A 217,552-nucleotide genomic window follows, 5' to 3' on the forward strand; every position below is an offset into this window, starting at 1 on the left:
AAGGAATAACTGCCACTAGTTTTATATTGCCAAGGAAATATGCCTATGGGCTGGGACTGGACAGGTAGGCAGGAGCTGAATTATGTCAGCTCCTGTACATCTTTCTGAGAAGTTTCAATTTCATGCTAAAAGTGATGGAGAGCCATTAAAATATTGTATGAAAGATGTACTCTATTCAGATTTATGGTTTAGAAAGTGGGTAATAGGGGTCGGCCCGGTGGCACAAGTGGTTAAGTGTGCGCGCTCCGCTGCGGCGGCCTGGGGTTTTCCAGTTTGGATCCCAGGCTCGCACCAGCGCACCGCTTGTTGAGCCATGCTGTGGCAGTGTCCCATATAAAGTAGAGGAAGATGGGCGCAGATGTTAGCCCAGGGCCAGTCTTCCTCAGCAAAAAAAAAAAAAAAAAGAGGAGGCTTGGCAGATGTTAGCTCAGGGCTGATCTTCCTCACACAAAAAAAAAGTGGGTAATAGCGTGGAGGGGAGAGGCACAATATTAGATGCAGGGAGAGTTAGTAAACTAAAAGGAGGCAGTATAGTGTAGTGGTTTAAAATAGGAGCTCTGGAGACAGATGTCTGGACCCAGATTTTCTGGTTTCACCATTTTCTAGCTGTATGGCCATGGATGATTTACTTAACCTCTTTGTGCCTCAGTGTTCTCATCTGTAAAATGGGGATAAAGATAGTAACTACCTCAGAGGATTGATGTGAGGATTAAAAGAGTTGAGAGAGAAACAGCAAACAGTACAATGCTGCCACATAATGAGGCCCAAATTAACGTTAGCTTGTTGTTGCTGTTATTGTTATTAATACATTAGTGCAAAGGAGAAATGATGAGGGCCTAGGCTAAAGCACTGGCAGTGGAGATGGAAAGAAGGAGATGGTGTCAAGGAAGTGGAGTTGAAAGGACTTGTTAACAGAGTGTGTTAAAGTAGCTTTCAAAGGAATGGAGGAGCAGAGGAGCTGTTTGAATTCACTGGGTGAGTGGAGGAGGTCTGGATTCAAAGCTGTTCTGGTTCACATTCTTCCTCCCTTATTCTTTTTGAGTAGTTTGCACTGTGATTCTGTCATTCTGCATGTCCTTGTCCATATATACTGGGTTCAAATCTGATCCACAAACACAGATGTACAAGAAATATAAACGTGTTTCTTTTTCTGTAGCCCAACTTAAGTTCTGTTTTGAGCCTTCTGCTTAGAAGGCAGAAACAATTTCAGTTAAATTGAGGTTTCTTCTCCCTTTTCCCAAGGTTCTACCTATGTTCTAGGAGTGCCAGGGTGTGAGGTTGGGGTCAGACATTGGCTCCTTGGTGTCATCTGGCCAAGCTGACATCCTCTGGGGCTTTCCACCTCATTGGGTCCTCAGTCCATACTCCGTGTGGACTGTCACTGAGTCACCTCTCAAGCTCATTCCGAAAGCCCCCTCTCGGTTCAGGGCCCTCCTCTTGGGCAGCAGAAATCATTCTGCTGCTCAGTCAGGCTCCCGTGATGTGCTGGGCAGCGGAAAACTCTGTAAGGTGTTAGGGTATTTCGTCACTTCTGTGCCCTCTTGGGCACATAGAAGGTATTCCATGGTTTCTGCATCGTACTGGGGCATGTGGGTGAGGCTCTCTAGGGTGCTAGTTCTTCTCCAGGGTCTTGCCACCTGCAGGACCTTATCTCTGTTCTTGACTTTCCCAAACATATCCAGAATTTCCATCGACTCCCTCAGGTCTCACTTCAACTTGAGGGGTGGGGTGAGGAAGTGCAGATGCCCTTTTCTCAAGGACCCCAAGCTTCTACACTCTTGGTGCTTCCTCTTGACTCTCCTCGCCTTCCATCCTCCAGGCCCGAAGCCAGGTTCTTATCTTTGTTTCTTTTTCTTTTTTTCTAAAAACTGCCCTGAGTTTGTTCAGTTCCCCTCTGGGCCTAGGTTTTGAAACTCAAAAGTTAGGAAGAGGCTGTTTTTAAATCTTTCTTCTTCTGCAACACACCTTCCCTGAGGCAATGAAGGGGAGAAAGTGCTAAAAGATGGGAAAGTGTCAAAGAAAAACAATCTATTAATACTTCATAGATATTACCCCACATTTTAAACAGAGTCGTCAGGCAATAACCTACAATCTCTTTTGTCTTTAGTCTTTGAAAGACTTTTATCTTTTCCCTAGTTGACAGATATGTTGTATGTAATTGTGATAGTCGTTTGATTTATTGATGCTGGACATGTAGGCAGCGCTGAATGTTACTGATGCAGAAATCTCTCAAGGAGCAGATGAAGCCAGCCTCTTTGAATTAGGGGGAAAATTAGGTAGGAATGAAAGATGGACTTCTGTCTCAGTTCTACCTTGGTCCCATGGGAGTAGGACAGGGCTGAAATTGGGAAATGTCTATGGAAGCTGAGATGAGAAAGGATTTGTCTCTTGCTAGACTAGAAGGAACATACATATTGGTTTGCCTAGGACAGTCTTAGTTTATGCCTTTTTTCCTCATGTGCAATCTAGTCAGTGCCCCCTTTCTCTCTCAAAACTGTCATGGCTTGGAGAATAACTTATGTGGTCACCCTGTTTCTAGCTTATATAAGCCTGTTAAAATGTTCCCATTTGGAGCTAAGCTGGATACACCAAAAACCTGAGTTTCCAAGACTTCTCCTGACATAATGAAGTCAATGAAATCACCCAAGAGTCTGAGATCAAGTAGGGTCTTTGGTTTTAACTCTACTTTGCTATAAAAATCATAATTTCAATGTAAATAAATACGGGCATACTACTTAACCATTTCTCCTTTGTTTCATTATCCACATTGTGGTTTTATAAACCTTCTTTGCCCGTTCAATTTGTAGTTGCAAAGAGAATCGCAAATCATCTGCTTTATATGTTTTATACCAACATTTTTAGAGTTCTTAATTGTCCATGAGTAAAATAAAAATATATGCTGCCTAGATAAAATCCTCCTTTTCAACCATTGATGTGATCTTCCATTAGGATAATTTCTAGCAAAATTATCAAATTTGTATATATTATGCATAGATAGCACATATGTATATGTATTTGGTATCTTGTTAAGAGACCTGAAACCATGATGATTTCCAGGAAACACAAATTCTCTGCTGCAGTCCTCTACCCCAATCCCTTGAAATGCCTCTTGCCTTCTTAAGAGTTAGGAGATCAGGTTGTTAAGAATGGTCAGAGGGTCAACAGGTCAACTAGGCACCTAGAACCTGATGAACTAATTCCGAAGTTTAGAACAACCCGCTGCCTTCTTTCCTTCTTTTTTGTTACTAGAGGATTTCATTGGTTGTCCTTATCGGAAACCTTTACTTTTGTGTAGAGAATGCTATTTTTCAGCTGTGTTATTAGGAAATGTAGTTCTTTTATTTTTTGTTAATTTAAATAAACTTTTTTGCATACATGCACTACAGTTCCTCCTTTAAATGTCTCATCCTACCATTATAATTTATTTAAAGGTCACTTTTGAAGGAAAAAATATATTGACTCTATTTCTGCAAATTTGTGTAGGCCTATTATTCAAGAAATTTTAAGACCTCCCATAAGCATTATGAAATAACTTCTTTTTTATAATTTTCAATATTTCAAAAATAAAATTTAAGTTTTCTTTGCTTTGAGGAACTCACAGCACATAGCAAAGTTGATAAATATTTTTAAATTGTGAACAATATTTACATTAAAACTGGATAACATAATTTATAATCAAATTATTATTAAGACAGGCACATAAAAATGATATCAGAGCAGCTGTTTTTTAAATGATGCATACTCCTGTAACTTGTTATCTTTTGGTTATTGAGTGAGCAAGTTTTCATTAGAGACCATTAGAAACATGAAGGAGCTCAATAATTCCTCAGGTCATATGTGAAGTAGATAAAATACTCCAGTTCCTAGTGAAAAGACAGGAAAACTGAAGATTCTGCTGGACCCTCATTAAATATCTATTGCCAATATTTCAAAGATTGGGGGAAATTCTCAGGACATAGCAGATTCTACATATTTTCCATTGCAATGAAGACCAGAAGATATGTATTATAGGCTAAGTGAAGTGAAATCTTTCTATTGGTTTTCTCTGATACTTTGCAACATTGAAATTCAAGACTGGGGAAAGAACAAAGTAGGAAGTGGATGGGGTAAAGAGATGGGCAGGTATACAGAAGAAGCTGGGTTTTTTTGATTGAATTGTTTAGAACAAGGTAAACACAGGCAAAGAAAAGGTAAAACATAATGCTTGCAAAAAGCAAGCGGAAGGCAGATTGTGTGACAAGGTCTTTGTAATGATTGGCTCTTCTCATAATGATAACAGCAATACATGTCATTTTTTCTGAGTCCCTTTTAAGTGCCTACAAAGTGCCAGGTGCTCTGCTAAATGTTTTTCGGTGCATTATGTTGAATCCTCACAACTGTCTCTGGAAATATAACCTGAGTTTTGCTGGCTCTTGCTCTTACCTACTAGTGTTCTTCAAAACTCCTTCCTTTCCGCAAAGTATTTCTGGGAGTCCTCAGGTACGGCCTCACACGCATTCACAGACAAGTTCAGCCAGTGCCTGTCTTTGCTGGGTACCTCCATGTCTTCCATGCACATGCTGCTGCAGATTGCCAGGCCCTAGTTCTGCTACCTCTGGGTTTTGGTGAGCATCACCATCGTCTGCCACTGCCACTCCTAATAGGTACCATTGCTTCTGCTGGGTATCACTATCCGTTTCATTGGCTACCACTGTCAATGGCCTGAAGTCTTGCGAGTTTCAAAGTTACATGATGTTCTGTGAAGAAGTGGGAGAGAATGCATTTACCACATACCAATAAAGGCATACCAATGTATTACAGCATTTTTAGTGAAAGTAGTTATCTCAGTTTTTGACTTCCTGTTTCTACTCCCTCCCTGCCACGGTAGGTTCCACTTGACAAATTAGGAAACTGAGTCTTAAAGGAGCTAAGTAACTTGAGTTAAGTAGCTTGCTAGAATCACATGGCTCATAAGTGGTGGAGCTGAGGGTTGGACTTCAGTTTATTTAAAGCCTGGGGGCTTTCTCAATACACCATGCTGCACCAGCATCCTTGGTGTTTCTGGGGCATTTGATGGCTCTGAGTGGCACTTCTTTGGAACTTGAAACTTTCTCTTCCCTTTGCCTCTAAGACTGTGTATACTCCAAATTCTCCTCCAAATTGGTTCTTCTTTCTTTCCTTCCCATGTCCTCTGCTCGCCTCTTAACTGTTGTTCAGTATTCACTCCCTTTCCATTTTCCTTTACACTCTCCTTTATGTAGTCTAGTTTTGCCTATTACTTGTAAACAAACTTGTTCAACAACATTCACTTAACAAGTATTTATTCAGCTCTTGTTATATGCCGGACATCGTGCTAAGCAAGGGAAATGCAAATCTATCAAGGAATTTATATTGTAGAGTGGAAAATAAACTAATCATTAACTACAGCACAGTATGATGGTACTGTGAAAGAGCAAGCATAGGTTTGCAATAAAAGTCAGATTATAAGAAGAAGAGAAGGGGCAGAAAAGTGAGCCTAGAAACTAAGGGAAAGTTAGAGAATGAGCCCGTCTACTGAGTCTTGAAGGAAAAGTTGGTGTTAGATAGGTAAAGGAGGGGTTGGGGTAAAGGCAGAATGTTCTATACAGAGGAAGCAATATTTACAAAGTCACACAGTCTTGAAGCTACATTACCTATTGCAGGAACTATAAGTAGTTCAGTAAATGAAGGGTGTGAGGGAAAAAGTAATAGGAAACAATATGAGAGTATCCACAGGCCACAAACAAAAATGCTTACAGAAGCTAAGCAGATAAGGTCAATGAGTAAAGCAGGCTGGGTAAAATACAATATGGAGAGTGGAGACTGACAAACCAGAACACATACTCTGTCCAAATGGGCGTTTTCCTAGCTCCAGCCTGATGCTGCCACTGTGAATGCAAGCCCAAATATTGCCAGATAGTTTTTGTTATTTTCCAAGAGAAGCCTAACATATAGATTTTTATGTGAATTTTCCCAGATGTATTAAAATGCCATGTAGCCAAACAAAATATATCTGCCTGTAACATCTGGGCCAAGTCATGATAACCCTTGTATGTTAAGATAAAGAGCTTGAACTTCCACCTAAACACATTTAGTGGGAAAGCCCTGGATATTTTAAAGTAGGAATTGACATAATCAGACTTGTGTTTTACAAAGATTATCAGTTCATTGATAAAGAGATATGGAGGATAGGTTGGAAAGGGGTAAGATTGGAAGATGGGTGACCTGTTAGATGTCTATGGTAGGAATCCAAACATAGCAATGGGAACAGAGGCAGTGGAGATGGAGAAAAGGGGGCAGATACAAGGAGAGTTTGGGATCTGCAGGGCTTGGTGACTGATTAAATATGAAGGATAAAAAGAGGAGAAGAGCCAGGGTAATTTCCTTGCCCTGAGGGCCAACAATTTTCTAGAAGCCCAGAAATCTTTCTTCTTTTGTAAAAAGTTCTGCAGCTCAGATAGGGAACAGCAAAATGTTCCAGAATCAAGGCTTGTGTGATGAAATGAAACCAAAGAGGGTATTTAAGAATGTGTTTATGGACCCCACTGAGAGGTTAGGTGCTGGGCCCTGCACTATCTCTGCTGCATGATAGATGGTTATAATTGTGGATTGGGTTACTACACCATTTTCTTTTCAGAATGCCTCTCTTTCTTACAGCTACCAATTTAGTTCACATCCTCAGGCCCTGGTTATTACAATAGTCACCTGGTTGGTCTTTCTGATTATTGGTCTCTTCCAACCGCGTCAAGGTTAAACTCCTCTTCCTGGCTTTCAAAACCCTCCACAATCTGGTGCTAACCCTCCATTTGAATTGTATTCCTAATTAGGCCTGATTTGTACACTCGGCTCTCTGCAGGCTGGTCTCCTTAAAGCTCATTTTTGCTTTCAAGACTTGTCTCCATCTGGAATGCCCTACCTTCTCCCTTTGCACTCAGGGAATGCTGAAGTCCTCTGTCTATTTTGGCCTCATTGCTTCTCATCTTTTTAAGTTCCTCAAGCAGTTTATGGTCTCTGCTGGTTGGGCCAGTGGAGGAGTGGCCTTAAAGTGCCTGCCACACACAGGGAATGGCCAATTCTTTCCTGTATAAGCTGCAATGATTCTAACAGGATGCTTTCAGTGAGCCCAACTCGGTGCTCTAGCCATGGTGGACTGGACTGGATAGGCACTTCATGTGCCAGAGGAAACTGTATTTGGGCTGAGTTACCTCTGAGGTGACTTGTCATAAACCTGACCCCAAAGGCATGTTTCATATGGTGGTTAGTCCCATTTTGGGGGAGGATAAACTTTTAGGTCAACAAAGGCATTTGTATACAGGTTGCTATTATGAAAATACCACATTCTTCATTCTCTTTGTAGCCACTACATTTACCAGTGTAGGAAGAACACCAGATCCAGGTGCTCCGAACGGCTGGTGAAGCAACTCCCTCTGCTACCTCAGATTCCAGCACATTTCTGCAGATAATTCCCATCACTAAAGGAAGTCTGTGCATGTCTTATGCTAAATCAAGCAGTTTTTTTTTTCCCCCAACTAATGTTTCATGGGCTTTAGGCATCTTCCCAAGAAGACCTCAGAGACATTTCAAATAAAAAACACATGGGTATCTCTAGGCAAGATCAATTGGCTACCTTTCAAGAGGCCCCACAGGATGGATTATCCTGGTGAATTTACTACAGCCTATGATCTGGCTCTCAGCCCTGTAGATTTAGAAACTGGATTTTATCAACACTTACAACATAGATCTATTTGTCATTAGTGGCTCACATTAATCAGCCCACAAAGATTGATGGAAAAAGCCAGAGCATCTATATATTAGTAACTGTCCCAAGGACTGGAATATTTACTTAGGATATGAAATCTGAGTAAGGATTAGAGTAAGGAGAGTTTAGTGTATCATACATACATCTGTGGGAAGGAAATGGATGGAGTTGGTGTTAGTGCCAGTAACTGTGCATAACCTGCAGCTGGTATTATTGCTGGGGCTGCTGGCAGTGAACTACCATCACTGGTGGAGCAGGGGGTGTGTGTCACAGATGTGATGATTTTTCATCAGTTCAGTGTTTGGTAATAGATGATCCATGACCCATAAGGGAGATATACCTATCCCAGGGACTAGGATGATGACAATGGTAAATCATGTCTAAGAAGTAGATTGATTGATTGGATGTGAGGAATGAGGGAGAAGTAGGAGTCAAGTATGACCCCGAGGTTTATGACTTGAGTAACTGGATGAATAATGGAGCCACATACTGAGATAAGGAACACTAGATCATGAGTTCAGTCTTGGATGTACTGAACGATGTGGGGATGCCTTTGAGACATCCAAATTGAAATGTCCTATAGGAGGTCCCATATTCAGATCTGTTATTCAGAAGTGTGATCTGTGCTAGTGATATAAATTTGGGATTTGTCAGTGTATAGATAACTGGAGTCATGTGAATTGATGATATTTTCTTTGGGGAAAGAATAGAGAGCAAAGAGTGGAGGGCCTACAATAGAATTCTGAGGAACACCAATATTTAATTGTGAAGAAGATAAGAATCTGACATGAGAAGCTGAAAAAGAATAGTCAAAAAACTAAAAAGAAAATCGGGAGTGTGCCAACATGGAAACCAAAACCAGAAACCATTTCAAGAAAGGAGTGTGGGTGCTTCCTGAATGGTGATGTAAGTTCCAAGTATAAAATGGCTTGGCCCTGCATAGAATTAAGTGTCTCAGATTGAGCAAGATTCTACCTGGTGCAGACACCGTCACTGGCAGCGGTTTCTCCTGTTAGGGACTTTGAGGAATCTTGGAAAAATTCTCCTCATTGTGCTGCATCTATCCCACAGTGGTTGGGGGGGCACTTCATTTGGACTAAATGTTTGTATCTTTTGCTGCCTAAAAAAGGGGATTACAAACTTAATTGGATTAACAACAACAACCACAACAATGAAAGAACTAAAAAGAGATCTTGGAATTTAGCAATATAAAGTGTTTTGGTGACCTTAACAAAGCATTTTAAGCATAGTGATGGAGTTGGAATGAGCCATGGGTCGAGGAACCAAAGGCTTGCTTCTGAAGAGAGAGAGAGAGAGTGTGTGTGTGTGTGTGTGTGTGTGTGAGAGAGAGAGAGAGAGAGAGAGAGAGAGAGAGAGAGAGAAAGGCAAATATATGTTACTTAACATGAGAGGAAGAACGGGATCAGAGTATTGCAAAATACCTTTTTAAAAAGTTGTTGTATACTCGGCCTTAAAAATTTCACTTTAGCATGCTAGTTTGGTCTTTCTTTCCAAGAACCATCAGTGATGGCTTCAAAAAATTAAGTCTGAGATTGCTAGACTGTTTCTGGGAATATCTGATGCCCAAGGAATATGACTTGAAACACTAACACAAGAGGAATGCTGGTGTCACTGCTTAAAAGTGAGTAGCGGCATATGGCTGTCCAGACTACATTAAGGTCAAAGTTAGAAACTGAGAAATATTAAACACTCACTTAGGATGACATCTAACAACCTCAGTCCGTAGGATGGAACTCTAATAAAATTAAGGGACCATGTGCTGCACTCAGCCACATACTCAACTCCCACTGCTATCTAGAAGCATCCTTCTTGGCTTAAATCAGCAAACAGGGATATAAAACCATACCATTCCTTTGCACTCCCTTTGGGAACAGATTAACTTTGAAAAATTCCCAGAGATGTCTGATTCATGCAGGACCAGGTAAAGAGGAAAATCCAGATGCTTCCATGAGCAGTAGGGTAGTAGATATTTTCTCCTCTTGGGGTGGAAAGGGTCAGGGAAGGAAGAGGGGTTTTCCTTAAACAGTCATCCCCACATCCTCATGCTCACACAATTTAAAATAGCTCTCCAGTCTTCACATTCTCTTTTATCTAAACCTCATAATAAAACACAGCTGTTTTTAACCCACCTTCCAAAAGACAAGGGTCTGGTATACCAGTACGTGGTAGCCACTGCAGTGCACTAACTCTCGAAATGCAGTAGCTACTAACTCGTTTTGCTATTGTACAATTTCCATTTGCCTCTGGCAAGTAGGCAAATACTAATCTGTACTGAAGACTTGGAAGGTAGGCCAAAGGAATCAACCTGCCTCAATGCTTTGCCTTTCTGAAATGCCCCCTAGTAGGACTGTTACTAGTGAGACCTCACCATAATGTTGCAGATTTGAAGACCAGAGGCTTTGGCATCAGACGGATCTGGTTTAAATCCTCGTCCCGCCATTTGCCAACTGTGTGATCTTGAGCACATCGCTTTGCTTCTCAATTCCTATTTTCTTATCTGTATAATGGGCACAAATAGGGTTATTGTGAGGATTAAGTGAAATAATTCATGTAAAAGCCCCAACACAGCATCTGACATAGAGTAAAGACCCTGAATAAATGTTAGCTATTAGAATTATTAGATACATTAAAAGAGCTTAAAAATATTATCATAGATTTAACATAATTGGCAATAAGGTTTCCAATATTACTATAAATGAAAAGTTATTGGAATCATAACTTTCATCAATGAGCTTCATATATAATAAAAATCTTCTAAAATTTAAAGAAACTTTAAAGAGACTTTATGATTTTTAAAAAGGCAAGGATTGTGGGGCCCTTTAATAAGACAGCCCTTTACCAACACAAAATTAACCTAAGAAGGCTTCATCCAAAAATTGGAGCAGCATCAATTTTAGGAACTCAGGTTGAAACACCATGCCTCCAGTGACCCAACCTCGCTTTGTATACGTAATGGTTATAAAATTGAATAAAATAATTTAAAGAACAATATGCCATGATAAAAGACATTTTATAACCCAGTATGAAAGTAGTAAATAAGCATTATAAACTCCTATGGTAATTTGAATGCTGAAAATTCTTAAGACCAACATTTTTTAAGTCTAATTTTCATTTCTAGAGAAGAAAAGAGGAGAAAGACAGTTATGGAATGAATAAAATAGAATAAATTTAGTTAACTCTACTAGATATTTTATTTTCTTTAATTACTTTTAAAATTAATTGACCTATATCTAACTCCATTTAAAGTAGCTGTCCTTGACCAGAAATTCATCATTCTCTTACTGTCCATTTATTCATTTAACAAATATTTATTGATACACGAAAGCTTGGTTTATGTGGTGAGCTAAGACAGGTACAGTCTGTTTAATAGTAAAACATCTCTTTGACAATAGATTATCTTTATACATCGGCAAAAAATGTTTATGCTTAAATTATTTTTTAGCACTTGTGATTCATTATGACCTTGCAAAAGGCAGATTTTAGAAAATGAAGGTCAAGGTATTTTGTATCTGTGACACAAAATAATGTGAGAACAGACGGTAAAGAATTTAACTTGAAGTAGTTGCTCTTATAGCATACAAAACAGGCTTTGTCTCATTTTACTTGGCTAAGAGTGATAAAGAGGATAAGCAACTGTATTGTGCAGAGGCCAAAAGATCCTAGAGGCAAAAAATTACAGATGGCTTCACAATACAGCCCAAGTTACTGGAATCTAGTAAAGGATGGATTTGGCAATACAGTAAAGTTTTGTTTATCTTGGAATCCACACAACCAGCATATGCAAATAGCTAGGATGTTTTCCCTTCCTATTCTGTGTCCTATTTTTATGGAAAAAGACAAATAGGAAATATGCTGTTGCCAGAATTTTGGTTTAAAAACTCAAAACAGCAGATTCCATAGGGTCAGTACAGGTTTAGTGTAATTTCTCACCTCTTCCATATAGCTATATAGTGAAAACTGTTCAGGGTCAAATAAATGAAGTTACACCAGACCAACATTTACTGTGCATTTATTCATACAGACAACAAGTATGTACTGAGCCCCACGTGCCAGGTATACAATGAGCCTGCAATACAATTCTGTGCAAAGCATTCACGGAATGTATGTGGATTAGAATCTTCATGTAAGGAAAAAGTGAGAGAAAAGTTTGGGAAAGTAGTTTGGAGGCTTACTCTGAAAGACCTTTGACTATCAGGCTAAATAATCACAGAAGAATTTTTGAGGCAAGGAATGATATGATCAGAATAGTCTTTTAAGAATATTGTACGCATTTGGAAGCAGTTTGCAGGTTCACGTTCTCCCTCTCCCCTTTTGTGGGGCCATTGCTGAAATGGACAGAGAAGCTGAAATGGACAAGGAGTGGGGTTCTGAGGAGTTAGTGATTACACCACAACCCTTCGTCTGAGATGGTCAGTGGATTTCCTGGGCCAAGAGAAGTAAGCTGAGTCACTAATCATAAAGGAAAGTTGAAGTTCAATGTGCCAGCTGAGTGGTCAAGGGGCACAAAATCAGGAAGAGACCAGGAGCAGAAATAGAAGCCAAGAATTTACAACCAGAGAGGTGAAAGTGAAGGAAAGAAGTCAGAGGTGGAAGAGAAAGGAAGAAGAAAGTGTCAGGGAGGAGCAAATGGTTAGGGCTACATGGCTTGAAGGGCCAGGAATGGCGGCAATGGGAGTGGAAAAGAAGGGAAGAGTGGGAGAGAGATCATGTAGCAGACACCATTAAAGGTGTCTGAGAACACAAGAGTGGACCCTGGGTTGCCATTTGTGTTGCACAGTCTGTCCCTTGTCCATAGCTGATTGGACTAAGATGGACACCTGACCTAAACTGGGCCAATCACATTCTCTCTTGAGAATTTGGAATTTGGGTTGAGACATCTAGTAAGTTTGAAATCTTCCCGTGAAGGAAGATGGTGTTAATTTGGAAGCTATGTTGGCCGCATAAAAATAAAGACGCTGAGGGCAGCCTTGGAGCAAATATAGAAACAGTTTCTTGATGACTTTCTGGTCCCTGGTCCCAGTGCTTCCTTGAGGACTTGTTTCATTTCTTGCCCTTTGAGTCTGTAAAACAATCACAATTTCCAATTGTGATTTATAATAAGAAATGTGTATTTGGTCTTCATCCTCTTTTCCGGCACAGAGCTCCTAAAACCCTTGGAGTTTCCTAAATGATGTGAGTCCTAAGGGTGTCTTTTGTCAAGTTAATGTGGTGAATTTTGGACCCCACTTAAGGATGGGGGCTGATTGCCAAGAGAGCTACCCTTGTGATTAGAGAGTTGGAACTTTCAGTCCCACACCCCCCACCTCTGAGAAGGGACTAGGGACTGGAGGTTGATTTAATAAATCAATCTATGTAATGAAGCCTCCATAAAAACCCAAAAGGACAGGCTTTGGATAGCTTCTGGGTTACCGAACACGTGGAGATTCAGGGAGAGTAGCACCCTAGGAGAGGTCATGGAAACTCCACACTCTTACCCCATACCTTGCCCTATGCATCTCTTCCATCTGGCTATTCCTGAGTTATAACCTTTTATAATAAAGGAATATAGTAAGTAAACTGTTTCTCTGAGTTCTGTGAGCCTCTAGAGCAAGTTTATCGAACCAAAGGCAGGGGTTGTTGGAACCTCCAATCTATAGCCGTTGGTCAGAAGCACAGGTGATAACCTGGGCTTGCAACTGGCCTCTGAAGGGGGGCTGGGGGAGTCCTGTGGGACTGAGCCCTTAACCTGTGGGATCTGATGCTATCTCCAGGTAGATAGTGTCAGAATTGACACTATCTGAATTGTAGGACACTCAGTTGGTCTAGGAGAATTGCCTGGTGGTGTGGGAATACCGCCCCCATACACACACACTGGAATTGGAGTCAGAATCATTACCAATAAATTCCTTTTTGCTGAAGCTAATTTAAAATGTGTCCATTACTTGCATCAAAATTAGTAGAGTCTGGTTGCCCAAACTTCCTCCACCATCAGGCAAGGCTCCAGCAAAAGTGGAGGTGGAAGTTTGGGTACTCCTTATCTTTGCTGAAATTCCAGAAATTGTGCCCTGAAGAGATGCCAAGGTTAGAGCTGGGCAAATGACCAAAATCAGGGTTACTAATCTATTGGGTGGGGGGAAGTGTGGAATCAAGGAAATGGAAGGAAAGGAAATAAAAAGATATGGAAGGTAGAGAGGGGGCAGACTGAGTTTGGTAGAAATTCTAAGGGGCCTTAGATGGGGTTCTGAAGCACGTTTGTGCTAGCTTATATAGGACTGCTGGGTGCATTCGGAGTTGTAGTGGATAATGGTGACTGATTGGATATGGGGGCAAGGACCCTGAGATACTGCCAGGTTCTGAGGTGCCTTCTAAATTATCTAATAATGATACAAATTTGTTAGTGAGTATGTAAGTAATTAAATAATTAAGACTATTTTCATTGCTGAATATAAGTCCCATTTAATGAAAATAATCATTTATTGAGCGTCTATTAACGTGCCAGGCATTGTTAAGTACATTATCCATATCTGTAATCCCCTAATAACTGCAAGGCAATTGCTGTTATATCTACCTTAGGTATTTATGGTTGACAGATTAATTGAACTATTTCAGTAAGTCTGAACTTTATTTTGTGAAAGCAGCCAGGGTAGCCTTAACTTTCCATGTTCTTTTTATGAAATAATACAAGTACACAGATACATAATAAAATGGAGGTTTTATAGAAACATGTGCACTGCCTATGTACATGTGGTGCCACCTTTCTGGGCTCACAAAATGGAACAATCACGGAAAGCACCTAAGGTCAGGCAGTTCTAATCAGGCTCACAAATATGAATGGGGGGAAATTCCAGGAACCTGGACAAGAGATCTTATATTTCTGCTTTCTAAAAGCAGGACTTGTCTCAGCTTTGCTATACCTTGGGGCTTGGTACAGAAAGCTGTGCCTGACATATCTCATCTTTAATTCTTTTCTACCTACTTCCTTTCTAAATAAAGGACTTGAGTTATTGCAGCATCTGTCATTTATATTCCAGGAGTGTGCTTCAAAAAGAACAGAGCTTTTGTTTTCCTTGTCTATCCTGTGGTGGAGGTAATAATGAGCAGGGAAATAACCTAAAGGCAAATTGCACTTAAGAGGAGAATAGAGATTTGAGTCTCCAACTTAGCTACAGAATTAATTCTCAGGCCCTGAGTGATTACAAGTTCTATGGATGTAAAGAGAAAAAAATATATATCTAAAGTATTTATAGAAGAATTTTAATGCTTTATGAACTCCAAAGGATTTTTATGAAAGGCAAATAGTCTTTTTTCTACCATGAAGCCTTCTCAAATTTTTTTTTCCTAATGAAACTCTTCAAAAACAATGAATATCTTTCTGATGATGAAACTATAACTATGTTTGGAAAGGTGTGTGATAAGGGGAATTAGCTCTTTCCTGATCATTACCATAGCAAGATGTTCTGAGAATTAAAAAAAAAAAAAAAAAAAGAATAAATAGCATATACTATGTGAGAAAAAGATAAAAGGGAGAGATATCAATTAAAATATATTGGTAGAAGTGGGAATGATCCTTTAAAAAAATACCAGGAAAAGTCAATTAAAGCTTATTTATTACAATGAAAATATTTCAGTCCCATACACTTAGTTGAACTTATTTCTCTTTACTTACAGGGCACTTAAAGCTGGACTCTCCAATATTAAATTGCTCTTACTCAATTTTTGAGAGGATCAGGCCATCTAGTGGTAAGGAGGCCTTCCTGTCACATGGCCCAGTGTAAATTTACTGTGGTTTACATTTGATGCTAAACGAGGGTGGAGTTATTTTGAGTGAGTCACTTATCTTTTTACAACAGAGAACCGTCACACAACTATCTTAGCCCCAGACAGTATTTTGTCAAAAAACATATTGTTTTTCCTAACGTAGAAAAAGAGAGAAATTCATCACAAATACTGAAAAACAACACAAAGGACATATCTGATTTGATACTAGAAAGAAAATTTAAAAATAATTACTTTTATGTTCAAGAATCAGTTTTATATGATTGAGTTTCTTTGATCAAACTAAATATTGGAGAATCCAGGCAGCTGCCTAATGGCTAAGATTTAGTCCCGACAGATTTTTAATTGCGTTGTGAACTCATATCATCTAAAAATTGCAATTCCAAATTACCAAGGTTTATTCATTGATTAACTTAGCAAACAGTTCTTAACGTGCTGGGGACTCTGCTGGGGGTAGAAATATAACCAATTTATCTAGCATTTTGAACTCATTGGGGAATAAACATCAAGTGGTTTTATTTTTCTCCAATCATTGCTCTCTCAACAGAATCTTAGGCAAATGCATAACTTTCCAGTCACCTTCAGTTATTAAACAATCAGTCTGGTCAATTTAAAACTCTAATCTCATCTTTTCTCCTCCCCTAGCCCTGGCTTGATTGTAGCTCAAGGGATTAAGACAGATGACAAGAGCTGCTTTTTCACTGCTGTACCCTCCCTCTCCCTCTTCAAGATTTCTTGGGCTTGAGGGCAGGGAGGAAAGATGAAAGGAAAAGGGCATGAGTCTTTTTACTTAGTTGAGCTCATTACTGAAATTGATGTACATCATTTGGTTAATGTTGACTGGGCATTTGTGCCCTCTGTGTGACAGATGTCCAACTGCTGGTTCTAGTGGGGGCACTTGTGAGATTCTTCAGAGGAACACTTACTTGACACCCTCAAGGATGGTGTGCCCCATTGCTTCTTGCTGCTAAGGCCACTTCAACCAGCAAAATTCCATTTAGCTGGGGCACCAGCAAGATGGCTGAAGCCCCCCTACTCTTCTGATATTTGACCCAGGGGGAACTCATGCATTCTGGCTATGCCTATTCCCCAAAACCTCTTCTCTATACCCCGCTCCACTGGCCTTTTTGGTGCTTATGTAATTACAGGATAATCAAAAAGACCACTGCCTGGGAAGATGCCCACTTGGAGAATGAGATCCCAGTCTCTGTGTATCATGAGCACCCCAGTCTCTATAAGCGATAGAGTTAATACGTTAATAACTCTATAAGTTTTTTGGGGGGTGCTCCATTCATGGCTTCAGGGTAGGGTATGCTCTGAGAGAGTTTCTAGGTCACAGCACAGGAAAAGGAAACCCAGATGAACTCTGGAAGAACCTCTGAGTTGAGGAGATGGAGCTGAGAGCACAGGGAGACCAAGGCAGCTAGAGTTCCTAGGAAAGAGTATCACAGAGAAGAGAGATACCAGAGAGAGAACTCCAGAGATCTGCAGAGGGTCCTCTTAAGTGTTTAGCTGATACTGATAAGCACAACTGTGAAAGGAAAGAATCTTATCTTTGGCCAGGAAATGTGTGACTTTGGCTGGGAAAGAACCACCCAAATGTGTTAGAAGTAACAGGGCTAGGAATAATGCTTATTCCCCACCAGTCAGACAGGAAAACCTCAAGGTTTATGGGGCACTAAGTAGAGTATATAAAAGCTACCTTCCTCAATAGTGGGGAATAATTAGCTCTAGACTGGGCCCTGCTCTGCTTCTGTCTAACAATCTTATAAACAAGACACAAAAGGATCAAATTGTTTCCAAGTAACTTAACAAAGAGCCAACAATGTTTATAGAAATACAAAAATATATAGGACCCAACAAGTTAAAATTCACAATGCACCCAATCAAAAATTACTAGCTATACAGACAAGCAAGAAAATATGGCCTGTAATGGGAAGAAAATTAATCAGTTGGAACTGACCCAGAAGCGAAACAGAATTAGAATTAACAGATAAGGGCATTAAAACAACTATTATAATAGTAAAAGAGAAATAAAAACATTGAGGATATAAAAAAGACCCAAATCTAACCTCTAGAAATGAAACAACAATATGTGAGATAAAAATATAGTAGATGGAATTAACAGCAGATTAGATATGCAGAAGAAAAAATTAGCAAACTTGAAGATATTAATAAAAGTAATCTGAAATGAAACAGAATTTTAAAAAATAAACAGAGAGAGTCAAGCAGTCTAATACACGTGTAGTTAGAGTCCCTGAAGAAGAGGAGAGAGAGCAAGAAATAGAAAAAATATTTAAAGAAATAATAACAAAAAACTTTCCAAGTTTGATGAAAAATATAAACCTACAAAGCCAAGAAACTCAATGAAGCCAAAGCACAAGAAACATAGAGAAAATTACACAAAGGAGCATTATATTCAAACTGCTCAATTGCAGTGATGAAGAGAAAAATCAAAAAAGTAGCCAAAGGGGAAAAAAAAGGACATCTTATGTACAAAGGAACAAAGATAAAGATGATAGCAGATTTCTCACTGGAAACAATGCAAGTGAGAAAATGGAACAACATCTTTAAAATACTGAAGGGGAAATAAACTGTCAACTGGAATTCTATACCCAGTGAAAATATCTTTCAAAAACAAAGGCAGGGGCTGGCCTGGTAGCGCAAGCGGTTAGGTGCGCATGCTCTGCTGTGGCAACCTGGGGTTCACTGGTTCTGATCTCCGGCGCACACTGATGCACTGCTTGGCAAGCCATGCTGTGGCGGCATCCCGTATAAAGTGGAGGAAGATGGGCACAGATGTTAGCCCAGGTCCAATCTTCCTCAGCAAAAAAAGAGGAGGATTGGCAGATGTTAGCACAGGGCAGATCTTCTCACATAAAAAAAAAAAGAAAACAAAGGCAAAATACGTACTTTTTCAGACACGCAAAAGCTGAAAGTGTTCATTACCAGCAGAACTTCACTGCAAGAAGTGACAAAGGAAGTCCTTTAGGCAGAAGGAAAATGACAGCAGGTGGGAAATACGGATCTGCACAAAAGAATGAAAAACAGTAGAAATGGTATCTACATAGGAAAATATGTGTTTTTTTCCTTATTATTTAAATCTCTTTAAAAGATAATTGACTGTTTATACAAAAATAATAATGCATTGTGGTGATAATAAAATATATAAAAGTAAAATGATGACAGTGAGAATATAAAAGCTGTGAGAGGAGAAATGGAAATACAATACTGTAAATTTCTTATACTATACAGATCTTCCTTGACTTACCATGGGATTACATTGTAAATTGAAAATATTCTAAGTCGAAAATGCATTTAATACACCTAATCTACCAAACATCATAGCTTAGCCTAGCCTACCTTACATGTGCTCAGAACACTTAACATTAGCCTAGACGATTGGGTAAAATCATCTAACACAAAGCCTATTTTATAATAAAGTGTAGAATATTTCTTGTAATTTCTTGAATACTGTACTGAAAGTGAAAAACAGAATGGTTGTGTGGGTACAGAATGGTTATAACGGTATCAGTTATTTACCTTCATGACCCGGTGGCTGACTGGAAGCTGCGGCTCACTGCTGCTGCCCGGCATCGTGAGAGAGAATCGTATCACGTATCACTAACCTGGGAAAAGATCAAAATTCAAAATTCAAAGTGTGGTTTCTACAAATGCATATCACTTTTGCACCATCGTAAAGTTGAAAAATCCTAAGTTGAACCCTCATAAGTCGGGGACCACCTGTATGTGAAATGGCAAAATATCATTGAAGGTAGACGATATGTTAAAGATGTATACTATAAACCCTAAAGCAATCCCTAAAATTACAAGACAAAAGATATAGCTAATTAGCTAACAAAAGAGATAAATTATAATGATATAAAAAGTTCAATTAATACAAAAGAAGGCAGAAAAGGAAGGAAAAAAGGAAACAAAAAATAGATGAAAAAGTAGAAAGCAAATAGCAAGATGATGATTTAAACCTTATATCAAGGGCCGGCCCTGTGGCTTAGCGGTTAAGTGCGCGCGCTCCGCTGCTGGCGGCCCGGGTTCGGATCCCGGGCGCACACCGACACACCGCTTCTCCGGCCATGCTGAGGCCTCGTCCCACATACAGCAACTAGAAGGATGTGCAGCTATGACATACAACTATCTAGTGGATCTTTGGGGGAAAAAAATAAATAAATAAAAAATTAAAAAAAAACCTTATATCAATAATTACATTGTAATTTCTTATTATGACAAAATCTTAAGTAATGGAGTTAATATATGCTGTATATTTTATGAAGAAAAAGGAAAGAAGGATTGAATTAAGCCAGCCTATCTAAGTGAGAAAGATAACTAGGGAGATTTAGGTCAATGATGTGCTAGGTTGATGTTAGATAAGGAGCTCCAGAGAAAACCTGGCAAACTTTAGAAATAAGGCAGGAGCAAAATGATAGAAGAAGAAAGGGAAGGAGTGAGGGTTAGGTTTTTCTAAAAAAGATAATTTGAGATGGGGTAACTTTAATTACAAGTAAGAAAAAAAAGTGTCAAGAGTCGGTATGTTAAAATCTCTAGATAATACTAGAAGGTTAACCTGGGGTAGTGCTTATCATTGATACGTATGTCTTAGGAAGACTTTTTTAAACCTGTTTTTTGCTTTACTCTGGTTTTTATAACCTTGTTAAGTTGATTCACTTCATTTAATTATCAAGTTTATAGAATATCATTAAAATAAAGCGTATTAAAAAATGTGATATGATCTCCATTTGGCTCTTTCCAATGGAAAACTTACACCTCTGGTGGTCAGTGAAAATGTATTTCAGGATAAAATTTAAAAGGCAGAGGAAAAATTACACTATTGCTATTTAACCCAAAACCTTAGAAAGATTGAGTGGATATTACATAGAGGCTCAGGATTTTTGTTTTTTGCATTTTCCCCCTGGTGCTTGTCATGGTTCCATATACACATAAATATATAATAAATAATTTTTGATAATTTAATGTTGATGAAATCTGATGCTTCAGTATATTCTCTAGAAAATAACAGGTTTCTCATGTTCTTCACATCACATGTAGAAAGTGATAATTTAGTACAGATAGATATGGAAGACATACCTTTATAAATATATTAAAACTTATGCTGTTTGTTTTTCCCTTCCGACATATCAGACATTTGATAATAATGACAATAATAACAACAATGCTCACTTATTGAACCTTCACAGTGTAAGTTACTGGGCCAGGCTCTACATGCATAATCTCATTTCTTCACCAACATCTTTTGAGGTGGGTATTATTTCTTCCATTATATAGGTGAGGAAACAAAGGCACAAACAAAGGAAACAAAGTTCAATGACTCACCCAGGTGGGCTCAGCTCCAACAAGTGGCTCCAATGCAGGTCTGGGTAATGCCAAAGCCCATGCTCCCAGCCACACTCCATGCTGCTCCCCACCTCACCTCTCCCAATAATAAATACAACGATGACTTTGAAAGTCCAATTTCCGAATACAGTAAGTAAATAAATTAGATGCTCATTAAGCATAATTATTCCAGGTCCATGAGAATTCCTTTGGCATAATAATAATTTTGTGGGCAGAAGAGGAAAGAATCTTCTGATAGCCTCAAAAGAAAATAATTAACATGAATTTGTTAAGCACCTATGTGGCGCAAACCTTGGACAACACTGTTTCAAGTTATAGTTTTTCTGTAATATAACTGGATCTACTTAACTTTAATTTGTAAGAAACCAAAATCTATGAACTGTTCAGTCACAAAGATTATGGATTGTAAAAGATCTTCTATCATACTGCTTAGGTCAAAAGAAAGCTATAATAAAGTCTCTGGCTTATTTTTCATTCACTTCCCAATAAGAAAAAAGGTTGAGGATTTATAAGAAAATTATTTTAAGCCCCAGGATAGAACAAAGAAGCACATTCAGAGAAAATCTTGCTTTACTCCTAAATCCAACAGCTTGTCAGAAGTGTGCAAAAATCTCAGTAGGCAAATGTGAAAGGTTTTTGCCATACCCAGCAGACCATGTACTGAAACTCTGAGACATAAAGCAACTCATCAAAGCAGGAATCACCCAGAGAGAGGAAAATAACCAATATATCACTTAAGGCACTGGGTTTAAAATATTAAAGATGAAGCAATACTTTAGAAAGGACTCTGTGGCTGTTGTTAAAATAGAATTTGCTCAGGGACTGTGGTTTAGTGTTCCAAGGCAGCTAGTTCCCTGAAGCTGTTTTAGTCTATTCCCACTCTTCTCCTGTTCTAGGAACACTATGATTAAAGGGTTACAGAGTCATAGAAAATTTTGGACGCTGTTTATTTCTCCTCAACCTTGAAGTTCTCTTTCTAGAGAGCGTCATAGAATACTATGGTCAGGAAAATGGAAAAAAAAACTAGCGTGTTTTTCTTTTCTATTATTCGGCGTGGAAATTATGTTTACTCTTTTTTCCTAAAGATAAGATTTCATATTAATTTTGTGTTATAAAAATCATAAAGAAGACATGCATACTTTTCGTATTAAAGAAGTTATTATCTTCTACCAGGAACTAATAAACACATTTTTAGAAAGGCATTGTGTTCTTCCTTCCATTACCATCAAGCCTTGCCTTGTAATATACACTGTGGCTCTGGATCTGGCCAGAAGTAGCCGACTGTTCGGAGCTCAGTGTTCAGTTTTATCTTCAAAGTGGTCCTCAGAGGACAAAGCCCAATATGTCAGTGATAGCTCCCAATGAGTGGTTGAATGTATAGTGTGACTCAGAACTTAGGCTCTGAATGGGTGAGAACACCCATTTTTAGTGGGTGAGTGATTATCTATAGGAGCCTAAGTTCTGAGGGACATCTTTGTAAAAAAATGCTAAAAGTTAGGAAGACGTCCAGGATTTTTTGTCCTCTCTTTAAAACCAGAACTAAAAGATTTAAACAACTTCTTATTCAGAACCTAACCAAATATTTGTCATTACTATTGAACAATCTTCCTCAAATGGGGAGTGTGGTGGGTAGGCTATACTATATCTGCATTCAGGAAAGGGAAATAAATAATGCATGTCTCTTAATCCATCTACCGGAGGAAAAACAACACCTAATTTAAATTGATGCTCACCAGAATGAAGGGTACTAAATATTAGTTAAAAGAGATTACCATTTCCTTCCACTAGGAAACCAATATTTGCTATTTAGGCAAATAGCTGTGAATGGTCAGGGCAGCAAACCAGTGATGACATAAATATGGCATTTAAATGGATCTTAGTGGAACCTCTAAGACTCTAAGGAATCCCTTCTGAATAATCACCTGGAGCATGGGAAGGGAGATACAGAAAAGCCAAAGAATCTGGACGGCTGGAGTCCTGGGCCCTGGCGATTGCTTCTGCTTTAGCCTCAGGCAGAGCCACTCAACTTAGTGCTTGCTTCTTATTTTGGGCTTTTACACAAGATTATTTTTGAAAAGAGATTAGCATCATTAAGAAAAAAAACTTGGAAACTATCCATCTTAAAAACCTTCTACTATGTGCTGAACAAGAAGAATAAAATGTAAGGAATTTGGTCACGTTTGCTCTCATTCCCAATCAGGGGCAAAGTTCATTTGAAGTTCAAATTACAACTCCTACCATCACTCAGTCTCAGTGCCCTCCACTCTTATCTATGTCTGTATCTGCTTTCATACTCTTTTCTACCATATCAATAATACATGTTTTTAAAAAAAATCAGTATATACTAACTTCTTTTCAAAATTTTTAATGGCATTTCTGTTTTACCAATATTTAGAGTCCTTAGGATTCTCCCACCAATTTCTCATAGAGAATTTTTGAACTTAGTTTCTTTCTAAAAATCAGTAGTCAAATTTATTATGTGGTGTGGTTGATCCTGTCATGTCTCACTTTACTCTTTTAGCATTTTAAGATTGTTCAATTTATTTTTTGACCCTTCCCTCATACTTTCCTTGTACTTTCTTATTGATGAAAGAAAGTGTGAATATTGTTTGAGGTATTAAACATGCAGTTCAACTAGTAATCTTTTCCAGACATCCTCATTTCCTTTCCACTAGTTTGAACAGAAGGATGTCACTCTTTCCGCAAACTGTTATCAACCCCAAATAGTGATTGCCCCTTGTTTAAACCTAAAATTTAACATTTCATCTGTGATAAGATTGTTTTAATTTCTTCTGACATTTTTGCCAAGCTTTTGAACGTTACTCGCTATTTTTCAAACTTGTACCAATTTCAGTATTCTGTCATCGATCCTCAAATGGCATATCAGCCTTTTCTTAATATTTAAATTTAAATTTAGGCATGTAATGTGTTTTTTTTGACTACACTTGAGTTCTTTTGCATCCTTTTGGACATCATTTTTAATTTTCCAGCCTCAGAGTATTTTTGTTATTCTTCTATCTAACTCATTAGCATACAGGTCTTTGTTCGAACATAGGTTCAGCATCTAGATTGAGACCCAAATTAACATGGTTTAAACAAGGTAGACATTTATTTCTTCATTTCTCCTTGTGTAACAGTCTGGCTGTTGGGGTCCAGGGCTAAAAGGGTAGCTTTGCTCCATGAGGTTGTCCAGGAATCCAGGCTGCTTCTATCTTGTTGCCATAGATATTTCCCATGCACATATTGACCAAAACTATTCAGCATCACTTCTGCATTCCAGTTAACACAAAAGGGAAAATAAACAGTGGAAGGCATACCCTTCCCTTTCAAGGATACACCAAGAGGGGCATACATGATTTCTGCTCAAATTCCATGTGCCAGAAGTCAGTAATGTGACTATACTTAGCTGCAAGGCAGACTGGGAATTGTAGCTTTTATTCTCAGCAGTTAAAATTCAGAGGTTTCACTACAAAATGAAGAGGGGAATGGATGCTGGATAACAGCTAGCAGCCTTGACCACACGGCCTTAATTTTACGTTTCTAGAAATTGGTAACCAAAATATTTTCATTTCATTGAGATTACTCTGGATACTTTCTAAGCAATTTTATTTTTATAGTGAATGTACATCTGATTTGGGGCTCTTTGTGTTTAGAGAAAAAGGGAAAAGGATTTGCTTATTGTCCACATTTCAGCCAGAGCCAAGTTCCTAAGGGACATGAAATCTGGGCATGCTGGGGCACTAAGGAAACTTAGGGATCCCTTGGAGAATACCCAGACATTCTGGCGTTCCCATCTGCTCAAAGCTTGATGAGATTGGGAAAATGTTTTAATACAAAAGGCCACTGTTTTCAAGGCTCCCCTAAGGATTTTCCCCAACCCCTCCCCTTCCTCTTCTCCTTTTCCTTCTTCTTCCCATACTAATGGTTATCACTAGAGATGTTGTGAGTTATCCCGCCCTGAAGATCTGTAATAAAAGCTCAACAGCATTTTGATTGAGTTGGGTTAGACACCGATGATTTAGTCTACATAGAACAGGGCCAGTATGGAATGCAAATAAAAGACTTCCCATCTAAGCTCTGGAGATGGTGGTGGCAGGGAACCTTACCCAAAGAGGAGTCCAGGCTACAGCTAGCTGTTCAGCTAATGAGGACAAGATATTCCTTTTTTAGAAAGATAGGCCTCCCTCATAGATAAGGGTCAAATTTTCTCCTTAAAAATAAAGCAGGGTCAGAGGTCATAATTCTTTAATAGCGAAAGATTATTTAAAAGAGAACTTTCAATTGGATGTGGCCCATCTAACTATCTTATCTATGTTTGATGATGTTGGGGGAAAAAAGTGTTTTCCCATGAGGAATTTTTGAAAGTTTCCATATTATCATTAAATATTACTTTAAAAACATCCATATATACACATATCAGTATCCAAAATACAAAATTGAGTATGTTCAACAGAATTAGATCCTGTCTTCTAGAAATGTAAGTGTCAAAATTGGTATTATTGACTCAAGCTTACAAGTAAACATAAACAAGAGTATCTTACGTGTAATAGGACTAAATAGCAAACTACAGTTTGCAGAAATTCAGTGAGAAACTTTGAGTCTTCATGTTCTGGAAATAAGCCATAATTTTCTGACTCCCACTCTGGAGTTAAGACTTCTAGAGCACCTCTTCAGAGAGAATTAGGTAGCATTTTTAAGATCGTTATGTCTTGAAAGCATTGAAAAATAGCTACCTTTGTACAATCTCAACTCTAGGCTTTCCAAGTATTTTATTCTACAATATGCTGCATTAGACAAGAAAATAAGACCAAGCAGAATGTCATTTTTTTTTCTGAGAAACTCTTGAAAGAAACCTATGAAAAGTTGAACAAGTCATACTTATCGGAAGTTGCTCTTGATTTTAGGAAATGCAGCATCTATTATTTATAAAAATATGACCAAATTGTTAACATGTTTCTAATATGAAAATAAATACAAGGCAAGTATCTTTATTTACAAGAAGAAAAATGCCCTCATAATCACGCTGATTAAATTTATAAAACTCATCAAGCTGATTAAATAAGCTATATAACCGTACTCTAATTTTGTTGAAATGAAACAGAAGATAGCATTCTGAAAGAAAAGGAATTGAAACACAAACATACACATGCATGCATGTACACACAAAAACACACATGTTTAGTTACATCCACACAAACTTTCAATTAATCAAGATTTGGAGCTTTAGTTTATTGATTTACCTGAGTGATGCTTAACTTGAGAAGTGGAGACTATGGTTCTTACTTGAAACCAAAAAGGTAATGGAATTAAAAAATGAAGGCTGAAATTTTACAAATAATGTGGCTCTGCTACATATGTCTCTCAATGGAGAGATCTATGAAATATATTTTAAAATTAAAGAGACTTGTTTAGATCACAAGTTTTAAAAAGGAATGTGCTTACAAAAGATCAGAAGTTGTAAGTACACTGTGGATGACGTTAGTTGTATTTTGGATTTACCATTGATTATTTTGATAATGTCTTTCTCATATGAAAATTATAAGGAATATTATTTTTTCTGTTTTGGTGAAATTATAGTGAAGAACTGATCAATTAAGCATTCATTTACTTCTCTCTGTGCCAGGGACTGTACTATAAATACGACACAATGCCTTCAAGGGACAGATATGCAAGCAAATGATAACAGTATAGTACAGGGTGCTAGGAGCTAGCATAGAAGTATGTACAGTAGGCTGTGGGAACAGAAAGGAGGGAAAGCCCCCTCGCTCAGGGAGGTGGAGTGGAGGTTGGAACACGGAGGCATTGCAGAGGAAGGCTTCCCAGAAGCACTGAAGAATACTAAAGAGAACAGAATATTGTAGAAAAGTTATTTACCAATAAGATAACTGGGAGAGAAAAGGGCATTTAGCCAGAGGCTTCAATAAGCGTAAGAGCTTGAGACTTTAGTTCTCATGGCAAGTATGAAAAGTAGCACGTGATTAGCATGGATGGGGTACAGAAGACGTGTACTGAGAGGCTGGTGATTGACTCCACTTTGTTGCTCATCCTCCACATCTACATTTATCAACAAGTCCCCTTGTTTCTATCTCAAAAGTATCTTTGGCATATGGCTAATATTTCTGATTCCAACTCTACTGCACCAGCTCAATCCAAGCCACCATCATCTCTAACTTGAGCTATTGGAATAGCTTCCTTAATGGGTGTTTCTGCTGCCACTTTTACTCCTACTAAGAATAATCTTTAAAAAATAATCAGATGGAGTTACTCCTTAATAGGGCTCTGTTATACGTGGCTTCTTTCTGCCCACTGTTCACGTTCTTCTTAGCATTTATCTTAACTATATTAATTAATTTATTTGTTAACTTTTCATTTTCAGTTTTCCTCACCAGAAAAGGAAAAGCTATGCTTATTTATATGCCCAGTGTTTATTTAGCACAGAGCAGAATAAACCAACAAATAAAGAAAGAAAAAAGGAAGGAAAAGGAAAAGAAAGCGAAAGAGATAAAAAGAAAGAGATATGATGACTAAAGTAATGTAGTATTCTGAATGAGAGTCTGGGACAGAACATAGGTAAAAACTAAGGAAATCTGAATAAAGAATGGGTTTTAGTTAATAACAATATTGGTTTATTAACTGTGACAAATGTACTATACTAATGCAAAATGTTAATAATAAGGGAAAACTGAGCTCAGAGTATATAGGAACCCTCTATACTATCTTTGCAATTATTCCGTACATCTAAAGTATTCTAAAATTAAAAGTTTATTTAAAGAAAAGAAAGGAGGAGGAAATAAAGAGGAAAAGTAGGCAACATGCAGCTGGGGAAGTAGGCAGGTCAGTTAAGAAGTTCCTCATATGTCATGCTAATAAGTTTGGACTTTTTGCTGAAATAAGGGACTGAAATGATTGTATATTAGAAAAGATGACTCTAATGCAACGGTGGGCAAACCTTGTCTTAAAAGACCAGATAGTCGATATTTTAGAATTGCGTGCTGTACTAATTTCCTGAGACTATTGTAAAAAATTACTACAACCTTGTTGTCTTACAATATCAGAAATTTATTTTCTCACAGTTCTGGAGGCCTGAAGTCCAAAATCAAGATGTCAGTAGGGCTGCGCTCCCTCTGGTGGCTCTAGGGGAGATTCTGTTCCCTGTGTCTTCCAGCTTCTGGTGGCTGCAGGCGTTCCTTGCCTTCCTTGGCTTGTGGTCACATCACTCTAATCTCTACCTCCATCTTCACATCATCTTCTCCTCTGTGTGTGTCTTCTTCTCTGCATGTCACTTATCATTGAATTTAGGGCCCACCTGGATAATCCAGGATGATGTCATCTCAAGATCCTTTATTTAATTACATCTGCAAAGATTATTTCTCCCAAAAAAGGTAACATTCACAGTTTCCAGGGATTTGGAGGTGGACATATCTTTTTGGGGGCCATCATTCAACCCACTACACAGGCCACATGGTCTCTTTTGAAACTACCGAGTTCTGTAGTTGTAGCACCAAAGCAGCCATAAGACAATACATAAACAAATGAGTGTGGCTGTGTTCCAATAAAATGTTATGGGCTGGCTTTTGCCCATGCGCCATAGTTTGCTGGCCCCTGATGGCAGTGTGAAGGAAGAATTGGAAGGCAGCAAATGAAGGCAGTTAATCAAGTCAGCAAAGAATTATAATGGTTGACATTAAGGATGAGAAAGATTTGAGTAAGACAATGGCAATAGAGATGAAGGGGAGAGGAAGGAATTGAGAGCTAATGATGAGAATCAACTGGATTGGGTGATAGATTATGGGGAGGAATTATTAAAGTTCATTACTGAGGTGGAAATCATTATTTCACCTAATAGATTAATACTTTTGGCTTTTCAAAAGAACAACTTGAGACTTTTCTACTTTCATTACTTGAAAAATATTACTTTTACCAAGGCAAGATTGTGTAACCCATACAGACAAGTAGTAAAAATAGAAAGGCTCAAAAGTGTTAAGAGACTTTACTGTGCAGCCAGAACTATGGTGTATGGGACATTTCAAAGTTAGAGAAGAGAATGCTTAGCCTGTTGGTTTATTTCTTAGAAGGAACAAAGCAGTGCCAGGAAGAACATCTTTTCCCATTAAACACCACAGTGTGTACATAGTCCCTCCCATCATGCAAAGAGTTGGATGGTTGAGGTTATTAATTATAATTAATATTTATACATCCATTTATAGTTTATGAAGTTCTGACATGACCCATCATGTCATTTGATCCTCACAATATTTCTGAGTTAGAGAGGGCAGGTATTATTATTATACCTGGAGTAAAGACCAGTGAAGTGACATTTTCACTGTCAGGCAGTCAGCAAATTCTGGTTTCCTGGTTCAAAATTCCCAAAACCTTGGGCTGTTTCCTATTCACTGTCTCTGAAGTTTGATCAGAGAGCTATGACAGTGTGTGGCCTCTGTAGCCGGGGTGGTCAGCTTGACCAGAAAGATAAAGATGAGATTAATGAGGTTTAACTAGGCAATCAGGGTGGCCTTCCAGCTGTCCTTGGAGGGCAGATGGCCAAACAGAAAATGCAGCGTTGAGAGCAAAAACAGAACACAACATGGGCAGGGATGATGAGAGAAACTGGACCCAGAGCAGTGTTATGAAAATTATGGAGTGCAAAGAGATAAAGCAGCAATGTCATGAATGTAATCCAAAGAAGTGAGTGCCAAACTCACCACTGCAACAGTTACTTGCAGAGTCTGTTAGCATCATGGCATTCCGAGTCCCAAGTTAGGAGAGTCTTCTGATTCAGCTAATCTTGGGTGGAGGGTCATGAAGGAACCCCTCCCCACACCAAGAAATCTGGTAGAGAATGTCCACCAAATAATTCGGAGGATAAAAGCAGCAGAAAACATCTAGAGAGATTTTTGATGTTAGGGTAGCAAAGCATTGGCAATATAATCACTTCTATTTTTAAGAAATGGCAGAGGGAATCTAGGTTTCATTTAGAAAATAATTTAATAATTTTTTTGACACCTGCCTTGTGCATGGTACCAGGCCAGGTACTGGGAGTATAGCAGTGAGTAAGAAATTAAGACAGAGTTGGTCCTTGTACCCTCAGAGCTTACATTCTAGATGGGAGGCTGATAGCAAATAATTCTAGAATATTGTAAAATAACTATTATTAGTATATAATAGTATGTAGGTAAATGCGAAAAAAAAAAGAGAAGTACAGGGTGTCATAACAGGAGACAGACAACAGAGGAGCCTGATTCAGTCTGGAGATCACGCAAGGTTCTCCTGAGGAAATGGCATATGATTTCAGATCTGATGGATGAGTTGGATTGACCAAGAAAAGAAGAGGAGGGTAAAAAAGGCATCTCAGTAGACATTAATTAACTACTTCAAAAAATATTTATTGAGAACCTACAATGTGTCAGGTATTCTTGTAGGTCTGAGGTGGAGCAATAAATAAAACAGATAAAGTTCCTGCTCTCATGGAGCTTGTACCCCAACTTATGAGACCAAAAAAAATTAATTAATAAACAGGAAATGATTTGATAATAACAATTTTTTAACATTTCAGTCCTCTCCAAATCAATCTACTGATTCAATGCAATGATAATCAAAATCCCAGGAGGATATTTTTGTAGAACTTGACAAACCAATTCTAAAATTTATATGGAAATACATATAAAAAGAAAATCTTAAAGAAGAATAAAGTTGGAAAACTTTTATTACCAAATACCAAGACTTATTCTAAAGTGATAATTGAGACAGAGTAGTATTGCCACAAGGATAGACAAATAGCCCAATGGAACAGAATAGTGTTCAGAAATAAACTCAAACTTCATAAATGGCAAAGGTACTACTGCAGTGCAGTGGGGAAAAGGATGCTCTTTTCAATAAATAGTGCCAGGTGAATTGAATATCCACATAGAAAATCAATACACAGAAACCAGTTCCTGTGCAAACCAAAGTAATAACACTCTTAGAAGATAACATAGGAGAATATCTTTATGAACTTTGAGTGGGCCAAGATTTCTTAAACTGGACACTAACCAAAAAGAGAAATATTGATAAATTGAACATCACGAAAATTAAGAACTTCTATTTATCAAGAGATCCTATAAAGAGGATGAAAAGGCAAGTCACAGAGTGGGAGAAAATATTTGCAACACGCGTAGCTGACAAAAGACTCAAGTCTGGAATATATAAAGAATGCCCACAAATCAGTAAGAAAGGAGGGTAAAAACCTGCAGCAGGCATTTTATATGTGCAAAAAAAAAAAAAGAAAAGATTATATAAATGGCCAATAAATGTATGAAAAGATGCTCAGACTCCTTTGTAGTAAGAGAAATACAAATTAAAACCAAATGGGATAATACTTCACACCTATCAGAATGGTTGACATTAAAAAAATTAAGAACATCAAGAATTAGCTAGGATATGGAGCAATTAGAGGGAGTGTAAATTGGTACAACCTCTTGTAATGGCTTGGCACTATCTGCTCAAACTGAACATGCGCACATTGTATGACCCAGAGATTCCACTCCTAGTTCCATTCCAAACAGAGATACATTCATAAGTGCACCAAGAGACATGAATATGAATGTTTGTAGGAACGCTGTAATAGCTCCAGAATGGAAACAACCAAAACACCTGTCTTAGTCTGTTTGGACTGCTATAACAAAATACCACAGACTGAGTGGCTTGTAAACAACAAACACTTATTTCTCACAGTTGTGGAGGCTGGGAAGTCCAGTATCAAAGTGCTGGCACATTCAGTGTCTGGGGGTGAGGGCAGCTTCCTGGTTTCAATATCTGTCAACAGAAGAATGCTTAAACAAATTTGGCATATTGTTAACATGGAATACTAACAGCCATAAAAGTCAACAAATCTACCACATGCAACAACATGAATGAGTCTCATAAAGATAATATTGAGCAAAAGAAGTAAGTCATATGAGAGTACATATTATATGATTCAATTTATATGAAGTTCAAGTATGGGCAATACTAATCAATGGAAGTTATATTTGGAGGAAGATAATTTTATTTCTTCATCAAGAGATTGGTAATACAGAGTGTTCACTTCGCAAAAAACATGAAGCTGTATACTTTGGATTTTTGTACTTTTCTGTATGTATGTATGTTATAATTCAAGTAAAACATTTACTTTAAAAAGGCATTGAAACTGTCCTAATCTCTTTCTCTCCTTAGTGAGAAGATATTGGTGATTACAATCTGAACAGCACCTATTAAGAAAAATTAGTAGTAGAAATTATTGTAGTTAAATGTTTCATAAAAAGTGTTTAAAATTTACCTTTTGTGTGATTTAGTTATTTTCACATAATTGCTTTGATTTTAAAGTCTCAATTAGGGGATACTCAGGTATAACTAAGGAAAAATTACGTGGTGTGATAGGGTAGACTGAGCTATGATGTAGTAGCAACGTTCCCCTCCCTTCCTGCACCCCTAAATTTCAGTGACTTAAACTAACAAAAGTTTATTTCTTGTTCTTGTCAGTCTAATTACATGTTTGGCAGGTTTCAAGGACCCAGGCTCCTTCTGTCTTCCGGCTCCACTTTCCTCCGGATCTTGAGTTCTTCTCGGACTCTCTCTGATCTGGCCAGCCAAGGAGCAAAAACAGAGTGCGGAGAAGGCATACTTTCTTTTAACCACCTTGGACCCAAGATGACACATTCCTTCCAACTGTATAACGAGAATTAGTCACTTGGTCCTATAAAATACAGTGGGGCTGGGAAATGTAGTCACCTCTATGCTGAGGAAGAGGAAATAAGGTTAGCTAGTCTGCAGCCATCTCTGACACACTTGGAGCCCAAGACAGACTGGACAGTCACTACAGAAGTGCTCAGAAAGGTGCTGCTGGGGAATGGGACTTCTAACAGGAAGAGTTACACAATGACATCTTAAGATTCCTATTGCATTCAAAGATGTGAAAATGGAATTGGAAAAAGAAAAGTCCTTTTATGATTTGAGAGAAAGAGGTTATTGTGAGGGAGGTATTAATTAGAAGAAAAACTGAAATGGAGGCACTACTGCATTGGAGGAACGGGTGTATCCAAGTTAAGTATTTGAAACAGACTATGGGAAGTTAGTCAGTTCATGAGATATTGAACAGATCAACGAGCCTTTAAGGTGAGACAGACAAAACAGGGAGCCAAAGCAGGCAGGACTATGGAATATTTTGCATTCTTTTGCTCTCACGAGTAAGCTAAGCCAAGAACACGGTACAAAATTAATCAAGAAGGGTTAAATTCTCACAAGAAAAGTTGAAACTTATAGCCACCTCTTAATGTCTCTGGCATTGGAACCTGTACTTAAGGGTAATAACATTATAATAGGAAGAACACATACAGAAAACAGTAATTAGACTCTGATGTGACTGCACCTTCTGGAGTTGTTCAAAATGGTGCTCTTGAGCTTCTTAGCTTCACTTTGGGAGAAGTCTGGGGAGAAGTTGGGTGGATTTGTGCCAGAAACAAAGAATGAGGTCAGGAGGGGAAGAATGTGAGTAATTTTAAGATGGTTAATTTTAGCCCTCTCATTTAAGAGAGCTTCTGGGAATGAAGCATACAGTATCTGTTATTTCTTTTGTTGACCTTGGTCAAAGTTACTGTAGACAGTAACTTCCATCTACATTGTTCCACTGTCCGATCAACTGACATAGCTGTCTGGAAGGAATCTTATACCCAGATTGACAGGTGCTCTTTCTTCTGGCACCCTGTGTAAAACGGCACAGGGCAGAGCAATTGTAGAATCTGCTGCTTAGACTATTCTCCTTGCCTGTACTATCACCCAGAAGAGTTGAGACCAAACCCAGGGCGTTTTAGTTAGGGTAAGGCTAACCTGCTGAGACAAAGACACCTAACATTAATTCAGTTTCTTGTTTGTTTGTTTTTTGTGAGGAGATCAGCCCTGTGCTAACATCTGCCAATCCTCCTCTTTTTTTGCTGAGGAAGACTGGCCCGGGGCTAACATCCATGCCCATCTTCCTCCACTTTATATGAGACGCCGCCACAGCATGGTTTGCCAAACAGTGCATCGGTGAGCGCCTGGGATCCGAACCGGCCAACCCCGGCCCGCGCAGTGGAGCGTGCACACTTAGCCGCTTGCACCACCGGGCCGGCCCCTAATTCAGTTTCTTAAAGAAAGTGAGGTTTATTCCTCTCTCATGTAATAGTCTGCCATGAGTGTTCCAGGTTGGCAGACAGCCCTTCTGGTTGTGATCATTTAGGGACCCATGTTCCATCTATCATGTTGTGCTATCATCCTGGAACATTATTGCTATCTGTGCGGTCAAAACTGGGTCACTATGGGTTCTAGTTGGTGGGAAAGAGAATGTATCTCAAGCTCTGAGTCAGAAATGACACACTTCACTTGCGTCATATTTTATTGGCAGGAACTCAGTCGTGTGGCTACGCTTAACTGTAAGTGGGAGTCACAAATGTTGTCCCTAGTTAGATAGGCCCAGTTATAACTTTGTATGGAAGATAGGAAAAATGGATATTAGTGGGCATCTATCAGTATCCATTCAGGGAGAATAGAGGGCGTAAAACAGAAGCATTAAAATTATTTTACATATGTTATTAAAACAACATACAGGTGGGGGCCGGCCCCGTGGCTTAGCGGTTAAGTGCGTGCGCTCCGATGCAGGCGGCCCGGGTTCGGATCCCGGGCGCGCACAGACGCGCTGCTTCTCCGGCCATGCTGAGGCCGCGTCCCACATACAGCAACTAGAAGAATGTGCAACTATGACATACAACTATCTACTGGGGCTTTGGGGGAAAAATAAATAAATAAATAAAATTATAAAAAAAAAAAAGAAATTTTATAAAAAAAAAAAACAACATACAGGTGAACTTTGTATCAGAGTTATGTATACCATTTCTTGTAAAATATTCTCAAATTTTGAAAATTATGATTTTTTTGAAACTACCAATATGCACTACAATTTCAGAGTTTTATTGCCAATTCTGACTTATTTTTATATAGCCAAGATTTCTAAATCTATATCTTTAAGATTTTCTGTCCCCTCCTTTCCAAAATCAAATCGTTAATGATAAATAGGCAAACACTGCATGTTAAGAGAGGTATAGTTACTATTTAAAAAATGAAGGTAGACATTCCTTTTTAGAGTAACTCTATAATGCAATCATTCTGAAAATTTTGTTTTGAAAATTCATATTGACATACTGAAAGTGTAGGAGTGTTAGTATAGAATGTGAGATTTTTGTGATTGAGAGTACATAGAGTAACTACTGAAAAATAATCTTTCTGTTTTCGGGTTGCCGCTAACTATATCCTAAGAAAGTTTTATACAAATATTGGTGTATGCAAGAAAATCACATATTTGAGTCCAATATTTTAGTAATATACAAGATTTAAAATGGTAAGTCCTGGTTTGCTTCTGGTATGCAGAAGTTAAGTATCCAACAAACCAATTCTTCCACAAATAACAGTGGTAAAACTCGGGACAGAATACAGAAAAACACGACTTCCTGAGTATTCTGGAGACTGAACAAAGGCAGCCAAATTTTGGAGGCAAAACTTGGACCACGCGACTAGAATAAACTTTATTTATTCCCAGCTTTATTGAGGTATAATTGACATACAACATTGTGTAAGTTTAAGGTGTACAGCACATTGATTTGATACATTTATATACTGCAAAATGATTACCACCATAGCATTAGCTAACACCTCCATCCTGTCACATAATTACCATTTCTTTTTTGTGGTGAAAATATTTAAGATCTACTCTCTTAGCAACATTTAAGTATATAATACAGTATTATTAACTATAATCACCATGCTGTACATTAGATCCCAGGAACTTGTTAATTTTATAACTGGAATAAACTTCCTCATTTTTTTTTTTTTTTTGCTGCTTCGTTCTGAGGCCTATGCAGTCAAGTGCAGGCAGGTGGCATAGAGATGGCTAAAACTCCCTTAGAAAATCTGTCATCTTTCCGGCTAGAGGACTCAGGGGTAGGATCCTGGGGCAACTGGGGTTGCAGTAGAGAAAGGAGGTGTCATGGCTATGAGAATGCACCTCACAGACAAATTGCTAGGTCTTGCATCTCTTACCATACCTACTTCCAACTGAAGGTGATTCTCATCAGATACAGAATTACAAGCTTATACTTCTTTTCATTCAGCACTTGAAAAACTGTCATGACACTTATTTTTGGCCTCCATGGTTTTTGATGAGAAATCTGTTGTCATTCAAATTGTTTTCTACCTGTAGATTGTAGAATGTTTCTCTCTGGCTGCTTTCAAGATTTTTTTTTCTTTGTCTTCAGTTTTCAGAAGTTTGACTATGATCTGGCTTGGTGTGGATTTCTTTGGGTTTATACTATTTAGAATTTTTCTCAGCTTCTTGAATATGTGGGTTTATGTCTTTTGCTAACTTTGAGGATTTTTCAGCCATCATTTTTCAGCTCTGCCCTCTTTCACCTCTCTTTCTGATACTCTGATGACTCAGATTACTTGAGTGCTAGATCTTCTGTTATAGTTCCTAAGGTCTCTGAGGCTCTGCTCTTCTTTTTTTCTTCAGTATATTTTCTCTCTTCTGTTCTGATTGGATAATTTCCATTATTCTGTCTTCTAATTCACTAAATTTTTCCTCTATTCCATTCATTTTGCTGTTTAGCCCACCCATTGAGTTTTTTATTACAGTTATTGTACTTTTTGTTCTAAAATTTCTAACTGGATCTTCTTTATCTTATATTTCTTTGCTGATACTTTCTATTTTCATTTGTTTCCAGTATGTTTAAAATTTCTCACTGAAGCATATTCCTGATGGCTTCTTTAAAATCTTTGTCGGATAATTCTAACAACTCTGTCATCTCAGTATTGGCATCTATTAATTTTTTTTTTCATTCAGTTTGAGACCTTTCTGGTTCTTGGAATGAACAGTGGTTTTTCTATGTATATATGGACATTTGGGGTATTATATTATCTGATTCTGGATCTTATTTGAAACTTCTGTTTTAGCTGATTTTCTCTGACACTATTCTGGTGAGGGGAGGTTGATGACTCCTTACCAGGGTAGAAGTCCAGGTTTCCCACTTGGCCACTGTTGACACCTGAAGTGGGGAGCACCTCATTCCTGCCGGGTAGGTATGGGAGTTCCAGCTCCCCACTAGCCCTCCACTGATACCTTCTTGACTAGGAGGGATAAGAGTGCCTTGTTACTGCTCACTGTATGGCCTCCACTGACAACATAATGGGGAAGTGGCCTCATTATTGTTGGGTGGTGGTGAAAGTCCTGACTCTCCATTAGGCTTCTGAGGGGGCTGGGGGAGGATGCCTCTTTACTGCCAGTTGGGGGTGGAAATCCAAGATCCCATCATGGTCTTCATTGACATAGTGAAGGCGGGGGCTAGAGGGATTCATTACTACCTGGAGGATATGAAAGTCTTGGCTCCCTACTCAGCCTTCTGTGACACCATCATGGGGAGGTGGGGTTGGGGCACCTGGTTATGGCCTAGCCAAGGTGAAAATCTAGACTCCTCATTTTGCTTTTGCTGATGTGCATGGCAGTGAGGCCACAGTTTTTCCTGTCGTGTTTGGCTGGGGTAGGGTGGGGTTATTGTCAAAAAATTTTTCTCTTGCTAGTTTGCCCATTTCCTGGTCCTTTGGCTAGAGAAAGCAGGCTTTTTTGAAGGTTTTTTTTTTTTTTTTTTTTTTGGTATGTGCATGTTGGTGTTTCTGGTTTGCCAGCCTCTTCACCTCCATACTTAGGATACATGAGGTTAAAGAGAACCTAGGAATTCACTACTGTGTTATTCCTTGGATCCTGAGGTCCCTAGCTGGTCTGCTTTCCTCTCTCCACCTTTCAGAATCTTCCTATGTTTATCTTATATATAATAGCAAGTGTTTTAGGTGTACTTAGTACGAGGAATAGGGAATAGACGTGTATTCCCTCTTTCTAGAAGTGAACCTCTCCTCCAAAATGGAAATTTTCTAAATGAAAAGTGAAATCTCTGAAATAAAATTTCATTAGTGTATTAGGGTTGTCCAGAGTAACAGAACCAATAGGAGATAGATAGGTAGGTAGGTAGGTAGATAGATAGATAGGTAGATAGATAGATAGATAGATAGATAGATAGATAGATAGACAGAAGAGGAGATTTATTATAGAAATTGGCTCACTTGTTTATGGAGGATGGAGGCTGAGAAGTCCCACAGTCTGCTGTCTACAAGCTGGAGGATCAGAAAAGCCGAAAGTATACTTCAGTCTAAACCTGAAGGCCTGAGTGGGGGGCACTGATGTAGGTCCTAGAGTCTGAAGTCCCTAGAGCCAGGAGTACCAGTGTCCAAGGGCAGGAAAAGATGGATATCTTAGGTTAAGAAGAGAGAGAGAATTCACCCTTCCTTTGCCTTTTGTTCTAATTGGGTCCTCAACGATCGGATGATGCCTGCTCACATTGGTGAGGACAGAGCTACCTTACTCAGTCTACTGAATCAAACGCTAATCTCTTCTGGAAACACTCTCACAGACACACACAGAAATAATATTTTACCAGTTATCTGAGCCTCCCTTAGTGCAATCAAGTTGACACATAAAATTAACCATCACAACTGAACATATCAGAATGGAGATGACAGAGAAAAGACTCAGTAAACTAGAAGATAGGTCAGCAGAAATTATTACACCTGAAGAAGAGAGAAAAAATTGAAAAAAAATTACAGAATCTCAGGGGCCTGTGGAACAAAAGCAAAAGGTCTGACATACATTATTTGGAGTCTAGAAGGAGAGGAGATAAATAATGGGGCATAAAAATATATTTGAAGTGATAATGACAGAAAACTGCTCAAGTTTGAAGAAAGACACAAATTTATAGATTCAAGAAGCTTAGGGAACACCAAACAGGATAAATTAGAAGAAATATAAGCCTAAGCACATCATAGTCAAACTACTGAAAACCAAAGATAAGGGAAAATCTTACGCCAGAGAAAAATGACATGTTACATACCAGAGAACAATGATTCAAATGATTACAAACTTCTTATCAGACACCTTGGTGGCCATAATACAATGGAATACCATCTTCAAAGCACTGAAAGAAAAATATGTCAACCCAGAATTCTATATCCAGTGAATATATCCGGAAAAGAAATCTAAGAGGATTCTCCCCACCAGACCTACAGTATAAGAAATGCTAAAGGAAGTTCTTCAAGTTGAAAGGAAATAATACCAGAGGGAAACTTGGCTCTTTAGGAAGACGTGAGGAGCATGAGAAATGCTAAATATATGGGTAAATGTAGAAAACTATTTTTAATGTTACTTTCTTTAAAATATATATGACTTTCAAAAGCAAAAATTAGAATACTGTCTTGAGGGATTTAAAACAGATGTAGAAGTAATACTTAGAATAGCTATAACATAAAAAATGTCAGAGATAGGAATAAATGGACCTATAGAGCTGCAAGGTACTATATTAACTCTAAGTAGACGTGAAAAGTTTAAGGATGTATATTGTAATTCCTAAAGCAACCACTAAAAACATTAAGAGGTATAGTTAAAAAGCCAAGAGACAAATCCAAATGAATATCTAAAAAATATTTAAATAATCTGAAAGAAGGCAGGAAAGGGAGCACAGAGAAACAAAAAACTGAGATGACAAACAGAACGTTAATAAAAGAGGAGACCAACCACATCAATAATTACATTAAATATACATAGACATGTCCAGTGAAGAAAAAAAGGTTATTAGAATGGGTTAAAAAGCAGACCTAACCATCTGCTGACTACTAGAGATGTACTTTAAATACAAAGATGCACTTAAAATATAAGTATGCAGATAAGATAAAAATATATTAATGGAATTAGAGAGTCCAGAAATAGAACCATACATATGTGGTCAATTGACTTTCAGCAAAGTTGCCAAGGCAATTCAATGGGGAAAGGAAAAATTGACAAACACTGCCGGAAAAGCTGGATATCTCTATGGAAAAAAAGAAAAAAAAACACATCAACCCTTACTTCACACAACACCCAAAATTAACTCAAATGTATCATAGACCTAAAAGTAAAAGCTAAAACTATAAAACTATTAGAATACAACATAGGAAAAAATCTTAGCCGACTTGGAGTAGGCAAAGATTTCTTACATAGGACACAAAAGGTATGAATCATAAAAGAAAATTCCTAAATTGGACTTTATCAAAATGAAATATTTTCTCTTTGAAAGACACTGTTAAGAAAATGAAAGGGCAAACCACAGAATGGGACAAAATATTCTATATCATATATCTGACAAAGAACTGATTGGTATTCAGAATGGATAAGGATTTCTTCAACTCAACAATAAGAAGACAAACAACTCAACAGCATCTCATAAAACATATCTATTTTGTGTACATTAAAAGATGCTCAACTCCATTAGTCATCAGGGAAATGCAAATTAAAACCACAACAAGATACCATCACACCCTTTAGAAAGGATAAAATGAAAAAGACTGACAATAACAAGTGTTTGTGAGGGTGTAGATTAACTGGAACTGTCCTACACTGCTAGTGGGAATGTGAAATGGCGCAACCACTTTGGAAAACAATATGGAACTTTTCTTAAAAAGTTAAGCATACAATCTATTAATTCTACTCCAAGGTATATACCCAAAAGAAATGGAGAGACATGTCCACATAAAAACTTTTACACAAATGTTCATAGCAGCTTTATTCACAATAATCTGAAATTGGAAACAACCCAAATGTCCGTCAACTGGCGAAGGGATAAACAGATTGTGGTGCATCCATACAATGGAATACTACTCAGCACATAAAGGGAATGAACTACCAATGTACAGAACAATAGGGATGAATCTGCAAATCATTATGCTAAGTAAAAGAAACCAGACACATGATACATGATATATGATTCCATTTATATAAAATGCAAACTACTCTATAAAGATAAAAAGCAGATCAGTGGTTGCCTGTGGCCAAGAGCAGAGGGAGAGATTGACTGTAAAGGGAAGGAGGAATCTTGGGGATGCTGGAAATATTCTGTACTGTCTACTAAGATGGTGATTTCAAGGATGTATACAACTGTCATAACTCATTGAATTGTATATTTTAAATAGATTCTGTTTGTTGTACATAAATTATTTACCAATACATTTTATAAGAAAAAATGAGAAGGCCTTTTTCATATCATTCTTCATAGCTGAAATCTATTTCTCAGTCAGTAACAATCCTAATTCTGTGGTCCTGGTTCTGCCCTCTGAAACCATGCCTATAAAAGCATTAACAAATTACTTGTTCCATTACAAGAGTTTCTCAAATATTTGAAAAGAGCCAGCATATTTCTCTTAGTCTTTTCTTCTCCCCAACTCCTTGCCTCTCTTTCAGATATTCCTTAAGTCCTTGGCTCTTTACCTTTCTGTTTTCCCATCTTTGAACACACTTTAGTTTGTCAATATTCCTTATAAAATGAGTCATCCAAAACTGAATGCGATATGCTATATATATTATCTATGAAGTCTTATTCAAGGGAGACAGTATGGTTTGTAGAAGGAGCAGGGGACCAGAGAAATTTGAGTTCTCTGGCTCTGCCAGTGAGTGACTAGCTTTTTGATCTTAAGCAAGTTAATCACTGTAGATTTCTCAGTATAATGAGGAAGGTGGAGTTATTTATTTGGCCTAAGATTTCATTCGCTTTATTCATCTAGAACTAAAAGCACAAGTTAAGAAACCTCTGAGAATCTTTCTCGGTTAGGAGATAGAAATCAACTGAAACATTCTTACAAAGGACTGAGGCTAAAAAGACAACATTTTGTGACTTGAAAGAATTATTTAGTTTTGTATCAGATTTGTGTTTGGAGGGGTATACATTTATCCATTTGCACGGGGATCAATGACCCCTAACTTCTGATGTTAGAGATTTTCCAGTCACATGCTTTAGATCGTGTAGGTTTGTGCCTTGCTATGCAATCTCCATGAGTTGGAAAAATTCAAAACATATGGCAGCTCAGATGTTAGGTTGGGAGAAATAAAAAATTAAAAATTTTCAGAGTTGTTGAGAAGATGCTTTGCTGTATGTACTTTTTATGTGATTTGTGTATATGAATATGTTGGGAAAGATGCCACTTGGGAGTGAAGTCCAAGGAAAGCTATATCTTCTTTATACTTTAAGTCCAATCTGGGTAACAGCAGATGTTGCAAATAAAATGAGAATTTGTTCAAAGCTAGAGATTTAAAAAATATATTTTTCTAATTGCAACATTTAAACAACAACAAAAAAACCAGCGACGACAACTGCTGTTCAAGGGAAGTAGTACAGTGCATAGAAAGAGCCAGGGACTAGGTATAGGGAAATTCAGGCAAAATTGCTAGAATTCAAATACTAATTTGAAATCAAATACTAGAAATCAAATACTAATTTCTAGGATGTTTCCTGATATGGAGAAAATTTCAGCTAACTTGCGTAAACGGAAATTTTATCCAAGAAAAAAAATTTCTAATTCTCCAGTAGTATAGATCATAGCCTACAAAATAATTTATTCAAAACCACCCAAATGACTTGTGATACAAAGCATCCTGGGAGAAAAAGAAGTTTCCTGCTGGTTACTTGCCCATTCCTACACACGTGGATGGAATAGAAAGTGTGAATACAGGATATGGGGTTTGGCAGGACTTCTTTTCAGAGTTAATGCTGTAATTTTTCCCCCTAGGATAGCATGTCTTAAGTGTTCCGTTAATTAAGGAGCACGTAAAATAGGTGAATAAAGTTCCTAATGTTCAAGGACACCTTACAGTGTGACAGCTCTTCTATTCCACAGTTATCTAAAATAGTTCTAACACACACGAACTTGTTTCACTTTCAATTAATCACTCTCTTATCTTACTTGTGGTTTCCTAGGCTTAAAAGGTTTTAATTTCCTTCTCAATCTTCAGGTATTTTCTTAAATCCACAGTCTTCACCTTTTGGAGTGTGTTCCTGGCCAGAATGCTTTCCTCTGGACTTGCTTTAACCCCCACGACTCTATCTACTAGTGTAAGGACGATATTCCTTCAGCTTAAATATATAATTTATTCTCCACCCGCTCGGTTTTGGCCCACCCCATAATGCACATGTACTATGTGTCTACTCTCTCACTCCCTCACTCAGGTGCACACACACACCATTTGCATGAATTTTCAGACACTTTTCCCATCCATTAAATGAACAAATGTTTGTAAACTGTACAGTGCTATCTACATTTTGTTGTGACACTGGTGTTTCATAGGCCACTAATCTGAGTTAGACAAAGGAAGGTAACAGGTAACTCTTCCCCCACCGAAGAAAACAAAACAAATTATTACTCTGAAACCATGCCCCCTAATTGTTGGAATCCCAGTTTCTCTGACACTCCCCACCCAATCTGTTTCTCAGCTGTCTCTCCTGTTTCCCAGCTGACAACTGGAGAAAGGGGCTTTATAAACGCTCCTGGCTTTAGCAATCAGCCCTATTAACTATCATAAATAGCATATACTTTTCAGAAGCCAGGCTCACTTTCCTGGCTGATTTCACAGCTCCTACTTTAGGGCTGCCACTGCAGCCATAGTGACAGTTCTGCTGCCCATATCACTGCCTCTGCCTGGACAAAGTGTTATTCTGAGACCAGCAGATCTCTCCCAAGGCAGGACCTTTTACTCTGGAAGGCTTAGTGGGGCCAGACCCGGGGAATGTCTGTGAGCATCACGTAGCTGCTTTTCCTCTACAGCCTGGGCCCTGCAGCTTCCCTTGGTGCTTTTTGCTGAGTCTGCTGCTCCCTGGATGCGAATGAGTCTTCCTTAGGGTGCCTACCACTGGAGGTGAGGGGGGCCCCAACCTCAGCACTGAGCTACTTTTATTCCTTGTGGACTTCAACATGCCCACTCTTCCTCCAGAAAGCTAAGTTCACAGGCCTGGCGGGAGCCATGAACAGCCAGCATTTCTAGACAACATCTTCAGATTTAGCCCCTTCCCTTCTCTGGTGATTATTAATGGTGGCAACTGTTGTGAGAAAACTGACGTGTCTATTTCTCTTTGTGGTGGCTTCAGACTCTGGACAGACATGGATACAGCACTCCCAACTTTGTTCCAGTGATCAGAAAAATGTTAAAATATATGCTATTATATACACTGTGCTTTTTCAATGCTTTGACATGTTTAAATATGAGATGACCCGTGCTTAAATGCATCCTAACTCAACATATATCATAAATGAATAATTATCTGCCAGTTGCAATAGCATCTCTCACCAGTCTCTCCTTCTTGGAAAGAATTCTAGGCAGATGCATTATTCCTGTTTCCTCATGGTGTTTCTTATTTCTGTTATTCTGTCCATACCCCAATCTGTTTAGTATCTTAACTGGTTACTTGTAACATTGCAAATCTCATTATTAACTACAAAATTATGTCACCTCTAAACTATCTTATTTCTAAACAACATATAAACAATATTAATTTTTGATCATATTACTGCAAGATCTTGCCAATTATTTTTTTTGGTCTTTAGATAAAAAACAAAACGAAGATTCTTGTTCTTAAAATCTGTTTTATACTCTGATTCCTGACATTTGAATATCTTTAAAAATGTCTGTCAGTGGCTTTTAAAAGTTCCTTCAAATAATCTTTTTTTTTGCAGATATGATGTAACCCATGTTTCATTAAGACAGTCTTACATGAGATTACATAAGATTCTGGTTGCCAGAATCTTGACTATAATAGTCAGGTATAATCTACCACATTCAGACACTAACCACCTGAAGGAATGTGTTAATTTCTATTTGCCCAGGGACTTTATAATAACGGCCGGACAATCTACTAAGAATGACTAAACCGAGTATACTCTGTAAGGAGAAATGTGTACAATTTATTACATGAATCTAAATACAACTACGTGTGGAGAATATACACTGGTTACCAGTCTCCGTTTACTCCTTCTGAAGGAACTGGTATTAACTTTTAATCAGGAAATAATTCTGTTCCAGTGTGAAATACTGCTCTTTGTTGCAAAGCTTCTGTTCTGGGATGTTTGCTTCTTACTTCAGGATTTGTGTTTTCACAACTTACACTCTCCTTATGTAATTACACAAAGAATAGCCATTGCATCCTGAATCTCTATCAAATGATTTCTATGGAAGGCTTATATTCCTTGTGCTAATACACTCTGGCTGGCTCTGGCTGTGGGATGCTTTGTTTCTGGATCTAATTGGAGCACTGTGTCTGACAGTCCAATTAGAAAACATTCTTGGCTTTGGAGAAGAGAAGATATTTTAAATTCATTTTGGCTGAAGGGGTCAATTTGTGCCTGAGAAACAAACAGATCTAAAATATGGGTACTAGTCTTTTCTGCATCACCATTAAACATACTCCTTAGCAGCTGGAACTCAAGGAATTCCTTTTTAATCAATTTATATCTCTTATTTTCCTAGTTACATGGAGACTTACTAAATCTTTTCCTAAAGAACAACAATCCTTTGATTTTCATTCATTCATGCTTTTGCTATTTAAGCATCTACTAAATGCATAGATAGCACTAGTCTCTTCCACATAGAATTCTGCATAACTCTCTAAATTTTTCTCTCCTCTCAAGAATCCAATTATACCAAGCTGGATTTCTTTCCTTTCTTTTTCTTTTCTTTTCTCAGACACCAATTCTACAATTTTCAGATTCTTCCAAATGATTTTACCTTTTCTTTTCCAAGTCTGACAATAGCACAACACATTTCTGGCTGTCACCTAGAGAAAAATAGTGCTGAAACTTCAACATTTCTTGGTTCCCAATTCTCTAAAGTCAATAGCACTAATTTTTCAACATCAACTTCTCCTGATCAGAGTTTAAAAAGAGTGGAGGTTACAATGTGGAGAAAATTTTGGTTATATTGAATTTAGGATCCAGAACCCATGGCATCAGTTGTGTTAGCAGAAATCTATCTTGTTCCTGTGTCATGAACATCCATTGTTTGGCTTTCAAGCTCTTCCAGTCTTTCTGGAAACGATATTTCTACCCCCCTGTTTATTTGAAATAAATACACCTTGTTGGTCCATGACATGCCCAAAATGAATCAAAGACCTAAACTGAAGAGCTAAAACTGTAAAACCCTTAGAAGAAAACATTGCAGAAAATCTTCATGATATTGGATTTGGCAAAGACTTCATGGACATGACACCAAAAGCACAGGTAACAAAAGAAAAAATAGATAAAGTGGACTTCATCAAAATTAAGAACTTTTGTGCATCAAAGGATACTATCAAGAAAGCAAAGGAGCCGGCCTGGTGGTGTAGCGGTTAAGTTCGCCCGCTCTGCTTCAGCAGCCCAGGGTTCACCAGTTCGGATCCTGGGTGCGGACCTATGCACTGCTCATCAAGCCACGCTGAGGTGGCGTCAACATAGAGCAACTAGAAGGATGTACAACTATGATATACAACTATCTACTGGGGCATTGGGGAGAAAAAAGGAGGAAGATTGACCAACAGATGTTAGCTCAGGGCCAATCTTCCTCAAAAAAAAAAAAAAGGGAAAGAAAGCAAAATACAACAATGGGAGAAAATATTTGCAACTCATATATTTGATAAGGGATTAATATCCAGAATATTTTTAAAAAAACCTCCTACAACTCAATAATTAAAAGATAAATAATACAAAAAATTGGCAAAGGACTTGAGTAGACATTTCTCCAAAGAAGATATTCCAATGGCCATTAAACACAAGAAAAGACGCTCAACATCATTAGTCATCAGAGAAATGCAAATCAAAACCACTCTGAGATACCACTTCACATCCACTAGGATGGCTATCATTTGTAAAAAATGGAAAATAACAAGTGCTGGCAAGGATGGGGAGAAATTGGAACCCTCCTGCATTATTAGTGGGAATGTAAGCTGTGGAAAACAGTTTGGTGGTTTTTCAAAACATTAAACTTAGAGTTGCTATGTGACCCAGCAATTCCACTCGTAGGTACATATCTAAAGAATTGAAAGCAGGGACTGGAGCAGACATTCCTACACCAATGTTTATAGCAGCATTATTCACAATAGCCAAACAGTTGGAAACAACACAAATGTCTATCCACAGACGAATGGATAAACAAAATGTGGTATATACATTCAATTGAATAGTCAGCCTTAAAAACAGATGAAAATCTGATACATGCTACAATATGGATGAACTTCGAAAACATTATGCTAAATGAAATACGCCAGACACGGAAGGCCAAATATTGTATGACTCCACTTAGGTGAGTTACCTAGGATAGGCAAATTTGTAGAGCGGGAAAGTAGAATAGAAGTTACCAGGAACTGGGGGAAGGATTAAGAGCTTTGTTTAATGAGAATGGGCCAGCATATCCTGCGAGCGATATATTAAAAATTAATTATAAATTTTTGGAGAAAAACAGGAGAGGCGGGAAGGGAGCGTGGGACTCGGACGATCCATTGCTTGGAACTCGGCTTAGACAGGCTGGGGGCCGCCGACGGGCGGTGAATAGGCGCTCCGCTCTGAGCGGCCCACCGCGAGGTGAGACCTGGGTGTCCCGGCGCCCGGGGGGAAGGTGGGGCCTGCGGCCCGGAGGTCTCACGGGGAGGTAGGGACGGGGGAAGCGGGTGAGCGCGGGGAGGTGGGGACGGAGTTGGCCGCTCGGGCAGGGGTCGACCCTTGGAGCCATCCCTCGGGCGGCCAGCGGACGGGCGCGGCGAGTTGTAGCGCAGCCGCCCCGGTCCCTCGCCCGCGCGCCTCGTCAGCCGCGTTCCTGTCAGAAGCGGCGCGAGGCCTGAGGCGGCCTGTGTGGGACTGGCTGGCGCGGGCCGCCCACGGAGCTGGCTGAATGGTGTTTTGTTTGGGGGGCTCCTGGAGCCCCCTGTGTTTATTCCCAGGTGTGTTTCGCCCCCGGAGCGGGAGCAGGTGGGGCCCGGGCGTCTCTGGAGCCACCTTGCTTTACAGCCGCGAGAACCGAGACCCGGCGGGCGAGGGACTGGCGCCCGCGCTCGGGTCTTGGGCCACACACGGGGCCCCGAGGGCTTCTGCCTTGTGCCTGCGAGTCTGGAGTGGGCTTGCCGGGATTTAGGGTATTCCTCAGGAAAGCCACAGGGATATTTTTGCTTCAGGCCCCGACTCAGAACCCGGCCCCGTGGTGCCCCGGGGGAGGTGGTGGACATCGGGGCCCGACTGTGTGACCGCTCGCGGGCCGGGCCTCGGAGGCGTGGGGTAATTTGTTCCCATGCTTGTTCTCTTATGTTGTCAAATGCCCTGCAGTTCATTTGTGATGGTTGGTTTTTCCAGTGAAAATTGGTCTAGGCTTCTTCACTGACTACAGATTTCTGGCAAAGCATTGTTTTATATCTGGGTTTCTGCCCTTTTGAAATGAGTGTATTTCTGAGAGTAAAAATTGTAAGGAATAGCTAATAGACATTTTCTGCAATAAGGATTATAGAAAGTAAGAAAATGCTAGATTGTCACTAAGATAATTAGATAAGGTGCAAGTCCTGTCAACAGACAACAAACTGTGTAGTCACGGGAGCAGTTTTAAGTTTTGTTCTTTTTTTTTGAGGAAGATCAGCCCTGAGGTAACATCCGATGTCAATCCTCCTCTTTTTGCTGAGGACGATTGGCCCTGGGCTAACGTCCGTGCCCATCTTCCTCTGCTTTATATGGGACACAGCCACATCATGGCTTGACAAGTGGTGCCTGGGTCGGCCCGGGAACTGAACCTCAGAACCTGAGGACCCTGGGCTGGGCTGCCAAAGCTGAGCGCCAGACCTTAACTGCTGCGCCACCTGGCTGGTCCCTCAATTCAAGTATTTTAGGAGGGATTAGTTAGAGCAGAAGCACATGCTTAAAGAATAAAATGATTTTTTTTGCGATATAATTTTATACCACATGCTGAAACTAAAACTTGGTAAAAAATAATCTAACGTGGAAACATACTCAGAAAATCTGACTCTAAACCTAAAACTTAAATAATTCAAAATCTAGCATCTTCTACAATCACAAACTCATATTGTAGCAAATCGAATGTGGCAAAGTCCCTTGTAGGGCCAATGTTTAAAAAAATATATTTATTTACATAAAGTGCCAAATTCATTGTCTTTTAGAACCTTCATGGTGTGATTACATGAATCCTGAACTAGAAAAAAATCCACACATTTTTAAACTGAACATTAAAGATTTAGGGAATAAAATTTTAAGTTTCAGAGTTGATGGAAAATTGTTTTTATTTAAAATTATTTTTATAACCTGATCATTGCTAATGAATCTATTCCACAGTGAATTCTTATGTACCATCTAATATGTGCCAGGCACTGTTCTGGGTTATTGGAATATATTAGTGAGCAAAAAGTCCCTTCTCACTCTAAAGGGAGCAAGATAAACAACTATAATATAATATAACATATACTAGAATATAATACAACATATAATGCCAGTTATCAGTTAGTGCTATGAAGAAAAGTAATGCACAATACAGGGATGGAGGATTTTAGATAAGGGATGTTTTCTTTCATAGGAGTACATCAGAACTAAAATATATACATAATGTTTTTATTCTGAACCCAAACAAATTATATTCTCGTTTACGCCAGAACTAGAAATCGAATCAAAAGTTCTTTTGAAAATATTTGCTGTTTATATGGGAGATTTTTTCCATTAAACATTTTTAATTTGTAGTTTTATTGTTTTGTTTGCAATTTCTTTTAGAATAAAGAATTCAAACACTTAGATATTAGCCTTAAGATTTTCTACTTCGAGCCAGCCCTGATGGTCTAGTAGTTAAAGTTCGGTGCTCTCACTGCTTGGGTGGCCTGGGTTCCTTTCCTGGTTGTAGAACTACACCACCAGTCTGTCAGTAGCCATGCTGTGGCAGTGGCTCACATAGAAGAGCTAGAATGACTTACAACTTGGATATACAACCATGCACTGGGGCTTTGGGGAGGAAAAAAAAAAGAGGAAAATTGGCAACAGATGTTAGCTCAGGGCAAATCCTTCCCAGCAAAAATAAAAAAGATTTTCTACTTAAATTCTGAGGTAGCAAAGCCATTTGAAAGTGGTCTGGTTTTAATTTTGAAAATTTTTTTTTGTTGTTTAAAATTATATAGTTCTCTTAAACTAGCTATAGTTCTACTAGGAAGGGAATGTTTTATTTGTTACTTTTTGGATAATATAGAAACATGATTTTTATTTATTCTTTATCAGCTGATTGTTTTCAAGTTCTGAAATTGTTTATTTAAATAAAGATGTTAAAGACCCATTAGCATATTTCTGAATGACTCCCTTCTGCCTGCTACCCTGTTATCCTAGGCTTCTATTGGTCATATAGTCAAATTGTTTTAGACATTTATAGAACATGTTAATTTGTTTCAATTTTACTAATTCTTTTTGTTGGTGACTAAGTGATTAATAAATTGAGAAAAATGAAGAGGGCAGTTAAGTGAAATAGATGGAAGGGAGAAAAAGCCCAGTAACTAGAACAATGAAAAACCCCACAACATTCTGGATAAGTAAGACCAGTCCTAAGGTATACACAAATATAGCCCTCTTAATAGTAGCATTTTGTCAAGAGGTGCATGTGGAAACATTCCTCTCTCCCCCACATATTCCCACATGTGTCTTAACCCCACATCTGGGCGGACTCAAAATTGAAGGGACATAATATGACTTAGGATATGGATTTCTCCACGAGATGGCGCTCATATAGTTTCTTTGATTTTAGTTTGTATCCTAAGGAAAGATTTGCAATGTATTAACTATCACAGAATAAATAGAAATGTGATTTATGTTTTATGATTTGTGCGTCTGATTTCATGTTTTGTCATATAGAATTTTCTATCATGTTTCAGAATTTGGGATGTAGTGTTGATGTGCAGGGAGAAGTATTGCAATGTGAAGGGAGCAATGTATGTGTCTGTAGAAATGATTCTGCTGTGTCCCCTCAAATTTGAGGCTTTGTTGAGCCCTAGATTTTTATTATATTCCCAGGTAGCCAAAGCTGAATGTTTTCATCCTTTACATTTAGATAGTATCTCTGAATGTAAAAATTATCTTTTTAAAAAGGAAAGGAAGCATTTATATATATGTTATGAATGTAAACATACATATATATGTTAAACTTGTAAATTTTTTTATTTTGGAAAAGTTCAAATATATATAAAAAATAGAACATTATAATAAACTTAATGCACCTATTACATAGCTTTAGCAATTATCAACACATTGCCAATCTTGTTTTGTCAATAACCCCTCTACTTCTCCTCTTTTACTTTGAAGCAAATCCCTGCATATGTACATAGTATGTTGTTAAAGACACAAACATTCACAATAAAATGCACTATCCTAACTCAGAAATAATGGTATGAACAAAGTATTATAAGAACCCAAAAGGAGCGATTAATTCTGCCTTGAAGAGGACAAATTCAGAGAAGCCTTTGAAGAAGAAATGACATTTGACCTATACCATGAAAGATGAGTAGGAATTTGCCAGGTGGGGAATGGAAGAAAACACATTCTAAGCATTGGTGCGGTATCAAGAGAGGGGTACAAGTGTGAATATGCATGAATATGGGTGGAGAACAGAGAATAATGTATTTGAATACTGAGGCACTTTGGAGGAAGTTGCAGAAGATGCAGCTGGAAAGATAGATAGTCTGTGGTTATTCTGGGAAATTAATGATGAGAGTTTATGTATCCAGAAATATTTTTCTACATCTTTGTAAATAAAATATAAACTACTTTTTCTATATTTTTTAGATTTATGACAAAGCCAGTTTTTAACAATGCTGAAATCAAATGACTCATTGTTTTCTTTGGATAATTTGTTTTTTGAAAAGCCAGATGAAGCTGAAAAGTAAGTCTGCCTTAAAGAATGATAATATAGTATATTGTTCTAGGGATTTTTGATTTTTAAGGAGTTTTTATTTTATCTCTGGTAAACATAAAAATAAAAATGAGGGATCAACAGAGTGATGTTTCAGGTATAAATTGGGTAAACATTGGAATTCAGATATAAGGGGGTAACTGAAGTTTAACATCCTACCTGTTATAATTTTAAAAATAGAGTAGATTCTTACCTATCTGGCTTTCATTTGTTTGCATTTCTGGTTCAGGTTATTTTTGGCTAAGGTAAGGACTGGAAGTAATGGTCAAAGAGTGGCTCAGGATAAGAGTGATGATGGCACCTTTTGGAAACAGAAAGGCAATGTGCCAGTGGCCAAGTGGGATAGGCAAATTCAGTGCAGGCAGAAAGTAGAGGTGGAAATAAAGATGTGGCACCAAAGGAAATAAGAATGGAGAGTAGATAGTCTGTTAAATATTTGCTTTTATGGATTTTCACATGTGAATTGCTCTCAATTCTAGGTTTTCTGTGTATTTGTTCTATTGTATTATCCTTTTTTAATGAAGAATTGAGTAAATTATATTATTGCTTCATTTATTCTTTCGTTCATTCAAATATTAATTCAAATATTGATTGAATGCTAAAAGGGATATAAAAGGGATGAAATACTTTTACTTCAAAAAAACTTAACATCTACTCCAAGAGATAAACACAGATATGGAAAAGTCATTAATAAATAATGTGCCCATGTAATTTCATCATCCAGATGGGGACATTTTTAAGAGTGAAAGAGTACATCCAACTGGGACAATGGGTGTTAATTCTGATTGGCCTGGGCAAATTGGAACATGTGGTTGCCCTTCTGACAATACAAAGTCAAAAAAAAGGACAAAGCAAACGATTAGCATATATTCATGCAGTGAAATTTCAGATTTGGAGGGAGATTTGGGCCAGACTGATCAGGTCAGGCTTTGTGGGAGTGGGGAGAGACTTCAGGAGGCTTTGATAATTCTGATAAGCTGAGAGGAAGTGGGTATTTGAAGGTAGAAGGTAACAGCAAGAGAAAAAGAATGGAGATGGGGCAATTTATGGTACTTTTAGGGAATAGTGTATAGAGAAGTTTCCTGGAATAGAAGATTCATAAAGGAGAAACAGTGGGACCTAAAGTTAGAAAAGTAAGCTAAGGATAGATTGTGTTGGATGTTAAATGCCAGAATAAGTATCTTGGACATGACTCTGTGTGTTAAAAGCCATGGAATTGAATCAACAAACATTTATTGCATAATATTCCTAATTATATAAAGCACTGTGCTAAGTACTATCGACGTAAATGGAAATAAAAACAAAACCCTTAGGTATTTACAATTTAGAGCGGGTAGCAGATCTATCTACCTATCTATCATCTTTCTATTGTCTATCTATAGACATACACACAGGCATGCTCAATACAAGGAGGACTGTGATAAATATTATAGGTTCAAATTGTATTTAAGAGGAGGGAATGGAGAAAATCTTAGGGAACCTGGAAGATTTCACAAAGGTAGTATTTGAGCTAGATTTTGAATGAATATAGGCTCTAAGGCCCAGAACAGTGCCTGGCGCATAGTACTCAGTAAATAATTGTTGAATGGATTAAACAAAACAGTCTGTTGGTGGATATGGGAGTATGGTGGGGTACAGGGGCAAGCTGAGTAAAGGAGATATTTTTCAACAAAGGTGAGGGATAGAGTGTATTATCTATTTGGTATACAAGTAGTTCACTTTGGCTTGGACTATAAGGTACATGTAGGAGAGTTGAAACTGTTAAGTTGTCCTAAGGCCACTGGGAAGTTTGGCATTATTTGGAAGCCACTGAAGGATTTTGTATGGAATAATATGATGAAAACAATTCCAAATTAATGTGATAGGAGTGTGTAAATTATATTACAGAAAGCTCGGAGGCAGTGAGGCTAGTTAAGACATTATTGTTCTCAACCAGACATAAGTTGATTAGAGCCTTGATTAGGATAGTGACAGTGGAAATACGAGGAAATGATGAATTCAAGAAGCTTTATAAGGAAGATCCAATATGACCTGGTGTGTGTCTGGATATAGTGCGTAAAAGATTATATTATGGTTTGGATTCTGGGTGGCTGGGAGAATGGTGGCACTTCTGGAGAACAGGGAAATCATAGGGAAGATTTGATTTTATGGAGAGGCTGAATAGTAGAGCTAGATGTGTGCTTTTTGTAACTTCTTAACACTTTCCTTGGATTTTCTGGAATAGTCTCTGGGCAGAAAAGAGTTAATATATCAGGCCTAAACTGCTATCCTTGAAAAGGCCTGCTTGCAAGGTTGGCCTTTGGCTGGAGTCTGGGAACTGAGATTTTAGGAAGGTTCCCACCGCTAACTGATAAGAGAGGCTCACTGTGTATAAACTGTTTATACAAATAATATGGTTTATGCTGAACATCTGCTTTTCTTCTGGAATCTGGAATTTAAATTTGTGCCAGAGAGGGGATGCCTACATGATTAGCCCCTCAGAAAAACCCTGGGCATTGAGTCTCTAATGAACTTCCCTTGTTGGCAACATTTCACGTTTGTTGTCACAACTCGTTGCTGGGGGAATTAAGCATGTCCTGTGTTACTCTACTGAGCGAAGACCTTTGGAAGCTTGTGCCTGGTTTCCCCTGGGCTTCACCTCGTAGTCTTGAGTAGGACTCTATGCTGAGTCCTGTGAGTCATCTTAGGGAATCCCTGACCCTGGGGGTGATTTTGGGGACCCTCCAACATAATCTTAAATTTCAAATGCCTTGGCCTGTTGTCAGACAATCTGTGAGACATTGTCAGATAATGTGTTGTAGATTTTTTATTTGGAAAATAGAGCCATAGTAGCTATGTGTTAGGTGTTATGAGAAGCAGAAAAGTAAGACTGGGTATCTCACTTCTGAGAGTTTAAAATCTTAAATAAAGAGATAGGAAATCATAAAATCCTTGGGACTTGGCATAGACAGTATATATGGTGCTTTTCTCAACTTTATTTCCTGTCACCTAACAGTTATCTTTTTTTTCTAATGAAGGACAAGTCAACTTTGATTGGAAAGGAAACATTAAAGCATTATATGTTAATAGGATCACAGCTGAAAGATAAGGAGAGGTAGTTAACAATGCCAACAGGGTGGCAAAAATCTCATCAATTACTGTAGGTTTACAAAGTGATTGTCAGTTTCAACTGGTTTCTTGGATTTTTTGTGGTTTGTAGATGATTCTGGACCAAGAATATTTGGGTTAAGACGTTAATTTGTAATAATGTTTTAGGAATACTCTAGAATACCAGTAATGGTCTCACTTACACACTGATGACGCATGATTAGTTGTGAGGTGTGTCCTGAGTAATTTGTTACTTTTAATGGTTAAGATGCTAAAGTTTCAGAATGATTTACTACCTATTTTTTATACTGGAGCAGATTTAAGACTCCTGTCGCAAGCATTTGAATTGGAGAAAAGGAGTTGGAGTTATAGCCATTATTTAGGTAGCATTTCTCACATGGCAGTGTCATTAATCCTATGACACATAAAGAAAAAAGATTGAAAATGCTGCTGAATAGGGATAAATCAAAGTCACCACAGAAAGTTAGTTTATAGGATGTTTATCTAAGAGTCTGTAATTGAGTAATGTTCAATTAATGAATACATAGTTTCTGATGTTGTATCTTTATTAATGTATATATTCACATTATTATATTTTATATAGCTATCCAGACAATGAAAAATCATTGGATTGGTTTCTCCCACCTGCTCCATTGATTTCGGAAATTCCAGATACTCAGGCATTAGAGGAAGAAATAGAAAGTCATAAACTGTTAGGTAAATTATCACGTATTTGTTGTGAAGCCATAGCCATGCAGTTCATGTCAATGTAAAAAATCTAGTAACACATTACAATATTAATTCCTTTATTTTAATGGAACAAAATGAAAGTTAGAGACTTCTGTTATTCAAAATAGTGCTCACCAAGTCTTAAAATCTAAAACATTTTCCCTCTCCATACATATGTATGCATCTTATGTGCACACAATACACTATCACACACACCTGTTCTAGTGTTCTGTGAATTTGTTTCCTTTACCATTAAAACTGTCACTACTGTTTAATTTTTGCCTTGCCCTTTATTAAAGGTAGGATCCTCTGGTTTAGGAAACCAGATTCCTAAAGTATATTGAATGAAAAAAACGAGATGCAGTAGGTTATATATAGTTTGATACCGTTTTTATAAAGCTAATAAACAAGCACAGTCAAACAGTATATGTGATCTAATGTGATATTGTTGGTAAAATTTTGGTTTTTAAGTTGAGTGGTAGGTTCATGCATGTACATTTTATTATTGAGCTTCATAATTTTTATATATTTTATATTTGAAAATATATTTATATACTCTTGTATGTAGCAAATAATATGTAGAATATATGGTGTATATATATACTATAGTATAGTATATATTGGATAGTTTGTGGTATAACATATATACACATAGATGGTAAGTCAAATGTAAGCCCTAATAAGGCCACCAAACTCCTCCCAAAGCTCCCAAAGATGCTTGTAAAGTCTCTGTAAGGAAACTTTTAAAATTCTGTCACCCTGATGAAAGCATTCCTTTATCTTGATTTTAGAAGCAAGGTTACAAAGTTAAAAGCATTGTATCATGTATTTTAATACTGAATCATATTCAGTAACATTTTATATGATTGGTATTTGTATTTCTGTGTGTAAATTATTTATATAAATTTTAAAATCTTCATAATTACCTGTATAATTATATCGTGTGTAGTAGATAAAATACTTAAATGTTACAATTATGGTTATTTCAGTGGGTCAGGAATTAAACCTATTTTATAATGTAGGTTTTATATATATATAAAATTTAATTTCAGTAATTCTTAATTAATTTCTGAGTGCCTTTCAGTGATATAACATACCGTAAGGGTAACAATTACCTGTTTTTCAAAACCATAAATATGGTATTACAGATTATCTTGTTATTGTACTAATACCTTTCTTTTGGATTTCTTATTTGTCTAGTAAACTCTTGAAAATTTTTATTAAATTTTTCCATCATCATTTTGAGAATTTGTTTTCATGGAGAACATGTAGTAATTAAAATATTCCATTTTTGTAGGTCGGGAAAAGAGGTCAAAAACATTAACATCAAATTTAAAGATAGCTAATGAAAACACAGATTATATTTCACCAACACAAAAATTCCAATTTGCCTTCCCTTCTAATAAATATGAAGAAGATGATCTGAATTTAAGAGGGGCAGATATTAATGACTTATCACATGTTGCTGGCAAGCTGACATATGGTTCTTCTCAGAAATACAAAAATCATGTTGGCACTGAGATAGCACCTGAGAAAAATGTTCCAGATGATACAAAATTAGTTAATTTTGCAGAAGATAAAGGAGAGACCACACCAGCCTTCCAAAAAAGGTAATTAATTAAATGAAATAAATAATATTCAGTGATAAAGTTGAAAATTTATGTGTATGTTCAAAAGTATGAGGTATGGTAGAATCTGAATGAGAAAAACATCAATAACAAATAGAGTCTACTATGTACCAGCCACTCTGTTAACTCTGGGATTCTAGTCGTAGATTCTTGCCTTCAGAGAGCTTACAGTTTAATGGGAGAAAGACAGATAGTAAGCAACTAAAAATAATTGACAAAATATTTTATAGTATAACAATTATTTTGATGAAGTTTATGGTTAGAGCAGAGGTTCTCAAACTTTATGTTGTGACCTCTTTACACTTAAAAATTATTGAGGATTCCCATAGAGCTTTTGTTTATGTGGGTTATAGCTACAATATTTAATCATATTAGAAATTAAAACTGAAAAATTAAAAAAAAATTTATTTACTAATTTATTTTAAAATAGTAATAAACCTCCTACTTGTTAATATAAATAATGTATTTTTGATAAAAATAACTATTTTCTAAAACAAAATAATTTAGTGAGAAGAGTGGCATTGTTTTATGTTTTTGCAAATGCCTTTAATTTCTAGCTTAATAACAGACAGCTGGATTCTCATATTTGCTTTTGTGTTCAGTCTGTTGTGATATGACATGACTTGGAGCCTCTGGAAAACTCCATGTAAACTTGTGAGAGAATGAGACAGAAAATGGCAAACAATGCCTTAGTAGTAGTATGAAAATAGTTTTGCTCTTATGAACTCCCTGAAGGAGGATGAACCATCCTTTGAGACCTACTGTTAGAACATATAATATGGGGACCTAATCTGCTCTGCAGAGTCAGGGAAGGCTTTCCTGAAGAAGTGGTATTTAAGCTTAACCTTAAGAAGGGATAGAATTAAGCTAAGTGCAAATAAAGGAGGAGAGTGTTCCAGGTAGAAGGAATAGTATGTGCAAAAGTCCTAAGGTAGCACAGAGCTTGGCCTATCCTTAGAAAATTTCATTTAGTTTAAAGTAAGAGAGAATGCTGAGAAGTAAGGTATGGAGGGGCCAAGTCACTCAGAGTCTTGTAGGCCATGATAAACATTTTGTACTTTTTCTAAAGAGCAATAAAAATGTTTTAAAATTTGATAGCACTGATGGTTGCACAACTCTCTGAATATTCTAAAAACCATGAATTATACACTTCAAAAGAGTGAATTTTATGATATGTGAATTATATATATTATATATATATATTATATATTATATATATAATATATATATAAGATTTGCCCTGAGCTAATATCTGTTGCCAATCTTCCTCTTTTTGCTGAGGAAGATTGGCCCTGGGCTAACATCTGTGCCCATCTTCCTCTACTTTACATGGGACACTGCCACAGCATGGCTTGACAAGTGGTGTCGGCCTGGGATCTGAACCCGGGAACGCTGGGCCGCCAAAGCAGAGCCCATGAACTTCACTGCTACGCCACTGGGCCGGCTCCCATGTGAATTATATCTTAATAAAGCTGTTATAAAAAAATTCATAGAGCCCACCCTGATGGCCTAGTGGTTAAAGTTCAGTGCTCTCACTGCTGCGGTGGCCTGGGTTTGCTTCCCGGTCACGAAACCACACCACTGGTCTGTCAGTTGCCAGCGGCTCACATAGAAGAACTAGAACGACTTCAACTAGGATATACAACCATGTACTGGGGCTTTGGGGAGGAAAAAAAAAGAAAGAGGAAGATTGGCAACAAATGTTAGCTCAAGGAGAATCTTTCCCTGCAAAAAAAATAAAATTCATAGATATCAACCTCACTATCAAATTCATAGATATCGACCCTCTACAGTGTCCAACAGTCCTACCATTATTCTAATTAGATTGCTTTCCCATTGTTATGAAAAACAAAATATGCTTCTATCACTCCAGTCACACAGGAAGTTCCAATGGTTTTAGAAGCCCTGTGCCAGTAACTGGGAACAAAGACCAAAAGTATATTTCCTATTATACCACTTAAAGGTTTATTTCTGGACTCTCAATTCTATTCCATTGGTCAATATGTCTGTCCTTATGCCTGGCATAGGGATATATCCCACAAGGCATATCCCACACTATCTTGATTGCTGTAACTTTGTAGTTCTGGATAATGACAATGTCTAAGGTGTGAGAGTAGGTGACTGAGATCATGTGAGGGAGAAAGCCACTGGAGATGAATGCCTAAAAAACTGAGGGTAGGATTTAAATAAGTTGTCTACATGAATGTTGATGCCAACCCAGATGACAGCGGAATTTGGGATCGAGAGGAAAAGATTCTAAAGTGACCAGAGGGGTATATGCCATGAGGGGAGTTAGAAGGTGGTATAGCTAGATAGCACAGATACTTTTGTGAAAGAGTGGAAAAATAATGATGTAGATTTAGGGTGGAGAAGAATACATAGACCCTCAACCCTCAGGTACGTTGGATGTGGGAGAATTAGCATTTTCCACTTAAGAGATTTTTAAGGAGCAAGAATTTTCCAGGGGAAAGCAATATTTTTTTAAGACCAGGAAAGTAAATATAACAATCAGTGAAGAAGTTGAGGACATAGGGGAGTTTGTGTGGTGGGAGTTCCAGGTAACCAAGGAAGAATCTGAGGTCCGTAAAATTTAAGTAACTAGCGTATGGAAAATATTTTTATAGTTTGAAAAACTTATTTCAAACTCTAACTTTAGAGTCACACAGCGAGAAAGTGGAGGAGCTTTGGATTTATATCCAGGTTTGTCTGATTCCAAAGTCTATGCTTTTAACTGATATCACAGTATATAGCAAGGAGTCATTCTATGGCATAAGTGTGTTCCTTGTCCCCAGTAGTATTTCATAATGGGATTCTACTATATTACCTAAGACTAACCATCTGCTTTTGAATTTTCTATTTTCAAGGATAGAACTTCTGGCACTGGAGGGTGCAACTCTACAGTTTGTTCTGAAATACATTTTTCTGTCTAGTTTTTTGAAAGACTTTCTTGTATGGAAACAGGTCATTAAGATTAATAGTAAAAATAATTGAGAAAGTATTCTGTATTTGCACAGTACTTATTTGGGTGTCATTCTTTACAGAATTCTGTAAGACTGATACCTGCTGTCATTCCCTTTACTTAGTCTCTAAGATATGAGTGTTGTATTAGGAACCTTAATGGTCATTTCATACTTTAGGGCTATTGTGAACAAATTGCTTTTTTTTTTTTTAAATTATGGTAACATTGGTTTATAACATTGTATAAATTTCATGTATAAATTTCATTTCATCATTATACTTCTATTTATGTATAGATTACATCATGTTCACCACTCAAATACTAATTACAATCCATCACCACACACATTTGCCTAATCATCCCTTTTGCCCTTTTCCCCCACCTCTTCCCCTCTGGTAAGCACCAGTCCAATCTCTGTCTCTATGTGTTTGTTTGTTCTTGTTTTTATCTACTACTATGAGTGCGATCATATGGTATTTGACCTTCTCCCTCTGACTTATTTCACTTAGCATAATACCCTCAATGTCCATCCATGTTGTCACAGATGGCTGGATTTCATCATTTCTTATGGCTGAGTAGTATTCCATTGTGTATATATATCACATCTTCTTCATCCATTCATCCCTTGATGGGCACTTAGATTGCTTCCATGTCTTGGCTATTGTGAATAACGCTGCAATGAAAACAGGGGTGCATGTATCTTTACGCATTGGTGTTTTCACGTTCTTTGGATAAATACCCAGCAGTGGAATAGCTGGATCGTATGGTAGTTCTATCCTTAATTTTTTGAGGAACCTCCATACTGTTTTCCATAGTGGCTGCACCAGTTTGCACTCCCACCAGCAGTTTATGAGAGTTCCCTTCTCTCCACATCCTATCCAACACTTGTTCTCTGTGTTGTTAATTATAGCCATTCTGACAGGCGTGAGGTGATATCTCATTGTAGTTTTGATTTGCATTTCTCTGATAGTTAATGATGTTGAACATTTTTTAATTGGGTTGTTAAAGTTTTTTTGTTGTTGAGATGTATGAGTTCTTTATATATTTTAGAGATTAACCCCTTATCAGATATATGGTTTGCAAATATCCTCTTCCAATTGTTAGGTTGTCTTTTCATTTTGTTGATGGTTTCCTTTGCTGTGCAGAAGCTTTTTAGTTTGATGTAGTCCCATTTGTTTATTTTTTCTCCATTTATCTTGCCCAGTCAGACATGGTGCTTGAAAATATGTTGCTAAGACTGATGTCAAAGATCGTACTGCCTATGTTTTCTTCTAGAAGTTTCATGGTTTTAGGTCTTACATTCAAGTCTTTAATCCATTTTGAGTTAATTTTTCTGTATGGTGTAAGGTTATGGTCTACTTTCATTTTTTTGTGCGTGCTGTCCAGTTTTCCCAACACCATTTGTTGAAGAGACTTTCCCTTCTCCATTGTATGTTCTTGGCTCCTTTGTCAAAAATTAGCTGTCCATAGATGTGTGGAGTTATTTCTGGGCTCTCGATTCTGTTGCACTGATCTGTGTGTCTGTTTTTGTGTCAGTACCATGCTGTTTTGGTTACTATAGCTTTGTAGTATATTTTGAAATCAGGGTGTGTGATACCTCCAGCTTTGTTCTTTTTTCTCAGGATTCCTTTGGCTATTTGGGGTCTTTTGTTGTTCCATATAAATTTTAGGATTCTTCGTTCTATTTCTGTGAAAAATGTTGTCGGACCTTTGATAGGGATTGCATTGAATCTATAGATTGATTTAGGAAAAAGGACATCTTAACTACATTAATTCTTCCAATCCAAGAACATGGAATATCTTTCCATTTCTTTATGTCTTCTTCAGTTTCTTTCAACAATATTTTATAGTTTTCAGTGTACAGATCTTTCACCTCTTTGGTTAAGTTTATTCCTAGGTATTTTATTCTTTTTGTTGCAATTGTAAATGGGATTGTATTCTTAATTTCTCTTTCTGCTGCTTCATTGTTAGTGTATAGAAATGCAACTGATTTTTGTATGTTGATTTTGTATCCTGCAACTTTACCATATTCATTTGTTAATTCTAAAAGTTTTTTGTTGGATTCTTTAGGGTTTTATATATATAAAATCATGTCATCTGCAAATAGTGACAATTTCACTTCTTTCTTTCCAATTTGGATCCCTTTTATTTCTTTCTCTTGCCTGATTGCTCTGGCTAAGACTTCCAATACTATGCTAAACAGGAGTGGTGAGAGTGGGCATCCTTGTCTGGTTGCTGTTCTTAGAGGGATAGCTTTCAGTTTTTCACCATTGAGGATGATATTAGCTGTGGGTTTGTCATATATGGCCTTTATTATGTTGAGGTGCTTTCCTTCCTTTCATTTTATTCAGAGTGTTTATCATAAATGGATGCTGTATCTTGTCAGATGCTTTCTCTGCATCTATTGAGATGATCATGTGATTTTTATTCTTCATTTTATTAATGTGGTGTATCACGTTGATTGATTTGCGAATGTTGAACCATCCCTGCATCCCTGGAATAAATCCCACCTGATCATGGTGTATAATCTTTTAAATGTGTCGTCGTATGCGATTTGCTAGTATTTTATTGAGGATTTTTGCATCGATGTTCATCAATGATATTGGCCTGTAATTTTCTTTTTTTGTGTTGTCCTTGTCTGGTTTTGGTATCAGGGTAATGTTGGCTTTGTAGAATGAGTTAGGGAGCTTCCTCTCTTCTTCAGTTTTTTGGAAGAGTTTGAGAAGTATAGGTATTAAGTCTTCTTTGAATGTTTGGTAGAATTCACCAGGGAAACCGTCTGGTCCTGGACTTTTATTTTTGGGGAGGTTTTTGATTACTGTTTTGATCTCCTTACTGGTGATTGGTCTATTCAAATTCTCTATTTCTTCTTGATTCAGTTTTGGAAGGTTGTATGATTCTAAGAATTTATCCATTTCTTCTAGATTGTCCAATTTGTTGGCATATAGCTTTTCATAGTATTCTCTTATAATCTTTTGTATTTCTGAGGTGTCTGTTGTAATTTCTCCTCTTTCATTTCTGATTTTGCTTATTTGAGCCTTCCCTCTTTTTCTCTTGGTGAGTCTGGCTAAAGGTGTGTCAATTTTGTTTATCTTTTCAAAGAACCAGCTCTTGGTTTTATTAATTTTTTCTGTTGTTTTTTTAGTCTCTATTCATTTATTTCTGCTCTGATTTTTCTTATTTCCCTTCTTCTACTGATTTTGGACTTTGTTTGTTCTTCTTTTTCCAGTTCCTTTTGGTGCACTGTTAGATTCTTTACTTGAGATTTTTCTTGTTTGTTGAGATAGGCCTATATTGCTATAAACTTCCCTCTTAGAACCGCTTTTGCTGTATCCCATAAATTCTGGCATGTCATAGTTTCATTTTCATTTGTCTCCAGGTATTTTTTGATTTCTCCTTTGATTTCATCCACACAATCATTGTTCAGTAGCATTTTGTTTAATCTCCACATATTTGTGGCTTTTATGATTTTCTTCCTGTAGTTGATTTCTAGTTTCATACTGTTGTGGTCAGAAAAGATGCTTGGTATTATTTCAATCTTCTTAAATTTATGGAGACTTGTTTTGTGGCCTAATATGTGATCAGTCCTGGAGAATGTTCGATGTGCATTTGAAAAGAATGTGTATTCTTCGGTTTTTGGATGGAATGTTCTGTATATATCTACTAGGTCCATCTGTTCTAGTGTGTCATTTAAGGCCAATGTTTCCTTATTGATCTTCTGTTTGGATGATCTATCCATTGGTGTGAGTGGAGTGTTAAAGTCCCCTACTATTGTTGTGTTACTGTCTATTTCTCCTTTTATGTCTGTTAATAATTGCTTTATATATTTAGGTGCTCCTACGTTGGGTGCATAGATATTTACAAGTATTATATCCTCTTGTTGGATTGTGCCCTTGATCATTATGTAGTGCTCTTCTTTGTCTCTCGTTACAGTTTTTGTTTTAAGGTCTATTTTGTCTGATATGAGTATTGCTACCCCAGCTTTCTTTTCATTGCCGTTTGCATGGAGTATCTTTTTCCATCCCTTCACTTTCAGTTTGTGAGTGTCTTTAGATCTGAAGTGTGTCTCTTGTGTGCAGCATATATATGGGTCTTATTTTTTTATCCAATCAGCCACCCTATGCCTTTTAATTTGAGCATTTAGTCCATTGACTTTTAAAGTAGCTATTGATAAGTGTGTACTTGCTGCCATTTATTTTAATTTATTTTTTCCCCCCAAAGCCCCAGTAGATAGTTGTATGTCATAGTTGCACATCCTTCTAGTTGCTGTATGTGGGACACAGCCTCAGTATGGCCGGAGAAGCAGTGTGTCGGTGCTCACCCAGGATCCGAACCTGGGCCGCCAGTAGCGGAGTGCACGCACTTAACCGCTAAGCCACGGGGCTGGCCCCTTACGGCCATTTTAAAATTTTTTTTCCTGGGTGTTTTAGTAGTTCTTCTCTGTTCCTTTCTTCTTCTCTTGCTCTCTTCCCTTGTGGTTTGATGGCTTTCTTTAGTATTATGTTTGGGTTCCTTTCTCTTAGTTTTTTGTGTATTTATTATAGGTTTCTCATTTGTGATTACCATGGGGTCCATATACAGAATTGATGGTCTCTTTAGTTTGACCTCTGTCTGAAAGCTCTACTCTTTAACTCCTCTCCTCCCACATTTTATGTTTTTGATATCATATCTAACCTCTTTTTTGTGCATTTGTATCCATTACCCTCTTATCATGGAAATAGATAATTTTTCATATTTGTGGTCTTCTCTTTTCCCCTTAAATAAGTCTCTTTAGCATTTCTTACAGTACTGGTTTCTTGGTGACAAACTCCTTTAGTTTTTGCTTGTCTGGGAAACTTTTTATCTCTCCTTCCATTTTGAATGGTAACCTTACCAGGTAGAGTATTCTTGGCTGTAAGTTTTTTCCTTTTAGCACTTTAAATATATCGTGCCACTCTCTTCTAGCCTGTAAGGTTTCTGCTGAGAAGTCAGCTGATAGCATTATGGGGTTTCCTTTGTATGTAACTTGTCTTTCTCTTGTGGCTTTTAGGATTCTCTCTTTATCTTTAATTCTGGACATTTTGATTATGATGTGTCTTGGTGTGGGCCTCTTTGGGTTTATCTTGTTTGGTGCTCTCTGTGCTTCCTGTACTTGGATGTCTGTTTCCTCCCTTAGGTTAGGGAAGTTTTCATCTATTATTTCTTCAAATAGATTCTCTGCCCCTTTGTCTCGCTTCTCCTTCTGGGACACCTATAACACGGATATTAGTGCGCTTGATGTTGTCCCAGAGGTCCCTTAGACTGTCCTCACTCTTTTTAATTCTTTTTTCTTTTAGCTGTTCAGCTTGGGTGATTTCTTCTAGTCTTTCGTCCAGCTCACAGATCCGTTCTTCTGTATCCTCTCCTCTGCTTTTGAGTCCCTCTAGTGAATTTTTCATTTCCAGTATTGTATTCTTCATTTCTGATTGGTTCTTTTTTATATCTTCCATTTCTTTGTTTACGTTCTCACTGAGTTCATCTATTCTTCTCCCAAGATCAGTGAGCATCCTTAACACTCTTTGTTTGAACTCTCTGTTGGGTAGGTTGCTTGTTTCTGTTTCACTTAGTTCCTTTTCTGGGGTTTTGTCCTGTTCCTTTACTTGGAATGTATTCCTTTGTCTCCTCATTTTGCCTCTTTCTCTGCGCTTGTGTCTATGTATTAGGTAGGTCAGCTATATCTCCTGCTCTTGGATAGGTGACCTTATATAAATGATGCCTTATGAGGCCAGCAGTGTGCTTCCCTCAGTTCTCAATGTTCCAGGAGTGATCCCTATGTGGGCTACGTTTGTCCTTCTGTTGTGGCGTGTTTGCTTTCCCTGTAGGTGCCCAGGGAGGCTGAGTTATGCTCCTGGCCAGCTGTTGTAATGCTCAGCTGCTTATAGTTGTTGTGGACCTTTCAGTCTATTGGGTGTGGGGAGCCCCAGCACAGTTCGCTGCAAGGTCTAATAGGACGTTCCTGTTGCAGTATTTCTATTAAGTGTGTAGGCCTCCAGCATGGCTGGTTGTTAGGCTCAGGGACTTATATTTGCTATAAGCCTCCAACCTTTAAGTCTCTTGTCAGCTCTCTGAAGATTGCAGCTGGGTAGGGCTGGCGTCAGGCACGGGAGCACCCACTTGTTTCAGGCTTTGGAAGGTGGGGCCAATCCCCTATGTGGCTCTTTGAGAAGCACAAGTCTGCATCTGACAAGCCCCTCCACCCACAGGTCCACGCACACAGTCAACACAGTCCTTCCCCATGCACGTACCCTGACCTGAAGTGGACCCAGTCTCTCCAAGGCAGGAGCCCCACACTCTCCACCCACTCCTTGCGCATGCCCTGCCCCATAGAGGTGGACCCACTCTCCAGGCTGAGGAGGATCCAAGCAGTTCACTTAGCAGGCCCACAAGTTGCCCAAGGGCTTGTTGTTGGGTGGGGCAAGTCCCTAAGGTAGGCTGCCTGCCCTGGCTAAGCTGGATTAAATCCATGATCTAGTGGGTGGGGCAGACCCTGGGCTAGCAGGCCAGGGGAAGAACTCCAATGGCGTCTGTGTCAGCATGCCACACCAGGCCACAACAATGGCCGCTGCCAACGTCCCAGTCCTTGGAGAGGTCTCACCTCTCACCAAGATGCACTCAGAGCCTATCAGGTGAGTCTCTTTTCACCAAAGGACTGTGCACCTTTCTTTCTGGCGATTTTAGCTTGCTTTCCAAGATGGGTGAATTTGTGTGTGGGCCCTTTAAGAGCCTGCTTTAATTTCTTTGTGAACCAGCTTTTCTGGGGTATTCCCTGATGTTGTTAGTAGCAAGCAAAGTCAGATATTATGCCTCTTGTCTCAGTTGTACTGGGTCCAAAAAATGCCTACAGTGGGAACGCTCCCTGGCTCAGGTCCTCCACTCCTCCACCGAAGGCTGCGTACCTTTGGGTAGCTCCTGGGCGGCCGTGAAGCATTGTGGCCATGAAGCATTGTGGCTTGTGAAGGTGGTGGTTTTTCTCTCCAGAAGGGAATTTCTGCCTCTTCCACCTCAATTAGTATTGTTGTTTGTTGCAGGGGTTCCTCTTATCCAATTTTCAGTTCTCTCTCAGGGGTAATTTTTCCAAGAGTAGTTGTAAATTGGCTCTGTCCATGAGAGGAGGTGAGTTCAGAGTCTGCCTACACTGCCATCTTGACTTCTCTCCCCAAACAAATTGCTTTGATGGATTGTCTTGATTAGTTGAATGTAGTAAATTACAATCATAAAGGTGGCCTTTCTGTGTTTTCCAGAACTTTGCAAAGAAGTATTTCTTATATTAAAATGATTATTGGATAGTATTTGGGAAGTTGGTGCTGGTTGCTGACAAGAGGCCTCAGTACCTGTCCACATGGGCCTCTCCACAGGGTTGCCTGAGTGTTCTTATGGTGTAGTGGCTAGCTCCTCTCAGAGTGAGTGATTCGGGAGACCTTGTGGAAGCGACGATGTCTTTTATGACCTAGCCTTGGAAGTCATATACTTCTGCTTCCACGGTACTCTACTAGTCACGTAGGCCAGTTCTGATTTGAGGTAGGAGACCACAAAAGGGTATGAATACCAGTAGACAAGGATCATTGGGGCTGTCTCAGAGGCTGGCTACCACAAATGGATTTATAGAGTTTTAGGAAAGTGAAAAGACATAATTCAGTGGTAAACTTAGCAAGTCATGTTTTAGGAGAATGATTAGCTTTTGTGTTTGATAAACCATAATCTATGGGTATTTTTAAAGGGACCGATTTTATGCTAGTTTTTCACATTCTAAGCAACTGTTACAAGTGCAAACATGTTTTGTTTTGTGTTTTGCAGATTATTTAAAATATCTGACAATATACATGAAAGTGCTTATTCTAATGACAGTGCAAACTTGGATTCTCATATTGGCTCAGTGAAAATTGTCCGAACAGAAATGAACAAAGGGAAATCATGGAAATGTAGTAATAGTAAGCAGAAACCTCAATATTCAGACATTAGCATGTTTACACCAAGTGATGCTGTTTCTGCTTCTGAAATCAGAGAAGGCATATTCAAAGCACCATCTTTTTCAGTTGCATCTCAGCTTCATGAATTTCAAGGTAAGTCCTGGCTTTTTCAGTTGGTTTTGTAAAAGTACAGGCTAGTCTGTATTTCTTAGAGTATGGAAGAATACAAAAATATAGTAAATTTGAGTAGGTTATCTCTCTATGTACAATTTCTGCATTTCTTTAGTATATTGCATTATTTTTTAACTCTGATCTAATATTTTTAAACTGTGCTCTCAAAAAGTTATGCACAGTGGCCAGCTCCATGGCTTAGTGGTTAAGTGGGCCCGCTCCACTACTGGCGGCCTGGGTTCAGATCCTGAGCGCACACCGACGCACTGCTAGTCCGGCCATGCTGACGCAGCATCCCACATACAGCAACTAAGAAGGATGTGCAACTATGACATAGAACTATCTACTGGGGCTTTGGGGAGAAAAAGGGAAAAAAAAAAGGAGGAGGATTGGCACTAGATGTTAGCTCAGGGCCGGCCTTTGTCAGCAAAAAGAGGAGGATTGTCACTGATGTTAGCTCAGGGCTGATCTTCCTCAAAAAAAAAAAAAAAAAAAGTTATGCACATTTTATTGAAGCAGTTTTTATGGAAAAGGTTAAAAAATATCCATATAAGCATGTAGGATTTTTTTTTTTTAGGGGTAACAGAAAGTGGTTTAGATTCTTTGAAGGCTGTGACAGAAATCCGTATCCTTTGAATTATTTTACTACAGCAGCTTTACATTTGAAATTCTAATTTTTAAACATTTTGTTTCATTGTCTCTATTAGTTTATTTTGGTTGACAAAGAAAGAAAAAGGGAAAAGTGAATCTTTTAGGTTAGGAGACCCAATGTGTGTGATAGTTAGTGCTATTCAAAGTGTGGTCTGCAAACAGGTGCCAGTTTGTAAAGTGTTTGTTACTAGTCTGTGAAAAGATAAATACAGAAATGAGATTTGTATTATTGGCTGAACTCTGAGCATGTTTACTTACAAATTATTACAGATAATTTCTTATACTTTGGGTAAGGACGATGTATTGGGATAAACATGGGTAGGAGAAATGAATGAGATTGGGACATTCTGTGGATTGGGGACATTTTTACAAATTTAGTATTTTTTGAAATAACCTAATTGCAGTTTATACTTATAATCTGATTTACGTGTCTGGGCATTTCCAGTGTAAATATTTTGAGTACATATGTGTGTTCTGGAGGTAATATCCTCTTTGCTTCTTTGAGACCCTGCATATGTCTATAACAGTGTACTTATTCTATTTTATTATAATTCATCAGCTGTTTATGTGACTATTTCCCTATGACCTATGAACCTCTTGAAGGCAAGGACCATGCTTTATTTATTGTCCTATCTCCAATTACATTGAAAAGCAGACAAAGTAAGGAAGTTGTTCTGGCAAAAGAGTATCCATGAGCAAGGGTGAAGTTTTGTGAAAAAGTGTAGAATATGTTTGGAAAGAACAAGCATTCCAATTTGGCTGAAATGAAAGTTTTGATTAAAGGAGTAGTAGGAAATAATGTTGGATAGGTATTCTTAGGATCAGATCATTTAATACCATGAATACCAAGATCAAGAGTTTTTGTTTTCATTTTTAATAAATTTATTAAGCAATGAGGAGAAACCATGCAATATTTTTGAGCCGGTCAAGTTACATCATCAAAACTATACTTTAGGGTTGTGGAATTAGTGACCCAAAGCTGGGGAAAGCTCTAGAATTCAGAAAAGTTATGGCCTAGTTGGCAAAACAAAAAGTGAATTCCTGATATTGGGTAGTTGGGCTAGAGAAATCAAGAGGAGAGTGATGCTAATCTTGGTTACTCTGGGGACTGAGATAATTCTGAAGTATGATTAGAAAATATTTGCCTGACCACTTGTGAAAAGTTGCCTCCAGTGCACGTAACTGAACTGAGTTAGAATGGGGAGAGGAGACAATAAGAGGGTTATACATGATGATATAATAACTTCAGACATAGCCAGCCTGTAGTGCTTCTGTTCAGCATGGGTGTCAATCCTGCTGCACTTCCTTCTCTCTGGTGATCTAAATAGGATGGGTAAATAGGAAATAGTTTAGCAGTAAACAGTTAAAGTTAGTTTCATTATCTGTATGATGGGAAATGCTTCTTCTCCCTTGCTGGAACTTGTCATAGTATGACACTAACTTTTGAAGAGTTTTAAAAATTTTCGTATGAGCATAGCTGAAATAATTCTATTGTTTAGGGCTTTTTGTTAGTTAAGACTGCTGCCTACTCCTGTGTCCATTGATTTATTGTCCAAAAAGTTCATTTGCTGTCAAACTCACTGAACTGCTACACTTTGTCTCCAAGTGTATATTTAAAGTGGAAGATTGAATGCTATTCATGATAATTTGAGAGTTTTGAGATTACTTGGACACACATTATTTTCTGATTCTTTTCCAATATTTTACTATGTTTGAATCCTTAGGACAATGGAAGTGTGATCAGGTTGATTCTGCCACAGTACTGTTGTCATTTTCGGTTCTATGGTCATTTTCCCCCCTGCTATACCATATAATTGCAGTAACATTGCTGAGAGTTTGTTCAATGGAAGGAAAAATTTGATATCAAGGGTTGATATTGATGATAAATGTTGTTAGTAGTTGAGTTCTCTCATGAGCTAGAAAACTGATTCTACATCTGCTCTGAATCAAAGATTCGTTTTTGTGAATGTAAATTGATGCAGAAATGCCTAATGAGAGAAAAACCAGCATGATGGCCCACTTGTGGGCTTGTTACAAATAAATATTGTATAGGAAGGGACATATTTTGAAGGAAAAATGAGGTTACTTCAAAAGCTGATGGATTGGCAAACTCAAAATCACATTTTTGTTTTGGCACAAATATCCTGACATGCTGCACAACTGAAAGTGAAATGGAGATTTGTAAATTATTTGCTTGGTTTAATAAATGCAAACCTGTATTAATTGAGTGCTTACTGTGTGCCAGGGACTGTTCTAGGTATTTGGGATATGTCCGTTCAGAAGACAGATAATGAATTCTTGCCCTTGAGGAGTTACCATTCTTGGGATGGGGGTGGGGAAGAGGCTAGATCTGAACAGTTGTTACAGTATATAAAAAGTCATATAGTGCTTTAGAAGGTGATGAGTAATATGAAAGAAGAAAAAAGTAGAGCAGAATAAATGAGATTAAATTAGGAATGTTGAAATCAGGGGCTCAGGATTAGAATTAAATAGAGTAATTAGGGTAAGTCTTCTTGAGAAGGTGAGATGTAAGCAATTGAAGGAAGTAAAAGAGTTAGGGAAATACGGTGAGAAGAACAGTCTAGGCAGAGAAAAGGCCTTACAGCAGGAACATGGCTGGTGTTTTTGAAGAACAGGAAAGAGTCCAGCATAGCTAGAGGAGATAAGGCAAGAGTCATGAGGTCAGAAACAAAGGTGGAGTTGGGAGGCAAGATCATGTAGGATCGTGTAGCTATATATATATACTTTGGGAGAAAAGGGAGAGTTTGAACAGAGAAGTTTTATGCTCTGATTTAGCTTTTAACAGGATTCCTTACTACAATCCATCAATTTTTGTATATCTTCATAAAAATATAATTGCTGAAATGTATTTGTGTTCTCAGATATATTATCTGTCTTGAGATTATAACAGCCTCAGTTGTAGAACTCATTTTCTTTATTTACGGCTTTCTCTAGCTTTCTAAATCTAGTAATGTATCCTGCATGTAGTAAATGTAGTTAACAAATGTAACTCAGACTCAGAATACTACGAAAGTACAAATATCTCACAAACTGGTGATAGACCTTGGAGAGGGGAAAGTTTGTTCTTCGTATCTATTAATATTTTTCTTTCTTACAGAGGAAGGATGATTTAAGTTCTTGTCGAGCCAATATGCTGATAATTGCAATTAAATCCACCACGTAGCACAACCAAATTATCAAAAACAAAAGGATTCAGGGTTAGGTGACCAGAAACACACATCAGCTAATGAAATACAATCAACAGTTAAAAAGTGAAATTTGGAATTTTACAGAGATAAAAATCAAATGCCCTAGTTAAGATGAATGAGAAAAAACACCACTCTGGAAAAGATAAACTACATGCTTAACTCTGATATACTTGCATATATGTATTTGCATCTCTTCCATCAGATTTAATTGTCAAATTATAACCCTTATATAACCTTGTTTCCCCATAAAGACTTTACAGGTTCTTTTCAGAATATGGAATGTGACTGGAGACTGCAATAATTTCTGTTAATTCCTTCCCCCTCCAGCTTTATTGAGGTATAATTGGCAAACAATATGTAATATGTTTTAAGTGTTCAACATGATGATTTGATATACATAAATATTATAAAGTGTCCCCAACATCAAGTTTGTTAACACATCCGTGCCTCACATATTTACCTTTTTTTTCTGGTGAGAACACTTAAGTTCTACTCTCTTAGCAAATTTCAATTATACAATACAGTATTATCAACTCTAGTCACCATATTATACATTAGATCCTCAGACCTTATTCATCTGGTAGCTCAAATTTGTACCCTTTTGCCAGCCTCTCTCTATTTCTCCCACACTCCCAGTCCCTGGCAACCACCATTCATTCTACTCCCTGCTTCCATGAGTTTGACCTGTTTTTTTTAAAGATTGCACTTATAAGTGATACCATGCAGTATTTGTCTTTCTCTGTCTGGCTTAATTCACTTTGCATAATGCCTTCTAGGTTCATCCATGTTGTTGCAAAAGGCAGAATTTCCTTCCTTTTAAGGCTGAATAATATTATGTTGTATATATATATATATACACAACACATTTTCTTTACCTAGTCATCTCTCAGTGGACACTTAGGTTGTTTCCATACCTTGGCTATTGTGAATGATGCTGCAATGAACATGGGAGTACAAATATTTCTTTGAAATGTGATTTTGTTTTTTTTAGATATATACCCAGAAGTGCAATTTCCGGATCATATGGTACTTCTATTTGTAATTTTTTGAGGAACCTCCATACTGTTTTCCATAATGGCTGCAGTTTACATTCCTACTTACAGTGTACAAGGGTTCCCTTTTATCCACGTCCTTGCTAGTGTTTGTTATCGCTTGTCTTTTTGATAATAGCTGTTCTAACAGGTGTGAGGTACTATCTCATGGTTTTGATTTGCATTTCTCTGATTATTAGTGATATTGAGCACCTTTTCATGTATTGTTGGCCATTTGTATGTCTTCTTTGGAAAAATGTCTACTCAGGTCTTTTGTCCATTTTTTTAATTGGGTTATTTGGTTTTTTGCTATTGAGTTGTATGAATTCCTTGTATGTGTTTGATATTAACCCCTTATTGGATGTGTGATTTGCAAATATTTTCTCTCATTCCGTAGGTTGCCTTTTCATTTTGTTTGCGTTTTCTTCTGCTGTACAGAAACTTTTTAGTTTGATGTAGTCCCACTTGTTTATTTTTGCGTTTGTTGCCTTTGCTTTTGCTTTCAAATCCAAAAAACATTGTCAAGACTAATGTTGAGGAGCTTACCCCTTATGTTTTCTTCTAGGGGTTTTATGATTTCAGGTCTTATATTCAAGTCTTTAGTCCATTTGGAGTTGATTTTTGTGTATGGTGTAAGGTAGGGGTTCAGTTTCATTCTTTTGCATGTGGATGTCCAGTTTTCTCATCATCACTTATTGAAGAGACTATCTTTTCCCAGTTCTTGGCTCCTTTGTTGAAAATTAATTGACCATATATACATGGGTTTATTTTTGGGGTCCCTATTCTGTTCTATTGAGCTATGTGTCTGTTTTTATGCCAATACCATACTGTTTTGATTACTATGGTTTTGTGATATAGTCTGAAATCAGGAAGTGTGATGCCTTCAGCTTTGTTCTTCTTTCTTAAGATTGCTTTGGCTATTTAGGGTCTTTTGTGGTTTCATATGAATTTTAGGATTTTTTTTTTTCTATTTCTGTGAAAAATGCAATTGGAATTAGGATAGGGATTGCATTGAATCTGGAGATTGCTTTGGGAAGTAGGACATTTAGCAATATTAATTCTTTGAATGCATGAATGTGGAATATCTTTCCACTTATTTGTGTTGTCTTCAATTTCTTTCATCAATGTCTTATATAGTTTTCAGTGTTGTGATCTTTTACGTCCTTGGTAAATTTATTCCTCAGTATTTTATTCTTTTTGATGCTATTGTAAATGGGATTTTTTTCTTCATTACTCTTTCTGATATTTTGTTGTTAGTGTATAGAAATGCAACTGGTTTTTATATATTGATTTTGTATCCTGCAACTTTACTGAATTCATTTATTAGTTCTAATAGTGTTTTTCTGGGGTCTTTAGGGTTTTTTAAAAATATATAATATCATGTCATCTACAAATAGAGACAGTTTTACTTCTTCATTTGTGATTTGGATGCCTTTTATTTCTTTTTCTTGCCTAATTGCTCTGGCTAGGACTGCCAGTACTATGTTGAATAAAAGCTGTAAAAGTGGAGCATCCTTGCCTTGTTCCTGATCTTAGAGGAAAAGCTTTCAGCTTTTCACCATTGAGTATGATGTTACCTGTGAGCTTGTCATATATGGCCTTTATTATGTTGAGGTACATTCCTTTTATACCCAGTTTCTTGAGAGTTTTTATCATGAAAAGATGCTGTATTTTGTCAAATGCTTTTTCTGCATCTGATGAGATGGTCGTATGATTTTTACCCTTCATTTTGTTAATGTGGTATATCACGTTGGTTCATTTGTGGATGTTGAACCTTGTATCCCAGGGATAAATTCCATTTGAACATGTTGTATGATCCTTTTAATATACTGTTGAATTCAGTTTGCTAGTACAGATCTTCCTCAATTTATGATGGGGTTATATCCTGATAAACCCTGTTGTAAGTTGAAAATATTATAAGTTGAAAATGCATTTAATACACCTAACCTACCGAATATCATAGCTTAGCCTAGCCTACCTTAAGTGTGCTCAGAACACTTACATTAGCCTACAGTTGGGCAAAATCATCTAACACAGAGCCTGTTTTATAATAAAGTGTTGAATATCTCTTGTAATTTATTAAATACTGTACTGAAAGTGGAAAAAGAGAATAGTTTTCTGTATGGGTACAGAATGGTTGTAATTGTATCAGTTGTTTACCCTTGTGATCATGTGGCTGACTGGGAGCTACAGTTCACTGCCGCTGCCCAGCATTATGAGAGAGTACCGTATCACGTATAGCTATCCTGGAAAAAGATCAAAATTCAAAATTCGAAGTTCAGTTTCTACAGAATGCATATTGCTCTTACACCATTGTAAAGTCAAAAACTTGTAAGTCAAACCATCATAAGTCGGGGCCATCTGTATTTTGTTGAGGATTTTTGCATGTGTTCATTAGGGATGTTGGCCTATAATCTTCTTTTTTTGGAGTGTCCTTATCTGGCTTTGGTATCAGTGCAATGCTGGCCTCGTGAAATGTGTTTGGAAATGTTACTTCCTCTTCTATTTTTTGAAAGAGTTTGAGAATGATTGGTGTTAATTGGTCTTTAAATGTTTGGTAGAATTCATCAATGAAGCCATCTGGTCCTGGACTTTGTTGGAAAGTTTTTGATTACTGATTCAATCTCCTTACTAGTAATTGATCTGTTCACATTTTCTATTTCTTCATGATTCAGTCTTGGTGGGTTCTTTGTTTCTAGAAATTTTCCATTTCTTCTAGGCTATCTACTTTTTTGGCATATAATTGTTTATGGTAGCCTCTTATGATACTTAGTATTTCTGTGTTATCAGTTGTATTTTCTCCTCTTTCATTTCTGATTTTATTTGAGTCTTCTCTCTTTTTTTCTTAGTCTAGCTAAAGGTTTGTCCATTTTGTTTGTCTTTTCAAAAAACCAGCTCTTAGTTTCATTAATCTTTTCTATTGTTTTTCTGGTCTCTATTTTGTTTAGTTCTGCTCTGATCTTTGTTACTTCCTTCCTCCTGCTGGCTTTGGGCTTATTTTGTTCTTCCTTTTCTAGTTCCTCGGGGTGTAAAGTTAGGTTATTTATTTGTAATCTTTCCTTTTTCTTCATGTAGGCATTTATTGTTATAAACTTCTCTCTTAGAACTGCTTTTCTTGCATTCTATGTGTTTTGGTATATTGTGTTTCCATTTACATTTGTCTCAAGATTTGTTTTTGATTTCCCTTTTGATTTTTTCTTTGACCCAGTGGTTGTTCAGGAACATGTTGTTTTTTTTTTAAAGATTTTATTTATTTATTTTTCCCCCCCAAAGCCCCAGTAGATAGCTGCATGTCATAGCCGCACACCCTTCCAGCTGCTGTACGTGGGACATGGCCCCAGCATGGCTGGAGAAGCAGTGCGCGTTGCGCGCCCGGGATCCGAACCCGGGCCGCCAGCAGCGGAGCGCGCACCTAACCGCTAAGCCATGGGGCCTGCCCAGGAGCATGTTGTTTAATCTCCACATATTTGTGATTTTTCCAGGTTTCTTCTTGTAATTGATTTCTAGTTTCATGCCATTGTATTTGGAAAAGATGCTTGATATGATTTCAGTCTTCTTAAATTTATTAAGACTTGTTTTGTGGCCTAACATATGATCTATCCTGGAGAATGTTCCATGTGCACTTGAGAAGAAAGTGTATTCTGCTGCTGTTGGATGGAATGTTCTGTATATGTCTGTTAGATCTATGTGGTCTAATGTGTAGTTTAAGTCCAGTGTTTCCTCACTGATGTTCTTTCTGGGATACCTATCCTGTATGTTGGTCTGCTTGGTGTTCTCCAATAAGTTCCTTAAGCCATCTTTACTCCTTTTCATTTTATTCCTCTGATTGCTTTAATTCTGCTGCCCTGCCTTTGAGTTCACTGATCCTTTTTTTCACTTGATCTGTCTGCTGTTGAACCCCTCTACTGAGTTTTTCAGTTCAGTTATTGTATTCATCAGCTCTGTGATTTCTGTTGGGTACTTTTTTATATTTTCTGACTTTGTTAAATTCTCACTTTGTTCATGCATTGCTCTCCTGGCCTCGGTGAGCATCTTTATGCGTTATTTTGAACTCTCTATCAGGTAAATCACTTATCCCTGTTACATTAAGCTTGGTTTCTTGGGATTTATCTTGTTCTTTTGTTTGGAACATATTACCTTGTTTCTTTGGTTTCCTTGACTCTTTGTGTTGGTTTTTGCACATTAGATAAAACATGCACCTCCCTAGTCTTGAGAGACTGGTCACATGTAGGAGATGAACCTTGTCAATCAACCAGGCCTGAGCTCCTAGTTGCCTCTCAAACCTTTGTGATTGTCCAAGCCACTTTATGATTATTCTTAGTGGCTTCCAATAGTTGAGGGTGTGCCAAGATCCATCAGTGTCCCAAAGAGGAGGGGTTGCAATCAGCACCTAGATGCAGGCTGATTAGAAGCCAGAACTGTTGGCAGCAGCTGAGAAAGTATGCAGTTAAATCCCTTCCAGGGAGAAACTGGAGATGAGCATTTTTGCCTGCTCCCTCTGTACTGAGCCTGGATGTATACCTGTTGGAGTGGTGGGGTGTTCCTGTGCCCATTTAAAAACTGCTTCTTTGTTTGCTGTAGTCCTGTGGGACTCATGAATGCAAGCTCTGTTGGCTTATAGAGCTGGGTGTTTTGGGGCTCGTCCCTAGAGTGGGAGCCTTAAAAATTGGGGCACCAGATTTGTGGTCCAAACCCTTTGCTCCTCAAGGAGAAGCTGAAAGTTGAGGGTTCCTTTCCAGTTGTATGGTGCTGTGCCAGGAGTGGGCGAGAGTTGTCTCAGCCTTTGCTACCTATTTAGATGTGGGTATTTTCTCATTCGCCTGGTGTGTAGGAGTCACTCAGCTAGTTTGAGGATTTCTCCCAGAAGGAATTGCTCTGTTTGTAGCTATATATTCAGTGGATCTGTGGGAGGAGGGAAGTTCAGGAGCCTCCTATGTTGCCATCTTGGTCCCTCCCTCTAAATCTGTTAATTCCTTTCTTATGATGCCAAAATAACAAGTATTAAGAGCTCATGATATTGTCAAAGTCAATGTTAAACTTCATTTTTAAATTATAAGTAACAAATTTTTAAAATTCTGAATTATTTGACTCCTTAATACTATTCTAAGCGGCAAAATTTAGAAGTATTTTCAAAGAATTCCCATATTTCAACTATATACAGTCCAAAGCCTTTGATGATGTAAGTATTTTATTATAATTGCTTACATGTCTACCTTTTCTTACTAGATCGTGTGCTCTTTTAGGGCAGGGACTAGATCACATTCATCTTTATGTCCCCAGCACCACACTCAGTGAATGGTACATTATAGAAGCCCAAAAAGTGTTTGTTAAATGCATGCATATGATTTTCTTAGGTGGGTTGGTTTGTATTTATTAGATTTATAAAAACTTCCCTGAAAGCTAAAGAAGTGATTTTCTTCTAGGTCTAGCATATTACTTTGACAAGTAAAACAAGAGAAATTATTAATAGTGTTATTTTTTGAGGGTGGTGGATCTAGAGCAAGGTTACAATTTTAATAAGTTTAGAGGTAAAAAGGTTTGAACTATTATTCCATAGAGTATTCCTAAGGCATATTTTCTAACAAATCGAGAATGTGAATGAAAAATTCTATATATTCCATGATTGCTTAAATTTTATTTTTTAGCTTCTTTACACAGATAGGAATTTTGTGATTTGTGCTCCAACTGGTTCTGGGAAAACCGTGGTATTTGAACTAGCTATAACAAGATTGTTAATGGAAGTACCATTGCCATGGTCAAACATTAAAATTGTTTACAGTAAGTATTTATATATTGTAATAGTGATAACTAAATATAATAATGAAAAACCATTGAGGCAAAAATAAGAAATAAATTCAACTTCCAGCCATAGATATTATTATTTGGTTTTCCATACTTTTTAAAAAAGACATATCACATTTGGTCTTATCTTCCACATTAAATTCAAAACACATTTTCCCAGAGTTATAAATAAAAAGTAATATTTGAATTGAGAATTTGACCTTTACATATTTATTTTTAAAATGACAGGCAAGTGAACAAATAAAATCAAACATTTTGTAATTCTAGAAATTTCCATAGGACCCTCTACTTTCCTTTGTTAGGTATATATTTTTTTAAAAATTTTCATCAAAGAAATTGATGCGTATGGTTAAAAAAGCAATTATCACAAAAGGATTTATAATGAAAAGTAATGATCTCCTGCCCTACCTCTCTTCACTCTTGGTTACAATTCCCTGAGCAATCACCTCTTCTTCTATTTTTAGTTCTGTTTGGTGATTACCTTTATACCTCTAAATAATGTGCTCATATTGTTAACTTTTAATTTATAAATATTAGGCAGCACCTAGATGTGTATTTTTATCCCAACTTTATTAACCAACATTTGTGAAAATAATTTTAAAATTGCACTAACACTCAAAATAAATGTCTTATGTTGTTACAGTGGCACCAATAAAAGCCTTGTGTAGTCAGCGTTTTGATGACTGGAAAGAAAAATTTGGACCAATAGGATTGAATTGTAAAGAACTCACTGGAGATACAGTAATGGATGACCTATTTGAGATTCAGCATGCCCATATTATTATGACAACTCCAGTAGGTGTTATTTATACCTTATTATTTCCCTGGTTTATTAGAAAATATCTATTTTTCTTCACCAAGAAAAAGGTTAAAAGAAAATACAAAGTAGAAGAATATATTTACAATGTAAAAAAAAACAAATAAAAAGTACTACTATTCAGAGTATATAAGGAATACTTACAAATCAGTAAGTAAAAGACAAACAACCAAATGGGAAAAATAGGCAAAAGATATGAATAGGTGGTTTGTTATTGTAGATAATTTGTAATCATACTTATTGCTTGTATTCTTTTATCCAAGTTTAGGACCTTGGTAGAGCTTAAAAAGGCAATTAAACTATAATTTCGACTATTTTTGGTTAAACTTAAAAATAAATAGGGGTTCAGGTTTTAAACATTTGTAAGAGTGTCAAAATCCTTTAAAATTTTTTTAATCTTTAAGTCTTTTTTGGGATAAGTTTTAAGATGTCAACTAAAATATTGCCTATCATTTGTAACATGTCATGTTAAAAATTTTATTGATATATTAATAATCTTTATTATAATTCCTTATCATGTTAAACCACTTGCATTTCTTGTCTAGGAAAAATGGGATAGCATGACTAGGAAGTGGAGAGACAACTCTTTGGTCCAACTGGTTCGACTCTTTCTCGTAGATGAGGTAGTGAACACATTATTCACTTTTAGAGATAAACATAAAAAGATAATTAGAACAGAGAGAAAGAAACAATACATTTTTGACCAAACTGTATGTTTGTTTTATCCCTTTAAGTGGAAAATGCTTGTTTTCTTAAGGAAGAGTTAATATTATTGTATATTTTAATTGATTAGATAGATTTTTATTTTTATAGCTAATGATTCTTTCTTGATTTCTTTCTTAGGTACATGTTGTAAAAGATGAAAATCGTGGACCAACTCTTGAAGTTGTAGTCAGTAGAATGAAAACCGTACAGTCTTTATCTCATACCTTAAAAAATACTGGCACTATTATTCCAATGAGATTTGTAGCTGTATCTGCAACAATTCCAAATGCCGAGGATGTAAGTTAGAATTTCAGTCTATCAGATTTTTTATGACTAGTGAAATATTCAGTCTTTTTAATCTTAGAGAAAAGTGAGTGTTTTTTTTCTGTAAATCACCTAACCAATTTAATAGGAAAATATGTTATAGAAATTTATGGTTAGATCTCATAGGTGTGGCAGTATTAACACCATACCATTTGGTTGATGGGAGGGCTGGCCCGGTGGCGTAGTGATTTAAGTTCACGCGCTCTGCTTTGGTGGCCCAGGGTTTACAGGTTCAGATCCCAGGCACAGACCTGCTTACCAGTTATCAAGCCATGCTGTGGCAGGCGTCCCACGTAGAAAGTAGAGGAAGATGGGCACAGATGTTAGTCCAGGGCTGATCTTCCTCAGCAAAAAGAGGAGGATTTGCAACAGATGTTGGCTCAGGGCTAATCACAAAAAAAAAAAAAAAAAAAAAAAAATTTGGTTGATCGGGTTTAATAAAACTTTTTTTTTTGTAATATTTATTTATTTATTTTTTTACCCCCAAAGCCCCAATAGATAGTTATATGTCATAGCTGCACGTCCTTCTAGTTGCTGTATGTGGGACGCGGCCTCAGCGTGGCCGGAGAAGCAGTGCGTTGGTGCGCACCCAGGGATCCGAACCCGGGCCACCAGCAGCGGAGTGCGCGCACTTAACCGCTAAGCCACGGGGCCGGCCCAATAAAACATTTTTGTTGCAAGTTTGTTGTTTACTAGTATCTAAAAGTCTTAGTTTCATGGGTTCCAGACACCTCATAATAACTGGACTAATAATATGTTATGGTGGTTGTAACCAGCTGACTCTAGTTGTATAGCAAAGTATGTGGAGAATAAAAATAATTAGTTAGATGATTACCACTCACCTCTCTCAATTCTATGTTCCTGGCATTGTGGTAAGCACTAATGATAGATGCAAAAGTGAAAACCTGTAGACCCTGCCTTTGAGGAAGATCTCTTGGTTAATGAGGTACACAGATGTGTAAAGAAATAATTGTGTGCAGCATTATACTTTATATAATGAATGCATGTCCTAATTTTTTTCTTAATTTTTTTTGACAAACTTGAAAAATAATAGTACAATCTCACTCTGCTTTCTCACTCCTATTTACTTCTTAGCCTAGTATAATATGACTTTTTCCCCCTACTACTTCTTAGAAATTATTTTCACAAATAATCCAATGGAAAATTCTGCCTTTATCTTTAATTTGGCACAATTAATCATTTTTTTGTTATTCATATTCAAGAATAATAGAGAAAATTTTAAAGTGTATATAAACAACAAAAACCCAGTGTTTGTCCTTCCAGATTTTATGACTTGCATGTGACCTACAAACGTTTCCATGCATTAAATATTCTTCTTTAATACAGTTTTTGTGGTTTTATTGTAATTTATTTATCTAATACCTTAATGATGGGAGATTATTTCCACTTTTTGCTATTGTAAATAGTGCTGAAATTAATATCTCTCTGAAAACATCACGATTATTTCCTTAGGATGGACTTCTAGAGTAGAATAACTGAGTCAAAGTATATAAAACTCTCAGGACACAGTGCTTTCAATAAATGTTATATTCATTTATACTTCTACCATCAGCCGTTTCTCTGTATTCTAACACTGGATAGTATAATAATGAAATTATTATTGTTATTATTACTTTTAAATAGTTATCAAATTTCTTGTTTAAAATGGTACCTTATTTTAAAAGTTTGTACTGCTTTGGTTTCTACTAAAGTAAATATTTTTAATATATTTATCAACTACTTCAAGTTATTTTTTTGCAACTTGCCAGGACATGTCCTTTACGCTTTTTTAACATTGGGATAGTAAACTTTTCTCATTGATTTGTAAGTAATTATTAAATATCAATGCCCTGTATTTCTTGAAACTCTCGTCCTCTTTGTGATAATCACTACTTTTGTAAATGCTGTTTCTCTGTCTCTTTCTACAAGTCCTCTTCCTCACTTTTCCCCTAAATTAAGGTCATCCGTGGCCTTCTGCTCCTCTCAAATTGTAAATTCCTGTGTGATCTCATCCCTAACCACAATAGCCTTGACAGTGTTTTAATGTTTCCTTCCTGTGCAACTAGAAACTTATTAATCCATCTTCCTGTCAAAGCAATGGTCAGTTTCATAGCAGAGCATGAAGGCTGATTACTAACCAGGCTATGGAAAGATAAGGATTACTCATCACAGCTCCAGAAATTAACTAGTGACTCTAGCATTGAGTCTGAAATGTGCTTTTGGCACTGCCATCTCTCACGTGTTTATTTGTTTTTTGTTTAAGAATTGTCAACCCTTGCCCATCTAAGCCAACCATTACTTTGCTAGTATTTAGGACAACACAAAAGAAGTGTCAGCCATATCTAGGCATAGTTCTGAAAAATGGCAAAGAAGTTACAATGATAGTGAGAAATACAATTTCTCTGCCAAAATCAGTTTTAATTTTACTTTGGACTCTTAAAAAGGAAAATAAAACAAAATAATAATAATTAATTGGCACTTTACCATGGTGAAAAGTGGGTATAATCTTGAAATACTGCTATTGATAATATTTACCAATATATTAATAGAATAGTGTCAATGTAATATGTAATATTGAAAAAGATTACAGTAGTCTCCTCTTTTCCATGGTTTCACTTTACGTGGTTTCATTTACCTGGAATCAACCACAATTTGAAGATATTAAATGGAAAATTCCAGAAATAAACAATTCATAAATTTTAAATTGTGTGTCTGAGTGGCTTCTGAGTGGCATGATGAAATCTCACGCTATCTCGCTCCATCCTTCCTGGGATGTGAATCATCCCTTTGTTCAGTATATCCACACTGAGTGTGCTGCTCACCCATCAGTCACTTAGTAGCCATCTCCAGTTATCAGTTCAACTGTGGCAGTATCACAGTCCTTGTGTTCAAGTAACCCTTATTTTACTTAATAATGGCCCCAAAGCACAAAAGTAGTGATGCTGGCAATTCGGTTAGGCCAAAGAGAAGCCGTAAAGTGCTTCCTTTAGGTGAAAATGTGAAAATTCTCCACTTAATAAGGAAGGAAAAAAAATGTATTCAGAGGTTGCTAAGATGTATGATAACTTTTTATAGTATATTGTTATAATTGTTCTATTTTATTATTAGTTATTGTTGGTAATCTCTTACTGTGCCTAATTTATAAGTTAAACTTTATGATAGGTATGTATCTATAGGAAAAAAACATAGTAAATATAGGGTTTGGTACTATCTGTGGTTTCAGGCATCCACATATCCCCCTCATATAAGGGGAGACGACTATACTTGATTAAATATTTTTATACATTGACTTTCAAGTGGTCTATAATTGAGTTATTTTTAGCCATAAAACCTTAGTAGAAAAAACTTTTAATGTATATGTTTGTGTTATTTAAAGATTGCAGAATGGCTTTCAGATGGTGAAAGACCTGCTGTATGTCTGAAAATGGATGAGAGACATAGACCGGTGAAACTTCGGAAAGTGGTCCTTGGATTTCCCTGCACCAGTAACCAAACTGAATTTAAGTTTGATTTAACCCTCAACTACAAAATCGCCAGTGTTATACAAACGTACTCTGATCAGAAACCCACACTTGTGGTATGGATTGTTGGTTGCTTATTTTTTAGTGTAATGTTCAGTTTTTAATTTGGTTAATACAAAAATTATTCATTCGTTTTCAGTTTTGTGCAACAAGGAAAGGTGTGCAACAGGCTGCTTCTGTTCTTGTGAAAGATGCGAAATTTATTATGACTGTGGAACAGAAACAGAGGTACAATTTTTCATTTTTTCTTGAAGGTAGAAAACTTTTAGGGATCATGTAGATAAGATGAGAAAACTGGGTTTGTTCCTTAACCTTTTTAAGTTACTTGACCTCTCCAAGCCTCAGTTTCCACATCTGCAAAATAAGGATAATAGTAATTTGGAGGATTAAGTGAGATAATGGATCTTTTTGGGGTTTTTTTGCTGAGGAAGATTCGCCCTGAGCTAACATCCATTGCCAATCCTCCTCTTTTTTCTCTTGAGGAACATTAGCCTTGAGCTAACATCTGTGCCAATATTCCTCTATTTTTTTGTATGTGGGACACTGCCACAGCATGGCCTGTGAGTGGAGTAGGTCCGTGCCCGGGATCCTAACCCGCGAACCTGGGGTGCCGAAGTAGAGTGTGCAGAACTTTAACCACTCAGATATGGGGCCAGGCCAGGCCTGAGATAATGAATCTTAATGCAGCTATGATCCTGTCTTCATTTCATAGCCATATTTCTTTAAAGATTATTCATATTGCTGTCTTCATTTTTTTATTGCACTTTCAATCCAGCATCTGTTGTAGTCTTTCACTAAAGCTAATCTTGCTAGTTGACCCCTTAGGAGCCTCTAACACACTTGACCACTCCTACCTTATTTAAAAACTCTGGACTCTGTGCTTCCATCATCATCCCCTACCAGGTTTCTTCCTACTTTGCTGGCTGCTCATTTTCAGTCCCCTCTTCACTTCTTCTACCCAACTCTTAAATGTTAACATTCTAGGGGTTCTATCCAAGGTTCATTCTTTCTAACTCCACATTCCTAGGTATTTGTATCTATCACATGGATTCGAAGAATATATGTACATATATATTTATATATATCTGTGAATTCCTAAATTTCTACCTCCAACCCAGACCTCCATTCTGAGCTCCAGGTCTATAGTCCATCTGCCTAACTGACATCTCCAAGTGTATATCTATGTGCATCTCAAACTCAATTTGTCTAAAATAGAACCTTGGTTCTTTCTCTCAAACAAGCTCCTCCTTCAGTGTTCCCCATCTTAATTATACATCATCTCCCTAGTTCCTCATGGCAGAAACTTGTCATTGACATCTCTCTCACCTTCCTCCACATAAGCAATCAATTACCAAGTCCTGTTTATTTTTACTTCTCAGTATATCTCAAATATATCATTTTGTCTCCATCAGCACTGCCACCTCTCTAGTTGAAGTCACTATTAATCTCTTGCCTTTTATCTCATGACCACACACGCTCTTATCCCACTTTAATCTATTATCTACATAGCAGAGTGATTGTTTAAAATTGCACATCTAAATGTGTCAGTTTCCTGCCTAAAACCCTTTAATAGTTTCTCTTTTTAAAAAAATTATTTTATTGAGGTCACATTGGTTTCTAACCCTCTAATAGTTTCCTACTGTCATTAGGATAAAATCCTAAATCCTTAATATGGTCTGCAATAACCTGTATAATGTGATGTCTAGCTAATTCTCCTGACTCATCATGACCATACTCCACCTTTACTCACCATAGTCAAGCCATATTGGCCTCTCTGTTCTGAGAATACACCAAACTGTCACCATCGATACAGGGCTTTCCTGCATCATGTTTTCTTTGCCTGGAATGGTTTTTACCTAACTGTTATTCATCCTTTAAATCTCACCTTTAATATCAGTTTGTTAGGAAGTTTTTCATGGTCCTCAGTTTCCCCTTATTTACTTTTATAGGCTTCCTGTACTTTTATTTCATAGCGCTGATTATAATTGTAATAAATACTCTTTTGTTTAATTATTTTAATGTCTATTCTATTGATTAGATTGTAAACTTCTTGAGGAGAGGAAGACTCATGGTCATGTTATTTACCACTCAGTCTTAGCAGGTCTCAGCAAAGTGCCAGCACATGGTTACTACTTAATGAATATTAGCTTATTGTTATTATTATTATTTTTTTTGTGTGAGGAAGATCAGCCCTGTGCAAACATCTGCCCATCCTCTTCTTTTTTTGCTGAGGAAGACTGGCCCTGGGCTAACATCCGTGCCCATCCTCCTCCACTTTATATGGGACGCCACCACAGCGTGGCTTGCCAAGCCGTGCGTTGGTGTGCGCCCGGGATCCGAACCGGCGAACCCCGGGCCGCTGCAGCGAAGCGCGCTCACTCAACCGCTTGTGCCACTGGGCCGGCCCCCAGCTTATTGTTATTGATTAATAACAACTTTTGGGAATCAATAAATGCGTTTAGTGGTAGACCTCAGACTAAAATTGGGTTGAATAATTACATGTGGATATGAGCAGATACTGATTTTTTTGACACGTTTTGTATGGGAGGCAAGTACTTTTCTCTGCTTTGGATCAGCTCAGCTTTCTAATTACCTGTCTATCCTGTGGCTACCAACTCTGGTCACTTTGTCAACCAAAGATGTGGACCATACCTAGAAGATACCACTTTAGTTTTCTGACATTCTTTGGCTTTCTACCCACTAAAAAGATGGCTCTCTGGCTATTTAGTTCATGAAGAAATTACCTATGTAGCCACCTATCTACACTCTATATACCATTTTCATAATTTTACTTCCACTTCAAGGATTTAACTTGATCCCCGTAGTTACTGCTATATGAAAAAAATCTCCAGAGTGTGAAACATATAGACTAGTGCTTTTATTACAGACATCAACAAAGCATGATTAAGCAATAAGATACAGTAGACAGCCAGAGAGAGTGAGAGAAACCAAAAAAGAGCTTACAGCCAAAAAGCAGATGAGGTCTGAAATGTAAACAGAAAAAGAGAAAGTGAAATTAATGCTAACAAGATAACAATAGCATAAATTTCTTTTTACCCCCCTCTTTGTTTTATACTCCAGAGAATATTTATTATATATCATGGTCTGTCTTTTACTAGGAACAGTAAATGGTTGAATAGAATCTTATTTGTATATTCTGCTTTTGCTTCATTCCCTGAGAAAAGCATAAGTGAAAGAGAATGGAATGCCATTTTGATTTGGTGTAGTCTGGGGAAAGAGACTGCTGCTTATGTCAATTTCCTTTTAACCAGTCACATTCTAGTGACTGCTACAAGACTTCTTTTTGCCCATCAAGCCCCAGATTCTGTTACTAAGGTTTCTAAACCTAAGATGCCCAACTTATTTGTACTCTCGTCTCTTTAACTTTTTATTCAATAATTTTCCTGTTGTTATCATGCATTTAAATAACAAAATATTTCTAGATTTTGAAGTTTCTTAATTAACTTCAGGACATTAATTGGTGTATTCTCATAGTGAGAATGTTTCCTGAGCCATTGGTTATAATCAAGAAGAGTCCTTGGCTATTTATGGCCAGTGATCAAGCATATTGAGAGAATGTATGCATCCATTAGATCATTTTGCTGGCAAAAACCTTTTCTATAATCAAATTATGATTGACAGTTTTCATACTAGCTGCACTTGGTTTTATAACATTCTTGATTATTAATTTTCTAAATGTTTTTTAACAAAGATGGAGTTTCAAAAACAGATTGACCACCTCGTTATAAAACTAGTAATAGAGTAAAGGTAAAACTGGAATTTAAAAAAGTGTAGGTATAGAGTAAAGAGGCTGTAAGTAGCTATGAGTAATTTGGAGCATTCTACTTGTTGGGTGAATAAACTAGTTGATCAAGTTGGGCCATGTGACTTGTCAGAAACAGATGTGGCTGTTAAGTAATGAGACGTATTTTCTTGCTCATAAACTAACTCCAAATGAAATTTTTTAAAACTTATGGAATTCTTAGTGCAATGATGGCATCATTCATATAGAGTAATTATATAGCCTTCTGAGAGAATACTTAATAATCAGCATTTTTGAGCTGAACTAATCTGTATGAGTAAGGAATTGAAATAGATAACATATAAGCACTTTTAAAACTAATATCCATTCCATCCTCTCCCTTTTCCCCTGTTCTCTGCTGCACACAAATTAGCTAATTTTGTTTCAGATAATAATTTTCTTACACAGAAGAATGTATCATAATTCTTTTCTCATTTCCTGCTCTTTAACTAGTTATTCAAGGAAAATTTCTCTCTCCTTCGGTTCTCTTCTTTCTTCATTGTTTGTCCCTCTTCTTTTCTTTCTTTGTCCCTCTTTTTTATTCCTGTTTTTTCAGGAATAAAATGCTGGTATTAGAAACAGCATGAAGTTAGAGACCCAGATTTGAATTGCAGTGCTGCCACTTTTACTAGCTGTGTACCATTGGGCGCGTTACTTTACTTCTCTCATCTTCAATCTTAAAATCAGGGTTGGATACACGAAAATCAACTATCTGTCTCACCATATTATTGTGAGAATTAGACAAGGCAACATTTCTAAGACACCTAACAGTGCATAGCACAGTTTGTGCTTAACACTAACATGTCCTTTCCTCTTGCCTTCATTACATTATAAATCCTTAAAAAAAATTGTGAATGTTATATTAAATAATGCCTGGTAGTGTCATATCTGCAACAAGGAAATGGAAAAACACAAATTTGGAGGTTCTTAGGCATAATTAAGAACCAACCCTACAACCTACAAAATCTTCCAAGTTACCCAGAATTCCTTTTCAAATTATCGAGAAGCTCTTTTAACTTCCTCTTCTCTTTTAACTTAACCTAGTTTTCTTTAAGTATCGTATCTCAGAACACAATAAACAATTTTTCTTATTTCCATCTTTTTTTGGTTTACTTACTAGTGATATAGTAGAGATTTAAAGATTGTTATTCCCTGCAAATATTTTTCAGGCAAATTATGGGAGTACGCTTATATTCTGACCGATGAACATAAACATTTATAATGTTTTTTTCCTGTGGAAAGTGAGTTTTCCAAATTTCTGATTTAAAAGTGAGCTTCAATGTTACAGCTAATAAATAAGGGACTTCTTTTTTCTTTTTTGGAAGTTTGTACTCTTTTACCAACTTCTCCCTGTTTTCCCCCAGCCTCAGCCCCTTGCAACCACTTTTCTACTCTGTTTCTGTGAGTTAGACCTTTAAAAACCACTTGTTCTTTATCCATTCCTCTCTTGATGGACACTTAGGTTGTTTCCATACTTTGGCTATTGTGTATAATGCTGCAATAAACATGAGAGTACTGATATCTCTTTGAGATACTGATTTTGTTTCCTGTGGATATAAACCAGAAGTGCAATTTCTGGGTCATGTGGTATTTCTATTTTTAATTTTTCGAGGAACCTCCATACTGTTTTCCATAGTGGCTGTACCAGTTTATGTTCCCACCAACAGTGGACAAGGGCTCCCTTTTCTCTGCATCCTTGCCAGCACTTGTTACCTCTTGTCTTTTTGATAATAGCCATTTTAACAGGTGTGAGGTGCTATCTCATTGTGGTTTTGATTTGCATTTCTGTGATGATTAGCGATGTTGAACACTTTTTCATGTACTATTGGCCATTTGGATATCTTTTTTGGAAAAATATCTATTAAGGTCCTTTGCCCATTTTTTTAATTGGGTTATTTGTTTTTGTGCTGAGTTGTAAAATTAGGGACTTCTGAGTATGAAAGTTAGATATTCTCTACTTCTTAAAGATGGTTTTCAAATATTGATATTGTGAAAATATTTGATATCTGTAAGCCTCAAAATAATTAATAAACAATTTAAGAGTTTTTTTTATGTTAATGGGAATAACTCTCAATAATCTTATGGTATTTTTAAATAGGTTACAGAAGTGTGCACATTCCATAAGAGATTCAAAACTGAGAGGTAGGTTTAGAGATAATTTTTGATTAGCATTTTCAGCTATAGATAAAAGGAGTCAATTATTGATGAAATATTAACAGTACATAACAGATGATGTATTTCTATCGTAGATATCTTAATACATGGTGTTGCTTATCATCATGCTGGTATGGAGCTGTCAGATAGAAAAGTAGTTGAAGGAGCTTTTGCTGTTGGAGATCTACCAGTTCTTTGTAAGTAAAACATTCTTGTGAATATTATAAGATATTTTAGAAAATTATTATTATTATTATTTATTTATTTTTTTTGGTGAGGAAGATCAGCCCTGAGCTAACATCCGATGCTGATCCTCCTCTTTTTTGCCAAGGAACACTGGCCCTGAGCTAACATCCCTGCCCATCTTCCTCTACTTTTTTATATGGGACGCGGGCACAGCATGGCATGATGCGGTGCATCAGTGCGCACCCGGGATCCAAACCCGCGAACCCCGGGCTGCCGAAGCGGAGTGTGCGCACTTAACTGAAGTGGAGTGTGCGCACTTAACTGCTTGCACCACCAGGCAGGCCCGGAAAGTTATTTTTAAGAAGAAAAAAGGGAGAAAGCTCAAGTATTCTGACTGACTTTTACTTTTCTTCCAAGAATCTAAAATTATGTAACTACATGTGCATATGTATACGTGCTACAGTAAACTCTATGGCAGTTTTAGTTCTTTTCATGTTACTGAAGATAGTGCAATTTGAAAGGTAAGAATTTGATAGTTTTTTGGCTTTAAGATGTATTATTTTACATTGTAATGTTCTTTTCTTTTTTTCCCTAAATTCCCTATATATGATGTTTTTTATTACATTTATAAGAATATATCTTTTATAAGGAAATGTCTATATGAAGCAATAAAGTTATATGACTTGAAAGTAATATTCCTTAATCTGATGCAGTTACTACCAGTACTTTAGCTATGGGAGTAAATTTGCCTGCTCACCTAGTAGTTATAAAATCTACAATGCATTATGCTGGAGGAATGTTTGAAGAGTACAGTGAAACAGATATTCTACAGATGATTGGTAGAGCTGGTCGACCTCAAGTAAGTGACAGTATTTTACTTTTTGTAACTTATTTTAAAAACAAGGTAAAAAGCAAAAAAATATTTTTCTATATTTTTTGTTAAACACAAGATTAACATTTCATATTTAGATTAGGTTTAGAAATAAATATAACTGAGAAAATCAACTTTAATGGAGGAATAGAAGTAAAACAAGCCTTGCTAAAGGAGACATACTGCCCCTTACTCTAAGCTCCCATTGGTTGATGAATGGTTGGGTTTATGAATGTGTGTGCTGTTAAAGGTTTTTTTGGTTTTGAGTTTTTCTTTGATTTTTATTCTGTATGGGGGTGCCACTGACAGTTTTGGATGGGACAGTTTTTCACTGTGTAGGACTGTCATGCATTGCACAATATGTAGCATCCCTGGATCCTAGCACAAAATGCCAATAAGTGGTCCTCAGGTATTGTGACAATTAAAAATCAGCCCATACACATTATAGAACGTGCCCTACTCTGACAAATGCTTGGATAAAGAAGTCATTCATACAGGTGCTAAGGGAACATTTAGGAAGAATATCTTTTCAAAGAATGTCAAAGTATTGTGTTATACGAATCCATAATTTTTATAGGATAAATTAGATTATATGTAAACTACACCAAATCTTGCAACTTTTATCCAGTTACCTAAGTTTGTTTTGATTTTACCACTGCCAAAATTATGTTATATTGAAACCAAAGTAATATTTTTACATTTATACTCTTGGAAGGATTTTAAATTAAATTTTCAGTTAACATTCAAATTCAGAAGCATTTCTAAGGCCTTTTGACCTGTTGTTTAAGACAGAGGACTGTTTAATGTAAAATGAAAGTCTTGAGTTATTGAAGAGAATTGGTATCAACATGTGCTCTTCTTTAGTAAATTTCTCTGTGTGTGTGTTTTTTTTCCAGTTTGACACTACAGCTACTGCAGTTATTATGACTCGGTTAAGTACAAAAGAGAAGTATCTTCAGATGTTAGCTTGTAGTGACACTGTAGAAAGCAGGTAATACAGAAAATATTCCAAAAAGATAGTGTTAATGTAGCCTATATTTTTCCTTTTAGTATATTAAGAGGAAATTTGGTTAGGGGATTTTCTAAGGCCATTTTCTTAAAACTTTTCCATAATCCAATTAGAAAGTTTGTGTCCTTTCAAGAAATTTAGTGTTAAAAAAAAAAAGACTACATAATATTTTTATTCAGCAGTGTTTCTTAAAATGTGGTAGCATGTATCCTTGTTATAAAAGGCCAAATTAGTAATGAGGAAAAATACAATTTTCACATTTCTTTACATCTTTAAAATTTGTTTAATAATAGAGAGGTAGGCAATCTGAAACCCTTTAGTAAAGTATTTGATTATAATACTCTTGGAGAAAATAGGATATAATTCACTCCCCATCCTTTTTTAAAGCAATAATGTCTTCTAGAGTCAAGGTAGTAGAGAGAAATCTGTAATCTTTTTAAAAGCTGTACTGACTTTTTAAGGGTTTCTCTTATATTTTTGAAAATTAAAGTTATTTTTCATGAATTATTAAAGTAGCAATGAGTATATTTTTCATTTATATTCAATTATATTATTGAATTATTCAAAATATTATTGAGGTTTAAACAAGTAAGAGTTATGGCATTGAAATACGTATTACTAATGCAAAATTTTTTTTCCATTAGTTTGCACAGACATCTTATTGAGCATTTAAATGCAGAAATAGTATTGCATACCATCACAGATGTGAATATTGCTTTGGAATGGATACGATCATCCTTGCTTTATATTAGAGCCTTGAAAAATCCATCTCATTATGGTTTGTTACTTTGATTTGGAAAAGTAGTAATTTTTTTCAAGCCATTTGGGCCTTCATTTATACTAATAGGTCACAGTGTAGATTACAGAAACTAATAGATAACAGAAACAAAAGTAACAATTTTCACAAATACATTTAGAGGCAAAAGTAGACAAATGTGAGAAATCTTTATTTTACTTTTAGTTTTTCAGTAAGGTTTGAAATCAGCACTATTAAAAATATACCTTTTAGGAAAAAGTTTTAACTCAAATAAAAATAACAAAAATGCCTAAAATTATTTAAAATAAGTTAAAGTAAAAAAAATCTTGAATTTTGTCTGAACTGGTGTTCAAATCAAAGTATATAGTACTACTATTGCTGCTGGAATTGTTATCTTGCTTCTAAAGCCAGTATACATCTGGTTATGTTGCCTCTAGAGGCTTCTTTCATGTGCTGGGGATTATAAAATAAAAATACTTGGGATTGCTGAAAATCAGATTATAACCTCACTTGTTGCAATACTATTTGAACCTGTTGCAGACAGGTTCAAAACTTTCAGATCTCCAAGGGAACAAAAGAATTCATATAGTATTCCTGGTCACTGTTATACAATAAAATAATAAAAAGACAGCCAAGTGATATTGAAAGGATTTCGCAACAGTGGTTATTTTCTATAGATGTCTAAGCCTTGTTTTAACTCATTAAGCTCTTTTTCTGTTTAAAATTTAATTAGACTACTCTTTTCTAATTAACTAGGGTATAAACTGAGCTTATAAGATGAATTAAGTCCAATTCTATTTTATTTTTTATAAATTTTAATAATTTATGCAGGTTTTGCATCTGGATTGAACAAAGATGGAATTGAAGCAAAATTACAAGGTTAGATATATTTCCTTCTAAAAAAATTATATTCTATAAATTTAATGAAAATGGTCAGTTATTGTGAAAGTAAGAATACTCTTGTAAGTTATTTTTTAGAAAGTAACCTTTTTGCAGAAAAAACACAGAACTATTTCTTTTTCACATGTAAATAAAGGTTGGCACGTGTATTTTTTTTCTGAATTAATTTATTTATTAATTCTATCAGAATATCTTCCTTTGTATAATATGTTAACTTGGTTTAGTTGTTTTTATTTTTAAAATGACCTGGTCTTTGAAAATGTTGTCTGTAGATCACAACTCATTATTTTTCTTTTCTAGTTTAATTTTATTTGAAAATATAAGCCTAAGTTGATTATGGGCTTCTTATCCTAGTCTATGCTAATGATGTATTCCTGTCAAACTACAGCTTTATTTTTCAGTTAACACTCAGTATTTCATTACCTATCTTTTAAAATATCAAAAGATTTTGAGCATTTATTAGAATTAGAAATTGCTACCTCTTCATTTTATTGACAGTCTCTTCCAGTAAAAGAAAAAATGTTAGATCCGCTAAAAATATTTAGCCAATTTTAATTTATTCTCTACTTGGATATACACATATGGCAAATAAAAATGCAGAGATAAGGATGAAGCAGTAAAATTGTCTTGATTAGGAATAAATATATTGTTGAAACATGGTGATAAGCAATACCATATATTCATAATGCTGCTGTTGAGAAACAGACCTATAAAATAGTTGCATTATCCTTTATTTATTGACGGATTTTGTAATAGAGTTTTTAAAGCATATATTTTGATCATAATGATCAAATACACACAAGAAATCAGACAGTCTAAGAGATATCTTGCTATATTCTGATAACAGTAATGATTTAATTTTTGTTAAATTAGCAAGATCACAGTTCATATTTGCCTTATCTTCAGTCATTATAGAATAGCTAAGTTTTGCCTATAAAGATTAGCCAAATTTGTTATATAACTGAATGTAATGTTTTGGTGTCCTTGGAGGTCTGCCTTAAATCTCTTAGGAAAGGTCCTTAGCATAAAATATGCTGTTTCCTAAATTTGGCTATACTTTCTTGTTCGATATCCTCCAGTAGCTACCCCATCACTCTTAGAATAAAATGCAAACTTTCACCAGAGCCCACAAAGTCCTGCCTTACTTGGTATCTCCCTGCCTGTTTCTCTGACTTCATCTCTTGTCCTTTTCCCCTCTTTTATTCCACTCTCTCCAGACTGGCCCTCTTGCTGTTCCTTAAACACACCAAGCTTGTTCCCACTTCAGGTCCTTGTGCTCTTTGTTCTTTATTCTTGGAACACTTCTCGCATATTTTACATGGCCTGCACCTTCATTTCATGCAGATCTTTGTTCCAATATCAACTCCTCAGAGAGGCCTTTCTGGGCTACCTTATTTAAACCCACCTTTACAGAGAGGAAGGCAAAATGATTTCCATATTGTTATCGCTGTTTTCTTGTTCTTGGAAAAGGTGATGTGTTTATGTTGAAAATTAGGATGACTCTATCCTTACGTTATATCAGAAATTATATGTTTTATATCAGAAATATACATAAGCTTTAGTTAAAAACTTAAAAAACTCTATCATTCTTTAGGTTCTTTCTCAGCTTTATTTTTCTTCATAGGACCTTTCAATACCTGAAACTATATGATTTACTATTTATTTGTGTATTGATTGCTTTTTTCGGTAAAATATAAGTTGTATAGAGGAGGAACCTTGTCTTGCTCACTAATGTAAACCTAAAGCTTAGAATAGTGCTCAGCATATAGTAAGCATTCTTCTTTGACTGATTAACTTACTGAATGTTAACTTAATAATGGGTAATTAGGAAAATTAGCAAAGACTTCAAAAGCCTTACTTAACCAAACACTTAAAAATGTCAAGCTGCCTAAGCAATGTTGCTTAAACTAAAGTATTTCCCAAAAACCTTGCCTTTTAAGGGCTATTTTTTTGTGAGTGGCTACTCTATTTGAGATTGAACAGGTTGTGGTATTCTCAATCTTTGAACTATCTCCAATCTCCTGGGCTTTATAGCATGGAACAGAGAGAGCACTGTAAGCAGCAGGCTACAGTTGCTCTGATCCGCATCAATCAGTGAGAGTGAACCTGCGTTACTTCTTATTCAGAGGGTCCTTCCAGGTAGCAATAATGGCATATTCAGAGATGCTGAAGTAAAAGCTAGAAGCATCAGCCAAAATAGTCATCAGTGGTTGCCTCAAGAGAGTGGCAAACTGGAAGAGGGGAAAGACTGGTGTTTTTTGGCACAATCTCTGTAGAACTATTTGATTCTTTATACTTTGTGCATATATATCTTTGATAAAAGTTAAAAAAAAAAAGAAAAGAAAACCACTGTCATATTGAAAATCAGGTAGCAAAGCGGTTACTTAAACCAGGAGCAAGTTACTTAGCCTCTGTATTCTTTAGTTTCCTAACTTGTATGCAAAATAATATTAATACCTACCTTATTGTGTTATTTTGAGGATTAAATGAGGTAATACAAATATAGCATTTTAAAAGCTCCAGATTGTAAATGTTATTTTATCACTTACCGAGTATTATTTTTGTTATTTGTATTATTGTTATTATTAGAAAATCTTTTTAGCATATTAATTGGTTCTTTGATTTAAATGAGTTTTTTCTTACCACTGAAGTAGGGACTACAGTTCTTCTCGCAACAATTATGTACACAAACGCAATCAGCATATTTAATAATAAATACTATTTTGTGCTTCTTCCTTATTTACTAAAATAAAAATGTGTTTTCTATAATTGAACAGAATTATGTTTGAAGAATCTGAATGATTTATCATCTCTGGACTTGATAAAGATGGATGAAGATGTTAATTTCAAACCAACTGGTAATTTTTCCATCATTGTTACCAAGTTTAACAGTTGCTTACTTCAGGCTAAATAAAAAAATTTGTTCTGCTAAAATTTAGATAATGGTAAAATTAAATTGTGGTATCAGTTCTCAATAGGGTATCATCGTTATTAGCAAGACAAATTTATACAAGAGTCTTATTTGTAAAATTAGGGAGCTTCTTTTTGACAGGCACAGAATTTGTCTTTACCAACTTTGGTGACTTTTAGCAGAAGATTGAAATGCTCAAATCTCTGGGTTGCTTCAAACCTGTTATAACTCTTGTAGGTATTCTTTTGCCAGTTCTTAATTATTCAAATATTGATTATCTAGATGGGTACTTAGGCTCCTTTTCTCTCTTTCTCTCTCCTTCCCTCTTTCCCTCCCTCCTACTCTTCATCTCTCCTTCCCTCTCTTTTTCATTCTATTTAGAGTATAATAGAAGAGAGAATGTTTTGTAGTTTTTAGCACTCATGATTAGAAGTTTCTTGGGGTAAAATATTGATTGACTTCATTATTCCAGATTAATGCTTTTAAAAAAAGGTACTTTACTGAGTAAAAGTTGGGAAATATAGAGGAGTTTTTTAAAAAGTCAGCATTTGACTATCCGTTAACATTTGGCATGTATTCTTCCATTATTTACAAACATACAACCATACTATAGAAATGTATGATTTTTGTATCATGTTTTTATTGTATTTAATATAAGGTTAAGTTTTTAAGACAATTTACTGCTCTGATTCTCAGCCCTAGATTTATAACATTTTTCCCTTTCCCATGGTCCTTTTTCTGATATACCTAATTTTGTTTGTGAGAGTTTATTTTCTGTGTATTCTAGGATGTCTCAGTAGAGGGGCGTGAGAATCACTAATGTAACTTCTTCATCTGTTCTTTAGAGACTTTCATTGTCAAGAATCTTATTCCCACTATCATTCCTTCCCTGTGGAACTTCTTGAATTCACTGATACCATTCCTTCTGCCTTTAACCATAACTGATAAGTGTTCTATATGACATTTTTTCTCTTTCTCCATCATCAGTGAATACTCCCTAATTAATTTTCCTCTTCTTAATATTCTTTTGGTTCTCCTTCTGCTTCTTTGATTAATCTCTCTTTGCTGACCTTTTTTACTTTACTATGGGTTTCTTAAAGTTGCAGACTTTGGACATTTATTCCCAGTTTATGATCATTTCTTTGAAAACATAATTTACATTCACAGCTTCAGCTATAGTCATTATGTAAATGATTTCAAAATTGTAGTTTTAATCCTGGTTTCTCACCTTCACTACAAAATTTGATTCTCAATTTTCTATTGGAAATCTTTACTTACATATATGACATGAAACTTGACACCCAGAAGTGTATAACAGTTAATTTGACCTGGGATAATGTGAAATGGAATGAACATAAAATTTGGGTTTCAAATACTTGGATTTCAGTCCCAGCTCTACCACTTGCCAGCTGTGACTTTATGCTCACTGAGCCTTAGTTTATTTGTCTGCAAAATAGGGATATATTACATGTCCTACTTACCTCATTGGGTTGTGATGATCAAGTGAGATAATGAATGTAAAAACATTTTACTGTAAACATGAGTTGTTTCTCTTTTGTCCAAGGTTAGGAAAATATTTCTCTACTTGCCTGTTATTCTCAATAGCATAACCATTTTGCCAAGCCTAAGATTATAAAATATTTGATATCTTTGGTTTCTGTTTCGTTCGTCAGTCATTCCATGTCCAGACACCAAAAAGACAATCCAATCTTAGAGCCAAAAATATTCCTTATCACATACTAGGGTAATGTTTCTTAGAGTGCAGTTGGGTTGACTACTTGCTGTCAAAATCAAACTGAGGATGCTGTGATGTTAAAAATGAAATTAATGAACCCTACTCCAGACCTACAAACCTCAACTTTTAAGAGTAAAACCTAGGAGTTTATATTTTAAGCCTGTTCCCCAGATGCTTCTTTTGCACATTAAAATTGAGAACCACTGCTTTGGGATTGATGTTTCAATAAATAGTATAGTGAAAATCAATTTAGATCTTCATTCCACACACCAGCTTATCCCAATGAATGTTCTGAGGGAGGAAAAGTTTCCAGAGTAAAATAGTGTACAGTAAAACTGCATTCTCTGTCTTTTCTAGGAGACTCATGGAGTTCAATAGCATATTAAATGTGCTGAGAAGAAAGGCAGTAAAAAAGAGCCTAAATTTACTAATCCTTTCTAAATTTGTTAACCTAGGATTTTTACATTCTCATTTGCCCACAGAAACCTTTTTAAAGGAACATTCATTAATACTGCAAAGAACACTAATGTTATAGAACATGGTTTGGGAAACATTGTTAGATATCAAAATTGAATACTAAATAGATTTAATGAAGGTATTTTAAAAATGGAAGATAAATGGAGGTATTTTAAAAATGCAAGAAAATAGAGCTTATTATCTAATCTCTGACTGGGAAAGGGCTTTCTAGGCAACTTGAAAATTCCTACAGCATTTCTTTATTTTTTTAAATTTACATAGAGAAAAATTAACTTTTTTTTTTTGGTTTATGCGTTACTAAATGATCCATGGATCAAAGAGGAAATTTCAGGGAAAATTAGAAAACATTTTGAACTGACATTTGTAATTTGTGCCTTCTCTCATTTTTCCTAATCAGTCTTTATAGAGTTTTATCAATTTTTTAGTCTTTTCAAAGAAACAACTTTTGGCTTTGCTAATCCTTTCTGTGGTACATTTGTTTCTATGTAATTAATTTCTAGTCTTACCTTCCTTCTGCTTTCTTTAGTTTTATTTGGCTGTTCTTTTCCTAACTTGTTAAGATTAGTACTTAGCTCTTAATGTTCGGCTTCTAATACAATCTGATCTCTTACAACATATATTTCAGTAACATGAATTGGTTCTTATGCAAATGGTAAAACTGAGACTCATGTCTATGAATGAAAAATTTGCACTGATGATATACCGTTTTCCCCAGCACCTCATGTAATAGCAGCTCTATTAGTCAGAGTTCTCCAGAGAAACAGAACCAACAGGATGTGTGTGTGTATGTATGTGTGTATATATATCTATATAGAAATAATATAAATATGTCATATATATATAGAGAGAGAGAGACAGACAGACAGACAGAGATAGAGAGAGAGCAAGAGATTTATTATAAGGAATTGGTTCACATGATTGTAGAGGCTTAGAAGTCCTAAGATCTGCAATCAGCAAGTTGGAGACGCAGAAGAACCAATGGTGTAGTTCCAGTCTGAGTCTGAAGGCCTGAAAACCAGGAGAACCAGTGGTGTAAGTTCTAGACCAAAAGCTGGCAGTCTTGAGACCCAAGGGGAGCCTGTGTTTCAATTCTAGTTCAAAGGCAGGAAAAGACCCAGACCTAGCTGGAGGCAGTCAGGCAGGAAGAATTCCTTCTTACTGCAAGAGGGCCGTCTTTTGGTTCTATTCAGGCCTTCAACTGATTGGAAAGGGCCACCCACATTAGGAAAGTCAATCTGCTTTTCTTAGTCTACCAATTGAAATGTTAATCTCATCCAAAAACATCCTCACAGACACACCCAGAATAATATTTGACCAAATATCTGGGCACCCTGTGGTCCAGTTAAGGTGACACATAAAATTAACCTTCACAGCAGTTTAGCATAAAATACACAAATCTAGCTGAACATAGCTGAATTCTCAGAGGAGTATAGTACTGCACATAATGCACTTTTACCTGATCCTCCTCTGGGCCCAGGTTGGCCATGTGTTCTGACTTTAAAATACATATTATGCAATGCCCAATCTTTGTACATTTTGTCCTTTGTGTTTATAACTCCACAGCCTCAACTCTTGTTACACCCTATACCATCAAGCTACTTAAAAAAAACCCACAAAGTGTTGTGTATCTATGTATATATGTATGTATAACTTTATGAGGAATTTAACATGCCTTTTTTTGTGTGTGTGAGGAAGATCAGCCCTGAGCTAACATCCATGCCAGTCCTCCTCTTTTTGCTGAGGAAGACCGGCCCTGAGCTAAGATCTATTGCCAATCTTCCTCCTTTTTTTTTTTCCCCCTTTTTCTCCCCAAAGCTCTGGTAGATAGTTGTATGTCATAGTTGCACATCCTTCTAGTTGCTGGATGTGGGACACCGCCTCAGCATGGCCCGACAAGCGGTGTGTTGGTGCGCACCCGGTTCTGAACCCGGGCTGCCAGTAGCGGAGCTTGTGCACTTAACTGCTAAGCCACGGGGCTGGCCCCTAACGTGCCTTTTTAACTGTGCTAGTATTTATGTTAGGATTATAATTTAGGTTTGTGTTCTTGTTGTAAGGTTGCATGGAGTTTTTAGTTGTTTGCTTCAACATTTTTTTCCATAAGCCCTGTTATTGTCAGTATGCAGTTTTGCAGAATGCAAGATTTTATAAGAATGCATATACTGTATATTTACAGGAAATAAATATTTATGTAAATGTACAGGAGTGCTATGTATTTATTTAAGGCTAAGAATTTTTGTTGGCTTTGATTTGTAGTATTTTCATTATCAACCAGTTATATGTTCTAATTTCCATTATGATCTCTTCTTTGACCTATGAATTATTTAGAACTATAGTTCTTAATTTCTCTCTCCATGATGATTTTCTAGTTATTTTTCTTTCCTAGCTTTTTCTTGTTGTTGTTCTTGACATTTGGTACAGTTGCTTTGTGACCAGATAACATTTTCTGTATGATTGCAATCTTGAAATTTATTGAGACTTGTTTTATGTCCCAGTATGTGGTCAATTTTTGTAAATATTTTGTGTGTGCTTATTCTTTGGTTTTAACGCCTCTCCCAGATAAAGGTCTTGTTAGTTCTTTGATGCTTTATGAAAGATACTTCTCGTGTTTCAGTTAGCTATTTTATTTGCCTTCAGCAGAAGGGTTGGTTCATAGTTACTTACCCTGCCATTAATGTAGATGGAAGTTCCTTACATAGTATCTAATTCTTCTTTTTTTATGACTTCTTTTTCCTTCATATTACCAATATTTTCTTTTATCTCTTTGAACATTTACTTTTTGTATTTAAATTCTTAGTCTGTACATTCCAATGATTTTGCTTCATATAGTTTTTGCTTTTTAAATTTGTGGTCGTAATACTCATGTAACTAGATATTTTGTCTGTATGTTTGTCTTCTTGCCAAAGTTTTTAGCTCTTCTTCCTGGTAATGTGTATAGGAGAAAGGCTCCAAAGGCCAAGTCTTCGTTTACCTGAATTTAATAAGGATCAACCCTCTGAAAATCAGCGGTAATTGCAAGTGGCTGGGAAAGTCATTAAACTGGAATGCAGATCTTACCTCTGTGAAGGAGAGGGGAAGAAGGAAGGAAAGAAGGAAGAAGGATTTTAGCCTGTAATGCAGTCCTAACACAATTTGGCAAAGCCGATGGGGAATCTTAAAGTCAAAGTTGCCCATCTGAGGAGTCCCTTGTCTTATAGTCCTACCTTAATATTCCTGCTATGCTGAGTCATTGGTTTGCAGCATCTCTTGAGAAGTGTGATCTCAATGTGAACATGGTGATTAATTTAGAGCATAGTAGCTGGGGCCACCAATCAGAGGTACTTCTTGTAGTAGGAGATGTGAGAGGTGCATTCTCATAGTCTCTACCTCCACCCCCCCCACCCCCCAACTCTATGACTTTTACTTTGAAATATACTGAATTTGCTACTAGGAGAATATTCTTCATTCAACAGCTCTATTGATAGCAAGTTGCCTCTTTATTTCATCTCTTCACTTGCAAATCTTTTTAAATTCTTTCCATTCCTTCTATCTTGACTCACTTTTTTCATGGCTTTCTTTCTAGGTTATTTTTATACCTTACCTAGGAAACCTTCATCCTTACTAATAAACCAGCAAGTATCAAGTCTTTTCTCAAAACCTTTCATTTTCTGTAGCCGGGAGATACCCTATATTAATTTATAAACATCTAGGTTAAGAGGAACATCTTTAAATATACCCTAAAGGTTAACATACTAGTTCTCTTGGTAACCATATTCTTGATATGTCACACACTGCTCTCAGAAGCTCCCTTTTATGACCCACTGCATTACCTCCATTCTGGCTGAACATATTCACCAGCTTCCTGATTGAGAAAGTGGCTTTTAAGCTGGCCTGTCTACTTCTCTGTTCCTGATTCTTAGTTCTGTCTACTGTATCATGTCCTTGATGCCTGTAAGTCTGATGGAATGTCAGATTCTTCCTGTCTTCAGCAAAACCTGTAGCACAAACATAACTCTTTGCCTTTTCCTTGAGAAGCAGTATGTCATTTTCCTCTTCCCAGATGTTTTCTGTGTGGTTCACAAGGCTTGAAATTCTTTATGTTTTTGACAACTTATAATTGAAACCAGTAACCTTTTAAATGAATTCCATTTTATTAATTACCCCTACTCTACCTATCCCCCTACCCACAACCAACCCAATGTTCTATTTCCAAAACAATTTGTTTTCAAACTCTAATTTAATTAAAATATTGCTCAAGAATTTTAAGTGGTCCTCTGTTATTTTATAAATCAAATCCAAATTCTAAACTCCGTTAATAGTGTTTCAAGGGTGTTTCAGGGCTTCCATAGTCTATCATTCATCATGTTTTTTTTGTGTGTGTGTGTGAGAAAGACCAGCCCTGAGCTAACATCCAAAGCCAATCCTCCTCTTTTTGCCGAGGAAGATTGGCCCTGGGCTAACATCCATGCCCATCTTCCTCTACTTTATATGGGGATGCCGCCACAGCGTGGCTTGACAAGCGGTGCGTCGGTCCACACCCGGGATCCGAACCTGCGAACCCGGGGCTGCCAAAGTGGAGCGTGTGCACTTAAACGCTGCTCCACCAGGCGGTCCCCATCATTCATCATGTTTTGATAATAAAAGTAGGCAACATTTATTTAATGTTAGGCACTGTGCTAAGTACTGTACATGTATTATTGCGTTTAATCTTCTTCACAACAAACATATGAGATACATACTTCTATTCTCCCCACATTTCATTAAGAAACTGGTGAAGAAACTTGCACGTGATCACCTACCTAATAAGTGGTGGAGTAAGGATTCGAAGCAGGTCAATTTGACCTGAACTCATAGTCACTATCAAGCCATATTTCTCATTATAGTATTCTAAAGATTGTCTTTTTAACTTTACTCTTTTGATAAGCAAGTCTTGATTTTTCTTAAAGTCATAATGGCTTTATTTCCTTTCTGCCAAGGCATCTTAGTTACTTTTAAATCCTGCTCAAGACCCATTTTCTCTACTAGGCCATCTGACACTGACTGTTTTCTTAGGCTTAATTTCCTCTGTACTTAAGTAGTGAATGTAAATATTATCATTAACTGGATTTTGTCCTCTAGTCTAGCTATTTCCCATGTGGTTATCTCCCTAACCAACCTGTAAGTTCTAGAGACTGTGTCTTCTTGATTTTTTCGTGTATGTTTTGTGTCTGATGCTGTTATAGGCACAGAATAGATGGTAAGGAAATGTTTGTTAACTGATGAAAAAGCAAGTTGTTTCAGCTGAAGGGGTGAATGTTTATTTTCCCATCTTTTCCCACAGAGGCAGGAAGATTGATGGCTTGGTATTATATTACATTTGAGACAGTGAAGAAATTTTGTACAATAAGTGGAAAAGAAACTTTGTCAGATCTGGTAAATTAATTTTCACTAGAAAATAAATAATGATATAGCATAAAATAATATTGGGGAAACAACTAATTTGCATATCTCATGTAATTTATGAATGAATGAGCGGAAAAGAAAGCATTTATTATAGTGCTTATCTCTCCTCCCTTATATACCTTTTATCATGAGATATGGAATATTACTCCTTAGAATATATTTTCAGTTGTATCTCTGTATCCAAACTAAGAAAATTTATATGCATACCCAAAGTAGGGATGGCAACTACCTTTCAACTTATGTGATAATGCCCATTACCTTGGTAGTGGCTACCAAGTGTAATATATTGAGAAAGATTCCAAGAAGATGTGGCATGATATATTAGGAAAGTCTGCTGTGAGTGAGAGGCAATGAGGGACATGTGTGCCACGTACTTGCAACTCTTCCCTAAATCTTTTGCATCAGAATAACAGTAACAGTAGAAATAGAATGGCATTGGTGATAGACCAGAAAAAAGAACTGATTGTGGAGAAAATGGGAGTGAAAACAGGTTATACTAAGATATCAACAGTGGGGGCAACTTTGCTGCTACAGCAATGAATAGAACCATAGTCATGTTGTTGGTACCTGGTAACTGTATTGGTCCCTTCTGCCTTTGCTGGAGACATGAATATAAAACAAGATATTCACCTTTATTCTCAAATTTAAACCATTCATTTTAATTTAAAATATCTAAGTTGATTATTGTGATAAGATTATTATACTAAAAAGTGCACAAAAATTGATGAAAACTAAAGACTTGTATGAATTAGAACAGGTGTTAGTTTCATTTTACAGGTGTGAGAAACCAAACCACAGAGAGAGCTTTGCTCAAAGTCATCTGGCAGAACTAGGCTCTAGAATACAAATTTTTAAATATCTAAAGCATTCTGTCCACTGCAAAATTAGCCTCAATTGGGATAATGATTTACAAACTATAGAAGGGTGAATAATAATATAATAGTGTAATAGTAGTAGTAACAAGAGCTACATTTATTGAGTGCTTACTATGTGGTAGGCACTGGGCTGAATATTTTAAATTTTATCTTGTTAATCTTTACAGTCTTATTGGTATAGTCCCAGTATTTAGCACAATGTCTGGCATATAATAAGTGTTTTTAAACATTTGTTAGTGAATGAGGGAATGAATGAATCCTTAAAGAAGCAAAATGTATAAGGCAAATTTTTAACTCTGTTATGCTAAATGACAAAACCATGATGTCCTAAGGCAGCATGAAAAATAAATAAGTAGAGAGAAAGAGGATGAGAGGAAAGAAGTAAAGAATGGACATAATTAAATGGACAAATGCTGAAATTTTATAGGTCACAATGATAGCCAGCTGCAAGGAATTTCTCGATGTACAGTTAAGGATAAGTGAAAAGAAAACACTGAATACTTTGAACAAAGATCCAAATCGGCTAACTATCAGGTGCAGAAGTTAAATATGTTCTAAATAATTTTTAAAGTGTTTTATTTAGTTAAAATAAGTAATAATAAAAGTTTTGCCTTGTGTTTTTATTTACAGATTTCCAATGGAAGGAAGAATTAAAACAAGAGAAATGAAAGTAAATTGGTAAAGATAATGAATTGTTAAATGTCTTAAAATATTGACTACCTGTTCATGATTCATATTTATGAATTTTTTTTTAGTTTTAAAACTTATTTTAAATGTTTTTCCTTGATAAAAAAAAAGAACATATTTACATAAAAATGAGGTGTCAGAATGTAGATGTGAAATTAATTTCCAAAAACTCTCAGACTTTAATTGAAATAGATGACCTGTGAATTTTTTTTATCAACAAACATTTATTGAGAGTGTGTTCTGTTGAGGCAAGGTAGATGATAGAAAGAAGATATACTTCTCATCATCAGGAGCTTGCAAGTTAGCTTGAATGAGAACCATGTGTATAAAAATAATGGACAGTATGAAAATACATATAATAAATGTCTGTTGAATGATAGTCATATTCTGGGAGAGAGAAATAGGAAAAGCAAAAACATGAGTGAAGGAATGTATATATGACAATGGGATGACTATTCTGCCAAGAATGGGAAGTTTGTATAGAGGAGTAGTTATTGGAAGAGTAAACTAAGGTTACATTGTAACTTGTAGTGACTTTTACCCAGTTTGCAATCACAGATGTAATGATAGTCTTTTCTGCTATGCCACGTGCTTGGTTTTCTGAGTATATAGGTCTTAGTGTTAAATCTTTTGGTTTAGATGATGCGATTTCAGGTGAAAATGATTTTTTTATGTGGCTCAATAAAACCAGTTAGCCAAAGAATTTCTTTCTCCTCCTTAGCTAGAGGAGGCCATTCTTTCTCTGGGATACTTCCTGACATCTCATTGAATTTTATGTCCTGAATACATTGAAGTCTCAAAAACAAACTTCTCACTGTTGTGTACAGCTCATCAGGCAGATAGATCTATAGCCTGGACAGCAGAAGTTAATATTCTGTTTCTTAGCTGTGTTTCTCTAGAAATTCAAATATCCTTAGAGATCATAGAGAATTTAGGGATCATATAGACCAGTCCTCTCATTTTACAAATGAAGTAAGTGATGCTCAGATAAGTTGTGACTTGCCCAAGGTTATGTTGCTGTATTGGGAACTGAGCTAGAACCAGAACCTAAATTTCTTGATTCTCTCAGTGTTTTTTCTAATATACTCTATTGCATCAACTGTTGAGTCAAATTAAATCAAGACGTTTTTCCACAAGAATCTTCTTGGAAACACTCTCTTGCAATTTTTGTTTTTTTTTTTTTTCCTGTGAGGAGGACTAGCCCTGAGCTAACATCTGATGCCAATCCTCCCCTTTTTCTTGAGGAAGAGTGGCCCTGAGCTAACATCTGTGCCCAGCTTCCTCCACTTTATGTGGGACGCCGCCACAGCATGGCTTACCAAGCGGTGCGTCGGTGCGCGCCCAGGAGAACCTGTGAACCCTGGGCGGCCGAAGCGGAGCGCGTGCACTTAACCACTTGTGCCACTGGGCCGGCCCCTCTCTTGCAATTTTAATGCTTCCATTTACCTTGCCTTAAATTGAGTCATACATTCTTTTGATTGGGGCTGTCAGATTTTAAAATTGAGTGCCTTTATAATTGTTTTTATACGTATCATAATTTAGTTTCCCATTATCATTTCCCACCTTTATGCATCTACTTGAGTGTGGCAGGAAGAATGTGTGTGAGGTCTTTTCTTAATCCAAAATGTACAGTCTTTTGGTGGGTGATAGTGGGTGGGTGATAGCTAATAGTTACTTCTTTCATGTCTCTCTCATATCCCTGTTACTCTGCTGAATTTCAGATCTATTCTTTTTCAAGTAGATGTTAATCCTCTTAATTTTAAAATTTTATCCTTCAAGTTTCTGCCCTTTAATTTAAGGCTATTTTTTATTTTTCATAACTTTAATTCTCAGGTCTTTCGTCTTCAGCATTAGAAGACGAAACTGGTATTTTTCTTAACTGGTATTTTTACCAGTTTTCTTTATCTGATATTTTTCAATGAACTCATAGGATATAGTTCCAAATTAATGATTTCTTTTCTTATTAATTTGTTTCTTGTTATTATATTATATAAGTAAGACGTGGATTCATTTTTAGAGTCAAAAATAAGATTAATAAAGCACAATGTAGGTTCTCCCTTGATCCCCTTTCTTTCTTCCTCAGAAGTAACTATCATCAGTAGCTTGCTGTGCATCCTTCCAGTTTCCTTTCTATTTTTTTTTTGTTGTGAGGAAGACCAGCCCTGAGCTAACATCTGATGCCAATCCCCCTCTTTTTTTTTTTTGCTGAGGAAGACTGGCCCTGGGCTAACATCCATGCCTATTTTCCTCTACTTTATATCCGACGCCGCCACAGCATGGCTTAACAAGTGGTGCGTCGGTGCGCGCCTGGGATCCGAACTGGCGAACTCTGGGCCGCCACAGCGGAGCACGCGCACTTAACCGCTTGCGCCACTGGGCCATCCCCCAGTTTCCTTTCTATTTATTTAGTACATACATGTGTGCTAATAAACATATGTAATGTCTGTTATGTAAACAAGATCATACTATAATTATTGCTCTTGTGATATGTCATGATTCTTTCTATATCAGTACATACACATGTCAACCTCATTTAATAGCAATGTATTCTATAGTAGGAATATACTGTAATTTTTAAACACTCCTTTGTTGATGAAGAGTTAGATGGTTTACAAATTTTTGCTATTACAAATAGTGCTGAAATGAACTTCCTTGTATTTACACCGTATTTTTCAAAGATTTGTGGGTGAAAGTGTATGTACATGAAAAGATTTAATAATTAATACCAAATTGCCTTTGAAAACGTTTCTCTGATTTACAGTTCCCACCCACAGTATAAAAAGAGTGACTGTTTGCATACATTGCATCCCCAATGCTTGTTTTGTATCTTGAACTTTTGTCAATCTAATAAGTGAAAAATTATATTTTAAAATTTGTAAATCCCTGATTATTAGGAGGGAACATACATATTATTTGGTTTTATACAGAAGTTTTAAATTGTTATAAAATCATACATATTAGTCTTTTCTTTAGGACTTCTAGGTTTTGTGTCTTGTTTAGAACGGTCTTTCCCATCCTGTTATTTCTTAGGATTAGGTTCAACTACATAAAACAGTAATAAAATGAGTTTACAATAGCTCAAACAAGATAGGCTACTTTTCTCTCACAGAATAGACAACTGCAAAGTAGATAGGCTACAGTAGATATAGAGGCTTCATGGTCATCAGTGCATGGTCATCAGTTCTGCCATCCCACACATGACTTCTATTTTAAGGTCGCCTCATTGTCCAAAATGGCTGCAAGAGCTTCAGCCATTACATTTGAGTATCCTCTCTCTTTTCAGTGGACTTCGTGGAAGTCCAGGACAAGGCTTTTGCTCATCAGCTAGAACCTAGACTTCTGGAAGTCCCAGATAACAGTTTGCACTAGTTACATGGCTACACCTAAGTGCAAAGGAGACTGGGAAATGTCTTGGTGATAGTGTGCCTAGATTAAAATTGGGATTCTGCTATTAAGAATGAAAGAGAGAATGAGTGTTGAGTAGGCAAAGCAGTCTTTGCCCCACATCCTAAGATCATAGGACTTTTCCTATCATTTCTTCTAATACTTTAAAATCATTTTATTTTTACCTGTAGGCTTTTCAGAAGGCATCTGGAGTTAATTTTTGTATATGGTATGAATTAAGAATTTATTTATATTTTGTCCCAAAAAGATAGTCAGGAGTGTTTGATAAATATGCTGTCTTTCTCTCTCTGCGTATTGATTTGAAATGCCACCTTCTCATAAACTAAATTCCTAAGGGTCTGTTTCTGGACGCCTACTGTTAGTCTATTTATTTTGTTGCTGTGATGATACTACATTGTTTTACTTGCTATTCTTTTGTTGCATGTTTTGTTATCTGGTAAAGCAAGTCCCTCCTTATTGTACTTTAAAAAATGTTTTTGGCTATTCTTGCATTTTTCCTTCCTGTGAACTTTAGAATCAGTTCATCAGGGTCTATAAAAAGTCCTGTTGAGGGGCCGGCTGGGTGGCGCAAGCGGTTAAGTGCACGCACTCCGCTGTGGCGGCCTGGGATTCGCCGGTTCGGATCCCGGGCGCGCACCGACGCACCGCTTGGTAAGCCATGCTGTGGCGGCGTCCCATATAAAGTGGAGGAAGATGGGCACGGATGTTAGCCCAGGGCCAGTCTTCCTCAGCAAAAAGAGGAGGATTGACAGATGTTAGCTCACGGCTGATCTTCCTCACAAAAAAAAAAAAAAAGTCCTGTTGAAATTGGCTTTATAGATTAGTTTGGTGAAGAATTCTTGTTTTTACAATTCTGGAATCTTTTTCTAGGAATATGGTACCTCTCTCCATCTATTCAGACCTTTATGTCTTTCTGTGATATTTTGTAATTAATCATTTAGGTTTTATATTTTTTGATAGATTTATTTATCAGTATTTTATGGAGTTTGATATTGTAAACAGAGTCTTTTTTTTTACATTGCATAACTTTGTATTTTATAGTCAGTTACTGATGGTATATAAGAAGGCTACTAGTTTTTGAATTTTGGTTGTTTTATCTGGCTATCTTGGTGACCTCTCTCAACAGTGCTAGTAGTCCTTCAGTTTGTTTGCTGGGATTTCCTAGATAGACAATTGTATCATCTGTAAAGAGTGATAGTTTTATCGTTTGATTTCTAATAATTATAACTCTATTTTCTTTAACTTGTTGTGATTGGAACCTCTAGTATACTGTTCTCTAGCTTCAGAGAGAGCAAATATCCTTGTCTTATTACTGTTTTTAGTGGTTAAGTTTCCAGTGTTTCACCACCAAGGGATTTCTCACACTTTTTGGATTAGGTTCTGGGATCCATCAACCTCCTTCTCACTTGTTTGTAAAAACAGGATTGGATTCAGGGTAGAGAGCCAGCAACCCATTTTAGTTCACCATTGTCACTGGATCTGAAAGTTGGGTTTCTCCACAATTTCTTTTATGTTCTTTGTTCTTTGCAGGGTTTCTAACTTTTCTTGAATCACTTTTTGTTAGTTTATATGTCCCTGAGATATCACTCATTTCATCCAGCTTGTCAGTTTTAAAGGCATAAAGTGTTTTGTTTTCTAATAAGTTAAAAATTTACTCTGAATATGTAATGTCTCCTTTCTAATTTCTAATATTATTTGTGTCATCTCTTCTTTTTCTTAATCAGATTTGCCAGAGGTTTTTATGTTTTGATCTTTTCAAGCCATTTATTTTTGACTTATTGGTCATGTTTACCAGTTCTGTTCAAGTTTTTAATCTTTTGCTTTCTATTATTTTCTATTTCATTAATTTCTCATTTTGTCTTTGTCTTCTTCCTTGTACTTTCTTCTTTTTGTAGTCTTTTTAACTGTATGTTTGCTTCATTTATTTTTGCTTATTATCTAAAAAGTATTTAAGACTACAAATTTGCTAGCAAGTACTACTTTGACATTGTTCTATAGATTTTCTAAATCCATTTCTATTCTTTCTAAATAGTTTATAATTTTGGTTTTAATTTCTGCTTTATAATTATTTAAAATGTTTTAAAATTTAAAATTAGTAGTTTTTTAAAATGTCATCCTTTTATTGTTAATTTATAATTTTATTGGATTGTAATTAGAGAATGTAGCCTATTGGAGTTCTGCTTTGTGATATTTTTGGGATTTTACTTGTGGCTTAATGCATAGTTAATTTTTATGATTGTTCTATGTGAATTGTAATTTTATACTTCTGACTCTCCCCACATTTTATACTTTCCCTCTCATATTTTTTATCTCTTTGTTCTTTTTTATTGGCTCTTAGGAGAATGTCTTAGCTCAGTTATCCATCTCACTAATTTGCTCTTCAGCTTTATCTACTGAATGTTTTCAGTGGTAAAATTTTTATTTTACTGGGTCTCTGCTTGACTTCTAAAATGTACATGATATTTCTAACCTTCTGAAAATATTAATCATATAAATCAATTATAATTACTTTGAAACTCTTTTTCTGTGCACTGTTAACTCTGTTTTTTCAATTGTCAGTTATTTTATTCATTAAATTGTACATCTTTTTTATGGTGATTTTTTTCCTCAAATATTAGGTAGTTCTTCATTGTTTGCTTTTGTGTTTGTAAATATCTTTTTTCCTACCTATTCTGTTACTTACTATCTCTAATGATTGTGGAGAAGTAGTTAATTTGCTGCCATAAAAGTGTGGAAATATCTTGTAATCTAAGAATAAAGTCTTCTTACCTCTCCTGGGGTTTGGCACCTACCTGGAGCACTGCCCTGCCTCTGGCCTCAGTGCCTACACTGCCTGCCTTAGCCTCTCAATACATACCACAACTACCTAATGTTTTCCACAAATGAGAGAGAGTGGCAGGGGTGGACTAACACACCTGCTCAGAATACGGCATTCCAGTGAATTGCTCAAATACCTCAGGACCCTCTCTCCTTCTTGATCTATTCATTCTTCTGCATGTATCAGGGATAATATCCTCAAGTTTTGTTTTTCTCATAGGTTTGATCTTCTTTATAGACCTGATTTCTAACATTCAACTTTCTGGTCCGCTAATGACATACTTTCTTGCTTTCCTGTAGTTTCATGGATGGAGACACACACATAAACACACATACACACATGTCCATCATTTCATGGAATTTGAAGAAGAATAAGTATATAGAAGGCTTCGTGTGCCAACTTGATCCTTTCTCTAAGTTGTTTCTTTGAGAATTCTTATTTTATGTTTAGGCAGAAAAAAATGGCTTCAGAGTAACTTTAATCTCCTCTCAAGAGAAAGTTGCACAGCTTCATAGTACACCTTTAACTCTTCTTCATTTGAAGGATTTCTACTCTTTCTATACACAGACCTTTTCTGAACAAACATTCCTTTGCTAAGTTGGCCAGTATACAGAAGTCTTTGGGAAAGTTCTGGTATCATTTTTATTAGTTTGCTAACTGAGGAAGCTGAGAGCAGGTCTTAAGGATCTCAACCAATGATAACAATAATTAGTAATAACCATTTCTTGAATTTTTGCTGTGTTCCAGGCACTACATTAGATGCTTTACATACCTATGGCAGAAACTGCTAGCTGACTGTCCAAGAATCTTCTTACTTACCTAGGAAAAAGACTACATTTCTTTGTCAACTTTGTAGCTAGGTGTGACCCTGTGACTAATAAGATGTAGGCAGAAGTGTGCTAGTCTTCCTAGAAGGCTGCTTAGAGGAAATGGAGCCAGGTGATAAATAAGGCATCATTTCTTGTCTCCCTGCCCGCTACCTCCTACATGCTGTGTGGAGTGTATGTGTGATGGCTGGAACGCCAGCAGTCATCTTAGACCGTGAGATAGCCTGAGAATGGAAACTATACATGGCAGAGCAGAAATATAAGAGGATTCTGGGTCTTTGGTGACTTGTAGGACCACCATACCAAGCCCTGGACTGCCTAACTCTGGATTCCTTTTACATAAGAGAATAAACCAGTTATATTTAAGCCTCTATAGTCTGGTCATAGTTAAATCTAATCCAAACTGAATAAATACCTTATTTCATTTAATCCTTATAATAACTTTGATTTAGTCATTACTTAACTACCATACAGCTCTGCCACCATTAGATGAAGTGGCAAAGGTACGACTTCATCTGAGGCTGTGAGACTTCTGTTTCTACTGAGGACATGCTCAGGCTGGCCTTATCTGGTGGAGAGAGACAGACAGCCTTGCCAAAGTTCTGTACCTACTGGAATAAATCCCTATTCTCCCTTCGATTCCTGTTTTATTACTGCTTCTTGTAATAAGGTTTCTGACAGGGAAGTATGATATTGAAAAGTGTCCTCTTTATTAATAGACATATTGCTGTTCAATATAAATAAATGTTACTTCAAAAGTTTTATTTTTACTCTAGCAATTTAGTATATGCCCTACATTTGTGCATCCTAGGATAGCTTCACAACGAGTTTTATTTATCCAGCACTTGAAAGCACCCCATCCACATTTTTCCATCAGTTTCTTCTTTGTTAATAAACTGTGTAATTTTACAACCATGTCTTAATAGATGATACAAAATAATTTTCAAAAGCATATGCTATAGCCAAAAGAAGTGAGTAGTCTATAGTTTCAGCTGTATCCACCCATTCTGAGAAGTGAGTTGGTTGCTTCTTTCTATTTTCACATATCGTCTGCTGAAACTAAACCATAAAATATAACTATTCTACAGTTTCTTTTTGTACACCTGACTGTTTTTGGTCTTATCAGGAGACCCCTTGATAAGACCAAGTCTAATAATTTTAGTTAGATCCATAGGGTTATTTGCATATCAATACCTGGTTAGGTAAGTAAACAGGCAAAACAGGTAGCAAAGAACCTCGGATATAGTAGGCACAATGGACAGTAGCTCCTTTTCTCTCTTCTTACCACCCACTCCTCAAATTTTGTAGCCAAGCAACTGCTGGTTTCTAATAATCAACTAATATGCTACCACCCTTCATATGTTGAACAGAATCCTCAGCGCCTAACACTATGCTTGTCACTCAGTAGGTACTTAATAAATATTTGTTGACTATATAAATTGTATTGTTTTTGTATAATACCTATATATAGTAGAGCCAAAAGACAGAACTGTTTTGGAGGAGAATATGACAACAGTTTTAGATGTGTTGAGATTAAAGAAACAGTCTAAGTGAGAGTGCCCTGTAAGCATTTGACATTTATCAATCTAGAGATTATAATGAAATTCTTAAGAAGAAATGAGATTTTTCAGAGAAAGAAAGGTTGAGTGAATAAAGAAGAGTAGATAAATAAGAACTGGACTTTTAGAGGTAGGGAAGAAGAAGTCAGCAGTGACTTGCAGCAATAATGAATAGAATCATCTAGTGTCACAGAAATCAAGGCAGAGAGGAATTTTAAGAAGAGATACTTAATTCAGTGATGTCAAATACTGTGAGATGATAATTTTTAAAAGAAAATAATGAAATTTTTTCTTTCCCTCAGTCTTATTCAGGCTCAGCTAGGATGCATTCCCATACAAGACTTTGCTTTGACACAGGATACCTCGAAGATTTTCAGAAATGGCTCACGAATTACAAGATGTATGTTATAGGATTAATGGATTTTCAATATTTTTACAGTAAACTAGTATACTAGATTTAATATTGGAAACTTTTCTTTTAGGGTTGTCAGATTTTGTGGCTATTCAAGAAAAGAAGTTTGCTGTACTATTGAACAGTTTGATCTTAGCTAAATGTTTTAGATGTAAACTTTGGGAAAACTCTGTGCATGTATCCAAACAGCTGGAAAAAATTGGTAGGTACTGAGTACAGGCAGACGGTTTGTCAGTGTCTGCAACTTATTTTGTATTTCACTATTATAAAAATTAGTATATGATTCTTTAAGGAAAAAATTTGTTTGTAGGCCTAAATAAGGTATAGTACTTTACTTCTCTTGAAAATCTGATTTTCATTGGCTCGTGCTTAAAGGATTCCATTTGAAATCAATTGGGAAACCTAACAAAATTAATGCTCTTATTTTTAAATTTGTTCTGAAACCAAGAGTAAAATTTTGTTTTAGTAATTAAGTAACCATGTGTTGCTCTCTCTTCCACTTTTATGACTATTTTGTTTTGATCTCAATGACAAAATACAGAGCTAGCAATTGTGGCCATTCCTAATTCATTGTAGAAAACTATGTCACTTATTTATATCTTAACTTTTTCTCTTTTTTTCAGTAACTACAATATTAGTAATAATCTTCACAGAGATTCTGTAGACAAAAGATTGTTCCTGATTGTTTCCTGTCTATTGGGATCTAGCTCAGGGTGTGAACTGAAAAACTCTAGAGGATGCCAATTACAAAGACTAGTTATGACTAAAGGACTCTGGAGTTTTCCAGTTTGATGCCTTTGGCTTTGTGACCCTACTCCTTCTTAGATAGCTAGAACTCTAAAAGGAGGGTTGTTATTTCCTGACTGACAGCCTTTTAGCTTTATGATTTTATATGCATCTTGGGGACATTAAAAAATTATGTAATGGGTCATTAGGGATTGTCTTATTATTCCTTAGAACGAAGATCTCCAACTATTTTGTGAGGAAATCCTACTTTTTATTTCTTTGAAGTTTGAAATCAGTGGAGTGGCAGAGGGCTGACCAGTCCTGGGAGCTGGGGTGAAGGTGGGGATTGGCTGGTGAAAGTAAGGTCAAAGTAGATGAGAGATTTCTGATGTAAAGACACCCTGCTGCAGAAGTCCTGACAAACCAAATGCCACACCCATCCACAAACACAAGAGTTCTGAATTGGGAAGTACATTTCATGCAACATTTAGAAAATAGAAACTTAGAGAAAAATTTGAAATTAGAGTCAATGATTACTAATAAAGTTTTCATTATATTTGAAAAAGTCAGTCATTCTGGCTTTCTAGAATACTGTCAATCTGGGCATCAGTTGTATTCTATCCCAAATTGTTGAACACTAATGTGTTTTTCACATTTACTCAGCTGTTACAGCTAAACAGAAAGAAGCAAGTATTGCCAAGCAAAATTCATATAATAGAAAAGTGAGAGAATCCAAACAAAAAAGCAAATCTAAGTTCTTACTGAGCATCAGGAAAAAAATAATGAATTCAAATTGATTTTCAACAATGTTTATAGACTAAAAAATTAAAAGTCAGGAAAAGTTTTGAGGGAAAAGGAAAATGAACATGAAAGAATTGTGACTACCAGGAGTGGTTTCTTAAGAATGAGTAAGAAAAATTCTCAAGAATAATTAAAGATATGTATAAGGAAATAGGAGTGTCATACCCTCACCAGTAATATATGTGCTTTAGACAAGGTGGTAATATTTTGGAATTTTATACTTCTGACAATATCTTCTATTTTGAGATTGGGTTAAATTCATTCATATGAGTGTAAGAATTTTAAACTCCAGTTTCTTAAAGTGTAAAGAAAAAGAAAAAGTCCAAAGATGGAAGTGAACTTGATGTATTTAAGGAACAAAATTAAAGCCAGTGTGGCTGGAGAGTAGTTAGCAAGAGGAGAATGGTAGGAAATTAAATGGGAGAGGTAGGATGTGGTCAAGTCATAGGTAAGGGAGTTTGGCCACAGTAAGGAAATTGCCACTTTATTCTAAAAGCAATGGAAAGGCAGTGGAAATTTTAGACAGAAGAGTAAAACTATCTGATTTAGGTACAGAAACAGAGAGAACTCTATTTCTACGACAGAAATGCTCAGAGAGCCATAGCCTCGTGAAGGCAATGTTCCCGTCTCTGATTCAGGTTGCCTTTGTTCAAATACGAGTGTAACAGTAGGTGTCTTTTGTTACCTGCTGTATGGATGACATATGGTAAAGCTAAGGGATGAGTCATCATGTGGACCAAAGAGTTCCTCTTTTAGAAAGCAAATGCATATTTTATTTTAGTTTGAAAAACTAAATATGAACAATTGAATAATGTGACAGCCTAAATAATCCAACTGAAAACATTTTTTTAAAGCTTTAAAAATTAGTTATTAATCTGGATCTTTAAAATCTTTTCTTATTAATGTTGTTAAATATTTAAGTATAGATATAGTTTTAAATGGATTGTTTAAAAACTGCTGTTTGATTAATTTTACACAGGTATAACATTGTCGAATGCAATGGTAAATGCAGGTTTGACTTCCTTTAAAAAAATAGAAGAAACAGATGCAAGGGAAATTGAACTGGTATTTAATCTTTACTTATTCCTAATGTTACTTGAATTCTATCTAAATTCTAAAACCCAGCTTTTATATCTTTATTTCTACTGAAAAATGATTTTCCTTCTCTTAGTCGTGAGTGTTTTAACTTAAGACTTGTTTGGGTAACAAACATTATTAAAACTATTGACTCTAAAAAATATTTTACTAAAAGAATTTTTAGTATTGTAAGAATATAATGATATAAATATTTTTAGATTTTAAATAGACATCCCCCTTTTGGAACTCAGATAAAAGAAACAGTGATGTGTCTACCCAAATATGAACTTGAAGTGGAACAGGTAAATGTTTTCTGTTTCTTAGATATTTTGCTTGGCTTTTCAGGAATAAAGCTACCCATAGCTGACTTGGAGCTGAGTAGTAAGATTATTTTTAACACTTTTTATGCTTATCCTTTTTTAAAGATTGCAAGATATAGTGATTCCATGGCGGAAATATTAGTGACCATTATATTAAGAAACTTTGAACAGCTACAAACTAAAAGAACAGCACCAGATTCTCACTATGTTACCTTAATCATAGGTGATACAGATAATCAACTGGTTTTTAAGCACAAAATTATGTAAGTGTAAAATTTCTATTTGATTTTTTTTCTAAGCATATAGTATAAAAGAAAAATTTTGCTGAGAAAAAGAGTAATAAAATCACTGTGGGATCAATTAAATTACATTTCCCTGACACTATAATGGAGTAGTTTCTCTAGTTGTCTATTAAAGAAGATATTAACATTGGGTCTGTTGTTTTAGATTGTTATATTGAGCACTCAAATGAACAAAGTGTAAAATCTATCACCATGGTTTGAAACAAGTGAATAGATGACCTTTAGAAGTAGCTGTAGTCCACTGTTGCTGAACTTTCTTATTTTGTTGCTTTTTTCCAGTCATTCATGACCTTACAACTCTTTGAGTGTAATCTTCCTCCTACTCACTTCAAAATATATCTTCTATTTCCAAATTAAAATCTAACAAACTACTATAGTTCCATTGTAGGATCCAGGCAATCAGATCAAATATACAAGAGGTACCTTCCCTATACCTAGTTCTCTAGCATGCCATCCTCTCATTTTTACTTCAGCGTTTTTTCTAATACTATTATTTTCTCCCAGGATGTCATAAGCAAACTCTAAGGATATCAGTGATAGCTATAGCTAATATTTTTTGAGCACTTTATAGGTTCCAGGTATTGAACTGTTTAATCCTTGTATGAGACAGGTACTATCATTATCTACATTTTATAGAGGAGGAAATTGAGACCAAGAGAGTTTAATCAGTTTGTCCGAGGTCATATAAGTAGTTTATAGCAAAGTCTAGATTTGAACCCAAGCATTCTGACTCCAGAGCCTATGCTCCTAACCATGTTACTGTACTTGTAAGTTCAGGAATGGCAGTGACCTGGTTATTGCTGGTGTACTGAAAAATACCTTCCTAAAATGTCCCATGCAAGATTCCTAAAGGGACTACAGTGACTGATAGAATATCTGTTTCACTGGTAATTACTCTGCTGCAACTAGCTTGACACACTTATATAGAATATATCATTGTACACATCTTTATTCTTTGTGGCAACTAAATCTAATGACAGCCTTGACTATATGAGACTAAGTTCAATCACAAAATTGCTTGCTGGTTTGTTTGTAAAGTTATTAGATGCAAACTATTTCATATCAATTTTAAAGAGCTGTTGAAGTTCTCACAAATCCATATAACATGTACAGCCATTTTAAAGTGGTTTGTGATTTAGGGGCAAGTTCATGGGTTATTGATAGCAACTCGGTATTCAGGTGGGCCTGAAATGAGTCAGTGCAACTTGGAATTAGCTGTTGGGTCAATGAGTAGTTAAGAAAATTATGGTCACGGTAGCTCCACTGACACTCCATTTCTCCCTCCTCAGAACTTGGGGAAAGTGGTTTTCAGTACTAACTTCAGTTTACCACTGGGTAAGACTTATCTTAGCCTCAATTAGCCCTTGAAGATTAATATATTATTTCATTTAGTGTTCGGATCACTACTTAAACAATGCATTACTCTTTTTCAGGGATTCTGTTTTGCTAAAAGCTGGAAATTGGGTTAAAAAGATTGATGTGAAGAGAGCTCTTAAATCTGAAGATCTTAGCATAAATCTAATTAGTTCTGAATATGGTAAGTTGATTGAAGTAATGAAGATGTGAATGTAAAAAATATGATAAAATAATTTAAAAGTTATTTCCTCTATGCTGGAACATTATAAATGATATTGTATAAAAGTAATTTATTTAAATAATGTGAATAATTTTAAAGGAAGTTTCATGTATTTAGGTGTGTAAAAGATAGCATGGACTAGGATAACCAAATTAGAATTTTATCTGTTCATTTATAGATATATTATTTTCCAAGATAGTTAAATTTCAATTATTGTAGGAGCATCAATTTTTATTTTTATGATGATAGATGCTTTAATTTTCATTTGTTATGTATATTTTTTTGCATTTTTATTTCCTGGACTTAGTAGCCCTGCCAGTTCCAAAAGGTATGAAAATATAAGAAATATAAAAACAAATAGTCTCATGTATGGAATTATATGATTTAAATAAGCACCTGTAAACTTCTTTCTTTTTTCTAGTTGGACTTGATATTCAGCAGAAATTTACAGTCTTTTACTTAGGACCCAAGAGGTTTGGAAATCAAATAATTATTAAAAAAAAATCAGAAACAGATGTTTCCCATTCTAAACATTCAGATAGATCTACTATAGCAGGATCCAATAAAGGTAAATAGCTATATTTATTCCTATTTTGCATTAAAGCAAAGAAATGGCTAGGGAGGAGTATCACTGTTACAGTACTGCTTCACTCAGATTGTGGATACTCGAATAAATGTTTAGGATGAATAATAATTGCCTTAGTAATATATAATAAGAATTCTCTCTTCTAGTTAATATTTGTCAAATTGGAGTGATATTTGGAGCAGAAATGATTTGATTAGTTTTTGATATACATTTCCCCTTTTTCATACCCACTCCATTCTTACGGCCACTGTCAGGGGGAGTGCAAGTGATATACAAGAATTTACAGATTCGATAAGGCAAACCAGGTAACAGTGAACTTAAAATTTTTTTCATTATGGGATATTTCAAACATACTACACCTAAGTAGACAGAAGTGTATAATGAACTCTCATGCACTCATCACCCACCTTAAGCAATTATCAACTCATGGCTGATATTGTTTCATCTACACCTCTTTTCAGTTTTCCCCTTCTACCTTTTGAAGAAAATCAGATATCATATTATTTCCTCTGTAAATGTTTCAGTATTTGTTTGTAAATGGTAGGGATTTAAGAGAAAAACGTAACTACTTTACTCTTATACATAAAAAGCTAATACAGATGGTCCCTGGCTTAACGATGGTTCAACTTGAGATTTTTCGACTTTAGGATGGTGTGAAAGCGATACAAATTCAGTAGAAACTGTACTTCAAATTTTGAATTTTGATCTTTTCCGGGGCTAGCGATATGCAATACGATACTCTCTCGTGATGCTGGGCAGCGGCAGCGGGCCGCAACTTTCAGTCAGCCACAGGATCACGAGGGTAAACAACCGATACACTTACAACCATTCTATATCCATACAACCATTCTGTTTTTTATTTTTAGTACAGTAGTCAATAAATTACATGAGATATTCAACACTTTATTATAAAATAGGCTTTATGTTGGATGATTTTGCCCAACTGTAGGCTAATGTAAGTGTTCTGAGCACATTTAAGGTAGGCTAGGCTAAGGTATGATGTTCAGTAGGTTGGGTGTATTAAATGCATTTTCAACTTATGATATTTTCAACTTACGATGGATTTATCAGGATGTAATTCCATCGTAAGTTGGGAAAGATCTGTAGTAACTAATATCATCTAAAATCGAGTTACTGTTCATATTGCTAATTATCTCATAAATGTTATAGGTATATCATCTTGATACCATGGATATACCAGATTGGTTCCTGAATCCATTTGATATGTCCCTAGTAGTTTTGACAGCTTCCTTGCTGTGTGGGGTGATATGATGTTACAGGCTTACCTTGTATATTTCTAGCCCCAGACCTGTAATAAGCCTTTTCTCCAAGGATCTTTGGTTTCTTTTAATGGTAAGTAGTTTTTTAAGATCACAGTCTGTGTGCTAGGGGACCTCTTTGCCATTGAGTGATAATTATCTCTTGGATTTTTGCGTGCAGAGAATTAGGAAATATGTGGGTTTTTTTTAAAGATATACATAATTAATTCTTATTTAAATGTTCAAATCAAATTCAGGGCTACAGTATTTATCCTTAAACTCAATTATCTGTATAACCTTTCTGTCATGCTGAGAAATTTGGTTCTCAATGACTCCAAAAATGATAGAATGTCACTAATTTTCTTTATTCCACATTAAACACACAACAAAGAGTCTCAGAATAACAACACCAAACTACCACTCTTAATATGATTATTAAAAATAGTTTAAGATTTTTTAGCAAATATTTGTGTTCTTAGAATATATCTCACTAGGCGTGTATAATCAAATTACTCTGTTTTAAAATCACTTGGAATAGGTCTTCTCTGTATGTGGCTATGCCACCAAATATATACACATATACTTTTAAATTTTATTTTATATTTTATTTAATTTTATATTTTATTTAATTTTATGTTGTTAGAATAGTTTTTTAGAATTTTTTTATAGTAATGTAAAATATTTATGTGATTCCATAGTCAAATCTACAAAATAAACACTAAATGTTGTTAATACTTGAGGCACAGGCAGTCTATCATCCAGCTCTTCCTCATTAATTTGGTTCTGTTTTCACTGCTTTGGCCCAGTAAGGGGAGCAATTAGCAGGTACTGGGGAATGTGAGAATAGCAGCTCCTACCAAAGTAACCAAAACAGTCGTGCTCTGAATAGTATTGGTAGTTATGATTAACTGCAATGAATGATGGCAGGAAGAGCACATACAGGACTATTCTGTGAGCCCATGAGCACTCATCCCCTCCTCTTTAAAGAACACAGAAGAGCTTCCATTTCTGGGTAGGATGCAGTAGTTTGTGGCAGGCCAATGCTTCCACAGCAACAACTATAAAAGCCTATATAAGTTATAAAAATTACAATTTTTAGGACATCTGTGAAAGCAGATTAAAGAAACTAAAATTCCAGAGGCCGGCCGGGTGGCGCAAGCGGTTAAGTGCGCGCGCTCCGCTGCGGTGGCCCAGGGTTCACCCATTCAGATCCCGGGTGCGCACCGACGCACCGCTTGGCAAGCCATGCTGTGGAGGCGTCACATATAAAGTGGAGGAAGATGGGCATGGATGTTAGCCCAGGGCTAGTCTTCCTCAGCAGAAAAAGAGGAGGATTGGCAGATGTTAGCACAGGGCTGATCTCCTCACACACACACAAAGAAAAGAAACTAAAATTCCGGAGAGAGGAGAACCATTCTAGGGATGAGGAGTCAAGGACCTGTAGGCTTTTAATTAAAAGCCTGGGTAGGCCATGCCCTAGAAAGGGATTTATGTGATCAATCACTCATCATGTTTGCCTGACAGAGGAAAAAGGAAACCCTCTCTGGTGGAATATAACATAATCTGGAATCTATAGATACAATGTCTGTATACAATAAAAGATTATGAGACCTGCAAAGAGGCAGGACCATATGACTGATAATTAGCTATATAAATAAAATGAAGCAGCTCTATAGATGATTCAAATAGTGGCGTATAATATTGTAAATGTGGATTTAACTAGTAGATTTAATAGTAAAGATGTCAGTTCTCCCCAAATTAATCTTTAAATTCACTGTAGTCCCAATCCCAACAGGTTTTTCTTTTGTTGTTATTTTTTCTGAAACAACAAACTGATTATAAAATTCATGTGAAAATTCAAAAGAGCCAGAATAGTCAAGGTAAACTTGAAGAAGAAAAACAAAACTGGACAATTTACTTTACTAGATATCAAGACTTGTTTTTAAACAAAAGATATTAAGAGAGTGGAATGTAAGCATAGAATAGACACATTAACCAATGTAATAGATGAGAGTCCAAAAATGGACCTACAGATACAGTTACTGATTTATGACAGAAGTGACAGTGCTATGCAGAGGAGAAAGGTAGTCTTTTTAAAAAATGGTGCTAGATCAAGTGGAGTCCATATTGAAAAAATTAAATCTTTACCGTGACCTCACACTCTACACAAGACTTATTTCCAAATATATGACTGATTTAAATGTGAAAGGAAAACAATAAAACTTTTAGGAGAAAAACAGATCTTCAAGACCTTGGAATAGGTAGATTTCTTAAACAGGACACAAAAAATGCTAACTATAAAAACATTTGATGAATTTGACTATGTTAAAATTAGAACTTCTGTTCATCAAAAGACACCGCTAAGAAAGGGAAAGGCAACCACAGAGTGTGAGAAAAAAATTGCAATATATACACCTGGCTTTTATGGGATGAATTGTATCCTCCCAAAATTCATATGTTGAAGTCCTAACCTCCAGTACCTCAGAATGTGACTGTATTTGGAGAGAGAGTCTGTACAGAGGCAGTTAAGTTAAAATGAGGTCATTAGAGTGGGCCCTAATCCAGTGTGACTGGTATCCTTATAAGAAGAGGAAATTAGGACACAGACACACACAGAGGGAAGACCATGTGAAGACACAGACCATCTATAAGCCAAGGAAGGGGCCTCAGAAGAAACTAGCCCTGCCAACACCTGGATCTTGGACTTGTAGCCTCAAGAAGCTATCCCTCTAAGCTATCCCTCTAAGAACAGGAACCAGACAAGGATGCCCACTGTCACCACTCCTATTTAACATAGTACTGGAAGTCCTAGCCAGAGCAATCAGGCAAGAGAAAGAAATAAAAGGGATCCAAATTGGAAAGGAAGAAGTGAAACTGTCACTATTTGCAGATGACATGATTTTATATATAGAAAACCCTAAAGAATCCACCAGAAAACTTTTAGAAGTAATAAACGAATATGGTAAAGTTGCAGGATACAAAATCAACATGCAAAAATCAGTTGCATTTCTGTACACTAACAACGAAGTATCAGAAAGAGAAATTAAGAATACTATCCCATTTATAATTGCAACAAAAAGAATAAAATACCTAGGAATAAACTTAACCAAAGAGGTGAAAGATCTGTACACCGAAAACTATAAAACATTTCTGAAAGAAATTGAAGAAGACACAAAGAAATGGAAAGATATTCCGTGCTCTTGGATTGGAAGAATTAACATAGTTAAGATGTCCATACTTCCTAAAGCCATCTATAGATTCAATGCAATCCCTATCAAAGTTCCAACAACATTTTTCACAGAAATAGAACAAAGAATCCTAAAATTTATATGGAACAACAAAAGACCCCGAATAGCTAAAGGAATCCTGAGATAAAAGAACAAAGCTGGAGGTATCACACTCCCTGATTTCAAAATATACTACAAAGCTATAGTAACCAAAACAGCATGGTACTGGCACAAAAACAGACACACAGATCAATGGAATAGAATCAAAAGCCCAGAAATAAACCCATACATCTATGGACAGCTAATCTTTGACAAAGGAGCCAAGAACATACAATGGGGAAAAGGAAGTCTCTTCAACAAAGGGTGTTGGGAAAACTGGATAGCCATTTTTTTGGATAGCCAAAAAAATGAAAGTAGACCCTTACCTTACACCATACACAAAAATTAACTCCAAATGGATTAAAGACTTGAATGTAAGACCTGAAACCATGAAACTTCTAGAAGAAAACATAGGGAGTATGCTCTTCGACATCGGTCTTAGCAACATCTTTTCAAACACCACGTCTGACTGGGCAAGAGAAACAATAGAAAAAATAAACAAATGGGACTACATCAAACTAAAAAGCTTCTGCACAGCAAAGGAAACCATCAACAAAACGAAAAGACAACCTAACAATTGGGAGAAGATATTTGCAAACCATACTTCTGATAAGGGCTTAATCTCCAAAATATATAAAGAACTCATGCATCTCACCAACAAAAAAACTACCAACCCAATTAAAAAATGGGCAAAAGACCTGAACAGACATTTCTCCAAAGAAGATATACAGATGGCCAACAGACACATGAAAAGATGTTCAAAATCACTAACTGTCAGGGAAATGCAAATCAAAACCACAATGAGATATCACCTCACGCCCGTCAGAATGGCTATAATTAACAAGACAGGAAACAATATGTGTTGGAGAGGATGTGGAGAAAAGGGAACTCTCATACACTGCTGGTGGGAGTGCAAACTGGTGCAGCCACTATGGAAAACAGTATGGAGATTCCTCAAAAAATCAAGGATAGAACTACCATATGATCCAGCTATTCCACTGTTGGGTATTTATCCAAAGAACTTGAAAACACCAATTTGCAAAGGTACATGCACCCCTGTGTTCATTGCAGCCTTATTCACGATAGCCAAGACTTGGAAGCAACCTAAGTGCCCATCAAGGGACGAATGGATAAAGAAGCTGTGGTATATATACACAATGGAATACTACTCAGCCATAAGAAACGATGAAATCCAGCCATTTGTGACAACATGGATGGACATTGAGGGTATAATGCAAAGTGAAATAAGTCAGAGGGAGAAGGTTAAATACCGTATGATTTCCTTCATTAAGTAGTAGATAAAAACAACAATAAACAAACACATAGGGACAGAGATTGGATTGGTGGTTACCAGAGGGGAAGGGGGGAGGGAGGAGGGTGAAAGGGATAATTTGGTACATGTGTGTGGTGATGGGTTGTAATTAGTATTTGGGTGGTGAACATGATGTAATCTATGCAGAAATAGAAGTACAATGATGTACACCTGAAATTTTTACAATGTTATAGACCAATGTTACTGCAATAAACAAAAAATTAAAAAAAAAAAAAGATTATAAAAAATCAAAAAAAAAAAAAAAGAATTATGAGAAAATAAATTTTTGTTGTTTAAGCCACTTAGTCTGTAGTACTTTGTTACGGCAGCCTTAGCAAACTAACAGACTGTCAAAGAACTATTATACCTAATATATAAAGAACTCCTATGTCTATAAAAAAAGATAAGTTATTAGAAAAATGGGTACAAGATTAAACAGACACTTCAAAATAGAGGATATCAAATAGTCAAGAACATATGAAAGAGTATTTAACTTCATTATACATTGAGGGAATAAAAATTAATCTACAGTGAGATGAGGATGTGTAACAATCATTCCTGTCAATCACTAATATAAGTATAAATTGGTGTAACTACTTTGGAAAACCAGCAGTATTTACTAAAGCTTAATGTATGCATGTTCTGTGAGCCAGCAGTTCCCCTTCTAGGTATATACCCAACAGAAGTGAGTGTATATGTTCACCAAAAGACATATTTTGGAATGTTCATAGTACTACTGTCATATTAGCCCTAAACTAGAAACCAGCCAGATGCACATCAGCAGTTCTATGGACAAATAAATTGTGGTATATTGACCTCTTAGAATTCTACAGAGGTTGGCAAACGTTTTCTTAAAGGGCCAGATAGTAAATATTTTATGCTTGCAGGCCATGTGGTCTCCTTTGCAACTATGCAACTGCCTCTGTAGGTCCAAAGCAGCCATAGACAATACGTAGATGAAGAGGCATGGCTGTGTTCCAATAAAACTTTATTTTAAAAAACCCACTTATTTAAAAAATAGGTGGCTGGCCCATGGACCATAGTTTGCCAACTCCTATTATAGAGCAATGAGAATGAATGACTTATGACTCCACAAAAATATGAATGGATTTCACTAACATAATGCTAAGCAAAAGAAGCCAGATACAAAAATGTAATACTGTATGAATCCATTTATATAAATTATATAAATAGGTAATATTGTTATGGGTTGAGTTGTGTCTGCCCAAAATACACATTGACATTCCAGTCCCTGGTACCTGTGAATGTGACCTTATTTGGAAATAGGGTCTTTGCAGATGTAGTCAAGTTAAAATGAGGTCATATTGGATTAGAGTGGACTCTAATCCAGTATGACTGGTGTCCTTATAAGCAGAGAAAAGATACACAGACACAGAGAGGAGAACTCCATATGAAGACACAGACCCAGAGAGAAGCAACCATGCGAAGACAGAGGCATAGATTGTGGTAGATGCTGCCACAAGCTAAGGAGCGCCTGGAGCTATCAGAAGCTGAAAGAGGCAAGGAAGGATCCTCTCCTAGAAGTTTCAGAGGGAGTATGTCCATGATTTCTGACTTGATTTCTGACTTCTAGCCTCCAGAACTGTAAATGAATAAATTTCTGTTGTTTTAAACCACCCAGTTTGTGGTACTTTGTTATGGCAGCCCTAGAAAACCAATATACTAATGTATGTGATTGCAAGTCAGGATAAGGGATACTCTTGGCAGAGGTGACTGAAGGGGGACACAAGATTGGCTTTTGGGGATGCTGATAATTCTCTGTTGTGTGATCTAAGTGTTGGTTACATGGGTATGTTCAGTATGTGAGAATTCATTATGCTGTATATTTACTATATATGTACTTTTCTATATTTACATATACTTAAATAAAAAGTTAGACAAAAAGAATCGGAGTGAGAAATGTGGGCTCTGATCTTCGCTCTGATATGTACTGCCTCTTGTGATCTTTGCAAATTATAGTTTTTCTGAGCTTTAGTTTCCAAATCTGTAGAATGAAGATAACCGTATTTCTTAGCAGCATTCAACATCACTGATCACTTTTTTTAAAAATTTAAGCCTGCCCTTAAAATACATACTTAAATGGTTGTATTTAATAAGCAAACGAAAACATGTTTCTGCGACACTCCTTTTCCTGACTTGCTTTATCAAAGGCTACTTTTTTCGTAATATTTTCCAAACTCTTCTTTCTCTCTCTGACATCTAAATTTTGGAATTATCTAAGACTCAGTCCCAGGCCTCCCCCTTTTTCTATCTACGTTATTTTCCTAGGTGATCTCATCCATTTTTGTGACTTTAAATGCCACTTACATATCAAGCGATATACTGAACATCTCCATTTGGATGTTTCTTAGGCCAGTAAAATGCAACATATCCAAACTTGTGATCTCTTCTCCCTTTCTCCATCTTACATCTGCTGTACGTGTTTCTCTCCCAGTCTTCATTTCAGTTAGCGGTACTGCCATCTTTTCATCCACCATGTTGCTCAAGACTGTAACCTAGCAGCCCTTCTTGATTATCCTTTTCCCTTACTCCATATCCAAATGTCAGCATGTCCTATCATTCTGTCTCGAAAATATATGTGGAAAGTGGTACACTGTAGGTCCTCAATAAGTATCTGTTGAATGAAATTGGAGGAATACCTACTTAAATGGTTGTGTTAATAAGCAAATGAAAAAAGTGTATGTGAAAATGTTTTGTAAACTAATAAAGGGCTTTCTAAATGTTACCATTATTGATGTTATACCATCTTTTCTTTTAGAGGGAAGTACTTTCCATTTTCCTTTTTTTTAGGGAAAAAAGCTTTCAATGACCCCCTTTTTCTTAGAATTGACTCCCACATCTCAGAAGTAGGCTATGTTTGTCCTCTTTATACTACATTGTCCTCAGACCTCCATTCTGGCCACTGTTTTCCTGACAGCAAAATTATTAGGAACCAATGTGACCTTCTTTCATTCATTCCCAAGTCCAAATTCCCAGAAGGAAGAAAGTACCTTAGTTTAAGAAAGACGCTTTAGAATTAGGACTGCGTGAAGATAATATAAACTCAGAGCTGTCAGATAGCTGAACTATGGAAGAGAAGAGTAAAGCAGAGGCACAGAGAGAAGCAAAGGTGAGAATGCCAGAGCCAGGGTTTTGATGACTTTCCATTTCTTGGTTTCGAGTCCCTCCTACTGCCTAGCTGCATTGCTGGTTTTGTACTGTGTGAGATATCTGTGTTCATGTAATACATTTCCCCCACCTACCACCTGTTTTTTGTTTAAAATAGCTTGCATTGTTTCTGTTACTTGCAACTGTCATAAAAAGTTGGGATGTTTACTATTCTTCCTACTAGCATGAGCCTTTTATGAGGGCAGAAGTTCCCCATGTATTCAGCACAACTCTGTGGAAAACAGATAAAAATGTTTCCTATCAGACAAATCATGTTTTATTATACACGCACACACACACCCACATCACCTTCATATACAGGTATACACAACCAACCCAAGTCTTATGAAATCCTGATTATATAATTCAGTTCTTCTATGCAAATTCATGTATCCCCAAATAAAGATACACAGTTATACCTTTAAACATAACATACATACACTATCTGCATTTTCTTTCTCAGTAACTGACACAATAAAGGGGTCATGAATTTACCCTATTAAGAGTGTGGCAACAAAATTTAGGCTTTTTCAAATCAATACAAATTTCAGTTTTTCTGACCTCTTGTGAGACCATATTATTAAATGATGCAAACTGAATTTAGTTCAGAGAATATAGTTGCTAAGTGATTGTTTCCAAATGTGCTTGCAAGTTCAACGAATATTTTAATATTGTATATTGTCAAATTATACAACCATATGTAAACATAAAAGTATGAACTTTAGTATACATAATATAATTAAAACTTCTTTTTATGCTTCCTACAACTCTTTGAAAACATTCTCTTAGCAGCAGTTTCACATATATAGTTATAGTCCAAGAGATAAAATTTTTGTAAAACTTAAGGAAAAATATTTTTGCTATTTTTAAGGTATGGCAATGTGAAAAATACACTTTTTTAGTTGTAAAAAAATTTAAAGATTTTTTTTCAGGCCAGTTACTTCTTAATATATGAGGTTTAGGCATTTAAACTTATCTGCTAAATGCATTCTCAATAAGAAGTATAGGCTTTGTTTAATTTGAAGAAAATTGATTTGACATTAATAAATTCATTTGCATTTGCTATGCCATTCTGAGTATGAAAATTTAATGTACTTGAAGAATGCAAGGATAAAACCAGTGCCCGAGCACTTTGGAAGTGTGCACATTTAAATACTAGTCAAAAGGCAGCCTGCTTTTCTTTGTACTCTTTGGTATGTATGTGCATTAAATTGCAAAATCAAGGACTCCAAATCATCAGTGTGATCTTTTTCTTGATAAATAAATAACAAAATGATTGTGTAATATTTGGCAAAAAATTAAAAGGAGATGCTTTCTCATTTAAAAAGTAAAATCATAAAGTGCATGCATCTGTGATTAGCATAAATCAGGAATTGCAAAAGTCAAAGTAATATTTTTTTAGAAATATTAACTCCAGTAGCTTATGCACAGAACAAATTATTTGAATTTATAATTAGGATGTGATGCTAAGTGTGTCAGGAAAACCTGCTATTTCATATTTTTTTCTGGATTTTTTTTAAGCAACTGACAGCAGCCCCACCAGCCATTATTGACCCTGTTACAGTAATTTTAAATATTTTCCTTAAATACATTTCTAACTGACATTAATAAATTTATTTTACTTTAAATACTTGGAACTGGAGGCTGTAAAATATGTAAATTAATATAATATGTGACAAAACTATGAAAATGTATGCATTTCAGATTTTAATAGTTATGGAGTATGGAATCTGTTAACTTGAGAGTATAACTAATAAAGTACAGCTTAGGTCAATTTTCTCTGAGACCCTATTTTTCCAATTATCAATTCTGTAAGCTTATGTTTGTTAATAAGACAAATTCAGACAATTCTGAGGATGTAGGGAGTAAGATGAGAGTGGGGGAGCACTTATATTTTCTAAGTACCATTTCTAACAAATACAGTAAGAAGTTTTTGTCACTTAGGTGCTATCCGTATGCTAATATCCTATAAACAAACTTGTTTACAGTCCTCATTCCTGACAAGACTTGCCAACTCTGCCTTGAAATTTTTGGGAGTCCCCTGAATCTCTAAAATTAGTCTCCCAGATCCTAGTTAGTTTTTGCCACTGGGAACAAATGTGTGTAGTCATTGTGCACCATCTTGTGGTAATGTTTAGAAATGCATCTATTAGAAGTCCTTGGATTAAGAGACAAAGCAACTCCCTAGCACTTATTGGCAAAACAACAACCTGCAAGACATTTCCTCCTAGTCTTCCCACTCCCAAAACAGTAAATTCCCTCCTTAAATAAATTAAATGCATGATTTGGGGAGAACTTAAGGCAGCTAGTATAACTAGAAGGCAGAGTGGTTGAGAGATCAGGCTCTGAAATTAGACTAACTGAATTAGAATCTCAAATTTGCTATTTATTATCTGCATAGTCTTTAACATGTTACTTAACCTCTGTATGAATTAATTTTCTCATCTGTGAAATGGAGCTATAATAAGACTGTTTTATAGGCAGACAACCAAGGATGAAGAGGAAAATCTGGAACATATGAAAGAAAGCCCAAAATAAGTAAACAGTAAGTGGATAAAAGAGCAACAGGATAATTCAGGAATGTAGTAAAATGTACTATAAGCTAATTAGTAGCCCCAGAGAAATTAAAGATTAAATTGCAACCATAAAACAGAATAGGATGCCATGAAAAAAAGGGAAATTAGAGAACAAGAGTGAGTACCTGGAAGTAAAAACTATGACTGGAAAAAACCCTTACCTTGAGGGCCAGAAGATAAAGTCTGTACAATGTAAAGGAAAGCAAAAAGACAAGGAGACAGAAAATATGAGACAAAGGGGTCAATCTAGGAGTCTGATAGCTGCCTAATAAGTGTTCCAGAAAGAAAGAACAAACAAATCAGAAGAAATAATTTGAGAAAATTTTCTGGACTTGAAGTGCATAAATCTGCACATCAAGAAGGCTTACTTAGAGCTGGTTAGGATAAATGAATGAAGATCTACAAAGCAGTCACAATTGCGACATTTCAGAACATCATGGATAAAGAGAAAATCATAAATGCTTCCAAGGAACAAAAATCGAGGTTGTGTTAGTCTTTTTATCAGCAACACTGCATGCTAGAAGACAACGGACTTAAAAATCCAAGGGAAAAGTGATTTTCAATCTGTGTTTTATACCCAGCCGAACTATTAAGTATGAAAGTAAAATAAAGATATCTTAATACATTCAAGGATTCAGAAAGTTTAACTCTCACACATCCTTTCTCAAGCAGTTGCTTGAGGATGAACACAATAAAACAAAGCAATTAACCAAGAAAGAAAAAGTCAAAGAATCCAGGAATAGTGGATTCAGCCCAGGAGCTTAATGAAAGGAAGTTCCAGGATGACGACTATAGGACAAGTGTAGATTGCATTAGGAGGAGGATGAGGGGCTCAAGGAAGGAGGTATCTATGAGGGGGAAAAAATGGGTGAGATGTTTCCATATATTTGCCTTTATCTTTGAAATATTGAGTGAACTTAAGGTAGATATTGCTAGATTAAAAGGAAGGCAGTAAAACTTGAGGGAAAACAATGTGCTACACAAGAAAGAGAAGCACTGTACTTGATTCTGCATTAAAAATATTTATCTTTTACATATCTCTCAAATCAGTCCATTCTTTGACTACTACTACCACCACTCTAGACTGAGTTACCATTTTCTTTCTTGCTTTGACTCCTACAGTAGCCTCTTAACTAATTTTCTTGCATCTACTCTGTCCCCTCTCAATTTTATCCTCCATATTACACTCCACTGATTGATTTTTTTCAAATTGCAAATTCACTTACGTCCCTTCTTTGGTTAAAACACTTCAGTGGCTACCCACAGCTCTCAGAAAAAAAGATCCAAATCATTAATACCCTACAAGGTTCTATACTGTCATTTGGTCAATCAGTCCCTAAGGGGCAGTGGGGTGGCAGCTGCTATGTAGTCTTGCGTCATCTCTATAGAACTGGCTGGTAAGGACACAAGAGATCCAAATGGATTTAGACACATTTATTACTTACACAAACAGCAACACAAGATCAGTATGGTATCAGCTCCTTGCATCCCTAATCCCACAGGATGACACTGAACTGGAAGGGCCAGATGATGTGAATGGTGAGTTGCTTTGTTTTTGAGGAGTCAACTCTAGACTGCAGCTAAGCACTTTTATAGCCTGCAGCTGTACCTGAAAGGGGCAAGGTGCAAAGTCAAATGCCCTACTGGAACCAGGAGGCAGATGAGAAACTGCCTTATGGCAGCCTCTGCAAGATAGGGAGCCTCTTGCAAGCTAAGGAGGCAGATGAGAAATGGCCTTTAACAGATCCTCACAAGACTGCCTATCTTGACATGTCCCAGTGAGGATCAGAGGGCATTCTGTAAATAGTTGAGCCTTGCCTCCATGGCCTATGTGGAGACATGCAATTGCCAGCATGCCTTGGTGGAACAGTTCCCCTACAAACACAGGCTGACCTTTCTACCACTACAGTTTCATCTCATCTCTCTACTTGCTGAGCATCAGCCACACTGACCTTTCAGTTTCTCCAATGTGCCATGCTTTCCCTTGTCAAAGAGCTTTTCATGTGCTATCTTCTCCACCTGAGATACTCTTTCTCCTACCTCTTTGCCTTGTTACCTCCCATTCTTCCTTTAGACCTCAGCCCAACTGTCACTTCCTTAGGGAAGCCTTCCAAGACATTCCTGACCAGGACAGTTCCCCCTGTTATCATAGAGCATTGTGCCACTCTCCTTCATAACACTCAGAACAATTTTAATTTTATAATTACTTGTATAATCTTTAATTAATAGAGATAGTACATACACTAATATATTAGTTTATCACTTAAAATGCTTTCACATACTTAATTTCATTTTATCTTTTCATCTCTGTGAGGTAAACAAAACAGGTATTATTTTTAATCTGTTTTTTATAGATAAGAGCCCCATTAGAACTCATTTTTTCTTACTCTAGTTTAGGGTGCCCTATACTTCACCACTGTGTTTTTCATGAAAATAAATTAAATATAGTGCAGCACACAGTAAGCTGAGAGGGACAAAGAAAATGCCACAGGGGCTCAAAGGAGAGAGAAAACACTTCCAGATGAGGTGATCAGGATAGATCTCCATGACAGAGGTGCCGTTTGAGTTGGCCTTGAAAGTTATAGGCTTCTGATAGACAAAGAAGTGAAGATCTTCCAAGACAAAAGGTAATATCAAAGGTACAATCATAGAAAGGCTTGAGACTTGAATAATGAGTGAATGTGTTTTGATGGATGTAGGGTTAATACGGGTGCTGGAAAGGGAGGCTAGAATTACGTTGTGGAGAACCTTAAATATGGAATTAATTTTGTTGGCAGCAGGAAATAACTGATGTTTCTGAGTGGGCAAATGATCTGATCAGAGTTGAACTTTAGGAGGATTAATTAAGCAACAGTGTATAGAATAAATTGTAGCTTGGTAGGACTGGATTTAAGGAAACCAAGTAACTAAGAGATGAGATCATGAACTCGGGCATAACTTCTCAACTAGTAAGCTAAGCCATGGCATACCTTGCAAAGTATAATGTTGAAACCTGTCAGCCAAAGACCACCGGGAGCACACCTGTATTTGAGGAAAGTTAGGTATTTTTTAACTTGCTGCAGCAAAGAAGAGCACAGCACCAGCGGAACTGTGGGTCATCTCAGGGAGCTGGGAGGAGCCTATAGGATTTCAGCTTGGGCTGGTGATTCTTAGGAGGGTTTAGGAAAAGCCGAGGTCAATTCTAGATTGGGTGCTCTCAGGAAGTGGGGTATTGGCTATTTTGGTATATCTTATCTTGGAGATGGGAGGATTAAAGAAATAGTAGTCATTTGCATTAGCCAGAAGAGGGAGATGTTTAGTTATTTTTGTGGTTCTTGAGAGTACTTGTCTCTAGTTTCAGACGTAATTACATGGTGGTCTTATCTCTGTCTTCTACTAGTCACAGAATGGCCTTATCTGACTATTGTTTATATTCTGCCAAAGTTGTGTATGTTTAATTGAGAACACTATGGTTCAGCTGTCAGTTTCCAGCTGCCAGAGATGTTTTATTACTTTATCAGTACCTAGTACATTGATCTGCTCAGCCCTTAAGGTATCTAGCCAGTTGCCTCATATGGTGCACAGCCTTATCCACTGACCCCAGGGTGCTATACATATATTATCATTGTCTAGATGTGCCATGCCTTGAAAAAGTTTGCTTGAGCAACAGCACTGAAAATCAAGAGTAAAGGACCAAGAAAGATTGTAAAGGTTTTCAAAGCTCTTCACTATCTCCAGCATTTCTAGTTCACTTAAAATCTATGCTCAGCAAAAATAAACTGATTTCTGTTTCTACCATTTGTGGGTTGCTGACTTTGGGTATTACGCCCTCTACCTCGAACATCTTTCTCTGGTCCCCTTCTCAATCCAGATCCTATCTACCCTTCAAGGACCTGTTCAAATGTCTCTCCCTTCCCCCATGTTACTAGTGAGACCTAAGATCAAGAAAAAGCCTACTTAAAATATAATAAAATAAATTATATATTTGGATATATTAATTCTAGCTTAGGGGTGTCAAGCTAGAAGCGATCTCTCCTTTCTGTGAATTCATATAGCAAATTTCTTATCCCTCTAAAGCACTTATTTCTAACATTTATTAAGTATGTATGGTGTCCTATCTATTAGCAGCTGTCAGTGGTGCCATCAAAATGCCATGAGGTTTGCTTCTTTCTAGGTTCTTCAGGCTTAAGTATAAAGCGGCAGAAAAGTTTCAAAACTCCACCCTCATTCTTACCTCATTCAGCACAAGAGTTGCTGCTATTCTACTATTGATATTTGACTCTATTTACATCAGAGAGGTTAAGAGAAGCTTATAGGTGGCTCGATGCTCCTTGTGAAAAGCTAGGATGGGGCTCATAGTGGGGCAGGGACTGTTAGCAGAAATATATTTTTAAAAGTTACATATCAAATGGGTTAACATTTGAGGAAGTGTGAAAATCATAACCTTTTTGTACTGTCTGAAAGGAAAGAGACTGGATAAAAATTAATTATATCAAATTTATAATAATAGATGTAATAAAAAATGGGTGTGTTTTCTTATATTAATTTAGGAATGACTGCCTGCAAAAAACCTGGGAACCGAGAATGTAATCATCACTGTAAAAATAAACATACATGTGGACATGACTGCTGTGAGTTCCATAAAACAAGTTATTTCAGATTTTAAAAATTAAAAAGTCTTTGATGAATAGTAATTATATCCTAATTATCTATGTATGATATTTATATTATGCAGCTTATAACTCAAATAATTTTCTTTCTTTTGTGTGCAACATAGAAGAGTAAATATTAGATTAGAAATTTTGAAGAAATTTGGCTTTATATGAACAATACCTAAGGTTTAACATAAAGAATCTAGAATTTCTTCTCATAGGTAAAACTGGAGTTGCACAGAAGTCAGAAATGAAAGAGCCAACAATTTCTTCATATTTATCTGATTTAAGAAACAGGAATGCTATTTCATCTCTTCCTCCAGTTAAACGTCTCAAGGTTAGTTTTGATAGCATTTATCCCTTGTTCTGTAATTAAATGCATATGAATATTTCTTTATTCTGTGTATCCATTAGGTAGGTATCCACAGTGTACTTTAGAGTTACTTGAGGGCTTGACTAAGAATATGACCATTATTCCTAATGCTGTTTCTAAAGGAAAAGACATTATAGTTCTTACTAATCAATCTGTAAATCCAGTTTTGGGACTTAGTTATACAGTCCCTTCCCTCATTAGCCTTTTTTTTAAAACCAGAGAAGAGGGAAATAAAGAGGGATATGTCGGTTATCTTGGTTCAGCAGTTGAGACTAGACATTCTTGCCCTTTCCTGGCTCCATCTTTGCTGGACTGGGCTGAGAAGTCTGAAGTTCATTTCGATTCATGCACCTAGATGAGCACTGAGCAAGAGCCTCCCTTCCACGTGATGAAGGAGTGGGAGTTCCTACTGCTTGATAGGCTAGTGACTAGCAGCCTTATTTCAAGCCTGAGTCATCATTTCCAGGGCACAATAATTGATCAGGCCATAGAACAGAGCCAGGAAAATGGAAGTGCCTGTTTCTTTTCTAGAGCTTTTAAAAGAATGAAGATTCTAAGTCATTAGCTAAAACAAAGGGAATATTGGGAAACAGGGGAGAGGTACTTTCTCTGAGACAATAATTTTGGGGGGGCGCGGGGATTAGCCCTGAGCTAACATCCCTTGCCAATCCTCCTCTTTTTACTGAGGAAGGTTGGCCCTGGGCTAACATCTGTGCCCATCTTCCTCTACTTTATCTGGGACGCCGCCACAGTCTGGCTTTACAAGCAGTGCGTCCGTCCATGCCTGGGATCTGAACCTGCGAACCTCAGGCGGCCAAAGCAGAGCTCGCGAACTTAACTGCTACGCCACTGGGCTGGCCCGCCTGAGACAATAAATTTTTTAGTAACCTGTTTTTCCTCCCTCCTTCCCTTCCTTTCTTCCTTCCTCCCTCCCTTTCTTCCTTTCTTCTTTCCTTCCTCCCTCCTACCCTCCCTTCCTTCATTCCTTCCTTCCTCCCTCCCTCCCTTCCTTCCTTCCTTCCTTCATTCCTTCCATATTCATTCCATATTATTCCTTTTTCCTTCCATATTCATTGAGCATCAGGAATATGCCAAGCACTAGGTGCTAAGATACAGTGATGAATAAGACAGTTTTAGTTCCAGTCCACATAGAGCTTATAGTCGAATGAAGGATTCAAATTAGTAAATAGGCTTTTTCAGTACAGTGTGATAAGTGATTCTGTGATGGAAGTGTAAGATAACTTGAACTTAGGTAGAAAATGTACTCCCTCCGCATTTGATAGGCCAAGAGAGCGTTCCTAATAAACAAGATTAAGACCCGAAGGATATATAGACATAAGCCGGGTATGGAGAGTTGGGCACCAGAGTGGTGGTGGAGAGAAAGTATTCTAGACATAAAGAATATGTAATGGTCCACAGCCGAGAAAGAGATAGAGAGAGATCTTTTAAAAATTGAGGTAATACAGTGTGTCTGGAGTTCAATTACAAGTAGGAGAGTGGAGAGAGATGAGGCTGAAGAGGGAAGTAGGAGCTATATCATAAAGACCTTTTTGCTATTTTAAGGAATTGGACTTTATTGAGAAGCCACTGAAGGGCTTTAATCAGTGACATGATCAGAATTGCATTTTATAAAGTTCACTCTGGGTGCAATGTAGAGAATGGATTAGAGGATGATAGAAAAGGAACACAAGGACTCATTAGGTGGGTTTTGCAATAATCCAAGCAAGCTCATGGCCTAGTCTAGTGTAGTGGCAGTAGCAATGGAGAAAAGGTTCTGGGTTTAAAATATTTTTTAGAGATAGAATCAACTGCCTTGATACTTAACTGGTTATGAGGGGGAAGTAGAAGGAGTAGTTAAAGATGATGTCCGGCTTTCTGGCTTGAGCAACTGGGAAACAAGTGGGGCCTCACTAGGATAGGAACTCTAAAGAAAAAGCAAGTTTGGAGGAATAGAGATGCAAGTTCAATTTGGGAAATATTGGATTTAGAGGCCTGCAAGATGTTTAGGTGAAGATGTTTTACAGACAGTTGGATATAACTGAAAATCACAAGAGAGAACTGAGCTAGAAATATCGATTGGAGAGTCATTCAGATGTAGATGATAATTGAAGCCATGGGAGTAAATGAGATCTTTGGTAGAGAATGTGCAGAGTAAGAAGAGAAGAGGGCCTGGTAAAGAATCATGAAGTATATCAACATTTAAGAAGGACCTAAGAAGGAGATTTGAGTTGAGAACTAGCCTGAGTTTCTCATCACTGGTTTTTGAATTTTATGTAGCAACAGGAATTTCGCTGTCTAGTTCATTTGTTAAAAGATATTGATGTGAAATTGATAGTTGAATTTGTTTTTTTTTCCATTAATAGATGCAAATGAATAAATCTCAAAATGTGGACCTTAAAGAGTTTGGTTTTTCTCCAAAACCTTCTCTTCCCAGTGTATCAAGGTATAAATATAATATTAATATCTGAGGTAAAATATTCATCATAAACTCTCTATTCCTCCAAATAATCATTTATTCAGAGAAAGGTGGTCACTGGCTGTCGTCAAATCACTGTAATCGTTTAGTTCCATAATGAAGTAATGACGTCATAAGAGTTTTGTTATCTTTCATACCCTAAGTTTATTTAGAACTCTACAGTTGCAGAATACTTTAACATTCATTGAATCATCTCTTTCTTGGGAAACTACCCATCCTATATATCATGCCCTCAGGCTCTCCCTGCCTTCTAAACTTAACAGGTGACAAGAGTATACTTTAAGAAGAAAGATCATGTTGGTATACAAAGTCTAATCTTTTCCATTTAGGGGCCTTCTCTATATTAATAACACCTCAGATTTATAAAATATAATTTAAAAATTGTACTTTTGTGCATTATCTCTTTTGACCTTAACAACTTGACTCATAAAATGAGTATTTGTATCCCATTTTATAGATGAAACAACAGAAGCTAATATTCCTAGTTCCTAAGCAGAGGCCCTAGGGGATAATTCAGCATTCTTTTCCTGTATCATGATGCCTAGAAGGCAATAGTATATGTCATTTCCCTTCCAGATAAGGACATTCTATGTGCAGGATGACATTTAATATACTTATCAACCAGTACAGAACAGCCACTGACCAATGAGAACAGATGCCAACACTACTTCAAGAGATTCTAGCTTTTGTTATCTAACTGAAAGTAGCATTAGCAATAGATTTTTAAGGCTATTCATAGATAGCAGATATCTACATATTGGGGGCATGAAAAGATGACTAAGTATCTGTCGATTACATAGGTGTTTACCTATTTTTTACCCTTTACTACCCAGGCTGGTACAGTTTATCATAGAATTGTTGAGTGAATGAACCATGGTTTTTCAATTATATGAAAAAGTAGTTTTCAAAGTCAGATTAATTTTAATTTTTTAAAACATTTTTATGGTTTTATTTATCTTTATAAAGGTCAGAATATTTAAACCTGCCTGAATTGTCTATAATGGAGCAGAGGGATCAGCATGAAATCTGTACAGAGGTTCAACAACAAGAACCATCTGAATATCAAGACAAAGGTAAATTACAATTGATATTGACGAGAGAGAATATGATTTATTATTACTTCGGACTGACAAATAATGTTATTGAAAAACATCTGAAATTATGATTATTAACTTGGCAACATTTTTCTCTTAGGTTATTGAACCAATTTCAAATTCTTTGAGTCTGTTATTTCAGATTGTCTTGCTATGTCTGTCATAGATTAAAAAAAGTCTCTTCCTTGTATAGTGTTGACTATTTTTATTTAAAGATAATATGAAGAAAAGCTGAGAAAATAAGTGATCTTTGGATACACAAAGTAATAAAATGCTGAACTATTACTTTTAAATATCATTAGAATTATTTAAAATAATTTTGTGTTTATAAAATTAGTCCAATTTTACAAAATAGCTGTGTGACCTTGGGAAAATTATTTAAACTTTTTGGGGCTTAGTCTTATCGTTAAAATTAAGAGATTAAATTGGGTGACCTTTAATATCTCTCTGGTTCTAAAACTTATGATTCTTACAATTTCTGTGATAATATGAGAAAAAATAATCTAGTTTGTGGGATATAGCTGGTGTGTAACCTAGATTTGCTTTTTATCTGTGTCTGTCATTAAATTAATGAGATAATGCATGTAAATTCTTCAACATTGTGCCTGGTTCATGGTTACTCTGGATCTTGCCGTTAATAGTATCATTTCTCTGGTGTGCTATTAATAGCCAGTATGTTAAAATGTGTGAGAAATAATCCTGGCCATTGAGTTGTTTGTTCAAGTAACTGTACATAGAAATGGTAAGCTTGGGGTTTTCTGAAAATAATTTCATGTATGTGACCTTGGCATCTATTGCCACTCTTTCTTTCATGCTGTCACTTTATGCTTCCTCTAGCCATAATTTAAGATCTTGGGTAGACAAGGGCTGGAGTACCCATCACCTCTTATGACACCATGGCAGCCGTTAGGCCCAATGTAAAATCAAGAAAAGTCCCCTAATCTCACCTAAAGTATCAGAGCATTTATCCAACCTGTTCAAAGCCTGAATATCATTACAACATGGACAGAAGGTACAAGATTGTCAACCCTCTCATTTTTATCTCCCTTCCACCTATAGCCTTCTAACTTACTCCTTAACGGCTGCTCTGTTCCCTGCCCTTCTCCATACCAGAGTTTATCCTTGTAAAGTAATCCCCTGCTTACTTCCATGTTGTCTTTACATAGTTTTCCTACTTTTATTTCTTTCCTACCCACTATTCCAAATCCAACTTATATTGTGCTATAAAAGTCTTATCTAGATACTTTAACCCCCAGTGATAACTATCTCTCTATTTTACTGAATGGGCCACTTTTTTTTTTTTTTAAGAAGGAGCTGTTTAGTATAGTAGTTAAACTCACAGGATTTAGGAACAATCTATCTGGGTTCAAATTCTAGCTCTGGCATTTAGTAGTTGTGTAATCTTTCATAGTATACTTACCTGCTTTGTCTCAATTCCCTCATCTGGTTATATTTTAGGGATTTTAGGATTAAATGAGATAATGTATGTAAAGCTCTTAGCATAGTATCTGGTACTATTATTAGTAGTAATTGGGTATATTCATTATACTTTTCACACATTAGTCTTTGGTGACAAAACATATTTTAAATGTATTCAAATACTGCTCTTTAGAATGTTTTAAGAAAAACATGGCAATTTTTTATCATTTGGATTCCAATTTCAAGAAGGGAAGAAGAAATACTGTCAGAAATTATATGAGAAAGCATGTTGAATCATAAAATTTAAATTGTAAGGGACCTTTGTGCAGTTTCTCATCTTACAGTGAATAGAAGCCGAGACTCTGAGAGATTAAATGACTTGCCCAAAATCACATATCTAATTAATGGCAGGGCCAGAAATAGATTCCATATCTCTTGATTCCCAGTCCAATGCCATTTCTATAAAATGAAATTGACTTTTAGTTACTAGTGGAAAATTGAAAGTCGAACCTATTATATATGAACTCCTTCAACTTTCCAGCCCACAACTATGTATTTCTCTGTCTCCGCACCCATCCTTAACTCTCTATTTGTCTTAAAAGAAAAATTATCTTTTCTTCTATTCAAGGTTTATCTCTCCACCTGTAATCTTAATCTTTCCAATGGAATGGTGGAGGCAGTTTCCCCAAAGGACAGGAGAGATACTCCTACTGAAAGAAGGGAAAGCATGCAAGGCAGACAAAAAACAGAATCGCCAGAGTCTATATACCCTCCATCTCTTCTTTTCCACCAAAACAAGAATTCTTGAAAGGGCAGTTTATACTCACTTCCTTACATTCTAGTCACTCTTCATTCGCTAAAACTTGGGTTCTCCCTCACTCCTTTGAAACTGCTTTTGCTCAGTCCATTTAGTAACCTCCTAAGTGCTGAATTCAGTGAACTCTTGTCAACTTTTATTTTCTTTGACCTTTGCAGTATTTGACACATCTGGTCTTTCTTTCTTTCTTTCTTTCTTTCTTTTTTTTTTTTTGAAATCTCTCCTTTGGTTTCAATTAAACCACTCTATTGGTTCTCCTACTACTTCTTGAACTGCTTGGGCTTTTCTTCCTGTTGATGTTTCAAAAGGATTCTTTTTTTGCTTCTTTATTCTTCTCACTTTATAAATTTTTCTTAGACAATGTCACCCAAGCCCATGTCTTCAATTACTAATCATATTTGGATGATTTTTAAATCTGTATCTCCCATCTAGATCTTTCTGTCTAGCCCCTGACCCGTCTATACAATCACCTTTCTGGGCATATGCACCTAAAAGTTAACATGTCAGCATCTGAACTCTTTTTCTCTCTCTTCTCTATACTTCACTCTGCTCCTTTTCTTTTTTCCTTAGCTCAGTGAATGAAGCCTCTTCTTTTCCAAGCTGCTAAAGGCAAAAAAAGAGTCATCCTCAATATCTTACTTCACATGTAATTAATCACCAAGTCCTATCTATTTTGCCTCCTGAACATCTCCATATATATTCTCCTTTCTGTTCCTTCTGCTAATACTCTAGCTTAGGTATTCTTTGTCTCTTATTTATTGCAATAGCTTTCTTACTTGTCTCTTTTCTTCCAGTCTCATTGTCCTCCAATCCATAACTATTCTGAATGGCTTAACAGGCATATCTGATCATGTAAACCTCTTGCTAAAATATCTTCAATAGTTATACATTGTGTATAAGAAAAACAAGGGCGACTCCTTAACATGGCAAACAAGCTTCAACATAATCTGGCACTTAACTCCCTGTGTAGTCTCAATGGGCCCTGCCTTCTGCTTCTACTTTGTGCTCCAGAAATCCTGAAAACATATAGTTCTCCAAACATTCTGTGGTCTCTCATACTGCTGTGCCTTTCACATGCTGTTCTTACTTCGTGGAATATCCTGCCTTTCCCTCTTGCCCTGCTCCATAATCACAGCTCTATCAAGCTCAGATTTCAACATTACCGTCTTAGAGGTGTCTACTCTGACTTCCATTGTAGTTTAGGTCCTGTTCCCTTTGCATTCCTATTGTACTTTATACCTACTTCTATTTTTAGTACATACCATATTGTATATGTATATCAATGTACAAAAGTAGAATAATGTGAACTGGAGTTGTAGGTACAGTTGAAGGATAAAGTAGGATTTCAATAGGGAAAGAAGAGGATATTCAAAGTGAAAGAAGCTCAGCAGTGTGCTGGAGCAAGGTTGTCCTGGCTTTTGAGGGATGATTATTAAATTGAGGGGAATCTTTCAGCCATTATTAAAAGTTTAATTATGTGAACTTCCAATTAAATAAATTATATTAAAAACAAAGGCTATAAATATTCAAAACTAATCACTTCCTAATTATTCTACTACATTTTACTGTTACCTGTGTTCTTGAGATTATTTGCATCGACATTTATGTCTATATAGTGGAAATAATACATAATTGGGTGCTAGTATGCATTTCTTCTCAACTTTCCATTCAGTGATGTCATGTTGGTAGCCTGAAATCAACCATAGAGGGAGTATTTATCTTTTTTTTTTTTTTTTTTTATTGCAGTAACATTGGTTTATAACATTGCAAAAATTTCAGGTGTACATCATTGTACTTCTATTTCTGCATGGACTACATCATGTTCACCACCAAAATACTAATTACAACCCATCACCACACACATGTACCGAATTATCCCTTTCACCCTCCACCCTCCCCCCTTCCCCTCTGGTAACCACCAATCCAATCTCTGTCCCTATGTGTTTGTTTATTGTTGTTATTATCTACTACTTAATGAAGGAAATCATGCGGTATTTGGCCTTCTCCCTCTGACTTATTTCACTTTGCATTATACCCTCAATGTCCATCCATGTTGTCACAAATGGCTGGATTTCGTCGTTTCTTATGGCTGAGTAGTATTCCATTGTGTATATATACCACAGCTTCTTTATCCATTCGTCCCTTGATGGGCACTTAGGTTGCTTCCAAGTCTTGGCTATTGTGAATAAGGCTGCAATGAACACAGGGGTGCATGTACCTTTGCAAATTGGTGTTTTCAAGTTCTTTGGATAAATACCCAACAGTGGAATAGCTGGATCATATGGTAGTTCTATCCTTGATTTTTTGAGGAATCTCCATACTGTTTTCCATAGTGGCTGCACCAGTTTGCACTCCCACCAGCAGTGTATGAGAGTTCCCTTCTCTCCACATCCTCTAGAGGGAGTATTTATACCATGGAAATCAGCAAACACTACAAATCAGGGCTTGCTTTATTGTTTTGTTTATTGTTTAATCTTAAGAAAGTGATGGAGAAAAGGTTAATAGTGCCGATTAAATTTAACAGTGTGCTGTGTCTGTAGCCACTGCATTGTGAATAGCACAAAAAACCTGAAGGAATATTCATCTAGTATTTGAAAACTATTATCTAATTCAGCAAAGAAGTTGCTTAGGTCAATGGATGAATGACTGAAGTCCCAATGTATCTCTTTGTTGTTTTACTTTCATCTTACTTGTTAAAGTCAACAAAAATTCAAACAACATTTATGTGAAAACTACATTCATGCATCAATTGCAACCATAGGTTGACTACAGATACAAAAGTTTGGCAAAACTCAGTGAAAACATTCAGTGAGAATCAACTAGATATATGGAATTTATAATTGAGCATGCTGTATATTTTACTATTATTTGTAAATTGTGTGTTACACATCCTTTACATATAATAAATATATATAATAAACTTATGTATGTATATATATGCATACTTTTTTTTGAGAAGCCGTTATTAAGCATTTATGTATTATTAGTTTTCCACCAAGGAAAACTGCACAAGAGAAGGCATTTAGTCCCCATAACAACCTTGTGAGGTAGATGCTATTATCATTCTCATTTTGCAGAGGAGAAAACTAGACTCAGAGAATTTAAATTACTTGTCTAAGATCATACAATTGGTAAATGAGAGAGGTAGTCTGGCTCCAAGGCCAGGCTTTAAACAATGGATAACACTGAGGATTTTTTAGCAGGAGAAAAATGAAGATATATTTTGGACAAATATATTTCATAACAATACTCAAAATTGTAGGGAAAAGAGCTGGAGGGTCAAAGACCATTTTAGAAGCTATTATAATCCAATCTTAGAATAGAGTTATTCTCATATAGGAATTAAGAGAGAAAATTAATTTGGTCTAAAAGAATCTGTTGAAAATTAAATTTAGTGCAGCTATCAGTATATGTAATTTAGTAAACAGAATTGGTTAAACACAGTATTCAACAATGCTTGATCCAATGCTTTTGAAAACTACTACTCAAGACCTCTGCTTGATAGTTGCAAGATGTGTTTGATACATCAATAGATAATGATGCTTATGGTTTAAAAAATGTCTGTACTCTTTTATACATATACATGTCAGGTTTTCCTAGATGGAACTATTCTACAATTTCAAATGAGAAAGCCCCTCAGACAGTGCTCTTCAACAGAAATCTTAATGCATCTGGAAACCAGAATTTGACAGATGCAGATAAAAGCAACTCTTCATTTTCAGAAGTTTTGAATGTGGACTTTGAATTGGGAAATGAAGTTTGGGATGATTTTGATGATGAAAACTTAATAGAAGTTACTAGCTTTTCAGCTGATACTGAGAAGACAAAAGCATCAGGTAAAATTATATTTTAGTGTGAAATAATTTCGTGAGAAATTGTTTGAATATTTTTCAGTTCAGCTTCTGGGACTAATTTTCTTTGCCTTTTTTATGTGCTTGCCTAATTAGCTTTGGTTTGTTACGATTATAGTTTTTAGCAAAACAAAAAATGTCACCTTCCACAAATAGCATTTCCTTCTCCTAAGGACAGAGGTCAAGGTTATTCCACGATGATGATGTAGCAAATGAGCTTTTTCTATTCTATCGCTGCCCTATCTTGTTAAAGCCTCTGTTCAAATTCAGATTGTTTATTGAATTTTCCCTCATAAAACAGACTATCCAGCTGTCCATTCTAAGATCACACATGGTCTGCTAATGTTTATGAAGGACAAAAATATTATTTTAAAAGTATTCATCTGCTAGCAAAGAAAATGAAAGATAACTTTTATTTCTAGTAGAAATATTGACTTTTCAAGTATAAATAAATAAATAGGAAAGGATTAGTTTCTGCTGTATTGGCTATTGTATTTAAATCATATAACAACCCCAAAATGATGGGACTTAGTTCACTGAGTTACTTGGCGAATTCATTCTATTTCACTAAAACAGAGAAGTGAAAATCTTGATGAGTATATGACAGGACAGCAAGATGGAGATACTGTCTCCCATGATGTCCTGATCAGTCCCTCAGAATTATAATTGCCTCTTAATGTATGCCACCCCAATTCTCTTTAAAAAAAATATTTTTAGGGGAAACAGCTAGAAGATGAAATATTATTGTTTCAGGCCCTAAGAATTACCCAAAGAGCTAATACTCCTTTCAGAAGGAATGGGATTTGACTACCTTCACAAAATAGGCCAGGAAAATCTATGACATGGGGTCAATAGGCACAATTTTCTATATCACTAGACAACTACTAGTCCCTACCTCAAAATTAAAAGTCATCGGGTACTGCAAGTTAGAGGCAATTTATACTGATCCTTTGAGGTAGCCCAATCCTATGAGGGCATAGCTTTGGCACTGGGAAAATCAGTTTCAATAAATGCCATTTCACCCCATGTGTAGAGCACTTTAAATGAAGTTAATCACCTGCAGACCATTAACAATATTGAATGAACTTTGACTTGATCCTTTACATGAATTAAAAATAAATAAATAATAGTGGTTTGGGGACCTTTTAATATAGTAACTAATAAGCTAACCTACATATTTTGTAGTTTTACTCCCTTAGTTCTCTATGCAAATTAAGTTTGATTATTGAGAACAGTTATTCATTGCTTTTTAAACCATATCATATCTGTTGAAGACAGCCCTTGTAGAACTTGTGAAAAGCTCCATTCAGCTGTTTCCTGGCATTTTAAAATGTTATCTCTTTACATAGGATTTGGAAACACTTTGAGTTCAAGTACCAGGGGAAGCAAGCTATCCCTCCAAGAGTCAAAGAGCAAATTCCAAAGAGAAATGTCAAACAGGCAAGTTTTAGAACTTTGGTTTGGAATCCTTACAACTTTATATCCTCCTGACACGTAATTGGAGATGGGGATCAAGTTATTAAATGTCAGAAAGGCTGTAAGGTATTAGCCATCCTAAACCCTCTTAATCTTAGAGCTGTGTTTCTTAAAGGGCCGTTGTCAGACCACCCGCATCAAAGTCACCTAGGGGGTGCATATTAAAAATGCACATTCCCGGGCCCCACACTAGACTTACTGAATCATCGTCTCTGGGGCTGGAGCCCAGGAATCTTCATTTTTCACAAGATTTGAAAACTGAATAGGAATTTGACAGGTGGAAAAGAGGAGGATAAGACATTCCAGGTAGAAGCATGTGTAAAGGGATAAGGCTTGAAAAGACATCCTATGCTCAAGGGTCGGTAGTGTGGTCTATGTGGCCACAGCATTAAGGCTGAGATTGCTGAGGTCTGATTGTGAAGAGCCTTGAATGCCATATTTAGACACCTGTACTGTATCCCATAGGTCAGGGGTCACAAACTCAAACTGCCCTCAGGATTTGGTGGGCCAAGGCCAACTGTAGAGGGTAACGTCTAAAGGGAGCAACTACTACTCAGCTCCAACCAGTTATTGCTGTGAAAGAGAGAGTGTCTAGTATTGTCAAATATTTTGATTTTCAAAAAAAAGGTAGGAATCTAAAATTTTATGTGACATCTCCTGACTTTTAAATTTTGACAACTAATTTTTAAAAATGAGATATAATCTGCAGCATCCCACTCAAAAAAAAATAATGTCTGTAGGCCCGATGTAGCCTAGGGGCCTCTAGTTTTTGACCTCCATAATAGGCAATGAGGAGCCATCCAAGATATTTAAGCACAGGGTAAACAACGTGATGAGAAAAAAATCATTCTAGTGACTTGTATAATGATATGTATGATATGATATGATATGTAGAATGAATTGTAGAAGGTGGGACCACCAGAGGCATGGTGGCCAAAGAGAAAGGCAGGCTATGATATGGCCTAAACTAGGGCAGAGGTGATAGAAATTGAGAGGTAGAGTTGAATTTTTGAAACATTTTGTAGATAACACAGATTAGATTTAGCAATTGACAGGATATTGTAGTTGAGGAAGAGGGAAAAATAAATGGCAGGTGAGTAGATGGAGATGTTATCTGAGAATATAGGACACATAAGACATTTGGAAAAGAAAACAATAATAATTTTAGAAATGTTCAACTTGAAGTATTTTTGCAGAAATATAAAATGCATTTGGATGTTGGACTTGATTAAAAGTCAAAGGAGAAAATTATAGCCACAGCCAAAACTTTCCCAAGGAGAAGAAATACTGACAACTTTTTATTCAGGGTCCAATTTACTTAAGGATTATTTCTTTCTCCTGCTTTAAAAAATACTACATTTGTGGTATCTTTTGGTATTTTGCTATTATTTGGTTATTTTGCTGATTATCAGCATCACAGAATCATAGATCTCAGAGAATTCCAGAGCTGTGAAGGGGGCTTAATTTAAGTGTCATTTAGTCTTCCCACCACTGGATCCTCGAATCACCATCCAGTATCACAGACAAATAATCATGCCATCTCTACCAAGATAACTCTGGTGACCAGGAGCTCATTCACTCCAAAATGCTTGTTCCATGTGTGGGTCTCTCAGATCATTCAATAGCTTTTAAAAATATTTGCCTAAATTTTTTTTTATTGTTTCTATTCATTGATTCTAACTCTGAGTAATACAGAATAAACAGATTATTATTATTATTTTTTGCTGAAGAAGATTCGCCCTGAACTAACATCCATTGCCCATCTTTCTCTTTTTGCTTGAGGAAGATTTGCCCTGAGCTAACATCTGTGCCAGTCCTCCTCTATTTTGTATCTGGGTTGCTGCCACAGCATGGCCACTGACAAGTGGTAACGGGGTCTGGGCTGCTGAAGCGGAGCGCACCAAACTTAACCACTAGGCCACAGGGCTGGGCCCCAGATTTTTATTATTTGATGCTTAGAAATATCAAAGTAGAACAAAGCTGTAGGTGTAGAGAAGCAAAAAATAGGTAGGAAGTAGGAAGATACAAGTAGGAGGGTAACAAGGCACATGAACAATTTTATGCGCCACACCTTTAGAAAACTACAAATAGGGCCGGCCGTGTGGTTTAGCGGTTAAGTGCGCGCGCTCCGCTACTGGCAGCCCAGGTTCAGATCCCGGGCGCGCACGGACGCACCGCTTCTCCGGCCATGCTGAGGCCACGTCCCACATACAACAACTAGAAGGATGTGCAACTATGACACACAGCTATCTACTGTGGCTTTGGGGGTAAAAAAAGGAGGAGGATTGGCAGTAGATGTTAGCTCAGAGTCGGTCTTCCTCAGCAAAAAGAGGAGGATTAGCATGGATGTTAGCTCAGGGCTGATCTTCCTCACACACAAAAAAAGAAAACTGCAAATAATTTTGGGAGAGTTTAAAAGTGACCAACAGAAGATAAGTGAGTTGAGAAAGGAATCCCATCAAGAAGCCTCTAAGAAACTGGTGCCAGAGGTTGCTGCTGGGAAGAAGGCCTGTGGGACCTGAGACTGTGGGGTAGAAGGGAACCAGGATTTTCCTGTAATACTCTTTCAATTCCTTGCCATTAATCAAAGACAAACAGATTTAATTCTATCATTCTTAATTCTATCATTAATTCCGTCAATGTATGTGATTATCCCCTACCCCTACCTGCTGCTTATTATTCCTTGCGTGGCTGTCACATTTTAGGCTGTAAGTGTCAGCTTAAATTGTCACCTCCTCAGAGAGGCATTCATGACTATCTTTTTAAAGTAGGTTTATGCCTCCACACTATTTCCTATAGTATTACTCAGTTAATTTCCTTCATATCACTTTAGGATCTGTAATTATGTGTATTTATTGTTTACTCATTGTCTGCTCCTCTGCTAGGTGATAACTTCCTGAGGATTTGTTTACCACTTTATACCCAGCTCCTAGGACAATATCTGGCATATGGTAGTGAATAATAAATGTTTTTTAATGAATGAATTTAATACAGAAGATTAAAGGTGAAGTCTAGTATACAGTTATACATAGGAAGATAACTAGAGACGTCTATCTGGAGTGAGACCAGAAGAGGGAAAGGAGATTAAAAGTTAAGCAAGTGGGATTTAGAAAAGATTTACAGACAGCTAGGTAATAGACAATTAAGCATAGGACTCAATTTTAAAGAAAATTGTTGAATGATTGTTTCTGTAGGCCCTTAAAAATAGTACTCTTATTTAGTTTGGAATATATAAGTTTTTGTTTTGTCTAAAGCAAAGGAGATATACCAAGTTCTCCATGAGTCTAAGAAACAGAGCATCATTTTTTTGGTAATAAATATGACAGATTTTAATCATATTCTCCAAAGAATCACTATTAATCTAAATTAGAATGGTTTGTTTCTCTTATTTGCCATATTTTACAAATAATTCATTTTGATTTTTAGTTTTGTTTCATCACATGAGAAGCCATATTTATCAAATCCTGCTGTCTCCAAGTTCAATGCATCCGCCATGACAAAATTACCTCAACAAACTGGAAATGCAAATATTGTAAGAACACGCAGTTCTTTGTTTTTCTTTTAAATTCTGCCCGAAGAGTTAAACTTTCAATGCTGGCTTTTTTTTTTTTTTACCTCAAAATATAGGTCCAATTACAAGAAAGAAAACAACAAAGTCTGTCACCAGAGATTGAAAGGCTATGCTTTACTCACTCTGCAAAAATATCAAATTCTTCAAATTTTGATAAGAAAGTGGATTTCTTTATTAGGAACAATGAATATAAAAAGGAAATTGATTTCAGGTAAGAACTCTTTAAAGACATTTCAAGACTATACCAATAAAAACGTTTTACAAAGAAATTCATTCCTTTTTCCTTGGTTCATTTTAAGGATCAGAACCTAAATGTTTTATTTACTTAAAGACATTGAAATTTTAGACCCCTGGTGAGCTAAGCTCCTTTAGGTAATTCATAATATCAAATATCTCAATTTTTGAGAACCTGTATGTTTGGTGCTTTTAATTAAAACATTATATTGTGTTGATAAACTTTTTTTACTGATCTGAATATGGTATGTTGATAATATAAAGTACCAAGTCAGTTGAGAAATCCAAATGAGATCAGCTAATTTTTCAAAAGTTCAAGTTATATTTTAGCCGATCAGTTCTTTCTCAATTCACAGGATCAAAGAAAGAGTCAGATTAAGTCTAATCAGTGCTCCTACTGCTGGTCATTTTTATGGGTAACTCTGTAGCAGTTTCCCTCTCCCTCTTTAATAGTGAAAGTTTATAGACCTGTTCACACATTGATTAAATAACGTTACTTTCCAATATGTTTAATGAAATATCTGAGAGATTTGATCCCTACTTTTTCATAGTTTATGAAGTCTAATTTTTCCCTATAGACTTCCTACAACATTATGCATATTGAAGTTCATTTGATATATTAACCTGTCAGCAATCTTCGAGTTCATCCATTTTGTATTTATTATTACATTATTTATTGGGTATTTTAAAATAAATTGTTAACAAAAATAGTTATTTTTACATTTACTTTTTTCCACCAGTAGGTATCATTCTGATGATGAAGCTGATGAAATGAAGTCTTTTCTGGGAATATTTGATGGTATTTTCTAAAACAAACCAAAAAAAAAAAAAGCTTCTTGTATTAATAAGACAAAGTAAAAGACACCTAATTACGAAGCATGTGTTTTGTTTTTTAAAAAGTAGTTCATAATTGTGCAGATTTTTTTCTCTTGATTTTATCAGCTTTGTTGACTTTTTTGCAACAAAATATTTGGACTGATTTATTTTCCCGTTATATTGTAACTTCATGAAAAGTACTTTTACAGTGGCTTTGTTTCGGTAAGTTCATAATTGCACTTAGAAATAATTATTTGGTTATTAATTGAATTTTGGTTGGATTTTGACAGGAACCAATTTAAAATTTCATTCTTATATTTTCTTAACAAGAAGAAAGGTATTCTGTGAAAGCAAAATAGTGCTAGGTCAGTGAATCTATTAACTGTGTGGATTATTCACCGATATTGTTTTGTTTTACTAAAGATTTTTAAGAATCCAATGGCTGTCTGAACCTGTTGTTATATAACTTCGAGCAACAATAAATGAAACATTAATCAGTATAGACTGTTGTTTTCCTTTAGCTTGTTTTTCAAAGTGGTGAATCCTAAAACTTTGTTATATTGACTTTTACTATAGCAAAAGCTATTTTATCTTATTTTCCAATGAATTGTATCTCAAATTTATTCTTGATAAGTAGTATATAGGCACTGTAAGCAGTGTTTATCATCTAATTTATTTATAGATACAGTGTGAAGTTGAAGCCCACTTAATTTTAGAAATTTTTCTTTAAGCGTAAAAGCCTTCAAGACAGGAGAAGTAAAGAAGAAGAGAAACTTCCAGATGAGATTGTTATGGTATTAGTATTATTAGTTATTATTAGTAAACATTTTTGAGGCATCATATATTTTAAACTTAGAGAAAAAGCCTAAAACAAAACTAAGAAGCTTTGTTTCTGTGTTGAAAAATGAGGACAACCAGTTCCTCCTATATTTTAGTCATCTTTACAATTGATATGTTTCTGCATCTGAATCAATCATGCTACAACCTTTAAAGGTTATTAAACACCATTAAAATGAAAAATGGGTACACTGCAATCTGCTCATCTTGCATACATAGACTTTGACTCTAAAGAAATAGCAGTTTAATTCAACAAAACATTGTCATCAGCTAAGTGAAAAGCACTGCGTTTGGTAATGCAAAGGATGCAAATGATGAAAACACTTTTTGCTCTCATGAAGCTTACTTTACATTCTGGTAAAGAAATTAGGACATATAATAAAGCAATAATAAAATATAGACTACATTAGAGACGTGGTTCTCAAGCTTCCAGGTACATTGGAATCATCTAGAGGGCTTGTTTGAAGACAGATTGCTGGACACCAAACTCAGAATTTCTGACTCAGTAGGTTTGGAGTTGGGCCTGAGAATTAGCATTTCTAGCAAGTTCCCGAGTGATGCTGATGCTGCCAGTCCAGAGAACCACTTTAAGAATCACTGCAATGGAAGTTTAAAGAGCTATGGGGGGGACCAGCCTCCCATAGTGGTTGAGTTCGGTGCACTCTGCTTCGGCGGCTGGGGATCCGTTCCCGGGTGAGGACCTGCACCACTTGTCTGTCAGTGGCCATGTTGTGGCGGCAGCTCACATACAAAAATAGGAAGATTGGCAGTGGATGTTAGCTCAGGGTGAATCCTCCTCAGCAAAAAAAAAAAAAAAAGAGCCATGGGAGTTCAGAGAGAGAATATAATCCTGACCCTGGGGTCAGGGAAGCCTTTATAGAGAAGTTAAAATTTGAGCTGAGCCTTGTAAGATAAATAAGATTTTGATGGACAAATACATGAGAGAAGGACATTCTAGGCAGAGGGAACTGCTTGAGCACAGCTCCAAGGGAGGAAAGTATCTATTATTGTGAATAATAAATAGATCATTTTAAACATAGGTTAATGTAGGAGATGATTGAAATGTACCTTGAGGCCAGACTGTGGAGGGCTTTAGATGCTAAGATAAGAAACTTGAGCTTTACTCAGCAGACTAATGTTTCCCAAACTTGCCTGACCACAAGAAACTTGGATAATATATTAAATATACAAGTTCCTAGACCTCACTTCTGCTGATTCAGAGCTGCTGATTCAGAATCTCCAGTGGAGGGGACTGGGAATTCTATAGTTTTAACAGGCACTGCAGATCTGCAGTTAAAGAACAGTAAAACCTGTTCTTTATGATCAGGCCAATTTTGGAAGCACTTAGGCAAATAAAAGGCTCACTTCATAAGTAATCAAACAAATGGCAAATTGACAGTGTTATCATAGACGTGCCTTACTCAGCGCAAATGTTTACCTGGAAAATTATGTGTACGTTGTATATATGTAACTCAAAACCCTGTTAGGTATACTGACCACTTCAAGGAGTCCAATCGCTGGGTATTCTTTTCATGAAGTGAGTAATAACCCTAAGGTTTCCTATTTTGTAAGTTAAGTTTTAAATATTTTGGGTTTATTCATTCATACAGAATGAACCATACAACAGAGCTTTTCAAAAAAATCTTTGTTGGGTTAAATTTTTTCAAAAGTCTTTTTCAATTAAAAAGGTCCTTAATAGGCTGTATTTTTCTCACCTATAATGATGGCATAATGGCACCTACCTCATAGGTATGGAGTGAGAATTCAAGAAGCCACTGCATAGGAAGCTCTTAGTTCAGGGACTGATGCATAGTATGTGCTCAATAAATGGTAGTTGTTTGTGCCAAAAAAAAGTGTCCTTAACAGCACTTTAAGTAACTCATTGAGGAAGATGAAATAATGCGATATTCATTTGTCGTATTTGAGTTGCACTAAGTTGCATAGGACTCGGCAAGTGAATCCTTGACTTTCCACCAATGTATGATCCATAGAAAAAATTTTATCCTAGACCTCCCTCCTACAAATACTTCCTCGTGCTTTCAGATAGATCCCCTCTACCCCCATCCCTTCCTCACCAACACTCTTAGTTGGTTTATGGTCAGAACATACAAGTCTATTTTAATATTACCTTAAGTAAAATGTAATTAGAAAATAAATCTGCAAATTCTAATACATTCTAAAATCAAGTAGAAATGATTGCTGAATTGTTTACTCTTTTAGGTTTTTGCACAATTTACTCCTTAGTAGAGTCACGCAAAGAGTCTCTTTACCATGACCTTATTTCTAGAAGACACCCTTCTCAAGCACAGTAGGAAACCACTCTTTGAGAACCCCTAGCCTAGGGCTTACATGGATGACATTTACCTATGGCATCCTAGATAATAAATGTCTGTATTTAAGAACTTTTACTTTTGTGGGACTAGAGAAGGCACTAGTGAGGAGGAAGCCGGGGCAAAGAGGAGTAAACTAAGCTAAGAATTTGGTGTGGGTTTTGGTTAGTCAGTGGAACAAACAAAACAAAAAGGAAAACACTGGCACTTGTTATCTGTCAGCATTTCAACTCCTGGCTGCCAGTAGTTAAAGGCCTTCCTATTCCAACTCTGACCCGAAGACCAGTGACCTGGGAAACTCCCAGGAGCTGGTTGGAATGTCTCAGGCCTCACTCCAGACCTTCTGAGTCAGAATCTGCATTTTAACAAGATCTGCAGGTGACTACGTGCACATTAAAGTGTGGGAAGCACTCGTTCAAGGTGGAAAGGAAAGGAAAGGAGGCAATATCAGAATTTTAAGAGAATCCATTCCAGGAGACAAGTATAAGAGTAATGATGATTACTTGGTTTTCTGCACATATATTTCCTATTTTAAATGTGATATAGCTCTTGTTTAATTGCCTTTCACTATAGGTTGTTTTCTTCACCAACTGTGTAAATTATCTTTATAATTCTCATGCATCAACTGGGCATGTTTTTATGTAGCTTCAGAGGCACTTAGATGCTCTATAGAGTTTTGTTTTAATTAACATAATAAAAGCAGATAATTCACAAAAGCAGTCTGTCTTGCTTATTTTCACATTTCAATTCAGAAACCTTTCCCTAAACTAACATGTGCCTTAAAAATCCCTATATACTTCAGCAAAACAAAACAAAACAAACAAAAAACCCTATAGTATTCTGAAAGATTTAGGAAAATGCTCATAAACCTGCACTCACATATTATATGTTGTAGCTGTAAAATTTTTTATTAAAATTCAGCTGACATTAGCATTTTGCCTGAGGTACTTCCTTATGACAGTAGATGGCTTCAATCTTTCAGAAACTACGCACACCATAAAGTTGTCTTTTTTTTCCCTTAGTTTTTGTATTGATCAGTTTGGAAACTTAAACCTTTTACCATTTAGAAATTTAAAATTTTTTTAAAGTTAAAAGAATTTTACTACAATATTTTTTCTTATTTCAAGTTTATTTAAAACTTTAGCTAGTACAATTTATGTAGGTTGCAGATTGTCAAAATATCAACTCAATGAAGTCTGCGTTAGGAAAAAAAAAAAAAGGATAAACATAAAACAACCCAAAAACAATGAAAAGAGGGAAACAACGTAAAAGAGATTCATCAGCAGGTCTCTAAAACTTAAAATTTGAGACAGAATGGAAATGAGTTTGCACAACGCACCCATTCACTTTTGTCTTCATTTGTTCCCGGGCTATATACGTGATCAAATTGTTAATTTTTATCATGTACGTGGTCATTTTCTTAATGCTTTGGTTTTTTATTTTCCTTTCCCACTGAGGATCTGGTCTTCTCACCAGGTTTGAGAGCAAACCTGCTCAATAAAGTTTGCTCCTTATTTTTCACTGTGGAGAACTTGAATTCATTGTCTTGACTACTTTGTTTTAGTTTTGAGAATGGACTTTGATCTCCATCAGCATTTTTTCCCGTGTTCTTATTTGGACTATTATGATCATGATTTTATGCATACATTCTTTTCTCACCTTCAGAATTTTCTTTTCCATGTGAATTCTTAACTTTCTTGGTTTCTGTGCTCTTCATTGTTTCTGCTTTGCCTTCTTCTTTCTCTGGGCTCCCGGAATCTCTTGCTTCTCCTCCTCTCCTTACTTCGTGGTGTTGCTCTTCCCTGTCGGCTCCCTGACCTTCCTCTCCTGTACTCCTGTCCTCTGTGTCTGTGGTACTCCTTGCTTCTGCTGTGTTCTCAGTCGTGGCTTCTAGATCTCACCCTCTGCTCCTGTCCCTACCTCTGCCTCCCTCTCTTGTTCTACCATTGCAACTGTTTGCCTTTAGTTATATCACCTTCTCTTCTCCTAGACTGTGCTCGTCTGTTCTTTTCCTTACTTTTATTACAATCATGCTCATTACTTTTTGATTCCATTTAGACTTCTCTTTACTTCTACTCCTTTCCTGATCTTTTTCTTTATAATAAGACTTCTTGTTCTTTAACATCCTCCTGATCCCTTTCTTTACTCTTTGGCCTCATTCTCTTTTCTCCATGTCTATTATGCTTTGTATCTCTTTCCCTACTCTCTGATTTCTCTTTACTCTTACTGCTACTTTTAGATTTGGCCCTTTTCTTCACCTTGTTTTTATTATATTTATCATCTTTTTCTGAATTTCTTCTGATGTCTCCTTCTTTGCTGTTACATTTATGATCTTTAACTTTCTTTTTCTTTTCACTTTTTTTGTTTGGACTCTCAGATACATGCCTGGGATCAGTTATATATTTCTCTTTTACTCTAACTGGGCTGCTTTGATTTTCTTTTATTTCATTTAACTCACTCTTATCCCCTTTGATCCATCTTTCACCACTCAATACCCTCATTCTTTGAACTCTCTACATCTCTTGTCTCCAATGTGAAGGAGTCTCACTGTGTCTGAAACCATTCCTGGATCTGGATCTGGGAGGAGTTCGGTAGCGCCTTGGTCCTCTTCCTTTAATTTTCCTGCCAGACCTAGTAACTAAAAGTTGCCACTGGTATGAAGCAGGCTGGCAGTTAGGTGGATTATATCCTCCTCTCTCTGTCTCTGTCTCTGTCTTTCTCTTTTCCCTTTCTTTTTCATCAGCTTTGGGGGCACCTTTTTCTGGTTAGGAATCTATTTTCACTTGTAGGAGGGAACTGTTCTAGACAGACAGTAGACTGGGGTTATGCTTCAAGATTTCAGCCTCCCTTTCACTAGATGTGCTTTTCTTGCCTTTCTCCCTGTTTTTTTCTTTCTTGTGTTTTTGGGAATTTTTCCTATGTTTCTTTTTTCTTTTTCTTTTCTTTTTTTAATTTCTCTTGAGAAGCACTTTCACAATCAGAAGGATCAGAAGAGGACTGAGAATCTCTTGAGCTATCTGAGTCGCTGGGATGATGAGGATGATGGTTTATGCCTTTTTTTCTTTCTTAGCTATAGTTTGGGAATTAGCTCTTCACAACTGAGGGTCTGTACCTCAGCGAATGGTTTGCTAGCTGCATCTGTTTTCTGATTTTTCTCTCTCTCTCATAACTTCTTGACCAGAAATCACCTACCTAAAAACAACATGATGCCCATCTAAATGAGGAATTGGTTTCATTGTTGTGGAGAACCGTGAACAAATTTGTATCCTTCCCTCTGTTAGCCGTTGATAAGAGAAATTCTCTGTTGTGTTTAACAGAGAAACTCGCGTATTCAAAAAATTCTCCATTAGGGGCCAACCTGGTGGCATGGTGGTTAAGTTCACGCACTCTGCTTCGGTGGCCTGGAGTTTGCAGGTTTGGATCCTGGGCGCAGACCTATGCACTGCTCATCAAGCCATGCTGTGGTGGCACCCCACATACAAAATGGAGGAAGATGGGCACAGATGTTAGCTCAGGGCTAATCTTCCTTAGCAAAAAGAGGAAGATTGGCAAGGGATGTTAGCTCAGGACCAATCTTCCTCACCAAAAAAAAAAAAATTCTCCATTAATAGATTCCCCTCCTTCTCCATTTCCTTCACTGAAGTCACCACCTTGAACCATAGAATCTTTGACAACTGTGAAAGAGACAACTCTTACAATTGTAAGACAACTCTTCTGAATTGATTTCCCTGTCCCCTTTTCACCTGTACAAAGACAATGAAAGCTCTCCTATGTTTTGGGGCACACATCAGAAAATAATTCAAAGACATCTCTTCCAGCAGATTGATATGAATGACGGCGTCAAAAAAAAACACATTGATGGGGCCGGCTAGTGCAGTAGGGGCTAAGTTCGTGTGCTCCACTTCGGCGGCCCGGAGTTCACAGGTTCAGATCCCAGGCGTAGATCTACATGCCACTTATCAAGCCATGCTGTGGCAGGCATCCCACATACAAAGCAGAGGAAGATGGGCACGGATGTTAGCCCAGGGCCAATCTTCCTCAGCAAAAATAGGAGGATTGGCAACAGATGTTAGCTCAGGGCCAATCTTCCTCACACACACACACACACACACACACAAACCATGGAGGATGCTGAAACTTTATTTCAATGGCTCCAATACTTCAATCTTTAACTAGAGAAAAATCAAGGACAACTGATCCAATCCTTTCACTCCTGCACCAGTGCACTCTCCTCTTCCTGGGGTGGTGTTCTTTAAAGCTTCAAATCTATCACCACCAGAAAAGGTGCTAAAGCCCACTACTATAATCTTTTTTAATGAAATTTATTACGAGAGTTTGATTTATTTTAAAAATTACTATTTTTTCTTTCTGTTGTTATGTGATATATTTTAAATGAGGGAAATAATTGAATGGTACAATAAAAAAAACTTAGCGATTCTAATTCAAAATTTCAACTTACAGAAGGGAAAACTGAGCCCCCAAAATAGTAAATTACTTTCCCGTAGTTTCTCAGCTAATAATTGATAGAACCAGAACTGAACCCAAGTTGGTTTCATACTTCTCCTACTTCAGTTCCTAATTAAGAGTTATACTTCATGCTCACTTTTGTAAACTTTGTATCTTTTGATCAGAAATGTAAAATGTACTTCACTCCACTCTCTTCTTTCTTAAATGTGTTAAGGAATTCTTTTCTAGCTATTAACCATAATAGTTCATAAACACAATTTTACCCATAGTTGTTGCTACACTTATATTTTTAAAATATTGCACACATATATTGTAGTATATGGTGTATGTAGATTAGGATGGTCTTGCTCTGCATTACTGTTTGAAAACTATGAAAGTAGACATTCCTCAAGGAAGAGTTGTCAAATCCTTGATTTTTTTTTTAATTTCAAAAGCCAAGATCCAGATTTGAGACAAAGGAATTGGAAAAATACCTGATAAGTCAAAATCTGTTTTTCCTGTCCCCAAGATTGAAGATTCTCTAGATTTGTGGAAAAAGAGAGAAGTCAGAGGAAAAGAAAAGAGCTGAGATGCTGGGACTAGGGCCCAGCTTTCTCTTGGTTTTAATCTGAAGTAGGGTATGGTAAGGTTTAGGGAATAATAGAACACTCCTCTCTGCATAATTTTGGAGATTAAAGAGCAGAAGGAATGTCACTTTTCCTATTTAATTTGAGAAGGTGGCAAGACCCCAGACTTCTCTCTCATTCCCACATGCCAATGGAATAGGAGGAATAGAGATGCAGTGTGGTATGTTAGAGTTAAAAAGCGGTACTGAGATGGCCTCACAAAGTCCCTTTGTGCCTCAGGATGGCATGGGAAACAGCAGAAACATTTCCCATGCTCCAGAGGCTACTAGTAGGGGGACGAGGTAGGGTCTTTTAGAGCTCCATTCCTTTTCTCACTCTCCCAAAAGTCACAGAAGCTAGTGTCCAACACAAGCGGATATAGTTGTAAACTATGTGGACTGGCATCAGGATCAGGATGTCTGTCTCTGCAGACAAAAGCACAGACAGATGACAACTGACAACAGGTCATAGCCTCCTGGAGCATATATGCAATCCCAGTGTCGGAGGGGGAAACTTTGAGTTGACTGAGACTGTTTTTCCAACATCTAGTGGAATGGGGGCTTGAAATATAAATGAAAACTTAGGACCAGCCCCGGTGGCCTAGTGGTTAAGTTCGCTTCGGTGGTTCCCAGGCGCAGACCTACACCACTTGTCAGTGGCCATGCTGTGGCACAGCTCACATACAAAAAGAGGAAGATTGGCGACAGAGGTTAGCTCAGGGCAAATCTTCCTTAGCAAAGAAAAAAAAAAAAAGAAATGAAAACTTAACATTTCTTGCATACTTGAGCTCATGAACTGAGATTTGTACCCACTATATTTTTAATAGTGATAGATTTGTGCAAGAAGTCTCATTTCCTAATATTATTAGTAACAAATAATGTCTTCCTCAGATTCAATATGATCTGTCAAAGACATTAAAATACACTAATCTCAATTAATGTAAAAATTCAGATCTGAGTCTCAGGCAGATGCTCAAATGGTAAATATACCTCCTTTTTTTAAATAACTACACCCAGGACTAGCTAACATTACTGAATATGTACTATGTGCCAGACCTTGTCCTAAGCCCTATAGATGGGGGATTTAGTTTAATCTTTTTGCTTGTCCTAATAAGGTGAATTCTCTTATTATAAATATATTCTATAGATGAGGAAGCTAAATAAATTGCCAAATATCACAAAGCTTGACTTTTGTGTGATTCAAGAATCTTTTGCATAGCCATTACGCCATTCTGCCTAGAAATGAATGAAATACTGCTGCATCTTTAAAGTTCATTCAAATCATCCAAATCCGTGTTTTTCCTAATCTTTAGAGTTTTCCTGTTGGAGAATCTAAGGCAAATTCAGATGGGCTCTTAGCCAAGACACATCCTACAGTCTTGGTCTCCAGTTTAACTCTAGCTTCCAGAGAAGCAAAGTGCTCTGACCCTCTCCCTAGATTATCTGGTCCTTGTGCTGGGCCTTTCCCCTCTTGCAGGCCACCTATCAACATTAGTAGACAACTCTTCTCCCCTCTTTGTCCTGAACTCTCAGATCACTATTTTGTTTCTTGGTTTTCACATTTAAGCTTCCATACTTGAATCTGCTTTTCTGATCTGCCTCTGTGTCCCTGAAGACTATTTGTTTATCTTTCCTAGGTCAATGACTTCATTCTGAAACCCAATATTTTGGAGAGAGAGAGAGAGAGGGAGGGAAAAAAACAAGGAGGTCCTGTTTTCAACAAAATACTCTTAGTTAGGGCAACTTGGTTCGTCTGCCGGTGCTGTGTTATGAAGCTTCTCTGCTGCTCTCAGTGAAAACTGGCCTAAATAAGGCAGAGAGGAAACACAGTTCTTTGTGACCTTTCTGAGATCATTGTATTGCAGTAACATCTGCTTGAAATATGACTCTCATCTTGCCATGTTTTTCCCCATAATATATAGTTATATGTGATTTTTTTCATATCTCTCATCTAGGAATATATTGTTTGGAAGAAAAGTTTGAAAGTTAAACACAAATCTTTACTGAGAATATTTGATACCTCTCTTATAAAAATATGACTGAATAAAGTTACTCTTGAAGTTCTATTTTTATCCTTAAATTAAATTTTAAAGAAAAGGGATTAGCAGTTATTATTAGATTTTTATGTTAAAAATTATGAACTTTCAATATATAAATTTCAGGTTTTCCCCAATAGGCTTTATTACTTCCTCTGATTGTCTTTTCATTTTCCTGTGCTGTCCATCAACCGTTTCCTATCCTTTTGGGATTTTCCTCAATTACTGTTTGCATTACAGTGTCGTGTTTCTTTTATTTTAAATGATTTTAATTTCATTTTTAATATATAGTGAGAACACACTGTAATAAGTTCATTGACTACTTTTCACTTTTAAAATAACTTTGTCTTTTGAAATTTTTGCCTCCTAAAATAAGTCAAGCATTTCAGAGTCTTCATAGAAAGAAATATTCTCTTTTCTCTTTGAATTTTCTATATTTATAGAAAAGACCATGCTTGGCACATGGTAAGCACTCAATAAAAGTAATTATTTCTCTCAAAAAAAAAAAAAAAAGAGTTGCATGTGTCCAAACACTTTTCTAAAGTAGAGGTGTTTAGTAAAATATAATCTCCAGTGTAATAACTATTTCTTTTTTGGATATTGGACATCATTGACAAAATTATGTAGGGTAATTTATGGCTTTATGCTCTTATGTCCAAAGAAAGAAAGATTGTTTTCTTTATTTTTTCTTCTTCACAATACAAAGAGCTTTATTGGATTTTTTTTTTATTATGAAAGTAGAACATGCTTATTTATAATACCTATCCTACAAAAATGATTCAGCAATAGACTAGTACACATAGCAACATAGATCTAGAAGACATAGTACTAGGTGAAAAATGAAAGAAACAGGATGTGATACTATCTAAGTAAATATGAAATACCTGTACAAAAAGCAAACAATATATTTTGTAGGAATACATACGAATTAAAAGATTTACATCAAATGCATTAGAATAGTTGTCACCAGGGAGTGGTTTGGGTGATATAAGTAAGAAATGGGGATAAAAGAGAATAAAAAAGGAAATTTCAGATAATACAGAAATGTACAAAGCAATTAAAATCACCCTCAATCTAACTACTTGGTGATAATAACAGATTGCCTATTTTGGAATATAGCCATCCAGATACACACACATGCACCCACACTTTAAAGCAGGATTATAATCTGTTCTTTAATCTTTATTTTCATTTAACAATACAATATAAATGTATTGATATACATACTCATTTTTTCTGTAGTACATGCATGGATGTGTATAACTTATTTGATGACTACCCTCTTGATATATATTTAGAATGTTTCCAGTTTTTTTTTATAACTAATGTTTCAGTGAGCATTCTTATGCATACATATTTATCTATTTGCCTTTCACTAGAAATGCACATTTAAATCACTGAATCAAATTGTCAAACTGCCCTCCAGAAATACCATTTTTATATTCCCAATATGAAACTTTGATTCCTACATGGTTCTAAAACTTAAAACGCTTGTAAAACAAACCAACAAACAGAAACAAAATTATCTCCGTATTCCAGGCCATCCAAACGTCCAGATCTCAGCATAGAGTAAATTTACTCACAGAGTCCTTTCTGTTCAGTGGCAGATCCCAGACTACAAAGCATTTAATGTCAACGCACAACTGCCAGTGCAGCACTGCCGTTGTCTGGTCTATACGTCAGGGACTGAGTGAACCGCAGCAGCAGAAACCAGAAAGGGTACACCTGGAACTACCCCTCGTCCCATTCATATGTATTCACTTAAGCAGTACATCAACTTTTTTGCACTTGAACATACATCAGAATCCTGAAGTTAAAAAGAAAATTGAAGCCTTTAATTACTAATAGTGGGACCTGTGTTCTAGGTAACTGAGTTTTCTATTTTCAACCTGATTCCTGATGAGCCATTTTCTTGAAGGTCCTGACTTCATTAGTAACCTTATGCCCCAAACAGTGGATTGAGTTTTCAAAGATAGCTACCAAATCAGATAGCAGTTCCAGTGCCCCCGCTGGAGCAGCCTAGGGGTTGAGGGTGCTGAACCGTGGAGCCAGGCAGACTCTGGGCTTTGTCCAAACTCCTGTGCCGCACTGCCTTGGGCTGGCCCCTAAACTCCTCTGTCTCGGTTTCCTCAACTACTACATGGAGATAGGACATCCGCTTGACTGTATCTCCAGTATCGAGAGCAAATATCTCAACAAATATTTGTTAGTGAGTTAACTCCAGGTAACAATTAGGAATAATGAATGTGAAATGTCTGGAACCTAGCAAACACTCATTAATTGGTAGCCATTGTCAACAATAAGATAAAACATGGGGATGTTGTTGAAGGACAGAAGCAGAGAGCAAAAAATTTCAGATAGTCCTGACGGCTGGTGAGAGGTGCAGGTTAGGTGCTGGGGTTAGTGTGAGTCTAAAAACTCGGGAATTAATATTGACAAGTTAGGTGAAGGGAGGGAGTTGCCCTGACTTAGGCTTGGCAATCAGGGTTACCAACAGCCTCTCTGAATGGAAAATACCCATGTGGCTTTTAACAATGTGTGAATGTGAATAATCAACTCACCAAAGTAAAGTCTTTAAGCTTTTTCTACCCAGTATCACTGCTCTACCCAAAGCCACATTGCAGAAAGAATCGCTAAATGCATGTTTTCTTAATGCTACTTTGTGGCAGGAATTTAAGTTGATAATCTCTTTTTAAGACATATCTTTATTAAAAGAGAATTATTCAAAGCCATCTGAGTGGTAATTACTATATAAAGGCTAATTGACCTAATTAATCTAATGTGGGTCAATGGCTCTATAGTACCCAAAGAAGAGCATTTTCAAATGAGGAAAGGAAAAAAAAAAAAAAAAAGAAAGAAACTCCAAAAGGAATTTCTTTAAGTGAATATCCTTAAATTTAGTGAGTCTGATTTATTTCTTGCACACAGACATTATATTGCTGCATATTATATTGCTGGAGTGGCTGAGCTGGGATAAAAAGAGTTAGAGAGACTAATTCTCTGAGGATACTGAGGAATATTCTGTTCATCAGTCAGGGGAAGGCACTATATAAATTACATTATAACAATACTGCCTATTTCTGATAACATAGCACTGAAAGAATTCAACATGACAAGAAGTCAAATTTACAATCTGACTGTTTTGATTCTCTTGGTGATGTGATAAAGTGCATGCTGATACCTCCTTTTTATTTGATTAACTTTGTCTTCTCTGGATGCTAACTTGTCCCATTTGAAGTACTGACTGCAAAATATAAACTGGGACAGATAACATCTAGGCCCTATGACTGAGGAAAGAATGTATAATCCATACCTGTGGTAGACAAACAAGGCTGCCAAAGATATCCATGTTTTAACCCCCAAATTTGTGAATATGTCACATTACATGGCAAAAGGGAATTTGCAAGTGTGAAGTTAAGGATCTTGAGATGGGGAGATTATCCTGGATTATCTGCATGAGCCCGATGTACTGATAAGCATCCTTATGAGTGAAGGAGGGAAGCAGGAGAGTCAGTCAGAAGGAGATGAGATAATGGAAGCAAAGGTCAGAGAGAGAGAGAGAGAGAGGGAGATAGATTTGAGGATGGTGCACAGCCAGCTGTGAAGATGGTGAAAGGGGCCACAAGTCAGGGAATGCAGACTGCCTCTAAAAGCTGGAAAAGGCGAGGCAATGCGTTCTCCCCTAGAGCCTCCAGAAAGAATGTAGTCCTGGATTTTAAAATCAAGCAACCTTGATTTTAGCCCAGTGAGACTGATTTTTGGACTTCTGACCTCCAGAACTCTAAGATAATAAAGTTGTGTTGTTTTAAGCCACTAAGTTTGTGGTAATTTGTCAAAGCAGCAATAGAAACTAATGCACCATGCTTGGGCTCATGGCACAGAGTTACACTGACGTCATTTTAGTTGGACTGAAATAACGTTCCCAAACTGTGCCCATAATCCAAGACAGAGCTCTGACCGCACACCATGGAGGCCCTGCAGTGGAAGGTGTTGCTTTGCCTTCTATTCTTCACAAGCTCACTTTGCTCCTGTTTATTTTCAGGCCTTTGGAGAAATGGAGTGTCAGTGAGTTTCCTAAGCATGGGAAGAGACCAGTCCTTTCATGGGTTAATTCTCCTCTCCCAGGTTTTTAAAACCTGAAGACATTTTCTAAAAAGATATTTACGACTATAAACAATGTCTTTTAATCAACTGGGCCTCTGTGCTGTGCTCAAAATTAAACAAGAGTGAACCACTTGGAGGATGAGGAGAATGTTCACAAAGTCTAGAAAGTGGGTAGGTGTCTTCATCGGAGTCACAAGTTTGGGATATGCCCTTTGGCTAATAGGGTAGGCGAGGAAGGAGATTTGGGTAGCTGATTAAAATGGCACGTGGGGCCAAGGAGCTGAATAACAATATTAACAGCTACTGTGCTAAGGAGCACTTACATCACATTAAGGAACATAGGCATTATCCTATTATCCCATTCTTACTATCCCTATTTTCAACTGCGTAAATTAAAGCTTAAGAAATGGCACCATCACCACGTCACCTACAATAGACTCCCTGTAAATTTGGCTGTAAATTCATTCCAAGCCTGGGCTGTTAATCAGTACTCTGTGTCCCTTCTCCACATCAGATGCTCCATGGCTGACAACTTGGAAAGTTTTCTATATGACAGATTCATAGCAGATTTGTTGTTTTCTTGATGTTGTAAGTGTGCTACCCCAGCAAATTCTTGAGAATGCAAAAAGCGTTTCCTAGATGAAACATATATATCATATAAAACACCAAGCAAAGTCCTGTTGCCATATGCAGTCAGAGAATGGACAGACTGTTGAGTGTAATCTTGGCTTTCTCTGAAACGCATTAGTTCTTACGGGTCCAATGGAAAAGCTAGATAATTGATGTCATGATAGTGACTCCATTAAAAGTAGGGCAAATGATGAAAATGAATAAGTGCCCATTTTGATTCTGACTATTGCAATGGTCCCACTGAGGAAGAAAAGCTGGAGGAATTCAATGAGACCAATAAGGTTGGACAGCAAACTTTCCAGTGACATGGATGAAAGGTGAACAGGATTACACATACCCAAGGTCTTGGAGTAACTCAAGTCTTTGAGGAAGACTAATGCTCAGAACCAGATAAAAACGTTAAAGAAAATAAGAAATTCAGAGTAGGAAGAGTTCTGGGAAGGGAAAGGCCCCAGCTTGAAAATAATGATGCTGGATTGGCATATAATAGCAACAAGGAAGCAGAACATCTCCACTCCTATTTTACTACTTTTTTTTTTTTCCTGGGTAAGAAGATTGCTCATCAGAGTTTACCAGAAAGAGTGGAACAAGTGTTGATAAGAAGGAATTGGAGCCCCAACTTGTTCAAGATTCCACATTTGAACCACTGCATTCCAAGGGAAGGTAATATGATATATTGATTAAGAAAACAGGCTTTGGAGTCAGATAGACCTGGAGTCTCCTGGCAAGTTACTTAATAGCTCTAAATTTCAGTCTCTTCACCTGTAAAATTGGGATAATAGTATATATCCCATAGGGCCAGGGTGACAATTCAGTATAGAACACCTCAACACAGCACCTGGCACATAATATGTACTTGACATATGGTAGCTATTCATTTTATCGTTATTATTTTATAGACTAAATAGTTGAAAAGATATCACAAATGTTTAAGAAATTGTGAAGAAAGAATAAATATTGTGAATAAGTAAATAATATAACTAGAACTAGTTATTTTAAAGATAGTTTTACCAGTTTCCAAAGTAAATAGTGATCTCTAGGAATCATGTAGGTTCAGTAAGAATACATCATACCAACCTAAATGCATTTTCCTTTTTCTAAAGGGCTGTATACTGGAAATCAGAGGAATTTTATAGACAAGAAGTATTGGAATTTCAGCATGACCAAGAATATGCTTGTGAAAGAACTGTGGGCTAGTTGTTACAGGTAGGAGGATTTTTAACTCGTTGAGTAACTCAAACAGTGCTGGTTAAAAAATAACTCCAGAGGAAGATTTCCAGGAGGAATAACTTAGAGGTTAGTCCCTAAGCCCTAAATTGTTCAACATTTTCACTAATGACTTTTATGCTAACATCTGTAGCATGCTGATCAATGAAAGAATGCTGAGTTACAAAATTAGGATTCAAAGGGGCCAGCCCAGTGGTGTAGTAGTTAAGTTCGTGCTCTGCTTCAGCGGCCCGAGGTTCACAGTTTCGAATCCCGGGTGGGGACCGACGCACCGCTCATCAAGCCATGCTGTGGTGGTGTCCCACACACAAAATAGAGGAAGATGAGCACAGATGTTAGCTCAAGGCCAATCTTCTTCAGCAAAAAGAAGAATATTGGCAATAGATGTTACCTCAGGGCCAGTCTTCCTCACCAAACAAACAAAGAAACAAAATTAGGATTCAAAAAATTCTCATATGGTTGAAACAACAGACCAAATCTAACAATATGAAATTTGCCTATAAAAATTCTAGTCTTTTACTTTAGTCCAATGTCAAACTCTATGAGCAGACTATAGGGTACATGTCTTAGCAGCTTGTATTTTTTTAAAAAAATGTTTTATTCAAGAGCAAAGTCAGTATAAGTCAACTGTGTGGCTTTGCTTCCATCCCTGGAGATGTTGAAGCACAGAGAAGACAACCACTTGACAGAACTTTATCGAAGGGATTCCACTGTAGATAGGAGTCTATACTAGATGACCACTAAGATCCTAACCAATCATTTGTTAGAGCCTAGTGTGTTCTTTGTCCTACAACTGAAACATGGCCTGAGGATCTAAGAGGCGGTTCAGCAGAATCCTGCCGTGAAGAAGGTGAGGAAAACAGGCATCCTAAAGAGATGCCAAAAGGCCTTCCATTACCAGATTATCAACCTTCCATTTTGATAATCAGAGATGGGGAGGAGACATGGCGCCTGATAGCCCAGCCATAACTCAGGCAATCACCATTCTGCTGCATGGGCTGGGGCTGGGGCAGGTGGACCCATCTACACTTCACCTGGGGGCTGATGTGGGGTGTGGCTTGAGCAGGGACTGACTGCAGTACCGGCAGCAGTGATGACAGCAGGGAAGTTACAGGCATGGTTACTGGGATTCAGCTGCTATCCCCTGTGTAATAGAATTGAGTTGACTTGAGCTGCCATCTGCTTGCAATAGGGTCGAGATTAACTTTCCTTTCCCTTCTCAAACTGTAATGTGCTTATGCATTACCTGAGGATCTCGTTAAAATGTAGATTAAAAAATATATAATATAGGTGTCAGAGCAGCTCCTAAATCACTCTCTACTGTAGTTATAAATGCACCTAGCACATTAGTATCGAATCTATGGTTAAAAAACTAAAAATCATTCCAAATGTGAAAACTTTCATGATAATATTAGATAAAGTTTCGTGTACATAATTGTATTAAAAAGTAATTCAGGGCCGGCCCAGTGGCGTAGTGGTTAAGTTCGCACGTTCAGCTTCAGCGGCCCAGGGTTCATCGGTTCGGATCCTGGGCACAGACCTACTCACCGTTTATCAAGTCATGCTGAGGCAGCGTCCCACAAAGAAGAGCTCCAACTCTACAACTATGATATACAACTATGTATTGGGACTTTGGAGAGAAAAAAGAAAGTAGTCTTATGACTACTATCAAAAAAACAGAAAATAAGTGTTGGTAAAATGTGGTGAAATTAGAAGCCTTGTGCACTATTGGTGGGAATGTAAAATGGTACAGCCACTGTGGAAAATATGGTGGTTCCTCAAAAAATTAAAAATAAGGCAAGGGAAACAAAAGAAAGAGTAAACAAATGGGACTACATCAAACTGAAAAGCTTCTGAATGGCAAAGGAAACCATCAACAAAAGGAAACCTAACAATTGGGAGAAGATATTTGCAAATCATATATCTGACAAGGAGTTAATATCCAAAATATATAAAGAACTCATAAAACTCAACAACAAACAACAGGACACAAGTAAAAAATGGGCAAAGGATCTGAACACACATTTTTCTAAAGAAGATATACAAATGGCACATGAAAAGACGTTCAACATCACTAATTATCAGGGAAATGCAAATTAAAACCACAATGAGATATCACCTCATGCCCATCAGAATGACCATTATTAAAAAGATAAGAAATAACAGTGTTGGAGAGGATGTGAAGAAAAGGGAACCTTCATACACTACTGGTAGGAATGTAAACTGGTGTAGCCGCTATGGAAAATATTATGGAGATTCCTCAAAAAATTAAAAATAGAACTACCATATGATCCAGCTATTCCACTTCTGGTATTTATCCAAAGAACATGAAAACACAAAAAGATATATGCACCCCTATGTTCATTGCAGCATTATTTACAATAGCCAAGACTTGGAAACAACATAAGTGCCCATGGATGGATGAATGGATAAAGAAGATGTGGTATATATACTTATATTCAATGAATACTACTCAGCCATAAAAAAAAAGATGAAATCTTGCTATTTGTGACAACATGGACAGACCCTGAGGGTTATTATGCTAAGCTAAATGAGTCAGACAGAGAAAGCCAAGTACCATAAGATCTCATTTAAATGTGGAAGATAAAAAAATCAACAAACAAACACATAAATACAGAAAATAGATTGGTGGTTACCAGAGGGGAAGGGGGAGGAAGGTGTAGAGGGTAAAAGGGCACATTTATATGGTGACAGATGGCAACTAGTCGTTTGGTGGTGAACACAATGTAGTCTATACAGAAGTCGAAATATAATGATGTACACCTGAAATTTATATAATATTCTAAACCGATGTTACCTCAATAAAAAAATAAATTTAAATAAATCAACAAATAAAAATTAAAAATAGAATTACCATATGATCCAGTAATTCATCTTCAGGGTACATACCCAGAAGAATTTAGGCAGAATCTCAAAGAGACATTTGTATACCCATGTTCATAGCAGCGCTGATTCACAATAGCCAATAGGTGGAAGCCAAAAAGGTGTCTATCAGTGGACAAATGGATAAACAAAATGTGGTATATACATACAAGGAAATATTATGCAGCCTTAAAAAGGAAAGAAATTCTGACACATTACAACATGGATTAACCTTGAGGACAGTATGCTAAGTGAAACATGCCAGTCACAAGAGGACAAATACTGTATGATTCCATTTATATGAGGTACCTAGAGTAATCAAATTCATAGAGACAGAAAGTAGAATGGTGGCTCCCACGGGCTGGGGGAGGAGGGAATGGGGAGTTATTATTTAATGGGTACAGGGTTTCAGTTTGTCAAGATGAACAGAGTTCTGGAGATGGATGCTGGTAATGGCTGCACAACAGTGTGAATATTTAATACTATTGAACTCTACACTTTGAAATGGTTAAGATGGCAAATTTTATGTTATATGTATTTCACCACAATATTTTTTAAAAAGTAAACCAATGTAAAATCATAAGTATACCAAGAGCAACTTTATAGAAGATGGAATCTATTATTATTAGATACTTTGTATTTTATATCTTTTAAAATTTTGGTACTCAGAATAATATTGTGAGATGGATATGATATGATATGATATGATCTCCATTTTTAAAATTAAAGAAACTGAGGCTCAGAGAGATGAGACTAGAGCCTAGGACTCCTGACTCATAAGGCTGGGTATCATTTCTTTCCAAGTCCTCTCTGGCCACACTTTGCTCCTCCTAGTGGCTGGGTTTTGAGGTGTGTGTGGGATTTCAGTTATCTACATTAATATTGTGCTTGGATGTTTTGCAGTTATAAACATCTCTGGTAGGTTGATGTGCTGGGGATGTTCGTCTCTTTGCCAAGCTGGTGACAATTTAATGATAATATTGTCAACTGGTGTCTTCGATGATTATACACATTTATCAGACAGTATAATCATCTCTGCCCTGCCAGTTGCTCACACACCAGACATGAAGCTCCAGGAATAGTCTATTATTCTGACAAGGATAATAGGTCATTATCACCAAATCAGCAGCACAGAGCTTTATAAATAAACGACCCTGCCTCCCATCATTATTTATTTTTCATAAGTGCCTCAGGTTTGTCTTAGCACCTAACAGCAGGAGACAATTATCTTATAATATTCTTCTATTTTTTTTAGTATATCTTAAATGGTCTTAAGTGGTAAATAGAATGTTTCTGTTGATCCCAAAGTAGAAGCATGGGTGGTTTTATAGGAACATTAATAGAAAATGGGTAGAATTTATGTTATCTGCACACCAAATGCGCAAAATCTTTTCCTTTTCCATCCAATTCTGTTGAAAAAGAATGACCAGCTGGGAAGATGGGAGTGGAAGGGGAAAAGGAGAAGTGCTATGTACTTATCACATGAATTAAGGTGAGGTTCTTTTTTAGGAAGACGGAGTGTAAAGGGGAGACCAGAGATGGAGGTGATGGAACGATGAGGGGATGTGAATGGTGTGGAGGAGACAAGAAAAGCAACTGGACTAGGAGTGGGGGCATGATGGTGGTGAGAGAAGCTGGGACCAGGGCTGGCTTCACGGGAGTGAGACCTAAGGTAAGCTTGTAATGCCCTCGTAATACTGGTTGATTGGGCAATCAGAGCGTACAAACAGTCCCCAAACGCTGCCCCTTCCCCATGTAGAGTGTTTTAAAAGAGAAACTCGTAACTCATAAAAGGAAAAATTCTTCTCCACTTGCCCAGGAGTCCTCCTCCTCCTCTCCTCAGACAGGGCCACCTGTGGGGACCTGAGGGGTCTTCCCAGAGCTGGACACCTGCTTGTACCATCTGGCAAGAGGCTGTGCTCAAGGAGCAGCCCACCTTGTACTGAAGTCTGGATTAAACCACAACCAGAGGTTGTACAACACCTACAGCTGCCATGGGGTCTCCAGAAGGCCCCAGGCGGACAAGAGCATGTTTTCTAAGGAGGGAAGGGGGAGAGCTGGCTGGGTGAGGAACCATGTTTCTCTGGCAACTGAGAACTGTCCTGTTAGAGGTGGCCGCTGGCTTTCCAAACAAAAAGAAGCTTGTCCCTATAAAAGGCTACCATGGGTTTCCTGCTCCCCCACGCTCTTAGAGGCAAAATCTATTTATGAGGCTTTATAAAGTGCAAATAAGTCCCTTGGCTTCAACCGAGAAGCAGCAGCTGCTGAAGATGTGGTCATTTGCATATAAATGACATGATTTCAGCTCAGAGAAGAATATTGAAAAATATACATGTCGCCAATGGAATCCTGATAGAGTCACACATATTAAGGTCAGATATTGTAATTTTTAAGGCTGCCGCATGCTGATGACTGCATCACATCACACATTCAATTCTGTTTGGGTTATAGGAGTTTTATCTTCTATGAAATGGAGGATTTTTATTGTGAATTAATTAAACTACTTTTTTTTCCCTAAACATGAGAACATTTAGGTCAATAAGCTAAATGCTCTACAAATGCATAGGCTCCGTGACAGCCAAAGTTACCAAGTGCGAACCTGGTTTTCCGCACAGCCAACAGAGAAGGATGCGCGCCCGGGAGCCTCCTGGGGAAGAGACTGCGGCGCGTTCTCTGATTTCAGTCTGTCCGCGGCAGGGTTAGCCTCTTTTTGAAGAGCCGAAGGAAGCTCCAGTTTCAATATTCTAAGTTTTCCAACAGCCTGGCTAAAAGATTAGGGGGGAAATTCCTGTAGCCCAGAAATTCCCACAAATTTGCCAAGTGCCCACCATTTTTTGCTTGCCCTGTGGCCTGTGGCTTGAGGGTCACAGTTGGCAAGAGACGGATCCTGGGACCGTCCGCTCTGCTTCCAGACAAGCGTCCCCCACGCCGCCTGGAGGCAGTAGACGGGGCTTCTCTGAAATCTGCCCCAAATTCGGGCCCTGCATCAGTCCGGGTGCTGATTGGCTCCTTCCCTACCAGCAAAATAGAGCCTTTTAGAAACTGCTGGTTGTATATTGGCTGCTGGGAACGCCAAAGAAATACATAACACTGCTTTCACCTCGCCAAGCAGTCCACAGCTCCCCCAGGGAGAACCTTTTCCTGTAAATGGTGATCACTTAAGTGATAACTTTAGATTTTCCTGTAGAAAAATAGTATCCTGTGTTCCTTTAAGTAATAGACTTTATTCATATCGATTCAATGTTTGATCATTGAATTATTTATTTATTAAATAAGTCCGGTACCTAATTCTTAACACATTTTTAAATCCTACACATTAACATTTACTGGATGTTATGTTTAATAAGATTTAAAGTCCTTGGTATACACACACTTTTTAAAAGGGATAATTATAGATAACTAGTAAATAATTCAATAGCTAGCCGGGAAAAAGGAAAATTTAGAAACTCACCATAAATATACATGTTTCATAGAGAACTTTAGAGTGTTTGGAGAACATGATTATGCTCACTTGAAAAAAGAATCTCAATGTTAGTTTGCTGATGTATTCGATATATTCTTTTAAAATGATTTATGGAGATACACATGATACTTTAGGTTTAATAAAGATTTTTAAACTATATATTCTAAAAAGCTTAGTCCTGGTAATTGATCAAATTATACACATAGAAGATGATTCTATTATCCAGAGACTGGTCTCCCAGGATCAGAGGAGGGTGAGTAAACCATCCAGGGGTGGATCCAGGTACTGTGAGGCCTGAAGCTTATACCGTTGGAGGGCTCTCTTTAAGAAAAAGAATACAACATTACTGATACAAAATTGGGCACAAAAGTGAATATTTATTTAGGTTGAGAAAAAAATCACAACAAATTATAATTAAAAAAAGAAATTGCAACAGATTACAAACCCCACAAAAGCCACAAAACTAACATACTTTGATTAACTGGCTACACACCTCTATCACACTTTTCCTCTACAATTGACTGTCTCTTCAGTGTATCCTCTAATGTGGTGGATAAAAATTTGTTTTTATTAATGATAGTTTTAAAAAGTTTATTTCATCTCCACAGCTTGCTATAGGTAATGTCATATAAAATTTTAGGATTATTGTCAAATTGGGGAAAACTTCTATTTCTTTCATACACGAGCTGTAAAATTTCAGGGAATTTCAAGTTTTCTTGTGGAGTGACTAATCCTTAATACTTCCACGTTATCCTACCAGCTAAGGCCATAGGACACATTGGTTTCTATTGCCATGTGCTCTCAAGCCCTGCACTTTTGTGTCCCTGGACATAGCGTTTATGGAAGCTGTCCCTATGTCAGGACAGTTAGCAATAACTTTACTATATACAGAATTGACTATGAAACGTATAATTAAATGTATTCCCAACTCAACTTTGACATGGGTGAAGGGAAAAAGAGTCTTATTAGAATGAGCCCTGCTGAAAGATTTCTGGTCCTCTCTGCCTTTGGACAGTCTGGGGCCTCTTATATACCTGGTCATTGCTGATTTTCAATGCACAGGGTCTATGATGAGAGAAGAGGGGTTGTGAAAGCAGCAGAAGACAGTTGAACAGTTTCCCTTTGGCAGCACAAGCTCCTTAAAGTTAAAAAAAAAAAAAAAAAGCTGGTCTCTAACTTCATGAAAACAATGCCCTCCAGACTCCCTCCTACCAGCATTCGCTGTATACCAGTTCAGTTGGGCCAGAGTAGAATTAAAACCAGAAAATGCCATGAGAAATAGAAAGATAAGAGCCCCAAGTGGATGCCAGTCTCTCTGGGGTGTGATTGACTGAACACAACCAATTCTCTAGTGGATCCACGGCCATTGTCTTCTGGAAGAGCTTTGCTAAAAGCAGTGCATCCTGGAGCTGCCAGAGATGAAATGGACACTCTATTCTGTCCTAGAAAGAAGATGAAGCCGGCAGTTTAGATTGCTGAAAAACAGTTTGAGATAAGCTTGTAGTTCCATAGAAATTAATCCATGCCTCTAGATAGCATGTAAGCCTATTGGAAAGCTTCTTCAATTCAAGCAGTTAAATAATATATCAAGTCCTGGAGCTTAAGGGATACAATTTTCAAAATTATTGTACTGAGGGAATCATAAATTCCACCAAGAGGAAGGTTGTAGTCCAGATATTTTATTTTAGATTTCCATCTAGGGTGCATTATGACACTCCACATGAAAGTCAAATCGTCCATGTAAAATGGTTTCCAGGTGATAAGTTTACCCCAAGGGGTCCAGTAAAGTAATACATTCAGAGTTATATCTGACTTTCACAATCTATAAAGACTAGTTATCAATTTTTTGAAAGATTTGATAAGCAGGAACAAAAAAATAGCTTCTGGATGCTGACATTTGTCTCATTAATGGGAGCAGCGTAAGAAGTACAAGCTCCTTTTGGATTTGGCTGTAAATACACCACTGACATACATTTTGGAAGGTTGCTGTTTTGTGCTGGTGGGAATGTATTTGTCTAACCTTGCACTGACTATAATAGACGTAAGGAAGCAGCGGTATTACTGTCAGCCACGTTCAGCTTTTTAAAACAGGGGCACCCAGTCTGCCAATATCTGTCAGATTCCAGGCCACTGCATGTTAAAAATTATGTTCCATCAACACTGTCTGGCCTAGTGGAAGTTTTATTAGGAAATAATTCTCCTGTTGTGTTTGGGGAAGGGAAGAAAAAAGACTCACTTCACCCAATAGGATTCAAAGGAATAATTAATGTTTCTTCCATCCTCAGAATAGGAATGCTGTTGACTTCTCTAGTGTTTCATGTGGAATATCACAACCCTTCCTTGCAAGGGCAGAAATAATAAACATGTTAGAAACAGGCAGGAGGCCCAAGTACTAATTAATTGCCACTTTGTTGCCTATCATTGCTTCATTCTGTGTACTGTAAGGCAGTATTTTCATAAGTTGTTCCCTTATTACCAGGGAAAAAGAATCAGATTCTTTTTTTCAGGAAGATAGTATCGGTAAGTTTGTTGAAGATGCTTATTAAAACAATAATAGTAATAAAAAGCTGCTTACATTTGCTTGGCTTTGGTTAAAAACCTTGTAGTTTAAAGTGCATTCTGGGAGGATGCTGATTGCCCAGACTACAGAAGAAACGCTTTGAACCACTTGCATCCTCTCTTGAGTTCATGGAGCTGAAGCCGGGAAACAGTTAGCCATTGATGATTAGGTAGCTAGTAACTAAAGTTTTTTTCTTTTTTGCAATTACTGATTATAGCTTTTAGTTGTTCACCTGCCCATTGTTAACTGCGCTGCTTAGGCAATATGCTGACTCCAACTAGGTTCATATAGATAGCATTTCCCTGGCGCCTGGGTCACCATGGTAATGGGGGTTTGAGCTGTTTTTCACTAATTATGACCCCTTGTCCAGGCCAGTTGAGACCACCAACCCATCAACTGAGCCCTCCAGATGCCCAGTAAGTGACCTTTTGACGTTGAGAGGCTAAAAACTCCACCCTCAGATCATGCTAACGCCACCATTTTGTGAACATGCATCCTATGAAGAGGCATGAAGTCTGACTATGCTTGTGCAGATCATCAATTACCTCACCTCCAATCATCTATCCCCACACTTCAAACCACCTTGCCCTCTACCCCATAAATATGCCTGAGTCCCCATTTTGGAGGAGGCAGATTTGAGACTCATTCTCCCACTTCCTTGCCTGGCTGCCTTGTGATTAAAACCCTCTCTCTGCTGAAATCTTGTTCTCTCCGTGTTTGGCTTTCTGGGCGATAGGCAAAAACAAACCTGGTTTGGTAACAGAGTGAAATACAAGGAATACCTACACTATTCACCTGTCCAGAATTTAACACCAAACCCATTCTTCAAAAAACTCACCAGGCACTTGAACAAAAGTATATTGCAGCAATACCTCGCTTATCTAGCTAACACCATCAGTAAATGGGTTGTTTTCCATAAAAGTAAAATTTCCAAATAACTAAATGATATTTTTATTTTAAACTATTCAGTGTAACCATATTGCATTTCAGCCTTTCTAAAATAATTGCAAACCTCCCTACCTTTTGGATTTGCATGAATACACCCTAACTTTTTCTTCGTGAAAATGAATTACTGTTACCAGTTACCACCCAGTAATGGCTGCTGGGCTACTGAGCTGCCTATGGCTCTTTGGCTGTGGTTTCAGGCTCCTCTCTTGTCTTAGCATTTCCTTCGACCGCTCAGCTCACCTGTGCTTACCTGTAAGTCCCACTCAGCACTTCTAATCAGAGGAGGCAGGTGAGAGCCGGGGTTTTGGAGTCCAGCATTCTGGGGTGAATTCCAGCTCTACCACTTACTCCCTGTGTGAACTTGAACATTAACTTCCTCATTTATAAAATGGAGAAGAAACACCTACCGTAGGGCTGTTGTGAGATATGAAGGGATGTGAGCACAGAATCCGGCACAGCCTTCTGGGGGCCAAGGCACAGTTGGTCAGGCTTCTACAGAGTACACCTAAAAGTGCATCAGTTCTAGGAGAGGACCCCAGGGCCTTGTGACACCTCATCTGACGGTTCAGGGGCCTTCTTTACTTACTTGTGCATCCATTGCTGGCTACTGGATGGCTGATCTTGCCAGCACGTTGCCCCTGAAGATGTGGACAGACCATCACGTGCATCATGATTTAAAGCAGCACCATCCAGCGTCCTCTGTGCCTTTTTTTGTTTATTTATCTATATAAATAAAATTTTTTCTTTTTTATTGTTTTTCCATTACATGGAAATGACTGAGCAGATTAGGAGGCCTGCCGTTGCATATAAACTATACAGAATGCCCAACGTTAACTTCAGGAAGACCTGAAGGGGGTGGTCCTCAGGTTTGTGGTTCTCAGACTTGAGTGAGCGTCCTCATCACCCGAAGGACTTGTTAAACCGGATTCCTGAGCCCCACTCCCAGAGTTTCTGATTCAGTAGGTCTGGGGTGGGACTCAAGAATTTACATGTCTAACAAGTTCCCAGGTGAACATGATGCTGCTGATCTGGGGACCACACTCTGAGAACCACTGCCTTGGGTAATCCCAAGTAGGATGGGTATGTTGATTTGCAATCAGCCAGCCACACACATGCACTGCTCTGTGGGCTGATGAATCTCCAGAGGCCGGCTGGGAGGCCAGCTAGTCTACTAGAGTAAAGCCTGCTCATAGGGGCAAGTGGTTGTTTGCAACCTGATTCCTAAAAAGAGTATGACAGAAGGGAGGTTTTCTTGTAGCCTTAATTCCATCCCACACCCCATTGCCTAGTAAGTGCAAATAGCTAGGCCACACCTCTCAGTGCCTGTCTTTTTCTTATCTCTTCCCCTAAGTCCACAGTGGCTGATTAGCTTGGGGGCTGAGTGGGGCTTTTGGTCTGGATTATTAGCTGTTGTGTAAGGTGAGACCCATTTAAATTGTTCTTAATGTCCCACCACACACATGGGTTGAAAAGGAAGCAATTTTGTAAATAGTTGCAAGCTGGAAATTGTGTTCATAAAACATTTAATTGAGATAACCTCATGTTTTGAAAATCCAAATCACACATAGTTAATTGAAATGGAAAACAGCTTTCTGAGACCTGGTCTCCAGGTCCCTGACATTGTAGGTGAGGGTGTTGCAGGAAAGTCTTTGCCAGACCCAAAGAGGAGAGCTACAGCTACGGGCCAGGCTTATCCTGCCTGTGTCTGTGTATGGCCTGAGGAGAAAAGTGGGGCAGTGGGAAGTCCTGGGAGGGTGTGGGGGGTGGGGTGGCCAAGGAATTTTTAAGAACAGGGATAACTAATTTTTGAATTAATCATTTGATGTGTTGTATTGTTGTGTAACCCCTAATTTAGGATGAGCCTTCTGCACACACTACTCTGTGTTATCCGGGTTTATGGGGGTTGTGATCGTCACAGGATGAGAGAGGAGAACAGCCCAAGACAATTCTGACACATACATCAGATGGAGAGTTAGCAAGCCCGGGAAGTTAGTGAGAGAGGTAACTCAGCGTAGGCCCAGGGATTTACTGAGATCCATGGGGGAGGTCGCTAGACTTCCCATGACGTTTGGCCTACAAGACTTGAGGTGTTTTCATTTAAACAGTAAATAAAAAGGTGCCCTAGCAAGGGGACACCCAGGTGACAGACTTCTGGGTAACCTGAGGTTATTGGAAGATTCTAAAATCAACAACTCTGATTGGTTTTGCCTCAATCCTTTTTCAGATTTCTCCAATCTGAAGAAAGTGTGTTCATTAATTCACTAATATTTCTGAGTGGCTGCTGGGAGCCTGGCTGTGTGCCAGATGCCGAGGATGTCATCATGGCCACAAGGCAGGCCCTGATCTCAGGAGCTTGTTTTCAAGTCATCCCCCCATGTCTCCTCTTCCTCCGAAGCCCAATTCCACCATCATCTTCTGCAGTCTCACCAGTGACCCACTTTCAGAGTCTGCAGTGTTCACTCACTTACTAAACAACTGTGTGCCAGGTACTGTTTGGGGCAAGAGGGACTCAGTAGTGAAGAGAATGGACAAAAATCCTTGCCTCCTTGGGGTGGGAGGAGACAACAATAAATAGGATAAAATAAAGCAAAGATACAGTACGTTAAAGGTTAGTATGCTAGCCAGAGACAAAGAGAAAAAATAAAGCAGGGAAGGGAAACAGAAGAGTCTGGAGTGGGGGTTCGATGGGCAAGCCAGGGCAGGGCCTCTCTGAGAAGAAGACAGGAAGGAACGGCAAGAGCGAAAGCCTGAGGTAGAAGCTCACTCCTGGCATCATGAGGAAGAGCGGGGAGGCTGCTGCGGCTGGAGCAGGGTGCAGGAGGAAGAGCAGGAGACGAGGTCAGACTGGGACGGGGCTGGAAGCAGACGGGTAGCTCATGCAGGGCTTAGTAAGGACTTGGCTTTACTCTGTGTGATGTGGGAAGTCATAGGAGAGTTCTGAGCTGACTGGAGACATGGCAAGTCTTAGGGTTAGCAGGGTCTCTCTGGCTGCTTGGTGGAGAATGGGTTGAAGGAGAGCAAGGAGGAATAATTAGGAGGCTACTGCAGAACACAGGCAAGAGATGATGGCAGCCTGGACCAGTGCGTGATGGTGGAGACAGTGAGAAGTGGTCAAAGCCAGGACAGATTTTTAAGGTACAGCCAACAGGATTTGTTGATAGATTATGAGATATGAGAGAAAGAAAGGACCTAAAGAACTTGAATAGATATTTTTCCAAAGAGGATATACAAATAGCTAACAGGTACACGAAAAGGTGCTCAGCATCACTAGTCATCAGGGAAATGCAAATCAAAACCACAATGAGATATCACCTCACACCTATTAGAATGGCTATTATCAAAAAGACAAGAGATAACAAGTGCTGGTGAGCATGTGGAGAAAAGGGAGCACTTGTACACTGTTGGTAGGAATGTAAATTGGTGCAACCACTATGGAAAACAGTATGGAAGTTCCTCAAGAAATTAAAACTAGAACTACCATATGATCCAGCAATCCCACTTCTGGGTATATATCTAAAGGAAATGAAGTCACTATCTTGAAGAGATATCTGCATTCTCATGTTCATTGTAGCATTATCCACAATAGCCAAGACATGGAAACAACCTAAGTGTCCATTGACAGATGAGTGCATAAAGAAAATGTGGTATATATATATACAATGGGATATTATTCATCATGAGAAAGAAGGAAATCCTGCCATTTGTGATAACATAGATGAACCTAGAGGGCATTATGCTAAGTGAAAGAAGTCAGAAAAAGACAAATATTACATGATCTCACTTATACTTGGAATCTAAAAAAAAAAACTGAAGTCATAGAAACAAAGAGTAGATTGGTGGTTGCCAGGGGCCGGGGGTGGGCATGTGGGGGAAATGGGTAAAGATGGTTAACAGGTACAAATTTCCAGTTATAAGATGAATAACTTCTGGGGAATCTAATGTACAACATGGTGACTATAGTTAACAATACTGTACTGTACACTTGAAAGTTGCTAAGACAGTAGATCTTAAAAGTTCTCACCACACAAAGAAAAGGAGAGATGATGGATATGTTAACTAACCTTATTGTGGTAATCATCTTGCAATATATATGTATATCAAGTGTTCACGTTGTACACCTTAAATTTACACAATGTTATATGTCAATTATATCTCAATAAAGCTGGATGGGAGGGAGAAAGGACTTAAAGATGACAAGTGTCTTGACCTGAGCAATTAGAAGAAAGGGACACCATTTACTAAAACAGAGGAGACTGCAAGAGGAGTGGATGAGAAAGGTCATGAGTGTGATTTTGGACCTGTTAACAATTTGAGAAGCCTATTACACATCCAGGTGGACATGTCAAACAAGCAACTGGATATCTGACTCTAGCTCAGGAGAGAAGTCTGGGTTTGAGATGTAAATTTGGGAGTAATTATAATGATTGACCATGGACTTAGGCTCAGAAAAGAGGACATGAGGGGATTGAGGGACCAGAAAGGGGAAAGGATCAATGGATTTGGAGGAGCGGAGCCACTACCATACAGAGCCACAGAAGAAGAAATGTCCTCAGAAGAGCACGTTTCAGTACGAAGAAGGGAGCGTTCAGAGAAGAGGTGGAGGATACAGGGATTTTGCTGATGACCGGCGGTGAATTCCAGAGAGCAGAGAGTAAGAGTTTCAAGAGAAAAGGAGAGATGGGAGATGGGGTCAGAAAATGTGACATACTGGATTAAATGTGAATGAAGTGTCCAGGGGGCGGGGAAAGATCTTTGAATCTGGGTCCTCTCGATAGGAAAGAGTTATGGGAAAGAGTTAAATATGGATAAAACGCAGGAGAAGACCTCACCAGCTGGTCCCAAGGCCCGAGGAGGCGGCGTGGGTGTGAATATGCGCATGCGCACAGGAAGGGGCGTGGTAGGGAGCGTCCCCACTGGGCCCCACTGCTCTGCTCCGCGTGGTTCTCATCCCAGCCTCGGCCTTGGCCTGTGCCAGTTTTCTCCATTTTCTCTCAGCCTCTAGTCGGGGCCCTTTTCCTGCTGGACCGGTTGACCGCGGGCTCCGCAGGCCTCCGTCCTGAGCTGGGGCTCCTCTTGCCCTTGCACTGCTTTGGGACGCCAGTGGTTAGGCAGGCTTCTTCCGCCGCCTCACGCAGGCACCGCGCTCTCGCCTCCCTCAAGTTCCTGGAAGTCAAGATGCGCTTGGGACTCAAGGGGTTGCCCAGTGTGTGCCTGAGCCGCGCCATCTTTCATTAACCGTCACCTTTTCCCAACTTCTTTATTTCTATTTCCTTTCCCTCATATCCACCCCCGTAACCAGCCATTAATAAAGCCGGACGTTTTAAAGCCAGATTTTTGCGTTTCTTATTTTTAATTTTTAAAAGGAGTTAAAGTCAACTGTCTTTCTTCTTTGTGGGCTTTAAAAAGAAATTCCTTTTTTACCTATAAGATTGGTAGCCTTCCGTGATAAAAGGATTCCCTTGTCCTCATCTAGCCCTTGGAAGCATCTATTTTCCAACACAAGTGTTTTGGGCACCTTCTATCCGGGGACAGCGGTCTGCCCACAGTCCGGGGCTTCTACCCTCTGGCCCTCGTTATCTGGGCTCCTCTTGCTAACCACCGACTGGGTGCTGGCTCTCCGGGACCCCATCCGTATTTGAGCAATACCGAGTGCAAGAGAGTCTCCCGGCAGAAGAGAGCAGTGGAAGATGGTGTTGGATTTACTACCCACGCAGGAATGAGCACGAACAGAAAAGGCTCATTGCACGGGGCACTGTGAGGTCAAAAATACAACGGCAATTAGAAGGCCAGAGAGAAGAAACCCTTCAGTGGCCTGGTTATTCTCTCTAGCGATCCAGTCTTTTTTAGCTATTGTTTGCAGCTCTGCCAACAGTTTTCCTGTCAGATTCCGGGGCAGAATGAAACTAATCACCATTGTGTTCATTAACAGCTACCGCAGAATTGGATCAGAGCAAGTGATTGCTGGGTTCTGGTTTTTTAACTTTCTTCCAACACACGCTCACAGCATATGGTCACCCTGGCCGGCAGGGCGGGAGCTGCGTCCCGCTTCTGCCGGGCTCCGCAGAACACGGTTGTTCAAGATCAGGCAGGACTCGTCTCCCGTGATGCACTGCGCGTTAACGGCTTCAGTGTGTTTTCCCGCGCTGGACACGTCCCCTTCTGAATTATGACGACAATCCAAAGCTTGAGGCACTTTGGAAAGTCATCCATCTGCCTCTGCGTGTGTGCGCGTGTGCTATGTGTGTGTGTGCTGTGTGTGCGTTTTCCCAGAAAAGAAAAACCATTGGTTTGCTGTTTAAGGTATCTTGTCACGCTATTAAGAGAATAACCCGCGGCAAGAGGCACAGGAGCAGGTTCTACGTATGGTTTTTTAATATATAAAAAAATCATAAATAGACATAAAAATAGAGTTAACAGAATAGACAAAACCAATTTTTAAATTGTTTTAATTAACTTTTTGAGTGTCTACTAGATGTTGCAGGCATTTTGTATACACAAACTTGCTTAAACTCTAGAAGAGCCCCCGCTAGGTAGGTATTATTAATCCTATTTTATATATAAGGCAAAATAACCTGCTGAAGAATATGCAGTTAACAAGAGACAAAACAGAAGTTTTTACTCTGTCTTACTCCGAAGTCCATGTTTAGTCCCCTATATCATGATGACTTTTAAAGAGACCATATGGCTCATCTATAGGATGAAAATGTCCTTTGCCTGGAAAATAACCACCAGGAGTTTACTAACTATTGACTATGAGGGCAGCACTTCACACATTCAAATGGGATAAAAGTGAATTCTCTTGAGTTACAGTTGAGTAACAGCTGGGAGAGTGGCAGTTCTCTTACTATGTCAAGCTTGCTTCTCAGCTAGCAAGAGATGAGACTGCTGACGCTGTTTGTCTGAAGGAGGCAGAAAAGAACCAGGCATATTCTACACAGGGAAAGGGCAGACTTGGGTTGTGCCTCTGCCGTGATATAAATTGTTGTATTACCTGGAACTGTGTCACCCGCTTGACTCAGCAGGCAGGAACCGGCCCCAGGAATGCGCTCAGTTCCTAGTGGAACTGTTCTGGCTGGACCACACACACTGCTCTTCACACCTTACCTGCCCCTGGCTGATGCAAATCAGGAGCAGTCAGCAAAGCTTTCCCAAGGGCTCCATTCCAGCAACTCTGCCCCTGTCTAGGATTAGGATTATGAGTTATAGCAAGTTGTTCCTGTCTTCTCTCTGACAGTCTGAAAGAGCCAACGCCACATCTGGTCAAAATAACTTTGCTTTTCCCAGAGGGAATCTTTCTTAGAATTTTCCTTTCTCACAAAGTCCAGATTTAAAGTAGCCTTGAAACAAAACTATATATATAGAGATGGATATAAGTATAGATAGACATAGTTATATAGATAATAAATTTTATATATTATTAGTAATTATTGCTAATAATTCATAATTATTATCTATATTATATAGATATATAATATATATTACATATTATATATTATATTATGGCTATAATTATATATTATATATAACTATATAGAGAGAGGAATATACAGATATAGGTATAGATAGTATATTCTATATCTGTATATATTCTATACAGATATAGATATTATATATAATATACTATATATATAATATTACTATATCTATATATCCTTATTCCTTCAGTGTTTTCAATAATATAATTTAATGTGGAAATGCTTCTGGCTTAGATACTATATCTATATAACTGTACCTACATCTATGACTAAATCTATGTATCTATACCTATATCTGTATCGATATATTCCTCTTGAAAGAGGCATGGGTCTCCTCTCCTGCTGGGCCTTGCTGACAAACACTTTGCCTTCATGCATATGGTACAGAAAGGACACTACCTAGATTCCATTGTTCTTGCTGGGCCCAGACAAGAGTGTGGGGAACCCAATCTGTTTGGTTGTTCTAGGCATCACGGCCACTGAACAACTTTGGGCAGCAACCCCAGGTCTTATCCTGGTCCAAAAAACCAGCCAAAAGCAAGGAGGTAACTTAGAGGCAGGGAAAACCTACGCCAGAACCTGGAATTTGTCCTGCTATTGGCCATCTTTCCCCAAAAGGAGCCGCCAGAGCAATTAAAAATCAAACAAAAGAGAGGCCATGCACAGCAACACCCCCCCCCCCCAACCAATGTTCTGGAAAAGAGACCCCAGGGGGAAAATAAAATTTAGGAGGTTTGTTGAACCCACTGTAGAGCTGATCCAGAATTTAAATTGATTCCATAATTTATTGCATTTTAATTAGCAATCACAAGAGACCAAGTATTGTTTACTCTCTTGTTAGGAGAGCTAGCTGGAAACAAATACAGAGAGTCTTAATAAGGATGAGTTATATTTACTGTTTTCCATTTTACAGTCTTGTTATAATCATCACAAGAAGAGATTCATTTAGTGCTCATCTGTTCTTGGTATGACATTTGTTGACCACTAGGGTGACATAAAATCAGAACATACCCCATAAGAAAAAGCCCCTCTTCCCTCACCCCACCCCATGCTTACTCTTTCATTGTTTTCAATAATATAATTTAATGTAGAATACTTCTGGCTTAGGTTAGATGACATGCGTTCCCATGTTCCATCGTCACCCAAAATGCATCTAAATGACTGCTGTTGGTTATTTATTTACAGCAGAATAATGCTACAAACAGCAGACAGCTGCATTTGTATGCGCCACCCCAACAGGGAAACATCAGCCACGTCAGGCAGCCGAGAAGCCATCTATTTGCTGCAGTGTACACCCATCAGCTTATTAGGTCCCCCATCTGATGGGTTACCACACTTGTTTTGTTTCATTCTATATTTTTGTTTTGGGGTTAATAGAATATTAGTTCTTTTTAATGACATTTCCCCAGGGCCAGAGCTTTTGGGGTTTGCAAACAGCTCCATTATTACTCAAGCGAGAAGAACCCTGAACTTCTACTTGTGGGATGGGACTCTCTGGGGCAATGCATTTCTTTGGGAGCACTCTGGGTTCCTGTTCCTCCCTGGGGACATTATAAAGTACTTTTAAATACCACTGCGTATTATCACAGTGAGTGCCATCAGTCACCTCAGCTCTGCTTCTTGGATTGGGCACCCCGGCAGGTAATTGAGTTCATTACTTCAACTCTAACAGATATTTCATTAAATGAAGTAGGAGGACTTGATTCCAAAAGGCCACCCTCAAAAAAGGGGTGTTTTGTGTAACCTGAACACACATACCCTTTTGAGGTTTTTCATTCAAACTGGACTTTTTTTCCCAAAAGTAGGTGAAGTAGGTGCCATTGCTTATTTACTCCTCTTTTTCTTTTTTAACCCAATTTTTCCACCCAGGCACAGAGGCACCAATCTGATGCTTGAGTTTTAATTAAACCTTGCTCCCTGTTAAAAAGCTCCCATTGTTCTTTTCATTTAAATAGGATTCTTCTTAGATCTTTAACAAGACCACAGAGGAGTAATAAATCTAAGTAATTGTCCTTATTAAGAGGAGATTATTCTCACAAGACTATAACAGTCACCAAAGTAACTAAAGCCATTTCCAGGTAGCACTTAGACCATCTTCCTCCCACCCAAATACAGAAATGCCTTGTTAGTCACTTTCTTTGTAGCTGAAATTAAATTAGATGGCATTCTGTTTATTTTTCATATCTTTTGCTAACAGAAGGGGCTTTTCCCTTTGATGATATTAATCAGAAAACCTCAAGTCCAGCTGCACTGGGTTCATGGGATGGAGATGACCTCCCTCCCTTCCTTCCTTTCTTTCTTTCACAAGTGATGCCTGAATTCCTGCCATGCCAGGCACTCTCCTAGGCATTAGTGGTTCAAAGACAAAAGATGCAGTCCCTTGGATGTTATATTATCCATTCATCGAGTATTTACTAAACATCTTGCATGTGCAAGACATTGTAGTAGGGGCTGAGTTTTCAGAGGGAAAAAACCAGACACAGTACCTGCCTTCTTGGAACTTGGAATGTTGCAAGAATGTAGATATCAATCCAATAATTCCATAATTGATTAATTACAACCATAGCAAAAGGTTATGAAAGAGAGGACAGGGTGCCATGTGAGCGTGTTCCAGGGAGTTAGAAGCAGTCCCCTCAGAATTATCCGCTTAGTTTGTTCTGTTACAGATGATCAGACCTCTGCTTTCCTATCCTACAAAACTACCAGGGAAGCTTTCTCATTTCCCAAGTTCTTATGTAGGCAGTGGCTTCTGATGTTTTCGGTTTTTATTTAAAACCAATGTTCTGGGCCGGCCCTGTGGCTTGGTGGTTAAGTGCGCGCGCTGCGATGCTGGCGGCCCGGGTTCGGATCCCAGGTGCGCATTGAGGCACCACTTCTCTGTCCATCCTGGGGCCGAGTCCCACATACAGCAACTAGAAGGGTGTGCAGCTATGACATACAACTATCTACTGGGGCTTTGGGGGCAAAAAATAAAATAAATAAAATCTTTAAAACCAATGTTCTAAACTAGCCTCCCTTGGTTACAGAAAGCTAACCTAACATGTCTAGAATAGAGTTATCAAAGAAAAAAATGGCAGCAGATTCAAGCACCCGTCAAAGCTTTATTTCGGGAGTGTGCACATGTATGCATGCATGTATACATGGGAGCCTGCCAAGAAACAGGAGCTTGGGGAGGGAGCTTTACACCAAAAATGAGAAAGTACTAGTTGTCAACCTTATTGGCCCCCGTCTTTGTTTGCAAATCTTGAGGACACAACTTACATCAGCTCAGCTCATATACACACTTCATGTTGAGTATACTGTGATTTCTTGTTTGGGAATTGCTAATAATAACTGAGAAGTTTGTTGCTTCCAAAATTGCCAGTAACAGAAATTGTGAGTGTTACTTGCAAATTCATTCTCAGCACACGAAAGAGAAGCAATCTAGAGCTGTGCAGAGAGGAGGATTGAAAGCTTGCCATTTGAAATGGAAAATCTCCATCATATGGCAATAGAAAAAATAAGCTCTCCTCCACTCACCCAACAGGTCAAAAAATTTTCTTGAAGAACAAGATCAGCTGGTCCATCTGCTGGGGAGTCTTGACTTGTGGCCATCAATACCCTTGTGGATTGTCCATGGACTGGTGTAGACTTCAGCCTTGCAGACTCAGAACTTTAACAACCCACCAAGAGCAGATCCATTTTTTTTGGGTAGAAACTCAGCCAAGTAGTGAGACTGAAGGATAAAAGCAATATGCCCGGGTACTAACTGGCAACGAGAGGTAACTCATAGAGACCGAAATGCTCAAAAGTGTGCATGACCAGTACATTCTTTTCCTGAAGGCGGACTCTAAGGCATGGATCAGAAGATTTCTTTCCAACCGGTGGAACCAGCCACCTGGGCCAGGCCCCTTTCAAGTGGACGAGTCCCGGAGGAGAGAGCCCCAGGGCCTGCCGCCAAGTTTCCTGGGGCGTGTGCTGGGCCCCCTCAGAGGAAGAGGCAGCCTGGCAACCTGTGTGCCGGACCTGAGGTCTGGCGGCCTCCCACACCCGGTTCCCTGTCCTGCCCCGTCCTCCCAAGGGAGGACGGTGGTCCTGGCAGTGGCGAGTGGGGTGGGGCTGGCTGTGAAGCTTTCCTGGGATGCCCCGGCAGAGGGCGCCGGGGGATGGGCTGCCCCTGGCCAGGTCTGAGGCACTGACCCAGCTCAGGGCTGTCGGGGGCGGAGAGAGAAGCCCCTCCGCCTCTTCCCTGAAGCTTCTTATGGCTGGCCAAATCCTTCACAAGACAGGTTCGCTGGAGAAAATAATACCCAGCTTAAGAACACGTGTACATGGGAGAAACCCGGGAAACTGAGTCTCTCAACACAATGGGCAGAGATTCTCCTCCTAGCTCCAGCTACAGACAAAGGAGGATGTTGGGGGTGCGGTTTGGGCATGTGAGACTGGAGAAGACAATTCTCATGGAGAGGGACATGTAGACGATTGTCTGAACCGTTTCCCCTGCACTGGGGTCAGGTCCGGAAGGGACAGCACGGAGGTGACCATGAAGGGGCCTCTCTGTGGTGGGAGGGTGGGGGCGGTAGAGGGAGAGTTACAGAAGCACAACAAGAAGAGTTAGATAACTTGAATGTTTAGCAAAATCAAACTAATATAGACGCATCGGTCTATATTGCCATGTGGCAAATGGAGCTAGAACTAAGTGGGGCAAGAAGACTAGAACTCAACTGGCCTCAGCCCTCTGCATTCATCTTCACATTGCAGGTGTCTTTGCCAACGGGACCCAGTGACTCAGTTTGTTGAGGCAGACCCGCTCTAACCTGGATGAAGCTTCCCCAAGCAGCACTTTGCTATTTACAATAAAGTAATTGAGAGGGCAGTTTCATGAGAGCCTTTTTGAGATCTTAAATATGAGGCTACTTCCTCTTTACCAAGGGATAATTTTTTAGGAAAAAATCCTTATCTTATATTTGAGCATATATGATAAACATTTATAATTAAGAATCAATAATTAAGTATGTTCCAGAACCATGACCTCTATAGGGTAAGATTCCTTTCCATGGCTTCCTATTGCCTCTGAAAAGCTTGGTTTTTGGAAGAAACAAGATAGTCCGGTACTGGTTCTTTGAAGGAAGAGGAGGAAAAGGGGTTCTAAAGAACAGTTGAAATAGCTGAAAGGAGAAAATAGAAGGGCACTGAAGATAAGGCACCTACTTCATCATTTTGGGATCCAGTCCCAATTCCTTTGCACTGGCATTCAAGGCCCTTTGCTTAATTTGTCAGCACATGTCCCTGATTTCCCCCTTTTTCTTGTCTTCCAGGGCTGACTAGCTTCCCTTCTAATGGATATATTCTTCCTTTATATATGTTACACCTTCCCTGCATTGATAGTTGGGGCTCTCCTTCAAGAGACTTTGCTTGCTTGCTCTGGTGTTGATCTTATTGTTTGGCTCTCAAAAGGCAATCTTATTTCCTGGTTCTTGGGGAAGTGGGTGAGGGGGGAGTACCGTATTAAAGCCCCAAGTGCACAAATAAAGGCAGTATCATCTTAGCACACCTCAAACTACCCACATGGGCCGGGTTGGGATTTCGGCAGGTACCAGAATGCACATGTGTTGAAAACATGTACACCCACACTTCCTCCTCTTTAGTCTCTACTTTGAGATCCTCTAATGAGAAAATTCTTTTGAACGAAGATGTGATTACCCAATGTAACAAAGGGGGAAATTTACATTTTCTCTAAGCTTAATAGAGTTCATTATTATAACTTTGTCTAGGACGACTTTGTACAACAGATTTTCAGTGACAAATATTTGCAGATAATGATCAGAAAACTATCAAGTGTTTTATATCTAACCATATATTTCCAGTTAGGAAGAGAATGATATTTTTAAAACTTAAGATTGACCCACAATTCAGGGTAGGCCACATATTCTGGACTTATTTATGGGTCCCTAGCAAAATAGGGTGGATTTGTGTTTCTTACTAGTTCTCTTTACAGAATTCTTACCATCATTGAATTTCTGTGTTGTTAGATCTATTTCTTGACAAGCCAAGAGGCTGTCCCCCACGTGTTCTCTATCCTAACACATAGGGCTTTCCTGTGGCTCTGGGCAGGAGACAAGCAATTCAGAACACCTCTGTCAAAGGGTCTCTGGTTTGATGACTATGGATATACAAGAAAAAGAGCCTGGTAGATGGGATAGAAAAATTCTAGAAAGAATGGAAAATGACCTTTTAGTTTTAAAATTGTCCCCAATGAAAGTGGCTCCTCTGCTGTGTGTGGCAGAGACTGTTGGTGCTCACTCAGACCCACAGGTGTGGATGCCACTTCGGGGCCTGGCCTCTAAAATGCCCAGCAAGATCATCCCTGTTCCCTTGCTTTGCCATCTCTGTGCCTGGAGGAAAGGACTCTGATATGTCAGAGCCACACATGAAATCAGGAGCTGGACCCCTGAACTCATGATTTAGAGTCATCCGACCAGAGACATTCACGTTGGACTTTGCGTGACTGAAGAATAGCTTTCATTGTGTTAAGTCACTGCGATTTTGTAGTTGTCTGTTACCACTCTTAACCTAGTTTAGCCTGACTCGGAAGCAGGTGAGCCCAGTGAGAAAGAGGCTGCCGATAGTGAATGGACGTCATCCTCAGGCACATCTATCCTCTTTGTTCTGATATATGAACACAGGATGCACCTACCACCCAAGACATTTTTTTCTCTGGGAATCCAGCCAGCTCCTTACTTTCTAGCACATGTGTAATTGATTTTCTTATTATTAATATTCCAGGTGGAAAAGCCCATCAGACCTAAACTGTACCCAAACTTACCTGGGGCCTATACAAGATAGACTCTTCTTTAAGGCTGGGTCTGGGCCAAGGTCCTTAAGGAGTAACCAGATCAAAGCTTGAACCCAAGTGTCAGCCAGTGCCTGGCACCTATTGGAAGCTCCACAAACATTGACTGAATAGCCAGATCCTGAGGGACAAGCAAGAAACAAAGTCAAGGGTTAGGAGCTGGCAGAAAGTACAGTGGAGCAGGAAGGAGCAATCTGAGAACGGAGTGCTGGAGGAGCCATGGCTGCCTGCATTGGCAGGCAAGGGTTGCATGGTGTATTGAGCTGCCTAGAGGTACAGTTTTTCTTTAAGCCCAGTTTCAGGTTCACAGCAAAATTAGGCAGAAAGTACAGACAGTTCCCATATACCCCCTGCCTCTACATGTGCCTAGCCTCCCCCATTATCAACATCCCCCACTAGAGTGGTACGGTTGTTATAATTCATGAACCTACATTCTATGTCATTATCACCCAAAGTCCATAGTTCATGTTAGGGTTCACCCTTGGTGTTGTATATTTTATAGATTTTGACAGACATATAATGGCATGTATCCACCATTACAGGATTACCAGAATAGTTTCACTGACCTAAAAATCAGAGTTACATTTTTACAGTGGACACAAATAAATAAATTTGTCAACAGCTTTCTGTTAGGAGCCATTTTCCCAGTACACAGCCAAAAGACCCCAAGAATTCTTCAGATTTCCATGTGGGAAAGGAAAGCCCATCTAGGATCCTGGCAGACGTGAATGGAGCCTGTGGCTCTGTTCCCAGCACTCTCTGGAGTTTAGCTTGAGAAAATAATAAGAATCGTATAGGATCAGTGATCTCACTCATTTGGACTACAGTAAATCTCTTCTATATTACTGCTCGGCCTCTGAGACTATTATATTGGGTCTCATTTTATTAAAGAATGTCGTGCATACCCAGAAGTCGCTATTTAATTTTTAGCTGCAAGATACAATTTTGAAAAACCATTATCCAGAAAGTGCAATAATCAAACAATGTAATCATGAATGTTAAACCTCCTTGGAATATTATTTTAAATGCTTGCCAGCTGGAAGCAAGAGTTGACAAGGAAGTGTGCGACCTGGTAGGCTTTCTAATTTGTCAAAGCAGCTACACTTTGCAACGAGATATGTTTGTTAAAATGTGTTTTTTCTCTGCATGATTGTTTTGAAACTATCGAAGAATGCAAAATCCTTAAACAAGGAAGACAGATTTGCATTTTCTATTCGTTCCAGCCTAAGATTTAGGATTAAATCATTTTAAGAGACACAATTGAATCTTTTCTCAGAGGAACCAGACAGTCCACATACATCACCAATTGCCTCTCAGCTTTCTGGCTGCTCTGTGAGATCAGACTCGTAAATTTTGTGACATATGGAAAACATCGGAAAACCACAGTATGCATTTTAAGAGGGTCCAGAAAGCAGGACTCACACTGTCAGGAAACATCCCATTCTTCCCATCACCCACCCCTGAATCTCTACAGAAAGAGCCAACTGGGTATTTGCCCTGTGGCTGGGAAGCTCAGGGATGAGCTAGCTTTTTGGCGGGGATGGGCCACCCTCCCCACCCAAAGGGGGTCCAGCAGGGCTGTGAGTCACAGTACGGTGCCCAGGAAGGTTGTCCTCTTTTATGGCTCTGAACTCCAGCACATGAACTCCTCCCATCTGTAATTCCCTTCTCTCTCATCGAATTCCCCACTCTGTTCCCACACACTTCCTACCTACCCCTCTCTCAGCACTTGTTTCATTGTTTCATTGTACTATAGCTTCCACGTCTGTCTTCACTATCTGGCATTGAACCTACGGAGGCCAGGGTCTAGGCTTTATTTTCTTTGTATACCCTGAACTTCTCAGGTACTCAGACAGATGAATGGATGAATGGGCCCACCTGAGTGGGGAGCCTGGGGATAGAGCAGGGATTGATCTTAGCTCCTGGCTTCTCTTGTTCACACCAGCTTCATGGCCTTAGACAAGATACTTAACCTTTCTACGCCAACGATAATGGTGTCTACCTCATAGGGTGTTGTCAATATTGAATGATTTATCCATATATTATACTTAAAATGGTATCTTGCACTAGTGAGAGCTCAATAAATCTTAGCTAACAAGAGCTCTCGAAAAATGTGAGCTGTCCTTATCAGTCATGATAACATCATTCCAAACGGTCCAACTCCACTGGACTCCCTGCAGCAGCCCAGGTCTCCGTGTGAGTCAGTGAGGGCTACTGGATTTACTTGGGGGTGTGATTTGCTGGGGGGTCTCACGGATTCTGGTAAAGAGAGATGGGGATTTTTTTTTGCTGGAATGGGCTTTCCTTAGCTGTTTGAATGACTGAACAGTTGGGCTTAATCAACATCTGCTCTGTGAAAGGAAGACCAGAAACACGACCTTTACACTTCTCTCCTCCCCAAAGCCGTCTCTAAGGGGTTGTTGAATGACCCTGGAAAGGGTGGTGAAGTCTGGACCCAGCCTTGGTCAGCACTTCGGGCTCTAATGTCCCTGAAAGTCCTCAGACCCAAGAAGGACGCTGAAGGGAAGTGGGGAATGAAGGCCATGACAGCAGCGAGCCTGTGGGAAGCATGGGGAGAAGCCCTGGCTGCCAGCTGATGTTAGTTAGTTACCTTGGAGGCAGAAACTGTCAAACTTCAAACATTTCAAGGCAAAAGGAAACAGGGGTGTTTGGAGGAGAGGGAGTGGGCACAGGTTGGGGGTGGATAGAGGTGAAAAGTTGCCCTAGACACGGAGGCAGGTCTCTCCATCCTCAGATCTGCCTGGCCCTCTGAGCAGGGGGGCTGTGAACTGGGGGAGCGACATATCCGGGTGTTGTCTGAGGGCGGCAGGGAATGGAGAATGAGAATGAGCCACCCTGGAGCTGTTTTCATTGCAGACTCTCCCAAAATCGAGAGCCCTCACCCACAAGGGAAGAGACTCTGTGATGTTGGCCCTGGGTCCACAAGCGGGTGACCCAGGAGCAAGTCCCAGCTATCCGTCTGCCCGTCTGGGACCTTTGGGTGGTCACTCAGCCTTGCTGAGCCGCACTGTCTCCTCCCGTAAAATGGAGTTAGTGGACCTCCCTCACAGAGCCACTGGCAGCCTCTGATGAAATGAGGCTCGTGTGTTCTGAGAGCTGTAACGTGAGAGGCTGACAGCAGGCATTTTATCTATAACCATCAGTATCTATGATGGTGAAAGACTCCCGGCTGGATAGAACTGAGCCGAGCTTGGTCTTTGGAGACCAGCAGCCATGGTAGCCATGGAGGGAGAATCCCACTGGCCTAGATGCCCCTTTCCAAACTGGCCTCTCTCCCTCCTCCTCCCTCCACAGCCTGGATAAGCCCGGCCGTGTAGCGTGGTGGCTGACGGTCTGGGGGACCAGAATGCCTGCATTTGAATCCTGTCTTTGTCACTTAGCAGCTTCATGGCCTTAGGCGAGACACTTAACCTTTCTGTACCTCAGTTTCCTCATCTGTAAAATGGTGATGCTACTGCTGCCTACTTCACGGGGTGTTGTAAACATTGAATGGTTTATTACATGTATTATCCTTAAAATGATAGCTAACGAAGGGAGCACTCAAAAGATGTGAGCTGTCCTTGTTAGTCAAGGTAACGTCATTCCATGTGGCCCATGTCCACTCACCTCGCTGCTCATTCAAAGAGCACTGGGTCCTTTCCACTCTGGCAGGCCAGCCAGGAAGCTGGGAAGAAAAAACATTAGAAATCTCTGCAGGGCCGGCTCCGTGGCCTAGCGGTTAAGTGCACGTGCTCTGATGCTGGCGGCCCGGGTTCGGATCCCGGGCAAGCCCCAAGGCGCCACTTTTCCGTCCAACGTGAGGCCGAGTCCCACGTGCAGCAACTAGAAGGATGTGAACCTATGACATACAGCTATCTACTGGGGCTTTGGGGGGAAAAATGAATAAATAAATAAAAAAAAAAAAAAAAAAAAAAAGAGAAATCTCTGCAAAAATGAAAACGTCTTTCCAGGGGGGTTGAAAATGGGATGGTTGCAGACCATGAGCGGCTTGTATAATTCACTCAGAACCCAGTAGATCTAAAGCCTGGAGCTGTCTCCACACGATCCAATCTGATTCCCATAGAGGGAAGCATAGATCCTCCACCATCTGAAATCAGCGGGACCAGCTCTCTTCTTCTGCTCCTCCAGTGCTATTTCCAGAGAAGAATCATATACATATATAAGACTGGATGGGACCCTAGAAGATTGCTCAGGCCAAAGAGATGCTGGGGTTCCCGGCGAGAAAGACAGTTGACTGTTCTTGAGGGAAAAAAACCACAATCTGCCTCCCAGGGCCAAATGCAGAGCAGAAAATGGGCCCCGTGTGCTGCGGAAGGGAGGACTGATAACACATCCCAGCAGTGCCATCAACACCCCCTGAGCACCTACCGCAGCCCTGAGCCATCAACAGTCTCACAGGTCAGTGGAGGGAGGCACACAGTAACACAGTGTGGTTGGAGTCATGTTGTGGATGTCCATGGGGCGCTGTGAGAGCCGAAGGCAAGGGCCCCAAGCCAGCCAAGGAGCGTCTAGAAGGTGCTTTGGAGGAGTTGGTGATCCTTGAGCCAACTTTGGGAGGAGGAAGAGGAGTACACTCAGGGGGGAGAAGTGTAAAGACCCTCTCCACCAGAGTGAAGGGAGTGAACAAGCAGATCCGTGTGGCCAGAGGCTGAAGTGCCAGAGATGGTGGAGGCAGACAAGGCTGGAGAGACCGCGGGCCGGAGAGTGCAGGGCCTCGTGTGCCACGTTAAGGACCTGAGCTTGGAGAATGGGAGCCATCATAGGGTTTTCAGCAGAGGAACTGTGCTATCAAATGTGCGGTCTGGAGCGGCCATGCAGGGGCTGGCGGGGTGGAGGATGGATTGGAGTGGGCAGGCCTGGAGGAGGCTGTCCAGTTAGCTCCCTTGAGGCTTGTCCCGTGCCTTCCCTTGTTTGCTGGGTGAGCAGTAGGACTTCCCAGAGACCTAGGGCCTCCGAGTCACACTGACATTCCACATGTGGCCACCACACATCCACCCCTCTCCCATGTTACCTATTCTTAATCATCCAGGTATTTCCCTCATCCCAACACGGCCCATGTACTTCTGGGGGAAACGTGACGGTTCTCCTAGGGCATGAAACTTAGGCTCAAGTGATGAATAGGACTCTATTCCCCCAGTCACAGTGTTTGCTTTAGGAATGGGCAAGTGATTCAATTTAGGCTGCTGAGACCCAAGGCAGCATTTGTGTGTTGGGGGGGTGGGGGGCAGGCAGGCAGGTGGGTAGTGGGGGAGGCTCCAGAAGGCAAAATGTGCAGATATGAGGCTGGAACTACTGCAGCTGTTTTCTAACCTGAGGGAAGGCAGCCCTAGGACAACACTGGCTGGTGGATAGCAGAAAACACCAGAGAAACAGACTCAAATCCCTGATGATGGGGGTGAAACTGGATCAAACCAGACCTGAAGCACATATCCCTCTTCCCAGAACAAATCTCTGGACTTTTCAGTTCCATGAGCCGAGAAATTCCCTTTGTTTTATAAACTTTTTTCCTTGCTCTCAAAAGTTCAGAGGTTAGGACAAATAATCTAAGGCACAGTGGTCAGAACAGACCAGTTATAAACATGTAAAAAAAAATCAGTAGGACGTTTTCCTGACATCATTTTAGGAAACTTAAAAATTGTTTTAAATTAAAGCCATTTTCCAAAGCTCTCTGCTAGCTGCGACTTGCCTCTCAAATCCACTTTTCTGGGTCCCCCTAAAGCAGTGGTGTGCTGCCACCTGCTGGTCACAAAGCAGAATGTGCCCCAGAAGGCAGATTAATGCTGGAAAAGGCGTTCAAGATCCGCGTGGGGAAAGGAAAGCGGGAGATTCATTTTCTGCTAATGTGTATTTCTGAGCTGTTTGAATTTCGATTCGTATGTGTTATTTTTATAATCATAAAAATAGAGATATTCACTTTGGGAAATACAGTATTTCATATCTTGTGATGTTTGTTTACTATAGTTAGCTGTTTTCATCAATACCTGCTGTTTCCTTGAAAAGCAATAACTACACCAACCACACCACAACAAAAACGCTTCTTTCTCTGCATATGTGGGAACACACGCACACGCGCACACACACACACACACACACACACACACACACACACACACACACACACACACTTAGCCCCTACTAACTCTGCCTGACGCAGCAGCCACTTTTCCCTTACTCCTGCTTCCAGGGCAGCCAGCCTGCCCCTTTCTAGCCTCTTCGATCCTCTTGGCAGAAGTCAGAGCCCAGTCTCTCTGTTCGGGAAACACTTCGCAAGCTCTCCAAGCGTTCTCCTTACAGTTTCCCTCTGGGCTTGATGCCAGGAGCAGCCACAGACCCCGCCCCTCACCACCCCGGGGAGGGACGGGATTCGATAGCGGCTCACTCTAAAAATTCTTTTTGCAAATCTTTTTTGCCTTTTCTTGTGGTTAAGGAATTTAAGAGTTGTTTGCCCTGTTCTTGATGCTACTTTGACATTTCTGCACAGTGGCCCCTTTGGAATTTAGTATCTATTGTATTCATACCTCAAGCAAAACTGAGATAGTCGGAATCCCCCCATAAATGCTGGTACAAATTCCCTCCTGGCCTCCCTTTGAGGCGGACCTGACCAGGAACAGAAGACTAGCAGCAGCCTCAGCCCACCAGCAGGTGGCGCCCAAATCAGCCTTCTTGCCAAGGCTCGAGCAGGACTGAGCGTGGTGCCAGCGGCCACCCACAATCACTTCCCCACCAACCCCCGCTCCACTACAGCTCCCCTTCAGCCTGCTGACTATTCACCTAGACGCTGCTTGGCCTTGGGCTTCTCTTCCTGGGTAAGCCCTGAAACTCACAGAGGCCTTGATACCTGCCCGGCTCCTGCTGGCCCCCACTGCAGGGATCTCTTCCTGTCTTCTCCCAACCCGAACCCCGTCACCGCTGGCTGGGGCCGACTGGGCTGGGCACTTCCCTTGTGGACTTGCACGGCCACTTTCTGCTCGCATCGGAACACCTTATATGACCACGCCCTCTTGTACCAGGCTTGAATTTTCCAGTTCCCTTTGGACACGCACGCACCCTAGACTGTCAACCAAGCTCATAGGAGTTCACCCTATAGCCAAGCTAGTTTTCCCTGGCCCCTTTCGGGCTGATCCCTCGAGGCGGTGTTGAGCCTGTTCCCCCATATCCCCATATATATGCACTTATAGCCCGGAGGCTGCAAGGACCTATACGATCTGGCCTCACTCCAATCTTCTCTCTTACACTTCTTTCCCCTGCCTTCCCCACCTACTGGGACTGCACTGACCGTCCTCCTTTCCTCAGACAGATGTGTTCAAAGCCACAGGGAACCAAGCTCACATCTGCCTCAAGGCCTTTGCACTACTGTTCCCTCTGCCTTCTGCACTCCAGCTCACACCCACCCCTATCTGCCTATCTGGTCTCACTCAAATGTCACGTCCTCAGGGAAGACTTCCCTGACATTTCTAGCTAGACTGTCAACTGCCATCACACTCTATGCTCCTCCTCTATTTTCTTCATATGGGTGTCACTCTCTGAAATTGTCTCATATACTTTTAATTTACTCGTGTATTATCTAGCCAGATAATAAACTCTACCTAGAATATAAGCTCCATGAGGACAGGGACCTCGTCTGCCTTGTGCACTGCTGTATCCCCAACATCTAAAACAGAGCATGGCATCAGTGGGGGTTCAATCAATATTTGTGAATGAATGAATGAAGTGTGCCCCAGGCCACCCTGCCTTGCACCTACAGTGCAGTTCATCTGCATAAAACAGAGCCACATCATCTCTTCCAGTGACACTTCTGAGTCTCCGCCCTGTGCTTGTTGGCAGAACCTCCAGTCGCCCTCAGAAGCCAACCTTCCCACTATTTCAGCTCTTCATCTTGAGCCCACTCGGCTGCCACGCGGGGCCTGGCGTTTTCCTCTAGTCCCGGTCCGGGTGGGGTGTCTGCCGCTGAGGTTGCTGAGGCCCACAAACCCCACGAAGGTGCCCAGGGCCTGTCACAGCTGCCATTCCCCTCGGATGTCCACCCACGTTGTGTGATGTGGCCCTTCTCTGCCACAGCTCTGGGCATTGAGGGCTCAGTGACACGGGCAGGCCCCTGTCCTCTGCCCTTGCGTTAACCTGCTCTGTGTGACCAGAATGTCCTTCCCACTTTGTCCATCTCTCATCCTTTAGGAATCAGCATTAATGACTGCTATGGTCTGAATGTGTCCATCCCAAATTCATACGTTGAAATCCTCACCCCAGGGTGATGGTATTAGGAGGTGGGGCCTCTGGGAGGTGATTAGGTCCTGAGAGTGGAGCCTCATGAATGGGATTAACGTTCTTACACAAGCCCTCCGTGGGATGGAGCTCTATAAAAGTCCGTCCCACAGAGTCCCTAGCCCCTTCCGCCGCCTTGCGAGGACACAGCCAGACGTCTGCCACCTGGAAGAGGGCTCTCCCCCGACCATGCTGGCACCCTGATCTCAGATTTCCAGCTTCCAGAAATGTGAGCAATAAATTTCTGCTGTTTATAAGCCACCTGGTCTGTGGTATGTTGTTATAGCAGCTTGAATGTACTTGAACAATGACCTCTGTGACCCTGCCCCTGAGTCTGGAACAGAAGACACCCGCTTCGCTCACCTGCCTTGGGGGCACAGCACCTTCCCCTTCGTCCTGAGCTCCTCTGGCCCAGCCTCAGCGTTCCTGCCTCCTGAACCCTGCATTGATCTCTGCTGGCTGGTTATACCAGGGCTCTTGGAATCTCTCTGCTGTGGGGTCTGGAGTAAAGTGTACCTGGATTCAAAACCTGGCTTCTCCACTCTGCCCAGTGTGACCTAGGGCAGAAACTGAACCTCTCTGAGCCTCTGCCGCCTCTTCTGTAAAATGAGGTTGATAATAGTATTGGCCCCATAGGGTAGCTGTGAGGCTCAAATGAGATAGACACACAAAGCACTTACTTTATAAACAGCAGCTGTTATTACCACAAAACACTAGGCTGCTCCCAACATCCCTCTCTTCTCTAGTAGAAGCTACATTTGAAGACAGAACTAGTTTTCCTCATCTTTGTATTCCCAGCCCCTAGGATGGTGCCTGATACACAGTCCTCAAATGATTGTTGCGTTGAAGTATTTGACAGGACTAAGGTCTCTCTTCTCATTTAGATTTTATCTTTGTTAAGGATAAAAATTACATTTTTTTTACAGCGTAACTTTTTGTTGTAGTAAATATACATAACATAAAATTTACCTTTTTAACCGTTTTTAACTGTACAGTCAGTGGCATTAAGTGTGTTCACATTGTTGTGCAACCATGTGGTATTTTTTTTAATCCCCAGCAGCCAGCACTGGACCAGGAACGGAAGCCGGGTCTGTGTAGACACGGGGACATGGCTGCAGAAACCCTCTGCCCGCAGGTCGGCGTGGTTCCAGGAGGGACTGTGCCCGCCCCGGCATTCTGCGCAGATCCTGGGCACAGTCGGTGCTCAGCGAACCTACACGAGCCCCAGCGGGAGGCACACTGGCAGGGAAACAGGACAGGGCCTTAAAGACATGTCGTTGAGGGCCCACAGCATTGTGTTTTTTTTTTTTTTTTTTTTTAGTTTTTAATAAGTTGCAATCTCACACGCAAAAATCCATATCGTGGAGTGAAAATAGAAGGCTCTGGCAACTTCAGACCTGCACTCTTGGATGGCAGCACCCTGCTGTTGCTGAGTAACCGCTGCCCCTGTGTGCTCTCCAGGCTGCCACTGGCCCGTGTGTTACTCGTCTGGCCCTTAGGCGTTTGAGATTGAGACCCCTCATTAGAGTCAGATGAACCGGGCTTGAGACCCACCTCCTCAACTTCTAGTAAGTCCTCCAGCCCTCTGAGTCTCCGTGTCCTCATCTGTAGGCTGGGAAAGATGGCAGCGTCTCCACCGGGTTTCTGTGAGGAGTATGATGAGAGGGCATGTGTGAGAGTGTGTAAGAAAATGCCCAGGCTGTTACACAAACATTAGCCCTATGTCACCGGCAGGATACCCCCTGTCTTTTGTGTTCGCATTGAGGAAGTATGGATTTGCCTGTCGTTTGGCGTCTCCAGGTTTTTCTACATCAAATACTCTCCTGGGAGGACACCAGCATCTGGAAAACGCTGGGGCACTCTCTGGTCAGCACGTGGCAGCTGACAGTACCCCCCACACCTGTCAGTCATCTCAGGGCTTCACAGAGTCCCCGCCGACACAGCAGGCGCAGGCCTGCTCTCCAGCATCTTCCTTCCATCTGGGAGCCCTTCGACACACCGGGCAGTGGCCCAGCGGGCATCTGACTCCACATTACACATCAGTGCAGAAATGTGCTGCGTATTTGCCACGTCTTAAAACCAGCTCCTGGGACGGGGGTTCCGGATCAGAGCACAGCCAATTTCCCTTCTCTTCCCTTCCTTCCCGTTTGGAGCTGGGGCTTGATTTCTGTGGTAAATTTTCAGCCTCAAGGGCTAAAGGAAATGAGGGCTCTTTCCCTTCAAGTCCTTTTTACAGACTCCTTTCTCACTATTCACCTCAAAATTCAGCTCAACTGTGTTTCATTAGTTGCATCTTGATCCTGAAAAAGAATTCAAGACAGGCAATAAATAGACAGGTAAGTCAGGTTGTATGGTTTTGAAATAAAACAAGTCTGCATAGTAACTGGTTCCAGGTTGCCTTACAGTCTTGCTTGGCAGGTAGAGATTTATCCCTGATAGCAAACCAGATGTCACACTTGCTCTTCTCAGACGCTTCCTTTTATCTGCTGCAGTTCCTGATGGAACAGAGACAAAGAAAAGACTAGAGCCTTGTTGAGGCGGGGAGCAGCGTGTTTGCATCCTGACACCGGAGAGGATCTGATCATCCAAGAGCTTCCAATCTAGGTCTTAACAGCTTTCAAAAATCAAACACGTTAAAACAAAACAATCCAAAACAAAAGCACCCAGAGGCGGTCGCATATTTTGCAATGGTTTGTGTAAGGAGAGATAACGTGCCCCGTGATACAAGAACCACCTACAACCAGAGATGTGTGGTTTGGCTCTTCTAGAAGAAAACAAGTCCTCCAGAAATTGGCTGCTGGTTTTATAGAAAACCGTTTGACAACATTTCATTGCAACAATGAACCCGGAGACTCCTCTGAGGCTCCTTTCTCCCACACCCGTGCTCTCAGCAGCCTCCTGCCCTTCTTCTGCACATCCCTTTCCTTCTCTCCGCAGTGCAGTCCTGCTGGGACTTTCTGGATTAGCAAATGGAAGTACTCAGGCTCTTTGGCAAGTCGTACAAACCCGCCGCAGACTGATTTAAGCTAAACAGCACAGCCCTCAGAACCTCAACAGCACTGATTCCCGGACATTCTCTCCAGACCTCTGTCATTCATGGGAATCAGCTCCTAACTCCTGATCTCGGTGTCTCTTAGCTCAAAATCCAGAGACCGTTTGCTCCAGCTGGGCTCACATGTCCATCCTGCTCCAGCCAGCTCAGTCCAGGTAGGAGGGTCTCATGTGAACATGGTTGTAGAGGCTCATCCAGAAGTTGAGAGAGTGTGCAGTGGAGTGGGTCAGGAGCTAGCCAGACACTGCGGGGGGGAATCTGCCACTTCACATGACTTGGTTTTGATAGTGGCTGTGGCGGGGGTGGGGGAAGTTCTGTGGAGAGTGGCTCCCAGAGGGAGGCTTATTTATGGACGATGGGATATGGCATGGTGAATTGAAGGTCTGTTGTTGGCAGGGGGGTGTATTAGTTTTCTATTTCTGCCGTAACAAATTACCACAAACTTAATGGCTTAAAACAATACAAATGTGTGATCTTATCTGTAGATAAGAAGTCTAACAACAGGTCACACTGGGCTAAGATTGAGGCATCAGCAGGGCCACATTCCTTTCTGGAGGCTCTTGGGGAGGATCCATTTCCTTGCCTCTTCTGGCTTCTGAGCACACCAGCGTTTCTTGACTTGTGACACCTCCTTCCATCTTCAAAGCCAGCAGTATTGCCTTTCTCTGACACTGCTGTTGTCATCGCAACTCTTTCTCACTGATTGCAGAAGGGAAAGTCTCTCCAGTTTTGGAGACACATGTGATTAGATTGGATGATTCAGGATACTCTCCCCATCTCATGGTCCTTAACTTTAATCATATCTGCAATGTCTCTTATTATAGGTTGAATTGTATCTCCTCCAAATTCCTATATTGAAGTCCTAAAACTCAGAATGTGAACCTACTCGGAAATAGGGCCATTGCAAATGTAATCAGTTAAGTTAAGATTAGATCATTAGGGTGGGCCTTAATCCAATAAGATTGGTGCCCTTAACAGAGAGGGAAATTTGGACACAGACAAACATAGAAGAAAGATGATGTGAAGAGATACAGGAGAAGACAGCCATCTACAAGCCAAGGAGAGAGGCCTGGAACAGATCCTTCCCTTACAACCCTCTGAAGGAACCAATGCTGCTGACATCTTGATTTTGAACTTCTAGCTTTCATAACTGTGAAAGAATAAATTTTTGTTGTTCAAGCTAGCCAGTGTGGTAACTTGTTGTGACAACCATAGCAGACTAGTATATTCCTTTGCCACATAAGGTAACATCTTCACTGGTTCTGGGGATTAGAACATGGACATCTTTGGGAGGGCCATTATTCTGCTCACCACAGGTTTATAGCCAAATGTTGTTTACTTGACCTTGTCTTAGTCTTGTGTGCAGTAGCCACTATACCATAAATGAAGTAATGGACTGGGCCACAGCATTGTTGCTCACAAACACCCAAGCATGAGAGTAGACTCAAAACAATTGGTCTTTGCATGGGGTCATTGTCCAGCTTCAGGCACACTGTTTGTTTGTTTTTTTTACCACCACGTAAATGTGCTCGTATTTATGGCCATTTTTGAAGGGAAGACATTGTGTTTGCAGAATTCAGTGACCTGGACATTGTTAGCTACTTTGTTAGAATAAATAAAAACATGGGAGTGATGTCAGCAAAATGGTGGAATAGGAGTTTTCTACTGTATTGCCCCCAAAGAGCAGCAAGTTTGACAATCACCATGGATGAGAGTGCCTTTGTGGCAGTCCAGGGGTCCAGTGGAGAAGTTCCAGCATACCATTGGAGGAAAAAAAAACAACAACAACAACTGAGATTGGAGGCATTGAAGAGGATAAGAGGAACAGTTTCACTTTATGGGTGCCACCCCTCCCCCAAGGCAGCACAGATCAATGCTAAGAGAGACCTGAGATTTCTTTTGTGGGGGAGAGTGAGTGTGTGGGTGAGCACCTGGCTTCCCCAGCTGTGCAGGATGCTGCCAAAGAGACCCGCTTCTTTCTCACCCTATCCAGAATGCCAAGATGTGCTGCACAACTTGGAAGCTGAAAGGGACTGGGAGAACAGCAGATCAGGCTCTCAGAGTGCATCAAAGGGATATAGATCCTACTAACTGCTTTGTGGAATCCATCAGGAAGACTGCTGACAAGCTGCTGGGGATGCCTCACCCAAGTGGCCCACAGGAACCCCAAAGACTCCATTTGCCTCACCCACACACACCCCCACCCCGTGGCTGGCTCTCTGTATGTGCCCCAAGCGTGGTGAGTGGGAGCCTTTGTAGACAGCTAGTGAGCATGGGCAGAAAGCTGGCCCAACTCTGCAAAATTGGGAGAAATCACACTAACTTGAGCACCAGCACCACCCAGGAGGCTGTGAGCACTCAGCCTACCTTTGCAGGATCAAGAGAAACACACAATTTTAGGAATTTCCCCCAAAGAGGGAACAAGAAGTTGGGAGCAGGTATATCCATAGAAAGGTCCGAGAAACCCTCAGAATTCCTAGCAGGGCTTTCAGAATGTATTTCTCTTCCAAAGCCAGTCGGTAAAGACTGGAGGAGGTGGCTGCTTCTTCAAATGTGGAGACAGAAATGCAAGACTCCAAGGAACATGAAAAATCAAGGAAACATGACCCACCAAAGGAATAAACTGAGCACAATAATGTTTCAGTAACCAACCCCAAAGAAATAAATATCTGTGGTTTGCCTGATAAGAATTCAAAATAGCTGTTTTAAAGAAGCTCGGTAAGCTATAAGAAAATACAGAAGGACAATTTAACAAAATCAGGAAAACAACACACAAACAAAATAAGAAATTTAACAGAGAGATGAAAATCATAAGAAGGAACCAAACAGAAATTCTGGAGCTGAAGAATACAATGAATGAATTGAAAAATGCAATAGAGATCATCAATATCAGACTTGATCAAGCAGAAGAAAGAGAATCTGTGAAGCTGATGACAGATCATTTGAAATTATCCAGTCAGAGGAGAACACAGTAAAAAGAATACAAAAGAGTGAAGAAAGCCTTCATGAATTATGGTATACTATCTAGTGAAAAAAATCTATGTATCATTAGAGTCCCAGAAGGAGAAGAAAGGATGAAATGGGCAGAAAGCTTATTCAAAGAAATAATGGCTAAGTTCATGAATCTCATAAGTCCCCAAAAGATTCAACCCAAAAAGATTCTAAGACACATTATAATAAAACTATCTAAAATCAAAGACAAAGAGAATTTTAAAAGCAGCAAGAGAAAAAAATTCCTCACACACAACAGAATCCCTCTAAGACAATCAGCAGATTTCTCAGCAGAAACCTTGCAGGCAAGAGAAAGTGGGATGATATATTCAAAGTACTGAAAGAAAAAAACTGCCAACCAAGAAACTTTACCCAGCAAAGCTACCTTTCAGAAATGAAGGAGAAATGCTTACCCAGATAAACAAAAGCTGAGGGAGTTCATCACCACTAGACTTGCCTTACAAGAAATGCTGAAAGGAGTTCTTCAAGTCCAAATGAAAATATGCTAATTAGTAACATGAACACATGAAAACATAAGGCAGTCTGGTAAAGGTAAGTATATAATCAAATTCAGAATACTCTAATACTGAAAAATGGTGGTATGTTAATCAGTTAACTCTAGTATAAAGGTTAAAGAGCAAAAATATTTAAAGTTAGCTACAATAACTGGTTAATGGATACACAATATAAAAAGATGTAAATTAAGACATCAAAAACATAAAGTGTGTGTTGGGGGGATAGTAAAAGATTAGGGTTTTTGTATGCAATCAAAGTTGTCAGATTAAAACAGACTGTTATAACTATAAGATGTTTTATGTAAGCCTCATGGTAACCACAAAGTAAAAATGTACAGTAGATACACAAAGGATAAAGAGAAGGGAATCAAGGCATACCATTACAGAAAATCACTTCACAAAGGAAGACAGCAGGAGAGGATGAAAGGAACAAGAGAACTACAAAACAGCCAGAAAACAATTAATAAGATGGCATTAGTAAGTCCTTACATATCAATAATTATTTTAAATGTGAATGGATTAAATTTATAATTGAAAGACATGGAGTGGCTGAATGGATTAAAAAACAAGACCCAACTGTATGCTACTTACGAGAGACTCACTTTAGCTTTAAGGACACACACATAGGCTCAAAGTGAAGGGATGGAAAAAGATAATCCAGGCAAATGGAAACAAAAGGAGAGCAGGGTAGTTATATCAGACAAAATAGACTTTAAATCAAAACCTGTAAAAAGAGACAAAGAATGTCATTATATAATGATAAAATATTCAATTAATCAAGAGGCTATAACAATTGTAAATATTTCTGCCCCCAATATCAGAGCACCTAAATATACAAAGCAAATACTATCAGATTTGAAGGGAGAAATAGATAACAATACGGGAGTAGTAAGAGACTTCAATATCCCACTTTCAACAATGGATGGATCATGCAGACAAAAAATCAATACGGAAACATTGGACTTGAACTATACATTAGACCAAACGGACCTAACAGATATATGCTGAACATTCCATCCAACAGCAAGCAGGAAATACACTATTCTTAAGCACACACAGAACATTCTCCAGGATGGATCATATGTGAGGTCACAAAAAGAAGTCTTAACAAATTTAACAAGATTGAAATCATACCAAGTATCTTTTCCAACCACAGTAGTATGAAACTAGAAATCAATAACCATAGGAAACTGGAAAATTCACAAATATGAGGAAATTAAACAACACACTCCTGAACAACCAATTAGTCAACCATGAAATCAAAAGGGAAATAAAAAAAATCATGAAACAGACAAAAATGGAACCACAACATACCAAAACTTATGGGATGCAGCAAAAGCAGTTCTAAGAAGGAAGTTTTTAGTGATAAATGCCTACATGAAGAAATACAAAAGATCTCAAACTAAAAACCTAACTTTATAACCCAAGGAACTAGAAAAAGAACAAACTAAGCCCAAAGTTAGCAGAAGGAAGGAAATAACAAAGATCAGACCAGAAATAAATGAAACAGAGCCCAGAAAAACAACAGAAAGATCCAGGAAACAAAAGCCTGGTTGTTTGAAAAGATAAACAAAATTGACAAACTTTTAGCTAGACTAAGAAAAAAAGAGAGAAGACTCAAATAAATAAAATCAGAAATGAAAGAGGAGACAACACAACTGATACCACAGAAATACAAAGGGTCATAAGAGACTACTGTGAACAATTATATACCAACAAATTGGATAAACTAGAAGAAATAGATAAATTCCTAGAAACGTACAACCTACCAACCTTCTATTTCATGAAGAAATAGAAAATCTGAGCAGAGCAATTACTAGTTAGGAGATTGAATCAGTAGTCAAAAACCTCCTAAAAATGAAAAGTCCAGGACCAAATGGCTTCACTGGTGAATTCTACCAAACATTTAAAGAAGAATTAATACCAATCCTCAAACTCTTCCAAAAAATTGAAGAAGAGAGAGCACACCCAAACTCATTTTATAAGGCCAGAATCACCCTGATACCAAAACCGAAATCCTCAACAAATTACTAGGAAACTGAATTGAACAACACATTAAAAGGATCCTACTGTGTGATCAAGTGGGATTTATCTTTTGGATGCAAGGATGGTTCAACATATGCAAATCAACAAATGCGATACACCACATTAACAGAATGGAGAATAAAAATCATATGATTGTCTCAATAGATGCAGAAGGAGCATTTGACAAAATTCAACATCTTTTCATGATAAAATCACTCAACAAATTAGTTATAGAAGGACTGTACCTCAATATAATATAGGCCATATATGACAAGCCCACAGCTAACATCATACTCAATGGTGAAAGCTGAAAGCTTTTCCTGTAAGGTCAGGAAAAAGACGAGGATGCCCACTTTTGCCACTTCTATTCAACATAGCACTGAAAGTCCTAGCCAGAACAATTAGGCAAGAAAAAGAAATAAAAGATATCCAAATTGGAAAGGAAGAAGTAAAATGGTCTCTGTTTGCAGAAAATAAGATCTTATATCTTGTTATCCAAGAGAATCCCAGGGGGTGGGGAAAAAAATGAGAGAGAATCATAAAGACTCCACCAAAAAACTATTAAAACTAATCAACAAATTCAATAAAGTTGTAGGATACAAAATCAATATACAAAAATCAGCTGTGTTTTTATACACTAACAATGAACTATCAGAAAGAGAAATTAAAAAAAAAAAATCCCATTTACTATAGCAACAAAACAATCATATACTTAGGAATAAATTTAACCAAGGAGCTGAAAGGCCTATACACCGAAACTATGGCATTTGATGAAAGAAATTGAGGAAGACACAAATAAATGGAAAGATATTCCATGTTCATGAATTGAAAGAATTAATATTGTTAAATGTCCCTACTACCCAAAGTGATCTATAGACTCCATGCAATTCTTATCAAAATTCCACTATTTTCCACAGAAATAGAAAAAACAATGCTAAAATTCATATGGATCCACAAAAGACCCCAAATAGCCAAAGCAATCCTGAGAAAGAACAAAGCTGGAGGCATCACACTTCCTGATTTAAAACCATATTACAAAGCTATAATAACTCAAACAGTATGGTACTGGTATAAAAACAAACACATAGACCTGTGGATAGGATAGAGAGCCCAGCTATAAATCCATGCATATGTGGTCAACTAATCTTTGACAAGAGGGCCAAGAACACGTAACAGGGGAAAGAATAATCTCTTCACAAATGGTGCTGGGAAACTTGGACAGCCACATGCAAAAGAATGAAACTGGACCACTATCTTACACCACACACAAAAATCAACTCAAAATGGATTAAAGACTTGAACGTAAGAAAGACTTGAAGGATAAGAAAGACTTGAACTTTATGAAATCATAAAACTGCTAGAAAAAAATATGGGAGAAAAGATTCTTGAAGTTGGTCTTGGCAATGATATTTTTGGATATAAAAGCAAAAGCAACAAAAGCTAGTGTCCCTCGCAGCCCTTCAAACCAACCCTACCACCCACACGTGGACCAGGAAGAGCTCAGCAAGGACTCTCTCTGCAGGTTACTGGTGCTGCTTGTTGGTTTAGGTCAGGTGCCAGAGAGCAGAAACTGAAGTACAATAACAATCGATGAGACATGAGAAACAACATAGATTAACCAGAGAAGTAAATTTGAGACTAATAATAAAATACCAGCTTCATGCTCACCACAAAACGTGTTCACCTCGCTCCCTTTCCCTTGCCACTACCCTAAGCACATCCTTATCCTCTTCAATTTGGACCATGCAACACTCCTAGTTGGTTCCCTGTTTTTAGTCTCTTTCTTCCTGCTTTTCATCCTCTAGCTGTTGTTTTTGTAATCAGAAAAAACACAGACACACACACGCATACAGATCTGATAGTCATTCCACCTGCTCAGGCTTAAAAGTATACAGTGACTCCCCATTGCCCATAAAGTCCGAGTTTCTAACTGTGGCATACAAAGCTCTCTCAAGTGGATCCAGCCTGCTTTTCCAACCTCATCTTTCAGTGCTCCACACATCCAAGATTCCAGTGTTTCTCAAGGTATGGTCCCTGAGCACCAGAACTAGCATTCTGGGCTGCTTGTGAAAAATCCCAGTCCTCCTGACTCAGAGTCTTTTAACAAGCACTTGAAGAAGCAATTTTTAGCACTCATAGCTGGGGGATACTAATCTAGAGTCACTGTGCTCTTTCCCTCTGTCTCACGTGCCCCTCTCCTCTTTGTGCACTTCTTTTGCGGCATTGTTCATATAGCATCTTCTCCTACTCATAAGCCACATAAATTGCTCCCTTATCTCTATTCCCTTACCACTTTATACAGACCCTCCTAATACAGCTTTGTTTTACAGATGTTTGCTACAGATCTGTCTCTCCTGCGGGATCATGGATTCCTTCCCATTAGGGAACCACGTCTTACTCATCTTTTTCCCTCTGAGTAACTACAAAATTCCTGTTTCTATGATGGGAAATGTGTAACTGGCCATGTTTCCCCTTCCCCTTAGCCACCTGATGTGCTCAGAGTGAAATTCACAGCTCAAGTGTAACAATTACAAAGGCCACCATTGGCCGTGTATCTGTGTCTTCTTTTCTCTCTGGGCTTGACCTACTTTAATTTATATTTCCCTTGCCTTGAGTTTTAAAACCTATATCTGGCCATTTTATTTTATATGTTTCTGCTACAAGCTGCCTCAGATCCTTTCTTGAACAAGGTGAGAGAGAGATAAATTATTCATTTCCATATTCCTACCACTCAGAACAGTGTCTGGCAGATAGAAAATATTCAATAAATGTTTGTTAAATTTAATCAAAGGAATGAAGGTATGTGGATTCTGTGGCAGCTGTTTTACTCATGGCTTAGAAGACGTTTTACTTACTTCTGATTGTGATCACAGTGTTCAAGAGCCAAAGCTGCTGGAGAATGCCTGATGGATAAGTGCCTGCTATTGTACAAAATTCACTTGATTTCACGACCCAATTATCTCAATTTTCCACCTCGATCCATGCACAGCCCATTTTAGGAACTCAGGCTACTCATAAACTCTGTAATCTATGATTAATCTTAAAAGATAGTGAAGAGGTAAAAATCTACCCGGAATTGACAAAGGAAAAAAGGATAATGTGTCTCTGAGCAGGGAGAGAGGTGTTCATATGAGATTGCACAAGGATGGAGCCAAGGACAGAACCCAGGATGCTGAGAAGAGGATCTCGGAGACGGGGAGGCATGTAGGGAATCAGCAATAGACCAAGTGTGAGGAGCCCACGGGGAGATGCAAGACTTCTGTTTCCTGAAGGCGCACCATTGTAATGTCCCCACATGCTGCGGGAAAGATGAGTGTGCACGAGCACGTAGTTAACGGTGTCAACATCAAATCACTGCATAATAAAACTATGAGGAGATAAGATAAAAATCTTGAGAAAGGAAAAAAATGTCACTCTATAGTCATTTTTCTTTAATTTACATCTAATGATTCCTTAAGAAAAGTTATCTTTTCCATCCTTACGTATTATAGCTGAAGAAATAACAGCAGCACTCAAGTCTCTTTAAATTGGAGATTTTTTTCCTAGAAACACTTGAGCATGTGTAGTCTTGACTTTCAGTTGTCACCTCAACTTTCTAAACAAGTCCCTCACGCTTCCAGTTGGCTATTTTCAAAGCATCATTCAATCAGAATTTTTTTCTTTTGAAGAAAAATAAAAGGATGCTAACCTATCAATTGTTACGCATAACCAACCCCATGTAAAACCACGTGTCTAATTTAAATTTGCTTCTGACATCTTTGTTTCAATCAAAAACATCAATTCAGTGTGTTTCTCCATGGAAACCTAGAGAATCTGAGATCATTCTTTGAACAACATACAGAAAGGCATTAATATTAAAATGGAAGATCTTAATATTAAGATTAAAATTGAAAGTTTGTAGGAATGAATTTGGTCACATTGTTACCATGTGACATATGATGCAGCAAAAATCCTGAACTATTATAATACAATATAGCTCTTTCCCCAAAAATGAAATTAACAGAGGAACAGCAAGTTAAAGTTTGGGATATCTGGTTTGTTTATGTCGTCCTGGGTCAGTGAGGTGCTAGTACTGGCTGAGAGTTTAGTCTGGGCTTCGAAGGACTAAGAGTTAATGGCAAGACAGTCACGTAGTCAGCCAAGGCAAGGAGGCCTGGTTAACCTGTGATCTGAGGATCAACTAGCAGGTTATGGCAGATTGGGGCCGAGGTCAGGGGTTATATGCCAGCCCCTTTATGGCAGAGACCTCCTGCTCAGCTGCAGCTGAGCTGAGAGCCAGACAAGTCTGTAGTTTGTCACCCCTATCTCCAGCCAACAGCATTAATACCCTCGAGTTGTAGGCCTAGCCTTTCCACATCCTGAACCCATGAATCACACCACCTATACAGGTGAACAGTAAACTCAGTAGGACCCAAGACTTGGCATGAGATTAGTCTGGCTGCTATAAGCCTGCGAATGGCAATGGGGGCAGCCTGGAAGCTTCTCTGTGTCTACCAGGCTGTCTAAGCTTTCTTTTCTGCAATCCCCCAGTCCCTGAAATCTTATAACTGCTTCTATTTCCTCCGTAACATCCTTGTTTCCCTTCTGGGATCTCAGTTCCTTTAATGGAAGTCCTGACACCTTGTCAGACTTTGGCCAGCCCCATCCCAGGGCCTGCACCCTGACTTGCTGAAAAACAGATGCACTATCCCCCACTCCACATTCCTACTGGGGGTCTGTCTGGTTCATCCTCTCTCCAGTCTTAGTCCCTAATAACTCCCTTTTTATGCGGCCTTATGCCTCACAACTACTCCTATTGTGATGTTAAAATCACAATAAATGATACAATCTACCATTTCTTTAGCTCTTGCCATGGGCTAGACAGTGTGCTAAGAACTTAACATACGTTATCTCAGCTCAGTCTCACAACAGGATGAGGTAGATACACCGTCTTAATTTTACAGCTAAGTAAACTAAGGATCGAAGAAGTTAAGCAGTTGCTCAAGAAAACAAAACTCATAAGTGATAGAGCCAGGATTCAAATCCAAGACTAAAATCAAAGTGTCTGATTATTTGTCCCTTATGATGAATTAGAAGCAAAGAGACCATAGAAGTAATCTAGAATCTTAAAGCTGTTTGGTTGAAATTGGTCGGTGTAGTGGATGTGTTTTGTGTAGCACTCCAATTCCTTGCAGCCCTACCCCTTCCTCCAGCTGCTGAAGAAGCAACTAGTTCTGTGCAGGCTTGAATCAGCTTCATGCACAGGCAACCTGGCAGTGTCTTGCTTCAGCCTGTGTCTCATCCTTTCACTTCTTGCTCTGTGGCTTCTCTGATGTCACTCCATGCGACACCATGACACAGCATTCCCACATGGACAGCTCAAACTGCAGGGGAGTTAACACCCCGGGGCCACTGTTGATGAGGCGTAGATGAGAGCTGATAAACAAATATTTCCTTCTTTCATCCCCCATGGAGTTCTGAAACACATTTCATATGGATCCTCAGAAAGTTCCACAGGGCCAAGCCCTATTGCCCATGCCATGGCCAACTCAGCAATACATCCTCATGCTGGCTTTCCTTCCTTCTCTGCTTTTCCCTCACTCCTGCCCCTCGGGACCACATTCCCAAGTAAACTACCTTTGGTTCAGGCTCTGCTTTTAGGGGAACCCATGCAGGTGGACACAGAAGAAGTGCCCATTTCTCAAGAAAACCAGTCCATTCATTCTCATATTGCTCTCTGCTAGTGACCACAGCGATTTCTCTCTCCATTTCTGTTCAGTTTTTTCATCATGGAGACATAGTGGGATCCTGAACCTCTTCCTCTTTCCAAAGTCATTACTGATTAAAATGTCCGGAAAGATTAGGAGAAAGATCTGACCATAGCAGAGAGTGCAGCCAACACCTCTGAGCCAAAGACTTAGTAAGGGTGGGGCTTCCATAAGGTAGATGACAATGTGGATTTAGATAGAAGATAAAATCTTTCTTCTGCTACAAAGATAGCATAACTGTTTTGGAAAGAAGCCTCTCTCAGGACCAACAAAGCACGCAAAGATCATTGCCCATCACGTAAATGCAGGCGTCTGGGCTGGGGCTGCAAGTCTTGTCTCTAACCTGCTCCCATGGCTGCTCCACATGGCTTTCCCTTTAGCAGTCACAGTTCTGGACTCCTTGTTTCCTTAAACCATTATTACTTTTAATCAATGTTGTTGCCCTTTCTCCCCATATACTCTCTCAACTGGGAGGTTAGTGTCATCACTGTCAGCCTGAAGATGTGCCAAGGGAAATCAGGAAGATGAAACAAATCAAGGGGAGCCCCACTGCAGCCACACTCTGCATCTTATCTCAGCAGCTGAGGTGTACAGTGAGCATCCCTGAGTGCCCTACTTGAATCCCTTCCATCTTCTTGGAGTACAGGCAAAACTGAGGAGTGTGCCAGTCTCTTTCTCAGCCCTGAAATGAGATTTATTCATTTTCCCGGATGTTTATTTAGAACTGATTTTATATGGAGCCTTTCTGCTAAAATAGGCTTTATCCTTTCAATTATTTTCATTCTTATTGACCCTTATGTACTTTTGGATGCAATTGTTTATTCTCTTCTAAGAATCCTAGACTTTAATAAAATCTTGGTACCTATAATAAATTACACAAAGAAACGGCACTTCCTTTTCTGTTAAATCTAGTAAAAATCTCATGATTGCCTACAAGTATCCTAAACCACTGTAACCATAATCAATTCAATGGCCATTATACTGCGGGCTGTGTCCCAGGGCTGCAGATCCCTAAGGCATTTGGAACTATTATAGAGATCATCAAATCTCTTTGATGATCTTTCTTTTGTGTGTCAAGCATAATTTGTGATCTAAATACTTGATACCTATTGCACACATATGTATGACTTTTTTAAAGTGTTGTAGATGTTGTGTTTAGTCAAGTGCAAACTCTTACTTTTCAGCTTAACAAATATAGTAGTGGGGCTAGGTAGTCTTAAAAAATATTTTTAAGAGGTCCTAGTACCCCCAAATATTGGGGTAATTGGTGTCATGGAAAGAAGCCCTAAGACAAGAGTCAGAAGATCCAGGCCCATGTTCTAGCTCAGTCATTGCTGGGCTCTGGAACCTTAGATAAGTCATTGGTCTTGGTAAACCTCAGTTTTTTCATATGCAAGAAAATAACCAAACCTACATCACAGAACTTTTACAAGAAATATAAATCAGATTGTGTTGTGGTTTCTCCCCCCAAAGATTTTGATTCAAATGTCCCGGGTGTACCCAGAATTCTGTATTAAAAAGATCTTCAGGTAATTCTGATATACAGCTATATTTGAAATAATCTACACACTAATAAAATGTAGATTAAATTCTTTTAAAATTGTAAACTGCTATAGACATATATTATTGCTAACAAGTAATGAGGAAATCTAAAAATCTC

At 38.0% G+C, this 217,552-nt stretch overlaps 1 protein-coding gene and 1 pseudogene across 5 annotated transcripts; one reads left to right on the forward strand and one right to left on the reverse strand.

Annotated features, from left to right (window-relative positions):
• The first annotated feature begins 51,615 nt into the window (after positions 1-51,615).
• On the forward strand, positions 51,616-153,378 carry HFM1 (helicase for meiosis 1). Of its 5 annotated transcripts, XM_014780161.2 has the most exons (38): positions 51,616-51,707; positions 55,429-55,541; positions 56,851-57,163; positions 67,953-68,218; positions 68,814-68,861; positions 78,236-78,306; positions 78,773-78,905; positions 79,573-79,724; positions 80,292-80,369; positions 80,590-80,748; positions 84,152-84,352; positions 84,436-84,524; positions 90,197-90,240; positions 90,348-90,449; positions 91,152-91,297; positions 92,206-92,300; positions 92,963-93,096; positions 93,907-93,954; positions 96,753-96,833; positions 104,395-104,486; positions 105,819-105,925; positions 106,022-106,069; positions 114,990-115,087; positions 115,170-115,301; positions 117,606-117,691; positions 117,922-118,005; positions 118,129-118,286; positions 119,759-119,862; positions 120,323-120,469; positions 136,658-136,738; positions 136,981-137,096; positions 139,496-139,575; positions 140,575-140,681; positions 146,529-146,774; positions 148,139-148,229; positions 151,692-151,797; positions 151,893-152,047; positions 152,811-153,378. In XM_014780161.2, exons 1-38 carry the CDS (start codon positions 51,637-51,639, stop codon positions 152,878-152,880), a joined length of 4,452 nt encoding a protein of 1,483 aa, XP_014635647.1. In that variant the 5' UTR covers positions 51,616-51,636; the 3' UTR covers positions 152,881-153,378. The 5 variants fall into 5 exon arrangements, with proteins under 5 accessions (XP_014635647.1, XP_087303780.1, XP_087303786.1 ...); XM_087447654.1 differs by lacking the exon at positions 55,429-55,541; XM_087447660.1 differs by lacking the exons at positions 55,429-55,541; positions 80,292-80,369.
• Positions 153,379-157,350: 3,972 nt separating this feature from the next.
• On the reverse strand, positions 157,351-183,853 carry LOC101390375 (peptidyl-prolyl cis-trans isomerase G pseudogene; annotated as a pseudogene).
• Positions 183,854-217,552: the final 33,699 nt, after the last annotated feature.

Source organism: Ceratotherium simum, chromosome 2, assembly GCF_057802395.1.
Source record: "Ceratotherium simum simum isolate JZ-2026a chromosome 2, ASM5780239v1, whole genome shotgun sequence".
Lineage (NCBI taxonomy): Eukaryota > Metazoa > Chordata > Mammalia > Perissodactyla > Rhinocerotidae > Ceratotherium > Ceratotherium simum.

What these genes read in the sequence shown, in the direction of transcription:
- HFM1 (XM_014780161.2), top strand. Translation starts at nt 51,637, where the DNA reads ATGCTGAAATCAAATGACTCATTGTTTTCTTTGGATAATTTGTTTTTT. An exon ending in GTTTTTAAGCACAAAATTAT is followed by an intron (nt 118,287 to 119,758) that starts GTAAGTGTAAAA and finishes ACTCTTTTTCAG; the next exon opens with GGATTCTGTTTTGCTAAAAG. An exon ending in CAAAGAGAAATGTCAAACAG is followed by an intron (nt 148,230 to 151,691) that starts GCAAGTTTTAGA and finishes TTTGATTTTTAG; the next exon opens with TTTTGTTTCATCACATGAGA.